The following is a 278,876-nucleotide window of genomic DNA, read 5'->3' as shown; positions in this document are numbered from 1 at the left end:
CACCCTGAGAGGGGTGGCCATGACCCTGAAAGCAGACCTGCCGGGGCAGAGTGGGATGGGGTCATTCCTCGGGGACAAGGGTGCTTTAGAAGGGGTCAGAGGAGATGAGATGGGATTTCCTCTGCCTGCTGCCTTCCCTGGACACGTGGGGAGGCAGAGCCCCGACGAGACCCTGCCAAAGGAGAGCTGTGACTCCAGATCTCAGGTGCATCCGATGGAATGACGCTGGGCAGACCCAGGCTTCAGCATCACCAGCAGCCGCTGCACGCACAGTGCCACGTTCCGCAGAAAGCATCGCCCCGCCAAGTAGCACCTGCCGTTTCCCACCCCGAGAGGTGCCAGGAGGTGGGGACATGTAGCCCGTACCTGCGTCCCAGCGAGCACGCCGCAACCACCGGCTTTGCCTGCCGGTTTTCCAGCCGCCAACCCACCGGCAGCTCCGGGAGGCAGTGCTCCTGTTAGCACAGCTCAGCACACCACAGAGCAAAGAAGTTTGAAAGCATCTCCCCAGGGCACACCTCCCTGCTTTATCTCCCAGGACAGAGATCTAACGGACCACTACTGAAGGCTGATGAGAAGGCAAGGTTTATTCAAACACATCCTTCACCCTCCCCTCTGGTTTCTGCCGGCTCCTGGTTGCTCCGGGGAGAGCCATACCCTGCTCCGGCCGGGACAGGCAGCGGAGCAGCAGGGCGAGCGAAGCCTGCGGCTGCTGGAAAGCACTGGGAAAGGTCACCGCAGGTGGCTTTTGCACGTTCCCAGCCCTGGTGGGAGTCTGTAAACCTTGTAAAATATTTACGTGCTGACTCCGATGGGGGCTTGATTTTCCTTTGCGCCGTCCGATTCCCTTCACTGCTCCCCAAGCCCTTGGCACCGGAGAGCAGGTTTAATCAGCTCACGTCCGGGATGAAGACGGAAAACGTGGGTTCCTCTTTTAGGGGTGGGAAAGAAAAGAAGGGAGGCAAATCTGTCAGTTATTAGTGAAGGGAGGAAAACTGGTGTCTGTCGAGATTCACAGCAGTGAGGGCGAAAGGCAGCAAAGAGCCCTCTGTGGTTCTGCACTGCACCGACGGGCAGGACTCGAGGGCAAGGGTGTGGGTTTCAGTCACATAAATACACACAGCACACGAAAAACCCCACAGCATTCACCGACAGAGCTACAGCCTCGCTGAGAGCCGTGCGGCCTCCCAGGGAAGCGGCACGTACCCGGGCACACACACTCTCCCAGGGGAGCGGGGCCGGGGCAGCGGCACCGAGGAGGAGGGTGGCCGGGAGCCCCGCTCAGGTGGCAGGGCTGCAGGACACTGTCCCCTCCCAGGGGCCTTCAAACTGGCTCTGCCACTTAGCGGTGACATCCAGGACCGTCAGCTGGTCTTTACAGCATCACTGCGTAGTTTGGGAGCTTTCTGCCTTGACCCATGGCTGGATTAAGAGCACTCAGCACAGTCGGAGGTACCTGCTGTCACCAAACACCATGAGGGGGCTTTTCCATGTCCCTTCCCACCCCACGGTGGCTTCCTCTCCCCCAGAAGCCCTGCACTCCTGCGTGAGGAGCTGCTCTGCTCCCCCGTCCCTCCTCCTAGGGGTCGAGTTCAGGTGCGGGGGTGTCCGGCAGCACGAGGTGCTGTTTGGCTTTACCGCGGTTCGGGGGGCACTTTCCCAAAGACCCGCAGCCGGTCAGCGAGGGGCCGAGGTTGGGGGCAAGAGCAGCGCAGGACGGGGGCAGGAGACCAGTCCCTCCCTTCGACTGGCAGCATCAGGCAGAAAACAGATCGAGAGAGTTACAGGAAGGCGGAGGTTTCGGCTCACCGCTTGCCAGTGAGGCGGCAGAGTGGGCCTGCCATCAGAGAACAGAACAAAGGAAGAACTAAAAAGAAACCCGCGGTAGCCCAGGGCAGAGCCGAGCCCACGCCGAGCTGCAGCGCCGGCTCCTCCGGCGCCCGTGTGCCGCTACCGGAGGCGCAGACATGCATTTCACCGAAGAGCGATGCCTTCGCGGTAGCTGATATGGGGGGTGTACCCCCCCTGCCCCCATACCGTTTTTCCACACTTTTTGTTCTTTTGCTGGTGAAAATGAACTGCTCGCGTCCGCTGCTGCTCGGGGTGTGGGGGGGTATCCCATGCCACGCAACGTGCACAGGGTGAACATCTCCATGGGCTGATGGACACGTCCCCCAAGTGCTCCAGCATCTTCTGCAGCGGTGCCTGTGGCCCCAGAGGTCCCTGGTACGGGGACGGCCCCACAGCCCGGCTCTGTGCCCCCATCCAGGCTCCAAAACCTCACCTGGGGGGGAGGGGGAAAAGCCACCTTCTTTCTAAAGCAGGATTAGAGCAGCTTCCCATGGAGGAAACGTCCACGTTAATCATTTTTCTTCAGAGGTTCTTTTGGGGCTGCCCAATTTTAACAGTCCAGTCTTCAAATGGGATTAGAAATCCCGAAGTCTGGGATTTCTAACAGCAACCAGGGCAGGCCCCGAGACCTGTGAGCAAAGGAAAACGCAGCCCCGCCACCACCCGGGAGCACGCTTCGTCTCACCCCCAGCACTGACACCAAGAATTCGATTTCTGAAGTACAGGGCACTCGGGTTCCCGCTCCTCTTATCCTCCGCCATTAGACTTTATGGCTCTATCACCCAGCCTCACCTCATGGATCTACCACAATGTAGGAAAGGGAACAAAAATTCAAGCAGATTTATGAAAAGGGAAACCAAAGGAAAAAAAAAAAAAAAAGAAAAGAAGACTCAATAAATAGGAGCAGTGGTTTTAAGTCGTTTATTTTTAAAACATGAAACCCAAGCTGAATAGAAACCACAGAAATTACATTTAGGTTTTTTGTTTAGTATTTGCAAACCAAAAAGTTACAGTAAAAAATAGCTACATTACAATCAATAGAACTACAGAATTAAAAGTAAAGATACAAAAATGGGCTCAATCCTCTTTAACCCTCACAATTTAAAAACATTTTGGGTAAGTGCAGGAACACTTGAAAGAAACTAGCAGGTCCAAAGTTTTAAAAAAAATTATATATATTTATATATTATATATGTATATAAAGTGGTATGATATACAACCATTATGGTTAAGAAGAAAAAACAGAAAAGTTACAAAAAGGCCAGGTACATGTTCACCATTAGGTTTCTGTGCACAGTGTCCAAGAAAATAAACTTCCCTCTGAATGATGTGAATAAAACTCATGGGGCCTCCCGTTATCAAGGGACCTGAGGCACGCGACGTGAGGGCTGGGCACCTGGACCCAATGCAGAGGACAATGAAAGAAACGAAGCTTTTCTGGGACTTCAGCGGCCTCCTGGGTGGAAGCCGCTGGAGAAGTCTTGGGGTGAGATTAGAGGAGGAACAGGAAGGAAGGAGTTGGGAATTGCATAGTGAGGAGCGATGTGGTATCAAATATGCAGAGCACCTAAGAGCTTCATGCTACAGTTATCCTCTTTAGGAAAGGAATATTTTGAACTTTCTGGTTGTACATCAATTTATGTTCCACTTTGTTCACGCATGCAGGCACAGGGGCTGGGCAAGCACCCGGGAGCTCACCAGTTACCACCAGTAACCCGACCCTTCTCTCTCCCAGCTGGGCAACACACTCACCATCAGGGCTGGGCAGGAGATCCTGCTCTCCCCCGCCACCAAAAGCACTGATTACTCGCTACCAAAAACATCCCACGCTTCTGCCGGGCCTCCTGGAATGACTAGGGAAGCCATCCATAGCACGCACACGAACAACTTCTAGAAAAGGGGAGTAGGCTGTGATGAAAGAAGCCACCTGGTTACAGGTACAGATTAAGTCTTGTCGGGTCTCTTCTCTCAAGGCATCAGATCTACTCCTTGGTATCTGCCCGGAGGGCTCTTCCCCTCCCACGCAGAGATGCTCCCTTAGTTACACCAGCAGCCTTGGCGAGTTGGGGAAGACCCCGGCTTCTCCTTGGTCCCCAGGTAGGAAGTACTTCAAAGACACCTCCCCTCCCTAGCTAAAGGAAAACCCACCCACCCCATCTACTCCCCAGTCGGGTGGGGGGGAGCTAGAATCAACAAGCCAAGACACTTCTCTCCTCTTCAAAGGGCTCAGCGTGGTATCGCAGTTGCTGCTAGGAGGAGGGGAAGGCGGGACCAGAAGTGAAGCATGGGTTTATCCACACAGGGGCCTGTACCTTGCTCTTACGGGCATCGCCCGGCTCCCGTCCGCTGTCACCCTGCAGCACCCACAGCTCTCGTGAGCGATGGCTGAGCAGCCCCCCGAGACACGGTTTACTCTCGGAAAGGCCAGACTTTGCATGTATGTTCAGGGAACTGCGATGGAAATCCTGGCTTAGGATCACTTAAAACCCCATGCACTGTGTCCCCCTCAAAGCACTCAAATCCTTGCATCTTGGCTGAGATGACTGTACACGGAAAAATTAACACCTATCAAATGGAGAAAACTGAAAAAGGACAGGAGGGGAAGGGAGCACTCCATCCTTCACATTTGGATACATGGATGCACGCTAAAAATCTTAGCTTGAACCCTTTTATCAGCACATAAAATGAACTCAGTTTAATAATACATACAGGATACAAACACTACAGTTATATTCCCAAGACAGCACAAGAAATTCACAGCCAAGTCTCGATTCGATTTCCTTTACAATTACAATGCAGTCTTGAACACTGGACACGAGAGTCCAACATGCTATTTACATTTCACATTGTGGAGATGTTTGTGTGCTTGGAAGAGTTCTCAGTTCCAAAAGAAAGTGTCACTCACACATGATGATGCAGTGGAAATAAACCAAGCCAACCAGACAAGCCCATGACCACATTTGTGCTTCTGAAAAGGTAACATGAAGTGTCTTCACCAATGCAGTCGCCTTCAAGCGGACAAGCTGCCTTCCATTTCGCAGTCAGCAAGGCGTCCAGAGGCCAGTCTCATCTCCCCTGAATTCTGGACCCTTTTGCTAGCAACCAGTAACACGAGTAACGTTCCGATAAGGTCAGCTGGGACACACCAAGTGATATGGCCTTGGCATTTTGTCACATTAAAAACAGAGAGACACAATGGAAGAGAGAGAGAAGTCTCTACAGCTTTACCTCCTACAGCTTGAAGAGTTTGGACTCCCTCAACCATGAATGCCATCTAGAACAGATGAGTCTTCGCCAGATAGCACCTGCTGTTCACCCGAGAGGGAGGCACTGAGTCTGGGAGATCTTGGCTTTGGAAAGTCCCCTCCTCAGACAAAATGTGACCATATGGATGGGGCTGATTACGCCGCAGCCATAAGAGTAGGCAAAGGCCATCTGTTCTTCAGCAGATCTGTTCAGACCAGCCTGCAGAAATGCCACACTGTTGCTCAAGGTTCCAGTAAAAAGAAAAAAAAAGAAAAAAAAAAAGAAAAGAAAAAGTAGCAATAATAACAATAAACCAAAAGAAACCCATTTGTCTGTGTTTCCTATCCAGCGCTCTGCACAGCATGCAGCGGGGCAGCAGAGTTCCAGGATGCTTTACAAAAGTGCAATATCCATGTCAAGTAAAGGAAGTGCTGGCTGGACAAAGGTACACAGCTCACACCGCAGTCACGTTATGCTGGCCTCCGGAGAGCAAAATGTTATCTCCGTAACATTCTTTCCAGTTATATTTTGAAGTCACAGAGCACGTATCTCCACATCTGTGCCTTGCTGCAAGCCCCAAACGTTGTCAGCAGTTGTCCCGGGTGTTTTGAGTGGCTACGCCGAACCTTGGAAGGAAGCAGGTCAAGGTGGCTGCTCCATTAGATGCTGCAAACAAAAAGGCATAGGCTCGCTCCCCCGCTACCCCTGCTGGCACAGACGATACCACTGTGACAATTTAGATCCAACCCAAAGTGCAGCCACACGCATGTTCAGGATGCATTCTGTATATCAGAAAAATCAATATACAGAAGCACTTGTTTTCACGGGTTCCCCACACCCTCCAGCCTCCAAAACACTTGCCTTCAATGAGTAGGACCGGGCCACAGGTTTTAGGGCAGCTTCCCTAAAACTGATAGCGTAAGTAACAATCCGAGCACGTCCTTGCAAAGAGAGATGATGGCAGAACAACTCAGTCTTGATAAGGATTATATGGCTCTTGCATCTTTCTTCCAAGCAAGGGGGAGGTTCAGTTCCCCCCAGACAGCAGTGTGCTTTGGGCCCTGCAAGCTAACCATGCCACGTGCTTGCACACCCCCGTCTCCTGGTAGGCTTTAAGACAGGGTGGAAAACCTGGTGCTCGTGAGCCACAGTGTCCCTCCATATCACCTGTGACTACATTTCCCTGCCCTTGTTATTGATAACACAGAGGTATGTTTCAGTGTGAAGCCCATCAAACGTGTCTGAAAGGGCGTACTCAGTCCTGAGCAAGAAAATCCTGCTTCCAGAGATTTATAGTGAAGTGTGAAGTTTCCTCCAAAACCTTCTCTTCCTGTCTGCATGGCGGTGCCTCCTCCCTGTCACCCTCACTCCTTTGAATGGTAATAGCTGGCCTACAGCTTTTCCAGTCTAGTAGTGGTTTCTATCGTAAGAGGAGTCTCAAAGCTTGCTCTTCGACAAGAGCTGGTACCATTTTACAGCAGATATCATCATCCTAGTTAGCCACCTGCTCGGAGCAGTTCCTACCTCACTGCAAGAAGGCAACTGACTTGAGTAAAGGCAGATTGGTAGATTCTGTGCCCCGTTCAGCAAACGTGGGGTAGACAGACATCGAGTCTGAACATCGCCGAGGCGAAGACTAACTGCCTCTGCCAATGGCTCAATTCCAGTTCGAGAGACGTTTCCCCACTTTATTTACTCTGCCAGTTATTTAATATAATGCTCAGCAACTACACTAAGATGCCCCTGCTCAGAGGTAAAAAGACAAAAAGGAACATCGAAGCTACCCTACTGAAAGGGCAGTATTCGACAGTACCTCCGAAGAGGCGGTCTCCTCTTCCAGTAGGAAGCTGTCAGTGCCCTTTGGAGCACTGCTCTTCAGTGGAAGGTACAGCACCAATGGAGGATGTTGCCCTCTGCAGGCACCCAGCTGCCCCTTTGCAAGCCTTGTTCTGCCTCATGGCGAGAAAAATGCCTTACATGTGCCTTAATACGGTCAGATAGTGGTTAGCAACATGTCTTGAAAAACAAAACAAAATAAAATAGAATAAAATAAAAACCTGTTCTGACAGTCACAATGTTCTTCAGATGTCATTTGGGTTTCTGATTCTGGAACACAGAAGAAGATATACTGACAATCTTGTGAGTTTGTTAGGACTGAGGCTCTAAAAACCTCCTTCAGTGCCAGCTCAGCAACCCTGTGCTGTAAATTATGACTTTAAAAAAGAAAAAAAAGAAAAGAAAAAGTCCAGCAGAGTTCACAGGTCACTCCTGCAGGGAGAACTTGCATTTGCTCTAAATCCACTGGTGCTTCCAGTCTCTCTTGCTTCTTTTTTTTTTTTTTTTTGCAAGCTGACTGTCCCATAAAATCTAGCATCAGAGAGCTGAAACTCTTTAGTGCAAAAATACCCCCCATAAAGTCTTACAAGTCTTTTCCTGGAAAAATTTGGCACCAAGTGGGTGGCTGGCTCCTGTTTGCTCTGTGTGTCGGCCTCGTAAAGACAGCACCCAGAACACCATCTGCAAGTACCTGGGCTCCCCTGGTGGAGCAGCGAGGTCAGGTTCAGAGCAATGGACTGGTGCCAGGAGTCCCCTGCTCCTCCTCGAGAATTCACAGGCCAGATACAGTGGGAAAGAAAAAAGCATTTTCTTAATGGATTTAAAAAAAAAGTTAACCAGGGTAGTGGAATGGTTTGCTCTAGAAGAGCCCCAGGCTCCCGAATTACAGTGGATATAGTGACACCATCAGGCAGGGGTTTCCCTCCTCCCTCGCACAGGGCACCAGACCAGAGGACTCCCAAAATGCTGCATCGTGCTTTGACTCAGCATTCCCGCATTGTACGACAGTCATTGGCACCGAGCCTCTGCTTCTTCAGTGTTTCTCTGAGACTGATGATCCCACTGCAGAAGTGAAGAAGATCTACCACCGTCTTTCACCGAGTCCCTCTGGGAAACAGAAGGGGGGGAAAAAGGGGGGCAGAAGATATTCACCAACTTTTTCTGATAAGCTACTCTGATAGAGTTGGCCCCAGGCAGGTGGACCCGGTTTCTTGCCTGGGTGCTCCCAGTTGCTTGCCTGCACGTGCTTGCTCTCTCTCGCACATCAGGTACAACAAGGTGAAGGCTTAAATTCAGAAGGGGCTTCTGCTCCAATGGGCAGGAACCAGGTTGGAGGGTGGTCTGGACTGGAGAAACAGAAGGAGCTGCACTGGATTTTGGGCAGAACAGCAGGATTGTTCTACGAGGACAGCACAGGGGCACAGCAGTTGGCACATTGTTTAGTCTGACTGCACGTGTGGGTTTTGTTTTTTTGCTTTTGCTTTTTCATTTTAATGCACACTGCCAGCATCTGGACGAGGTTGGTTGGTGGCGAGGTATTTGGCTCTCATGCTGGAGGTGTACTGGAGGAAGATAAGACAAGAAGAAAAAAAAAAACAAAAACAAACAGAACAGAAAAGTAAGTCAGAATGACTAATGCAAACACTGAACCACAGATTACGACCACCTCCCAGCACAAACTGGTCTGTATTTACAGCAAGCATGTCAAGGAGCTGCTGGCTCGGTCTGACAAGGAAAGTTTCACGAGTCACTGCATAGTCTACTCTGAGTCGGCCTGCTGCAAGGATGCCGGCCAGGTCAGTGCAGGTGGGCTAATGATTTATCCAGGCTCTCTACAGAGAAGGAAATTCAGTAGTCATTGAGACGAGATATGCCATACTTTGCTTGGGAGAAGAGAGGGAAATGGAAACCATGCAGAAAACCCGCCTCACACCTTCATCCTCTCTTAGTCATGTTATTGCTTTCAACCATGCCGGAAAAGGAGGTTGAAAAGGGAATGAGATTGCCCTGCATTCTTACGTTGCATTTTACGGCAACGAAGGCATCATAAGACTGCATGCATCACAGATGGGCAGTTTGAAAGAAAAGTGTGGAAGAACGAGTCTCTGAACAATTTACGCCCAAGAAAGAACAGACCCTGTCAGGCTGGAAACAGGTCGCCATCAAACAAGACGATATTAGCTAACAGTTATCAGATGGGTAATAATCCACTGAGGCTTGGGGTCCAACAAGCGTACTGTGCAGCAGTAGACAAGACTCCAGCTTGGGGGGAGAAGAGAAAGTCAGAAAGACGAGAGGTTGTTTTCCTTGCGGGGGGAGTTGTTTTTTCTTATTTTCTGTTTTATTCTAAGCAAGGTAATCCAAAACAGCTCCCAGAAGCCACTGAGGCAACATATGCCATTCAGCTTTGAATAACAAGCTGAAAAGCATGTAAATAATACCCAGCAGAAAGAACAAAAGACTTTTTGCCTCTTTGTGCCAATGTGTTCAATACCTTCATCATGACCACATTACTGCTTCTGGGACTCTGCTACCATGATACTAACAACCAAGCAACGAGGACAGACATTTTATTCATCTTTTTATACCAGCTGGAGCTTGAATAATTCTATAATACCGACATCTTACTTCCCAAGAGTGCTCTTCAGCGTACTGACTTTTTATCACCTTTAAAACCGAACCACATAAAATAGCCGGTTAAACTGGCAAAGAGACAACTGAAAGGCAGTTCCACCCCAGGAGGTATGATTTATCTTGCCCACTGGGAAAGAACATTATGAGGCATCTTTAGGCTCTCAAAAGCTCAGCTGTCCAAAGGGGTTTTCAGAGAATTAACAGTATTTTATCAGTTTGCCTTCAAAGACTGACCCGGGCTGAACCTCTGCACAATAGAAGAGAGAAACTGCTCCTTTGGCAGAGCTGACCCCATCGGCACAAGATGAAGACACCTGTGGCTTATTTGCACACTCGTCTCTTAGTGTCTTCCATAATTGGAAAAGTTTCAGCTGAACATGGATCTTAATATAAAAGTCTGTCCCAGAAATGGCATCTATATTTAGAAGACAAAGGGTACACCTGTTCTTTCTCTTTTTGAGATGTATTTTTTTTTGCCAGTGAGAAGGAAAAAGGTAGAAAATACCAAGCTGAGCCCATTTTAGGACTACATTCTATAGTTTATTAAGTGGGATTACTGTTTCAGAAATCAAGTTTAGGGCATTATTAAAATGTATGACACTAACCCAACGGGCTCAGAGAAGCTTACAAGTCGAAGAACTTTCTCATAGAGGAAGTAGGGCAGCAAAATGCTGAAATTACCAGCCAAGCATCATGCTAAGAAGAGGGTCTTAGAAGGAAAAATGCATTTGATCGTTCATTTTCCATTTGTATTCTATATGTGATGTGACAGCAGACGAGTACGAACAGAGAATTTCCAGGTGCTAAGCTTCTGTAAGAAGTATTTAGAAAAAAATATTTCTCAGATCATGGAAGGTTATTGTGCGTCTTCCTCGACAAGTCATATAGGTTCCTGGACAAGTCATATAGGTTCGGCACAGAACATGCAACATCAACTTTCATTAGAGCATTAAAATCAAGAAGGGCCACTTGATGAACTGCATTTCAAGGATGTACGAAGTACACCCATCGTGGAGGGAGAAGTCGAAAAAAATTCACTGCTTCCTCCACTAAGAAAACACCCCACAGTTGTTTAAGTATCGTTAAACCCAAGTAATCAGGAACATGAGATTTGGACAGTCAAGCAGAGGGCATTTTACATTCAAACCTACCTGCAATCCACCACAAGGAACAAAATCAAGACTCAGAGTAGTCAGAGTTAGGGCTGATGTTCTCTCCTTAACTCAGGATTTTTGCGCCTTTGTACCTTTTCCCATTACAGTTTGAACCAGTCACTCCTTCTGTTAAAGTGTAATTTAACGACCATGATAAGTCTGATTGAAAGCTGGAAGTAGAGAGCTAACACTTCACTGTGCACCTCTCGTCACCAGCGCAGCTCTATCAGCGTGCACCGGATCTTCAGCCACTGCATCAGACTCCACGTACAAATGCTTTGCTCCATATGCTGTTGACAGTAGGCCCTCATCCAAGTCCTGCAGGGGAGGGCATCCTCTGCTGGGAAGCAGAGGAAAGATGCTGCGGAACAGACAGATCCCAACATCTGGACAGGCCAGCAGATGAAGAGGTATCAGCAGAAACTTGCCAGTCACATGGATACAAAACCAAACTGTATTATCCACAGTTAAAACAACTAAGTCTTTGGCTCCTTTAAAAAGTAACTCTAAAGACTTAAAGCTCGAGCACAAGTCAGAGCCATTGAGGTCACGGACTCTGAGATAAAGTGGATAGAGTACCCAACAGCTATCAGGTATACGGTGGCATTTAGTTTCCTTCAAAGAGGAGCTTTCATAGAAGGTTAAAGAACATGCACAATGCAGTCATTCTTCCGCTGCTCTCTCTGGAAGTACCCACGTGCCTATACACCTTCATTTACCCTTTCAAAAACAGCACGGAGGACAAGTTTCAACCCATACCTTCACCACACTCTCAGCTACCCTAAAAAGAGTACCTAAAAGACTTCTTTTACCGTTTCTCCTGACGGCTTGTGCTATCCAACACAGTACACCTCTCAGTCACTTACCAGTCAGCTAGGACAAACACAGCTGATTGCACGTAAGTTTATTTTTGCATTTCTCCAAAGAAAAAAAAAAAAAAGGCTTTCCTTCTCATTCAGCCTTGTTGAGGGTATAAACTTTCATAGGTATGGTTTGCCAGCACATACTAGTTAGGTGCTCAACACGTAAAGCCTGTGTACAAAGGAATCATTGGTTGCAAAAAAATATAAAAAAAAGTTAAAAAAATAACGAGAATAATCAGTTAATTTTAGAGACCATAAATTCTACCAACTGCTGTGAACTGTGCAGACCACGAGTACTTCACAGCTAACTGAGCTGTGCTGGAAGATCACTTACCATATGAAACCATGACTCTGAGTATAAACCATTTACTGTTTGTGGTTCAAAACCCCATACATATCTCTCTTCAGCTGCCCCGACTTTGATTTCCTGCCAGAGCTATTCAGGTAATCCAATACAGACCAAAGCTTCTGGATTCAAGTTCTTCATGGTTGATCCACCTCTCAGATGGCCGGAGCACAGTAAACACAGAGGGTTTGGTACCATTATGTATGGGAGGTACAAGATGCAGGGAAACGGCCAATTCCAGCCAGTGGGTTCTGAATTCAAAGTGACTTAATTTTTCCAAGTCCAAGGAACAGAGCTTCTGTTTGTTTTGTTTGTTTTTAAAGTCTTGGAAAGAACGCAATGCCTTTTTCTTAGCCCTGCAGACAGCCACATTAAACTCTGGGTGTGACTTTAGGTAAACAGAAGACAGCGCAAGCTGAGATAGGTCATGTTTCAGCCCAGAGGAGATTTCAAGGCCAGAATGAAGGCACTAGAATTCCCCACGCCCCCCGAGCAATATTTTATTTCATGGAATAGACCCATCTAATATCACTACATTACCACCTGCAGGAATCAAAAAGCAGAAAACCCACCATAAGCTGACACCCAAAAGTAGTCTTTGCAAGACTTAAGACTGAATAAAGTTGTGAGCCTTTTGAGGGTGCTAGCACCATGCTTCAAGACAAGTTTGTTTGCATTCATGCACCACGGCAGAGGGCATCAAGACACCCGATTCAGACAGCACCCTTCCCAGCACGTCACAAGGCAGGCAGACAAACGGCAAGATGCAGCAAGAATGCAGACCAAGCAGCAACATGACAGAACGGAATCCAATGCAAGGCTGACAAAAGTCCCAACAAGAACGGCAGAAAAGGAGGAACAGCAGCTTTATGGACACGTATTTGTGGGAACACAAAGTAAGATAGAGGTCATTGACTACATGAGTCAAAAGCAACGGGCCCTCTTTTCCAACTGGAACCAACCCCTCCCAGTGACTGTGTGGCTGTAGTTCCCTTGAAGGAGCACGCTGTCCTTCAGACCAGATGAGTATGACGAGCCTAAGAGCAATAATTATACCCTATATTCAACCAAGCTAAAAACTACAAGGCCTAATGCAGACCACCTACTCCTTCTGCAGGCACATGGCTTTGTCATGGACCACTGCAAAGGAACAAACGCTGGCTATCTTGGAGGACATCAGCAACTACAGCCCATTAGGAATTCAGACCACGAAATGGTACTAGGAGGGCCCTGCTCACAGAGCCTGTGGGACATGGATGGGATGATTTGGACACACACAGAACAAACAAAACAGTAAAAGGTTTTGAAACAGAATGAAACAGATCTTAGTGCTTATGTCTGGACCTTCTGGGAAGTTGTTTTTTGTTTGTTTTGTTTTTTTTTTAAACTTGCTCCTTTTTGATTTTGAATGCAAGGATAAAAAAGGAGAAGCTGCACACAGATCTAACAGGCAATGAACAGGACAGGCCACCATTACCAGCTAGGATCTTTCAACAAATTAAAAATCCTGCTGAGGAGCTTGAAGCATGTGCAGATAGGTATCAGTGGTTTGGGGCACATGCTGTTATGACCAGTTGAGACAAACAGAACAGCAGCAGGTCTCAAGGGAAGTCAAAAAGTTGAATTAAGACAACCAGTCCCAACTGAAAAGCTGCTAGGTTGGTTCTCGTTACTTCTAGAAATGGGCTTCTTGTGGTGGGAGAACTTCTATTTTGCATTTGAAGTGAAAGGTTAGTTCTACATTTGGGCAGCACTCAGTACTAAGTGTTCAAGCTGTTCTCAGGTGTGGACTCTTGAGTTGAAGCTGCTGTGAGTCAACCTTTGTGAGGCATGGGCACCTTTAACCCTCACAACGCGCACCAGAAGACTTTGGAAGGTTGATATTGCTCCTTGAGTCTGCACCAGAGCGAAACTGATTTTTAATTTTAACCCTTGGCAGGAGGGAATGGGGTGGGAGGTGCAGAGGGAAGGAATGTGAAGAAATAAAAGGCACTGGCCTGGGATAAACAGTGCAGGGATGAAGGGAGTGGTTGGGAGTGGAGAAGGGATTGAGCAAGAAGGACCTTTTTTCCAGTACCTGTTCCATTTGCGGGCGCTGTTACCAGTATGTCCGTGCACTGTCCGAGGGCTTAAGCTGCCAGCTCATATGGCTGCTACTGTCCATGGCAGCCAAATACAACTGTGATGACGCAAGAAAGAGAGAGAAAAAGAGAGTGCAGCCTCAACGTGCATGAAAAACACAGTGCAAGCAAGTGAAACGCCGTGGTGTGTGTCAGTGACAAGGTGGGCTCTACTACCCTAAGGGAATAGCCCTGTGGCAAGAAGGAGAAAACAGAAGGAATGAGAGAAGGGAAAAAAAACAAACAAACAAACAAAAAGCCAGGAAAAGTAACGGACAAACAATGCAGCAGGATCATCACATCTTAGTTTTCACCACTTGTTCACAGAAAGCTAAATGGAATACATCAGCTCTGTCCACCCGCTGGACGTAACCTCTTTGGATGGTTACCCCCACCTCCTCCCTCCCGGGAAGAGGCAGGGACATGTGCATTGGTATTCCCTTTTCATCTCTCTCCTCCCACAGATGGTTTGCTATGAAAAGCTGCAAGTTCTCCTGCCTCAGTACGGTCTCAGCCACCGGCTATGGAGAGCCACGAATACAAAAACCCCAGAAAAGCCCCCTTCTCTGCTGCCTGCCAATATGAGAGCAGGCAGCAATTTTCTTGTTTCCACTGCCCGGCTACTACCACTCTGATCCTCCAGAAAACGCGTTCATCCTATAGCCTGTTCCTTGCCTTGTCTAGGGAGAAGCTCCCCTTGTCCATAGGAGCAACAATGCGCTCTCCTCCTCCAGCTCCTGCGCTTCCCTATAGCCCATATCGATGGCTGCCAAGTAAAAAAAAATCTCATCTTTATCTCCTGTCAGAAACCAGCCTAAGGCACCAGGACTCGGATCCCCCCTCAGGGTATTAACACAAACAGCTACTGAAGAACCAGGGAACTTCTTGTGTAACTAAAGCCCCCGTAGAAAGGAATGTGCTGCCTCTGAAGCAGAAGAGCCGTAGGGGAAGAGGAAACAGGACCTCGGGTCTACAGACGCTGAATGAACATATGCCTTGGCAGCACCAGAGGGACAGTGCCCTTCGGTCAATGGGGAACGCCAGCGGTAAAGCATTTGCCACACTGTATTGGTGTGCAACACGTCAGCTCTTCTCCCGAGGACCACCTCGTTGCTGAGAGCAGATAACGCTACCAGAGCTCGCAATAAGAGCACCAGATCAGGGAAAACTCTTTGTGAAGGTTGAAAGAGTCTGGCCAAATACAGAGACAAGGATTAACTCTCCGCTTTTCCACTTTCTCTACAGCAAGATGAGCTGGTCATTTTGAAGTGAAAACATGAATGTGATGTCCCCTTTTCCACCACAGTTTCTATTCCTCCATCCTCTTCCTCCCCTTCCCATAAATTTGAACCATGCACCACGGAGTGTATTTTCTTTATCTATACCTGAAGACTGGTTGATCATTAAAAGCATGCTACTACTCATCCTCTGCATCCACACCACCAAGTTAGTGAGCACTGTGATGGCATGTTCTCCAAGTTCTGGTGTAAGTAAGGCTTACAGGATCCAGTGAAGGAGGGCAAGATTCATCTAGTTCTTACACATACATGAAGGCAAGCCCATGTTTTATCCAGCGCACAGAAATGGCTATCAGGCCACTCCAAATACCAAAACCTTCCATGAAAGTTGGTTGGGTTTTTTTTTTTCCTCGATAGGAAATTAAATACAAAAAATAGATTCTAAAGAAAGTAAAAACAGTTGTGAAATAAAGATTTAAATTAAAAAATCTCAACGAAAAAATAATACAGGTTTCATCCTACCATCCCTTTAGGGCAGATTAAGGAGAGAGGTTCAGCAATAACTCTGAATTTACTGTTTTAACAATTTTCATTTTAAACTTGAGGAACCAATGCCACAGATAGCAAGTACACTGCATGCAAGTGAATCATCCTGCTGAAGTCACCCACCAAGACAGTCATGCACTCCAGTGGTGGCAGGACTGGGCCCATAGCATTAACAGTGTTAATAGACCGAGTTTTATTCTTTTTATGTGCAATGTCCAAAGTAGCAGAGCGAGGTTTTATTCCCCGCGGCAGGTGAGACGTGGCTTGTCTATTCAAATTGCTGCCACTTATGGGCCAGATCCTGTGTTTGGCGGCACAATCAGCTCCCTTGAGAGTATACAGGAGTGGTAAACGTGTATTCCCCAAAGTTGCTGAAGCAGAGAGGAGCAGTAAAGAGAGACTTACTGAGGGAGGTGGGGACTCCCGGCCAATGAGCGGGGTATTCTCGCAACGGGGGTTCTGGAAATTTGCATTCTGGCTCCTAGGAAAGGAAGACACACATGGTAACAGGGGTACGTGTCACACTTCTCTGGGGAAGGTCTCTGACGGTGACATGGGACAGAGCATATGCACCCCCAGAACTACTGTAACAGGTCAGTCTTCCTCAAAGCTTTTCTAACAGGCCAGGTGGATCCCCCTTTTCCAGACAAGGGCACAAAACTAGCATTATTTTCCTCAAATCAAGCACTATCTTTACACTCTTACTCAGAAGGGCCCACACTGAATCACGCCAAGTGATTTAAAAATAGGTCTGTGTGAGAATCTGCCTCCCTGCAGCGTTAGAACTGCCAAGCTGCAGAAATGGAGATAAAACGAGGACAAAAATCTAACAGGAAGAACAAAATGATGTGCCAGCCCCAAAAAAATGGGCCCTGAAGGTAATCCGAATGTGATCAGGGTTAGGCACTTCTGGAGAAAGCTCTAAAGATCCCACCTGGACTAGGTAGCTCCATAGTGCAACGGCTGTCAGAGCTGCCTGCAAATATTGTGTAAGGAGCCTGCAGGTTTTGTCTTGACTCTTGGTCTCTCAGGAGGCTTAAAATCTTCTGGCAAAACTGCTCTGTCTGAAGAATTAAGTCTTCTGGAGATCAGAATCATTGTGTAATAAGGAGCCCGGACAATACTTTCTTACTTCTTTTCTCTAGCCAGATTTCTAAGTCCTGCAGGACAAAGCTGTTCGTACGTTGCAGCGTGCTGTCTAATACAACAACCCTTTCGACTGCAGCACGTTTAAGCTATTCTATTCTCCCAGTAGATGCCAATCAGAAAAGATGCCTTTTGACACTTTGGATAAAATCCTTTATCACTTCTACTGCTTGGTCAGAAGTCCCAGCCTCACAGCACTTGGCGACGACAGAAATCAGAGTGAAGCAACCTGGACAAGCCGCAATAGAGCCTTCTTGTCGGGATACTCACATGTACTCCGTGACGGGAGCATTGCTGACTGTGTGTGCTGCTGCTGGAATGCTGGTCTCACTGCCATAACTACTCCCACAGCTATAGAGGCTGGGCATGTGCACTCTGTAAAGATTATCGTGTGTTTGTCTACTCCCTTGAGCAGCTGATTCTTCTTCCCCATCATCATCTGAGCTTCTGCAAGAAGGAGAAAAAGTTCCTCCTAGAACCCTACAATTACCCCACACGTGGGGTTTGCAGGAAACCATGGTAATCCTAGGAACCTCCCAACCATCTTCCACACCTCCACATTTATACCCATTTGGGATGCCTCAGGGTGGCAGTGTCAAACACAGCCTACACCACAGTGACTCAGACCTCCCACAGATACCATCTGGACTTTTACACTGCGTGATCCCCTGCAGTCTCCCTACGGGCTTGGCAGACAGCACAGTTCTGCCCAGTCGTACAGCCAAAGGATGGACAAACATCCTGCAATACACAGCACTTTTAAAAAAAGTGAAGGAGAGGCAGTGGGGATGTAGTGCCATGCAGCCCTCAGAAAGCATCCTTCAAAACTGCAGTCTCTGTCTTTCCGTTTCTTGCAGCCATGTCCAAAGAACTTTTAAGGATAATTCCCTGTAGACTTCTCTGAACTCCCATTCTGGTTACAAAAGGGTCTGCTTCAGCTTCTAACAAAATCTCAGAAGTCTTTACACGGACTAAGTTGTAACATTTGCGTCTAGAGGCTTTCTCAGCTCATTGACGCCAGGATTTTAAATCCATTTTATTGCAGAGCAGAGCCAGTTTGCCAGTTGGTTCTTTCCCCCCCTTCCCACAGCATTCTCTTGTCCCTCCTATGTAATATACACTACGATTTCATCTCCCTAATTGTGGGATGAAGCAACGAGATTTGAAATCTATTTTAGTGACACTTGACAAAGCTACTAAAACCGTCTACACGGAACACTTCGTTGCTGAGGGGAGACAGCATGGACATCACTAAAACATCCCAAACATCACCTGCAGCTTCTGTGCCACAAGGTGGCACTGAAGATTTATTCAGGGAATTGCGGCCTGCACAGGCTCTTACAGGCAATTAAGTACGACATCCTCCACCTCCCGGAGGGAGGCAGAGGAAGAAATGGTGCTCCAGGGAATGCAAGAGGGAATCCTTCAGTTCAGAGCAGCAGCCTGAGCCTGCTGGGGTTGGCAGGGCAGGCAGCAGCCCTCATGGAAGGCAGCACAAGAGATACCACTGGGTAAATCTTTTTCCTTCAAACGGGCTGACTACATCCTCTTCTTGATATCGCCTCTGCAGCCGCATGTGGAAGAGGTAAGGAACCCAGCCATTTTCTTAAGTGCTGTTCTGACGCACTTCCCAAGGCTTTCTCTGTGGGCAGCGCAGGCCTGGCGGGCTCTGGCTTCCTGCTATTGTTCAGGATGTTCCATTTTGCTTTGAACCTTGAGCCTGGGCTTAGACCACAGAAGTCCCGTTTGAGGACCACAGAAGAGGATTTGCTGCACAGTCTGTGGCTCTTCTGCAAGAACAGAAACTCCAGGCTATTTTAATAGCTGCATGTGGCGCAGCAGCCGGTCAGTGAAGCGAAGGTTTGCTCAAGACTTACTGATCAGCCTGGTTACCATCATTAATACTAGTTCCAAACAACTCTGCTGTTAGATGATTGCCCCCAATTTGCAAGTATCTCACCTGCCCGTGCTATTGCCAACAAGACAGTTCCTGGTTTCTATTAGCTATGCAAGTCAGCCGCCCCAGGTGAGCAAAGCCAAAAAGGCAAGTGTGAACTGCTTCTCATTGCAATTCTCTTCCCCGTACTCGAACAAATGCCTCAAAGCAATGCAAGAGAATAGGTATTTTACAGCAATGGCACATAGTTCAAGCATTACTTCTCTTTAAGCTATAATCATTCATCTCTGACTTGACTCACAGTCGGTCATACAGCGTACTGAATACTCTGCATACAAGGTATTCCAGTGCAATAAGGTTCAGATGTAAATATTAACCACAGCCAGAGCAAAAGCCAATAGTTTGGTTTTTTTCCTGTTGGACCTGTGCTTATAAAGCCTCATCCCTCACACTCCCGGGATTGTATGGGAAAGAGCTCCATATGCTCACGGGCACAAATCCAATAGCCAGTCTTCACTAGGAAAGAGCTCTACAACGCTACAGGAGCTAAACCCTCTCTATACCTCTTTTGCTGCCAAGTGTGTGGGACGCTGCACACAATGGAACTGAACATGAGGGCTGTGACAAAGGAGAAGAGAACCAAGTAGATGAGGCCTTCCACTCCATCATAGCAAAAGCCCGTCAAAGCCTGGACGTAATCCTGGGGAGAGAAATGAACAATTTCCTGATCACTAGAGAGTTAACATTGAGCTCTAATTCAAAAGCCCTTCCCCTGGATTACATTCTCCAAAACAACTTAAGAGATTGTAGTCCCTTTTCCAGAGCATATTTCTATTTTAATTTCAGGGACCCCAATGTTTTTCATAACTGATCTAACCCTTATTTCCCCTCACGAAGTCCAGCTCGGATTTAGACGCGGAAATATTTTCAAACTCACACAATAAGACTTTAAGAGAGAGGAAAAATAATAATTAAAAAAAAAAAAAGCCAAGGCAAGCTTATCCACCCAACTTACGATACCACATTTTTCATTAAAGCCTCTCAGCTCCCTCACTATCTCCCATTGCCCAAGAACACAAGCACGGACTATCTGTTTCTCTGCCTTCAGAGACGCAGCCAGGGCAACAGTTAGGCCATGCTATACGGCAGCCTTCATTCCGCTCCACAGGAAAGGCAACAAGCTACGTGCTATAGAAAAAAATGCTTGAAGGCCCCTGAAACCTTAAGGCTGCAGCTTGTAGATGTATAAAGGCATGTTATCTAGTTTCCTATGTTGATTTTTAAACAGAAAGCTAACTTGACCCAAATTCCCACTCTCCTTTCTGCTGGAGTCAATCAGTAAAATCTGTTGTAAACTGTTTTGGCACACCAGAGATTTGAAACTCCAAAATAATCAGTACGCTACAGGCTCTACACCCGCTTTGTTCTTTCTTAGCTCAAGCCCAGTCACTGAGTACTCACCAAATGAAGACTCCGACAGTCTACTAAAGCTGTCAGTTGCTGCAAGTTGATCTCTGTCGAATTTAAAACCTCCTGAATCCGAGTAAGATACTCCTGTAAGCAACAAGCCAGTGATTACAGCAAGGAAACGGCTTAGCAGGAGGTGATCTTGGGCTTTGTACAAGGGTCAGGGAAGCCAGCAAGTACAGGGAGAACAAACTTAAGGAGAGTTACCTTGGAGGTGGGGTGCTCTCTGCTTGCTGACCTCATGAGTTCCATAACATCATCTTGCATTTCCACCAGAGCCTTGTGACTTCCTGACAGCTTCTGCTCAGCACAAAACATGCAATATTTCAGCAATTCAGGCCACACGAACCAACAGAACTCCTGGGAAAAGACTTAAACCCTACTACCCAAATATTGAAGCATTATCTGTATGAATGGTACGAGTTAAGGATGTCCCAACTGACACTGATGCAGCTGCGATAGGGTTAAGTTTGACTTCTACCAACCTGGAAGAAATACGGACAGAAAGAAGAGGGAAAGGGAAGAACCAGGAGAAAAAAACAAACATGTACACACACAAAAACATCTGCGCAGCTGGGGCTGGCTCCAGGATAGAGGAGGAGAAAGCCACAAAGCACCCAGGTTCTCACCGCAGAGCACAGCTGGATTTTTCTATTAAATCGGATGGCTGAGAAAGACTTCATGTTAACGCTAGACGTTGTTTGTATTGGGGTGCAGCCTTCCCATCCCATTAAAGCATCCATGGGAATTTCACATGCAATAGCATGTCAGAGCATACTGAGCAACCAGAAATGCAACAGATGGCAACGGTGCATCATACCACAGCTTGAAGTGTTCTTACCCCACCCTTTAAAACAGAGGAAGACAAGACTTAAAAAAATCCTAAATATAAATGGTGAAGCAGCTGGTGTCTGCCAAACGGTGGGTGGTGTGGGTTCATTCTGGCCTCTGATGCATACGACAAAGTTTGGGATGGGCCCAGGTGCTGTTCCTCAGCCCCCACACAAAAGAATAATGACTCACATTTATACTTCAGGATACAAACCCTTCAACATCTAAGGGATTTAAGAGGTGTATGTGAGAATCACTCCCTCACCCACAGAAGTGGCTGCATTTTGGGAGTGGAGTGTTGTCACTGTTTAACCCAAAAGAACCTGCAAGAAGAGATTCAAAGCAGGAAGTCTGGCATTTCCCACCCTGGCATTAATTGTGGGTGCTCTGTCTCCGCGTTGCTGCTCTTCTAGGAGTGCCATGTAAACAGAGGTGCCACGAACAAAGCCAGGGTCTTCACCACATCACACATGGGCCCTTCTACGAGGGCATCCTGGACCTGAAGCTATGCGGGTAGTGATGAAGTTGGAAAAAACTGCTCACTAAATCACAGTGCCACCTCTCGCACAGCTGGAAAGCAGCTACCAAAGCTTTACCAACAGGTGGAGTGCTCCCTAAAGCCAACACCCTGCAACTTGCTGGCATCAAAAGCCTTTAACCAATACCCTGCAGGATACTGAGAAGGGCTGAAGAGAGCTAGGATGCTTACACTCACCTGCTGGAAAGGGTTGGGGTACCCAGCACTGCAGGTGATGTAATAGCGGAGAGTATCTACAAAGACAAAAGAAAAGAAAGTCATGCTAAATACGTTGTTCCAGCTTTGCAGTATTTTATGACTGCCACAAGGGAGGTGTTAAATTCTGAAAGCAATAAGCAAAATGAAAATGCAATATAAATAAAATCACTTCCCTCTCTCCATGTAGGATTACAGTGCAAGGATGGCACTAGAGAAGGGGAACCCTTGTAAGCTGCCTTTGGGGAGAAAAGAAAGATTGGTTTTCTCTTTTTTTTTTTTTTTTTTTTGTGAACAGCAAAAGGCAATGGGGCTGCCCCACTTACACCATTAGATGAAACATCCAAAAGGTTTTATTCAAAAGTCAACACTATCCACAGTATAGGCATAAGACAAGACGTCAGTCTAGGATAAATCCAACTGCATGTTTAATTTCTGCAACTTCCCAGTGTCAGAATACCCTTCTATGGTCCCTGAAAGCAGCCACGGGCTGCTGCCTAGGGCACAAAACAAAGAGACAACTCAACTTTCAGCCAATTCAGTTCACCGGATAGGTCACTACACAGCCACAAAATACTAGTACAGGAGAGGCAGTAGAGCTGTGATATAAATACAGGCTGCTATCAAAAATACCTGTGGAAGCACACCGTTGGGTGCGTACACACATCCCTGTGCTATTACACAGTGCTGAATATACTGCGTACTAAACATACGAGTTCAAGCATTTAAAAGAAAAACAGGCAAAAAAAGACATCTTCACAACTGGGGATTCTTCTGTCATGTTCAAGAAGAGACTGGTTTTAGACAGTGTTCTGTAGAAGAACAAAAGAAAGTCCTCCTAATTCAAGAAAACCAGAACTTTCAGTAATGTCACTTCCTAAAAATGAAAAGCAAGCAAGGAAACGGATGGAAGACAACACGTTCTTGTCTTTCTGACAGGTATTAGGGGCGAACAAGTAAATAGTCTGTTTTATGATGGATGTCACTTGCACGCAATTAGATTTTAATAAGAAGGCTTTAATTAGACTTTAACTAGAAGGAGTGCACGTCATTTGTTTTGCATCCTTCTTTTGACTTATGCAAAAAAGGTATTTTCGGTATTGAGTCAATACTGCAGACTTGATCAGGAAAGAAAGCTCTTTCCACGTATTAGGATAAGAGCAACATGTTTACCCGTTCGAGGGACCTCAGATCGTTGGCTGGCAACATCCCCAAAGTTAGTCTTAGCACTGAGTAGCTCTACCAGCAATCACAGTACAGTGAAGACACACTCGTAAACTTCCAAATAAGACTGTTGAAGTACTTTGCTAGCAGCATCCCTTATTTTCAGGCTTGAAGACACAGATTTATTTCTCCTCATTCAAGTGTGTATGAAACCAGCCTGGTGCCTTCATGAGCCCTCCATAACGCTACAACTGCCAGCACGCACAAGTTACAAATACCAGGCTTTCCCCCGCCATTCTCAATAATGCTATCCAGGGAGAGAGCTCTGAAAGACTTGATCATCCAAATACCTTTAGATTACTTCTCAAACATTTACAGTTCCTCTTCAGACGAATGGGAGAGCATCAGCTCAGCAAAAGCAAGGGTGACATTTGCTTGCTAAAGATGACAAAAGCCCCAAAACACACATACACTCTGCATTTCCCCCCGACTAGCATCCTTTTCTCCATTCTTTTTAATCTCCTGCCGGTGACTTTCAGTCACGCATATTCCAGGCTGCAAAGGTATTCTAATCAGTCCCAACTCAGAAATCAGTAAAAGGCACAACCACAAGTGAGCGGAGCTGTGAAGAAGGCAGACCTGACTGTATCCTGACTCTGCTGCGCTTCCCATAAATATTGAATGCACCTTTCGGCAAGCCAACCCGCTGGAGACCAAGTGGTACAACACAGACTGTCAGCTCCTGCACACTGGCAATGCAACCTGACAGCTGTTATTTATAATTCATTAGCCTACTTTGGGGCAGCTTCTGCCAGCTGCTCCATCTCCCCCCCACCGGCTCTTTCTCTGGGATGGCTTACATCTCCCCAGCCAAGCCTCTAAACAGCAATCAGCAAAATCTGAGTAGATAGGAGGGCAGCAAGAATTGCCTTGTGTGCCTCCCTTTGGGCAGACCACACAAATGACTGTCCACAACTACTGAGCCAAGGAAAGGGCTGCTCCTCCCAGGTTCATAAATCACACTGAACGGCTACGGAAAAATAGATTAAAAGGTACCTGTGCTGGGAGAACAGCATAGCAGCAGCCATCCACAGCATCACACACGACGACCTAAAGGAGCTGTGATCTTGTCACCTATTTATTTTAAATCAACAAACCGCTAGAAGTTTCTTTTAGTCTCCCACAGTGCTACCAAGTTTACATCGCCTTTGTAGGTGCCTTAAGTGGCATGACATACCGCTAATACAGAGCTCCAGAAACACTTCTTCAGGGCCTTTTGGATCATCCCTGGTGGGCAGATTACAGATGAGAGTTCCTGATATCATCATAGTTTGCAGCTTGTAAGCCCAGGATAAAGATTTGCTGGTTACAAGCGAAGTGAAAAGCAGTACAGCGAAATAAGTGCTTCCCGTGCTTCACCCTGGAAGGCAGGATCAACAAGGCTTCACTGCGGTAGCGCTGGCTTTGCAGCTGACAAGTGTGACACTCTGTACATAAAATGTGCTTTCAAAAATGGCAAAGCCAGCAGGAGGAGCCTTCCCCTGCACCGAAACCAGTGTGCTAATAGCTGTGGTGCTTTAAGACTAAGGCTACAATAGGCACTGAAGCTCCCTTAAAGGGATCCTGTGCTGCAAAGCCTGGAAATCAAAAGGAGCGTGACCCCTGCGCCTCCATACCACCTGGATGGGAAAGAGGAAAGAGCAGGAGGCACCTTCACCAGTTTTAAACTTGGTGGAGGCTATCCTCTACAACACCAAATCTCATGTTTCTGTCCAGAGAACAGCTACACTAACCCATCATTTGTACTCTGCTAACAGCTCCAGGCAATTTCTCTCTATAATTATCTTTCTGATGCATTTTCCTCTCACGGAAAATTCCTGAAGGTTGGATCTGATTTTTGAAGCCGGCCTTTGGGCAATCCAGTTCATAGAAGGGTTAGGCAGGGTGACATCTGCAGCTGCCTGTGCCTGCTGTTGCTAGCAGCAATCCTCCTGACCCACGCTCTTGGTGCGCAGGCAATGTGGGAGCAGAAGGCATGGAAGGGAACTACCCAAAATGCTTTATTTTTGCAAAGTCTGTTTTTCCTAGAAAGGAAAGTAGAACTGCCTACTAAAGACGGCTTCAGCTGCTAGAACTACTTACTGCTTCTGCAACCATGGAGACTTACTATTCACTTCAAAGCCCAGCTGAAATGCAAAAACGGCATTATGCACCCGCCAAAAGGCAGCGAGAAGGTCTGCAGGGTAAAAGAGCAATCAGAAAAAGAGATCCTAGTTTAAAAAAAAAATAAATCCCCACACCTAGAACAGCTTTTCCCAGCCCTTCATCTCTACTTGAGCATTCTCTAAGCAGCTTGCATTTTACATACACCCAAATGAGACTGACTCTGTGCGTTCAATCATCAGAAAAAGTTGAAGCATTTTCTTGCCCAGGTAACACGTTCTCCACCAAGAGTTTGCTTCCCTAAGGCAACAGTCTGACAGCAAAGGGAGGTATCTGCGTAACATTTATATTTCTCTCTTAGATGCCACTCTTGTACTGGTGAAAGGGGGCCTTCAGTAAGGAGCTCATAGCCATCCCACATGCCCTCCGCTCAAAGCTTTCTGCTAATCAGGAGTCCAATAAAACCAGGCAGGAAAAGACAGCTTCTCAACACCAACATCAGTGCAGCAGGATTCTCGAGAGCGCTTCTTTGGGCAAACTCTTTTCTGCAGTGCTCGCTGAGCTCAAGTAATAACTGCGCGACCACCACATGCCCCATGTGAGGTTTTGTCCTGACCTTACTTCTAGAGAGGAAAGGGAGGTGGTGGCGGTGTCAGTCCTCTGTTTCATTCAGCTCTGGGCTTCTAAGACGAGAGTGAATCAGTGAGAGGCCAACTAGGAGGCTGCACGTGACAAGAACGCTTCCTGCTTATATCCGAGTAGCGAAGTCTCAGCATCCAGCCTGACCAACTTGGCTGGACTGGAGGTAAAAGGCTCCATTATCCATCCCCTGAGGTTTGCAGTTCCTTCGGATGAAGCAAGTGTCTGTTCGCCACGCAGATTTCCAGTAAGAGAATCTGGAGAAAGCTCTTCCTGTTGTTTAGACAGATTGTGCCTTTTTATTTAATTTTATGCAATAAGTCATCTGATAATAACATAACATCAATGAAAAAAGAATGAGACTAGAAGATGGCCTCCTGCTTTGAAAATAAACATCTTGGCTGCACCAAGTCTTTTTACGAGCAGCAGGAGCTGATTATACAGCCACTGTTCAACTCCATTGGCTTTATCTCAATTAATGAATACTGCACGAGTTAGGCACATATGTCAGCCTCTTCTGCAAAATGATTTAAGTCTCTCCTTCGCCAGGAAACCTGCATTAAGGCTTTGCCCCCACTTTTCCCCTGCTTTTTTCTAATGCAGCACATTTTATCTACAAAACAAGGACATCTCCTCTCCAGCTAAAAACACGACAACAATAATAATGCACTTAATCAGATTATTCTCAGCTCCATTAATTCTCTTTAGATTTGCAAACAGCAATTAATACACAAATAGGAACATTAACGTACTAGTTGCCCAGTATCCAACACAGTTCTTTTTCTATGAAAACTCCTATAACCACCACCAACAAAAAAGCATTGCAAATATGCAAACCTAGATGACTCATCCTAGTCTGAATGCCAGAGCATAGGGCTGGGAATATCACAACACATTATATTTAAAAACAACAACTAAAAGTAGCGATTAAAGGGAAAAATTGACCCAGCGCTACAAAGCTTCTTAAGATTACTTGTTGGTTCTTATATCCTTAAAAATAGACGGCAGCACCTAGCGCAGTATGCCATACCCCAGCACCGGCCAATAGCAGACACCTAGGCAAGACTGAAAACACGAGCGTCCTCTCAGCCCAACTTCAGCTCAAGTGATTCCCAAGGTAAAGGCGATTCCTACATACATGGCAATTCCCAATGGATTCTTATTCCACGGACTACCCGAGTCCCTCAACCCACTCACATCCTCTCCTAGTCGTCTTTTTTCTGAAGTGAAAAAATGCATGGTCAAATACACCGTAGTGAAACTAGCTGGAGACCCTTAAAAGTGTTTCAGCCTCATCTGTCTATACAGCTGTTTATGTTGGAGATCATCACCCACAGGGCAGAGGCAGCAAACCAGAGAGCGTGAAGAGTCCGTGCACTAGAACCGGGAGCCTTCAAACAGAGCGGCTTCCTCCGAGGGGAGAGCATCGATGGTGGCTCCCAGCTGTCTGCGCTGCCTCCTTGAGCTCCTCACTCTCATTGTACATACGGCTGAACTGTTCGCAAAGCAGCTGCTACAGTTTACACTCAAGCACATTAAGGGATACCAACACTTCTTTCAGACTTTTAAAGGCGTTTCTAAGGAGCCATCATGGTGATTAAAGTGTCATTGAGCAGTGCCACACCGCAGTCCTCACATTGCGATACTCCTTCCTGCTCAGGTGCCCAGGACAGTCCTGACATCGGGGACCAAGAGCTATTTCTGTAGCTTCCTGATATTAAGTTATGACACAGCAGTGAAAATCCACACGGGAAGGCAGAACATTCAACCATCTCCCAACCAGCTGCCTAGCACGATGACAGGCTCAGAAGTTAGACTGATTTCCTTCTGAAAAAAAAGGAAAAGGCGCTCACGAACACCCAACGGCTGCCTAACAGCAGGGAGCTGACACACCAGCAACCCACGGAAGGGGCCACCCTTCCAACTCAAGCCTGTGACAACACCTGCTCTTCCTCCTCTTCAGTGTTTCACTTAGACCCATTCACTGTTATTTATGGAGCCTCAACAACTGTTATAGCTGGCGGTGCTGCCAGAACAGAGCCTGATTTCACCCGGGGGAGGTGACTGTCCCTGCCAGGGGAAACAGGAGGAAGGACAGGAACGTCAGTCCTGCACTCACCGTTAGCCTCTAAATGAATGGTACTGATTAACAAAGAACTGCCGGAGCCAAGCAGACAAGGACAACCGAAATGGAGAAGTAGCACAAAGAGGCATTTCTTCAGTTTCCCAGGGTCAATCTAATTGCTACCAAACACGCTCCAGAGCTGATGTGGGTTACCAAATTATCACAGCACACAGCTGGCATTAGCATCAGATATTTCCCCTTGGCCTCACTGACCCGTTTGCCTCCTTGAATAATCAGGAAGCCAGCTTGGTACTGAAGCCATGTCTTTGTCACCTTCACAGCCAGGAGAGGATTTTCATCTTGCAGGGTGTTAAACATTCATTCTCTTCCCTTATTGCATTTCTTTGTTACAAAGAGAGCTGGCCCGACTCTACCCTCTCCTTCCCAGGAAATCAATAAATAAGGCATTCCAAAAATAAGCTGTAGGGTGGTAACATCAACTGTACGTACTCTCTTATACTACGTTCTGCCTCCAGACATAAACATTTCTTATTGCTTTCAATCCCCGTGTGCTCAGCCACAGCTATATACCTAATCTCCTATCAGTTGCACGGTAAGAGGCAGCATTTGGCTAAGCGCACGGCCATACGCTAGACCTTCAGTACACAAGGCAAAGATTCTCCGATTCCACTAAATAAGAACCAGGAAAACCACAAGTGGCTCCTTTTACAAATCAGTGTCATTGCTTATTTGTGTTTTACCATACACAGAACTACAGAGAGGAACTACTGGGGGAGACGAGGTAGGAGAAAAGAAAAGTTAACTTTGTTATCTAAGCAGCAAACTCAGACCTGAAAAATACTTTTTAGCACTTAAGGTATCCCCGCTGACAGGTGCCCAGCCACTTTTTTGTTAAGCCACAGTTTTGCCCCTGCCCTCGCCCAAGGTCCAAATTGGAGGCACCACTCATCTCATCAAGCACTTCAGTCTAAATCAGGAGCAACAAACCCAAAATCCATCAGTGCTTCAGCTGGATGCCGCTGTGATGCAGGCAGATTGCTTTAAATGGAACAGGATAAACAAAGCAGTCAAAATACTGCATTTATAATGGCAATTCATACTTCTCTGTGGCTGTTTCCATTCGTTTACCCTCTAAATTAGCTTTAAAGAGACTCCTATTTATAGCCACCATTAAGAGAAAAAATGATATATATTTGTTTATAACAGATATAAAAATAAGTATTCTAGATTCAGGAATAGAGATCTAAGAGCAAGTTTTAAAAATGACAACTCAAATGGCACACAGCTATTGCCGCAGTTCTGTCACTTAGAGAGAAGTGCTACATTTAAAGCAAAATAATCCAGGAACTTCTGTTCCATCTTATCATTTATTTCCACTTAAGGGCCAAGACAGAAGAAAGGTTCTGAGGGCTCTTCTGAGAAAGAAAAGCGTAGATGTGCACTTCTGACAAGGGTATAAATGCTTCTTTGGGAAGAACATTGGTTTTGCAGAGCTCCACACGCATCTGATTTTCCCACTGTATCCCGCTCCTCTGTTCCAAACAATGCCTTGAATTCTCAGCCACTGCCACGCTCCCGTGTGACAGCTGGAGGTGCCGTACCCTGTGCCAAAGCCAGTCCCAGCACTTACCAGCACTAAGCACCGCATTCTCTTCGACCACTTTGGAGACATAAGCATCGGGGTTAATACAGAAGTCACTGGAGCCCTAGATAGATGCAAGACAAAAGGGAAAAGGAGTATTAAAGAACACCGGTATCAAAGAGCAGTTGAGCCAGGTTAACATCAGGGAACACTCTCCTATGGGGGTGTTTCAGAGGCTGAAGTCTCTCATCGTCACCCCCCACCAGCGCTGCTTTACACACCGCAGCAGTGCTGGAGTACCAGCTAGCGCACCACACCAGGGAGGAAGGAGGAGCTCTGTACTTTTCATAGATGCAAATTGCCAGGACAGCTACTTCGGACAAGATGCGCTATAAAACAGGCACAGCGTAGCATTAATCTCCTGTCAGATAAACTTGCAGCAAAGGGTGAACGGGACTTGGATCAGAGCCACTTACCACAGCGACAGCCAACTCCAGACCCAGGGATCCCCAGCTGACAATCAGGGCAAACACCCCAAGCAAGCACACCCTGTGGGAGACAGACAGATGGCAGATGTAGAAGCTCTGATTTCAAGCAGATCCTTTCACACAATGTATTATTTGGAGTCCAAAGCAATTACCAAATCCAAGAAATTACCAACCACTGTATCTTCAGATAAACCACTCAATTTTACGGGGACAGCAGCAATCAGAGAAGTTTATGTCCAGTTGTCGGTTCCCACATTACCTGGCCCTAGGGCCGCAGAGGAAAGAAGAGGGTGGAAGCAGTGTCTTACTCTGCTTCTAGCAGGAAAGCCAAAGACAGAGGGGTAGCCGTAGGGATGGCAGATTGGCAGATGGATGACTACAATCCCATCACTTCCACCATCCCCATGCTGGTCCAAAGATATTCAAAGGAAAGCATATTAAAAAAACCCCAAAATATACTGATACAAAATTGGACAAATCCATCCTGTTTCTAGAATAAATGAGTTTAGGTGTAAGCACTGCACAGCTACAGACAGTGGGAGGGAGCCTCAGCCTGCGTTAGGACACCTGACTTTGGTTCCAGGCTGCGTGCACCCAAACAGCACCTGGGCGCCCCACACAGCCCCAGAAGAGAGACGGTCACCTGCAGGCAGACAGTCCAGAGCAACAGTTCAGGTGCCTACCACAGCCACGCGAGCGCATCTCTGCACAGATTTAAAGGTTTTGTTCTGACAGCTGGACCTCATTACCGACAGAAATAGTGGGAAGTGTCTGCTCTCAAGCAGTCAAGGCAGAGGAATGACAGAGCAGTGGTCTCGGTGACACGCAGCTAGCGCACGGCACGCTGGCGGAAGGCTTTTGCACCTCCCCAGCCAGCACATTAGCTCTTCACCTTTGCTGTCAGCGTGAGTGCTAGAGATACTTAGGCAAAAGTGCTCCTCAGCTCCCTCAGGTATGGGGATGCAGACTAATAAGCAGTTTCATTTTACGTATCCCTGTCTTCAAAGTAAAGGGACACTGGCTTGCTCTCTCAGGGATGCTTTTTCCTTCAGGCTTTGAAACACAAGAAAACAAAACAAAACCCTGTTCATAACCAAGATATTCTTTATTCAAACCTAGCACAAGCATCTCTGTAAGGAAGGGACATACCTCTTTTCCGCTACATTCTGCTACATCATGGAAGACTAAAGCCTTAAAAAAATAAATCTATGGGCCTACATTAAAAAAAAAGAAAAAGATTTATACCTCAGTTTACAAACTTCTTTTAATCCTGAGCAACCCCTATTCTGTGAATGGATCTGTAAGTTATCTTGCAGAAGTAATGGAGCTTCACCAGTCTGACCTCCGTGCGGCACTCTGGAATAAGATGGCTAAGGACTTTATTATGCTTTTTCCAAATGGATGCAAGAATTACCAGCCACAGATCAGCAAGGTTCTGTGGTTTTGTGACATAAGGACGACACGGCGTGGTGCCTCCAACTGAGCATGGTAATCAATTCAATAAGACATATTTGTTGTTTTACTTCAAATGAAGATGACTGGGTCAGTAACTGATTGGTTGGCCAGAAGATCTAAAACTGGCATTTCACCGTCTTCCTTGGCTGTGACACACTTGCCATGTGCTCCCTTTGGGGAATGCCTTAATATGAACTTCTGGCTCACAGAGAATGAGATTCTAATTTAAGCCCTGGGTTTACCATCTGTGCATTCACTTGGACTTTTGTCTGTATAACCTGCCAGGTATGAAGTCATCTGGCAAATAATAAACCTGAATACGCATTCCAATTATTAACGGCATCACCACGTACCAGGATAAACTCTTGGCCATGTCAGTTGTCAAACTGTCACTGTGTTTATGATACCAGCGTCTTTGCCAAATATGCCAAGCTAAACCAAGCTACAAGACCGGGAGAGGAATATTTTTTTCTTGTAATGGGGCCTGAGCATGGCAGCATTTGCAGTGCTTTTTAGAAATAGACACGCATTAATATCGCGGTACCATGGCAACAAGACTCCTCCTCGTAACTGTACAAACCACTGCTTGTTCTCAGTTTAAAAATTTCTTCAGGTGTGACAGCCAAAGGTAAACAAGAGCAGATCGTGACACAAAAGGCATGCTACCAGGGTGTGTAGACACATGCAATGCTTATCATCCATTAACATATGCCTTCACAGCTGTAGAGAATTAAAGGGAGATTTTTAAAGCCTGTAAATTTAAGGGACAGTTCACATTACTGCCTCCCAGCAAAGAGGCTACCAATGCTGCCCCGCAAAAGGCAGACTGCCCAGATGAGTTTCTCGTCTTCGACGCAAAAGCAATGGACACAAGTAAAGTACCATCGCATTTTATAGCTCAAAAACCCTCCTGTGAACATCTCTCACGTAGCCCTAATCCTATCCACAGAGCTTGACAAAGTGCCTCTCTACACTGAGAGGCAAATTTAACTTGCTCAGTCTCGGAAGTTCTTGAAATGAACTCACAAGAGTCTAGAGGTTTAAACTAGCAAGCACTTGCATTCAGCTGACCTTCTTGTATGCACTGCGCCTGGGTCAGGACTTACCCCATAAGAATGGCCCTGGAGTTTCTAATAAGCCCAAAGAGCACCAGCAAACATATCAGGACATGGAAGAGGAGCAGGCCCAGGTACCCCAGCCACCTGCAGAAAAAACAAAACAAAACAAAAAAACCCAACACATCGTCTGCGAAGGAAAACTGGCGTATAAAAGGCACAGATAAAGAAGCTAGGGTGACTCATGGGAAGAACACAGCCCTTCTTTTCTTCAAGTAAAAGCCACCACTAATGATTAACCTCCAGAGAGCTCTGGATATTTGCTGGGTCTGGAATCAAGGCAGGTAAAAGCATTTACACAACACTTTACACAACACAGCACGCACAGTTGTTGAGAACACAACTGGACGCCACCAGGTGAGTGAGGTACAGGCATTGCAGCTTCTTGAACTTCCTAGACATTTGTTAGAAAATGCTTCAGTTATTCCACATGTGTGGACAGAGGTTTCTTTTGTGGAATACACTGGATGCAATCTTTTATTGAAGAAGTTTAATAAAAAGAAATGTAAGGGTGTGGTGTTCCCATATGGAACTAGTTCAGTTTTCCACTCTATTCAGTTAATGTGTCAGACAACAACAATGCACTTGTTAAGACACAAGAGTAGCTATCTCTGTGGCTCATTTTTCCCTTGCTTGTTAGAACACAAGCTATGGATTTTGTACATTGCAAGTAAGTTCCTCTTCAGCTGGTAATAAACACAGTTAAGAAAAATGTTGTTTTCATGCATTTTGATTTAAACTGGATGCAATTTTGCTGTAAGAAACAAGTCAGCTGGGAGGGCCAAGAGCACCTGCAGTAATATATAGAGCCTTTGGCTCAGCCACCCAGAACACGCACGTTATTGCTGCAAAACAGACCAAAACAGATGCTACAACCGCTACCCTACAGCATGCTACGCACCTGTACCAGTCATAGAGGTCAATCTGAATTGCCAGCTCTTCCAGGGACAGCTCTTCATTCTTCCAAAAGGGGATCTCAGTTGTTTTCCTGACCAGATCATCCAAGAGACCTTGCAGTTTCTGGATAACATGCAGGTAGTCCGTCTGCTTCGTGAACATCTCCTCCAAGATGAGCAAGTTTGGTTCCACTGTTTGGTTCAGGGCCACTGTGGTATCTAGTACCTATAGTATGGTAAAGAAAAAGGAAAAGAAAAGAAAAAAAAAAGAAAAACAGAAAAAAGAGAAAAATAATTGAAGGACAGGAAGTCAAGGAAGTAAAAGAGGATTCATCCTTACTAGGAAGTTACAGACAGCTTCCAGATTACCAGTCCTCCATCTTAAGAGGCTCAGACTGCTTACCCTTCAAAAGCAACTTATAAGCATCTATAAAGTAGATTTTGCAAGTAGTCCAACGATGGCAACTCAGCCGAGCCTTTAACACATGGACACATTTCACAGCCATCAGGGTTGCTGAACGATACCATGAAATTAGAGGTAGCACAGCAACAACTGATTCTACTAAAATGATAGATTTTACTAAGAGACATGCCTGCTTTGGCCTGCCTCCTCTTCCGGGTGTGGAAGAGAGCTGATCAGAAGCTGTTTTTAGACCTAGCAAAGAGAAGACTTCATTTAACAAGCTGTGTTTGCTCTGGTATTTTTAGAAGAGCTGAAGAAAGCACCACTCCATTAATGGAAATTTTAGCACATCTCTAAGCCCGGAGACTAACAAAAAAGAAGAGGAGACACAGGCACAGCCAGATTCAAGAGAAGAGGTGCTGAGCAAGTCTGCTCAGCTCCACTCTCCCCATTTGCTAGTGTGTCTCCCTGGCGCTTACCCGGTCTTGGACACCTGCCACGGTGCGGTTTGCATGGCGTAGCGAGTACGTCAGCCGGTGAATACCATCACTGGTCTCTCCATTCCCATAGAAGCCAACAGCAATTCCAGCACTGCAGAGAAAGAAAGCAAGAAAGGGCAGAGTTAAAGCTAAGAGGCAAGCTATGTAATGCATGGCTTACTGCTACAGCACCCTTGGTAGTCACAAAGAAAACCGGGGTAGTCACGCTCCTCAGCAACCACTAAAAAAATTCACCTATAAACATTTACCTGTGTTTTCCACACAGCCACCAATTGTTCGCATAGCATCCACTTGCTAAACAGTGGAACACCATCCCTTCTCAATATGTATGTTTCATTTATGGTACCATAATGAGAGTTCAGATCTAGCATTGGCAACCAGAAATCCAGCCAGCCAAGCGGCTCTCCAGTGGCTCCCGCAAGAGCTACCATTGCTGTGCCAGGAGGCACTGCCTTCTCTGGACACGAAATACAGGTTGTTTCATGACATCTTTTAAAAAGAAGGACACAAAGAGCTTACATTGACTACTTCCCCATGGTGGTGGTTCCTCCACACACATTATCCATGCCCTCTTCTCTACACTCTGAAACATCTATGAACATCATCTATCTTGATTTATCTTCCCATTAGAAGCATTTGTGTCACACTGATTTAGAGTACTGGGAAAGAAGGCTTAATAACTTACTGGGACAAAAGGCTTATTTATTTTTAAAGCAAGTGAATTTCAAGCTTGCAGATACAATTCAACTCCAGCTGCTTAGCAAATTACCACCTATCAGCTGATTTGCCATAACTGTCCACACATATCAGTCTGCCCCAATTATGAAGTACACCATATTAGCTTAAGCCTCACTTAAAGGAGGAAGATCCTGTAAATGAGTTGCAACCAGGAGATTATCTCATGCAAGTCAGCAATACCTCTTCTACTAAGACAACGCTGCAGGAACTCACAGTTCCTCTTCCCAAGCCCATTTTTCCTAATAATAGAGGAGGAAAGAACTTATGAAGGCGTCACACAACTAAACTCAAGGCATTACAGGCCCAAACAAACATTACTAAGACATGAATTTCCTATTCTCATGTCTTATTTAACTTCAGAGCACCCAGGATCTTTTCTGGGAAGGTTCTCAGAACAAGGTTGTGTTTGTGGTAGTGGAAAGGAAGGTGGTGATGGTGGTTTTGGTGTAAATCTAAAGTTATTCTGGATGAAACATTTCAGTTTCTTCACAACAACTTCGTGCTTGGGTTATAGCACTGCCCTCACAGAGTTGGTTTGAAGGAGGAATGAAAGAGGAAGGAAACAAGCCAAACAACAGCTTTCAGGACAAGTAAGCGTTGCGCCTTTGTTTAATAGGAAGGGTCACTAAAGGACGTTAGGCATTCTTCAGCACCATCACCACCCGGCTTGGAAATGAACCCAAGCAGGCAGGTCAGAGTGGGCTTTGCCTAGATAAGAGACCCTTGCACAGATTTGCTCTGGCACATACTTCAATCTGCAGTCCAAACGACTGTTTCTGCTCTCGCTCCTCTCCTGCAAGAGGACAGCATCCATCCATGCTTTCCTGGGCTCCTCCATTTCAGAAAAAGTGAGCAGAAAAATACAGTTCACCTGGTTGCATTTCTACTTTCTCCTTATACATACATGAGATGGAAGCAAAGATCACGCACTGGAAGCGGATCCACTATGAAAATCTGTGTCAGCCTCATGCTTTTTCCAACAATTGAATCTCCATAAATTATAGAGAGCTTGGCCCATAAAAGCCTCCGCTGAAGAGTCTTCCAGGGACAGTAGTCAGACTACCGCATATACAGAAAGAGAGGCAGCAGGTCTGTAACTTTTAATATTTAGTGTTAATGCAAGAAATCAGCATCTTTCTTCATGAACACCGTCCCTCAAACATTTTCCTAATCCAAGTGATGCCGATAATTAGAGCTAGAAAAGCCCCCTGCATTCCTCCTTAGTTGCAGCTATTACCAGAGCCTGATAACGCATGCCTAGGATGCACAGGGGTGGAGGGGATTACAAAAAAACAACCAAACAAAACCCACACATACCCCTCCCCTTGAACTACGGAGATTCCAGATCCAGAGCTATGCCCAGGACAAGGCAACCCAGCATCCCATCCTGGCAATTACAAACCTCTGCCCTGAATTCCCCTTTGTCTTTATCAGAGCAAAAAAATTCACACAGACCCTTTCACTCTCCTGAGCAGCAGAAAACTTTAACAGTTGTTTCTCCTATAGACACCAAATAAATTCCAGAACATTCTTGACATTGAATATGCAGATCTGACCCCTTTAATTAGCGAGCGGTTTTTATTCAGCCTGTTACAGCTACTAGAAGCCTATTCTTTCAGCAAAGCCTTGGTAAGTGCCCAAAACCTGCTGCTTGGCTCTCAGTATTCCCAGCACAATAGCGCTGTTTTGGTGGAAAAGACTCAGAAACAGCACTCTGAAGTAGCAGCAGTCATCTCGTCCTTAAAGGTGCAGCACAGCTAGGTGTATTAGCCAGTTTACCCAAAGGTACCATTTATGAAGGGCCAGTAGCTACTGGCAAGTGACTTGAAAGTCGTTACCCTATGCAAGGCAGAACCACCCCAGCAGCCATCCTCGTAGGCGTCCCATCCATAGGCGTCCCATCCATAGGCGTCCCATCCAGCCCTGCACGAACCGAACCGCAGCTTCAGCTGCCCTTAACCCTCTAGGCACAGTCACTACTCCTGAAAGAAAACACTCGAGCGACAGGAACTGGGGTAAAAGCCACTTAATTCAAGTAACAAATTCCTCTGGACATGCGTATCACACATTCACTGGAAACTATACGTAAAGCATTAATTATTCCATTACTGCCCAGCAAAAGCCAGCTCTGCACTCACACCTTGTGCCAGCAAGAGCCACTTAACGCAGCCATTCTTTCTCCTAGGAGCAAGCTGTACGGTTTTGTGGCAGTTCCCCCTTCTACCATGGTAGAGAGGGAAGGAAACCATCCCCAAAGCCCAGCCTGGGGGCAGGTGCCCGGCCCCACGCTGGGACTGTGGAGGGGCAGAGCTGAAGGGCAGGCAGCGGGGGAACTGCTGGTGGGGGAAGAGGAGAGAACCACTGCTGTTTAGTTTTCTGTTTGCATTTGGCTGCTTCTAAATCCAACAGTTGTTTCAAATCCCTGCCTACACACACTGGTATAAGTTGCTATTGTTTAAAGCAGATTTAGAGATTTGCACTAGTTTTAACTACCTTTTATTTGATTAAAGGGAAACCGAGGGGCTCCTTCTATTTAAGTGCATTCTTTTAATGTAAAAATAGATCAAGTCATCTTAACCCAACAGCGTTAAGCCTGGAGGTCAGGACAAGTCACACGGCTTCTCGCACAAACCCTGGGAGGCTCTGTAGCCTAAGATACAGCAGACCCATCTCCCAGTACAGGATGCCAAAAACATCACCCAATGGGGAAGCCTTCATTTCTATCACGCAGTGTGGATACAAGAACAGCGTTCCTGAATGACACAGCTTTTTTCCACCCTAGCACCCTCTGGAAGATACTCCAACGCATTTTCGACGCTTCTATAGGAAAGTCATCTCCACTTCTGCTATTCTGGCTTCTGTCGCACTCCCCTCCCTAGCGCACACACACCTCTCTCCTCCTGCGTCCACACCCTCCCGTCCTCAGTTCTTCCTCCCGAACCTACCTGTATCAGTCTCCTGTCGCTTCCACCACTCCCATCTCTCCCCGCGTTCCTTCTCACTTGTATTTTTGAATAAATATCTTAAAAATCAATCTTCTACGCCCTCACGGGCCATTTAAAAAGTTGCTCCTGCTGTCCATTTAAAATGCCACTTGGCTACTCAGTCATTTGGCTAAGTTTTAGGAAACTCACTTGCGTTAAGGAAACGCTGGACTCCTGAGATTAACACCATCGTCACTGGCACACACCCACAGAAATGCACTAGAGAGAAACGGTACGCTATGCCAGCTCTTCCAAGAGTTCCATGACATGAGCCAGAAGAGCAGCATGCCGTGATACCTATGTATTCCTCCAGATACAATAGTATGACTTAAAGCACTGCAGCTTGTGTACACATACTTCAGTATCACTCTCCAGCAAGACTCAAGAAATTTAAGTCTGGAGCACAGTTTTCCTGCTGTTTATAGGCAAGAATCATGTGTGCTTAGGACACCCCTTGATAAAGAACCAGAAGAGAATAATCAAGTGTAATTCCAAATTAGCTTGCAATATGACCCGTAAAAAAACGTTTCCTGAATTACACGAAGTATATATGAACAGCAGAGTGTTAATCTGATCCAGAGAGCATACACGTGCCTTCTGGTGAAGAGATCCTCCCGTTGTAATACCCACGCAGACACACACACCGAAAACCCCTCTGGGTACCCAGTCACCAGTCTGAAAAGATGAACACTAGCCATTCACATCACATCCTTAGAAATGAATAATCTAACTACACCAAGTCAGCTTTAATTACAGGAACTTCATAAGGAGAGCCCTTTTTAGACTTCGTGTTCTCAGGAGGAATGTTAATTTGTCTGCCTAATTACCACCTTGCACTTTCACGCCAGAGGAAAGCGCTATTACTGACACTTGAGAAAGCAAGTTTTCACCATCTATTTGGACCCGATTTTTTTCAGGTACCTTCTCCATGAAGCTTCCTATCCGCCTTCGGAGCTGAGCTCTCTTCTGGGAGAGTTGGGGTCACCTAACTGATGGATGAGACGATTTATAAGACAACTCCCCATACACAGAAACCGATCAAAACTGGTAAGGAGTAGAAATGAACTAAGTATTCAAGGAATAGTCTAGGCAAATCATTCCTGCAGCTTTGTGGCTAGAGCAACTGGGAAGACTGATTAGAGAGACATTTTGTTGGAGAGGTCCTGTTAACCAGTTACGCCTTCCTGCTGCCTCAGCATTCTCCCTTTCGCTCAGCAGGAAATATCAAGTCATCAGGAAACAGTGATCCATAGTACTCAGCAGGATTCACAGTACAAACAGCCCTCTGGGATTGAGTACTACCTAGACAAGCATCTACTAGGCATGGCTAGACTTAACCAGAGTTAACTAGTTCTCAGCTAGGAAGACAACAGTCCACTTCACGGTACTCAGACAGACCAGACCAGCCACTGTTTGGAATCTCTCGCTGCTTCACCATCCAAGCTCCTTCTCTCCCCTCACATACGGTGGTGCGAACTCCCTCCCGGGTCAGCCTACCGTCAGGCAGACATTCACAATAGCCTCATTCCCCATCACTCCGAAACACAACAGCATCTGCCGGCCTGGCACTTCTGTTACGTGTAACGCACAGCTAGGATAGGATATATCCAGTGGACTAATCTTTAACTATTGGTATCTAGCTGGGACTTCCTGCTAGCACAGATTAGATTCCTTGCGTGTCAGGAGCCGTATCTGCATTCCCAGCCAGACGCTGAGCACAGAGTGCCAAAGAGGCACCGGTTCAAGTGCACTGTCACACCAGCTGCTCTCAGAGGGGCAGAAAACCGACCTCGGCTTTGCAGGAGAGCGGCAGCACTTGTACGGCAGCTCCACTCGCCAGGGATGGTACCAACCTGCCGTCGTCCAACAGAGCCAATCTCAGAGTGCAAATTTAAAACTTAATTAAAAAGGTCGAGACAGATATTCATCCAATATCACTGTAGATTCAGGTAGGATCTTACTTTTAAGGATACTCCTGCATTTAATAGTTGCAAAAACAAATGGTACACCAGGGGTGGAAACCAGTGGTTCACACTTTGAGGAATCTAAGCAGTTTTCCAGCTTGCAGACTTGACTGGGAGTCGCATCAAGTTTACCAGAATTTATACGCTGACCTTCCAACTTTAAATTGTCTCATGCAGGCTCTGGGAGATGTGCAGAATACCTCCACTTTCTACAACTCAAAACAAACAATTATCACACTCGGAGCAGCTGTCTTGGACACATATGCTCCGTAACAATAGCTAACGAGAGCCTGTAGCAGCAGCACAACTATAAATAGCATCAGCTAGAGCTTCTGTAAGAAAGGGTTAGGACCACAGCACTTTCAGTGGATTGGAATGGATGCAGCTGAATCTCTTGAGATCACTAAAGAGAAAGGTGACTGAGGCTGAGATTTCTTCTTCACAAGTTGTTTTCTAGTTTGCTTTCCATTCCAGGCACCTATTTGCAGTCAGCAAAGCACAGACAAGCTCCCTGCAAAGGCGGCAATGTTTGCTAGCGCATTAGCTCTCCTCCTCAACACTGAGCTCCTGCCTCTACAGGCAGATCCATCCCCAGCTGCTAAACTCACAACATAATGTCTGCTCTGCTGTGTTTGTACCAGTACTTCAGGGGTTTTCTATTCTCTTAAGTATGTGCCTCGAAAGAACAAATACACAAATGCATTAGTAGCACGATCTAGCCCTTGAATAGCTAAACCTGGCCTTCAAGGAACACGCTCGCCTCCAAAAAGATCACATACCAGATCCATCACCTATCAGCAGGTTAATACAAAAAGTGAGCCATGAGACACTGCAAAATACAATCGTCTCAGTATGTCCTTCCTGAACAAGGGACTGCTCCCAGACCTGCCAGCCCTGTGGAGGGGCAACTAAGACCACCTGGAGCCTTGGGGAAGAGTAGGACAATGCTCGGAATTGGTAAGAAATGTGGTGCTCAATCTCAGGGCACACATCCATAGAGCTCAGAGCATTTGCTCTGTCCAAGTCAAAACAAACTAAGTCCAAGGCTCCTTCCAGAAGTTTGCAAACATATCCCTGCTTTCAGATGCCCCATCATTAACTTTCTAGGAAATGGGATCCTCATCTGTGCTGACAAAAAAAAACCAACAAACCCAAACCAAACCAGCCACAACCCAGAAAACAAACAAAATGTAAAGTTCTCTCTTTTTAACTTCTGCCCGTGTTCTCCACTAGTTACTTGATTTTTCTTGTTTTCGGCAACCCTTCTTTTCTCCTCCCTTCCAAAGGCCTTCTATTGCTTAGTCATAACATGAAACGTTGCTGACACTAGCAGCATTACTAGCAACCCTTGGAGATGGCACATTAGTACAGATAATGAAACGCAGCAGTGTCTTACACAGGCTGCAAGATCTGAACGTCCTCTCCAGTCAAACACCAATACACCCAAACCCAAAAGAATAATCTGTGCCTCTTTCTTCCTAACCTACTCTCCCACATAGTCATTCTTTGTTGGACACTAGATTCTAAGAAATCTACATCTAGACCTGATAAATATTTCAACTGTATCCGTCCTATTCAAGTGATAAGCATCTGGGGACACAGTGTCCTTGATTCACCACTTGCGAAGTATCAAGAGCAGGACATTAGCTATTCCTTTCCACATTGCTCAAGCCATTAGGCAGTTCAGCAAGTGGCAGGAAGGAAGAAAATACATTACAGATATTTAAAAAATACATGTACCAAGTGGAAAGAGGGATTACTGCCAACATTGACTGACTACAGACACAGCATACCCAGTGTGAAAATGCACGCACAGGATACGCCACCCCAAGTACCAGGGAAGATCCCTTTTCGGGCACGGACCATACCTGCACACCAGGGTTGCGATGATGACACACCATGCCGTACAGCAGCAGTCAGCATTTAGATGTTCTTCGCTCTTCCGATGGCGGCAACACAGCCAAAATGAGTAGAACAGGAGAAAGAGCAGGTCCAGAGCAAGGCAGGAAAGAGCGATGCCACCCAACAGCAACAGGGCCTGCGGAAAACAGAGACGGGTGTCACATCCCACCAGGCACAGCCATAGCAGGGGGTGTGAATCAGGGGCCAGATGTCTGAGGGCTCTGCAACAAGACAGCGCTGAAGGCAAACCTTTAAAACAAGTTGTTTTGTGGGTTTTGTATATTTTTTAAATATAAACAGGAGATTTTTAGCCTCACTTCCTCCCTTCTCTGCATCCCACTCAATGAAACCACATTCTGTACCTAAGCAGGAAACAACTGAGCCGTTTTGTCTGTCCCAGTCTGCAAACAGCCTAAGCAAAGCAGGGAGGGTTTCCTCTTTACCCCTGATCAGAGGTCAGCAGATTTAAAGAAAAAAAAAATAAATAAAAAAAAATAGTTCAGCCAGCTGCCTCTATCTGTACAGTTGTTTAATCTTCATGAATAAATATGCAGGCTTATTCATTAGAAATCCAAGTGCATGAGTGGGTTTGAAAGGGGGTGGAATTTATTATACATGCATGAGATTGATTTTAAAAAAATGAATCCCCATGCAATGCTTCTGTTCAAGGTAGACCTGGAATAAATGCTAAATCCCTCCATATACCATCCACATATATAGGTACAACAAACGTGGATGCTACAGACACACTGGCTTGAAGCCGTCACAAGCTGAATTACTGTGTTATACCTATTTCTAGTCAGATGTTCCTGGGAGGAAAGGGAAGCAGTAAGCATTTAATTCCATTCCAGTTTCATTTAACTCCATTCCAATTTCTTTTTATTTGGAAAATCCTGGGTGAAACCCAAAAATGCAAAACAATTTTGTTAAGTAAAATATTAATAAAAAAAAATTTCAAATCTATTCTAACACCAAATCCAGCCACAGTTTCCCACATGAATGGATGAAGAAGAAGGATGTCATTTTATCCATAAGTTTTTTTGGATGAACCCTTGGTAGTGATGACTAATGCCAACTTGTTAGAAATGACTTAAATATCTGGAAGGGGCCTAAGTCACTTACTGTTGCCTCAAATATCAGGAAGGCAGACACAGATCTGTATCAGCAAACCTAAAACAAAGGTTTGGGGTTTTTAAATCAGTATCTCCTTTCCTCCCCATGTAGAAAGTTCTTAAAGAACATTTATACACTTCCTCCTGATTGAAACAATAATTTCTTCCTGGTCAAAGAAATAAAACAAAGAATGCCGCGATTAAAGTAAGATTCTGAGCAAAACCCGTGACTGTTTCTAACAGGGTCTGGTAGTAACTTGCTCTTCGTAGGCTTTTCTTCCCCTTCTTTCCCCCCAGCCTGCTCCACAGGTACTCCCTGCTGAGTTCTTATCCTGGCAAACTACCCGAGCCACACAACGTACTCCCCAGCCAGGCAAACGTCAGCCTGCACAGACTGCAGGGCCCATCAGCCACACATAACGGGATTCACGCTAATTAAACTGAACTGCTCCCATCACAGATCCTCCACGCAGCCAGGCGCTCGTTGCTTCCCCAGCCTTGGAAACCCACCCAAAGCCCACCAAGCGCACTGGGATGGGGGGAGCTTACAGGTGCTGCTACCCCAGGCTACGCAGCAGAAACCCAGTCCCACTGTAGAAAGTGAACTTTGGGATCTTTAACAGAGAGGAGTGGAGCTGGAAGGGAAAAAGCCCCGTCCCCCTTTCCCATGATTACACCAGATGGTGTGCGCGCCGTTTGAGATCCCGAGCAGAAAGGGGCCTTCGAGAGGGAAGCTGCGTTCAGAGCCCCACGTTCTCCCACTTCTGAAGGCTTGCCCTGTACGAGCACTCAATACTAATTTAACTAACACATTTGGCATACCAAAGCTCCTTGGGGATATTCTTTATTTTTTAAAGACGTCAGGCTGCTGTAATGCAAAGCTTTCCTGCGCTGCTCGCCTGCACTTCTTTCTTCACACCCTCAACCTTCCTGCAGATGCTAAAAGGCATTGCCGCTGAAAAGAAAAACCCAGCTGAAAACATCCTCCCAGTGACTCTTCATCAGCAAAAAATTCACACTGCAGCTCCAGACGTAGGGAAACAGCCCCCCCCCCCCTTTAAAAGGAAAAAAAAGGAAATACTGAAAAGAGGAAAAAGAAACCCAACCAAACTAAAGACTACCATGCAGCAAGCAACCTGAAGTTCTTGATACTTAATATATGCTTTTATTTATGCATCTGGCCAAAAGGACTTGGCTGGCCACTACACCACGATCTGTGTTTCATTTTCCAGAGAATATTTGTTTTCCATTAATGGATATGTGCCATGACAACAAGTGAAATCATCCAGCAGAGCAGTTATTAATCTTTCTGACTGATGAGTCAGTTTAGGACCCAGAAACTGGCTGGCAGTGAAAGCCTGGTGGCAACCAAAGGCATGCCTGTGCCTGCTCGTCGGGATTAAATGACAGTATTTAAAAAAGGGGGGGTTGAGGCTGGGTAAACCCTCAGACATTCTATGCTGCAACAGTAAATCTGGGGCTCGGTTATCCAAGGCCACGTTATCCTGAGTAAATGTAAAATTATGCACTGGGCCTTTTGCCATAGAAGAGCATCAATTCCTCTTCGAACATTTGCTGAGCTATCAGAACCTTTATAGCAAATGATGCATGGACTGCCCTTACAGGAAAATGGAGACAACTTGGAGGAGCAACATTTTACCACTGTGCTGACGCTAATGGCAGAAGTGGAGACAGAGCAGTCCCTGAAAATGAGTGTAAATCCAAGCGGTATCAGCCAGACTGGCAGGAGACGAAGCTACAGCATTAGGAAGCACTTTCAAAATAAAAGTTAATAGCAGTACACAGGGAAGAAACCACGCGCAGCATTGCTAGCATGGAAAGGCACCATGAAACCTGAATACACTCGGTCTTGTGCAGGGACGGTACTCGACAGCCTGCTGCAGCCTTAACAGCCTTTCTCGACTCCAGCATGGTTGCCAGGATTCATAGTACTTACCCTCTCAATGGGAGTAAGAAGCCAAAAAAAGGGCAGAAAATACCAAGGCTCCCACACACAGAGAGGGGCACCATCACTGGGTACGGCAAAAACATCTCCTGCAAAAACAGTCAGGGCTGGTTAGCTCTTCCACACGGTGTAAGGGCACCCGCAGGTGCTGATATTAAACCTAAGGACGTATGTGTAGACGAGCCTTCAGTTACCACAATCCTTGGTTTCCAAGACCATGCCTTATGTTACTGCGGATCGATTCAACCGATACATTTGTCTACTGGATGAAAAATTTCTATACCAGACAGCTGGTTTCAGCTCTCAGACCGCAAGTTCCAAACTGCGATCCACAGCATTCGTTACCTGAATGTACCTCTGATCACTGTGGCCCTGGAAGGCTAATTTTAGCCACTGAAGCTACACTTAAGGGGATGTATATTCCACCCCTTCCTACATATAGTCACAAAGAGAAGTGAGAGATAACATGAGAAATGGATATACAAGATACATTTGAGTGCGTTTCCTTAGAAGGGAAAGCCTAAATGAAGCCACAAAGCGCTGTAACGCAGGAGGTAAACGCCGGGTTGCATTCACCTAAGCGTCAAGGTTTAGCACTGCCTTAAGTGCTGTTTGTTGGTCACTCAACTGCACAGAGGAGTGTTGGCTTAGGGACAGACACCTCCTCACACCGTCACCTCCCCTCTGCCATGAAGGTTACTCGGCACAAGAAGTCCTGGCAGCAGAAAAGGTTTAGAAAGTTAATTCCAAATACACACGGGCTCAGAATAATCCATGTGTTTATTAAATACGAGTTTTACCAATCTCAAGCTATCCAACTTCCAGCTGCCACATTCTTTAGACATTAACTGTACTAAGAGCAGCACGGTGTAGTGAGCAGCTCTTCACATGGAATAGATGATGGCTATTTCTGGATAGCACTACTATTTTATTACTAGTTAGAAAGTCCACTAAAACCTCATTAAGAAACTTGAGAGCAAAGCTCAAGCCTTCAGGTGGTTTCTGAAAAGCATGCAGTTTCCCTTTTCATCTTCCATCAATAATTTTAAAGTTATTTCATCTTAAAACTTCATAATTTCAACCCACAGGACAAAATAGCTACAGCTTTTGAGCATCTCAACAACACAGCTGTCTTAATCATTGCCAGATCGAGAACTGTTTATAGTTTTACCTTAAAGTCAGCTTTTGCCAAAAGAAAGCTTTCCACTGAATATGCAACTAATGTTCCTTCTGGATTTCCATGCAGCGACTTCAGATTGTGATAATAAAACAGAGAGAAGAGGTTAAAGGAGTGTGGGAAGAGAAAAACGTTCACCCAGAAGAACAAATGAAGCAAACTGGGCTGCTGCCAAAGGAGCACTCATCTCTATTTATTCCATGAAGGACGGAAGTCTTCTTAGCAAGAAAAGAAACTGCTGTGGGATAGTGTCATGCCTACACTACTTCCTACACCGTTTTTTTGCAGACTTCATGACATGTCTAAGAAGCTTACGTACCCATAGATAAGTAAGTATGCCCTACCAAACTGACTTTTTTTGGCAACACAAGGAACACACTCTGACCCACTCATCAACTTGCTCTGAACAAGCTGTATGTTCAGAGACTCAATTTTCATTTCTGAAAAATGCTGTATGTGGCGTTTGTTGAGATACTTAAGCATCTCAGGATGTCATTCATCCCACAGCCTCTACAGAAGGATGCAGGCTTTGGTAGGGAATGCAGCCAACCGTGTATTGGCAAATGTAATGTGGGGGGAGGATGTGGAAACCACTGCTGATCTCAGCACTAAACCATCCATATCTCCTCTGCCTGGGGGACAGGCCTTCCCAGGCCAATTACTGTACTCAAGACAGTAGAGGAGCAAGGCTGGGCAGGAAACGTGCTGTGGAAGAGGCTTTTCCCACGGTACCGAGATGTATTCTCCTTCGTGAGGGATCCCTCCGCAGCATGGCAGAGCACCATGGAAACAGAGGACAGGTTCCACCTTTTAATGTCCTTATACAGACATCTCCCAGAGAAAGCACGCTGTACAGGAGTGCAGGAGATAGATATATACATATATATTTAGGGCAAGTCCACACTAGAGCAAGCAATATAGGCCAACACTTTGCCTTTAGCTTTTCTTGGCAATTGGCTTTCCTTTCTGGAAAAGAGAAAATGCCAAGGATTATGTCATGCTTTTTTTTTTTTTTTTTTAAATCACCTGAAGACAATACAGCAGACGCATTAGAATAAAACAGATCCACAGCTAAAACATCTCCTAGCACGACTAGATAGTCAAATCTATTTAACCAAGTTGGTTAAATAAACAGGCTAGCTTCCTCAGTGCTGAAGCTCGCTGCACAGGCAAGGGCATTCCACAGATAATTGGTATTAGAGCTGTGAACTAAAGCCACTTTAATTACAAATGAGTGTTCACACAGGGTTTTAGTGTAGTTTAACTAGAATGGCCTTAATTCAGTGTAGTTTAATTCACTTCAGTGCATTTAAAGTGGTTTAACTAATCTGCTTTGAATTTATTCCTCCAGTTAATTCAGATTAATTTCTCAAGTGCCCTTGTGCAGGCAACGACTGAAAACAAAGCTAGGTTGATTAAAGATTCATCATTTCCTCCATATGAACATTCTGACCCCTTATTTCATAATTAAAGACTTTCAAGGCTGCCTTTATATTTGGTCCAATTTACAGAAGCCACCAGTGCAGAGGCCGAAAAGACACAACCTTGCCAATACTCGGTCTATTGCAGGATCTAACAAGCAACACAATCATTGCCAGAGTTTTGAGAGCTGTGGTTAAACAATATATAGCGCAGGTACATCTGCACACCTCAGCTCCCACAGGTTACGTGGGGGCAGGTGCTAGAATTCATCAGAGCATCTCCTATCGCAAAACAGAGGTGGAAAGCATGGAGTAGAAAGGATTTACTTAACAATTCAGTTGGATTTTTTTTTTTCTGCCCACAAATGCAGATCTAAGACGTGCTAATCAGCAGTGAACACTCGAGTCCTATTGGGTTGAAGTCAAATAACAATCCATTTATTCCCTTAGCTGTTACCAACTCAGCAATCTCCATCTTGCACAGCAAGGAAGCGTTCCCAGAGGTAAGGGGGTCCTCTAAATTGGATGTTCTTATCCCTAGTTTCTCCATAATGCTGGCTGAAAGCCTCTATGCACTACAGCGATGAAAAGAATGAGACACTCACCAAATTCAGTTTCCACTGACAGGTCCCCACAGACTAAATCTTTATTAAATGAGGCTTAGCTCAGAACTGGCAGCTTGTCAAATGAGCATTCTCGCTGAAAAGGCGGATTTCCTTTCTGGGGATTCTGCAAATTCCCTTGCAGGGCTCTAAAAAACACACCATGGACGCATCAGTGTTCATGCAGGTCTTTGCCCCAAATCCCAGACCAGCAAAATGTGTAAGGAATCCTCCTGGGAACAGGCCTTCAGCTTCAGAAGTTTACTCCTTCCTAGTATTCCCAGTTGGACAAAGTTAAAAACATTAGTTAACTTTGTTTAGAGGCAAGAATCAGATAAATATTTGGAATATTGAGGTGAAGGATAGCTGGAAGAATCCAGCGGGTGTTGTGCACTGCTTATGTCCATGCGGAGCTTCCCCATAGCAGATCTGCCCGATTTCACCAGACATTCCTTTCCCACGACAGATTAGCTCCCACATTCCCATCTGACAGTGACTCCTCTACTCGAGGTCCTTTAGAAGCAGCTTTATTTCCTTGGTTAGAAAGCTGTATCATCCATTAAAGTCTTAAACCACAATCTCCTCACAAGGTAATTTTCCAGCAAACTGGATAATGGAAAGAAACCCCACGCTATAAAGGAAGTATGAATTTAATGCTCCTACCACTCAGGGACAAGCAAGCACTGCCCGCGTTACCTGGCTGAAGCCCAAGGGCTGTGTAAATTCCCATGCCAAGACAATTCCCCATCCCCATCCCCGCAGCGGGAGCTCAGCTATGCTCCTGCTGGCCTGGAGCTCCCCGAAGGCAAGACGTGGCACTGCCAAGCTGCCTGTTACACGCAGGCAGGGACCAGGGTACACTCGCCCAGCCCAGCACGTGAGCTAGGCAGCACTAGTGTATATATATAAAAAAAAAAAAAAAAAGAAAGAAAGAAAAAAAAAGCAGGAAATGCTTAGGCCTGAAGCCCAGTGACTTAATCCAATTTCCATCCTTTTTCCCTTCCCCCTCCTACAACGTGGGCTCTCAGAGACAATGCATTTCATTTAGAGAGGAAAAAAAATCCCTCCTATGTGCCTATCCTTACACACTATCAAGCAAAGGGCTGGGACATCGCATTTTTTTTTTTTAATCTATCTCTGCTGACCATGCATGCTTGGAGTAGATGCCAACCTCAAGGATTTTCTTTCAAGACTCCAGCTGTAAGGAGTCTGTGCTTTACTGCAGGCCACCAGCTCTCTTTAGTTGTTGCTGTTTCTTATTAGATATGGTTTGAAACCCAAGTATTCATACTGCTCCTGTGAATTTCGAGAGTTCTCCACAAAGACAGGATCTTTCAGTAGAAATGATTACATGCATCATCTACAAGTCTCCTGTTCCTCTGCAGGACCAAAACCCTGTCCTTTCCAGGACCTGATAGGTAACGACATGATACTGGTTAAGATTAAATGCTGTATTTAGGCTCACAGCAGCTTTCTCGATCTTCATCATCTCCTCTTTAACCACCCAACCAAATCAGAAGAGATCAGCCACTACAGAGTTTGAAGACACTGAGCTCAGCCCTCAGCTGCATACACCATGCAGTACCACCTTAGGAGGCAGCCACCAGCCCACTTTGGGAGAGGCTTTCACATGCCATTTCTATTTGGAAGAGGATAAACAAGGCATTAGGGAGGGAGAGGAAGGAAAATGGAAACAAGCAGAGCCACCCCTAAGTGGAACAGAAAACAAAAACTTGTCCAATTTGTGGAAACTTTCCCCAAAGGAACATCAACCCATCAACACGGTCAACCCATCCCACCATCAGGGACGGCAGTGTTTCCATAAGCATGACCGCCGTATGTAATGTGGTTCTGCTCACTTCTGCCATTGTTTTCGCATTATTTGAACTTGCTGGACTGTTTTCAGTGGTTCAATATCACATCACATGCATTAGTTCAGAAGTTTTGCCAGGCAGAGAGGATTTGTTCAAGTTTCGTAGCAGCGTATGCAGTCAGTTGCATAGGATGCAAGCACAGACGTTCAGCACAAGCATTCTGCCTCTCACTATACTTTTCTGGCATCTTCTCTCTGCAGCTCGTGACTTGCAGACATACCAAAGCAGCTGAGGAAGAAAACAGTTCGAGTATGGCCACTTCTCGTCTACCCCAAGTGATAAAAAAACCCACCCTGATTTTCCAAATTCGTCTCCAAAATTTCCACATGAAAGAAGTTCATTTTAAGAGAAGATATTTTTAACCACTACACTTGGACTGAAGTGATTCTGGAAAGCCAAGGCAGGCTGCCTTTCATGGTTTTCCACTACGGGACCATGCATGGTGCCTCATTCCCTTCGCAACACCACTGCAACTTTCCGCCACCAGTAATTTTGGTGGGATTAACCCGGATTTAGTAAGGCTTGCTCATCAGGCCCAAACAGGTAGGGAAGCTCACTGGCTTTGGGGAGAAGTGCAACAACAGGACTGACAGAAGCAGAAACTTTACCTCGGTTCCCAAGCACTGTGTGCAAATAACGTAGTGCAATGCCTGCTCGGACCTACCAATCTCATTTTTAAGGAGACTATTCAGGGTAGAGCAATGATTTATGGCAAGACTCATAACTGATATGCACAGAATATTAAATACCTTTTTTTTTATTTTATTTTTTAAATCAGATATCCCTGGAAACAAGGAATTGGTACTTGCAATCAGGGTTATGAGAGTGTCTTGAGTGTACCACAGGAACACAGAAAGTATGAAGAAACCAGAGAGATGAAAAAATTTAAGACAAACGTCAAAAACATGATCATTGCTTGGCCAATGGGGTCGTGTCCTTCACTCGTCTGCAGAACAATGTCTTGTCCAGAAAATTCTCAATGGCAGCATCTCTGCAGGCAACATTTTAATCCCATTTGTGTCTTAGGAGTTTTTGTGCCATGCGTCTACTGCTGCACGCTATAAACTCAAGCATAACATTTGCTGCATTGAACCACAAAAGTGATGCAGAATAATTTGAGAGAGAGTCCAAATTGGAATGGAAACTCCAACATCAAATTGTAACTAATGTTAGACTTGAAAGGTGCCTGCTGACATTTATAGAACTTGTTTCATGTCATTAGCACCATGAAGAGATCTTTTTCTAAACAGGAGCTATTAGGAAAACGTTTGAGCCACAGTAAGAAGCTCTAGCACACACTTTGGCATTTAGAGGTACCCGCGTTTAAAAAAAAAAATTAATTAGGAGGAAGAGAGATACTTTCTGGCCAAGATAACAAATCCACCGCAAATGGCTTTATAAACTGCTTCTATTAGGAGTGAATGGACAGGAAGGTAAGTTGCTAAAATTGGGCTTCTGCATTTATGTGTCATTGATGGGAATGGGCTAGATCAGTAAGTGTCTAATGGAGATCCATGTCCAGTTTGTGCTCAGTTTGCTACCTGAACCCAATCTTCAGAATGAAAAGGGAGGCGTTTGGAACAACAAAAAATAGCAACAATTAAAAAGTGGGGCACTGCATTTCCATTGATATTGGCCTCATTCAGCTTTACCAGCATTTATCTACGCAACTAAAGCAGGCAAAATGGCTGTTTACACAGCAAAAACTTAGTGTAGTTCATAATACACACTAAGCCTACTACAAGGTGAGAGAAATAGCACTTTCGATTACATTAGCAAATTACTCGGGACTAGCTGCCCTGATGGCTGACCTCTGGGAGGGGATAAAGAGCAAAATCAAAGGCAAACTGCCCTACATCTTTCAAAAGTCACAGCCCTTTGTGCTACAGCTAGCACTCCATATGACATCTTCCTTAAAATAATTTGTATTTGAAGCCAGCTTTAATGCAGTATGTCAGTCATGTGGAGAGGCCGTGAAGAACTGGAAAGGGGTGATATCCCACAGGGATACCTTCTGTAAGTTGGGAAGGAGGAACACAGACCTCTGACCTGTCTATTGACTGCGGATCTGAAGCGACCTCCTTGCACAAACAATGCAAACATGCCATTTAACTGCCAGGGACAAACAAGTGCAACGCTTCTCACCATAAATTCACTCCAAACTTCCTCGTTGAAGACTACTACAGTCAGGATTTTAAAAAAAAAAAAACAAACAACAAAAAAACACCGGAAAAAGAAAATGGAGGAAATCTCTTCCTTCAACTTAAAGCTGTACATTTCCCTCTCCCAAAAGAGGCTCATTCATGTGCAGGAAACATTTCCATATCGAGTCTTCCTTGGTTTTATTTTGGGGTTTTTTGTGTTGGTGTCTTCCCCCCCCTCTTTTCTTTCTGTAAGGAGGGAAAAAAAAAGGTCTGAAAAAATGCCCTCAGGGACAAAGACAATCAATATTCACTATTGAGAACCTTCAAACTCAGGAAAAAAAAAAAATACCATAGAGAGACTAACAGAGGAAGCAGATCAAAAACCTCTCCAAGCCAGCCAAGACCCACCACAGTCACAGCTGGAGCCCGTGTTCCTGCACCACTGACAAGACTGGGAGCGTCATTAACCACTTCTCCGCTCAGCACCGCAGCCTGTGCGAGGGAAGCTACGGAGCTAAGAAAGGCCTCATGCAGGCTCCTCGCCAAACGCCGAGAAGGGATTAGGGCCTCCGGCAGCTACACTGAAGGGAAATACAATTTGAATAGAGATGCTTTCTTTACAGCTTTCCCCATTAAGCAGCGCAGAGCTGAAGATGGCTTTCTCAGCAACCAGAGTAAAATCAGATGCTGCCCCCTCAAGAGCAGCGAGCGTCCTGGCCAGCGGTCACATCTTACCCCCCCACTTCTGCTGCCCGGTTGTCATGCCGATAAAAAAGGGGAGCATACGCTTTTTAAATTCACCTCCTGGATGCCATTCACGAGAACAGGGCAACAGATAACAGTAGATGTGCATATAGATCAAAACCCCTTGCATTTACAAGTCAAATATGGTGCCACAACAGGTATTTACAGAGGGCAGCCCGCTTCGCGCCTTCGGCTCCGAGCAGCTCGACTCACAGTTTCTCCATTTCCCCACGGGTCAGGGAAGAGAGGAAACTTTCTCCTTTCAGCGAAGGAAAGCTGTTCAACTCCCTTAGGGCTTGTCTGCCTGCAAAGCTGAAAGTTGCCATGGACTATTGGCCTAAAAAAATTTAAAGTGCTGGGTTTATATCAGCTAGTTAGGGAAAAATACACCTCACTTTGAGCTTCCTTTACCACCAAGTTTTGGGAATACGTAGGACATGGGGCTATTTTGCTCTAACTACCACAGCTAAAAGAAGCAGGCGTTTGCCCCACTGTGTCCTAACAGGATTTTTCATCAGCTGCTCCGCTTTCCCAAGGCAGATGCATCATTTCCACTACAAATCAATACACTTCATAGGTAAACTAAGACACACACAGCCCTCCTTCAGGGATCCTTCTATTCTGCCATGAGATCAGTGCCGGTAGGATTCCTCGAGCTCCTGTGCAGTCATTCATTCATTCATCAATTCTTCTGAATTGCATCTCGAGATCGATTTTTCAGGAAAGTTCCCAGACGTTCTCCCTGCACTGATGTCATGGCTATATTTAAAGAAGGAATCCCACTAAAGTGGTTTATAACGTGCTCTGGCTGGACAGTGTAGACAGAGCTAAATCCTATTAAGCTACTTAAGTTGCTTTCCCCCTCTAAAGTCATCCGTCAAATGCTGGCCCGACACATAGCAGCCAACTATCAAACTAGCTTATCAAGAGTCATGCTTAAAACACCAAACAAAATAAAAAAATTCAATCACACACATGAGGAAGAGAAACTGGGGCAGTGTGCTGCTCCAGTAACCTCCTGGGATCCCAGCGGGTGGAGAAGGCTTGTGATTGCCTTTTCATTACAGTTAGATTGTAACCCACGTGCACACCACTGGACTTTATTAACGATAAAATAAGAATGACTGTTTCTTTACATGTTTGTCTTGACTATTTTGAAAGGACTATATGGAGAATATGTGAATGTAAGACATACTTTTTAAATAGAGAACATGCTAATGGGGGGTGGGTAACTGGGAAAACAGAGCACCCTTCAGCCTTGAGTCAGCACCCCACGGAGAAGGGGGAAAGCAGCATTCATAGTCACCTGGTCTCCTCTCCCAGTAACTTGAAAATAGGCAGAGTCCTGAAAGATTAATTCCCATAAATGCTAAATGTCCACATTTAAAACTCCAGTTTTATAGCATTCACTCCACTAAGTCAACACGTTACTGTTACAAGATTTCAGAGACAAACCTCAGTTTCACAGATTCCATGAAATAATAGAAAACAATCGGCTGGAAGAGACCTCTGGAGGTCACTGTAGTGCACCCAGCTGCTAAAAGTAGGGCTAATTTAATAGATGGGGTTGCCCAGAGCCTTGCCCAGGCAAGTTTCGAGCGTCTCTAAGGCTCGAGTTTCCTAAGCTCCCCTCAGCCCCTGCTCCAGCACTACAAAGAAAAGCGTTCATAAATGATTGCACCCAAGTGCCATTTCCCATTGCAACCTGAGGTTGTTGTCGCTTGTCCTTTTGCTGGGCACCTCTGAGCAGAGCCTGGTGCTGTCTTCTCCAAGTCCCCCCTCCAGGTATGCAAGGGCTGCTCACGGATCTGTCCTTTTGTCTTCTCCTCTCCAGGCTGAAGGGTCCCAAGCCTCCCAGGTCGGGTTCTAACCATCTCAGTGGCCTTCCTCTAACCATGCTCCCCCCTGCACTGGGGGCCCCAAATCATTATGCAGTTATACAGCGTTTATGCTGGCACACATAACTGGAGGAGAGCCCATGCACGCAAAATGGCTGATGACCCCATTTTAGGGCTATTTTCAGCTTGCTTAGAGGGCTAGGCAAAGCACCAGCCTTCAGAGCTCAGGTTTGCCTCCAGCTGCATGACTTACCCTACCTGACACAGTCACGAAGCACCAAAAGGTGACAGATCTGCCCCCACGCCGAACAGCACGGACGGTCGCTCTGTGGGCACGAGAGATACAGCAAGTAGCATTTGAGCGAGAGACTCAACAGCATGGATGTTATTCCTCAAAACAACAAAATGAGACAGCCGAGGGGGGAGGAAAGGAGAGGTAGGGAAGGAAAAAAAAGCAGCAATAGAGAAGTTACACGCTTCAGACTGAAAACAAGGCACCTCGGGAGTTATTCGGAACCCAACTGCATGGATGCTCGTGCATCCCATTGGCTGCCGCCTTCCAGAGCTGCACAGCAACGAGCCCGGGAGGTGGGAGGCTGCCAGCACGCATGAGAGCTCCCTGCTCAACCCCTCCTCCGCATCCCCACAGCCCAGCCTGACAAGCACCGACACTGCTCCAGCTCATCGCAATATCGATCGCTCTTCCCCCACCAGAGGTAAATCAGCGAGAGACAATCAAAGCAGGCAGGACCTCGGTTAAACGAATGACAGGGTCGATGCAGAGCAGCCACACCAGGTAATTTTAACAAGAGCAGGATAGGACAATCCCATGTTCTGCCTCAGTCCACAGCTCAGCTTTTACTTGGTGAGCGGGAAGACAGTACTGCAGAAACAAGGATGGAGTGGAGGGGAAGGGGTACGATGTGCAGTTGTGCTCGTGTCTGACACAGGTCAGAGAAGTGCTGACACCCAAAAGGTATTAATAGTCCTCAAAAGCAGGACTGCACAGCATTGGTGCTGCTCCTGTAGATGCTTCACTCCGTTAATTTACGAAAGCAAGGGAGGAAGCTGTCACAACAGAGAAAGCTACCCAGCCTCAGCTTCCCTACAAAAGGGGCTCCAATTGCAGGGTCCCAGACCACACCGACATCTACAAAAGACTATCAGAGCTTCTCGCAGAAGGACAAGCAGGAGAGTACAGAAACTGGCATAATGTGGAAGAATAAGTGATCCAGCTGTTGGGCTCACTACCACCGCAGCCACAAAACAGATCATGAAATGTGCTATGGATGTGGAGGAGGAAAACTAGTTCTAATGCCTGAGCACGACAGCTCACAGCAGGAGAGCTTGTTACAGCTTTCCTCTAGCACAACCACCTAAACCAAAACAACACTGGATGTAAGCAAAAATTAATTTTTAAGACACGCACACACGAAAAAATGTTGCATTTGGACAAAGAACTCAAATGCAATGGTCTGCAGGCTATAGCACAAGAAGAGTCTAGAATTCTTTCTGCCCAGACACAAAATCATTATCTCCCAGAACTACTCAGAGCCAAGCAAAGGTCACTCTGAACTCCTCTGCCCCACTGCCCAGGAGAAGCTCGTCTTCTGAGCAGTCCTTACTGATCAGGTGCATCTTTGCAGGCAGCGCCTGGTCACACAGTGCTGAGACTGAGCTTGGAAAAGCAGAACTAAAAGAAGGCAGGCGGCTGAAAACTGAACAGCAAAACTAACAGCCCAACTTCTACCATTTTCCAAAGAAAGCAAGGCAAAGACCTCTGTTGCATTCCCGAGTTGGCCACTGAACACAAAACCAAAGACCATGGCAAGGTCTTAGGGCAGTCAACAGACAAAGATTGTGACAAGTTAATGTTGGCTACTATTGAGGCCCGTACAAGATCCCAGGTAAGTTACAAGCATGTGGCAGGGGAAGATGACAATTTTGGGACAGGGAGAAGGTATTTTAGAACATATGCACATACGGCTTCTCTAGGTTTTTTCCCAGTGGTCCAGCTGCTACAAACCTCAGGAGTCCATCACATACAACGCTGTCACCTTCACCTCTTCCCTGGCAAAGAAAAGTGTGTTAGAGGGTGGGAAAGCACTGGCATCTCTCCCTTTTGCCATCGCACAACTGTAATTACAGCAATTGTTTATGCAGCCTATAACAGCTACCTGCTTACCACTATTCATAAACCAAAAGTCAAACCACTGCAGAAAAAACTGGTTTATGTCACAGCCTCCCCTGAACTGCCGGCCCCTCATCTGATCAAACCGCACAGAGGCAGATGAGAAGCACTAGCATGAAGTCAAATAGATAAGCTTGGCTCCTGATGACCAAACTCTGCACTGAAATGGGAGGCCCTGAAGAAATCCGTGCTGCCAGCTCTGCTGGGGATAGAGCAAAGAGCAGATTTAATATCTTAGAGACAAAAACCACAGACTCCCCACACGCGCACATACACATGCCCATTTCTGCTACGGTTGTCTCAAACAGAGAAAAATCTCTGAGAAATACAGCACTTTCCCCATACACTTTCTTGTCAGAGAAGTGGTAGATCCTGCCAGCATATCCAGTACGAAAACATTTTTAAAGTTTTTAGGGACTAAGAGGACCAATTCATTTGAAAGTCTGTCCCATCTTTCGTTAGTTCCCTTGAGTCGTGTACAGCAAAACTAGTTGCGGAGACATTTGACAAGCAGACAGTTAACGATTAGATTTCTTCATTATTCGGCAGCAGCCAAAAAGGTTGGTAAACATTTAAATGGGCATAGTTCTCAAGCTTATAAATTACTGTTATTTCTGCATCAACTTGCTTTTACTTCAACAACAACAACAAAAAGAGGTAAAATCATAGTTTTAACAAGTGAGATGTCCCCAGTATTGACAAAGTACTACTTTCCCCATTAACAGCTGCCACTATATATGAATGTGTCAGAGAGAGTTTTTTTTCTTTGTCTTCTCCAGCATCGCCACTGAGTGTTAAGCAACAGAAGAAAAACACCACCACCACCACGAAAAGGTTGGGACAATTCAGGCTGGCTCTCACTGGGCTCAAGCAATTGGTCTCCAAGCTGCAGACAATGCCACGCTTCTACTAAAACAGAGCCAGCAAAAGAGCGGCAGCATAGCTGCTTCTAAAACTTGTTATTTACCCCATCCGCAGGGGGAAAGATATCAAGGTTTTCCTCCATTTTCCTCTCATCTTACAAAAAGGCTATCTCTGTGTCCTCAAGTGAGAGTCTGACTTTGATATCCACTACACAAATATTAAGATGTGTTGTTTGCGTGAGCTACCCAGAGGTCATCATCTACCCAATCTGACCCGCTAGAGCAACAGAGCACAGCGGACGCAACTCCACCCTAACGAGCAAGGCTATTTTTGCTGCTGCACTTTAGGATCAAAGCTTTTCCCTAAAAAGCTATGATCCCAGGGGCTAAGAACACTTTGGTAACAGCTAAGATGGGAAGAAAACCCTCTGCTTTCAGGATAGTTAAGACTGAAGCAAACACCAAGCTCAGGGTAACAAGCACCATGCAAATTATGTGTTAAACTAGTATCACTGACGGCCCAGCAGCAAGAATGCCCTATTAAGACCTGTAACTAAATCAAGGAATCCTAATATTCATAACTGGACTTAAAAGCGCTACCCTCTGAGATACTAGAGAATTTCCCCTCAAAGACTGCTCACCTCATTGACAGTCATGTTGCTTTTCATAATCTCGTCCACAAATTCAATCAAGCTCCAGATAAAATCTAATCAAGTTGGACAAGCTGAATTGCAAGGGCTGTCTTTTCAAGTCCTTTAATGGGAGGTCAGTTCAAAATAAGCCTCTGATGTCCCAGGACTCGAGCAGGCTTATTTCGCGTAGTTCATTGCTGTAGGCACCAAAGAGCATCTTAGCTCCCAAAACTATTTTTAATACCCACTCTAGTGAAGCATTTGATCTCTAGACAAGCTAGGTTTAGTCTTCTGTCCTTTTTGCTCAGATCCTTAGTGATTTCTCCAGGCACAAAAATGGCTCTCCTAGGTAGAGGAAAGACCTGCTGTTCACAAGATCCCATTACTATAATCGTTCTCCAACTGAAATTGTCCCTCTAGAAAACATGACCATCCTAAAGCAAATATAAAAGCACCCACAGATTGCCAGGGCAAAGCATTTACATTTAGGAAGACCTCATCATTCACCTTTAAGACATGTTGGTCACTTCAGTCTGTCCTTCAGAGACACCCTTTTTATTTTCTTCTACGCCCTTCAGTTGAAAAGACAACATTTAAGCCATAGCCAAGATCTAGATCCCTTGGTTACTCCCTAGCAAACAGGCATTAGGAAAAATTTACTCCCACTACAATCAAATAAGAGAAGCAGCCCTTTTATATTTATGCACTTCAGACTAAAGCATTCAAAAGTATCAACATACCTATGATCTTTAAAATAAAGCAACTCTTTTGAATATTGACCTGTACGCTGATATTGTAAGAAAGAAAAACTATTTAAGAGGTTCTCGGTTCTAAAGTCAACTTGAAATTTCATCCATGGAGCCCAGGAATAACAGCATGGCATTTCAATACCACACATGACCAATGTGACATTGCAAACCAATGTGACTGGGGTTAAAGCACGTCCAGCCATAGCCCACGCGTGGTTATCATCTGACTGACCTTCTGTTCACCAAGCACATAGAAATCTTTATTCAGACTAATAGTTCTGAGGTAGATTCAAGACAACTCTCTCTATGAAAGTGGTGTTGGAGGGGTAGGGGAAGTTTTTTAACCATATTAGTCACAAATTTTACTATAAATAAAATCTTACAAGGAGAATACCACTTTTTCCCGGCACCACACTTCCATAGATAACAAGGCAGCAAATGCTCCCACTAGACAAATTCCTAACATTTCAGAAGTAATTATTTCTAAGCTACTGAACAGATAAACAGAACTAACAAGTCTCCAGCTGGCAAGCCACTCCCCATCTTCCTCTTGTTCAGTGTGTGTAGGCTCAAGTCATTTCCGATTTCGATTCCAGCAGGAAGAGCTATTTCAACCAGAGCACAGAAATAAGATGCCCAGAAGCCCAGACTCACTGGCTCTGCACTGCATTAAAAAAGCACTTGGAAAAATGGCTACTGATTAAAGGAAGGGAGCTGTTATCTCCAACACACCAAACATCTGAAAGGATGTTCCCTCCCAGACACTTCAATGTATGAAGTTCAGTTCCCTTCCTTTTTTTTTTTTTTTTGTTAAATAAAGTCTTTATAAAACAAAAGAAACTATTACTTTGTTTGACTTTATCCAGCCAGCTTCAAAATTAAAATATTCCTACCCTGTCTCCACTCCAGGTTGGCCCCTGGTGAGTATCTCCAATATTTTACATATCAATATTTCTTTCTAGAAACTAAGCTCTAGGGAGAATGAAGAAGTGAAGAAGCTCGAGCATATTTATCAGACTTGACACTTTCTATCGGTATGCAGCACTAGGAAACAATTTCCCTGATAAATGGATGGGCCTGAACTAGTCACACAGCCCTGTATCTTGCTTTCAACCTCATTACTCTTTTAAAGAGGTACAACTCTGCAAAGGCCTTCAAAATGCAGAGAGACTTGCAACAGCGGAACCTGAAGGGAAGCTGAGGACCGTGGCTACATTACAGAGGTACAGCTGAACTCCAGGGGTCTAGCGAAGACAGTCGTTTGTGTTACTGCTTGTCCCGCTGTAGTGGCATTCCACCACATTATATCATTACACCATTTAGCATTTAACAGTTGCATTCCACCGCCACCCTGGACGCTCAGTGTCGACACAATACAGTCGTGTGCGATTTCACAGGATATGCCCAAAGCTTCAATGCACCTGGGTGAGGAGGAGATGCACACACACCACCCAATGAGAGCATCAAATCACATAATCCACTGCTGTAGAAGTGAACAATTGATCAACTGCTCATGTGGCAACAAGAACCGCTCAGGACTGTTAACGTGATGGAGTGCGGTCTTCAGGGCAGAGAGAAACAAAGCAAGAAAGGATGAAAAGTATGGGTTGATGCTAGCACTTTAACAGGAATATTCCCTGCTCAGCTTCAATTCTGCAGGTCAAAGTAACCAGAAATAAAATGCTATTACAGGTTCCTTTCACTAGTGGTACAGGGGTTTGTTCTACCAGCTTTCAGCATTGTTTCCGACTCCAAACCAGAAAGAAGCCATAAAGGGCAGGAAGCAGCTAATGTATAAGCCAAACCTAGAAGTGTGTGGTTTTCCATGACGGTTTAAAAAAAGGCTATGGTTTAGAAAAAACTATCGGTTCACAGGAAGACAGATGTCAGCCAGGAAACTTTTATTTGCCTCCTGAATTCTGCTTATTGATTCAACACACCAAAATATTCCAAAAGGTAGAGTCAAGACAAAGCCTAGTGTGGTGCACAGTTTTCCACCTGACTTTCTTAACGCTGAAGCACAGCTACTCTCTTCCCACCCCATGCTTATGCCAGCGCAGGGTTACAACTCATCCGACAAGAAGAAACAGTGTTTTATGCCTGGATCAGGTGCTCAATGTCGTTCACTGGGCAGCCGTTCAAATACCTCAGCCTCTGGTTAGCCGGACTGCTTCTTTTCACACCAGGGCTAGTTACACTATAACCTGGATCAGACATACCTCTGTGCCGGTGTTGAACCCTGTTTTCAGCCAGGTCAGTTCCCCGATGTAATCACTGAGCAGCTCCAGGGTGCAAAGTGTTCCAGCCGCCTTCCCTGGACCATGGCCTCAGAAGCCACAAACTTCCACTTCAGACAGGTGTGATTAAAGGGTCTGAAGCTGCAAGTTTTATTAGGGATGGAAGAGTCTCATCAGTTTCAGGATTCCCTACGCAGGCCCTCAGGTTTAGGTCCCAGTTACACAAACAAAGGCACAATGTGGAAACCACATTTTTGCACTATTTCTCCACTGAGGTCTTGTCTGAAGAGGCCTTGCACGGACAAGCATTCATGTTCACAGCCCAAATCTAATTTTAAAATCACACTCAGTATGTTAGAATACAGCACTATCAATTCTTTTTCCTCTTGTACAGAAATATTGTCCAACAAGGATTACACATGTATTTATTCCAAGTGAATGCTGGAAGAGAGAGGTCTGAGCACTGCAGCAGCGATACAGCAGTGCCATTCCACAGCAGTTCAGGAGCAAAAAAGTCTTTGATGCCAATAAAAAAAAAATAATAATCCAGCTTTCCAAGGCTGCAACTCAGCAACTCGGTGCCAAATTTTGTGCAGAAGAATTCTACAGTGAAGAAAAAGCTAATAAGGAGACTTTGAGCACACAGCTACAGATAATGCCAGAAAGAGCTCGTTAGAACCTTGCTCCCCCTGAGCTGCACCTCCCTGGAAGCACAGCTTGTGCACTCCTGCACTGCATTCACCACCACCTTCTTTGGAGACTTCTACTAACTTTTATTTACTTTTTGCTTATAGATTCACCAACAAATATTTGAGTACACACTGCCGTAGACTTCTAGGTGGTCTAAGAACTGCCAGCAGCAGCACGTCCCAGCCGTGCTGTCTTCAGCACAGCCGCCTTCCAGAGCATTGGAGCGGAGCAGGCAGTTACCGAACGCAGACATCCAGTTCCACCGCAAGCAGAGGTTACCTGCGCTCGGTGCATTATCGCCTTCTCCTGCATGTTACGCAAGGACAACTTCCAGCGTGCATTTCAAAATGAGTCATGGCTTGCCCAGCAGAAGCAATTTGGGGATGTTTAAAAAAGATCTGCTGCTCTGTAGAGAAACGGATTCATTCTTCAAACATTCAGATCGCAAATACAAACGACACAGCAAAGTCTGGACTGAGTATAATCATATTTCCTGGGTTTTCAGTGTACAAACAGGCAAACCTAAAGTCAATTTGTTTGCATGGGCTTCTACAATATAAAGGTGGATTTTTTGTTGCTTTTAAACAACTTCAAAACATCTGTCCAACTTGTAAGGAAAGTGACAATAGTTACTTTTCTCTTGGATCCCTTGAGCATATCTAAGCACCTGCATGTTGCAAAAAAAAAAACCAGTTTTAACAAAAAACAAAAACACACCCACGCAGGACTTGTGAACGCCCTGTTTTTCTGGGTTATTAGAAAGAACAGTCTTTCCAATCACAGCACAAGGGAGGAAACTTTTTGTAACGCTTCACAGTTCCCAGAACAAAGAGTGACCTCTTTGAGCACTAACCCCAGTCTGCGCTGCAGGCTTGGACACCATCAAACCCTTCTGCAATTTACAGATGCAAAAGAGGAAGTGGTGACACTTCAGGCCGCCAAAGCTTTCCTCTTAAGCCTGTGATTGAAAAATGTGCAAGACAGCAGAATTATAAGTCACTCGGTCATAATTTTAGCAGGAAACACTCTGCTCTTATCGGCATTGCTTCAAGCCACCCCTTTTATGCTAATCCCGTAACTTGCGAACACTGAAGCGCCCTTGATAGAGAGAGGGCTATTGTGGAAAAATAAGTCCTTCAACATTTGTTTTCATAGCAGCTACATCTGGAGAAGAAATTACTGCAAAGCATCTACCTCTCAGCAGAGCAGTACTTGGATCAGGTTTTGAGGCAGAAATGCAAACACCATATGCTCTGCTGAAGCTTTAGTGCTCAGAGCTCCATAGATCCATGCCTTGTCAATATGTGCCACCCCAACCCTCTGCGCTGAGCCGTGTGTCTGTCACTTGGACGCAGCCACCAAGCGCGCTTCATTACTTGGGATTGCTGCTCCAAAGCCGGGCCTGGAGTACCAGTGTTAGCTCCGAGATAACCGCAAACAGCTCCCCTGTTGATATTGTCACACCTGATAACCACAGAGAGGCAAGCCATCATCCTGACATGCCTTCGTCTGGCAACGCTGTTCTTTTAGGGCCATTCAATGCATGATTTATATACTGCTACCAATGCAGAGCTGCACTAAATGCCACCTTTTGTCTAGGAAAAAAAGCGACCCCCACAAGCTAAAAGCAAAATTTGTGCCTTTTATAAAGGCACTGTCTGCAAACTGGTTTCCCCAGTTGCGATCAACTTACCCTTTGCAATCTTTCATCTTGTATTTCATTGGGAAATTTAAGCCACTTTAGACACTGGCTGTAGATATGGAGCCTTTCCCCATTTCTCCACCCGCCAAAAGGCTATTCATCCCACCACTGCAGTTCTGCATTTTGAAAGCATCACATCCTCCCACCACCAGACAGCCTCGCTAGTCAGCAGCCCTGCGCCTTTGACCTTGAAAACCTTACGCACACTGAAGCCTTCCTTCAGACAGCAGCAGCAACGCTACCCACTGAGGGCAAAATTATAAAGAAGTAGAAGGAGGAAGCACCTTTTCTTTCACATCCTAAATTGGCTAATAGTTCCCCCCCTCAGTGTAATCCTCAGCTATGCTTCCCACCAACCCTTTTTTCTTTCCTTCTAGATAGATACACTGTAATTACTGTATATTTCCGTGTCTTCTCAGTGATACCTTTAGATTAACACCCAGTGCTTGAGATGAACCCTTTCTATCCGTGAAGAATCACAACAAGCCAGAAGCACTACAGCTGAAGAGCTTAACAGGTCAAGTCCAAGGTGTTGCACAGTCACCCGATAAACCTCAAGAGAAAGGCTTCTTCACTCAAAACAGCTGCTGTGAACACCACCACCACCACCCCCACCCCACCCCGTCACGGCATCTGCATCTGGCACACGAGTAAGAGCAGCCAGGACTCAACAAGCCGTCATACCAGCACCAGCTGAAGAACCAACCAGGTTGCAGAGCTCCCTGCTCAGCAGGTCCTCACATGGCCACACAAGGGCCTTGAACTTCTAACCACAAACCAGGCTCTCTTCCTCCAGCACCTTCAAAACTACAGACTGGCAGAAGAGCGGCAGATTTTGGATTACAGTGTCTTTCAGAAAGAAGACCCAGGAACACAGGCGTTTCACCCTGCTGTCTCATTTTTAACCTCACATCTGGGGATAGAAACACGGCCTCCTGACATTCAAACTGGAAATATGAGGAGGAATCCAGCAAAAGAAGAAGAAATCCAACGGACAACAGCCAGCTGTCTTGTCCACTGACTGTTATGTACTCGTGTACTGCAGTGCTTTGAAGCAATGTGGAGTCAGGATAGATTCCTGGCCTGAAAACTCTTGGGAAGGACTATGTAATCCAGCCTCCCATACAACACCCAGGCCACGGCCATTTGAGAGCAGGGCAGTGGGCAATGCCTGCTATGAACCATCCTTGTGGTTCCTCTGACCTTTGCCTTGGCAAGCCATCCAACACACACCTTGTGGTGCTTCATAGCAAATTCAGTATGTTTGCAACGTCACCAAGGTTGGCCGCTTCCATTAAATGAAAAAAGAAAAAACACAAAACAAAACAAAAAGCCCCAAACAGAACAAAAAACACAACCAAAACTCAAAAAAAGCATTTACCAGTCCTCCAGGGAGTGCTTACAGAAACTTAAAAATATAAAAAATTAGGCTATTTAAAAACAGCTGTTAGGGCTGCCACCAGATCAGCATTCTGAAGTTAGAGGTTCCCCCAATGCTGAATGCAGAAATACATGGGCTCACCTCTTCTAGCTGTTGTGGTTCCTGAAACACATTTTCATCAGATCCACACCAGGAACTGGTGCTTAGTTACTTATTTGCTATTTGCCAACCATCTCCTGCTTTGTTTATTTTTAATTCAGTGCCTTTCAGTTCACTACCGCGGCTGGATGGACTTTCAGCGAGCTATCTTGACTGGTGAATCACGTTCCTTAGCTTAATAATAACCTTCAGGGTTAATACCTACATTTATCTTCACAGTTTGAAATAGCTCTTCTGAAGCACCAAGTATCTTGTTAGCTGTGCAGACCAGCAATTTGCCTATTTAGAACACAAAGTCAGATTGACCAATTTGTAAGCAGAAGTCCCCCAGGCTGTTTATGAACTCTCCTATAAAAGACGCCACAGAAGGGAGCCAGGTGGATCTTTTTGCATTTGAGTAGTTTTATACATTTTTTTAAGCCAGGTTGCACTAGATTTTCAACTTGCACTCAAAATCTCAAACTTAAGAGCCACCCTTCCCTACACACAATTCTTCTTTTTACTCTTTATAGACAGGTATTTTAAGTCACATCTGTGAACTTATTTTCAGAGAGTATCCTAATCGGGAACAAAGAGAAGCAAAAACTATAAGCTCCAGTATAGGACTCATACTATCTCTTACAGAAGCTTATTCTCTAATCAGGCGAGGCTGGCAGACCTCACTAAGTACAGAACCAGCAGTTTAAAGACATCCATCGCGGATTCTCTGAAGGTAGGAAGGAGAGAGCCATGCTCTCCTTAGCTCTATCGCCGCTTTGGTATCACCACTAGCGATCACAATCCCTTGCTACAAACTCAGCTCACTACACCACCACCAAGAAAATCGGTTTGGGCAGCAATACTGCCCAGATCCGCTCTGACAAATGGCATTACATTAGAAGGGAACATTATCTGACTCCCAACCTATACAGAAAACTGGATCTTTGACAAGAGACTTTTCACAGCACTTACAGGCTGGCAGCAGTTGCCTGGAATTCTTCACCCTTTTAGCAGGTGTTAAAGCTTCTGGGAAAGAGCCAAGCAGTAATTTTGACTCACTGAAGCAATCGAACCATTCATTACATCATCCAAACACTCCAAAAAGTGAGAGCAATTCACTAGAAAGAAGTTTTGAGCAGCCCCAAGATAAGATACCCTGAAGCCACAAAACAAATATCTGCAATAACTCTCATGCCTTCGTGTTGCTTTTTATTGAATGAAAGCAAGTGGTGCATGAACTGCAGAACACAGTAGAGCAGGGCATCTGCTCAAACACTCTTACACAGCATTCAGTAACTGTTATCACTTAAACTCTATGCAGCATAAAACCCACCACGCTACCTCTGGCAGTAACTGTGTGCAAGTCAAGTAGCTCTCTCTTCTTTATGGGTCTGCAGAAGAACGTCACAAGACACTGTTAGTCTTCACTGCAGAAGGGGCTAAAGAGGGAAGCTTTTGATTTTGCTGGTTCTTCCCATCATCTTTTACAATAAAACAGCCAGCTGTTTTACTAAAAAAGAGAAAGCAAGCTTGAATGTGTATTGAGAAAGCATTTTAATTTAACTCTACAGACAGTACTAGTGGGGAAAAATGCAGTACTTTGTAGCAGACACACTTTACCCTCTCCAGACTGGGGGTAAGGACATTCTTGATGGGGGACTGAAAAGAAGAAAGGCAGGAAGAGAGATGGCTAGAATATGTGGTGCCGTCAGAGTTTTAATCACTTTAGCTGAGACAAGGCAGATTGCTGCACTTGCACCTTGACATCAATAACAGGCTCTCTGTAGGGTTTACCTTGGCTTGCTAACACCACAGATTCACCTTCTTAGGGCCTTGCCACATTAGTTTAAGGACACACGTCATGCTACACACGTGCCTGTGTGCCCTTCCTCTTCCCCTGTTCTCCTGGTGACACAGCCCTTAGGTGCCACACAGCATGCAAAGCAGGGTGCTGCTTTCTGTACGTATGACACTCAATTTACCCTTCTTTGCTCCATGTTAATGAGGGTATTTACACGAGGGGATACTTCCTTCCTAAATTCTTTGTGCCCTCCATCCTTACTAGGCACCATAATCCTGTTTACGACATGCTGGTTGCTATGGAAGAGATTATATTGTCACCACATTATACCTTCAGGTGGAAAACCTGTAAGTGAAGGAACAAGAGCAGGTTTTTGCATACTTTTAAAGACATGATAGTGCAATCCCCATGTAATGACTAGGAGCTTTAACAGTAGCTTCCAGAGGCAGAATCTAACCACGAGGCATCAAGTTTTCATTTGATTTTCTCCTAAAACTCAGATGTTTCACTGTCCTGTCACTGGCTCCCACTATTTCTTTTTAGACAGTGCCCTACAGATGAACAGTACAGTCCCAGCCACTTTCCCGGGACCCTGAAAATTTCTCTGCACTCAAAACACCATCTCCTTAGTCCAAAGATCAGGGTGAAAGAAGTGACAAGATCATATAACCAAGCTCCACAACTCTAACTGCCCTTTTGTTGATTACTGTCTTTTATAGAGCAAGGATTCAGAGATCCGAAGCAAGAGAGACAGACCATCTGACACACTCGGTGAGACGCATGACTAACCCAGCTTGAGCTAGCAGAGCAGGACAGCGTACGTGCCTGGAATGCAAAACCCCTCTTGGAAGCCTATTTACCAGGGGCACAAGGATTGGGGGTTATCTGGGTGCTGCCTGGAAGTTAAATACAGGACAGCTAAGCGTGCAGCATAAATAACCTAAAGACCGCACTCCCTGCAAGCAACTGGGAATCAAACAAGACGCTTTCCTACCTACTGAGACCCCACTCAGCAACACTGGAGGAGCTTTAGATCTTTAAAGCCAGGACTGTACAGGGAGCCAGCGCCCCAAGTACAGCACTGACGCTCACACGCAGCAGCTAGCACCATTCGCCCAACTGATGGCATGTATCTACGCATGCGTGCCTCTGAGGTCTTGCCAGCACAGCTTCAGCCATCAAGACCCTGATCTAGATCAGGAGATACAGAAATATTGCAGTAGAATCCAAAGAGCCCTTGCACAATCCAAACCACAGCTGCACCAAGAACAAGATTCTTATCCCAGTATAGTTAATGTTTTGAGTACAAGAGGAATACATAGCTTGACGTTAACATCAGACTGTGCACCATGTAATACTTCTGACTGCAGCATTAGAACAACGCTGCGGTTCTGCTGCACAGGTGTCCTAACAGAAAAAAAAAAAAATATTCTTGCTGAGGACTACAGCGTAGTTTCCAGAAGCTCTCAGCCCTTTTTATAGTTAGCCTGCGTTCATAGCACATGGGAGAGACCATGCACTGACCAAGGTCCGAGTGTAGCTACACTGAAAATACTCAGGATCTCTGTTTTCCCAGGAGACATAATCAGTGATTTGTTGGAAGGCAATAGCATGTCAAAGGCTAGCTGAGGACATCCCCAAGGACGAAAGTCTTGTAGGACTAGTTTTAGTATCAAAGAAGTGGCGGCGTAAGTGTTTGTGAGTAGGAAGTAAAGAACTAAATAGCTGGTGGATCCCATCTGAAGGCGCAGTTGTCAGAAAGAAAACTTGGCATTCACTACATCAGACATCAAGCAGCAAATTCCACTTTGGAAGGGAAAAGAAATACAGACATGCCTGGTTTGCACCCAAACTTCAATGAGCATTTGAGGCCTATCCTTGAAACTGGTTCTTTCTTAGGAACCTTAGATTTCATTTATTGCATCAAGTCATCAAGATCACTCTTACGGAAGCCAGCACAAGCAAACCAAACCTAATAATTAAGTTGGTGCTGAAAGTCCTGCCCATCAGTTATACCTGCAGAACTACATTTCACCTGTTGGATATGCCACTGCTGTGGTACAAGGGGCACATCTCCTCCCAGGCTAAAGCGTAGCTGACATCATCAGAAGACAATTCAGATCTACCCACCAAACAAACTTGGATCTGCAGTCCTCTTCAGCACTGGGAACACATCAAGAGATGGGTCAGTCACGGACAGAAGAAGCAATAGCTAGCAACTAGCTATTAAATGAATTTAGAAGAGGTAATACGATGAGCAGCAGTCTCTCAGAGCAACTTTATCTTGAAAACAAAATTAACAGCGATGAAATACTACAGCAGCCAACTGAATTTTAATAGCTGCAGCAAAATCCACGCAAACATCAAAAAGGTTGAAAGGGCACGGGAGCAAGACATACATGTGACCCAGCATGCAGTTGCTTCGGTAAGTATTTCAGACTTAAGATAGGACTGCACAGACAAGAAGAATTAACATGCCAAATGGGGATTAGGGTAACAAGATCCCCATACCTTCTCAGCATCTTCTGCTGGGAGCAGAGGCAAGTTCACAGCTTGTCCTTTCCTCCTTCTCCCATAATCTCCACATCGCCCAAGGCGAAAGCTAAGCTGCACTAATAAAAACAGCACAGCTAGCGTAAACTGTCCAACCTTGTTATTTACACCTCAGCAGAACGCTCCCAGCATCTACTATCACTCACACAGCTTCTCCAAGAGCCGCCTGCTAACGCACAGGCATTGGAAGCGCATCCCAGAGTACCGCTTGTCCACATGGAGAATTTTGTCAACAGCACTGGGCATATTTTATATTCATCACCTTCAGTTTACCCTTTAATATTAAAGCATTTAAAATGCTTTTGAAGAGCTTGTGTTTGAAGAGCTTTTAACTTGCAACAGGTCAAGCTGAAAAAGCTCGAAAAACAACCACTGCAGTGATCAAGAGGTTCACTGTTAGAGCACTCAACCTGCCCCAGAACAAGGTCCCTGAGGCCAGCCAAGAACGTTACCAGCATCTTTACCTGGCTGTACTTATGAGAACGAAAGGCTATTTTAACCTTGTCAATTTGTCGCTCCCACTAATTTGTCTACTCACATTGATGCGACATCTGTTGTCTAACCTGTAAAAATTTTGGATATATATACCTATATAACGAATGGCCAGTGATCCAGTGTATTTGACCTCAGAGACCAGGGATGAAACCCTGTCCTACCCAAGCTCTATGCACTTCTCAGTCTCGTAAGCCAAGAATAACTCAGACTGCGTGGGTAGAAGACGATAAGGACAAACAGAAGACATCGGTCACATTCTGAAATACTAAAAGGCACACAGGAAGTGTTGTACAGTGCTTTTAAAATAGCACTCTCATCCGAAGTAAAGACTTCTGTTTAGCTACAGAAGTGTCAAGCAAATCATTCCATCCTCACTGGATGTGCTATCTGTGCTTTCCACTAAATCCAGACAGAAAAAGACCCAAAACACAGCTGATCCATTTTTTCCTGCCACCTACTACAACTGAAACGGTTTCCCTCTTAAGGGAGCATGAACATTAATACTTGCCATTGACTAGAAGTACCTCTAACCTAGTCTTGGGCAATAGCCCCCATTTACTCAAGTCCAAGGCTTTCAGTCTAACCTTACTCAAGTTCAAATCCTAAGAAAAGCAAACCTATCTTTTTAAGGATATCTATCTAAGCCCAGCTAGCTCCGTCCCTAGCCTTTTCCTAGGTCTGTGACTTTCGGTATTGCTTACACTTGACAGCCTGTCAGTCCAAAGCTAAACGGAGATCATGTTTTCAGGGTCTACCATTGCATTCACAGTGATCCTAGCTACAAGTAGAGTTGCAGTAGTGTAGAAATAACAAGTTCTTCCCTGAAGTCCTTTTAGCCTTCCTGCTACTTCTCCTTCTGAAAAGAAAAAAAAAAAGGCAAAAAAAAAGCACAAGTACTTCAAAGATACCAGAAGTAGCACAAACTTCTCTCAGAAGACCCTAGTCATCTGTTGTCAGGGGTCACCAAATTAGTTCTGAAAATTACCTTCCTTCATATTTCAGAAACAAGAAGAGATTACAAAATAATGGAAGTTTACTATTGATTCTTTCCCCCAGAAGACCCCAAAAAAAGGAAGCTGGTACTTTTTTGTTGTAAAACACTCAACCATTCCCTAACTTCCAAACAGCAAAACGGGCACTGTTTGCAAAGCCTGCAAGTGCTCCTGTTACACTTTTATTCCAAAAGTACAATTCCCTCAGGTGCTGAAGTTAAGAAAAGGTGTTTGCGTAACTTTTCAATAGATTCTCCTTCCTCTTTTCTCTCCTTGAAAGTTACATTATTACACCTCAAAAGGAAAAAAAAAAATAAATAAATTATAAGCATAACAACTCCACCCTTTCCTCCAAGTTCAACCCCACGAGGCAAGATTCAGCCAGAGGTCACCACCGCACACTCTCAGCTACTTCCTCCATTTCTATGCCCTTCCACATTCCTCACCAAAACCCAAACCAAGTCAGAGCTCGCCACAGCGGCATTGGCCAGAAATCCATGATTTCTGCAACTGGTGCAGCACAGCTTATTACAGCTGCAAATGTTCCTAGGGTCTGATAATTATAAGCCCATGGCTGGGTGTCTAATTAAAGGAGGAATGAATTAATGAGTTTTACCAAAGGCTTTTGAGTCACCATTATAATTCTCACCCTTAATCGGCAGCAGGACACTCAAAGGACAGCGTGAGCAAGATGAAGAGCAGGGAGGGGGGATAAACCACCCCCAGCTGATGCTTCCCCCATCACGTTCTTCTCCAACATGTCACTGTCATTCAGATCCCAACAGCCAGATCAAGCCCAGCAGGAAAATGCCTGGGCCCTTTTGGACAGCTGAATACAAAAACGCTTCCTGAAGCGGTCACAAAGCACACACCAGCCTTTGAATGCCGAGGAGCAGGGAGATGCTGGGCGAGAGGCTCTGCCGAGCGCTGACTCCACCGCTTTCATTCATCCCCAGCCCCAGCCCCCACCCAGCGCTGACAATTACAGTTCAGTCTCAGGCTCCCAAGGAGGCAGAAATTGAAAACACGTTTTCATTGAAGCACAGCTTGAATTTCATGAATTCCATTACTCTCGACTTTCTCAGCATTTCCTGGAGTGAATACTGTAAAACAAGAGAGAAAGGGGGCGGGGGGGCCGTATATGTGAGGCAGCAATCGTATGCTGCCCCTCTGACCATGACAGTCCGAGAAGAGGCTAGAGAGGCCCTGGCAGCGAGGAAACAACATAAAGGGCTATTCCTAAACTGAAACAAATAAGTATATGCTAAACATAAATTTAGGGAGGAAGGAAAGTACCAAACTGCCAGAGGCCTGGGAACAGTAACATCATCCGTTACAACTAGCACTTAAGTAGCAAGGCTACAGGCACAGCCCAGATGAAAAGCATTACAGTGTCCGCCATGCAACAGAGAGCATCTCTTTGGCAGGCTGAAAAAAAGAATCTTAGCTGCTATAGCAAGCCTCAGAATTACCAGTTTACCAGCTACCGGAACCTGAGCACACTGTTAAACTGCAAGAAAGCTGACCCCAAGAAAACGGCATGAAGTACGGTGAGGTCATACTCTGCCCCTCCGCATTATTCAGAAATCTACTATTCAACACTAAAGCAATTATAATCAGAGAAAACAGGTAGTACCAAGCAATGCGCCTTCCCCCCCCCCCCCCGCCCCACGTACAGTTGTAACCCAATCAACTTTGGGATCATTCAGGTTTGCTAATTAACACCCTATGGATAGCTTTGATACCATTACCAATACCCTGAAGGGTTCCCTTCACAGACACCCTCTCCCCTCTCTCCCCCCCAGCTCCCAAGGAGCATTACATCATCTACGGCACTGAGTCCTCCTTGTAACAGACACTATTATGCAAGTGAAGTGCCTCCATTTGGATTTTGGTGTTATTTTGAATTTCAGTGTTGAATAGGCAGCTTGTTTAAATTCTCTGCATGAACGGCAGCATTTTACAGACTCAAAAGGGTGTCCATGCACAGACACCAACACTGGCATAACAACGCGTCTGAATGTGTTATACATTTGTGAAACATCCATTCCCCACATTCCCGTTTCCCCTTGTCCAGGAATAAGTCCAGCATTGTTAGGACTGATTAGCAATATCTTTCATCCCTAATTTCACACTACAAAAGACTTTCATGCATATGCACGTGTGGCACCATTCTGAGGCATATCAGCCAGAAAAAGCATTTAGCACTGACCAAGGAAATCACAATCTGAGGGTGCAGCTCCAGTCTGCGTGAGGGTGAAGGGGAGCGTCAGCTCTTTCCCCTGGCTGGTTTCAACGCTGCTCTTGCTATTCACCAAAAAAACCCGCTCATTTGTTAAAATCGTAACTTAAGTCTGGCACACGTTGTATCTGCTGAAGCAAGCAACCTGATAACCATGTGAAAGCCTACATTATTATAAATGTTACCCTCATATCCAAGTGCTTAGAGAAGGGAATCAGTACAAGCATCATGGCTGAGTTACACCGACTGCCGTGTCCATGGATTGCACACTAAACTACTTTTTTTTTTTTCCTTTTTAGCAAGAGAATGGCCTTGCAGCCTTAAGCACAGAAATGACTACTTTGCAAGAACATGCACACTTGTGGCTTACCAAACCCTAAAGCTCACAATTATATGGATCACACTGAAAAACTACAAGCAGCTCATTACCCAGAAATCTAAAAAAAAAAAATAAAAAAAAAAATTTGAAATTAAAGCCTTTGCAGCATGAAAGTGCACTGTGTTTTGCTCTTTCCTAGTCCATCTAATATGAAAAAAATAAAAAAGAAATAGCATCAACATGGCACTGCCCCACAGTGACTATTTGCTAGATACCTGCAGACCCTTTCACCATGCAGCAAAAGTTATTTCTGATTTGGGGATAAACATAATCAATTTCTAGTTTTTCACCACTGCATTACAACCAACAGCCTCAGCCACTCCTTGAAGTGGAGGAAAGGGAAGGATTTCTAACAGTGATGGCTTTTTTCTTTTTTTAGACTGTCTTCTGAGTGCACCCCCAGGACTAAAAATCTTGCATGAACTTGGATCCTCCTTGATTTTAGGTCATCTGTCTTGTTAATCATCATCAGCTAAGACAAAGAGCTAGTAGGATGACATACCCAGAAAGTACAAACAGCCTTGCTGAGAGAGGAGCAGGGTTACCAGGTTTTGTTTTTGTTATTATTATCATCATTAGAGACAACTCTCCAGTATATATCAGTATGACCCTGAGTGTTCTGAGTCTTATCCATGTCTTAAAAGTGAGAATTAAAGTTCAGTACAGAAAGTAATCCTGATATATTCCAAAATTACTCAAGTCTCAAATGAATCTTAGAGCAAATAAATTCCCAGACATCACGTCCCTTCCCCCAGCTATGGGAATTACATTCAGTTGAAAAACAGCCAAGTTCTCCTACCCACTCCAGGGCAATGGGAAATCTCAACGTAACTGGTGGAAAGTTTACTACTAAAAGATAAAGCAGAAAGAAGAGGAGAATTGACAGTCATCAAGAGGTTAGTTGCTGACTCCCCTCCACCTCAAGAATTGAGTGAGCTTACTCAGTGCTTGCTTGCAGCCACCCAAACGTACTCACTTGACATCAAAGAACATAAAAGAATGAAGCACCAGCCATCCCTGCTTAGTCTTCAGCATCCTTACAGGTACAGAACTGTCCCCAGAAAGGAGTCACACAGAGCTGGCCGGGCAAGCTCTGCCACAACACAGTCTTACCACATCAACACAAATAGCACGAACCATCGATTCTGGACTTCACCCTTTCCACCAGTAAGTGTGCTGGTGGGGGAAAAGGGTGGGGGAGAAGAGGTGTAAAATTAGTCTTGCCCTAGAAGAAAAAGGAGAAAGAAAAGAAGAAGAAAAAGGGAAAAAAAATAGAGGGGAAAAAAAAGAAGAGAGAAATGCCAAGGGACTGGAGAGTGCTTGTCCCTCCAACTGTCTGTTCTGAAAACACATATGTCAAGAAACCTGATGTGATGAAGGCCCATAACTTCTGTCTATCTCACTCTCAATAGACAGATTTTTGTTTACAGGTTCAAAAATAAATCTAATCCCAAAATACAAGTCAGAGATCAAGACGACTTGTGGCACATTTCCTTAATCCACATTCAAAACCTTGGGATTAAGTCAGAGGAAAGCACCTGACTTCCCACCTTTAATCTCCAGAGTCATGCCTAATGGGATATGTTCTTCGGGGTGAGAATTTCTCACTTTCCCTAATAATGAAAAATAAGGAGCACTAAAAATCCACACCAACAACTGCTTGAAACACGGCTTGTTTTATTGGATCAACATTTAAACAAAGGCTCTTTGTTAACCTGAAGAGCGTGGATTTTTCTCTGCTCAAAAAGGCATTAAGAATTGAGGGGAAGACAAAAAAAGAATAAAAGGGAAGAGATGGTAAGACTGAACTGATTTTGATTAGACCTTTCTCCAGAATCCTAGTGATCAGCCTTTGCAGCTGGACATCAAGATAAACTTCCTAAGTAGCTACATCATTTTGGTGGCAAAGTGAAGGTTTGAGACTCTCATCTGCATTCTCAATTCCTGTTTAGACTCCCTTTTCCCAAAGCAAATGCGAAATTTGGTTTATGAACGTCAGCTCCTCCAAACGGATAAACACTCGTGCGCGTGAAGGTAACCACAACACATAGGCAGCGCTCAGAGGAGGCAGATGCATTACACGAGATTTACTTTGTAAGTACTTAAATCCAGACCAGGAGACATAAACTGTTACACTCGGTAGGAAAAAAAAAAAATAAGGATTTTCAAGAGTACAAATGTCTTGGTGCAGCAGCACTAAGGTACCAGTGTCTGTCCGCTACCTGACCAGACTAATGCTTTTAACTCTGGTTCTACTCTTCCAGCTAAGACCAGCATGATACCTTCAGAACACCACATGCAGCATAGAGGTCTCCTAAGACTGGGAAACTCACCAGTGCTGGCAAAAGCATCTTCTCTGTGCAGTATTAATACTTTTAGGATTCTACCCAGATGAAGCAAGTATGGTTTACATCTTTGCACACTCACTTGCGTCTCCTTCCCTCCTCCCTCCACAACGTGTTTCGCATTTGTCCAAGTCACCTTTTACCCCTCTGTGCGTACTTTGGTCTGCTAAAACCATACGTTCAGAACAGTTACTTTTTTTGACTAGAGGAAGGTAATCTACAGTCAGGGTTTCCAGAAACTGTCAGTTCTCAGGAGACCATCTCAAAACGGAGCAGCACAGCATGGGTCAGCAAAAAAGTAAGGCTGCAGACAGAAAGCTGGCAAAGGTTGACTTTTTTCACCCTGTCTGTATACCATATGCTGCTGCATGACTGGATTTATGGTCAGCAGAAACCACTGCATGTCTACCTTTGGTAAAACCCGGCCATCAAAAATTGTCTTGATTCTACGTTTTTGGTTATTCACTATGCTGCAGATCCCTAGTAAAGGCTCTTCCAGATTAAATACACAACAGAGGAGTCAGACTACAGCACCAATGTGCTGATGAGAGGTATTACTGCATGGTTACTCATGCAACCAAAACTGATGAGTAAAGGGAAGAGGGGATTTACCATCAGTTCTTAAAAACCTAAAAGCAACTTCAGTTTAATTAGAAAACATTGGATTCTACTAACCAGGATCACCTAGCCTTTCTGGAAATGTGAGCAAACTAGTGCTAGAGCAGGATAGCTGATCAGACCTTGGAACTGGTCCATCTATTCTTGAAAGAAACTTTCAGTCTAACTCCTTTAAGAAAGGCACATTACCCTCTGACTTTGAGCCAACTAGACAAGAACACGTCATCCAACTTGACTAATACACATGTTTCCAATTTACAGAAAGGCTCTTGATTTCAGAATTGAAATAAGATGCCAGTACAGTAGAGGAAGTTCTAAAACAATCTCTCTAATCCAAGTTTTTTGGCAGTTTAGGCTCCATCGTGTTTTTCCAGCCAAGATATGCTTCCAAAGATGACATTAGCTGTTTTGTGTAGGGAAACAGCCTCACAGAGCCAGAAAGTACCTGACAGAATTAATTCCTTACTGAACCTTTGCCTACAGGTTCAAACACACATGCCTTGGATTAGAGTCCGCAAGCCAAGAAGTGGGAAGCATCGTTGGGCTTACACAGCACCTTTCACTGCTGGATCCCCCCTCAACACACATACAGGAGTAGAAAAAGAATGTTACAACACAAAAGCACCGATAGATGTATGACAGGAAACTCCTGGGTGACAACACTAAAGAGCCCACCTCAAAACCAAGGACTAGAGCATACTCCTTATCAATGCTTCCTTTAGCGTGGTTCCGCATCTTAATTGGTGTGAATCAATCATCCAGTCTTTTTTCCAAAGCACATACTGTTGCCATTACACCTACTATCTGTGCATTTGCAGTTCTGACTCTCACAGAAAAAGCAAGAGTGGTGCAAGGAAAGAGTTTCAAAGATGCTAGAGAATTTTGCTTTATTCTAGCCTGATTCACACATAACCCATATGTTTACACAGATTCAGGTCAACATTGCCACTTTCTAACAACCAGGGAAAAGCAGAAATTCAAGTCAAGGTGGTCTGTAGCTTAGCTTTTACAGCCCTCTTTTCTTCTTCACTGTCTCTAGGACACTTCTCAGCACCCAGCGAGACTTAAGAGCTACAATAAAGCATTGTACTTTGACTCTTTTTCTGTCATTACCAAAGACACCCTGTCTCAGGCAGATATCCCATTGCCTGTTGTCGTGAGTATTAAAAAGCTATTCAGCTTTTCTACTTCTTTCCAGCATGTAACCTCCACACTACCTCAAGGCTCTCAACCAACTCTACCCTGAGAAATAAAGCAAAGTCAAAGCCATGCAACTAAGTCAGTCACAAGTAGGAGTACTTACATTACTAAATAGATTAAATTAGTGAGAGCAGCAGTCTCAGGACCATCTTACTGCTCTGATTAACTGAATTGGAAAGTAAGTGGACAGTACTGGTAAGATCATCATCATTTGTTCAGCAGCAAAAGGCACACAGACCAGAACTGGCTTTAGCATCATGCTGTCAGAAGGAACACGAGCTTTGCTCCATTTTTACATTCCCTTCACTCCAGAGTTTGTGACTCACTACGCAATGAAAAGGCTTTGCAGAGCACTGCAGTATGACTCAGATGAGAATACAGCCAGAACAAAACTGTTCATATCAAGATATCTTCAACCCCAATGATTCATGGGAGGATGAGGTTTGATTAGAACTGGTCTGATAAGATCCTCTGTAGGGATGACTCTATGGAGCAAGTCCTGCAAGGAGCACATGAAGGCAGCTCTGACAGGACTCACCAGCATGCCAGAAACCCTGGAGAAGAAGGATCACAACCCCAGCCTATTCTACACTGAAGCTCACCTCCATTCCCCCAGAAAAAGGAATAAGTAGCTGTACTGCCGTCCACAGCTTGTCATGATGGAAGCAAAACATCTGAAGGACATATGTATACACATACATTTTTAAACAATCAAGTCCAGAGGGAAGGGATCTGTTCTGCTCCTCCACACTTGCACACACTGTTCTAACCTCATGCAACAAGATACGCTGTGGGAGAAGATAAGAAGTAAGTAATGCCAAGAGAGAGCATTTTAGAGACAGATTCAGGTGAAGAAGGTACGCAGCCAAAACCCGCAGCTGCATTGATCTCAGCCCTTGGCAACAACATTGCCATAAGTATTTCTCATGCTTTCAGACAAAAGGAGGAAGCTCCTGTAGGTTGGTACACAATGGACTCAGCCGCCTTGAGAGAGGCCAGTGCACAGTGGGTGTCCCTGCTGCTCTGACGAAAAGGATTACATGGGACAGAACAGCATAACTAGCCATTAGATCTAAGTCCTTCCAGATATTCTCCATCATGCAGGGTCCCATAAGACACAACAAAGACCTAGACTTCAAAGACCGGCAGTATGTGCTTATCTACAAGCTACACCATATTTAGAGAGGTTTCAGGGGACAAAAGCATGTGTGCTGCTTCAGCGCAATAGTGGCTTGCGCTTTACAGTAATCCTTGCTAGGTAGAGGTGGAAAGCCTGTTAAATCAGCGGCCTCCTCACCTGCAGGAGCACATGGCACTGCAACAAGTGACGTGACAGCACTCAAATCCACGCCACTGTATTTCACTTTTGGTTGAAATGGGATGTTCAGTTGATGCACAAGTTCAAAGCCTATCATCAAAACATGAGTACACAAAAAAGGTAGGTCTTTACAAAGAGGTTACCAAAGGAAACAGTTTTATAAGGAAAGCAATGTTTTCCCTTGGTCACGGGCTGTGAAATCTTTTCTAGAGAAGCTGTGAAGAATCAGAAAGGGTACACTGCTTCCTTCCTCCTAACAAGTCAGAATGAGAAAGGACGCTGAGCCTTGCTCGTTGCCTATTTATGACAACAGTCTAGCTACCTGATGACTTGAAGTCATGGAAACTTTAAAGGTATTTTCAGTTTAGTAAAGGTAATCCTTCCTTACTGCAGCTAGGGACACTCTGCCCTCTCCCATCCCCATAAACTCCCAGCTAGCATCCCCCACTGACCTCTCTTCAGCCACTGGAGAGCTCAAAGGCAGCGTGCAGTTTATCAGTTTATACTTAAGAACCAGGGTATCAACCACTAATAGAACAGAAAACAAAAATACACAGAATTTGTGCCAATGAGACCTACAAAGAAAAGAAAAATATGCAGAATTTAAATAAAAAAAAAAAAAAGAAAAAACCCCACGGACTTTCTTATTTCCAGGACTTATACAATCTTGCCTGCTAAATGCGAAAGGTTCCTGAAGAAAAGGGGAGACTATGCCAGCACTGGCTGCAAACAGAGCAAGAGATGCAAATTCATAACAAAGCTAACTGACAAAAATGAGAATTCAAACCAAAAGGCCTTCAGAACAATTTAAAGCATGAGAGAACACTTAGCATTACAGTTCCTACTCCTGGATTAAGTTTCCCCGTTTCACTGCATTAGAATTAATCTACGTGGCTGCGAACTCCAGAGCCAACTTGCAGAGCCACAGCAGCTTCGTTATGTAAGGGACGACACCGATAACACGGGCTGCGTTACTGGAGCCTTCTTCCTATCCCTCACTGATGCCAAAACCAGCAATGCTGCTGCCGCCCAAATAATTTTCTTGGTGACAGACACTTCAGTAATCCAGACATTTGAGTTTGGATTTGGTAAGACCTTTTTTTGCGAACTGATGTTAAGACTTAAAAGGCCATCACTGCTGTGCAAGAAGTCCCTAATATAATCAAGGGAGGGGAGGCAGCTACACAGGAGGAGAACAGCAGGAGCCTTTAAGTCGGAATATGATTACTGTAGAAAAATTATCTGACAAATGAACACAACCCCAGACTGTTGCGAGGAATGCTTTTAAGCAATTTAAGTGAAAAACAGTACATCTGCTGTCTATTCAGAGGTCAACGAGTGCTTGTTTCATGATAACACGCTCCCAAGAACATCCTTCCATGAACTCTTAACTTCTGATCTCGAGCATCTCATATCCCTTGTTTTAAAGGCAGCTACCCTCTGAGGTCATGGAAACACAGCTAAGCTGCTGTGCAGTGTTACATCTGTGTGTGGCCATCTTGAACTGTGCTAAGGCACGGGAACTAAAACAAATTAACAAATTGAAGACCCAAACACAAAAGTTAAGTCAAAAGTCTGTTTTGTTTACTGGTTTAAAGACGATACTTTGCATCCACCCATTGCTCTTTCAATACATCTCTCACGTTTTGCTCTAGCTTCAGCCCACAGATCTGTTCATCTCTTTAAAACAAAAAGCCAAAACGTACTGCTTTCTAAAGTATTTCTAATACCTTTTACTTCTAGGACAAATGAGAACCATTTAGATGCCCTAGCCTTTCCGCCTGCGTGCACGATAGCAGGCTGCATATATAGGACACTGCAAGTATGTTCAGAAAAGCAAAATGGTGTTTTCAAAACCAGAGACCGTGGCAAAATGAGGCAGCAGAGTCACTGCAGCTCTGTTCCAAGATGACAGCAGAGAACACAGATGTTAGGGCACACAGATTCACTCCACAATCATTTTAATTACATGCCTAGCCAACCAAGCACAGGATACAGACTAAGCAGCATTAAAAAAAAAAAAAAGAAAAAGAGAAAAAGCGTCACACAAGTATTCCGCGAGCATCTTCCCGTGCACTTGATGCTAACGCCGCTCATGCATTAAGTCATCCGTTTTCCAGCAGGCAGTTGGTCGCTTTTGGAAAGGCACTGCCGGCCTCTCCGCAGGTCGGGGCTGTGCGGGGCTGGCTGGCGGTGGCAGTGCGGGGTGGCAGGATGGCTGGCGGCGGCACAGGGCTGGCTGGCGGTGGTGGTGCGTGGATGGCCGGCAGCGCAGTTACCACCAGCGATGAGGGGTTATGACCCGGCCAGGGGCGTCAGACCGAGCCGGTCCCTTCATCCAGTGCCCGCTTGCGACAGCTGGGCACCTGGTGAGGGCACCTGGCCAGGGCCACCTCCTGCCTCCCCTTCCGGGGGACCACCTCACCTTCTCCCAGGAAGAACTTGGCCTTCCAGCAAGCTGCCCACCCCGCCGGAGGGTGATGGCCTCCTGCCTCCCCCGACCCAGCAGGGAGGCAGCCCCCACCTGCCCCTGGTGGGGCGGACACACACCACACGGGGCAGGGGAGACATGGCCCCCACAGACGCCCACCCCAGGAGCCCCAGACGGGGCCGGGCCCCCCCCTCCACACCTCCCGGGCGGGCCGAGCCCCCTGCCCCGCACAGCCCACGGCTGTGGAGCCACCCCCCGCCCACCCTGCGAGGAGTCCCCCCTCAGGACACGGCCCCCCGCACACACCCCCCAACCCCCGTGCGGGGACCCACCTGCTGGTACTCGGCGTCGTGCGGTCGGAAGTCGGCGGCGGTGAGCTCCCAGCGCAGGCTGAGGTGCGGCAGGCGGTGCAGCAGGCTCACCCACCAGGGCGGCGAGTAGCTGACGCCCGCCATGCCGAGCCGAGCCTCTCACCTCACCTCACCTCACCTCACCTCACCCCGACCCGCCGGCCATGGAGCTGCTCGCTCGGCTGCCTCCTTCCTTCCTTCCCTCCTCACCCGCGGCCCCGCATGGCCGGCACCCCCCGCCTCCTCCGCCTCCCTCCCGCCGCGCCGCTCGCTCCCTCTTTGTTCGCCGAGAGGCTCCACCGCCTCCGCGCCCGGCGCCGCCCGCCCGCTCCCATTGGCGCCGCCGCCGCCCGCCCCGCCCCGCCCGCCGCGGGCCCTCAGGCCTCCCCCGGACCCTCGGGGCTCCCCCGGGCCCTGGCCTCAGGCGGCCGCCGGGCCCTGCCGGGTCGCCCTGCGTCCTCCTGGGTGCCCCGGCGCGCCCGGGTCGCCCAGCCTTCAGCAGCACCGCAGGCTGGTGCGGTAACATGGTGCCTGGGTGTGCGGACGCGGGTGGCAGAGGGTGGACGTCCCACAGCCGGCATCAGCGGGCGTCCCCTTAGAAGCATAGAATGGTCTAGGTCGGAAGGGACCTTTCAGATCTCCTTGTCCAACCATCAACATAACACTGACAAAAAACACACTAAACCATGTCCCTCAGCACCATGTCTGCGTGTATTCTGAATACCTCCAGGGATGGCAACTCAACCACTGCCCTGGGCAGCCTGTTCCAATGCTTAATAACCCTTTCAGTGTAAAAATTTGTTCCTAATATCCATCCTAAACCTCCCCTGGTGCTACTTGAGGCCGTTTCCTCTTGTCCCATGGCCTGTTCCTTGGGAGCAGAGACCGACCCCCCCTGGCTGCCCCCTCCTTTCAGGGAGCTGCAGAGAGCGAGAAGGTCTCCCCTCAGCCCCCTTTTCTCCAGCTGAACACCCCCGGCGCCCTCAGCCGCTCCTCACAGGACTTGTGCTCCAGACCCCTCACCAGCTCCGTTGCCCTTCCCTGGACACGCTCCAGCACCTCAGTGTCCTTCTTGTGGTGAGTGGCCCAAAACTGGACACAGCACTCGAGGTGGGGCCTCACCAGTGCTGAGTTCAAGGGGACGATCACGTCCCTAGTCCTGCTGGCCACACTGTTCCTGATACACGCCAGGATGCTCCCGGCCTTCTTGGCCACCTGGGCATGCCGCTGGCTCCTATTCAGCCAGCAGCTGACCAACACCCCCAAGTCCTTTTCTGCGGGGCAGCCTTTCCCTCCAAAATAACCCCAAAACGCACTCAACTGCACGGCGCTTAGCTTCCCTGGGTGCTGCTGAGGAAAGTGCCGTTCCCAGGCCATGGGCACCAACGTGGCGGCTGCCCTAGCAGAGGAACGTGCCTCCTGCAACACCCGTGTTCCCCAGCACTGGGTCCCTGTTCGCTTCCCTGGCCTGCCTTGACTTTTTCAGGGGGAAATTTTTATCAGTACCGAGGTGTCTGAAAAAGCTGACGGCCCCTTGCATGGTTTTCCAGCATGCCCAATCCTCATCCATTTCATAGAGATGTGAAGTGCTCTGGTTTAACTTCCACTGTTTTCTCTGCAGGCAAAGGTTTGGCCTCTTCCAGTCCGTGACCCAAAGCCAATTACATCGCTTCGTTAACTTCAATGGGCTTGGAATTGTCAGCTTGTTTTGATGACTATGTAAACCAGAGCCGTGAATTAAACACCTCGGTGTTTAAGCAATGACAGCATCTTCCTGCGTACGGCAGCGGAGCTGTGCATAAGGTAACAGCGTGTGGGGTGCTCCCCGCAGAGCAGCTCAGACACAACTTCCCCAAGGATTATACTCTGACCCGGCAGGAAAGGACTTTCATTTCTTCCTAAACAGAACATAACCAAACTATTTTTAGTCTTAAAGGTAAAAAAATACGAGCATACCCTCTCAGGGGGGACGTGTCAGAAACCAGCGAGTACATAAATATTCTGGATAAGGTTAGGATAGCATAGTAAAATAGAAAAGGTAACAGCAGTAAGCAGCAGCAATCCCAAATTCATTCACTTCATTACAAAGATTGTGCTGTTCCTAAAACAACTGAAATGTATACAAATATTTCTTGTTTTCTGTTAAAAGGAAGAGATCAAATCATTTCATTCTTGCTCTAACTATGCAGTGTGGTCCAGCATTAACATTTCTAAACTTGCCCAATCTATTCAGACCATCTCCTGGGCCTTTGCCCTCTCTGTACGGTCAACAGGGACCAAAGTCTCCTGTCCAGCCCTGCAGCAGCACAACTCACCCACTGCCGATTTGACAAGCTGAAAGCAACGCATTTGAAATATCACTCAACACAACTCAGAGTTGGAAGGAGAAGGAGGACCATCCATCCTTCTAACAGGCTTCAAGCCAAGGTCTCTCAGGTCTTACAGGCTCGAGAAACCCTCATCTAATTAGCACTGTTTAGAATTAGAAACCATTATAGCCCATGAAAACTCAAAAAAATATTGGAGTGCTGTGTATCCCATTGGAAAAAAAAAAAAAAAAAGGTAATACCAACTGCTTTTTTCTCCTAAATGGTGGCAGGTCAGTAGATATTATAGACATCTCTTTTTGCAAGTATGATTTTATTACTTTCCGCAAATGCAGCTAGGACTTTACGCTGTCCTCACTGATGCATTTTATAAATAAAGAGAGCAAAAATGTTAAAATGGGCTATTTAACACATTAGGACCAAATAAACATATTTCTGCTGATGTTCTGAAGTATAACATCAACTTTAATAGCTTTTGACTAGGACGGGATTTTCCTATGAGTATTATCAACATAGCTAAGAAGAAATCTTATCGTTCACAAATAGCATTAAGACACGCGTCAGAGTTCACAGCCACGCAGCGTGTGCGCGGGTACAAGATATACAAGGGTACAAGATATAAGACCACAACTCCCTCCAGCCTGCTCCAAGAAAAGTTCTTATTTTTCTGCAAGAGGACAGCTGAACAACGGCCAATTTTATTTTCTTCTTCCCCCCCCCCCCCCCCCCCCCCCCCCTCTCTTTTTCGTAGTGCCAGCAAGGATGAGGAAGGAATTATTTTAAAGCCCAGTGATCTAACATATTTCACCTCCGGTTCAAACAACCCGAAGACAAGGAGCGGAGAGACCTCGCTGGGGGCAAGAGATCTCTCTGCGTAAGCCACTTATGCCACAGAGTCTATGCAATTCGGCACTAAAACGCTCAAGGCTGGAATCTGTCCTGCAGATGTTACTGCTGCCACAGGCCTCTGGATAGACAGAAAAACCCCACCAGGCTGCGAGCCCAAGTACTTTTGTCAGCAAAACGATGGACACGGAATAGATTCAGACGCAGAAGCAGATGCAGCAAGCATCTCCGCGCTGAGAGCTTGTGTGACAGCGTTGATGTACATCAAACCGAACAAAACGTTTTGGAGCAAACGACAGAAAAAGCTGGATGCTATTAAATGGGGGTGTAAGCTCCGGAGTATCAGCGCGGCAGTTTGAGGCGCCGTGCAGGGGACAGGGGGTAAGCGGGAATGGGAGCAGGCTCAGCAGCGCTGGTGTGCATCGCCTCTCTCGCAGCCATTTGCTGCCCAGACAACTGGATTAAATTATAGTAGAATGAGGATTTGGGATTAGAGAGAAACAGAGGCATCAACAGTTTTAATTTCTTCCCCCACAATTCTTTATAATGATACAGGAAAATATGAAAATTAAGAGTAAAATGAAATTCAGCAAACTAGGAATAGGAGACAAACCGCAGGATCTAGCACTGGCCGTACTTCCCGTGGCAGAACACTTCAGCCTGTTGTACCACGTCAGGAAGCAGCATTTGCATTTCTTAGATGTCTAGCATCTCTCATTTGATCCTATTCAGGTATTTCTTGATTACATGACAAGACGACAGTTATCAAGCCTTCCTGTTTAGATTATTAGCAGCCTTTTTCCCCTCACCACACAAATAGGTACTCTCTGTTTTGCCAAAGCAAAATGAACAGAGAAGCCACTGCTGTGACATCCCAGGAATAAAAACTAGCAGTAAATCACCCTTGCACGGAAAGCAGTTCTGTAATCAACCAAAGCAAACTGCAAACGTCAGCTTGTTATCTGGTAATCCTGCTGAAAAGTAACCCTGAGAGCCGTATTAGCGTTGGCTAACTCGCTTTGACAGTGGCTTTGCTAAAGAATCACTGGATAAAATAGGCAAATGAGAGGTTTTCCAAATGAAAGATAACAGAGTTAAAAAGACTAGTTTAAACCTCCAAAATAAGGCAACCAGTGCTGTCCCCTGTCCCCTTGAGACCATCGGGCAGTCTGAGAAAGCACTCCTAGAAATGCACCATTTTTCACTCTTCACAGGCTTCTCTCTGGCTCCAGACATCCCTACTGCTGATGCGATACTTGCAATGAGAGCACCTTTTAGCACAGCAATCCCATACCCCTGGCTCTTTTTATTCACTATGAAATGAAATAATTCAGCTTTTAATATACTGTGAAGCGAGGAGCCCTCCCCTGACTGTCAGACCTAATACACGTTACGAAAGGTTTCAGCCAAAAATACAGATTAAAACGGGGTGGGGGGGGAAGAGAAAAGGCAAGTTTGAACTCCAAGTGCCAGCAGATGGATGAGTTACCCTCTTGAGACCAGGGACTAAATTACGGGCAGTCAGAGGGAGGTCAGCGAGACAACCGTGTCTCAGCACTCAGCTGCCAGCGTTCGGCAGCACCTCGGCCCCGCTCACCTCTGCTGCTCTATGAACTCTGCCCGTGCACGGAGCCGTGCCTCCTTCCCGCTGAGCGAGGCCGTGCCTCTATTAGGATCACCCTTCCTCCCCTCCCAGGGCTTCCTCTGTATTTTTCTGCTGAAAATCAAAGGAAATAACAAACCCAGGGCTGCTCTCCAGCCTCCCCCAGATTTCGCTGCCCCCTCCACGACAGCTCAGTCCCCAGCCTCCGCTCTTCCCAGCAAAGCCACACGGCAGGGGCTCTTCCCAGTTGACTTCTCCTCCCAGCTTGAAGGATTTCCCCTGAGTGGAGGCGGCTGCAGACAGGAATGTACATTTGGGTCTTCATTGCTTCCCTCTGAAGTACTCCTAGGGACTTTGGGTTTAAAGAAAGAATAGTCACAAGCAGGGCCAGCATAAAAAGCTTAAAGCAAACTCAAAGAAATCATATGAAAAGCTTAATTCTGGCATTTCCAGTCCTGAGGCAATGCTCGCTTGCCCTCATGTTCTACCAGTCTTTTTATACTTGGTGAGCGCCAGGGAAATGGGTGGAAGATGTGGAAATCCTATCACAAAAGCACCTGCCCGCTCCTTTCCTTTCCCCGGAGAGCCACACATAGAACATTCTACTATTTAGTTAATTGCAAAGAAACAATTACAAAGGAACTCGGCAAATTCTCCCTAATCACAGCAAGACCCATTGCAGTTCAGTAAGTTCAGCAAATTAGCAAATAAGTGAATACAAAAAGGAAAGAATAACAGAGCTCAAATTGCAGTTTGTGCGTTTGTTTTGTCACTCACAGTTTCTGTTTAATTATTTAAGATATTTCTTCATAACATTCTAGTACATTTTGTATAAGCATGAAGGTTTACTAGCATAGAAATGCAATACGTGGGTATTAAATATCTGCCGAGAGGAGGAAGAAAACTGCCAATTCTATGTGTAAATTATAGAGACCCCGTTCAGGAAAAACTTCCAGGTTAGATAAATAGAAGGTTCTCCCACAATTTGTGTGAGATACAAACAAAGATTACTGCTACATAATGACAATGCTAAGTAATGTTTGCCCAGAACATTATAACTGTACTGCAGGCATTCATGGTCAATCCCCTGTTTGTTAAAAGCTATTCTAATTTTCCATGCATATAACTAGAGGCCATTTAAACACAGCCTTTTTTTTTTTTTTTTTTTTTTTTTTTACAGCAGCACTGTAATCAAATGATAAATTTTACAATATTTCAGTTCTAAATTCATATTACAGGAAAGACTTTCAAGTTCTATTACATTTCTGAAGCAGAACCTCATCTCTGCAGAGCTGACGGACTGAGGAGGGGCAGAGGAGCGAGACCCGGGTGTGATATTACCTGGCTGATAGCAGGGGAGGTGAGACAGCCCTTTACAACGGGCATGATGTCCCTCCTGCTTCTTCCCAGACCATTTTGAGCATCAAGATTTTATGACACATCTGTTCACGCTACCAAGAATAGAAGCCCTAAAGGGGCTTGTGCGGTACCCGACGCAAAGCGTCTTTGAGGCATGTTGGCAAAAACCCTGCCAAACAGTAGATGAGCTGTTAAAGTCTGAGCAACATCTTGAGAGGGGAAGTTTTGTTTATGCACAGCTCCGGTGAGGGGAAGAACGTGAACGCTTTCCTGGAAACCAGAGAATATGTACAAACACAAATGCTCTCAGATCTGGAAAAGGTAATTAGGGCAGGCAGACAGTGGAAAGGGCAAGAGGAGCAGGGTACAACTTAATCAGTAGACTACAACAGAGTGTAGTTAACAAGAACATGGCAACATGCGCCATTCAAGGCTGTTCCTTTGAGCACAGCGAGGACAGAATAAGTGCTAAAGGCCACGTATAAGCAAGAGCCAATGTGTCTTACACACAGCTGAAAATAGGGCAAACATTCAGCAACTGGTGCCAGTGCTGTCTCTGCCAGGCAAAGAACCTCATCAGCAAACGTTAGAGGGGAACATCAGAGGAACTGATGCAGCTCCAGACCACCAACCGTGCCTGAAAATCCTCCCCTAATAACTTATCCAACACGGATATTTCACTCTTTGCAGGTGTTACTGATGCCCACAGAATCAATGAAACTGCAGGTTTTTTGCCCTTAGAAGTTCACATGGAGAAAGCAATTAGTTAGCTGACAAACCTACCATAAACAGATGCTACAAAGCTTGCAAGAGTCAAGGGCGCTCTGACTTCAGATAAAGCCAAAGTATGGTTTAATACAACTAGTGTGAACACTTAATTGCTTTCAAATTAATTAAAGACCAGTCTGCTCCAAGAAATCATATAAAACTTTTCCATTCATGCTGCACGGCTTACCTCCAGCATTTAAGTTTCAAAAGTGAAGTTTCTGCTAAGAAATCCAGAGCATACGTCAGAGGAGCAGAAAGGAAAGAACAAAAAAGTGAGATTTAGATAACATATTCATCAAACACAGATTGTTTGTTTCTGTCTTGTACTCATAGTGGTTTTAGTCCTACAACAAGGACTCTGCTCAACGGGAAGATGACTACAGGATTCCCATGTCTTCACAGCAGTCACCAGGGTCTTCTGTCTTTACAAAGCAGCAAAAGGCTGGTTTTCCTGGGAGTCCCTGAAGGCTTTTTCAGTGGATGTCGAAAGGAACACTTACATCCTCGCTCCTTCCACCAGAGCTTCACAAACAGCAGCCATAAGCGAGGTAAGGGGATAGTCTATAAGCAAACTGGACAGTCTTGGGAGCCCTGTAGACTCCTCTTCTCCCCCCAGCTGACAGCAGACCAGTTTCACCCAACGCTCTGCATGGCCACAGCACCGCCAAACCCGGCCAGAGCGAGAGCCCTGCGGCCTAGCGAGTCCAAACGCTGTCTGTCCGTGCTGCATCCCTCCTACAAAAGGTTTCTGAGAAATATCCATCAGTAGAGTATTTAGGCATGAACAGTCGCCACAATGACTTCTTCTGAATCTTTCATCTGAATTTCAACGGTTTGGTAACTGGTCAGCGGGACTGTTGCGACCAACAAGCAAGGAGCACAACAATAGGTGAAGAGGCATAAATGAACCTTGCGGTACCGCGCACAAAGCCAGCTATGTCTGAGGCAACTAAACGGCTTTTAGTTATAAGACTACTCAACAGGATTTCTTTTCTGAATAAAACACCAGAAGCCAAGACTGAAAGCAAAAACCTCTCTCAATTCCACCAGCCTTTGGTCAAGAACACCATTCACCCCTGATGGGACAATCTCGAAGGCGTACTAAAGAAGAAATTTCACCCCTATACGTTTAAGAGTTATCTTGTTATTATCGGCTCAGGAAACCAGAGGTAAAAGGTCGGCCTAGGTACAAAGTGAAAACGGGAGCGTGCAGCAGAGGCCAGAGGAGCAACGCAAATAGAGAAACTGCAGCAGAAATGCACCAACAATTAATTTACAAACTTCTCAACTTTATTTGAAAGTTCAACAATCAGGAGAAAATACATTGCAATTGTTTTAGCTTTTAAGAGATCCCAAAATAAATTACAGGAAAAGACTTGTGCGGTTCTAAATATTAAAAAGATCATAAAAATTAATGGCTCTCATATGCCAAGATTAATCCTTTTCCACCTCGACTAAATTAAAAGTTGCCTGTGCAGGGATTATTTTTATAGCTATGCAGAAAACAGCACAGTTTTCAGGTTTTGATGCCTCAGTAAAGATTTACAGGCATAGGCACTTACAGGCAAAAAGAGATCAAGAGAGATAACATCCCGTGAAAGTCGGATCTCTACAGTCACACAAGATCTCTAACTAAATGCTGCTGTAAATTGCAAAAGGTCTTAAGTAGGCAACAGTATCCCGTATCAGTAGAACGCAAAGCGTGCTGTTAGATTACGGAGGTTACAGAGGAGTTTAATTTTAATTCAAGACCTTGACGCCCCCACAAGGTTACCAGTGCTTTCTACAGAAGACGTGTTTTTCAGAAACTGAACCTATTAGTATCAGACCTATCTTGACAGGCTTGAGCCACACCAATTTTACTGTCCTCAGCTTCCTGTTAAGGAAAAACACCATTTATTCAAAAATTAACCTTTTCTTCCTTCATTGTTCCACACGTCTTCCCAGATTTACAGGTGCTGGCATTCGGATAGATAACCACAGAATGAAACCTGTGTCAATTACTACTCCTTTCAACACATTCCACTACAGCATATAACAAAACAACATTAAAGGCTACTGATACTGTGGAGGTTTCTCTTTCTACTGCACCACACCAAACTTTTGATATGCAGTGAGCGTACAGTTATCCTCTGAACTAAAATAGGAGTTTGAAGCCCAGCTCAAGTTAACTACCAGATTTTTGATAGCTATGAGATAGCAGACTCCAATTTAGGAAGCTCTAGACACATTTTCATTCATCCCAGAAAACATTTGCTCCTTTTCACCCTGATTTCTGTCTGCTGGGTGATACCAAGATACTATCTCCCCTTATCCCAGACCTTGTCTATCGACAGCATTACTGGAGTCATACGCTCAGTTAAAACGCAAGTCTTTCTGCTATGTATCTACTTCCTAATACTTTCATATTGGTTATTACAGCACAGTAAAGTAAAAGAATGTCATCTTCATTATATTTGCTGTCCAAGTATTTCCCTATAGGGTAACAGCTAGGGAGGTATTTGATATCAGCCTCGGTCCTCAACACTACGTACTCTCCCCGTAACGTGGCAGAGTCCTCAGCTCTAGTTACTCTCTCTGGAGGTGTCCATGACAGAGGCACATTTACAGACCTGAAACATTATACGTAAGCAACTCGGTATAGCTCTGCTTCTGTTTAGCAAAATTACTCTTTTTCGTAACATGACTTCCAGAAAAAAAAAAGAGGGAAACAGGTCTCAGCTTCTGCCGAGAGGATTCTATCCCTTTTAGTCTTTTATGTTATATATATTTTTTTATCCTTTCTGCAGATGACAGTCATGTGACCAAAGTACCAGCAGGAAAAATTTACCCAACGGGAGTGTATATGACATTTTTCAGGCTGCTTTGGGTATGGAGAGCTCCCAAAACTGCCTTTGGAAATAGCACAGGCAGCATTTCCACTGATGGGATTAAATGAAATCAACTGCATTGTGCTGCAGCCATCCAGTTTCCTCTTTGGCTGCAAGAACTGGCATGAACTATGATAAGCCTCAGATAGCGCTTCATTGAAATCAAAGAACCGAGACAGCTCTGACTTATTAGTATTCTGTGAAACAGCGGCGACGGATTTTTAATTTAAAAAAAGAAGAGGGAAAAGGTGATAAAAATCTTATATTTAAAAGTCTGCTTTCTGTTTACAGGAGTCTTTATTACTCCTCGATGACAAAGAAACCATTAGGGTCTCCACAAAAACTTCACTGTTCGTAAAATTAAATTCTCCTTCCACTAAATATCATATAATTTATCTAGTTCACCTTAAAAAAAGGCCACACGTTATAATGCCTATGAAGGACGCTGGCACGATAGTAGGAACTGTAAGGTCCTCCTTCCAGCCAAGAAGGGGTACAGTCTCCATAAAAGACCTGGGAAGATCCCTCTGACCATGTTCTCCACAGCCCATTATGTCTTCCATGGATCCTTCCATGGACAACAATATTGTCCAATTGTGTCATTGTGTTATTTCTTGATGTAGTCTTAATTTCTATTACAATCCAACCTACTCCTTCTGTTCCTAAACCAAACTGCATGACTTAGGTTTTGAATATTATGCTCATCCCAATCCATACCCCTCAGAATAGAGCTGGGAGGGCCCTTGCTTTCCAGCAGTGACCCTTGCGGCTTTACCCGATGTCAAGCTGTATATTGTGGTTAAGATGGCCGTATACTGTGACATTATTGTGATACTGTGATTGTATATTGTGATCCCTCTCCCAGCCCGTGACTGGACTTACTGTGCACTTGCAGTGTATATATATATATATATATATATATATATATATATATATATATATATATATATATATATATATATATATAAAAAACATGTGCACATGCAAAGTAGTACTGAGAAGAGATACCAACAACAGCAAAGCAACATTAGACTTAACCCCCCCCGCTAGCCCTCAGGGTATGAGCAATCGAGTTAGGTGAAAGTTTTAGACTGTCAAGTGACGTAAGCTAAAACAGAACATAAAGCAACATATCTCCTACCTCAAATGTTTTCACATATTAGAGATGACCCTGCATATTCCACTCCTATTTGCGATCCGTAAGCAGAAAAAGCAGTCACAAGGGCATCCTTCACAGAACACTCCTGCTATTACGCACCTTCTCTGACAAATACAAAAAATGATTATGTGATCGGACATTTCAAATACAAAACGGTACTATACATACCATAGCAAGCACACTTGGAAAAAGCAATAAATAAGAAAACCCTGCTGATACAGTAGGCTTAGAATAGCCCTATGACAAAAAAATGGCTTTCTAAAAGCCTTTACAAGGTCTGCACAGACTGTAAATGTTCAATATAAAAATAAACAAAAGAGATATTAAAATGTGACACAGTAAAATTTTTAAATAGAGAGGACCTAGTAACACATACAAGCTGTTCCCCTTCACATACACAGGCTGGACCTGGTAACAAATACAAGCTGTTCCCCTTCACATACACAGGCTGAAAACTGGAGCCATGTCATTAATCACTTTCCGATTAATCAAAGTATTTTAGGAGACCTGGAACAAAACTTTGACATGAAATAGCTTAAGGCTTTATTGCTTTCATTTAAATTTGGCAATTGAATTTATAATCCTCATTGCGAGACAAAACATTGAAGTGTTTTGGTTTAGTTTTTAAATCCAAACTCTCTCTGCGTACCAGGTTAACGGTCAGCAGCTTTTAGCCATGAAGTTTGCAGAGACAAATATCAAACAATTACTCATTTATAGTTGAAATAATGACAACTGCCATTAAAAAGGGGCTGATATTCCCCCTTTTTTCATCTTTGATATGCTTTATCTTGGTAGAAATAGTTTTGTTTGTGAATCGAATAATTCACGATCACCAGAGCCTGTTACCAGAACTTAAAAGTGGTAGTTTTTCTTCATCTGCAACAACGGAGGGACAGTGACAATATCATCCGAATCGTCTGAGTGAGCTTCATCCGCAGACAGTGAGGGAGTAGGCGGCGATTGCTTCTCAGAGGACCTGGCTGAAATAATTACAAAGGAAACAAAGTCATCAATAAACAACATTGACTAAAACAAGCCCTTGTGGGAAGTGTAATATTCTCCGAGCCATTAAGTCTCCAGAATTACCTACAGTTATGAATAACTTGCATCTATCTTTTCCTGCATATAACTATTCTCGTTCCTCTTTAATGAAGGAGCACGCATGGCAAGCGTTGACATACTGACCACGCGTGATTTGTCTCATTGTCTTTAAATCTTTGCAAGTGGTTGCACACCACAAAGTAAAGCAATTCGATACTGGAGCCATCTCAGGTCATCAAGTAAATATTTATTAGGTGGCCAGAAAAGGAGAAATTGACCCAAGCAAGCTTAAACTAAGCAGAAAGGTCATAATGAGAACTTCAGTCAAATATAATTAGAGAATGGAAGCTCTCAGTGACTGTCTTTCATCCTTATATCTGCAAAATACAAATAAATATTATTCACATGCTGTACTCCTTACTTAATGACAATAAAAATGGTGATCGCACCATGGTTTGTTTTTTTTTTTTTCCCTTTTGCTTCTTTGCTGTTTTTCTGGGTGCATGGTTCTATGCATCTCATTGATTCCAACATTTGAAGAAAGGTTCAGGGCATGAATAGATAGAACCCTAACAATTCCAGTAAATACTGGAAAATCAGAGGGATAAAACGGATATATGCAAGGCCCCTAACATCTGATGAGCAGAAACAGTAGCTTGTATCCCCTCTGCGAGAGATCTATGAACTAAATGATGACATCTATTAATACCTTCTAGCACAATATCCTCCCCTCAGCTATTAATACCTCCTAGCACGATATTCTTCCCTCAGCTCCACTCATTTTTCAGTTTAAAATATACATTCTCTGAAAACACTGTCTCCCAGAGAACAAAAGAAATCAAGACGACCTGTGGTAGAAAGAGGAAACAGACAAGTAAGAAGCCATACCCTGAGATTTTGGCACTGAAATGGAAGGGAAAACCAGAGGGCACACAGAGAATATTACTTGGGAAGAACAATAAACATGCCGTGGATCTATAGTGAAATAAGAGATTCCTGACACAGAAAAAAAACCCTTCCTAGTATGGAAGAGGCGGGATATGCAGCAACTGGAATGTGGAATAAAGAAAGGGGACCGCAACCAGCCCAGAAATAGAAAGAGAGCGACAGCCAGGGAGTCTGTGAGTGGACAGGAGGAATGCAGGGAGGCTGTTACGTTGACCTCAGCCTACAGAAGCACAGAAACCCATGACTTTCTAGTTAAGTGAAATCCTTCTCTGCATCAGTCAACAAATAACGTAAGAGTTCTTCAGGGAGATTTATGAGCCAGCAGTACTGGTGATAAGGATGAGCAAAGAGAACTTCCAGAAACAGACATGATAACTAGAAGATGCAACTCCAACACTAAACAGTTATTATATATGAAATAGCTTAATATTGTCCAAATCACTCTTGATTATATCCTGCTCTTGATGTCTGAGATTTTCTTGTACTCATCTTCAGTTTAATATACTCCAGAGTGACAACTTTATCTCCATGCTTGTGAAGGGGTAAGCACTGATTAGACCTAAGGGTTGTATGTAAATTCATTACGATTTCAAAAAAGCCTCCAATTAAATTAGCAGTTTTACCAAGAGTGGCTAGTGATATGCAGAAAGAAATGCTGCCCTTAGTCAAGATTGCTATGCACACACAAAGCATATTCTTCCTTCCTGCCACTCCCCTGACAGAAAGCAACAAAAGGCTAAGTTTCACAGACTGAACTGTTGTTATCCATGGGAAGCAGCAGGAATAGCTCCTGTCCACATTCTGAAGACAAGCAAAGCAGTATTAAATGCTACACAACTTTTTCTATTTGTTTTTTTTTTTTAAAAAAACAGAGACATCTAACCTGATACAAACAATGAATTAAAAAATCTGCTAGACTAGGATTATATAAATTGATTCTAGCAGGTACATATGGTTCTTTGAAACACATTTTCATCTTTCCCATTCCTCTCAAAATAATGCCAAAAGGCTAGTGAAATAAAATGACTTACTGCAATATATACTTTCACTGAAAATTTAAGATCATTGCAAGATCTAGAGGTCACAAAACACAAGTTTGGACTTGGGACAAATGAAGCAAGAGCTTGTTCACCAGCTGCATGCTTTAAAGCTAAAGGAATTTGATTGCTTTAAATCACTCAGCTGTTAAACAAGTATTTTCCAAGCGGCAGGATAACCAGGGAAATACATTACATCAAAAACCAATTTTGCTAGTGGATTTTTACATCACTCATGAGCTAGGAATGACAGATGTTAGACTTTTAGTTAACTTTAACCTGTTTAAGCCACACAAATTCAAATGGCAAAAAACCCCTGCTGTATCCAAACAGATTGCTGAGGGATCACATTTCTTCATAGAGGATACTCTCCTTCATTTATTAAATTTTTCCTGATTTGTCTTTTGGGGGAGTTTGGTTAAACCCTCCAATGCACCAAGAGCTAATACTTCATAGAGCTAACAGTGCCAGACAGTCTTTTGGGCAGTTACAGAAGCACACATCCAGTATGCCTCTTCACAACCTACCTAGACGCATTCTATCCTCATCCCAGATTTTGAAAATGTCTCCCATATTCATAAGATCAGCAGTGAATATAACCATCTTCACCTGGTATTCACCAGAAAAGGACCGTAAGGAAGAAAGTTTGAATGCTTATGGTTTCCTCTCTATGCCTTCTGGTACAAATTCTTCCAGAACTTCTTCACTCTTTACTTTGTCATCATAATTTGCAACAAGTTAGCTTTGGAGACTTCATAGCTAGACAGCGACTATGCTCTATTAGTATTCATACTACTGCATTTACCAGACTAGCTTAATCTTACGCCCTCTTTGTGTCTTAGAAGCACTTCTTCAGAAGCACTAAGCATTTTTTTTTTAAGTGATTATTTCTCTTTGGGTAGAATTTCACAACTGATTCACTCAGGGTTTAGACTGGACATACCAATAAGGACTACTGCAGTAGAGCCCAGGCAAAACAGGATGCTGCAACATTTTTTTTCTGAATACTGTCACTAGACATAGCTCAAATCACTCAAAGCTCTAACAGGCTGCCCAGGGAAGTGGTTGAGTCACCATCCCTGGAGGTATTTAAAAGACGGGTAGACATAGTGCTTAGAGATACGGTTTAGTGATGGTGTTTGTCAGAGTTAGGTTGATGGTTGGACTAGATGATCTGAAAGGTCCCTTCCAACCTGGGCAATTCTATCCTATGATCTTCAGAAGCAAGTACCAACTACTCCTTCACAAAGTTGAATACACTCTCTACACTCTAGTAGAATACGCAATACGGTAAAGTTTCTTAAACACATTTTCCTTCACCCAAGGGTAACCTCTGTATTCACAACCCCTGCAAATCTGGTTTATTCCGCATCTCATATCTTAGAGAAACAGCCTCAGCTGCTTACAGCATGCTCTGTTTCTGAGCAAGTCTGCAGGGACTGTCAGCTTTTCATTGACAAAAAGCAAGTCAGTGTTTCTCGGGTCACTCTCAAAGTTGCTCTTTTTTCTCCAATTGGTCCATAAAAGCCTAAAACATCCCACTCTGGATAGAAGCACCCTCTTTCAATTTGTTTTTAACTCCTTTGCAGCTGCATGTATAAGGCTGTTTTATCTGCATCATTATTTTGCCTTTCCTACTGAGTACTTCTAACATTCTCTTAAAAGCCTCTTTGGCTTTAACTCCATCTTCTCACAAACAGCCATGAAGAATTCAAGAAGGAAACCAAATGGTATAAAAGCCATAAAAAAAAGACAGATATCTTCCCGGTTTGTATTATAGTAGTACTAGTTCACAAGGTTATCCAGGACTCCATTTTCCCCCTACTTCAGCAACTGAAGACTGCTGAAAAAATCGTGACTGAATACACATGGCTGACTAGGATGGTTCTTTTTACCAGATGTCTGTCCCCTTCAGAAACAAAGTCAGGATGGTGAAAACGTTCTCAGCTTGTCTATGGCTTCGGGCCCAAAACATAGTGGAAAGTACCATCTGACAGCGACAGGGCTGGGGGAACTGGAAAGGAAGTAGAGAGGCGATATAGGGGAACACCATGTTCCTTCAGTAATTATCACTCCCACCAAAGAGGGACCTTCCAGACCACAGCTGTGACAAAAAGGCAAAGCACTGTGAGGAAGCTGGTATGATGCTGTCACAGCTTTTATTTTTTTATGTAAGGCACTGCACTTGCCAGTACAAGCAACACGTCACCAAATTAAAAGACGACACACGCACAGAGTATGAGTATGCATTTGCACGTGTGTGCATGTGCAGATGTTCTCTATAAAATTGTGCGTGCACCCACTCAAAACACACGTCCTTTTGAACACAGAGGGAAATGAGATTACCAGGAACAGATGACACGAAGATTGAAGGAGGTCTCTGGAGTGCTGCTGAGACTGGTTTCTCCCCTGTAATGTAAACTGCAGAATCTGATTTCTCACTTGGTGCACTGGACACAGAGGGCCTGCAAAAAGACATACCGCATAGCATGAGGCAGAGAACAGGAACTGCGCTCTGTCTTCAGAGGGTATGCTGAAAAGTTTCGTGTGTTGCTAGGACCAGGAGACAAAAGCTTATCACCTGCTGAAGTGAACTCAGACACTGAAGTGAGGTGACAGCTATGGAACTCTCTTGTAACCATGGCAGCCAAAATTAAAAACTTACGGAGCAGTAAACCGTAAGAAAGAGAAAGGAAGTATTTTTCAAGACAAAGTCACCATATACCTAAGCACTAAGCAAATCACTGCGTTCTTCCTGAGCTAAGTCACTAAACTGTATGCACAATGGTATTCTGGCTGTTCATCCTTCACATAACCCTTAACTTTTACAAGTCGGGGCTTCACATTCACTTACATTAAGTGAGTGTACTAGCAATCAGTTTGATAGCAACTGTAATTTTTTTTTTTTCCAGAGAGTAATTATTTTATTTTACTTTTCCTCATTGCTATGGAACAGAACACGCAACAGGATATGGGAAGACTACTGCTGCAACAAGAAACCCTATTAGTTGCACACCCTTTGAATTTTCTCATGAGCAAGCTCTCCCTCGTCTTTGTTAGAGCAATGGCCTTGTTCTCCTCTGCCAAGGAACCCACACTAAAATTCTATTAAAAAAAAAAAAAGACCCATCTCCAGTAAAAAAAATAATTTTGATACAGATGTTGCAGAAATATCTGTTCCTCACTTACCTCTCCTCAAGCAGTACTGTACGTGCTAAGTGAGCCCTGAAAATGGACTGGATGAATGTCACAATCTCGTCTTTCTCCTTGCAATCAGACGACAAGCTCAAGGAGTTTGACCTGGGAGACATGCAGCAGTTCTGCAAAGCAATCAGATTAAAGAAAACTGACCTTTTACAGATTGCACAGAAGCTTGACAGAAGCTTTCACAATCTTACTCCTGATTGTGAAAGTGGAAATAGAGCAAATATTCCCATCTTTTGGTCTGCAGTCTTTAAGGTTCTATAAGACTACATCAGCAAGAAATGCATATCTGCTCATCGCACAAGCTTGAAGCATCCGTATTCAGTTAATGAAACGGCAGACACCTGCAAGGAAAGGTCATTTATTTTCCAGGAAGGAACCCTTTCAAAACCTAAGGAGGTAAGGCAACCTTCGTGACGGATATATCTTCTGCTTGTATCAAGCAAAAGTATGCAGTCCTACTGCATTGGGCCAGTTTACTGAAATAAAAGTGCATGTAAAGTGCAACCAGATGGACAACCTGGATGGAGAATTACAAATTAACTTTAGCCTGCTAAAGGTCCAGAGGATGTTCATATAAGCTGGCAAATGATTTACAGAAACTAAGTGTTTAATTGGTAAGGAAATTTTTTCATATTCAAAACCGAGCAATCTGGAGCGAGTTTGGCACTACAGAGGACACTACAAGTCTTTGGTTGAGCATGCCACAAGCAAGACTCCTTTAATTTTCAATCCAATCAAAGAAGCTTTCCAAATCTTTATTTCTGTACTTCAGTGACATTTGTCTATTACTACAATGATTCAGTAGCAAACACATGAGAGTACAGCTTTCAATAGCACTCTGAATTAAAGAGTTAAAGGGTACGTTATTAGCTGATGGGAGAACCAGAAAAAAGGAGGAGACCTAGTTACAGTTCATAATGCAGAGAAGTTATAGCTTTAGTCCTAAGAAAAACTGTAAACTAAGGAAGATGGAAAGGAAGGCTAGGGAATGAGCTTGGTATCTTTCTGGAATTACAGTGGTGCCGCCAAGAAGTGCATTAAAACAACATCACCAGATAATTCAGAGAATTAAGTCTGGAAGTACAGTACTTTACCCAGTAAACTAAACATAATGGGATGCCTGTGTACCCATTTGCCCCAATAATTACCTTGTTGTGAGATTTTGCATCATGCATCCTGTTATTCAGCAACAGTTTCTGTCGAGCCAAATGTCCTCTGAAAGCTGCCTGAAGCATTACAACTGCCTAGAATGGAAAGAAATAAGTAGATGTTAGCTCCTTTGAAAGATGGCAGCTCTAAATTAAAACAAGAGTCCAGAGGGAAGAGGCACATGGGGGAAATAACTTTTCCCTGTGCAATGGAAACTCTTTGATGCCTAGATATTTTCTTATGTATAAGGGATACGCACACAACCCTGTTACTTCACAAGTACTCTGCTGCAATCCAGAGAATCCCCAGCCTGTGACAACCCACAGACATACACCTCCGTGGTTTAAATTCAATCTGGGAGGTGTTTGAGATTGATCCCATCAAATGCAGTTAAGCTCTAGCTGCCAACACTAGCCTATATTTCACAAATAGAGCAACACGCTCCCATTCCCATATTAGATTCCGGCTATCCCGCAGGCTCTGTGATGCTCCCGTACAATCAGAAATCAAGCCAAGTCTGGCGTACCATTGTGGTGATTACGCTGAACGTAAGTCTTTCCTCTCCACTCAGAGATTTTACTGGATTCTAATCAATAAAAAGCATCTAGATGTAAAACAGTATGTTTGCATCACATGGTTAGAATTTGTTCTGATTTCTGAAAGTAGGATTTTTAGCGTTCTGGAAGAAACAAATGTAAGATGCTATGTTGTGCTATTTGGTAAAAAACCACATCAGTTTCATCAAAACCTTTGTGCAAAACATTTATCAAAAAGTAACAAGTTTGTCAAAGTCAGTTTCTTCATAATACTCAAGAGACATTTCTTTTTAGCAAAGGCTAAAAGGCTTTTTTAGCCTTTTAGCAAAGGCTTCAAATTCCTACTTCAAATCTTTCTGAAGACTCTTCATAGCGAAAATGAAAGTATCATTAGAATTTCCTAATATAGAAAATCTTTCCTGTTTGTTTGTATCAAATTTTGTTCAAAATTTTCAGAAGCTTTCATCTTGCAGAAGGTACCAAGTATAGAAAATTTTGGACCAATAGGGGAACACTTTGACAAGATATATCAAACAAAACCAGGATGTCAGAAGGGAGATCATGAGCCAGCCTGAAGAACAAACATGATCTTGGTACAACAGTTCATATTACAATAAATTCTTTTCAAAACAAAAAAGTAATTTGTATGAAAGCACAAATAAAATCTGTTTTACTCTTTTGTTGGGTGTCGCAAACACACTCACCTCATCCAGAGCAATTTCGTCCTTCTGAAAAGAAAAATGCCTAAGTTAATACCACAAATATATACAGTTTTATCTAATAAAGATTTTTCCAATTTTTTCCGAACAATTAAAAACACACAGAAAAACCTGTCCCACCTCCTCCTGAAAACTCAAACCACAAACTTAAAGAAAAAACAAAGCTTTTCATCTTTGAAAGATGTGTGGATGGTTCTTTTGTCTTTAGTTTCCTAAGAAGCATTTACAAGACCCACCTCACACCATATGCCCCACATGTGGAAAAAGCAGCATCAAGTTGTTGCCCATAGAACAAAATTTAAGGTAAACGCTTTTTTCCTAGATCATTTTGTCCTAGTTGAGTGTTCCTTAATACAAGGAACTTTCTGTATTGTTTGGGGGGATTTCTGAAAGGGAAATTTAGCTTCTCAGTCATACTCCAAGGAAGCAACAGCAGCAGCGCTGCTTCAAACACTGCTATGCTTCCTTAGGTCTCTGCACACCCAGACTCCCCCATTAGAAACTGGGTATCTCGCAGCAGAAACAACAGGGTTCTAGGGAGCAAAGGCAAAAGAAGCAGCAGTGGAAGAGAAGATGGTGGTAAGGAATTGTACTGGGAAGCACTGCTGCAGCTTCTGGAGCCTGGCAGCAGGTTACTGTAGATACTAAAACAAGAGTAAGATTCAGAGAGGGATGTCCTCGCTGTTCCCTGAGAGGAGATTCTCGCCTTGTTTCGGTACATCTTCCACTGTCTCTGGATGATTTTGGCTGCTTGTTCCTTCCTGTGATCTTCTTTGCCTTTAACCGTGCGGACTGGTGAAGACTGCAAAGGAGAATCTTTAACTTAGTACTCTAAAGACATGAGTTGGAATTCTATGAGGGAAACAGGTTACAAATGACTCAGAAAAATCAGCACCAGAGCCGTTAAATGCCTGAAGGGTGGAAGGAAGTTAAAGAAGAAACTCTTAGTTCTGAATACTGCTCATGTTCAAACTCATCGTCTAGATGACTGCTACAGTGAAACACGTTCCTGTTCCCATTTTAGCTGTTAACAGAGCATGGGAATGGACGCATTTTCATTTACACACTCTTATTTTTCTGTGCGTTGCTAAAGCTCCAACAGTGGAACCCATCGCTTTGTTGATCAGAAACGATTTGTATGCTATTGACAGCCTGAGAACAAATGTCAGGATACCTAATTTGGCAATTCTTCTCCAGGTAAGACTAGTATTAATTAACTGGGGAGCTCTCTCATGTCTCATCCTGGCAACTGTGGCCCTATAATCATCTGTTTAAACTTACTGATGAGTTGGCCATCATATGACACCGACAAGATGGAGACCTTCTGTAAATTGGAATACCTCTACTCTTCTATCTTGAAGAAATTAAATAAAGGAAAAAGAAAGAAACCAAGTACGAAACAAGATTTTCTTCCAATTATTTCTTCTGAGGCGTGGTTGCATATTCCGCTTCTCACCATCCAATCCTTTTGATCCCTAATTATCCCATATGAATTGTCATACCTCACTTGCCAAACAGAAGTTAACTGCAATTTTAAAAGACTAATTTAATTTGTTGATGTAAAATTTTAAGTAGAGGAACAGGAGATTTTATAGACTGAAAACAGCCTCTTGATTCTGTGAAAAGGATTTATTTATAACCTAAAAACACTGAGTTACAGGCTTAAGTTTAGCAAATGGATCATGTTATATTAAAAATGACAACCTACTATTAAAATGAAAAATTGGTAGGAACTTAGTGATAATTACAAATAATGGGAACATTTCAATAAATGGATGGTTACTGGCCAAGAATATATATAGTCTGCAGAGGAAAAAAGGAGCTATTTGTTGGATGTTTTTAAAGACTCAAGTTATTTGGTATTCAAAACATCATCTAGCATCCATCAGCCTATAACACACATAAGAGAATCTAAAGAACTGCACAGTATATCAAAAACCAGCACCCTCTTAAGCTAGAGGACATTTTTATTCATATTTTTTACTACCTGTATTTCAGGGTCTATTTATTTTTAAGTAAAAATGATCAAAATCCCCAGTAATGATTTTCAACTAGCTTTTAGTGAAATGAGATTAACATGACCACACTGCACCGGAAAGCACATCTGTCAGTGCCCATTCATCTCTTCTGGCCAGATAATGTCTGGCAGAGAAGTGGAAGATTGCAGAGATATCAAATTCAGTCATATTTCACAAAAAACCCCAACCAATCACAGAGCCCCATTTAAGACTGTCCAGGGTTAACAGATGCACAATTACATTTATTAGACACTGGAAAATCCAGAAGAGGTTATGAATACCTCAACACCACAAAAACTTCAATTCAAACGGGATAAGGGTTTGTTATATTGTATTGACATCTTCCCTAATTCTTTACTCAAAGATGGTGTCCCATCAGCAGCGCAATTAAAAACAACCTCCATTTTTATGACGATTAGTGCTCTACATCTTGTAAACCTTCCCATGAAAGAGTACTTGGCTTCCATCCAAACAGAAAGGCTAATGAATATTTGCTGACCGGACAGCACACGTGCCCAAACTGATCATCCAACCAGCATAAAAATCATTGAAATGGGTTTTTTAGTCTTTTGCCAGTCTGCCAGTGAGCACCCTTACCTGTGTCTCTATCCTTTATCTGTCAACTCCTTCAAGACCTCCCTCCCTCTACAAAATTGGATGGAAATTAGGTAATGGGTTCAGATGTTATAAGAAGATATAAGCAAAACCACAAATGTCTTTTTTTTTTTTTTTACTTAGAAAGTAAGGCAAAAAAACCCAAATACTTAGAAGTGTAAGCTTTTTGCAACATTCCACTGAATAAGAAAAAAAGTGATGGTTGGGTGGATAATCACCAAGAGAACAGCACCGAAAAACCCCCAAGTTGCAGTGGTAATTATTGAAGCAAGCTATCAACAAATGCTGGGAATTAACTATCATTCAGAATCTCTATGACAAGATTTAATGCCCCTCTGAAAACACACAACTAGCAGCCATTTAGATTACCAGCTTAATTTGCAACATATTAGTTAGATGCAAAGGGGAAAAAAACCCAAAACAAACAAGCAAAAACGTATGTCTGTACCTTACTAAGCTTTTCCATTGTATCTTCTGCCTTTTGTCTCGTCTCTTCCTCCAATTTTGACCCCAACTTCCCCACTTTCTGTGTCAGGTTCTGGATTTCCTCGCTACGGTTGGAAAAGCAAAGATATTTATAGCTAGAAGGTTTCTGTTGTTCCTGCTTTGAATATACTGAACCTACTTCATAATATTTGGTGGCTTTGTTTTTTTTAAAGGTCAAAGTGGGAAACTGCTCAGGAGAACATGATACATATTCTCATAGTAACAGACATGGAACATCAATTCTTAAGTTGTGATAGCACAGCTTTATGTTAACATTTGGAGAAAAGAAAAAGAAAAAAAAAAAGCCCAATGTTACAATGGTACGCTTGGTACTATTAATAATGCACCCAGATCTGATGACTGACATATACGAACCTATAGCCAAGTCCTTTCTTACAAAGCAATGATGAAATCACTAAATCACCTTTTTTTCCCCCACCCACTTCATAAGAATGCATGAAGTAAATGGAATGACATATTGGCAGGGGTCTAGAAGCATAGGCTAAGGTAAGGTAAAGATACTACAGCTTTTCCCTAGAAAGAGAAAAAAAGTCTCTGAGCCCAACACAGCAGCTTTCTTTTTCCATTTATCTTATTAATTTTTATTATAATCTATACTTCTTAGTCTTCCGCTTCCTCTAAAACCATTCTGTAGAATTCTGCTCCTAGTAACTTATTCCATCCCTCCAAAAGTTTTGCTTAAATGAATTCCCAGCCTCCTGCAGTTCAGATGAGCTCCTGTGGATTTTGATCCACTTCAAAACAGAATTATACTTCGATTGTTTTTTTTTTTGTTCTGAAAGGATCTACTAATACAAAATACGATACCTTACAGTCTGCTCTTCTGTACTCTTTTCTTCCTTTTTATTCTGCCACTTCTGCAGCTCCAGCTCCACTTCAGCCTTAGCCTGCAGTAACTGCTTGATGTCTAATCTATACAGGTATAAGAAAATTAAGCAATACTTAAGACATTCATACTTCACCAAAGTGGTTATTTTTTGTTTAACCTCCTAAAGAAAATAGGTTCTCTCAAATTTGTAAAATAACTAAATGTTTAATTTTTCCTTTTAAACAAAACAAAATGCAAGCACACACTGTTCAGAAGCAAAAGGCCTCTTCATCTGCTCTCACCAAGCCTTTCTGTTCAGAGCCGAGCTGACACAGGAGGCAGCGTCTTATCAACAATACCCAGTAGTGTGCACACCTCCGCTCCTGATCAGATTGACCTGCCTGCCCCTATGCACTGACACACCAAATGAGTCCAAGCAATGCAAATTGCAAATCAATTGCTTACTGGTGAGAAAAGAAGCCACAGAGCATCATATGGCAGAAGGCAGGCTTAAATGGAGAAAGTGGTAGATCAGGTCAAAACACGTTGAAAAAACAAGACAAATTTTTACAGCAAAATGCTTCCAAGAAGTGCTGCGTAAAGAGACATATAACCCTTCAAAGGCTTTTCAGTGTGGTTGGCAAAAAAAGTATGCCTTGAAAAATGTGTTAGAAATAAACAGAAATTCTCATTTTCCATCCTCTCCTTGACTTTTTTTTTTCTGCAGTGTAACTTTACAATGCTAGTAAGAGTAAAAGAACCTTTTGAAATAAAAACTGAAGGGACCTTCAAAATTAATTTTCTTGCTGAAAATGTGAAGGACTTACTACATCGTTTCATAATGTGATAGGAAATTAAATAATTCACATCTACGGAAGAACAACATCTCAGACAAGAGTTGCACTTACTCTTTATTGAGTAGGAGATTTTGAAGTGCCTTCCTATCACTCTTCAGTTTCTTCACTAGCCCTTGGAGGCGACGGCATTCCTCAATATGGTCTACCTGCTGAAAGGCTGGATGATCCAGGTCTACAGAAGGCGAAGATGACGCAGCAAGTAACTGTGAAGACTCACTATCTGCTGATGACACCCTGGTGTTCTCCATGGCACATACTTTCTAAACAGGATAAATTCACACCAAAAATACAAAAGAAAAAAAGAAGAAAATTAAATTTAGCATAAAATGATTTTATTTAGACCATAAGAAAAGATAAAATGGAAGTTAACTCTAAAATGTGCATTTATATGCAACAAGTATTAGAAAAAAACCAAAAAGAGCAGAAGGGTACACGGTACAAACATCAGTTTACATGTGTAAGGTAGAATGCACAAGGCTGATGCATTGAAAGACTACATGCCATGAGCACAAGCCAGTGGTTCTGCATTTTCTGCTCAGAGACAGGTAAGATGGCCACGTGATTATGGTCACTTACTTTTTCTAGTTCCGAAATACGCCTCACCAGCCTCTGTCTGCTCCACTCACTATAATCTAAATAAAATAACAAAGCTTTAAACATTGAACTCTGTCAGTGAGTCAACATCGTTCTTGCTTTTTGAGACCTCTGTCCACATAGGAAGACCACATGCAGACCTCTGAACCCACCTTTAAATATGCAGCAATGAAAAAATGAGAACGGTCTTCAAATATCTGACTTCTACACCAATTAGCTCAAAATCAATATAAACCATTCACATTCATCAGTTTCAACAACTGAAAAACAGTTTTCCAGTGAAACATGAAATCTTCAAATGATTCCAGTCCAGAATTCTCAGGAATAAAGGCAACTCGGGTCTGACCGGAGCAGCATATCCAGAAGTCAGAGAGAGACTCCTGTAAGAAACTTCTCATTTCAACTTTCGCCCCTCCTGTACCTTCACCTTTGCAATAACTCCCTTATTTCTAACATCGTATGGCCCCACTCTCAAACACATCTTTCAAATGTACCTAAGTCTCTTGCCCCATGTTCACCAACTTTTCAGCACGTACTTTTTGTTTTATTGGAAGGAGGAGGACTACTCAGTACATGATCTAGGTCTTCTTTCAGCCTCTGATTCTCACTCTGCAATTCCTTGATGTTCCTAGATAATCTCAGGACAGCAGCATTCAGTGCCTTTAGTCGTTTTTGGGTATCTCTGCCCTCTGTACTTGGAAACAGGGTCAAAAGCAGAAAGTTAACTTAAAAGCAGAGAACAAAGAAGCAGCATTAAAAAGAGCAGAACAGCCTCACTATTCAAGTCAGCTGGCTAAGTTAACTGTCTCAGCTCCCCCCAGCAGCATTTCTCAACGTTTGTTACTTGAGGAAATACCTATTCTTTTAGGAAGAAACATGCAAAGACCATCTTGCTCAACACTTTCAAAGTATCTTTTTTCTTTGATGCAAATTACAACAATTGTGAAACTTTGAAAGTTCATTTATTACTTTTACTCCTTCCCCACTCTGTTTCATTAACGCATAAACAAGGGTGCTTGTATGAGTTTTACTTATTTGGTTTTCTATTTGTTTTGTTAACCAACCTTATAATGCTTTACCAGTGCTCTACGGACCACTGATTTAAAAACACTTATCTTAAGCCAACTGGGAGACTCCTCAAAAAAATTGTTCAGCACGGAAAGCTAACCCGCATGCTCCAAATCGCTTTCTTGCACTTAACAAACAGATTGAGATTGGGAGAGAGAGAGAGGACTATACATAGATGGAATAACTCTCAAATAAATCCAACACACAAGTGTATTTTCAGATAACTGTGAATGCTGCTCTAATGTAAAATAAATTATTCCTATGAAAGTAAACCCCAGAGGAATTTCTTTCTTCATTTAAGATACATTTCAATCAATGACAGATTTGAAACAGATTTGAAGAATACAGCTAGCATCAATGTGAAAGGAATAAAAGGCGTCAGAAAAGGGAAAGCCTGCTATGTGTTAAATCTGTTTTTAATACATTACAGTGATTTTGCCTTTTTAATTTTTTTAATAAAAGGGCGAAGAAACCTCAGCTTCTAGATACGCAAAGTTTGTAAAGTTGGTTCACAAAATACTTCTAGTGAGAGAAAATACTTGTTCTTTATTGTTATGAGAAAATTATTAAAAACTTACTTTTGGAAACAAAAGTCTGAAGTAACCAATGGACCTACTTTTGGACAAATGCTACCGCCAGCGATAATCACAGAACAGTTTGTGAAGGAATCTTACATCCCATCCACTGGAATAATTACAAGGTAAAGGGGGAGATAGTCTACAATTAGCATATCAGAGTGAAAAGCTGAATCTAATCTACCTTTTGGAAATTAAAAGGAAATGAAGCCATAAAAACAAACAAATAAGGCTGTCCAGATGTCACGGATGACTGACTATTCATACAGCTATCACAGGCAGGAGGAAAAAAAAAAAGTGACAGAAATGATAGAAATCATAACTGTATCACTGAGTGCCATTATTTTAGGCTCATCAAAACTTAAATGAAAGAATTGCAGACCATTTTTAGGACTTGAAATGTTGCCTAGTTTCTAGCTACAATTGGATACTACAGCTTCACATATAAATAATTGTATTTCAGCATTAACACTGAAAAAGAGGAGCTAAATGCCACTTGCATCAGCCAGAAATAACATAGACAAGCCTCATGAAAGAAACACTCTCCTACAACTCTTTCTACGTGCCAGAGTCCTGACCTTCGACACCATTTATTATTTCAGTGCTCAGCCTCTCAAGTAGAGACTGACAGTCACGTAATGGAGAGAGACTGCCCTGACCACTGCTTTTTGAAGCTATGAATAAATAAGGACAAGGAAGAGACCTGATGACTCATTTTCACCTGTAAATAAATTAGCTGTGATGGCTTACAGCCTCGAGAGGCTAGTCACTGCATGTCTGAGCCCAAAAAGATTTTTTTTTTTTTTAATAGTGACAAAACAAATTGCAGTTTTCAATCCACAAGAGACAGGGAATTAGGGAAATGCAAGTAGTATACATAATGAACCATAAAGAGTTCTCATATGTTTCTACCAATGTAAATAATTACACCCAAAATTAAGACAGTTGCCTGTAGTTAAGACTAAGAGGGCAAGAGTATTTCAAAGTGATGTGGTAACAAGTTTTCCTATCCTACAAGACTCTCTTGCATAGACACTTTTAATTTGCTTCAATCACCAGTGATGTCAGAATAGGTGTGATTATGGGGGAAGATGAATTTTATTTAACTGAGATAAATTTTCAGAGCTTTCATTCACTTTTTAAATAGCTCTAGTATTTTTTCCACAACCACAAAATGATCTGCCTACAAAAAAAAACATGACTAAGACATATACCAAGTCTGTGAAGCCAACCAAAGCAGTACCGAAAAGCAAATCCAGCAATCTAAATGACAAAATAAACTCTTCCCATGTAGTTGTTTTCCATTAGTTGAGGTAGTATGAGTGATATATCAAGCACATATACACAAATATTTGCCTCAAAAGAATTAAACATACTTTTTCCTCATAGCCTCAGATTTTGCCAGGAGGAGTTGGAGACGATGAACCTGTGAAATATGAAATATAGATTCCATTAAGGAGCCACCTGTGGAAGCTGACATTGCTAATGCAACACATTTGTCCATGAGGTGAAAATTCACAACAGCACTCTGTGGGTAGCAGAGGCAATGATGCTATCACTGAAAATCAGGGTACTGTTATATTGGTTTTCATCTAGATACTTATGGATGTACACTAGTTTCTTTATTTCCGCTTTTTGGTTAAACACACTCAACTTACTGAAAAAAAAAGTTTTTCAGTACATATATTTGGAGCTATGAGAGTATCTATGAAAATCTGATTCCAATGACAGGTGCGGCTAAGCATTAAGAAACCTATCTAAAACATTCCATTTATACTTTGACTCAACAACTGAACAACTTCCTCTCCTGTACGAATGTTGAAGGACCTGTCAGACGTACCTCTTCATAGTAGGTTTCCATAGCTATCCTCATTTCTTCCAAATTAGCGGTCTTCACGTCTGCCTGGAACTTACTGAAAATAGATTAATATAGAAAATAATTCAGTCAGACCAGCAAAGCACTGCAATACCTGTTGATTTACTATTTCTGAGTGGGTGGTTTATAATTGCTAATATTTTCTAGGAGTTCATTAAAACATCTTAAGGAACAGAAGAATACAGATGAAAAATAATATGGATTGCAAAATCCCTTTAACTCATCCAATACAAGTCTCTATCCCCCCCAAAGTCATACTTAATAGTGTTGTCTTTCTCCTTGCACTGTTGTTCTAGCTTGAAAATCTTCTGCTTTAATCCACTAACAACCTACAGAAAGAACAAAGACCTAATAAGTCCTAGAATAATCCATCTCTTCACAGAAGTTCCGTTTCTCCATAATCTTGCCCCATCTTTATAAATTGTACCTAACCAGATATACTTATTCGTACATACTGCATATTCGTACATATGTACATACATACATTAGTAAATCATACACACGTCTGCTACCCTGTGACAAAGAGAACACTAATGAAATCAGATCCCTAACTTACACCTGTGGTAACATAACCAGTTTAATAATATTTATACACAATCATTAGATAAAAACAACTCTGCCCGTTACCCTGCTGAAGTCAAAGCAGCCGACAGAGAGAACGCTCCCTAAACAGATTCAAAACAATGACAAAGAAGGCTCCCTAAAATAATGTTCATTCCAGATCTTTGTTACTGGTTTCTCATCTGACTATAGAAATAACGGTTACATGATTCCCTAATTGCTTATTCTTTCTTACTTCATTTTATTTTTTTACTCAGTAGCGTTTCAGCTTGGCAAGAGGAAAGAAGGAAAAACGAAAGCAAAAGGTAATGAAGAAACTATTACCCATCCATTATCAGTCTTCTTTTCTGACAAAGCTCGTGCCAGCTCAGAGCCCTGAAAGATAAGACAGATAAAGCAAGTAACCAACTTGCTGCTTTATTCTACTGCTCCACAGTCATTTCACAGTCCAACAGCTTAAGTTCTGAAGTCCCTGTGCTTATTGTTTTATATTGGCACACTTCTCCCAAGATATAGATCTGCACACGGAAAACGACAGGCCCAAGGAATCTGGTGAAATTCAGGTCTTCTAACTATGATCCTAAACGTCTCTCAGCCTCATGGGTCTGACAAAAAGGCTCATCTTTTGCTTACTGGTTCAGGTCTCAGGACCACATGCATCAGTCACCATGCAAGAGGTTAACTCCCTTCTACTCTCAGGCAAAATATTCAGAAAGTGGGCCTCTAAAGAGACAGCATTTTAATTTTACCTTCAGAAATTAAAAGTATCTTTGCTAAATTAACTTATCCACATAGCATGGCATGACCTTCCTTTGAACTGAGGCTAGACTTGTGAACTGAGATATACAAAACACAAATCCCTTCACATCAACCACCTCACACATTCAAGCTCATCATCCCTAGAAGCCAACACACTACAGACTCCTGAAATCTAAAGAGACGAGGAGAAGAGGATCACACTGCTCAGCACTCTTTTGCTCCACTTTTACCCCCTCAAGAAATAGTCACCCTGGAAGGATCCAACAGTTGTTCAATCTGTTTATCTTTTCTATTGTTCTCTTCTTCTAGTCGACGGAGCTTAGTTTTCATTCGATCTCCCTCATTTTTCTGAGCTTGTATTGTCTAAAAGAGGGGAGAAAAATCATAAGCACATTTCAGAAATAGAAACACACTGAGTTTTCACATGGAAACGCATTTGGATGTCAATAACAATCCAATTATGATGGTGAGGATGAAGCAAAAGAAAAAAAAAAAAAAAGAGAGACCATCAGCCTGGATGAGGGCTGGCAGATAAGGGAGGTGACAGGGCAAAAATAAAAGGAAAAGGTTTAACAGAAAGGCAAACTTACACAAATGATCTACAACCGCCAAGCTATTTGTCTACAGGTATTCCTAGTGTTTAACATGCCCAGTCCTCATCTTCCATACACTGCACTAAACTCAACTGAGCAATTGTTAAAATGGGATGGGTAACAGCCAGGGGAAAAAAAAAAGGCGGTGGAGGGACAAAGAAACCAAATGCAATGAACCTTTTCAGCGTCCAGCTAGGGCCATGGCTGGGGTTCAGGACTGGGTATACTTCAAGGCTTCCACATCCAGTACTCAGAAGTATCTATCACACCGTAAGGACAATGAAATTGCCTTAAACAGACACAAGTTTAGTTTAGCCTTACATTACAAATGCAAAAAAATTTGGTGGATCTCCCAGTTGTAGAAACCAAAGTATTCTGAACCAACAAGGCCTGGACATCTACAGATGGATAGAGCAACCCTATGACTTTCTATGTAAGTATCAGAGAGACTGTACCTTTTTTAGTTCTATAATTTCATCATACATGTCTTCTTTTTCTTTGTAGTCAGGAGTTCCAGGAATGTAGCCTACAGAAAAAGATACATAAAATAAGCAGATCTGAAAGAAGTATTTTTAACTAACTAGAAACCTTACAGTTAAAGGAAAATATCTAGAACAGCACTAAATTAAGCTTTCAATCAATCAGCAGGGAAATTAATTTTAGAAATGGAGATGTAACTGTGTGAAACTTCTGCCAGGTTTTGCAGAAAATTTCTCCTAATTACTTCTCGTCTCTCTGGGGCTAGATTAAAATATCCACCTCAAGAAAGACATACACTTTACAGAAGCCTGCAGTCTTCTCATCCCAACAAATCAATTGTTTACAAAAGATTTCTAAAGGATGTCCAGAATACATTTTTCTATTCGTGCCTAACATGTAAAAGTCCATCATCTTTTAAAGATGCCAGAAGCTGTGTATTACCAGTAACAATGTAGGTGTCATTTTAAATGGAAGTAGAATTTTTAAGTTTACAGTTCTCCTTTAAGAAAAGCAGGATGAAAGTTTCAAATTTTGCTCTTCTCATAAAACTCAATTGATTTTAATATCACAACCACATGATAGAGCACTTTCTAGAGAAGAAGTAAAAGGAGTCAGTTACATAGAATTTCAGGCAAGCAGATGGTTTCTATCAATGGTTCCTAAACTATGTTTTGCAAAGTCACAATAAATTGTCTACAGCTGGCCCATTGAACCATATTATATTTGCAACGGTTTCAGCTGCAAATACATGGCAATTTGCAAAAAGTTCTGAAAGCTAATAGTGACTCATTGCTCAAAAAATTTGGAAACCCCTGTCTTATCCAATTTAGAAATCTCAAAAAGTATCTCATGGAACATATTTTGACACATATACTTTAATACAGGCTAAACTGAAATGGCTCTTGCTTTACTAAAGCTAAGATCGTAAGCAATGTGGTTTTTTACATTGGAAAAAGATCATTAACTTTTATCTACCACACCATCACATAGTTTACCATTACTAGAAGAACGAGAATGTTTTGGCTTCTTCATTCCTAGAGCTTCCTTCAAATATTCTGGAGTGCTACTAGAAACGTTAGTTCGCATATGCCCCATGTCAACATCTGATTTCAGAGGATGGCTCATTCCTGCCAACAAAAATGGAACAAAAATGCAAAAATCAGGGATAATTGTGAATTAAATTTGTTGATTTATTCTGAGCAAATGCAACATAGAAAGCTCCAGATGCTGTTAATTATTCCCTCTATAAATTCCAATGCTCAAGATCAGATAATTCCAACCACCCAAATAAATAACAGTGAAATTACTTCCTATGTAGCCTATAATCAAATACAAATCTATTTTTTAAGAGTTTATATGTTAAGCTGTCCACAACACTGAATTTTATCCACATACGTAGATAAAGTTTCTATACTAATACCTTGTTTCAGTGATCCCAGCCACATCTGCCTTGGGTTTTTTACAGCTGCACTCTCGAGACGTGCACTGCCTGTTCCCTGCAGAGATCGCCAAACTGCAGCTTTTTTAGGATACAGTTGTGTGCTAGAGCTGTATGGAGACTCTAAAACAAAAGAAAATATCTCAGCATTCCCTTAAAAAAGCTCAAGGTCACAAAAATTCTGTCTTGTGCTTCAAGGTTCCCAGAGACAGTCCTGTTACTTATAAAAATAGAATTTAACAGCATACTACATACTGGCTTATGCAGAGCAATGGGACACTCACCTAAAAAAAAAAACCCTCACGATAAAGAAAAAAATCCAATTCCAAAAAATGAAGAGGCTTAGAAAGAGACACAGTGACTCAAGGCATGTAGAAATATTTACATGTACAGCTTGGATAGGCATCCTTAAGATACCTGCATGTCTAAATTCATACATTACATTGACTTTTCAATGAATGTATACACAAATGTCTTGTCAATGAGAAAAATACGTAGGGCTAATCAGACAGAAGTAACTCTATTGCTACTAATCCACTAGCAATTGCAGTAATCGAAGAACAGAATTGGCCTAATGGAACTGCTGGGGAGCCCCTCACATTACTACTTCAGGTATGGTTGTCAGGTTCAAATGACGACTCTAATTCCACTTAAAATTATTAGTATAGATGTACACTATATGGGCTAACTAGTTAGTCTTCAAATTACCAAGAGAAGTACCGTAAGAAGCAACATCACAAACATCATAGTTGAAATTAAACAGCTGTTTTAAATTCCATCATTTAGGCAAGCAAAGGGATTTCAGGAAAAGAAAGTAGATGTACATCTACCAGAACATGCCTCTTTCACAATGTAAAGCGAAATTTAAAAGTGCACTATTATTTAATTTATTAGAAACAAAACAATCAGCAACACTTAGTCATCTTTGAAACATTCACTGGAAGTGTAAAAAGGAAGGTAAATGGAAAAGTACATAAAACCCAGAAAAATGGACAAAACCCCATATTAAATCTGCAGATCTAATAATAACATTGTACTTATAAGGTTTCTAAAAAAACTCCAACAAATGAAACAGAGGACTGCTTAATCTACAAACGTAGGTATCTACTGGATGGTAGGTAGCTCCAGTATTTCTAGATTCTTTCTACATTGCAAATATCAGCATTTCTCCAAAAAGACAAAGAGAAAAAGAAATTCCAGAATGCTTGCCATCAGAAGGGATAAACTACAGAAAGCAGTTTAAGCTGGAGAATCAAGAATTACAACTAACCCAAAAACTTCAATATTTAGCCTACAAAGGTCTAACTTCACAGGTTACAGAACAAATCTCACATAGGTGTATTCTGCACACACTAGTGAACAATTCTAAAGAGAACAATAAGATGTTATTTCAAGTAAATCTTCCAGTTCCTGTGTCCCATAAATCTACCTTGTTCTGCAATAACAGAAGCAGAAGAAAAAAATTTGGAACACTTACTTGGTGACTTTGGAGGCTTGTGAAAAATTTTCTTCTTTAACTTCTGGAAGAGAAGAAGAATTTTTATGTTTTTAAAACATTGCACTCTTCAAAGATTTCAGTATATAATCTCAAAATTGGTTTCAATCCCCATTTTGTATGAAGAGCACTTGTTCTAATAACACAATCTTCTGTGTAGAGAAAAAGAATAGTAGCATTAAGTATACGCAGATTTGGGCACAGCAACGGTCACCAGAATTAAGGTGGTGCCTACTGAAGTTTTATGCTACAGATAAAAGAGTAGTCTGTTCATGCTCAGAACACTAAGACCTTCCCCATCAGCATTAAATACAAGTAGCAGCAAATTCAAGACTATCACTGAGTAGAGGCTGATCTGTAGAACCATTTAGCTAAAGGAAAGACTTATTCAATTCCATTAAAACTCTGTAAAAGGATTACTTAGGTCCATAACTTGATAGAACAGCAAAATGAAGCCAAACATCATTTGCAGCCCCCAGTGCTGAGAATTTAGAAGCAAGAATTACATCTCGAATTATAGTAGGTTTTTGAATCAAGCTACACTGCAATAACATTGTTAGCTCTCCTCTCTGAAGGGTGTCTTATCGACCAGGAGGCATCACGTGGATGTAGTGTGTGCAAGAACATGCTGGGAGGCCTTTTACGGCATTCACCCACAGTGTGCCATTAATAAAACTCACCATTTCTGTATCTGATTCACAGGTTATCACAGACATGCTGTCATCTCCCTGGGAAATAGAGACATTAACTGTGATATTTGCTACTAAGTAACTGGTTATAATACACTTCCAGAGAACTTTATATCCTGTTACTATCACAACAAAGCCTGAGTGCAATAAATTAAAATGGTAAATGTGTCACCACTGTTGCAAAAAACCAGCATCGTTTGCTCTAACACAAACGTTCTGTGTGATAGAGTGCAAGTCGCTTCAGACTCCAGCCACAGAGACTTATGCACCTCAGTGCACAGCATTACAATAGCTGAACCGTCAAGGTGCCCCATCTTCCATGGTGCTGGTTCTGCACGAATTTCTCCACCAGTAAGAGTTAGGCAGCAACTCATCTGTCTTTCCCCTTCCTCACTTACTTTTTCCTGCCCTTGCTATCCTATGGGAGCGTCCAGTAAACTTGACTGCAGAAGTGAATCAGTCCAAGGAAAAAACCCCAAACCAAGGAATCAAAAGTGGATAATTTTTCCTCAGATTGAGTTGACGAGTTTTCCTGCTTCTCAAATGTAAGCATAGCCACCGCAGAAGATAAATTTCCACTTTGCTTTCAAATTATCTGTATGTATGCTGCCCTCACAGGGAGAACATTTCCCCTTGCTGCTGACTCCATGGCGCTCACAGCTACAGCACCATTCTTTGGACAGACGCGGATCTACCTCTGTAAGAGGCAGCACGGAGTGAAGCATTTTTGAGAACTCTGGCTGACAGAACAGGAGCTGGGCCTGACAACAGCAGAGCAGGTAAAACAGCTTTCTGTGCTGGCTGAGAGCAAACAGGTATACATCTCAGACACTATGCCATACAGCTTTTAATTTCCGGAGGCAATGTTCCTTGCAGCACACTGATTATTTTTGTTATTTTTAAGGCCTTTTTATCACTCTGGGAGATGTCTCTACCTAACTACAGCTATCGCATTAGGAATCAGAGAACGTGGAGGGTGCCCAAACTTGATAGGAGATGGTAAACAACAAAACATTCACGAGGATATAGACATGCAATAACGAAAACACTGCGGTCCTTGGAAAACTTCACAGTCCCTTTGCTCTTGCAAAACAGGCCCAACAAGAGCAACCTACGACACACAACAGAGAACATGGTGGCTCCCAGCAAACGGCCTCAAAACCTCCATCTGGCTGCTGAGAGCGGGGGAAACGAACGCTAACACACACACACCCACCCCTCGCTACGCTACCGGCCAGCCAAGGAGATACATGCAAAAACCAGAACCCCGAGGGCTGGAGATAGACAAAGCCGTCCTCCTCCCCCTCCTAGCCACCGCCTCGCCCGCCTGGAGAGCCTGAGGGGGTTCAAGCGGGAGCGTTTCCCGGGCCGGGCCCGAGCTGAGGCAGGCCCGGAGCCTCCTTCTCCTCCCCACCGCCCGCTCCTTACCAGCTCCCCGTCCGCAGCCGCCTCACCAGCCCCCCGGGCCATGGCGGGAGGGTGGCGGGGAGCCCTCAGGGGGTGGCAGGGCGGCGGGGGCCGCCTCGGGCCACGGCGCCCGGTTCGGGGCGGGGGGCGGCCACGGCGGCCGGGGCTGAGGGCCGGCCTCCCCCCCGCGGCACTTCCGGGTTGCGGTAACCATAGCAACCAGCCGCGCGGCGGCGGCGCCTGCGCAGAGGGACGGGGGCAGGCGGGGGAGACCGCGCCGGCAGCGGTTCCGCCGCCGCCCGCGGGCACAGCCGGGCGGGCCTCGGCCTTGCCGCGGAGCGCGAGTGCCGCCAAGCGGCCCCGAGAGGCAGGGAACCCCGGCGGGCCGCGGAGGAGCGGGGCCAGCTCCGCTCCGCCACCCCGCCGGCCTCCGGGCCACGCCCCCGCTTTTGCGACACTCACTTTGCGGCCGCGGCCGGTAGGGAGGGTTTGTACCGGTCCCGTGGAAGGTCCGTCCCCGGTCCGTCTCCCCCTCCCCGGCCATGGACGCCCAGAAGGCGTGGTTCATCGCCCGGGCCCGCCGCCGCTTCGCCATGACCCGCGAGTGCGCCCTCCTGCTGCCCGGCGTCTGCGCCGCATTGGCCGACCCGCGGCAGCCCGGCTCCGACGACACCTGCCTGGAGAAGCTGCTGGACTGGTTCCGGAGCATGACGGAGTTCGGTGAGCGCCCGCCGCTTGCAGGGCCCACCTCGACCCCGATGACCGGCGGGGGCTTGTCCGCGGTGGGGGGAGGCCTCCCTCAGAGGTGCTCGGTGACACCTAAACACGCTCTTCGGTACTTGAGGCCTGTACGTGGGCCTCAGGTGAACCCGCATTCCTCCCTGTCAGTCGTAAGGGGTTACACTGAGCGCAGGCAATCACCTTAGAGGTACGGGAGAGCGTCGTGGGTTAGGCTGGACTGGCCACTGAATGAACGACAGATGCCCTCTCATTCCTGGCACTGACCCTCTGTTTTCTGGCCTCTCCTCGTGCAACACCCGGTCTCTAGATCCTTCCGTGAGCCTGGTGCAGGACAACCCCTGTCTGACAGAGTTCATCACCTCCATCCTGGCGCTGCCAGAGCCCAATCCGAGCATCCTCTCCTTTACTCTGCGGTTAGCTGGGATACTTGCCTCTTCCGAAAGCCGCTTCCAACACTTGCAGGTGAGTCGGCTACCCAGGTAGGTGTCTGTTTCCTCCTTCTATGTGGAGGACACCTGAAAATGTATGTATTCTGCTTATAAATTTTCTGGCATACATTGAACAACTCAGCAAACACTGATATGGTAACGAAGACCTACAATCATACCATCATACCATTCCTTTTCGCTTCTCATGTAAAGCTGGTGTCTTCTTCTATCTTGCCACAGTAGTGCTATGAATGCTAGTATGTAGTGCTTCTCGTTTTCTGTTCAAAACAGTGTATGGGATAACACTATCTCACAGCAGTCATTGCAAAATACTGTATCCCTGGACAGATCCTGTAGATTTAAACTGCACCAACAGATGTAGTTTTTCTTCCACAGTTGGCTGACAGGAAATCTCTGATTCCCCACGAAAATGAGGGAGCTTTTTAAAGCTCTGCTTTCAACAATAGAATATGTTTATGGTACAAAACCCAAAAGGCTTAGAGGGAAGAGATGCATGCAACTGCATAAAAGCAGTCTAATGGAACTGATAACACACGTAAGTTGTCCCTAGCATCTTGAAAACAAGCGGTTTTGGTTTTGAACACATCTATTCCTTAATCCATGAAAGAGACAGATGTTGAGTTTAAGCATGGGATTCTGAAAAATTTCTATTTTAGTGATACTTTTAGCAAGAGGAGGTTTCGCTACAGTATTGATACTCTTGATTTGGGTGGCAGAGCAGCCTCTCCGCTCCCCTTGGGCCCCTTTGCTTACCGTTTATTCTGTGTCTTCTCCTCTGACCTCAGCAGGAGAAGCTGTTGGTCAGGCTCTTTGGCACGGATGGGCCGCTGAGCAGCACAGTGTGGGAAGATGCATCTGTGCGAAGTGGCTGGGTGGAGGGTGTGCACAGCATGATGCATCACCAGCCTGCCCTCCACTTCCTCTGCAATGGTGGTGAGTACTTTTAGGACTGCAAACTCCCCAAATCCTCTGTGTCTCTTCCATTCCAGTCTGTTGCTCAGATGTCAAACGAGACAGGAGTTTTCATTTATTTAAAATGAAAATAAGACATTCGTCTAAAACACTGAAGTCATTGAAAGATGGTGGGGTTTTTGTTAAATTATCTATGCCTTTAGTTTTCTTTTTTTTTTTTCCCCAAACACTGAAGATGACACCCTTTTTAGAGGGGAGAGAGGCACATCTTATGAAACACACGATAAAAATAGCTTATCAAAAGCCTTCTGTATTCTTATTTGTAACTCTTACTAAAATATACGTTTCAGATATTTTAGTGCAGAAAAACTAAGCGGGGACTCATCGATCTCTTAATATTTGTACACGTTGCAGTCCCATTGTTGTTATGTAGGTATGTAAATTCTGCTGTTAACTGCAACTTCAGATCCCATGTACAGAGGGGCCTAAAAGACTGGATTGATATTAACGTGCAGCATGCGCTGCTGTCTGCGTGTTGGAAAAGTAGTGCTGTTGCTGCTGCTCATGTTTTTCCTCCTGGTTGTGTCCAGAGACGGTACAGTATCCTTCCATAAATAAATAGCGAGTGTGCTGTCAGCTCTCCTGATATTACTAATGTTATACTGAAATCCTACTCTGTTCCTGAGTTATTAAAACACCTGAGGATCTGAAAACAATTTGACTTTCTTTTGTTTGCTTTTTTATTTGTTTGTCATTAAGGACTGGCTGACTTTGAAATGCCATAGGGACTACAAAATAAAGTATAAAAAAAAAAAAAACCCTTTTAAAGCTCTGTGATACCTGAATTAGAATAATATATGGCTGGAGTGCAACAAAGCTCCACCTCACAACAGGAAGGCTGTTGTTTTTTCCTCCAGTGACTTGTTTTGTTTTCACACAGGAGGCATAGATGTGATCTTCGCTCTGCAAGGGGATCCCAGCCTGTTTGTGGCTTCATCTGCCAGCCGGCTTCTGGTGCACATGCTTATTTTCTCTGTGGAGTCTGAAACAACTAAACCTTTCAGTGCAAAGGACTTTGACTGGCCAGTGTGTGCCCAAATGATTATAAAGCATATAGAAGATTCCCTTCAGTCCAGCTCTGCCTCTCACGTCAAGCAGTCATTAAAACTGTTAACTAGTTTGTTTAGCAGTTGTCATTCTAGGTGGACTGAAGTACTGTGGCTAGGAATAGCAAAGCAAATAGAATCCTTTTTGACGGACGAGACTGTTCAAGCACAGCGCATGCTGGCGAATCTTTTACTTAACATGGCATGGTAAAGATCTTCTGGGACCTTGGATCCAGCGCTGAGATGTATCTGTTTTCCACCATGTAATAGGGACATCCTACTTATACCTCTTTCTTTCTCAGGTCCCCTGTGTTTTGTGACAGCGAAGGCGGTTTATGGGCATTAGTGACTTCTGCTCTGGAACACTTGACCCCAGTACAAGTGGGTCCTTTGGCAGTTGGAATTCTGAGGCTCTACAAATGGTAGGACTTACTGCAATGAAATTTTTGCATTCTGCAAGTGTTTCTATACTAATATGTCTGGTATCTTTCCAATAACTGTTTTTTTTGTCACTGCATTTTCCACTACGTTCCTTAGTATGTAAGACTGGTTGGCAAGAACTGTGCCAGTAGCTAACAAAGTTCAAGAATAATACTGTTTCAAAGAGAGATAAATGAAAGGAGCCAATATCATGTGTATATGTGTATACCTGCATCTTACCTAGAGCCAGACAATTTCAGTAAGGAACAGCAAACTCCTTTATACTGCCAAGGTAGATCACAATTTGGCTGTCAAATCCAGTAGTCCCTGTTCATTTTTCTCTTTCACAAAAAAACAGTGACTAGTTTAGAGCTTTTACTGATGCCCAGCAGAAGTGTGCATCTGGAGACTCTGTTGACATTTGTAGAACAACTTAGGTTAGAAGGAACCCGTAGAAGCCAGCTAGTTCAACCTCTTGCTCAGTGCAGGGCTGACTTCAAAGATAGATCAGGTTGCTCAGGGCCTTCACCATTCAAGTTTCAAATATCCCCAAGGATGAGCATTCCACAGGTTCTCTGGGCAACTTGTTCCAGCGCTTAACCACTTCCATTTCATGATGAAAAGTATTTTCTGTATATCCAGTTGAAATCTACACTGTTGCAATTTAAGGCTGTTGCCTTGTTGTGCCCCTCTGAGAGGTCTGCTGCCTGCATCTTCCCTGTAACTCCCCCTTAGGTAGTGAAAAAGCATCAAGAAATCATCAGATGTTAAATGAATACAGCACAGATGGATACTGATTTACAGGCTAAGTAATGCCTCAGCCTTGAGATATAAGGACACCGTTTTGTTGACAAGAAATGCCTCTCTCTAAACCCCCTTCTTACACAGAATCCCACTCTCTGCATAGCTTGATAAGGCTGCTTATAAATTCCAGAGCCGTTTCTCCTCTGTTTTCAGTTAGCCAGGGAAGCTTGGAAGAAGACTTGAATTGTGATAATACTTTCATTGCTCTATCATTGCTGGCTTGTTTAAAAGCCTGCATGAAAAACATTATTCTGGTCAGCATTTAGGGGCAGATGTTTGGGAAGGAATTGAAGTGTTCTTGTTTTGGTAACTGCTGTTTCCTCCTTGAAGCCCACAAGATGTGAGGATTCAGGCACTGACTGTTCTACTTCAGCCAATGGACTGTATTTTGAGAGCAGCCTCCCAGCCCCTGGAATATGCAGGTACAGTTGTGATAGAAAAGTTAGAGACTAGTCTGCTTGCCAGTGTTTTAAGTGTCTGGTGCAGACAAAATTGGAGGAGGAAGAGTAGAAGTAGTCAAGGACAGTAGCAGTGTTTGTGGTGAAGTGCAGCACCCTACTGACAGTTGCATTTGAAGGGATATTCATACTACATCACCTGCATATCTTGATTAACTTTAAAAGTGGCAGTCTTTTGTATTCACCGACAACCTGAGCTCTTCCCTCCTTTGGTCCTGTAGGTTTGCTGGATGAGTCTGTTAGCGATCCCGCCACTGTTGAAAGTCTTCTGTCCTCCAAGTCATCTTGTGCTAGTCTCCTGTGTCAGACCCTCGCTCATCTGGAGGAGCTGCTGTCTCTGGTAACGTTCAGACGAGGAAAAAAGCCTGGGGATCAAACTGGTCCTTGAAAGACGGTGTTAAGATTTGTTGTAGACTTTTGCAGTAAAGCTTAACAAAACGTGGAGAGGAATGGACAGTGAGGACTTCCGTACGTTAAAGAGATCTAGCACAGTAGGCTCCAAACAGGATAGCAGAGGAATATTGAGGCTTGTAAAGAGGGACTGCACTTAGTTTTAAATCCATCTTCACAAGCTTTGTTACCATACCTGACTTCTACTGCAATTATTGATCTGGTGAAAAAGCATAAACTGAACTGCTTTCCCAAGCAGTAAGAAGAATCTTCTTCCATCTGTGCAGTAGTTCTTGGGAGAGAGGAAGATGTTTGTAGTTATTAGCATTGGAGTACCTTAAGAACACGCTAGAAATTGCAGTTTCTGCTGCCTCCTGAGCAAAAACTCCCGCTCTACATGTACACTTGAGACATCTGGTGGAAACCTTTTTCTTTTTCCCCTTTCATTAGGTTTATTTGCGAGTGGATTTACCCTATACATCTTTGCTACGCTCCCTCATGACAATATTACAATTCTGTAATGGCTTTCTGAGTCCAGCTTCTCCTCTGGGAAGCACAATAAGCCGAATCTTGATCAATTGCTTCAGAGTACAGAGGTCAGCTCTTGATGTCCTAGCAGCACTCTCAGAGCGAAAAGGTGGGTTAATCTTTGCACTTCAATTTTTTTTAATTTTGGAAATACTTGACTATTCTGTAGTTGCAGAATTTTTCATCCCCCTTCACTTATCTTTCTGAATGAAGACTACCATTTCCATTTCTGAAACTTGTTCATTTTTTCCCATTCTTCCTACTGTCTTGGCTAGCCTTACTTTCTGTTGATGAGCTAGGGCAAGTAATGCTGCAGTTAAGAAGGTTTTAGTGGTTGTGAGAAACTGGATGTTTCTCCTTTGCTTTGAGGACTGTACTTGCTTTCTTCTCCAAAAGAGTTTTACAATCCTGTGTCTTTCTGTATTACAGCAGCTGAATCGTGATTCAGCTGCTCCTTCTCTCAGTATTGGTCCTTGAGTTCTGTTTTCTGTGTTTCAGGCTGTGACGCACTTATAGGAAGTCTATTTGATGTCCTTCTGGCATACCTGGAGAGTCCAAACACCACCCCTACTGTGAGTATAGATCTAAGGAGAGATCCAAGTCTGTTAGCTTGCCCCAGTGGGATGTAGTTCTGAGAAATTGTCTGACGGTAGTTATTTCTTAGCACAGTTTGTATTAGAATATGTAGGAGATGTGTCTTCATTCTGGGTGGTTTGCAGGAAATAGCTAAAACTCTGAGTAAATAAACAATACATTCAGTTTTCTTGAAAGGACAGGAGCCATCGTGTCCAAGAATAGCACCAACATACTCAACTTGATGTGGCCTTTAAGTATTGAACTCTGTGCATTAATGGTTTTTCTTTTCTTGCTTTGGAATTTTTTTTTTTCCCTCAAATGACTGATGACAACTGCAAATCAAAAGCTGGAAGTACTAGAACTTTGTAATGTGAAGCTAAGAACAGTCAATTTCCAGAATCTTTAGAAGTGTTATGTAAGCACCATTTATTTGTGGCTTACTTCTTAATAAGGAAGGACACGTACTTGTTTACTCTGAGAATTTCTCTATAAGTTTGAGGTTAAAACAAATTTTATCTAGCAGAAAGGCAACAATGCCTCCTCCTGTAGTAAAGTAAATCTGCTTTATATTGCTTCAGGTTCTAAAGAAAACATTTCAAGCAACATCCAAGTGGTTGGTGCGCTTGCATGAACTGTCCTGCTCCACCAGTCAGTGGCAACAAACTGAGAAGATTTTGGCAGGTAACGAAGCTATTCAAGTTGGGACAAACAGCAGTTAGTGGCATACGTGAAATCTGCTCTTGCCTACCTTTCCTGCTCAAAGCCCTTAGGCTTCATTTGTCCACAATTATGTTGAATTTAGATTTAGCTGCCCAAATAGTGCTTTGACGACCTCTGGGAGAAGTATGCGGCAGCAGCAAAAGGGATTGCAGCAGATAAAATGATAGAGAGGTTGTACAGCGATTGCTTCAGTAAGGCTTGTTGCTTTTCATGTCTGTTCACGCTTGTCACTTGGCTTTTACAGATGTGTTTCTGGTGCTGCAGAAGCGTTTGTGCAGTCCTTGCTGGGAAGTAAGAGATTCTTCTCTGGAGTTTCTCACTGTCCTGATTAAATGCTTGAGAGGTAGGTGCAGAGATTTAACGGTTCAGATTGGAGGAGTATTTCTTTTGATGTTATGAAAGTCAGTCAGGCTTGTGAAGCATCCTCTGACCTATAACTGGAGGAGTAAGAAAAGAAAGAAGCGTCAAGATTTTTCACTCTTAGATCACAATCAAAATCTGACAAAAAGGTTAATAAACTACTTTTCTGTTGAACTCAGATTACTGCGCGCTCCTTAATGGCAGCTGTGGGACGTTAAACTGAGGGATGTTGAGACAGTCATATATGTTGAGACATGTATGTGAAGGCAGGTGACAATGCTTAATGGCAGATAATACTTTCCCTTTTTTGAGTTTGCTCTGCAGTGGAGTCTGCCCGGTTTCACTCAGCAGGCTGGGGGCTCGGATTTAGGAGGCTAAAAGCCTAGATCTGCTTTGCAGGCTTTGGATTAATTACCGATTTTCCACTTTACTGGTAGCTCAGGCTTTGCAGCAGGTAGCACTAAGGCAATGTTAATTCTCCTACAGTAGCTCTGCGATGTTGGATGTTGTTGACTACTGTTGTCCCCAGGTCACAAAGGAAGTATCCAGCACGCTCAGCTGCATTAGCAGTTTACCCTGCAGCCCCTCTCCGTGCTGCAGTTGCATTCTTTTTCTTTGCCACATGCCTTAACAACAAGAAAGGAAGACTATTTTTTCCTCCTTTAAGCAAAGGCATAAGTTTGATGAGGCTGAAACCATGTCCTCGCTTGCCCGGAGAAAGTTTTTCTTGCTGCTAGAACAACTGTAAATGGATTTTTCCAAGTTCCAGTGTCTAGCAGGGCGCAACTGAAAGTCACCAAGGTGCTGGAAAATGGGGAGCCTGACACAGAGGATCTGTGCTCTCGTGAGCAGCTGCCTGGTCTTTGCAGTGGCTCAGCTCACTGGCAGCTGTCCCTGCAGTCAGCGGGCATCCTTGTATGACGCAAAGAACTGTTTGCATTGGAAACAGCTTCATGCTCCGAGAGAATAAAGCCTCGCTTCTTTGGATTGCTGTCTTGTTTACAGACCAGGATGAGTTCAGGCAGTCTCTCCTGTCTTCGGAGGTGCCGAGTCTTACAGAAAACCTTCTTGAGGATCCAGAAAGCTACGTGCGAGCGAGTGCTGTGACTGCTGTGGGACACTTGGCCTTCATTACTTTCTTTGCTCCAGAGTTGCCTGTCATAGGGAATCAGTATAATAAAGAGGTACGATGACTTTGTGTAGCCCGCTGCAGAATCAAGCGGAACTACCCATCGGTTTTCTGCTGTACTGTTTATAACTTTCTTCGCAAGTTATCTGCAGTCTCGTGCAGGCAGATTTCACGATCAGTAACGAAGAGACTAGATTTTTTTATTTGTGCTGTTCTTGTTTCTTTGCATGTTCCTCCCCTCATTGCGCTTTCTCTTTGTCTTTTTTACATTTAGAACACTGTAGCAAAACTTCAGGAAATCTTGTCAAAGGACCCAGAGGGCTTTCCCAGGAGGGCTGTGATCAGCATGTTCACCAAGTGGCTGAGACAAGGCTGCACAGGTCGGATGGAAGATACAGAGCAGTTTGTCTCTAGAGTGATCCAAACTGTGGAGCATGACTTAGACTGGGAAGTCAGACTTGGTGGTTTGGAACTGGTTGAAGTTTTCTGTAGTCAGACAATTTGCCAACTTGGCCTTCCTAGATGCTCATCTGTTCCTGTCTTGTCTGCAGTCGCTAGTTCCATTCATCAGAATAGGTCGCTGCAGATATTTTGCAGAGCAAAACTGTTCAGCTTTTTGTTTCGGTCTTTGTGTGACTGTGACAAACCAGTAGGTCAGAGAGCCTGTGATATACTCTTTGCCTTAAGAGGTAATTTCTATCCAACTGGTACCCCGAGGGATTCACAAGAGACCGGAGAGTTACCTGCAGGACATGGCATTGCCTGGTTACAAAGGACACTAAGGCAGGGTTCTCTGGCCCAGAACTTCCCCACGGGTGGTGGTAATGGGGTGGATTTTGAGGATCCGGAGAGCATGATGCTAGCTTTGGGTACAATAGACTTAGAAGAGCTCCACGATGAGCTCAATAGAAGTAGTGACCATGTGGAGAAGAGCCCTCAGTCCCTCTTACAGGACATCCTTGCTACTGTGGGGACCATAGAGGAGAATGAAGCTGACTGTTACTGAAGACACCTTTTGCTCTGATGGAGCAGTGCTTAGGCAGTTTTCTTCTCCAGTAGAATTTTTTGTTACCACTCCGGAAGTCGTCTTTTTATCCTCTCTCAAGAAAGTGTTATGCTGAATAGAGAAAAGGATGGTTTCATTAACTGTTAAAATAAGTCTTTGCTTTAAGACTGATGAATTTTTTCATTAAAAAGTGTAGACTCCAATAAACTGCAATTTGTTTTTCAAAGTAAATACATTAAGAAATGCATTTGGTTTTGGTTTTTTTTTTTTTTTTTTTTTTTTTAAGTCCTGTGTCATTCAAGAAATACCAGACCATGCCTGCATGAGGAAACATTTTTAAAAAACAAAACGGTGACTGAAAACAAGTTGTTGCATGCTCCCTTTAGAGCCAGAGGGACACTTGTTTTGACTTTGCCCGTAACTCCATTCTAAAAAACAGAGTTCCCTGTTGCATTTTGAGGTCTAGAGCAGGTGGTCACATTTAAGGAGTCAAAAGCTGATCATCTTTAACATTACAGACTTTCTTCTACAGATAATATACTATATCCCCTAATATATCTGTATCTCAGCAGTCACACTAAAAAATTGACTTTGTTTTTAATTGAAGCCAGAAGCAAGTCCGTTTTGCTGAATTTTTCAAGTGCTCCTATTCTCCATTCCTAAAGAACTAAGACAGCTTCTAACTAATAAGAGAAGCTGACACCTGCAGCTTTTTCATGATAAAAATAGATCTACTCTTAGTTTTGGTAACCAATTAGAAAACAGTAGCTATCGTGCGAATGGCAACCTGTTTTCTGAGAAAAAAATTGCCATTTAAAAAAAAAAAAAAAAAAACAACTCAGGGAAGACTGTAGTTTGCAACTTACTCCAGTGTCTTGCCATATGCTAAGAAGCTTTCTGAAACTTGGGGGCGGGGAAGTACCTTTACCAGTAGGTGAATGGAGGCTGCATATTCCTTTCCAGCGCTGAGGTGTTACTTAGCATCCTTTATCCTCCAGCAGCCGGCGTAGAGGATCACAACACTCATTTTGGGCTAACAGAGGCTACAGCATTTAACGTAGTAGAAAAGCTTCTGCCGTCTCCTCCTTCAATGTTATCCCTGCAGCAGCGCAATGGGGTGAGATGTAGTTGGAATTCCTTGCTGTTGAGGTTGAGGAGTTACTCCATGCTTTTTAATGAAGTCAGCACACTTACCTCTCGCTCTGCGCACAGCTTTATGTATGACAGAGCCCCTGGGTGTTGTACCAGCAGCCGTCATTAGGAGAAAGTAGCTCTGCTTCTGATATACAATTCTACACCTGGCAAAAGACAGGAGATATTAAAAATCAGCCCTTCTCCTGCCACTGTGTTTTTCTCAGAAATTGAAAGGGCTAGTGGGAGAGAGGGGATTTGCTTTTAAAGCAGCACAGATTGTTTGTGGAGTTTTAGCAATCCTGTCTGGCAAAGGGATTATAGTTCCAAAACGAGCATCACGTGTTGGCAATAGGTCAGATGTGCTCCAGGAAAGGAGACAGCAGGTTGCTGGGTAAACATTTTCCTCCCCTTCCTCACTGGGATTCTTCTGATTTCAGGGCTGTGCAGTTTAGGAGACTCCAAGGAATTAGTCAAATATCAGCAAATTGGAAAAGTAACTTATTACAGAAGGAGAACTCCACTGCTTATTACTGAGGTCCCTTGACTCCCAGACCTATTAGTTTTTGATGGAACTTTTTTTTTCTTTTTATATCTGCTGGGGTAATGGTGACATTGTTACGTTTATATCATTTGCCTAATTGCAGTGCAAAGTCTTGTTTATACACAGGATGCTCGTACCCTAAAAACCCGATGTACAACAAACTGGGAGCGCTCCTTGTTTTTAGCAGGGGAATTAAGGACTCCTCTCATCTTCAATTAAAAACAGGTCTTCACCTCCAGCAATTAGGTGACTCAGTGCTGATTTTGTACTTCTCTTTCTTACGAGCTCACTACATTGCCTTACTTTGCCGTCTCTGCTGCTCTAGTTACATTAGAGAGCCTTATTAACGCCGAGATTCTTGGACTGACATCCTGCACCTGATAATTGGGAGAAACGTGGAGAGTCGTGAACATCTGAGCAGTGTGAGGAACAAGTGCCAGGGAACAGAGAAATTACGGAGATGAAAGCAAAAGAAAAAAAATGTTTCTTTCCATAGAAAATGATGGCAGTGGGTCTTGCGAGATGAAAATTTAGCTACTGAATTAGTAAACACACCAACAGCTACTACCGTGAATCATCCCTCACGCTGGGAAGCCATATGCTTCCAGTTAAGAACTCACGTGCAAGCCCTACCCCACTTACTTACACTGCTAACTCATTTCCAACCCACTTCTTACCTACCAAAGCTTTTTTTTTTTTGCACCTCCACAGGATCCTTATCCCAGCCACACACTGGGATACACACACGCTGTCTGCTGGGCTAAGAGTTTACGCCGCGTGGTACGCCTTGCCAAGGAGCTGTGGTTGCGGTGCACCTCGGGGGAGGCTTTCTCTCTCGAGGAGACGGTCCTGAGAAGCAGACTTGTTACCCCCACGCGCACGCTGAGCGTTCACTTCAACAAGTGCTATTGCCACTTACCACTTCATAACGTTGTTATGTCACTTCACGACGCCACAACAGCGGTCCCTCCATAAGCTCTAGACGCCCAGCTCGCTCCTGTGGCACACTGAGGACTCCAACAGCACAGAGAAGGGGGTGGGCTGCCTGGGCTGCCTTTATGGGCAGAGGAGAAAGTTCAAAGCTGCCTTTTTGGGATGGATTTCTGTGGAAACTGCTGCTTTCACGCCGCCAGTGCTGTGGCTGCGTAGGGTTCCTGCAGGAGGCAGGCAGCACAGGGAGTTTTCTCCATGCACGCACACGCCAGCTGATTTCAGCAAAGGCTGTGGCCAGACACGGGTGTCATTGAACGCAGAAGCACCAAGGCTCAGGTCTGTCATCCGCTTTAATGCGGGCAGCAGGCAGTAGCAATACAAGCGTTATCAACGCTGAACATCACAGATTAGAAAAAGGTACGTTTCCGATGGCTGGTGCTGTGAGAGAAGATGATGACAAAGCTCATTTCAGCTCTTTATCTGCACAGGGGCAATGGAAGTTGTGTTGCCTGATCTGTACGCAGGTACGAAACGCCTAGAGTCGCTTTCAACACGTTTCAGCAAAGCTCTGAAGAAAGGCTTTATCCTTTAACTGCTCAGACTCACACAGACACAGGAGGGAATAAGCATCTTTGGCTCAGCCCTGCACTAGCATCGGCTTTATAAAAGCTGCCAAAAGAACGGCTGTTAATTTTCTGTTTTAATACACTGGGCATTTAAAATACAGAGAATATTCTTTGCCTAATTATACTAATTGCACAACTTGGTCAAAAATGGGCCATAAATGTCTAAGGCTGTTGCTTTAGCTTAGATATATGTGACCTGTGACTACAGACCAACTCCTGCGTATCTTTGCAATTTCTTTTGTCCGTCCCTAATAAAGTTCGCTCCACCTTTCAATACATATTCATCAAGGCTTCTAAAAACCACCGTGAGTTGGAGAGGAAACTCGCTGACCAGCTTCACTGCAGAACTTCTCAGCAGTTTACAATGGAAAAATGTATCGGTAGCAGCACCTCTGTAGTCTGTGTCATTTCCCTTTAGAGCAGCGGGTTTTTTTATCCTCTGCTGGGAAATAAACCACCACTTAACGCGGCCAGACCTCAGCCTGCGTCAGATGTGCTGCTCCACAGACAGCACGCATCTTGCCTATAACCTTGCAAACCGGCACACGGAGAAATGGAAGGGCTCCCTTTCACAGCAGCGGGGTGTCTGTCTGACCCAGGCGGAGCAAAGCTGGTGAGGCACAGCTGTCACGAAAGCAGCCAGGGCTCTGCAAACACACATCGTGGGGGCACGCTTGTGCCTCATCCCCAGGTGCAAGGGGATAGAGCAGTTTGCATCGAGAGTCCCTGCAATACTACAGGCGCAATTACACAAGTGTTTCGGTTAAAGCAAAACGAAACTAAGGACAAGAGTGTTTATAGCTGTAAAATCAACACCAAGTCTCTGCTTAGAGCACAGGGGCTTATTGTGTTTATTTACTGGAAACGTAGAAGAGAGCTGGGAAGATGCCTCTCACACGGCCGCCTCCCAGAGAAACCCACCCCAACCGAGTCACTGCCCAGCTCCTTCTGCAGTTGCCAGCTGTAAGAGTCCATGCAAGGGCAGGAACGGGCTGTCTGGGACAGGGGGTGCGTCTGCTCCTTTGAGGGACATCGTCCCGTTAGACCCAATCAGATGTAAAATAAAACCATGACCTTAAACAGCTCCCATAGAGCGTTAGCACTTTTCACTCCTTTTCAGTGCAAGATAGGTGAGGATTACCCTCAAGAGACAGATACGCTTTCAGATCTTCCTTCCCCCGTTTCATTATCTCTTTGTATTTGCAGTCTCCATTGAGCCCGTAGTCCCTGAGATTTCAGGCGGGGTCAGTAGGAGGGGGCAGGGAGGTTGTGCTGCTGTGACAGGGACGTCAAGGCTTGCCTCGGCTGGTCCCTCACCACCGCTACCACCACGCTCAGAGCTCTGGCCTCGAACCAGCTCCTGGGCTGGGCTGTGACCGGCACGAAGGAGCTGCAGAGCCAGGGCTGGCAGATGGTGAATCCAGGCTGTACGACTCGAAACACGCCTTGGCCCGGCCAAGCCAACTCCAAAATAAACCCAGATTAATCCGCGTTAGCCATCGCGCATGAGATTCTTCTGCTTTAGCCCTTGTAGAGGCCGGGCAGGGCACAGGTGAGCCCTGGAGCCCGTCGCTCTCTGAAGCGAACACCCTTGATGGGACGGATCTCGTGATTACTACTCTCATTACGTGCCAACGACAAAAAAGCTGCAGTTAAAACACGAATGGCAATGGTTGCTAAGTGACAGCATCCGCACAGGCTTGTCACAGCCGTGAGACAAACAGCTGTGGCCGCACAGCAATCCCATCTTGTCCATGTAATTGAGGATAAAAATGCTGTTTTCATTACTGTCTAGTAACCTTAACTTTGACCTGTCAGGTTATTTCATGCTTTAGGTTCTGACAAAGAGCCCTGTGAAAACAACGCTAAAGCCTCCACTGAAGCCAGTGGAAGTGAGTTTGATTCAAGATATCTTTAATATTGCATGCTCTTGCAACATTATTTTCTTCCTAGTGAACTAGTGCATAAGACAACACCACCGCTTTCCTGGATACATGGCCCAGTTCTGAAAAAAAAAAACAAACAAACAAAAAACTAACAACAAAACAAAACACGGAGCTGCGTGTCAGTATTTTCAGTGAGAGTCATTTGAAGAAACAACAACAACAACAACAAAAAAAATCAACAGAAATCCCATCTGTCAGCTTCTAAAGCGAACCTGTGGGCTACGTTCAACACTGAAGGTCTCTGAAATAATTGGAAAAGATGACAACTTTTTCAGGGCTGCGAACAACATAAACTTTATAAATAAAGTATTTAAGCTGGAACTTCAAAACTACATGAAGCGATGGCTGAGCTGTGAAGGACTCTGGGATCCAGCAAGGCACAAGGGGGTCACTTGCTCCAGTGAAAGCAGTGGTGGAACTGGGTGGGAGCCATAGGACGTACTTAACGCACCGTTTTGCCTGGGTGAAGTATTGCAAACCCTTAAAGTAGAGAGACCCTAATTAGCACAACAGGCAGCTCAGTGCATCCCAGGAAGATAATTTAAAAAAAAAAAAAAAAAAAGAAGAAAAAACCCTATTGCAAGAGGCTGTATATAATAGCTCGCTCACCCTACGTACTCTTAGACATCGCAGAAAAACCTGGCAGCGGAGACAAAGGGACCGATCTGTCAACATCCTGTGAACAGATCAGAAGTGACCAGGAAAAGCCGCCACCCGGCTGCCAAGCGGAGCGGGAAATGCAGCCACGGAGCTCGGCACGCACACAGCCGGCCCCGGGGCCCGCGGGGGCACAGCGGGCGCCCCAACGCGAGGGATCACCTCCCGCTGCCCACGCAGCGCATCTGGGTGAAACGTCCCACCAGAGCGCGTGAGACCGCATTTACCCCAGTTCTGAGCGACTGCTGAAGCCAATTATGCCCTTCCCTTCCCTAATTCTCTTCCGGCTCCATCCACAGAAGCCCTGATTTCCAGCGCCAGGAGTAACAGCCCTGGCCCTGCCGATGGCTCTAACACCACGCAAGTCACCAGCCCAGTCAAAGCTCATCCACGTGGATCAAGCCAACTTGACTGTTGCCTTTGGTCACTATCTCCACATCAGCACGTTGAACACTTCTATTTTGCACATGGCGCCAGAGTAAAATGTCATTTCCTCCCCCCTTCTATACTTCATCCGTAAACGCAGCACTTTTCCTAGCTGTTCTTACTCCTCAGATTGCTTCACCACAGTCAAGACAGCGAGTGTGTCTCATACTGGTATTAAGACCCTGGGTCGCTGCTCTCTAAATCCCGCCGCACAGGGTGAATATTGCTGTGCCGACAAAGGTCTGACTTTTCAGCAGCATTAAATTAGGCAGCCCAAAGGTGTAGCACGCCGGCTGGCTGGCGGGATGAAAGGCACGTCCTCGGCGTACGCCGCAGCGCTGGCGGGCAGACAGCTCAGCCTCGCCGTTACTGCAGACACGGCATCACAGAGAGGAAAGGAAAAAAAAAAAAAAAAGAAAAAAAAAAGAAAGAGAAGAGAGAGAAAGACACCTCCTGTCTCCCTAATTCCTGTTGAGAACTTCTGCCCCGTAGGGATCAGCCTTGCCTTCCTCCCTAGTTTGGGAGCGTCTTCTCCGCCCTTTATTTATTACGACGAGATCAAAGATCCATCTCCATGGAAACGTCTGAGCTCAAAGAGTTTCTGCACTACGGCTTTGCATCCCGCACGGAGCGTTTGGCACTGGTTTGTTTTGGTGGGGTTTTTTTTTTTTTTTTTTTTTTTTTTCCCCTCCAAGGAGAAGCTTTGAGATGATCAGCACCCAGGTCTCTACAGAAATGGTCTGATTAGTAATAATCAATAACCTGAGCAGCACGCGTCTGTGCGCGACTCAGACGCACACTGCGGAGCAGAACTGACGCTGCATTACGGCATCGGCCGCCCGTGAAGAGCGCGGACGTTCAGATGCACACGGAGACATCCCATGCCCTGGCTCCTACGGCTTCCAGGCTGTTTCCATTATGCCCAGAGTAGATGAGGGACACCGATACCTGTGCTCTCCGATAGCTGGCAGCCCAGCGGTCTGTCCCCACATCTGAAGTTTGGGGGGGACTTCCAGCAGATGTAGAGAGCAGAGCCATGTGGGCTAGAGCCCGCTACTGCCCGCTCTGTGCTGCGTCCCGAGCCTCGGAGGAGCCAGCTGCGGAGCTGCTTGGACTCACCCAAGAGATGGCAAGTGGCCCAGCACCCAGCCCAGCAAAGGCTCCATCAATGCTGCGTTCCAACTGCAGTCGCCGGGGCGCTGCTGCTGGGTCGTTCCCTTACAATAGCGCTGAGCTCCAGTTCCTTCAGAGCAGCCACTCTTACAACTAATTCCCAGGAGAGGGAAAAATATTAAAAAAAAAAAAAACACCAAAAGAAAATGTAAACCAGATGTGATCTATGAGGGTTTTGTTCTCTGCTCAGCTCACCACATGGCCACACAAACTGTTCAACTGCCGTTCAGGAGGCGGGAGCGACCGGCCGGGAGGAAAACTCTTCAAACAACCATTGGAGCTGCCGCCTCGCAGGAGATCCCGAATTCTGCTTAAACCTCATGTGCAGAAAAGCCAGGACAAAAGGGAGGGAACCAGAATTCACTCGTGAGACTCACATTTTCACAGGCGTGTCCCGAGAAGGACGAGCAGGAGTGGGGAGCTGGTGGGACGGCGTTAGCGCCGACGCGGAGCCGATAGCACCGACCCGGAGAGCACCAGCAGCGCCTGGGGCAGGGGGGAGCCCCGTCTCCCGCGCTGCCGGGGGGCAGAGCCTGCTCCCAAGGCACTCAGACCGCATCTCGCTACCGCTCGCCGCAGCGACGAGCCCCGAGTTACCCGTATGCCCGCAGAATGTGATTTTTATAATCATATTAAACAAATTCAGAGTAGCAACAGTGCAGAGAGCAACCCAGCTGCCAGCGTTTAGCCTTATCCTAGGGCACAGGCTGAGTACGCCAGGCATGAATTAATACCGCATAAGCTGCGCCATGCTGAGTTTCATGGCTTAATTATAAAAGAGAAAGCAATAATCAAGGGATCTGTAAGGCTAATAAATGTTCTGAGAGCACCGAATGTGACACAAGCGCCGCAGCCGGTGTGACAGGACATGAATGCATTTAAAAAGCACATTAATCACACACAGTGTATTAATTCGCAGCTGGTTTCCAATGACAGCACTTGGCCTTTAGCCGCCTTCGTGGCATCTCCGGGCACAAGCGGCTCATCACCCAGCCCACAGCAAAGCGGGCTGCAGCCTACCCACGAGCACAAATATCACAGCCATGCGTCAGTCCAACGAGACACAGACACTACCTCCGGCTTAAAGCTCCGCAGCCCTGTGACACTCCACTGCCTTGTTGCTAAGCCTGGTTTAGCTCTCACACCGGCACCAGCATTTGGAGGTTTCTGGGTCAGTGATGGTGGCCACCGGGCTGCTCAGCGTGAGTCACCTGGCGGAGGACGGCGCAAGGAGAAAAATCAGGCCCCTGGCAAATTCTCCTGTCATCTCTGCAGCAAAATACTTGAAGTCACTTCTGTTTCTCAGCACCTCCAACTATCTCCCCTCTGCATCTCATATTTCATCTCACTGCAGCTTTTTAATTACGCAGGCAGCTCGTTGCGGGGCTTTGCCTCTCACTCACAGGCTTCCATTCTTCTGTGCGGAGTACCCGTTTCTATAGAGGGTACTGCCTCTGCAGAAGTTAATAAAATAGGTTATTGCTCACGTGAAACTTGATGTCTATGCATCCCTGGCTTAGGGAAAACTCTGATAAACCAGAGATGCTATCAAAGAGAATCCCCCCCCGCGCTTTCACACAGTGATCCCCAAATTCCTCTAGACCAAGGACTTGCCCAGCCCTTCACCAGCTGCTGACATCAGCGAGATACTGCTAGGGCTGAAACGCTGCAGGACTGGGTGCCGGTCAGGGCAGCATGTATAGAAACTTGAAACACGCCCAAACGTCCACTTCTGCCCAATAATTCATTGCATCCATCCTCTGGCCCTCTACAAAAGGCAGCTCTTTGCAGTTTTCTGCCCAAAGACCTATTGCAAAGCAAAGCGTTTAAAAAGAAATAGCTACCCTTCTTCTCTTACTAATAATCCCAAATTTAACTATGTCCTACTTAACACCTCCTCTGAAACCAGGAAGCGAGATGCTATTTCTGCTGGCCTCGATAAGTGGACTCTGCTGAACCCCGGGGAACACACCGAGCAGGTACCGGGCTGAGTTTAAAGCCTGGGATGGATTGCTCAGACATCAGCCTCCTTCCTCATTGTTCCTAAATCCTAGGAGCCAAGAGGAAACAAACATGAAAACTTAAAAAAAAAAAAAATTAAAAAAAAAAAAAAGATAATCACTCTCTACAATCCCCAGATCTTTTATGCCAGGCCAAATTTTTTTTTACACCAAAGCTGCTTTATCCTTGCTGTAAAAATATATCTCTGCCCCCTCCTCAGCCTCTGGGACCATATGGGGACCTGAAATCACGCTTCCTCATGGGAATGAATCACAGAGCATCCACACTGACTTCCCACAGAGATACTTCAAACACGAAATCAGTAGTAAAAGGGGAGGAAGGCCCTGCACACGGGCACAGCGCGGGATAAAATAAATTTTCCTTAGATTGGCACAGAGACAGACATGACCCAGCTATCACCTAGATCTGTGGTCAACAGCCCCTTCTCAGGGGTCTCTAATGCCAGTAAAAAGTCTTAAATCCGACTAAACCCACAGTATTAGTAGCTGCTCAGGGTGCACATGGAAGCATCATCTAGCTACCGATTTGCAAATAATTATTTATTGGCTCCCCTTCGCTCCCCCGCAGATCTTCTGCCCAGTGTTTTCCTCCTCGCTCCGTAGCTGCTCTCTTTTCCTCCAGCAGCCGCTCGCGGCAGCAGATTGTGCTCACTCATCGAAGCGGGGCTGGGCTCTCCTTGTTTCTTTCTCCGAGTCTGTGGCACCACAGTAACACCAGCCAAACGCTTGTTTTCATTCACGTTCCTCCCCGAGGCTGCCAACAGAGCCCGGGCCCTGCCAGGGACGAGCAGAGAGGGACAATTTTGCTGGTCCGGTGTGTTTTCCGGACGGAGCGTGAATGTTTCCCTGTGGGCACTAATGCCTCCGCTCCATCACCGGCCAGAAGGCGCCTGCTGCTCTCTTCTACCACCTCCCGCTGAGGGAGGGAAGCTGTCCTTCGCCGCTGCCGATCCGAGCTGCTTCACTTGGCTTTCTCAAGAGAATCGTCGGAAAACCCGAGTCCCACGCTCACATAGCTCTTCATCCATGCCCCCGTGAGGTTCCTCCACATTTAGGGAACAGGCGACGGCTAGGCAGCATCCCAGAGCACGTCCTGGCGCACAAACTGGGCCAGCTTGGGTAGCGCCCAGGGCAGCAGCGGGGCAAAGGAGGAGCCTGTCCACAGCACCAACACAACACGCTGCCTTTTTAAGGGTATCGTGAGCAAATGGAAGAGACGAGGAACATTTCGTCTCCCTTTCACGCCCTCTGATGTGCACACAGAGCCAAACCAACTGGTTTCAGTGAGGAAGCACAAAGCTCCCGTAGTCCTGTCTGACACGGTCCCTCAGACTCTGCTCTTCAAGGTGAAAACCTGCTTTAATGATCCCTCATCTCCTGCTTCAGGCCCTCTCTCTGCCGGAAACACACCGCCAGAGCTTCAGCCTGCGAAGGAAGCCAGCCTGTCCCAGGAAGGGCAGTCCATGCTACATCCTCCCAGTATCGCCCAGGATGGTAACTCTCAGTCTCCACCACAAACCAGTCCGTCCTGTTTCTCCCCGTCCTTTCCATCACCATTAACATGGAGCAGATCTCACCCTTCGGCTTTTGTGCCTGGCCCTACCAGCAAATTTCGCAGCCGCCCCATTTTCATAGATGCAGAAACATAAGACCGTATTCTTATTTTTGGGGGCATTCCCTAAGTCTCCTCCACGTGCACAGCCCAGCGTGAAGGCGAGCCAGCTCCTTGCCCAGCTGTGGCTGCAATGGCCTTAGGGCCAACAGCAAAGTAGCTGCTGGTAATTCTGCAGCCCAGATGTAGGCGAGTGCTTTGTGGTTGACCAGCAGAGAGAGAACAAGAGCTGAACCCACACTGGTTTCTCTAGCCTGCTACTAATAGCCAAACTTTAAAAAAAAAAAAAAAAAGGTTAGCTCATGTGCATTTATACCTTGCAGAGGCAGCCCAGCCACTTCAAAGCTGCCTCGCGATTACAGGAAACAACACCCTGACTTTTGAATAGCCAGAGCTCCAGTAACAGGGGAATATTTCACACCTGCAGCGAGCAATTTGCTTTCTGAAAAATAACTGCACCAATATTCAGAGTGTAATCCCACCGGGAGCGAGCCCCTGCAGAAGCCCTGGAAGGGTGAACAAGGCTGGAACTGGGAGCCAGGAGGGCGATGACTCGCCCCAGTCACGCTGCAGGACCGCAAAGTCCCTGACAGCCAACGCAGAGCTCGCTCCTCGTCAGCTCAGGACGACTGGCTGACGCTGCCTGGGGGTCACCTACCTCCAGCCGGGTGTCCAGCAGCCTCGCGTCAACCTGAGGGGACAAACACAGGGAGACCCACGACAGGTCCGTGCCCCCAGCTTGGCTGTGGGGACAGGGCACAAAACCCCACCAGACAGGCTGGGTCTGGGCCATCCTCTGGCCACCCTTGCCCAGCTGCTTTTCCAAAAGGGACGATCCAGTGGAGCACCATCACAGCTCTCCAGGAGGGATTTAGGAATACACACCAAGAGCAGAATCTTCAGTTCGTCTCCCAAAGGCCAGGCAGGACCACGAGGTCACCTCTTCACCTTCTCAGAGCAGAGACCACCACGTTCCACCCCCGCCTTGCCCTGCGGAACCCAGGAACACGAGCCTGGCTGAAGCCTATCTTGCAGAAAGGCATCTTATCTTGATTGGAAAGCGCTACCAGATGGAAAGACTTTCACTTTCCCCAGCAATTTGTTCCAGCAGCTAATCAACTTCATTCTTAAGAAATTAACGCCTATTTTATCTTTTCAATCGGTCTGGCTTCAGCCTGCAGCTGTGGGTTTGGGCCATGTCTCTTGTCTCTGGCTTACACCGCCCTTGGGTACCTGCCTTTTCTCCTTGTGGAGCTATTTATGTATCGCCATATGATTTTCTTCAGCTGAACAACTACAGTTGCTTCAGTTCCAGTCTTAGGCATCAGTTTGGGCATTTTTTAATTCCTCTTCCCCCTGAGGACATGCTGCTCCGTGAAGTTTCCTGCACTCACCTACCCAAGGCACGCGCCTCTCTATTTTACACCCTTCTAGGCAGAGGCAACAGATCGTGGCCTCTCTCGGAAACGCAACTGGGCATAAACAATTGAGTTTAGAAGCAGAATAATGATCGCTGCTGCTGGCTGCAGATAAAGGCCGCTTGTGGTGAGCATCACGTCTCTGCTGCGACCAGCTTTAATCACAGCTGAGCTAATGCTGAGCACCAGGGTCCCCGCGCTCTCCCGCCCCCTCCCCGGCCGTGCCTCTCCCTCCCTCCGGCTCACGGCACGTCGGCCCTCCGCAACTCCTGCCCCTCTTCTCAGCCCCTTCGGGACCACCTCCTCCTCCCTTTTCCCCTTCCCCTTTCACTCATCTTCCCTTAACAAAACCCCTCGCCCCCTAAAGAGCCAGAGCGTGAACCTGTGGCTGTTTCCTCATCGCTCGCCCTGTTCCTGCTCCCCGTTTCCCTCAGTGTAAGCTCTCTGGGACACGGATTTTCCGGTTCTGCCCGGGATAAACACATCATTATGAACATTCAATAACACCACCACTCCTATTTACCTGTGCTGGTCGGTCAGCAGTCTGGCAGCTAAGCCAAGTATTAATTATTATGTTTAAATGTAACACGTTTCTTAGCAAAAAAAAAAAAAAAAAAAAAAGGCGTTTTCGGAGCACGCTGTATCGCGACAGTATTTTTGTCTGGTTTAGCTCACGGCTTCCTTGGAGCAGGAGCCGACTCCTTGAGCTTTGTATTGTTCCAAACATGTTGATGGTGTGCTGCGAGCGACTTGCAAATAGATAATTTCAGTTAATTAATACAAATAAACTCTAATTACAAGCAGCAACCAATTAAAACAGCACAGAAGGCATCTCCTGTGCCTGGGGTGGCAGCCGAAGTGGAAGACGATGCTACGGCAAGGCCTCAGGACTCCCTCCCGCCCTCCGCGCACAACAAGTCTCGGGAAGGTTTCCCACAGAGGCTTCGCGAGCCGCCGCCGCTGCCAGGAGAAGCCGCTGCTTCGCCGCTCGGCCTGATGATGAGAGCAGCAAATTAGGGCAATTTTTCACCAGTGATGCTGTCGGTGCCTCAAGAGCAATGCAGGTCCCGGGGACGGCAGGCTGCAGCACACAGTGATGGGCTCATCCTGGTGCTTGCCCACCCCCCGGCACGCCACGGGGGCATTCGTCCACTTCTGTGGCCACCTCGGGGCATTTCTACTGGCCCTTGCAGGCCCTTGGTTGCGCTGGGCGTGTGGGCAGCATTTGGAGCGCCAGGACCACTGCAGCTCCTGAGGCTGTAAAACATATTTATTTATTTTTTTCCTAATTTCAGCTTATGTCACTTAGGGACACACTTGGGTCCCAGCCAGGGTTTTCCTTTTTCCTTCCATCTAGAGATGGCAGAAATGAGGGATCAAAGCACCAAAGGGATCAAAACATGAAAGCCAGAATAAATGAAGCCATGCAGAAATGGGAACGGAGCTCCACTCCCCTAACATAATTAACCTTTCCAAGAACAGATAATATTCCCAAATTAAAGGACATCGTGGGACACAGAAATGCATCCAGGTCACGTGGGAGAGATGCACTGAGCGAAGCATCAAGGCGAATGCAAACACGGCTCCCATGGAGGAGATGGCATCAGTCGCCGGCATAACCACATAACGAGCGCTCCGGTCTCCAGACGCCCACTCCTTCATTCACTTCTTATTAACACAAAGATTAAAGGGCTTTCAGCCCTGGCAGCGCTGTCGTCTTGCTCAGCCTCCGGCGCTTTTGGGAACGCGCTCCCCAAAATGCGGGCTGGCTTTGCTCTCGCTCCTCTCTCCCAGGCTCCAGCCAGACACGTTGCGGGGGGGGGACACACCTGCCGCTGCCACCAGCCTGCGACCACCCGTGGACGCCACCTCGCCGGGCCCGGCCGGGGCTTCTCCTCCCGACCCTCCCGAGCCCTTTCTCCCCTCCCCGCTTTGCAGGGGGGTCTTCGGCCCGGCGGGGTGCCGATGCCCCCTCCCTCCCCCCCGCCCCGGAGCCGCCCCCCCCCCGGGCAGCCCCGCCCCGAGGGCGCCCCCCGGCGGTTGCCCCGCGCACCGGCGGGAGGCGGCTCTCGGCGGCGCTCGGCGAATCCCGCGGGCTCCCGGCGGAGGGGCCGAGCCCCCCCTCCCTTTGCTCCCCCTTTTTCTTCTTCCTCCTCCTCCTCCTCCTCCTCCTCCTGCTCCTCCTGCTGCCGCCGCTGCCGGGCTCCGCTCCGCCTCGCCAGCCGGGTGCCCCGGCCCTGCCGCACCTCCCCGGCCTCCGCAGCCCCGGCCCGGCGGGCGGTGAGTCCTGTCCCCTCCCCCGGGCAGCTCGGGGTGGGCACGGGGGGACGCAGGGTCGCCCTCATCGGGGGGAGGGCACAGCCCGGCGCGACGGGAACGGGGGGGTCGGGTCCCGCCGGCATCGGGGTGCGATGGGAGCCCCCCCGGCGGGGGAGCCCAGGCTCGGAGCATCTCCCCGGCTGCTGGGCACCTCCCCGGGGGACGGGCATCGCTGCGCGGCTGCTGGGCATCTCCCCGGCTGCTGGGCATCGCTCGGCGGGTGCTGGTGGCCGTGCTCGGGGCATCCTCCCCCGGTGATGGAGGATGCTGCTTAGGGCATCCCCTGCGCCGGAGTGCGGGGGGCCGCGCTTGGGGCATCCCCCACCCCACGCCGGGGTGACGGGGGTCCTGCTCGGGGCATCATCCCCACGGGGCGCTGGGGGTCCTGCCCGGGGCAAGTGTCCTTGGTGCCCCCTCCTGCGGGCTTGGGGTGCCAGGGGGCTGAGCTCGGTGCGTTGTCCCAGGGTGCTGGGGGACCTGGTCCTTCCCACAAACCCACCCGTGTGATGTCCATGCCGGGGATCAGCATCAATGGCCCCTTTTCCCAAGTAGGGCTGGGGGCTCAGGTGTCCCAGGAGCAGGACGTGCTTCTGCAGTGTTTCCAGAACATGCCCCTTACCCAGCAAAGCTCCGGGCCGGCAGAGCTTTCTGGCTGTGAGGGTACAGTTGGCCACTCAGGAGACTTGGGCTTGGGGTCAGTCATTGGTGTGCCCCCCCCCCCCCCCAACCCCGGCCATTCTGGCTTTGTGGCTCCTCGGCCGCGGCACCACCTTGGAGCCCCCTCCTTCTCCTCCGCTGTAAAACGCCCATAAACATCCCCTGCCCGGCGACACCACTTGAAAAGCACTTGATTTCTTGGGAGGAGGCACAGCATTACAGCGCATTTATACAGCATGATGAACCACTTTTATGATGCCTGTGCTCGAGGGAATATCTAACCATCGCCATACCTGTTTGGGCATCCATCTGTATGGAAAAACGCAGCCTCTTTCCTGGCTGACACCGGGGTTGTCTTGCAGAACCCATTTAGTCTGTCTAGACAAGTATGATGAAGAGCAAAGTGCCTGGAGCTGTGAATGATTAGAGGTCGGGTATCTCTGCAGCGTTAGGTTTGTTGTACAGCGCTGATAGGTGTTGCTCTGCTTCTGGGTGCTTTTGGGTCTCTGGTTAGCAAACGCACAGGAACCCGCCAGTGGATTGTAGAGGTTTGCTTCGTGTAAGAGCAAGGGAAGAAGGCGGCAGCCAGCCCTTCGTCACACATCTGCATGGGAGAAGCATCTCAGAGAGGTTAACCAGACTGAAATGAATAGAGACAGCACCGAAAATGATGAATAAATGGGCGATGAGGGGGAGCAGGGGCAAAGGCATGTACTGTCAGCTTGTTTTCTGGAAGGCAGCACAGAGAAGTTCATGCACGTTTGTATGATGCTTAGAGAGTCTCAGATAGAAGGTGCTAAAAAAAAAAAGTATCATTATGCATAAGCACAGAATAAATAAACCCCTTAGGACAGAAGACTGAAACTAGGGATAATGTGTGTCCTTAATGCATATTGACATGAAGAAAAGTGTATTGAAGAGAGCAGGCTTTAATGTAAAACAAAACCAAGGGGAAAGTGGATGTATAGGTGTTCTTAAATACTTAAGAACTCTTAAATAAGAAGATTTAAATAAAGACAGATGCAAGCACCTGTCTCCATCTTAGGTATTTAATGACCTTTACAAATCTAATCTCCAGTCCCACAAACCTGTCTGCCTACGAGGTGTCCATCTGGCTTGGCCAACAGTCCAAGTAAATTAATGAGGAAGATTCATGTGAGGACAAACTTCCAGGACAGAGCCGTGCGGCAGTAACATATCAATCACAGTCACAATATGACAGGTAGAGTCTCCTCCTGGTAAACGCGCGTGTGAATCCCTGAAGGTTTCCGCAACTCCAGGAATGACTCATTTTGGGAGAGACCACACAGAGCATCTGTTTCCGAGTCACAAACGTGTTCTAGAGACATTGCACACAAATATGATTGGGATCTGGCAGTGCGTGAGGCCAGAAGGTTTTATCTGACTTTATGGTGTGGGACACACGCAGCTCTGACTCAGAGTTTTGTGGCCATTTAGTGCAAAGCGAACAGAAGATGCTGCAGTTCCTCGTGGGTACGTGGATGGGGATGATGAGGTCCAGGGTGTGTTTCCTCCGTGAGCAGAGGAGATTGATTCTGAGAAGCGCTGAGCGTCTTCAAGTTCCCCCGCAGCCCCTGGGAGTTGCCCCATTTTGGGTCTGAACCTGGCCAAGCAGATTTGGGCTGACCCCAGCAGCCGAGCCTTTTCCGCGGGCAGAGCCCAGCTCCGAGCACGGGGCTGCGTTTAGGTCCTTCGGAAGGAGCTGGACTAGTGAGAATTTTATTTTTATTTGGTTAGATGCCAGCACACCTCAGTGTCCTTTCTCTGTCCCGTCACGCTGGACTTGTTGCCCGCTGAGAGTTCAGCATCTCAGTCAAGAAAAATCTCTCTCTGTACATGTCAACAAATAAATTGAGAAAATTGCTTTCAGGCTGTCGTCCGGGTGATCCCGGGAAGGGGAGTCGGATCCTCTGGAGTAGCGGACACCAACTGCAAATCTCAGGAAAAGAGCTATTAAGCAAGTAGGGCATGTGTCGATAATTAGGTAATGCTTGTTATGTTTGCTCTGGGCTTTTCACTTCTGTTGACTGGCCATGCATTCTCTGCACTATCACTGCTTGTTTACAGTACGGCACCTAGCTTAAGCAATTAATCAGTTTTAAGAGACTCTGCTAATGTCCCTCTTGACATGGCGAGGGCCCAGTTGAGTGAGTCTGCCTCTAAATACTTCACAGGAGCTGAGAGGGGAAGGGAACGGGATGAATCTCCTTCTGTGCGTCTGCAGGCTGCAGTGTATAGAGGAGAGTCAGAGTTAGAAATGACTTACAAGTTGATTTATAAAACAAACAACTTCAGAATGACCAGCTTAAAAAAAAAAAAGGCTTAAAAACACGTATATAAGAATACAGTCTGTGCAATGTTAGGGCCAAATTCCACAAAAAACCCCCAAATAAATCCATTATGTACTGAGTGCCCTTCTCTGGACCTGTACAACGCAGGTTTTCTGCACACGAGACCGTTTCTGTCTTGTCAGAATATCCCGAATGAACTCGCGCTGTGTGATATTGCCGTGGCTTTGGAGAATTACACTGTTACCGTCAGCCCCGGGCACATCTATCCAAGAAAGCAATGTCAATATAATAGAGAATAAATGACATATCTGTGAATTACAAAAAGAATAATTCATAGGTAATTTTCAATTACAGAGAATAATTCATAGGTGCCTGATTTGGAAAGAGAATAATTTATGAGTAACCCGAATTGCATATAGAGCACGTTACAGGTTACCGTAAGAAAGGGGGTATGCCGACGGCTCAGCTGTCACGTGCTGAGTCTGGATTTTGGGGGCATTCCTTGTGAAAACAACCACTGTGAAAAAATCTGTCGAATTCCATAGTAAAAAGATGACACGAACGGGTCCCTGCAACATAATCACTGGGAAAGGTCGTCCCTGGCGGAGCCAAGTGCCAAAACCTGGGGGTTATCTGTGTCCCCGCTGCACTGCGTGGATGGGATGGTGAGTAGTAGGAAAGATACGAGTAACAGAAAAGAGAGGGAGGTGTCCATACACCAGATTAGGATTCCCGGCACCGGCCGGCTCCCTCCCTGCGCTGTCAGGGACCCCGCGGGTGCTGGGAGGGCACGGATGGGCATCGCTCCTTCGTACGATCCAATACGGGTGCTCCTTGTTTTGGAAAAAATTACAAAATGCAGATTGGGAACAGGATGCTTTTTTTCTAAAGGTTAAAGTAGAGAATGGCACAGGAGTGGATGTGGGGAGTGTCTCCACTCACAGCAGATCTTTACATTATTATTTTGCTTAAAGCATTTCCTCAAGTTATTGGCCTTTTAAATAAATAGGGTTACTTTCTCCTCCTCAGGACTTGCTACTCAAGTCTAACTCCTTCTCGTTAAACAAGGGGCCAAATTAGCTGCTTTTTACTTTAAAGACATGGTAATTCCTTCCTATATACCTGACGGGCATTAGGATGCATCGGTGCGTCCAATTCTTCATCCACCACCTTGGCATCTTAAAAACTGAGGGGGGAAAAAAAAATATCCCAGCTAAAGCGCCGTTCCCTCCCGAAGCACTGCACCGGGGAGTTACACAAGGCACCCTCGACACGAGAGCTAAAAATTACACAGCCCTTTTGCACCACTTCAGTTAGTGAAACACTATATCCATATATCAGATCGAGCACAAATAACACCTAGTGTAGTTAATGTTGTAAAACGGCTTCTCTCTTCAAACAGCTCGAGTTGTCCATAAAGATTTTCTGAAGCATTAATTTTCTCCAGTGAAGTATTTTAGAAAAACTTGTCAAAGAGAAGGAGCTGTGTTGGGTCTGGCGGGCGTGAGGGGCTGGTGCTGTTCTGTCGGGAGCAAACCCAGCGTCTCGGGGAGCAGGAGACACGCGTCGCCCCAGACCCTGCGCCCCAAGTGAATTCCTGTGCGTGAGCCTTCAAACCACTGACGCGGAATGACGGACGTCCTTGGGCATGGCGGACACGCACAAAACACCCATGCTCATAGCTGGGAACGTCTGGAGCTGGGTGAATGTCCCCTTTTAGGAAGCCTTGGGAAACAATGTGTATCCCATAACTTTGGGTACACACTATATTCCACGAGAGACCCCTGGGGGAACACGGGCTAGAAGACTGTGCGCTCATTGTATCTGCTGTTGCATACATCCACTCTTTGCTACTTCCCATTTAGAAAAGAAAAATCCATTCATTTTCTAAGCAGCTCCTCCTCCCCCAGACCCACACTCCATTTGTTGCCAGGAAGCGCTGATGGAAGCGGCCGGTGCCTCCCAGAAACCTTCTTTGACAAGATCATTCTCAACCTGGGCCAAGTGCGACGTGTCTCCCTGATTTCCCTGGGAGCAACAGGCAGCCAGTAGCTCACAGGATCACATCCCCGGTCGTTTTAATATCCTTAATAATCCCCAGGTCTAAGTTCGTTCTGCATATGACCACAAACACGATGCTTGTATTTAAAGTTTGTGCAGAACAAGTGAAAGCTTGGCCTTAGGCAAAGGCAAAACTCCTGATGACCTGGCGGGGTCAGACTCTCACTTTGGCCTCCCAAATCTGGAAGCAAGTCAGAAGTGCAGAGATTTGGGTGACAGAGCGCAGAACAACCTCACACGAACTCCTTTTGCTACCTGTGGAAAAAAAAAAAAGCAGCAGAAGCAATTTGGACATTTTTTGGGCAATAAGACGAGGTGGCTGAGGAAGCATCGCAGATTTTATTTCTAAACCTTCACTGGAGTCGGGCCCTTGTACCGCTTCAGATCCCGCCGTGCCGTCTGCTGTCAGCCTTTAATGCTAGCGAAATACAAAGCTTGCAAAAATAAAAGAAAACTGCTTACCCGCTCCCTCTCCCAGGCTATATACCCTTCGCGCCAAAAAGGATCATACGAAACCGAGTCTTTTTTAAAGGACTGCTCATCCATACACATGTCTTCCCAAGGGCTGGATGCAAAGAAACTCGGTGTTAATTTTAATGGGCTGCCACCTTTCCCTTACGGTGCGAACTACCAGAGCCTTCTCTGCATTACTGAGGAAAGACTTTGGCTCATGTTGGCACAATTTTTAAAAATATTGAATTTTCTTGTTGTATTGCTGTCCTCAAGGGCCACTGAATATCATCTGCCTGACAAAGCTGGGCTCCAGACCCACTTAAATTATAGACTTAACTAGTTCCTCCTAAAATAAATAAAAATAATAATGCTGTTATAACAGTGATGGTCAGCAGCTCATACGTTTGCTTATCCAGCCAGAAAGCTTAAATTATAGACTTAACCAGTTCCTCCTAAATTAATGAAAAATAATAATGCTGCTACAATGGTGATGGTCAGCAGCTCATACACGTGCTTATGCACCCAGAAAGCTTGTCTCGTTTCCTTTAGGTTACCATTAACTTGCCCAACAGAAGCCAATACTTTCTAGAGACCCCGTGCTTTTGTGTGCGCATACCTGTGTGTTTTCTTTCTGCTCCGTCCAGGTGGAACACTTACCCCTGGTAGGCAGCTTTGCCCCAGGTACCTCTCCAGAATAGTTCTACTTGGCACGATTTCCTTACAAAAAATGAACGGCTTTGGAAAAATCCAGACATAGGTTAGCCATAGGGGTTGTACTTTGTTTCCCCTTTTTCTTCCCTTTCTCTACCGGCACACCCGTAAGTGCGTAAACTGCAATGGGAAATAGTTGCGTGACTTCTGCAGCTTTGGAACACGCTGGCCTCAGAAAGGACCCCGGAGAGGATATTTCTGGGATGTTCTGAATTAATTTCTTTCTGCTGCAGGCGTTCGTTTGCTCTTTATTTACCACTTTACATCATCACCAGTGTTCTTGATGATAACGTGGTGTGACATGAAGTTATTCACGAGGTGACATGATGGCGATGGGCCCGTACGTATCTCGCTAGAGGGGCAGCACCAACAAACACAAGTCTCGCACGTCGTGTCCCACCTGTGGATCAGGCTGGGCAAACCTTCCCGCATCTCGCAGGCTGACAACAGCTCTGTGAGCCGGCAGATGCCCCGGGGCAATACCTAAGGGCGAGGATTTAAGCCTGTTCAAGGGAAGTGTCATCAGTGAACAGCTGCTTTCATTGGTTTCAGGTAAGTCAGAAGTTTAGGGTTCTGATAGATAAATAAAGACCAAGATCTACCTCTTCTTTCCTGCCATGGACCTTTGACAGCCTCAAGGAGTGTGTTTTAGCTTAAACAAAAAGGAGCACCACCTTTCGACATCATGGGAGCGCCAGCGCAGCCAGTTGTACAACACAGAGAGGTATTTCCCGTCTTACTGGGACTTTGAGATGGAGCGACAACAACAAAAAATAATCAAACTATCTGATTTAATCCAGACATCTGGTAGCGATAATGGGGCTATGCATTCTTGAGCACCATCTACTGGTACATTGGCCATAAATCAGTGACATATAGGCAGATGTAGAGCTCCCTGTAACAGCTTCTCTCACGGAAACGCGTAGCGCTCCTGGCCAGCTCTATGTACAGCGTTTATAAGCTCCCAGTCAAACCTTATAGCTGGGATCCTGGGGAAAACTGCCTTGAGAGCAAAGCGTGAGAAGGTTTCCAGGTCCCTCGCGAGGCCACGTGTTGATGGTTGTGTCCCCTCCTGCAGGCAGTGCCACAGCCGGTGGGTCTCTCCGCGATGCTGCAGTGCAAACACGCTCAGGAATTCAGCTTCGGGCCCCGGGCTCTGAAGGACGCGCTCATCTCCACCGACCCGGCCCTGCAGGAGCTCTACGCCAAAGCTTTCTCCAGGGCAGAGAAGCTGTTCCTCTCGGAAGCCTACAACCCGCAGAGAACGCTCTTCTGCACGCTGCTCATCCGGACGGCTTTCGACTGGCTCCTCAGCCATCCCGATGCCCCCGAGGACTTTGAGACGTTCTACCATGCCATGCTGAGGAGGAAGCAGAACTTCTATCGAAAGCACATTTACCTCCAACCTATAGGTAACGTGGGCATCTTCACTGAGCCACCTGGAAAGATACGGGAGGGAGGAGGGTGGTGCTGAGCGCTACGAACATCCTCTTCTGAGGACCAACCTGCAAAATGCAATTGCTGTAGCAAAGATAGGTCTGTAATACCAAAGGCTCTGACATGCCCCCGGTCCAGACTCACAAGCCATGATGACAACCATCAGTAGACCTGCCCTGTAAATGGCACGTGTGCCCCTGGGTGAGACTTGCTATGAATAGATGTATGCATAGGCACATACATAAAGAATCATAGGCTCATTTAGGTTGGAAAAGACCCTTGGGATCATCGAGTCCAACCATCAACTCCACTCTACAAAGTTCTCCCTTACACCATATCCCTTAACACCATGTCTAAATGAGTCTTAAACACATTCAGGGATGGTGACTCTGCCACCTCCCTGGGCAGCCTATTCCAGTGTCCGTCCACTCTTTCTGTGAAGAATTTTTTCCTGATGTCCAGCCTAAACCTACCCTGCTGCAGCTTGAAGCCATTCCCTCTTGTTCTATCGCTAATTACCTGTGAGAAGAGACCAGCACCAACCTCTCTACAATGTCCCTTCAAGTAGTTGTAGAGAGTGATGAGGGCTCCCCTCAGCCTCCTCGTCCTCAAACTAAACAGTCCCGGCTCCTCCAATCGCTCCTATATAGATATATATGTAAAACTATGCTGGATAAAACAGCATTTCTGGAGCTCCATCCCTGATGGTTCATTAAAAACCGCCACCCTTTCCCACATTAATCTTTCTGCACGAGTTAAATAGGAGACAACCTTCCTAGCACATCTGCTCTGCTAATGAGAGGGCGCACTAATGCCCCGAGCCGCCTCTCGGGAGGAGCCCCCTCTTCTCCTCCGTATCTGTATCACCATCTAGAGCCGTCTGCCACATCCCAGAGTAAACAATTAACTTCGGAATGAACCCAGTTGCTGTGGCTAGACCCACAAAACCCCTTTGGACCTTATGGTTCACCCTGGATTTAAGGAACTGATTAATAGAGCTTCTCTTCTTAGACCTGACCGAAGGACCTGCCGGGCTCTCGCTGCTGGATTCCCTCCAGAGCTGTGTCGAGTCTTTCTTCCTGGGTCTCCGCGTGAAGTGCCTTCCCTCCATCTCCATCTCTTCCATTCACTGCTGCTACCGCCACAGCCGGGACACGGACAGGGTGCAGCTTCACGCAGGTGAGGACCTGGCAGCGGGGAGCCCGGGCAGACATCAGCTCGGCACGCGGGCACGAGCCCTCCCTCAGGAAACGCCTGAAATAGCCCTTCATTGCCTGAGCAGGGAGGGGACGAGGAAGGGAGTGAAAAGGGAGAAATCCTGTTCCCATGGAAAACCCAGAACTTGGAGGCTGGAAACAGGAATAAAACACAAAGTGACTTTCATCATATTTTCCCTCTGCTGTTTGTATTTTTCAGTGCTATTACGCTTAGGTCCAGCTCTGCAAAGCGATGGGATGGGCTCCGCGGGTAGGCATTGTTGTTTTGGTGTTGTCTGAGCTCTCCCAGCTCTTCTCCGGAGCCAAAGTAAACTCGTGGCTGGGGTGGTGCAGGTGGGGAACTCACCGGCCTTTCATGTTAGGAAATTTGGGTTCGAGTGTCACGCAGCTCCCCCGGGAAATGGGTTTGTCAGCTGCCAAACTCTCCCTGCGCAAACATCCCTCCGGAACGAGCTGTTTGCAGGTACCGACGGCAGCAGGAGCTCAGCACAGACCCAGCGCCCGTTCCAGCTCAGGTCTGAAATGCCCGCAGGGAAATTCTTCTGCTCCCAGGGGCTTGTTTCCGTGGGTTACTACTGAATTCACCTGCTTTGTTTTAACTCTGTGCTCAGGGCCGCTTCAGAAGTCAGGTCTGCTCATACTTTGATTTGACAGGGATGGGCCACACATGGTGCTGCATCCGAGATGCTGAAGGCAGCAGCTCTGCCTGTTTGAGGCTTGGATTGCATCCTCCTTCCCGTTAACAAACAGGAGAAATTCTGGCTCTTGCATGCCTTCTAGGGATGCTTTATTTTAATGAACACCTCTCGTGCATTTGTCCAGATGGGATCCTGAATTTCCTGAAGAACAACAAGCCCATGGATGCCCTGTGTGTCCTTGGACTCACTCTGCTGGACCTTTACCCGTGTGAGACCTGGAGCTTCACGTTCAGCAAATTCCTGCCAGGACAAGGTGGGATTGGTGACCCCTGGTCTCCCAGCATGGTGTGTGAATAAGGCAGCAATGTACCAAAAAGCCTTCCCTGGGGGACTGGAATAGCCAAATCTTATCCTTAATATTCTATTCACCCCCTCGATAAGAGGAACTAGATGTTCCCAATTTAAAATTAGGGGAGTCAAGGATCTTGATCCAGATAAAGGTAACTGAGGTGCTACAAACCTTTGGGAAGGGTGTCTCATCACGCCCCGTGTGCTCAACGGGACCCTGCTACCACAGCTTTCTTGCCACGATGCCTAAGGTGAGAGACAGTCGTAAGAGAGCCGATGCCTAACTTGTACGTGCCTCTCTTTACAGAAGTGGGAGTCTGCAGTTTTGCCAGATTTTCTGGGGATTTCCCCCAGGCTGGTTGTAGCAGCTTGAATCCACTCACGCAGAAGGAAGAGTTATGTGAAGTCGTCAATGAAAGCAGAGACCGGACATTGCTCTTCAGTGCCCAAGAGATGGTCCAGTGCTGCAAGGTAGGACCAGCGACCTCCTGCACCCCCAGTTTCTCGCCATGTAGGGTTAAATGTTTCAGGCCTGGGCACAGGCTGTGTCTCAGCCCCGTGAAGCGGGCAGGAGACTGCTCCCAGGAGACGCAGGCAATCACAGCTAAGCCCACACGCTTACCGCAGTCCTACAGAGCTTGTATTGCAGTGAACCGCGTAGACAACTCTCACTCCTCTTGCCACTGCAGCAAACTAATGGCACCAGCTGTATAGTGAGGCTACAGGACTCGCCTTACAGCGTGGAGAGACACTGAGACAAACCCCCCTGCCCAGCTCCCGGGCTCACGCTTGGGCAAACCGGGTATTTCTCACGTGCAGTAGGATCTGTTAGCTGATACAGTATTTGGAGGTTAATCAGAATATCTAGGGGAGTTGCGTGTTACCTAAGGGATGGCTGGGAAGGGGGGACTGTGTCTTCCTCAGACACTGGTATCCATAAGGGCAGAGGACCACGTGCCAGCCCCGCTTACATGTGCGGATGAGAAAAATTCCTAAGACAAGTTTGCACGTATATTTATATGCGGATGCCCTTAAATCCCACTCATCTCCAACTCGTCCTCTTCACAAGCGCTGTCCTCCCTCCTCCCAGCATCTCCCCCCTGCCAGCTCTGCTTCTCGCGTTTCTCCCAAAGCTGTCCCAGGTGGAGCAGCCACACCAGCGCCTTCCATGCCATGCCCTCTGCCTCCCCTGCTATTTGCTCAGGATTTTCTGGTCTGAGGTCTCTTTCTGTAGTAATTTCGAATGCTGTTAGGCAGCAATGGGAGGAGGGGAATCCTCCATCCTCAGCCTTTCCCTGGTTGCCGGTTCCCAAGGCAGTCACGCTTGGCCAGCGGATTCCAGCTTAGTTTTTGCTTTGGCACAAACGTTAAGAGCGTCTGCTTTGGAAGAACCAGATCTGTTATTGCCAGTAGCTTCTTACAGATTTCTCTCGGGGGTGGTGCTGCTCTTTGCAGACCCCAGTGGGACTGGTTTTCCTCCTTAAAAAACTTAAAAAACACTATTGTCCTTGAGGAAGAGAGTGACAGCAGCACTGCCCTGGAGCTCTGAACACGCTGCCTACGGGGTCTTCCCACATCTGCTTCTGAAACACACACCCACCCCTCCTCCTCCACCGTACAACCATGGGTGGTGCGTTACCTGGGAAGAAGGGAGCCACGCTCCCTTTCACCTGGGGAAAGCCCGGGGCTGGGGGGTGCTGGGGCGAGCGATGCGCTGGTTCGGCTGTTGGGGAGCAGGAAGGAGGAACGGCGGAGGAGGAGGAGAGGGGCAGGGGAAGCGGGACTGACCGTGTGCTCCCGTGATGTTTGCTTTCCCGAAAGGTGACCTGTCACGAGATCTGCCACCTGATGGGGCTGGGGACCTGCCGCTGGCTGCAGTGCATCATGCAGGGCGCCCTCAGCCTGGACGAAGCCCTGCTGCGGCCCCTGGAGCCGTGTCCCATCTGCCTTCGGAAGCTGCAGCACGTCGTGGGCTTCAAGCTGGTCGAGCGCTACCGGGTGAGAGACAGACCCCTCCCAGCCATGCCAGGAGCAAGGGGACGGGGCAGGGAGCGGAGCGGCTCACCCCAAACCACGGCGCTGAATGTGCTGTGGCGGCGCGTTAAACGCGGCCGCTGCTCTGGGTGCACGGTGCTGAGAGAAAAAGCTTAACACCTAAACAAGGTGGGTGTTGTGCCCATGGTGTGTGACTAACGCAGCACTTCACGCAAGCTCTGGAGCTTTCGGGGGTTCACAAGAAGGCTGGTCACAGCACAACAGCCTGCCCACATCTCCCCACTCCCAGAAACGAGGGCAGGCGGATTCCAAGCCAGAGCGGCAGTGGGAGGGCAGCAATTCCCACATCCCTGCCCTTTCCTATGGGCCACCGCGGTTTTCTGCCTCTCGGGTTCCGCTGGTAACAGGGAGAAAACACTAGGCAGGTACTTTGCTGCAGTTCCTGTTTAAAGACGTGAGAAAAGGTCCCGAATCATTACTGCCTAAGAAGTGGCGGGTCCCAGACTCATCTTTTGCCACTTCTCTCCCACCCATAGAACTGCCAACACCACATTTAGACAACATCAGGAATAGCACTCAGACATTCCTTAGCGCTAGAAAGGGTTTTCTACCTCTGTTGTCTAAAAAGCGGGATTCCGTAGCTAAAAGGCTGGTGGAATATAAATAATTTCACTATTCTCACTCAGTACCCTATCTTCTCCCTGGTTATAATTCCCGTCTGACACACATCATGGATTCAGAGGCAGGATTTTCCACGGCTGCCTATTTTAAAGCCTGTGGGTTATATTTGTAACAAGATACGTGCAGGAGGAGAGCGGGGATGCCTCTAGTTTCATTCAGCTGGGAACCAGCCGCACAGAAGCGCGGCAAAGCACGTGGGGCAAGAAAAAAACCCACGGCTCTCGTGTGGATTTGCTGCTTCCCTGTGCGTCTGCGGGCGAGACCCCTCTCTGACTCCGTGTTTGGTCCCTGCTTCTCTCCGAGAGATGCCTAAATTGCCCAGAGCACCAGAAGGTTAAACTCCGGCTTATTTAAACACCTGACCTGTCAGCATCCAGCTCTTGCTTTCTACAAGAGAACTGACATCTACGTGAAGCTTTTCTAGCAACATTTTTACCTTTACACCTGCAGTAAATACTGCAATTGGCTCGGCATCCTCTGGCGACGATGAACACAAGCCTGAAGAGAGGATACACTTGCCAAATATCACATCTGGTGCCTTGACAAGGCAAAGCTCAGCTAGATACAGTACAAGCTGGTGTAAGACAGTTGTGATAAACTCTGTAAGAGGCTTCCCTATAGCAGTGAGAGGAAATATAACCGCCAGAGAGGAATTAAATAGTTAGGGAACCTGGCAGAAGAGAGCACAAAGCATTTGGAGACGATATCAGACAGCAGAGTTCCTCGCTAAGCGTGTTTTGAGAGGCTGCGGTTGGCCAAGTGCAAGTCTGAAGCCCCATTTCCCTTCGGAAAGCTAGCACGGAGCCCCACCTGCCACGAGACGGCCCCAGACACTCGAGACAAATCCAGGAAATGCCAGACACGAGGCTGTTCCCGGCCAGGAGCAGGTAACGGCGCTGGAGTCTGCGGCCCAGACGAGGTAAGGGGCAGAAGAGCAGGCGGGACGGGAAGCCATTCCTCAGGCAGGAGGAAGAGCCCCTCCGTTTATTTATCCGAGCTGCGCTCAGGAGCGCGCTCCGGTTGTGCATCACGGCTGCTTATTCCAGCGTGAGTCCTCTTGAACACCGAAAGCAAATCCCTTCTCCTGGTGTTTTCCCCACCGCAGCCGGCGCTTCCACCTGCTGCCTCCGCAGCAGCCCAGGCTGTCCTGCAGCCAGCGCCGGGGTTCGTTTGCAGGGGCAGGAGGAAAGCCAGCGCTGGAGGTGCGGTTAGAGGCTGGGTTAGCTCCGTCCTCACCGCAGTGTCCGTGGCAGAGCCGGTGCTCGGCCGCAGCGCGGCGGCACCGCTGCTGGGGGTGACGGCGCTGCCATGGCAGAGGGGTTTGGGGAGCTTCCAGTGCCAAACCGGGAGCTCCTGGAGGTGTCAGGCAGGAGGTTTCACTCTTAGCGACCGACCTGGGGTGGGCATCCACCTCAACTGCTCCCGCCTGCAGGTAGGCTAACACTGCGAAGAGGTTGTCCCTTTTCTAGTTAAATAGGAGAACAGAAAAGAGAGGCTGCAGCCCTACAAACCCTTCCCAAACCTGAATCAACAAACCACCCACAGGAAAGAGGCAGGAAAGATTTTGGGGTTTTGGTAGCAATCGCGAGTCAATCGTCCCCTCCTTTTGCCTCAAATAATCCGGATATACTGTTTGAACATCCGCATCTCCGCAGCTTTTTCTCTTCTTGGGAACAGGGCTAAGCGGCAGTTGTGACACCTTCCCAGATTCACCACTCTTGGGAATTTTAAAAGACGTTATAAAATCACGGGCTGGTAGCTCTGCTGTCCCCTTCCCCAGTCCGGCTCCGCCTTTGTTTTTTAAACCCAGAGGGAGGGAAGGGCTATCGGAGGTGGGACGGGGAGGGAGAAAAGTTGTCCCTTTCCATCTTTTCTTGCCCCAAAGGGAGGGGGCAGGGTGGATTAACTTAGCTGAAAGAGTCCATTTTATTCTTGTATGAAATTCTCCCCCGAGGCTTCATGCACAGACTGAAATGAGAAACGGGGCCCGTTTCTCCCACCCACTCAATTTGAGCTCTTTATCCTCTCTGTCACTGGCCTGAAGAGAGAGCAAAGGAGGAGGGAAGGGGGAGGGAGCCGGGAAAAGGGAGCTCGGCAGGGCCGGAAAACTCCTGCCCTTCTCAAACACCCCGACTCACCCTGCGCTGGGCACGTGCGGACCCAGAGCGGTGACCGGCATCTCCGTCACCCTTGTGTTTCCCAAAGCAATCACGGGGCTTTGCAAAGGTATGGTCTGGGAGCTGCAGAAAGTAAAGATGAGGAAAGAGGGCACGAAGGTGTGAAAAAGCTGAAAAAAACCACACCATCACCACCCCCCCGGCCACGCCAATGAGGCAGACAAGGAGATCACCTTTGATCCAAGGAGATCACCTTTTATGCAGCGACGACTGGAGCACTGCGATTCATTCCCCAAAGCATAAGGAATAAATGTGCCAGAAGCAACCCGTTATATGCCCCATTGTAGCATTTAATATTTAAAAAGGAAATTGTCTCAGACGTTTTCCTTTCATTAATTCTTTCCTGGAGCCCGGCCTTCCCACTTGTGCATTTCAGCTCAGGAGGCAAAGAGCTATTCTTGGGAATAAAACGCACGTTACCACAGGAGTTAACAACATGATGGAACAAGATTCTTCACCGCTATCTCAGGAGCTTTTACAATGACACAGCTTCCTCTGGGGAGGTGCTGCTTTGGCTCTCACAGGGATCATACCCACACAGCGAGGAATGAATTTGTGCCGTTTTTCTCCTACCATCTTCAATAATAAGACAGATACATCCCTTATCTGACCAAGGGCAGAACTGCCACAGATGCTGACTCCAAGGAAACGAGGCAAGAGAAAGCCCCAGCTCTGCAGGGGAGCCACGAGTTGTCTGAATGCGTCTCCTGGCAGAGGGGACCGTAGCGTCCCAAGAGGAACAGGCTGACCTGACAAACCCTAGGAAAGGTGTACCTGTTTTCTCCTGCTCTCTAACATGAAACCTTTTCCCCTCTCTCCACAGAAGCTCTACGCTTGGACACAGACTGTGTTGTCCACGTGGCCAAGGAAAGAGTCAGCAGACCTGTCCTCCTCGGAGGACATCCTTCCATACAGCTCAGACTCGGGGATGTGCTGCGAGAACGACTCTGAGGTGGTGACCTCCTTGTCCGAGCCGCTGACGCCAGACACTTGCAGCCAGGCCCTCTCCATCGGCCAGGAGCTGGAACAGGACGAGCATTCGTGTTCGCTGGCGGAGGCGCAGAGCCAGCCCCAGCTGGCCGGGCCCACCAAGTCCACAGATATCATCAAAGACTACGAACTGTGGCTGGAGACGTGCATTGCTGCCCTGGAGAGGAACGTCTCCGAGGAGGAACTGGCTCAGGTAGACAAGACTGTGGATGCCCTGGCCAAGTGGGAAATGTTTACAGGACAACTGCCCGCCATGAGGAAGGACCTACCCTTTGCTAGGGACAGCACCGGCCTACGGAAAGTTCTTGGAGACAAATTTTCCTCCTTGCGGAGGAAACTAAGTTCCAGAAAATTGTCCAAAGGGGAATCGTCCCCTCACCGTTGGCGGTGGGAGGAGAACTAGGCTGGGTCTGCCTCGGGCTGGGCCAGCTTTGCTCCCCCAGCTTTGGTTACCGTCCTGCCCTGCTTCTCACCTTTCTCACCACAACTTGTTGCTGTCAGAGAAAAACAGCAGCTCCCCACAGGAATAAAAGGTGTTTCTATTTCTGAGATTGCTAACATATTTTTGATGCGATCAGTTCTTCTCTAAGGGTTTTTCCTGTGCTGGTCTAAGCGACAGCACGACTCCAAGCCCACAGCCAAGTCCTACGTAGGCGCTCGTATTTTCTCGCCATATTTCATTTGGTCTGAAGTCAGGCAGGAAGAGGTCTGTACTAAACACGAAACGTGCTCGCACAGAAGCTTGGGCCATCTGAACAAACAGATGCAAGTGAAACCAGGGCAGCTCTCCCCTACACAGGGCTCTCCTCCGCTTCACACTGCGGTCTGAAGCACAGATTATATTTCTCCCTCTCCTTTCCCCCCATACCAAATGTCCGTCTCTATCCTGGTCGCTGGCCCATCAGCGGAGCGCAGGAGCCCACGAGAGGCTGATGGACTTACGCAGGGGGGGAGAGATGGAGGAAGACGGGCAGAGTCAGGGAGTAAAGCAGGAAGATCCCTGGCATCTCGTCTGCCACAAAGAACAGCGTTAGTGTGACGACTGTCTTTGGGCGGACACTCCAGGGGATCTCCAGAGCTGCTGCAGTTCAAAGCAAGGCAGGCTTGGAGCCGCGAGCTGCAACCGCTCCCATCCTCTGCAGATTGGCACAGGGGAGAAACCCTTTGAAAACATTCGCATGCTCATTGATTATTAACTTAAAAAGGGGGAACTACACGCACATTCCTGTCCCTCTGCCTTGAGAGGTTAACGCCCTGGCCCTTTCCCTCTTCTCCGCTCCATAAGTCCCCCACTGAGCAGGAACGGGAGCTGTGCTGGCACCAGGGGCTGCAGGGCTGCCTTCCCAGTGCCGGGGCACGCTGTTCTCCTCCGGCTATTTATAGATGGAGCTCAAGAGGATGATAGGTTTTTGAGCTCCGTAACAGCAGCACGCCAGGGGAGGGCTGACCCTCTCCATCCCCAGCTCGCTCAGACCCCAGCACCGATAACCGAGCTCCCTGCAGCCCACAGCTACACGGCCACGCTTCGCTTCTCCCATCCAAGAATATCAGCAGGGAGGGCTGGGTCCAGTTCAGCTGGGAGGAGAGAGAGAGAGAGGATGCTTCCCCCGGAGGAGCTAACGGCTTTGGCTTTCCTGAGCACTCACCCTGTGCGCTTTGAGAGCCTCGAACCACGCAGTAACCCTGCAGGGCATTTTTGGAGCGGGATGGGAGAGAATTCGTGGAAGACATTTGGGAAAAGCATGAGATTTACTCATGCAGGTGAGCAGAAAAGATGATCTCGTAATAAATTCAACTGGATTCCGGAAACACAAGCAACTTCCCATCCGCGTGATTCACACAGGGAGAAAAAGGGAGTTCTGGCTTCGGGATTGATGACGGCAATTCCTGGAAACATTTTTTCCAGGCTGCGCGGCTGGACCCGGCGCAGGCGCGATGCAGCGGAGCCGCTGCTGCCGCCCTCTCCTGGCGGCCCCAAAGGCGATGGGCTTCTCGTCCAAGACATTCTTCCCAGCAGCAGAAACTTTCCAAACAAATCCTGCTTGAATTACACATCCACGTACCGCCCCCGTACTTGCTCCGTTGTTGCCTTAACAGATTTACTATTTTAAGCAAGAGATCACTTTTCGTTCAGCCTCGTTTGCTTTTCCTCCGTTCTGTACTGCATCATTGGGCTGAACTGCAGAAACTTCCCAGAAAGATGCCAAAAACTCAGGAGGACAATATCACCTAAGGGGAAGGGGCAGCTTTCTATCGTGAGGAAGTCCAAAGACAACAGAGAGAAGGGGTGGCACAGAAACAGCTTGAACTGCTGTGGCAGAAGTCACAGCTGGGAAACTCCCTACGCGACACTTGGCTGGTACAGACTCACGTTAGCTCTGCCGTGAAAGCGCGAGCTTCTGCTGAAGAGCTGCCGCTCACCAATAACAGATATTTTTTGACACTGTCACTGACAGAACCACCACTTACCAGCTCAGCTCGTCCAGAAGTGCTCCGGGGAGGCAGTAGATGAGCACGGCAGCTCAGAGCTTCACCTGCTTGCGTGGGCAGCTCAGCGGGGTCCACGAGGACGCCAACTTCGCAGGGAGAGGCAGAAAGCGGCTGGACACACTTTGAAGTCCGTGCGCAGCTGGAGGAGGGAAGGTCCGTGCGCTATTACGGTGCCAGTTGTTGCTCACACAGAGACACCCCCGTGGAGGTGGCTACTCTTCACATCGCAGGTTTCCAGCGCCGCTGCTGTACGTTACAGCACCACACAGTATTGTGTTCTCAGGGTCTGTAAATAGTACTTTGCACATACATTACACACGCTGCACCAGTCTGAGCAAGGACCGGAGGCAGCCTGGGTCAGAGAGGAATAAAACGACAGCCCAAGGTTACACAGAAAATCAAGGTTATAGCCAGGACTAAAGCACAAAGGTGTAATTCTTATTCTCTGCATGTACCAGAGTCGTAGAGGGGCAGAAAACAGCTGTCGGAGGAATTAGGAGTAAAACAAACTGAAGGTAAGCCCCTAAAGAAGATTTCCTACATTAGAAGCGGCAGTCCTACTATCAAAGCAGGTTTCTGGGGAGATACTTCTGCTCGGGAGGGTGTGGGAACACAAGTCGCAGCTAATAACCTGCTGAGTAAGCTGCGGAACAGAAACACAGACGAGATACTGCAGAGTCATTTTAGAAGGTCAAGCTGCGGATCGTCCACCTGCAAGAAGCAGCGGGGTACTCTACATCTAAGATTGCACACCCAGAAGTTACGTGCAGCTCAGCCAGCGAGATCAGAGAGCTGGTCAGAAACTCTGCGGGAACGGAGTTTCACCGCGTAGTGGGCAGGAGAACCTGCGTATTCCCTGGGCGGCACTTCGGAGGCAGCTGGGTGAGCCCGCCGCAGGAAGGCAGGCAGCAGAAGGAGGTGGCCACCCAGACAGGAAAGAAGCCAAGCCCCAAGGGGCCGCAGTGCTGGCAGGCAGGCACAGAGCGCCCCTGGGCACGGCTCGGGCTCTGGGAGGGCAGCAGCATCCTTGTTCTGCCTCGGGACCCGTGGGTGCCTTGTTGTGACAGGCAGATGATCTAGAAATGAGCTCTGCACGTGACCCGGCTGCTGCCTTCAGGACATCCCCCAGCAGAACCACGTAACTCCTTCCCGAAGACGCTGTTATCTTTCACGTAACGATCCCTAAGGCAATGCGACAACACAGATTCACCTTAGACTCCTCTGGCTCAGAACATCTCCCAGACCACGCCGTCCCGTGGCTACCTAGAGCATCCTCCCCAGCCCCAGCGTAACTCCACTCATACCCTTTCTGCCCCAAGCTCAAGGATACTTTTCTGAAGCAACTTCTGAAGTCTATAATCCTGAACAGAGCAGAAAACACAGTCTTTTAATAGCTTTACGAGCTCATAAAGGCAAATATCTTCTCCCAAGAATAAACAGGCAGAACATTCCACTCCTACTCTTAAAACAAGGAGCTGCTGTAGTTGAAGGGAGCGAGGGTACAACACAACTGTTCAAGAAAAATAATAATAATAATAAAAACAACAAAAAAACCCCCCAGACTCTTTGCTATTTAGGGGGGAAATTGCCTACAAGAGCTTGCAAAGGTGGGAGGGGGGAAACCAGCGTCTTCCATAGACATGTCATTAGCAGTATCCAGCACCTTCTGATTTAACAGTGGATGTGACCACCCCCTCCCCAAAACACAGTGCTTTTAAAGTCTGTTTCTGCTGTGCAAAATTGAGGCTTGTAAAATTGTAAAAATTCCTACACACTCTTCCTAGTAACTCTTCCTCCCTTAACACCGCGCATCTTCCCAAGCAGCTGGTCAGTCTTGGGGAGAGTGGCCAGAAATACGATAATTTTTATTAGTAACTGAATAAACTTCCTCCCGGGTCTGTACAGGATAACGAGATACCAGACTGGAGCTGGAAACCACAGGGATTTCATTTCTCTTCTCAAAGAGCTGTAACGAATACTTAAAACATTACTATACCCCCCCCGAACCTCACGCCTTGTACGCTTGAGCAAAAACACAAAGCCACGGAGCCCTACCTGCTTTGCATTTTAGAGAAGCTTCTCCCTGGGGAAATAGCCGCGTCTTCCCTTTTATCTTCAGAGCGCTGGATTATCGAAACTGCCTAAGAGATACTCTAGGAACAGGTAGTCTTGCTGATCCGGGGAAGAGAACTCAAAGTTTACATATGGAGTTTAGGCTCTTGCTGGGGGACCAGCACCAGCCACGCTCACCTGCGGAACCGACCGCTCCAGCCTCTGCTCCTGCGGGGCAACGCCTGTGCGGCTGAATTACGGAAGGGACACCTTCGCCAGGTGAAGTGGGACAGATTGAGACGCAGAAATATTAATAGTGTCGCTAAGACACCCCGATTCAAGACTCCCACCGTGCGTTCCAAATAAAAGTTTAAATCCCCCTGAAATCGGTGCAGTTTAAGCACCTGCTCACCATCGCTGACTCGGGAAGGACCGAGCTCGGGTCGGCACCCCAGTGACAACGCTTTTATTTCGGTTACAGCTTTGGAGATCCAGCAGTTCAGACATCAGAGAAACTCCCTCAACACAAACCAAACCCCAACCAGCTTAGGAGCAGACAAAAGCGACAACTTCAAACAGCCCCCTTTCCTTCCCTGTCTGTTGGTCAAGTGTCTCACCAGCCTGGCACGGCCCCTGCTGCAACGCCAGGCTGTTCCGGCGGATACTGCCAGGAAGAGCTCGCTCTTGCTCCACTGAGAAACCTGTTAAACTCGTTCTATGTCCCATCTTGCAGGGCTGTAATTCACAGGAATATTTTGGCTCAGAAAAAAGGGCTAATTTGCTTTCACAGAGCTGACCGAAGAGATCACCTGGAGCTGGTGCTGAGAGCTTTTCAGATCAGAAAGTACTTGATGATACCTGGAAACCTCCTATTAGCACACACTGACTTTGCAATTCATCCACCCTCATTTTCAGAGATGCTGAACACCGACAATGCACCTTGTTATCTAAAGGCCTCAGCACCTCCAGGGAAAAAAAGAGTTAACCATTCCCAAAAGCCTGATGTAGCTGAGGACCTAACATTTCCCATGACTAGTTAAAAGAACAAACAACGCTCCACGAAGCGTCTCAAATTGTGTACCTGCCAATGGAACTGATTAAGCATTAACAGTTCACACAAGAAACAATTAAGACTTTCCACAAAAATCTGCCAGATGTGACCTTTCGAAGTACAAGCGAGGAAAGGCTAATGGCATTCCTAAGAACTGGAGCTCAAATTCTGGCAGAATTAGTTGATGCCAGGACGGCAGTGCTGGGAGAGAGGCATACCCATGGCTCTCCAAAGGTCACCGGTTCCGCACTGCCACACAACATCCCACGGCACACGAGCCAGTCCAACGGCGGGGACTGGACCTGGACAAGGAGCAAGTATGGTTCCTATGGCTGTTACCAGATGCCACACAGCAGAAGAGGAATCCCTAACAGGTGTTGCCAACTCAACAGGCTTAATTGTCTTCTCTTGCTGAGCTGAAAATATACAGGCTCAAACTCTAGCTGTGTCTCCCCTTCCACTTCCCATCAGTTCGAACGCCTAAGTCAGCTACGGCCGGAGGAGTTGGAAGCTTTACACAGGTTAATGTTTCACCAGCCTTCGATTCCTGGACACGCTCGGGAAGAATGATTCAGACCAGAACTGGAGAGGTGGGAGATAACGTAAAGATTACAGAACACGACTTTATTGCATGACAACCGTAGTTTCACGCAGTTCATGCTTTAATTTAGTCAAAAAGCGGCTCTCTCGCAGAAAATTTTTGAATAAAAGCAAAAAACGTCACTCTAGGCTTTGTTGAAAGATAAAACCCATCAAGAACAGTATAACAAGTCAAGTTTTAATAGATTTATAAAATTCATATATACAAAACAGTAAACTAAGTCACCAAAGCTATAAAATACACTTTTTACACATCACAATATAATTTTATCTAGTACACAGTTTTCATAAATTGAAACTATTACAGCAAGTAGCTGCTTCTATCGTGGATGCTGTTTTGGTGCTAGAAAGACACTTATGTGAGCAGTCTGGAACTGTGCTTTTATTTTATGCATTTTTCACCTTCTTTTAGTTCGTCACTGTTTTTTTAAAGTACTTTCCTGTGAATTGTTAGAAAATTAAGGCTAAACTCAGGCCTTTCTTGCCCAATGCAGTGAACTGGTTTAAAAAAAGAATGATATTGCATAGTATGTGTGTTACAATGCATAGGCACCAGAGAGCAAGTAAATTGCAGAATAAAAGATAACATTAATTGGCTTCCTAGCTACATGATTGTGGCACAAGATAACTTTGTGTTTTGTCAGTTTGCTTTCATACATATTGATTCCATAAACAAGACAACTCATCACAAGAGCAATAAATACTAGCCATTTTGTGAAGTGGAGTCTCCAGAAATACTGTTTAACATGTATCATCAATTCAAGCTCATTACGCGTTCCAGATAACGAAACCTGTTCACTGGAAAAGCGCTCATTATCCTCAAGACAGTTAATGGCTTCAACGCGAACAGGAGTTTGACCACGTTTTCAAACCTAAGCCCACCAAGCACGCCTTCCAAGTCTTGTGAACTACCCAAAGGCCATTTCTCCTCCACATCCCCCTTCTCCCTGCCATCTTCTCCCAGCTTTTGTGCCCAGCCACCTGCACACAAGCTCAGCACAAGAGATTGTCGGGAAGCACTAGCAGAGAAGCAGCGCTATTCAAAAGCTGTTACCTCCCTCGTAAGATGCTCTTTCTCCAGTCCTACTCATCCAAAAGTGTTGCTCTCCATCAGTTGTAGTTTTTATTCAAATAATGGAAACAGCCTCTTACCTAGCCGTTCCCCTGAAATACCTCTCACGCTCTGGTATCTTGAAGAAAGCGTAAGTAGCTGTTAGAAAGGAGTAAGAGGCGCTGTCTGGCCAGAGATCTGCATACCGTGTTTTAGTAGGAATTGAGTTTTAGCCCTCAGTTACGAACAGATGAAGAGAGATTTACACTGGAAGGGTGTGCAGCTACAGCGGGGCCAGCCTCGCCAGCCCGCCGCTCTCTGGAGTCGCTCAAAGCTGCCGGGGTCAGTGCAGACGGCATTTCACTTCAATACAGCCAGTCTTCAAGCACCATCAGTTTTTGGGATCTGTTTAGAAAATAGCTCCCCTCTCTTGCTCCCTTCCAACATACTTTGGCTTTTTTACCAGAACGCCCACCTTGGAAGTCACAGTGCTGCTCTTTTTTTCTCTCCGACTGAATATTTTCACATCGGAGAGAAGATACGACCTTCGGACATACGCCAAGAGCTCGGTTGTGATACAGTTCGTCAAGCCAGGCACAGAACCACAAGCGCTGACAATCTAGTACCTCCATACTTCCCACCCAATAAGAAAACAAGCATATCGACACATAGACAAACTTCAACACCGCTTTCCAAATGCCATTAGAAAGATAAGAACATTAAGAATCAAGCTAAACTGTCCAGCCACTGAGATGAGCAAAAGAGAGAGCATCACCTTGTTAGCAGAGTGGCAGTTTCAGCTCCAAATAGCCTGGCTTTACTCATTTCCATCTATGTAAAAGAAGGTTAGTGTTAAAACAAAGAAATGCCCACTTCACAGCACAAAGCAGAGATCACCCCAGCTAATTACAAAACAGGCAATATTAAAAAGCACTAGGTCTTTTATTGTCTTGCCAATTACTTCCTCACTAGGCTAGACAGTCCTCATCTAGAAGTGCGTGGAGGCAGCCCGGGCCTGGCCCAGGCCATGCCAGTCTTCCTGTCCCAAACGGATGCTCCCTAGAAATCTGTTAAAAACCCATTTACAAACCTAGGCACCGATGTGTTATGGTTGCTACTGAAACACCCAACCCACCACTTCCCGTGTTACAGAATTAATAGAGCGTATGAGGTAAAGAGTTGGCAGTGCTAGATTAAAAACCCTGACTACACCATGGGATTTTATACTAGAAAAATGGTATCGAAAAGAGGCTGCTACTAAACTTGCAGGAATCAATGCAGTTTTCCATCATGAGGGACGAGTGCTTGGCTTACCTGCCAAGCTGCACTGTACGAAGGTGTTATTGCATACCGTGATTGTGTCTCAAGCTGGCATACATCAAACTGTATCAACCTGACAAGTACTCCAGAAAATTTGATGACACAAGCAAAGCTAAGGCAGGTGTCAAAACTCACGACCTGAAAGTCAGAGGGGTCTTCTACAGAAATCCTGTAGTTCCATGCAGCAGAATGTTGGGTTTTGGTTTGGTTTCCCCCCCCCCCCCCTCTCTCCAGGAGAGCTAGAGAGGTACATACATTGAAGAAACTCCAAAACATGAAGTTAATATCCACAGACATTTGTCTAAAGGCAGCAAAGGGCTTGTTTTCTAACATGATATTCTGTGGAAGGGAGTTGTCTGTCGCTAAAGAAAGCTGCTAAGTTTCTTCAGTGGTTCCATGTCTATTCTGTTAGTTTCATTAATGCTACAATTCTTTGCAGATTACAGTAACCAGGACTGGTGAATACCCAGGGGGAGAATGGGGACACAACGCACAACAGAATGGGACACATTTTTCAAATGCACCGTTTTTCATACCAAAAACTGCTTTAGCTATCCTAGTGGAATTACATTTTTCTCTGCAGTGCCACATATAGATGAGCTCTTCCTACTCCATTTCACTACAGGTTTTTTTGCCATTAGTTTCTACACTCTGCGTGGCTGAGGTTCAGGCTTTAGTTGGCTCAGAAAGCCTGTAAACTGTCATCTTCAAGAGCTTCTTCATGCTTGTAACATGCCTAGTTCTATGTTTTACACAGCAGTATTTTAATAAACTGAATATATTATCAAGACAAATAATCTGTGATTTCATATTAAATAAGATCAATTCTTTGTAGAAAACTGGAAGCATCTTTGAGTTGTAGTGTAAAGTTGAGCAGCCAGTAGTTTCCATTCCATAATCAATATTAATTCATTTTTTAACATTAAGAACTACTTAATTGCTTCAAAGTGGCAACCGCCTATTAAATATGTCACTTACAGAAAACTATTCTTCCTTTTTAATTCACCACGTCAGCTCATAATACCACCTAAGAAGTGTTCAGAGAATGACAGCACTGCAATCAGAAGGCAAGGCACTGACTGACATGCTCTCATAGCTTAAAGCCTGTCTGGAGGGCAACAAATACAAAGCAGTGTTTGATAAATGACTCCCATTTAGTTAGTTTTTCTACTTAAACTGCAAGATGACGTAAGTCTCTCCTGCAAGCACACACTGCAAGCACTTCCTCTCTTTGTCCTTACGAGAGACAACCCATCTGCAACACCCCTCACTGGCCACTGACCTGTGGGCGTCAGAGGAGGGACAGCAAAAGGCTGCTTTTTTTTTTTTTTTTTTAAATAAAAAAAAGTAGTTTTTCAAGGTCTCCATCTGATTATCATCCTGCCTCTGACCCATTTCCTGACCAGCCAAGCGAACAATAAGCCTATAAAGTTAACAAAAAGAGATGTTCTCTCCAGCTGTGTTTACCTGCAAAGTTCTCCAGGATGTCACTTAAAATAAAGTTTTTTATTTGTTTCTTGTAAAAGGACTCAGCAACCGACCAAGGCTGTCCCAAGATGTTTGTAGGACCTAAGCTACCTAAGCTCTGCTTTACTAATTAACTGATTTACCATAACGTGATTTTCTGGGTTTATTATGCTACAACCCATCTTGAAAAAAAAACCCCAAACCTCAGTTGTGGCTAGAAGTGGAGTGTATTTTGCAGAAAAATAAATATACCTGCCACTTTAAAAAAAACCCAAAGACTCCTTTTCCCTCATGGGCCAGATCCTTTGCAAACTTGAGAAGTGCTTGACTTCTGCAAGTAGACTTTCCGGATCTTGGGTTCCTGGCGTGAACCATCACTATCAAAGTTCAAGAGAACATAGAGCCAAACTACTGATTTTTCTCCCCAGTCTAGAGCATCACACTTAGGCCCATTTTATCAACAGAAGAAAGGCGATAATGGGTCTGAGGTGATCAAACTGGTTCCCTAAAACTCTGATTTTGTGTGCAAAACTGCCGTATCATACAAACAAAATTACTAGCAAGCTTGAGAGCTCAATATGAGATATCTCGTGCTGTTTCTTTCCCACGTACAGATCAAGTTACTTAAAATATATGTTGCATTATTAGCTGTGTTCAGAGTTTTAAATCCATAAGGTGACCAAGGATACAGAACCATGGATGAGCACGAAGAGAAAAACAGAACAGGAAATTCCGCACTATGCCTCCCAGCTAAAACTACAGTAGATTGAGACATAAAACTGAGGTAATTCTTGAGAAAAAATACAGTTGAAAGGGAATGTTTAACTCATTTGAGAAAACAAGCATAATATTAACCCATCTAGAAAATTCAGTGAAAGAACAAAGCTCACAGCAAACTAGGAAATAAAGTCAAGTCAACCAAGAAGTCAGGTGAGCCCACAACTGCCTCCTCTTTCCCAGAGTCTTGAGTGAAGTGGAAACCACTAACAAAAGCTCCAAGAATATCTGAAAGCTTTGCAAAAAGTTGTAGTCTTCAGCCAAATGAGCTAGCTTTGAGAAACAAACCTTATATGATGAGTAAACTTGTTTGCATCACTCTGTGTTGAAACATTTACCTTTTCAAATGTAATAATCTTAAGAGTTTCCCCCCATCTGAATATTACAGTCATGTAACATATTTTACCCCTTCCAGGTTAAAAACTAATAAATACGTAAAAGACAGAGTTGGTCCTGGCAAAAATAAGACTTGCTACAAGGAAGTTAATTCCTGTTGAAGTTTGCTCAAATTTAAGTTAGATTTTCCCATCTGCAACTCTTCAGTTACTCCTTCCCTCGATACTGTGCGCGTTACACGGCGCTGAAATAGCTGCATCTTTTCCGCGCTGAAGCCCGCACGAAGAAAGCCAAGAGACTGCTACATTAGGAAACGACACAAAAATACTGATATGAACATCTGCAAGCTTCAGAGGGGAAGAAAGATTCCAGATTTTATCCAAATTAACATGAAAGGACAACGGAACAGGACTTTTTTGACCACATTTCCCATAGGATTACCAGCTGAAGTAAAGCGTTGCTTGTTTTGACATGCCATTACAGGCTCAAAGGGGATAAGAACTCCAGGGAATCTGCTGACTTTTTACGGGTACAAACAGCCCTTCAGGTTTTATTCTTAGATAAAAACTAGGTCAAAACTGCACAGTAAACTATGTTTGAAAATTACCTAAAGGATAGCACTACAATGTTGATCTAAAAGGCAGATCTTCAGTTAGTCCATGTACCCCACTGTAGTAGAAAAGATCCGATACGTCTGTACACAAAAAAGGCACCCGACAGATCATTAGACAGAGAGCTGGGAAATTAACAGTTCATATCAACATTGTTCATAGCCTCTTGCAATTTTACACACAAACCATTGCCCAAAACGGGCAACTCCAAACTCGACTGTACTCAGAATTACATGTGCATTAACTATAGGCTAAAGATCCCATTAAGACACAGATTAAAGGCTAATTTTACAGCAAGGTCTTGCTGCCTAAGTACATCAGTGCAGCTGTAAAACTGGGATCTCTAGGGTGTTCAGCCCTCCTATAAGGTCAGCTGTTGGGAACTAATCAAGCAGCTGCTGTACTACCAAAACCTTTGCTTAAAAGTTTAATCAGCTTTCAAACTTTTGAATATAGATAAAGCCCCATCACGCGAGACACTGAACCTTCACAAATATTCGCAGCTGCAGGTGTGAGAACAGAGCCGGATTTCCATGCAGTACGTCTCGCTCGAGCACCCACTGTGCGGACACATGGTCGGGTGCTCTAGCACAGGCTGCTTCACCAAGGAAATCGGTTTCCCCGTGATGTAATACCCTTCACATCTAGTGCAAAATAAACCCTTCTCCGTATCAGCAAGGCCTTAACTTCCAATCCAATTTACTCCAACACAGGTTTCCTTCTGCAGATTTAGACTTTTGCCTCAGGAGACTCATGCAAAACCTTCAGACAAGACCTGTGCATCCACCTTGGTAAGTGGATTCCAGACCCCTGGCAAAGCTGGATGCGCACACAAGATCTGGTTATATTCCTAAGGCTTAAGAACAGAACTTCCATTAACTTTCTCCGATACAGCTGCCAATCTCATTACGTTTAGATTAGTTTGATTGATTCAGCACCTCCAAACTACAAAAAAAGGCAGTTTGTACGACTAGTGTCTTCGAAAAATGAGCATATTCATTTAAAACAATGCATCTTCCATACATGGTTTGTCAGAGATTTCTTTTTTCTAAGAAGGCAGAAGGTGATTGTGTTATTCAGCATTCCCAACTAGGTACAGAACCTACAACGGCCAGGTTTCAGTAGTGTTTCTAGTCCAAATGATTCAGTAGCTAAGATCAACATTTGACTCCTTCAGCCTATAGCTCCTCTGTTTGGACTGGCTAGTTTACAGCATTCCTGAGCCAAGTAATTAGCATGGGTCCTACACCACATGCAAGGGCCATAAAGAAAGGATAAAAACTTTGATCTAACCCTCCGGCAAATTTTAACAGAACATGGGCTGCTCTCCTTCACTGCAACATAATGTCCTTCAGATTCTCTTGAAGGATTGTGTCCTTCACGGCATGAAACACAAAGCGGATGTTTTCAGTGTCTATGGCAGTGGTGAAGTGATGGAAGAGTGGCTTACTACGGTTTCTCCTCTTTCTGTCAAAGCACTGCACCAGATAACGTTGAACATCTTCTAGCCTGTGAGGGTCGCCTTTGAAGTCCGAGAAATACTTCTTAATGCTGACAGTCTTTACCTTCTCTACAAGGAGATCCATCTTGTTGAGGAATAGGATAATAGAAACATTAAAGAAAAGCTTGTTATTGACTATTGTCTCAAAGATATTCATGGACTCCACAAGTCTATTTGTGCGCCTGTCTTCCATGAGAACCTGATCATATTCACTGGAGGAGACCATAAACAAAATTGAAGTTATTCCATCAAAGCACTGGAACCACTTCTGACGCTGCGATCTCTGTCCACCTACATCCACCATCTTGAAAGGTATTTTTTTAATGATGAAATCATGCTCTACTATCCCCTTGGTGGCTTTTCTAGCCAGCAAAATATCTTGTTTGCTGGGGAAATAATTCTGTAAAAGAAAGGAGAAAAGCGTCAAAAAAAAAAAAAAGTCCTTCAAAGGTGTTGGCTAATGTCAGAATATTGAGGCAATGGGAAAAATCAACAAGAGCCATGTTTTTTTTTTAATCATCAAGTGAAGAATGAATACTCAACTTCAAAATAACGGACTGTCGACCACTTAACACATTGGCAAACAGCTACAGAAGATCCTGAGACACATGAGAATAAAAATACAGGACTAATGCACTCATTCACATTTTTATCCTTCAAGCCTCTCATTTTCAAGCTGAAGTCTATTTTATCATTATGAAATTCTCAGCCCCAGTGTTACTGCCATTTAGGTGGGTGTTCAGTGAAGCAGATCACCAAGTCATCACTGAAAGGATTTTTAAAAAAGAAAAATAATTAAAAAAATCTAGTTTTTCCACAGTTCATTACTCTCACAAAGGGCATCTCGCAAGTTTTAGTGGAAATACTTCTTTCAGGTTCACAGTCCATGACCAGCAAGTGCAGCAACACGTTCTACTGCAGGTTGTGGCCCAGCCCACCACTGTCGGGAGATTTGTTCTTCAGAAGGTTATCACTGTTACTGTTTAGGAATATCAACACCCTGCTTCGTCCTCCAGGTCCCCTAACAGATGTTTTCATTACTTATTTTGAATCCTACAAGTACTTTTTTTTTTTTTTCTCTTTGTTAAGGCTTCATTCTGCTACCTTAAGTAGCTTGAGCCATCAGATCATTGTGAAAAGTGAGTGAGATCCAGAGACTGCATAGAAGGACTGCTAAGAGAAAATACATGCATAAATACAACTTCCATAAGCAGTATTTATTGTCTGTCAAAAAAGATTAAGCAAATACTAAGCTGTTTCTAAAAAATCTTTGAACTTATTCAATTCACTGTAATTTAAAAAAAAAAAACAAAACACAACAACACACCAAACCAAAAACAACCCAAAAAGCATTAAATCATAGGACACCCAGGATTCCATTATCTCTTTGAGCTCTTTTAGTTCAGAAAGAGAAGGTATGTCTTACCAGCTGACCGATCCGATCCAGATTATCCAGGAAATATTTCACCGATTCACCCTGTGGAAAAGGAAAGAGACAGGAACTAAGGTTGTTTCTAGGACAGCAAATCCAACTGAGTGTTTTCACTTTCCAACATGCACCAAGGCCTAATACAGCAACATCACGTGTGGAAGCTTGGGCAACATCACAATATGCTTAAGGAGCTGGAACAACAGAAGTACCACGTAGCTTAATTCATATAAACTGCTGATAATGAAGTGGAGCTGCCATAATTTACTACTGATGCGTAGGTAAGGTAGTATTTCTTCTGAAAGCAATTTTCTAACAGTTACTTCTAGAAAAGTCAAACTTGACCAAAGATCTGAATAAATGCTCAAATCTACCTAGTAAATCTTTACAATAAAAAGGAAGTGTTATTAAAGTCAGTCCTTCAGCTTAAAGAATTAGTTTTTCCCCCCCGCCCTTGTAAGATGAATGCAGTTAACTGACACTGGGTGGGAGTAAAAATGAAACACGTTTATTAGAAACCAATGCATTTTGTTTAAAATGCGTGACAGTGAACAAAAACATATCCTAGACTGGTTGGCATATCTTTAGAAAAGCAAAAGATTTAAGTCACCCACAATTGGTGATAATTTAAGCCAGATTTACTTGCCAAAAAAACCAACAAAGGAACGTTCTGAAGGACTTTCTCTTCTACAGATAGTTTCCCTTTTAGGCTCAAGAGTTTTAATAATGGATTTGCTGATCTTGTACAAAATCCTTTAGCAGTTATATTGAAGAATATAGGCAATGTTTACAAAGAAAATTTATTCTTGTGAGAAAAATGCGTAAGAGGGTTTTTTCTTTTAAAAAAAAAAAAAACAAGCCCAAAACATTCCACACAAGCTTGTCTGTGTATCAGACTCAAATCAAGTGCGACTTCACACTAGTAGATACAAGAAGCCCTGCACATATTTCTTAGAAGTAATAAAATTGTTTCCATATAAAAGCAGACTTTACTTCTGGAGGGAAACTATCTTTGGCAGAGCCCATTCTCCTTCAAACACTTCCCTTTCATTTCTTCAGAAGATGATGATGTGTTCAGCAAGAGAGCACTCTTCATTGTTTAGGACATGTGTCTTGCAGTTGCAGCCATGTCATAAGAACGATAAAACAGAAAATCTTGCTGCCTTTTAATACATTTAGGCAGCAAAACACATTACATACATCACAGATCAAGGCAGTGTCAGTAATGACCAAACTGACAGTAAGTGCCCTCACCAAGTCACCAATTCCGAACGAGAACATTCTCAAAATATCGTCTCAGATTCCAACAGCAACATAAATTCTTAAACCATGCATTCTCCTCCATATCATAGGCTTGAGACAGCAGAAGAGAATTATACCCCTCCAGTACAACTGTAAATAGACGGCAACACAACAGTTCATTGTGAAGAATCAGACTGGAGATCAGAGGATTCAGTGTTCTGGACAAGTACATACTTTCAGCATAAGCCATAGACAAAACGGAGGTGTCTTTTCTTAAAGGGGAGGGAACACACATATTTGTGGAAAACTACCATGTATCACAAAGATTTACAGTGGACTGCTAGCAGAAAAAAAAAATTACTTTTTTGGAGGGGCAGGGGAAGGTTTCCAAAGAACAATTGCTCTAAGAGCTTCCTTACAATCATGAATTTTCATAAGGTGAAAGTAATTTCCTGTATTTTTTGGCACTCTGTTGTATCAGAGGAGATATCACAGACCGCATGAATAAGAGAAAAGGTCTTCCTGTACAGCATTAGTCATATTTAGGAGATGGTAGAGCCCAAAAAGAAAAGGTCACCGAAGCTACAGAAAACCCCTTCTCTCTCCATTGTGCTTTGTCCTACGCAGTATCTTTAGATGCGCAACGAGACTGCAAACAGGCCGGCTCCGGTGCCATTTGTTCCTATTTTCTACCCAGTTGCGTTAAGAGTTCTTGCCGCGTCCATACACCCTCCCACGCCGAGAGCAGGAAACAGCTGTATGCATATAAACTGCTGGGACACACACAAGCAAATTTACCTGATTTACAGCTTCTGCCTCCCCGATTTCCTGCCCCACGCATCAATCAGTTTAACATTTTGCACATTTTTAAGAAGGTAAGAAAACAATCCCATTATCGAAAAAAAATACGTGTTCATTTCTGCAGTGATTTAAGGAAACTAGGTTTCTCTAGTTTCTTATGCAGCTCTCCATAACATTGCAATTAAGCCAAATAATTCATTTTGGGAGACTTTAAGCAGTAATTGCGAAACGCTTGGATAGCTGGGTAGCCAAGTCAGGTTGTGGAACAGGTGTGAACACCATATGCGTGGTCTGACAGACCTGAAAATGTCTGAATATTCTCTTCCAGCACAGAATTCAAAGACATCCAGTACTTAAGTCAAAATAGCCGTTTCCAGTCAAAACAACAAATCTCTGAAGCTCCAGAGGGTCTGAAATTAAGAAAAGCTCAAAGCATTAAAGCACACAAATCTGAAGGGAGGAAAAACACACCTACGAAAAACCAAACCAACAACCACCCAAACCCACACCACACACTCAAACCTCCCTACTTTGAAGATGATTCCCTGATTAAATCCTGTGTTATGGACTATGGAAGTGGGGATTCAGTCCCTGCTCCACATCTTAGTCTGAGTCACAGAAGAGTTGGTGGCTTCTGGGAAGCGCGTGGGATATTTCAGTTCATCGAGCAGCACAGAACAACTGCAGACAGCACCAACCGACTCGATGAATAACTTGTAATGTATTTAAATGAGAAAAATATGGAAACTCCAGGTGTTAGGACTGTTTTGTATTAGTATTTTTTAATCAGAACAATTGTATTAACTGAACATTCAGTTAGCTTTTAATTTTTTCCTTGGCATCCGGGGAAAATAAATACCATAATTAATTAGATCTAGAAGTTAAGTTTGTTTAGCTTTATATCAAGCTGCCCTTGAATGCAATTTTGAATGCCATCAATAAATTATTATTTGTGCAAAGCTATTTCATGCTTTGGGTTTTATACACACATACAAACAAATATACATATGTGTGTATAAATATATGCACATATATAAAAAATGCACACACACACACAGAGTTTATGAGTTGTTCATCAAGGTAGGTTTCCCATTCAAGGCAAGTTATTATCAAAATAACAAAGTATCAGCTGCCCCTCTCATGTTGAACTATTTTCTTCTCTTGAAGACGCTGACCACAAGCAAGCTGGTTTGGCTCGTTCGGTGCCAATTCTTGGTGTTTCTCCGAAGTCATCTAGCTGTTCCCCTACATTTGAAAGCTGGCTTCGCACTTCAAATGCGCTCTTAGCCAGTTATTTCTGGTTCACTAGCACAGCTTTCTATAGAAGTGGCAGCAAATATTTGCAGCTGATTCATCAGATACTAAAAATATCCTTACACGGATTGACGACTTCAGTTGCATTAGTTTAATGATTCTAGTGAAAAAAACTACATAGTTTTTTTTGAACATTGCAATCTATTTTGAACTATGCTTACAAGCAGCAAAGTAGAAGTGAAAGTCAGAGTTATTTATACGCTATTTAAATACCCGAAGAGAGGTATTTAGTCTATATAATCTACCTAATAGTCTATTAGTATCTTTCCCATTTGAAAGTCCTATTAACAAACCCTGAGATGACCATCATCTATTTTGCTGTTGATACAAACTAGCTAGCGTTTTAGGTTTGTGGTTGGTTTTTTTTTTTTTAATCCTCCTTGATAATAAAACAAAGTGTCAAAATGCTGTCTTCCATCCATACCCCGTGTTTGCGGGGACAGTGGTGGGGGAAGAAAGAGTGACCTCCGAGTTATGAATTTTACGTAATTCAGATACTCCTTTTTAGCACACCAGAGCATAGTATAGACCATTAGTCTTCCTTAACTTCTTGCTCACCACACAAGAGTTACCACAAATGCCTGGATGATTCACTCTCTCACTGCTAATCTCTTCTCCCTCTGCAATACATATCCTCTGAGTAACAGTTTTGCCAACTGGGACCAAGTGAAGGAATAAGAGATGCTGTTCCCATTGTTCAGCGGGATGAGTCACTGCACATCTGGGAACTGGGGGAATCAAGAAACACAAACAGAAGACCTAAAATGAGCCCACAAGTTCCACAATGCAGCATGGCTATTGGATTATTTTTTTTACATTATTATTATTATTATCTTTTTAAACCGTCCTATCTGCAGTATAAAGTTTGGTGAAGCCAGAGAAAATAGTGCGATTTGCTTAAAGACTGACTGGTGGAGGAGAAAGGGAGGAAAGGTGAAATGTAAACATATACTCTTGCTTCCTGAAATAGTACTCTAAAGCTCTTCTTTTATACACTAGACCATCTTGAACATAGCATTCTCAAGGGGCAAAAGCCACAAAATTAAGAAGTTTTTATTCTATATATTTTGTACTATGTGAATGTCATTTTAACATTAGTTCCAAATAAGTCACCATGAAGATAAGTAACTGAATTTAACATCTCTGTCCCTTCAGGCTAGGTTCACAGCACATAAGAAGTTAGCCCACAGAAATATTATAACTAATCTGGCATCACTGCCTTTGCCATTGATAGCCTCATTGCAAAAAGCAAGCAGAAAACACTTGGGCAGGGCTCCCAGGCAGTATTCATTTCATGAAAATAAATACACAACAGATCGTATGTAGATTGCTTTAAAATACCCCCAGAAACTCAGTAATAAGAAACGTTCTGCAAGGCTAGAATTTATCAACTTGTCACTTCAACCCTCAGCCGGTTATTCAAAGTGACAGTTGGTCAGATCATAGATGATAGTGAAGCATTCTATTGTCCAGTTCCCTAAAATACAGGCTCTTTTTAAACTTTTCCTTATGAAAAGCAGTTCCTCTAAATTCTGCTCTGTACTACAAGACTTGAAAGGGGATCCTCTGTTCCAAATTGGCTTTTTTCCTTTCCTTGTCCCAAGGCCTTTTTGACATAATATTAATTTAGCCCTTCCTGATCATTCTGTCTCTAGCTGCTAAATTTAGAGTGCACAATTTAAGGTAGACCTGCCAGCCGTAGCCAGTTTCTGATGATGAATTAAACCACGCAGGAAGGAAATGTTATACTTCAAGGAAGCATATAATACACATCTAACAAAATTCCCACAAATACAGCAAAACACACGGGGAAATGGATACTGTAAGTAACCACAAACTGCAGCTGAATCTGCAAGGGGAAAGCGGTGATCTGAATAAAAAGAACAGCAGCGTTTGTATCCCACCCTCTGTTCAGGAGTCGTAAAGCATTCAGCAGCAGTGCTGAGAAATACAAAGGAAATTCAGACGACTCCATAAAGAAGTTTGGGAATCTCCCAGCCTTTAACCTTTGAGATGTCAGATACAAAAATGGCATGGACTTAATGCACCGCCACATAATTTCATCCACAGTTGGCCTTTATATAAGGGACTATTCCATTAGGACTGCCAGAATGCAATGCCAGTGCTAACTTTCAATGCTAACTTGCCAGTGAAATCTTTGTTTTTCAAATACCGAGACCTCATTTTTTCTGTGTTTCCTGGGATGCTGATCACCTGTTGATTGTAAGGGGTTTGCAAGTTACCAAGATGATTTATAAAAGCAAGATATCCAAAGCAGAGGCCCAAGGGAAGAGCACAGTTACGAGCACAGAAGCAGGATAAAATAACTAGGAGACAAGCATCTGAAAACGTTGGAGACTACGTTAGACCAGCTGCATTTTTGGGTTCTGAGATTAGAACCTGAAACCTCACCAGCAAAGAGAGGTGCAGGAAACTGTTTTCTTAGTGAGACCCTCTGGACATCACAAGCAGGTTAACGTCCTGCCACCATGATACGTGTAGCCTTTGGAAGGGAGCACAGACACACAGCTCCAGTTTCTGCACCTTGTTTTCATCCAAGGGCAACAGCAGTCCTTTACAAACCCCGAAGACCCAGGGTTAAAACTCTTATGAGGAGCAACTGTAAACAAACAATCCCTCTCCTCAAACCCGAGGCTCTTCCCACAAATTACTTCTAAATCTGCACTTCTATTCAGTCTGACTGGCAACAGGGCATGGATTTACTACAGCCTAAAAGCGTGTTCTCTTCTCTGTGACAGCTGATGAATTAAGTATTATTTTCCAAGGAGATAAGCAAGTCTGTGCTTGTTAAGAATTCACTCAGAAGGATGCTGAAGTAACCTAAATTGCCCTGAAATGCTGGTGCCCATTCTACACTGTAATTCTGTTCTACAGATATACTACATCCTGTCTGGGCACCGAAATTTATTGACACAAGACAAACATCAATTTTTCATTCAATCACCAGTTCCAAGGCAGAGACCAACCACGTCTCCTTAGTTAAGCCATACAGAATTCTAACTATCAAATCTCTCTAATGTTATTTAACTTCCTCCTTAACCGGAGACTGAGCTACTGGCTCCCATCCAGCGACTCCAGTGCTTATCCAAGCTGCTGCTGTTTGTACCCTACAAACATACCAACTACAAAAAGTACCGTTTGGTTCCAGGCTTCTTCTAAAAACTACCTCTTCTTTCTACTGCCTAGACATACAGTGTAGGTATCAGATGTTAAAGGCTGAAAATATTTCAAAAATTCATTATTTGTCAGCTCAGTACAAACAGACGATGCAAAAATCTAGTGTCCAAGTCAGGATGGCTTTCTGTAAACTCATCCTACATGGCACACTGGCCAAACTGTATGCTTTACAGCACATGGATTAAAAAAAATAGGCAATAAATATTTATTGAATTTCCCCCCAAAAGTCTAGGCTCATCTGAGCTCTCATATCAGTAATAAGAATTGTAGATCATTGTGACTGAGAGAAATTTTAGCCTTGCAGCTAAGAAACCCTCTTAAAGAGGAGCAGAGCTCTTGTGGTGAAGGGCAACTCCTACACACGTTAGCTTTTCCCAGCTATTAAATACAGCAATATCTTCTGAAAGTGCTGCAAGGGGAAAAAAAAAAAGTTATATTTTTCTTGAAATTCTAGGTGTTTCTACATCAACAGGATGTAGATGAGAAATTACTCTTGATACTACGTTAACAATTCTGTCCCTTTGTCTCAAATATGCACACTAGCAACAGCGCCTGAAGGAGGGAAGGAATTTTCTGTTAATAGACTAAGGCAGGCTCACCCTACACCATCAGCTTCAAGAACCATTAACAAAAATCCCTATAGTTTTTACTCCTACTTACTGTCTCTTCATCAGTGCTATTCCTGTTTCACAGATTTGCAATGACTGTAGGAAAAGCAGGTGCAAACAGCAGAGAAAACAAAGATGCACAATACAAAAGGGTTAAAATATTGTGGTTTTTTTTTTTAATTCTAGAAAAATCCTTAACCAGACGGACTTGTGCATTAACTACAGTGATTTAGCATCTCCTAGCCTTCACAGACTATCAGCTAGCAAGACTCAAGGAGTAGATGCAAGGGGATGTATACCCAATTCATATGAAGAATCACAGTTATGTTTAAACAACAACAAAAAAAGCGTCTGATGACTGTATCCGACATCAGCAGTGTGCCCAGCTCGCACACACCCATCCTGGCACGAGTGGGCGACAGACCTACTCGTAAGCATCCCATGAAAGGATTCCTTCCTGTTTCCCTGCCAACTGTCTAAGCGAACACATTGTCTAGAACTGCTGCCAGAACCCTTTCATCTCAGACACCGGAGGTTCTCCGTGAAGCTGCACTAACGCACGCCAGCTCAACTTCTCATTCCAAGCACAGCCGGCTAAAACGCACAAGAGAAGGCAGCTGAAAGCAGCAATTTTGCCACAGTTAAAAGAAAGTCCCGGGCTGTAAATGGAAGGATGGATCCAAGATCCTGGCCAATCGCTAGCAAGGTATCCCATTTATTCTCAGCGGGCAGCTGCCATGCAAAAACGGGCATTTCCAACTGACACATCAGTATTTAGAAGCAACTGGAAGTTTTTACAAGTCACCAGGAATGATGCACAATCAGGTTATTACGTGACCCTAGTCCCATGCTTTGTGTCCAGCAGCTCAGTATGCAAACCTGAAACTTGCTTTGTTTACAGAAGACAGCTGCAGAACTAGAATAGACATGGACAACAAAAAAAATACTACCTTGTGAATTAAATCTAGTCAGCAGTGCTGACTATCTGATCAAGACTAAATCACAAGTTTACCAGTGAGTTTCCCTTTCAGATCTTATCAGATCAAGGGATGGGAAATAAATATCTTAGATCTCGTGGGCTGAAAAAACGGCTAACACCAGCCATGAGAGAATGTTGAGCTTGGACTTTTCCATGGCAGGTGGCCAGCTGGAAAGCTTAGCAACTTGCATGCGTTTACAACAGGCATAACCTTGAGTATCTCGCAGAACGATGCTTCCTTCTCCACTTCTACACCAGAGCATTTGTTGCAGACTGCTCTAATGCTCTGCTTTCTGTAGAAACATCAGCTCAGACGTGTTTTACTGAAATTTGTCTACCCCTGTTGTTAAAAGGTGACTATAAGGATTGGAGAGAGTCATTTATCCCCCACATTTATTTAAAAGTTTGTTTTAAAAAAGATTTTCTCATTTTATCATAGAATGGTGGGTTAGGAGGGACCTTAAAGATCATCTTGCTTGTTTTTTAGACGTGATCTAGACTAAAATGATGGTCTTGCAAGATTCAGAAAGCTGCTTGGAATCTGAAAGTTAGGTTTTAGGTAGAAATCAGACTGAGGTAAAATTCAAGTGAAGTCTTAGTTGCACTCAGGTGTGCTATTTGACTCCTACAAAACCAAGCATATAGGCAGTAGAGTGCAGAAAAAAAAATAATAAAATTCTGCCTTGCTTACATTAGTCTGAAGTTTTTCCACCAGTAGGGTCAGCTATAGAGAACACAAGGCTCGCAAGTCTGAGGGATTCCTCAAGGCAGTTTGTGTTGTATTTTCAAAAAACATTTGCCCTAGGAACAAAAAAACCTTCTCCTTTTTCAATAATAGCTCAGTATTTGCTAGTTCTAAGAGACCGACCAACTTTGAACTCTGAGCTGCACCATTTCTGCCAGCTGTCACTGTGCTTGCTTTCCCGGGGACTTCTCAAATCAGTGGAATTTCACTTGCAACTCAACTTCTCACATTCAACTTCTCACATTCACCCACTCGCACTGAGAGTGGTATTGCCTTCCATGAAGTCTGACCCTTACATGCACCTGTAAATCCCCTAGATCACTAGTGATCCAAGTTGTCTCATGCTGTATGCCAAAACCATTTATTTCATTAGTTCCCAGCTGTACTTTGGGTCCATGAGAGAGGGTTTCACCCCAGAAGTGACTGCCCTCCCTATAACCTCATCTCTCCTGCTCCACCACCTGGTACAACACCACATGTCGAGTCCAGCAGATGAGCAACAGTGAACCTCAAACTACCTTCAGTGACCCGAAATAAACTTCAGTTTCCATTCACAATCAAGTTTTCTCTGTGATCTAATTTATAGCCACTATCTCAAAACACTTTATTTATTCACATCCAGTCACAACATATGAATTATTCCAAACATTCTCTCCCCTACTGAAGATTATTTCAGCATAAGAAGAAGAGGAAGCTCTTCCAAATTTGCACTTAAACTCTTGCCCTATTGATACTTCAGTATGAAGATCTCAAGTAACCTAAATTCTTTTTATTTCATTTCAGAATTTATTCTCTTTCAAAACATTCAGGATTGCTTTTCCTGCATTTTTCACTTCAGTCTATCCTAGCACACAACTCATGTCATTACTTTCACTCGTGAAATCAAAACTGGAATGGATTTATCTGAGCTGAAAATTAAAGCTGTTCAGGTACTGATTCACTAAAGGATCCAGCATCCCTGAGCGAAGACTCACAAGGTGAGATGGGGCTGGTTTCTGCACGAACAACAGCTGTATTAATGGGCAACTCCATCCTATTTTCATGTGCATCTACAGCCAAGTCCTTTGACACAGTTCTCAATCGTTATAAAGCTGCTATCTCAAAGCTCAGGCTTATTAGAAATTACTTACTGTGGAGGAAAAAAGCGCAGAAGTAATGTTGAAGTCTTGTATCAAATGGAAAGCTTTGTTTTTATTCACCCTCACATGCATGTGCTTTATACAAATTAGGCACTATAAACATCTGGAAACAAATCTAAAGATGAAATAAGCGTTTTGAAATAAGTGACTTAGCTTCCATCCTTAAGGTCTCATCTACACATGTAAATTAATCAAATCACAGTGGAAACTGAAGTGGGTTTAACAAACTTCTACAAGCTGTTGAGCAGACTAGCCTTAAAAAAAATAAATCCTAATTAAAGCCCTGGTCACATCCTTCTGAACTGTAGAGGGAGAAACAGTCCAGCCATGCAGATGGCCATCTGAACTCCTTGCAACTTAGAACGCATGTGCTGGACTGGGAGAAAGAAGCCAGAAAAAGGGGATATGGTAGGAGGTTCTTTAGCCTCCTGCCCACATCTCATGTCATTACGATTCAGTGCTGTACTCTCATCAGGCTGAAACTGGCTGCGTCAAAGTCTTAAATGCGCAGAATTCAGAGATGCAATTAAATGGGAAAGAGTTCCATCAATAAACCACTATTTTTTCAGTCTGAGATTTTACTGAGTTTTCCGAAGTAGAACTAAGTGAATATCAAGGAAAGCAAGTCAACTTAAGAGGCTTTGGGGGCGGGGTGGAGAGCGGACCTTCTAAGGACAAACACCAACAGTTTGTTCAGGAGGAAAGCCAAGTGAAGCACAAGTCTGCCACAGTCTGAACTGCAGGAATCTGTGTTGTATACAGAGGAGACATTTGAAAGGTGTCAATAAATTACTTCTCAGAGCAACATGTTTTCCACTCTCTCAAACAGAAAATCTTGCATGATGTTTCCAAGAAGTTTTCCTCCCCTCCCCCAAATCCTAAATCAATAATAGAGCAAAATAGGTTTACTCCACAGAGCAGATTTAAGTATAGCTGCAAACTAATGAGAAGGTGGAGACCGTGCTGCCTTCTGCCTTTGTAATGGAGAGCCTTCCCAGCGGGTGCACGTTCAGAAAAAGCAGCAGAGCATTGAGCTAACCTTACTCTTCTCCTTGGAGAAGACAACTTAACAGCTCTGCTCCTTCCATTAGTGCTCAGTTATCAGCTGGTCAGTTTGTGGCAGCATGGAGGCTCGAGAGATTTTCTGGAGAAGTACCATGTTCAGATGCGTTGTCAGCCATCTATCTACGAAAGCCTCCACTGTCACACAGCTATCTTTTCACATGAACTCAAAAGTCAAAAGACAAATACTGTGCTGCTTCTCTCCCTCTGCTCACCATCTCCTCCACACTCAGTACCTGAGAAACGGAGCCTTGACTTTGAACAGTATGCAAATGCTTCACACATCCCTGGAAACATCCAAGGTCAGGTTGGTCGGGGCTCTGAGCAACTTGATTTAGTTGAAGATGTTCCTGCTTACTGCATCCGGTTGGACCAGATGACCTTTAAAGGTCCCATCCAACCCAAACTATTCCATAATTTTATACTCTGATAACTTGGAACGCAAACATCTTAAAAACTAAACAGCATCCTTGAGGTACAGGCATCTTATTTTAGCATCAGTAAAGATTTATGGAGGAAAGGAAGAATGAAAGGAAGCATTGCTTGGATGAAGGATCAGCGAGATAAAGACCATCACTCCTGGGCAAGCACCAGGTTAAGGTGACTCATGATCGCTCGTGATGCCAGCTGCTTGTCCCTTCACCAACGCCACAGCACGTCACTACCTCGGCTGCGCTTACAGTCAGCCGTAGGGTTGCACTCTGCCTCAGATGAGTTTCCCAATTTACAGCAGAGCTTCCAAAATCAGTTGTGCCAACATAAGCAAGAGCACAGTGCGAAGCAGAACTCCCTAAACCACCATTTCCTATTGCTCACCGTGATTACTCTATCACAGAGCTACAGCCCAAGTTCAGCTCCATCCCTGCACAACACATTGAATAAAACACTTAATGTTTTAAGGCAGAACAGACTTGTTAGAGAGACAGCAGGAGCAGGGGAAGATAACAGAAGACAAGTATGTTAAAGAAAATTACAGTCTTTTCAAGTCATTGCAAAAGGAGCAAGATCTGAATAGCTAGCAAGAACACAACACAGCCAACTGAGCGAGTTATTGCTACCTAATGATCCTACCTGCATTTTCCTTTTCGGCTTTCTGCCAGGTCCTGCCTTTTAAACAATATACGCTCATTAAAAATAATTCACTGTCAGTGTGACAAGTTAAGAACAACTTCAAATACGTGTTCTCTTAAGTACAAAAATCCAGAAGATATGCCAGCAAGACTTCCTCATAAAAAACAGACCTAGTTTTTAATGTTTTGCATGTTTGTTCATCTGTGTTCGTTACTTGTTCTTGATCCTACACAGCTTACTATAAACTAGGATATTCAGGAAAGCCTGAAAGCATTCATTACCCATTATCCTATTAAATTCTGTGGCCCCTTTGAAAAATCCAAGCCTTAACCTCTTACTACTCTTCCTCAAGGGAACATTTTAGAGAATTTTCAAAGGCACTGAGCTCACCCTTGCTCGCTGTCCCACTTCTAGGTGGAGAGGACGAGGTCCAGTACCAATATGAAAAAGCTGAATTACTACAGAGAACATGTAAATGAGGTGGAAAAGGCTGACTTGTAAAACTGGAACTTTGTGAAGTGCACCGTCAGCACCGCTCTTCTGAGTGCACTGAGCCATGGCAGGGAGACAGGCTTAACAAAACCATTCACCTCTTCTCTCGCAGTGCCCCCCCCCCTTTTTTTTTTTTGGCCTAATTTCCTGAAACCAGCCATAGGGTCAGAAAACTGCTAATACAGCACACAGCAAGTAGCAGGAGCCCTCAATTTTCTTTTACACAGCTAAGCCAGTCCTTGCTGGATCTTTGAGCGGCACACACAGCTTTAATACACCAAAAACTTTGATAACACATACCATGCTAACACAAATATAACGGTCTCTATTTCAGCTGTATCTTTGAGATTGAAGGGTTGAAACCATTCGGACAAGCAGAGCCCTTCCACTAGAAACAATATTCTTTGATTGTTTTTAGACTTCAGTGTAAACAAATATTAACACATGTCTCTGCATAATGCAGGTATTTTGTTGCAACTAGAACAAAAGTTGTCCTCGTGCTACCATGCTTTTAAACTCTGCATGTTAATTACTTAATATATAAGCTCTGTCCTGCTTCCACCAAATTTCAGTAGGAACTGTCTATTAGACTCCCTTAGTCATGCAAAGAGTGCATGTTTGAATGTACTTAGCTTGCTCAGATTTCTGGAACACATTCTCGTTACTGGGAATCTCTACTGAGATACTAGTTGCCAATTTTGAAGTCTCTCGAATTATTGAGTTCCAATAGAAACTTTCTGAACATGGAAATTAAACAGCATAATCAAAACCTAAAGGCTGCTGACCGGTTAGATTTGTCTCTGCCCAGAACTTTCCTGCACACCAGAAAGGGATAAAGAGATTACTCCAGTGGTTTTTAGCTGCAGTTGGGTACTGGCTCAGACAGCCTGAACTGAAAGTTTCCTTCCTTGTTTCTCACAGCATGTGCCAGCATTTCTTGATGGGAATGCAAAGATTAATTACAGCTGTACTTGCTCTGAACAAATCCTTATATTCAATACAGTCCTGCAAGATTTAGAGTAGCACTAATTAGTGCTTAGAACAACAATTCTGCAAAGACAGACATACTGAGTATTTTTTCTAATTATTTTATGCATAATAAAATTAAAGCTTCTTTCCGGAAGCAGGGTGGCATTTAGTCTCAAGAGTTGGGAGCCAAAGGGACTTTTTCCAGCCTAAGAACATTAGATTTTGTGTTTTAGTGCTATTGCTGGAGGTAAGACATCAAATCATAACCGCTACCACAGGCACACAGAGAGAGGCAAGGATGAGTACAGTGTTTATTCTGTCAATCTTTTGGGACTCCCAGGCAGTTCTCTAACGGGCTCAAGCACTAAGAAATAAAGACAGAAAAGGTTGCTCTTAATAAAAACACACAAGTAAAGAGAAATCTTTTAACTAGAAAAATGGCAATCAATAGGCCAGATGCAAATTCTCATAATGAATTTTCAACATGGGAGCTGTATCTATGAAGTTGTTTCTCTCATTCACCTTAACCACACCAAAAATGCAGTCAAGATTTATTGGCATCCAAGGGCCAAAAGTAAAAACTCCTACAGGCAGCCTTACACAGTACCATAAAAATACAAGGCTTTTTAATCTACCTTCAAAAACCCAAAAGTTAAAAAGTAGGACCACACAAAGTCTGAGTTTCAACCTTTTGGTATCCAAAGACAGCTGGGCATTAATGAAGTGCATTAATACACTGTATGTTTCACAGACTTTAGAGGTGATTTTGCCCCAAGTTTTTGATCTTCAAATAAAAAAAAAATAAAAAAGGAAAAATTGTAGAGTGCCGGGAATTCACTGTACAGAGTACTAGAACAGCCAGTAGCACAGCTCTTTTCATTCAGCGTCCGTCTCAGTTCCCATATGGTAGGCATATCAATTTCTTGTTATCCACTTATTTATTATGTATGATCTGCTCGTTACTTTCCAACTTATCCTCCCAATTCCATGCAGGCTACATTTCATCCAGCTGTTGCATTCTGTCATAATCTAAGGCCAGGAGCAATTCATGGCAGGAATCCTTTTATTTTTCCACAGAGCATTTAGTACCGAGGGCTTTAATCCTTCGTTGAGACTTCAGGTAGGTACTGTAACAGATTGCTGTTCTCTTAACATTTTTCCGTTGGCACTGTTTTGAAAAGGGCATAATTCAGGCCTTTTCTGGTTCTCGTTATTTCTCCCCAATAGCAGAAAGTATTTAAGAACAGCTAATAACCACTTCACCCATCATACAGCTTTTATGGATGGTTCTGCTTGAGAGAATTGCTTCTCTTACTGAGAAAAGATAGAACACAAGTGGATTTTGCTAGAATTCAGAATGATTTGCAGCATAGCATGCATTTACGACCTTTGATTCTCCGAATGGTTTTGAGTTCAGCCTACTTTAAATGCAAGTTCTTCTCACCTCTTGCTCAGTGGCACTTAAAGCAAAACTGAGATCACCCAGTGAAGCATTCCTTGGTGTAGGTGCCAGACAACGCGTTATGAAGCATCCTTGGCTCTGCCTCCTGCTCCAGCTCAGTCCTGAATTTGAATCTCGGTGACTGTCAAGACACACTGGTGCTGGTACAGCCAAACACGCTGCTCAAGGAGTTCTTCTGGTGGCAGCAGGCCCATTAACATATCTCATTTAAGCATTTATTTTTAGAATACTGCAAATATAATAGGAGACTGAGCATTTAACTTCTGTAGATGCAAAGTGACAAACTATACAGTATTAGCCAATATCCACAGAACTTTGTGCAAAGGTTTCCAGCTGCGTTTTGCTTTATGTTACCTCTCAATTTTTAATAAAACCCAAACTGTAACTCACTAAGTCTCACCTCCTTTAACAAAATGCCACTTTTGTTTGGGGGTTCTTTCTTGAGACTTTGATCTGAAAAAAATTTTCCTATTTGGTTTTAGAGACAGGATTAGAAGCCAGGGACTCCAACTGCTAATCCTTCCTACTACAGACCAGCCACAATGCTCTGCAGTATTATACTTCAACAAGCAATTAAACTTCTTTTGCTGCACAAAGATGAGTCAAACTCCAAAACTTGACCATAAAGTTTTGAGGTCTTGGGATTAGAGGGCAGAACTAGAACTAAGAATTTAAATCTGGACCTCTGGCACTTAATTGCCACAGTACTGGCATAAAGCCTTGCTTAGATACTTAACTGAAGACACACATCTCTGTAACTCACCCTGCTGTATGAGTCCAGAGCAGGACATTATTCAAGCTGCACGGATAAAGCCTGCAAGTTAACAATCTTTTAAGTTAATATGACATCTTATATCAGATTAAACCACTGTTTCAGAATCCTAACATAACAAAATCAGACTATAATAGACTATTACTGTGATTTTTATAACAAACAAGTAGCAAATTTAAGGAAAGGCTTAGGTTATATAGCACCATCATTCCTTAAGTGTAATAACTAAATTTAAACAGGCCTATTTACCATCCACAGCTTCACAGTTAGCTTTTTAAAAAAATAAATTTTCATGAAACATTGTTAGATACAGATGGACTTTACTTTCAGCATTAACATAGTGTAATTACAAAATACCAAGGCTTGGCAATAGCAAATATAAGTTTCCGATTTGTAGTACTACTGTCAATCCATTGTTTTTTAAAAACAAACAAAACAAAACAACCCACAAAACAAAAACGTTTTGGCTCAGAGTGGTATGTCCCATTGAGATCTAGAAAAGAAAAAGATCCACGTAACTTCCCCAGGAATAATTTAGCTTCACAGGAGTTCTGCAAACTAGAAATACCCAAGCAAAGCTCAAAAGTAATTTGGCAAAGAGTTGCCGCCTAGTCCCAATTACGTGCATTAAATGGTAACAAGATTTCCCATGCTGGCACTTTGAACAGTGTGGCTATTTCCTTTGTACATCTCACCAGCATTGGTCAAGCCCCAATGGATTTCACTGATGAAACAGGGGAGTTTCATGGCTCTGAAAAAAAAATAATCAAATCATCCTTACAGAATAAGTAACATTCATAGCCTCTTGCGTAAGCTCTTTTTGCAAACTGCTGTTTGAACATGAAGAGCTCATTTTTGTGTTATGGCCAATTGTATAAGCTGGAGCTGCTTTGACACTCGGTATTTCCTCAAGCGGAAGGGCATCAGCAAATGCATTATGTCGATAGCAGGCGCAAGTACTGCTGCATTTCAGTGCTGTGGCATGTATGATGAAAGAAGAGTAAAATGCTTAGAAATACGCATCTAAGACTAACTCTACTCTGCCCTTGCATCTTAAAGGCAAACAATCAGTTTGAAACTTCTTACTTACTGATTCAAGAAATCTCTGTTAAAGTGCACTGAAGAATTGTGACAAAATAGAGACCACTCTTGTAGATTTAACATGCCATTTCAGAAGTCACTTACTCCTCATGGCAAGTCAGCACTCTGCTTTGCTGCCCAGCCTCTCAATTCACTTGCCTTATGGAGGCAGGCAAATGCTGCCACATAACCTCCATATGCTCCAGCAGCTGGTATATAGCCCAACTCCTCATCATCTCACATCGCTGCTGTACCTAATACCCTGTACCAAAAATAAAGCTATTTAAGCAACAGTTTGTCCACTCTGTATCAAGAACTAGTGAGAATGAGTAGTGCCTCACCTCCATACCTCCCAAAACACACAGCTGGCTGCCTACGAGGCTTTGAAGCCACCTACTTCTTGCATAAGGAGAATGCAGCAACAAAGCAATACTAAACTATACGGGAGGAGGCTGTTCACTATGCAACATTTCCAGCACACTATCTGTTCTGGCAGGCATGATTTAACCACTTTGATTTACTTCAAGTGTCTGCTTAGAGGGGAAAAAACCCAGTTAATTCATAGGGGAGTGACTCATGTCCTATTACAAATATCTCCCAAATCCCCACACCTCAAAACACCCAGAGAATGGTGAATCGATATAAAAGAAACAGTCTTTAAAACATTTTCCAGAGTCTTCCCACATCCAAGGCTTCAGAGGCTCTTAGTATCTGAAGTATTACTGGAAGTGTTCCATACAATTCCCTGTGCAGAGATCTAAAAATAGCTATGGACACAGTAGTAAGTTTTTGTCTATATTTGCAGGCCCCTTACTTCCCTCTCAGGAACCACTACTTCCCATTAATGTTGACTTTTTTATTATTTTTTTTTTTAAAGGAGCTACTGAAACATTAGAAATTCTTTCAACAGTGCAGTGAACACCAATAATAACAACACATCAGTAAGAACAATTGAATTTAAATTGATATTCTAGCAGTGGATCATTAAGATATTCTGTATATTAAAAATAATTGCATTAAACCAGCTGCCTTTGCAGCCTCCTTGGATGGCCATGCTCTTCTGTATGAGGAAGGGTGGGTAGCTGTAAATACAAGTTGGAAGCTAGTCTGGCTACATGCAAATAACTCGGCACAATTGCCTTCACTGCAGAAAGGCTCTGGAGTTCAGAATAAATAGCCCCATCAATCCTGAAGAGAGGAGAATATGACTTGTACCACAGGAGGAGTTCAGGAGCTGTTGAAATACATAGTTACACGCCAGAGAGACTCGGTATTTTGAAAGGAAGCAGTAAAAATCATTCAAATAAAGACATTCCTTTGACTAAGAGTGGTTAGGATAGAGATTAAAAAAACCAAAGTCCCAAAACCAAAACAGTGTGCACATTTAAAAAACCTAATCTGAGAAAACATGTCAGTTTTGCTTTAAAGAACTGATGAAGCCAAATGATGGCCTTTGCAGATCTGCTCGTTGTCAGCTTAAGCTCTGTTAACAGTGCTAGCACACAATATAGATCTGTTCTGACCATGACAAAAGTATAATTTTCTTGCCTGACAAGCCCTGTTTGTCCCATCTTTACCCACAATGACATGAAGCATGCCAAGCTGCAAGAAGTCAAAAAAGTAGCTAACCTCAGTTCAGATTTCATGGTTTTTCTGGACACATTAAACAAAAGTGAACGGCTTCTCACATTCTCCCACTAGAGACCTGGGAGAGAAAAAAAAAACCAACAAAACAAAACCCACCTGACCAAAGCAATTCCTATGTTGGCCTTAGTCTCCATGATTTATGAAATAAAAGGAAACATCATTTATGGGTGCAAAAAATCCTTGCAGGTTATTATACATGGACCGGAACTCCCAAGTATACCTAAATACTTGTTATTAGGCTCAAACTGAAGAAGCTTCCACCCTTTGAGCTAAATCATAATTGAAATCCCAAGGTCCTTTCCCCAAGGAAGTCATTCAAAATAGAATTTGTCTCCACCTGCTGGCAATGAAGAATTAACACCCAGTTGCCCAAACTACCACCGGCAACCTCAAACGAGCAAATGTTACAGGACATTTTGAGACACGTGATAAATGTATTCCTTTCTAACATACAGACAGAAAATGGGGTAGGATAATGAGGGCAAGGGAGAAGAGAGAAGAATCACATACTGATTACAAAGGAATTCCTATTCTAGCAGTTAAAAAATGAGGACAGAGACGTGACAATGTAACCAAACATACAATGAAGCTTTTGTCCCCAAACTACTTGGCTCACATACAAGGACCAGAGGAACTTGGGTCGGTGGGGACAGGCTGGGGTGGGGGAAGAGTGAGAGGCTGATGTTTGTGAAAAGAAAGTGAAATTGGTTAGTACGCTTTAAGAAAGATGGTAAAGGGGAAAAAAAAAAAAAGGGCAAAAAAAGCACCCTGCTATTGTAGAATCCACCCACTCACTTCTGAAAGGCTCAAAGACCCAGACAGGGATTTACAGCCAGCACTTCTAGGCACTGAGTATGAAGCAGAAAACATTCAAACGCCCAGAGGCTGCTTCTGTGGTCCTGGAGAAGCAGCTTTCAGATTGTACGAGGTTATGGTCAGAGCCATTTTCTTTCAACAAGTTTGCTGCTGCTGAGTCAGGCATTAAGCTGAGCATTACAGACCATAGGAAGACACCTGCACGCTGCAATTTTCAGCTCTAGTTAACCAACCAACGTGTTTTTACTCTTTATTTTTAAACAAAGTCACACAGCTTCCTGGAGAAATAGAGAGTTCAAAAGCAGACCAATATAATCCTATGGCTTAGAAGCCAAAATAACAACAATAATAAAAAAAGAGCTGATGTTCAGTTGACTGTAAGACCAGGGTGAAGAAAATCCAAGTGCTGAGCAAGGGCAATACTTCAGACCTTGTCCACAAACATTCAGAAAAATCACAGTAACGTAAAGCTCCAAGATTTTGGTGATGATTTTGAGACTATTATAAAGACAATAAATTCAGTTCAAACCAAGTATATTCCATTTAATAGCTCACATATACTAAATAAGAAAGGGAGTCCTGATGCAGAGGTTTTCTTTAGACCTAGTTAAAATCAGTTCAGAAAAGATTTATTTTCTCAGAGTCCGCTATATCTGGCTTCTATTTATTTACATGAGTCTATATCCAGCAAGGGTTTAAACTAAATTAAGGTATGGGTTTATACACATCATATGCGAGTATAAATAAGGCATCTCCTTAAACCACCTGCTTTCTTTAAAAAGTTATGCAGTTTTAAGTTTTACTTTTTTTTCTTTTTTAAAAAGAAATTTTACTGCTGCTAATCCCCGTGTACTCAGCAAATCAGACTTCTGCTGAACCTAGAAGTGAGGCATGGAAACTTGTTCAAGTTAAAGTCTTAATAATTCGATTAGCAACCAGTCCAGAAGCAGCATTTGTATCCTTGAGAACAATCTATTACATGTTAAAAAACCCCCTTATGCAGTAAGTGCTTTTTATTTACATTTGAGGTACTTTATAAATTCCTGTGCAATGTGCACAGTAAAATAATAGCACCCGGCATTTTCAAGTCGTTCGCGCCCCAGATGCATGCAGCGGGACTGAGTTACACATTATTTCTGTAACACACCACACTGTTGCGCTAGTGACAAGTTCACAGCTCTGGTCCCTGCAGCAGTTTCAGTTGCCCCAGTAACATGAAACGGGTTATATGACTGCCATCCAAAAAGATGCAGGATAGAACCATACCACGACGCTGAAGATGACAGCATATTAAACGATCGCTTGCATGCCTGTATGCTTGGCTTTTATGGGGCTTTTTTATTTTTTGGTATTTCCTGTTTAATCCTTAAAGCCAGAGAATGCAGAGGTAGGCCGACTAGTCTTGGAATGCTATTTATTCAACAAACTGGACTTCTTTTTTCCAGTTTGATGCAATTTTATTGCTAACCGGTATAGGAATGAAACTCCCACATGATCCCAATCTGAATCTCCCCTTAAAAACAAAACCCATGCTTGATCATAGCATTTCCCAGAAAAAAAAAAAGAAAAAAAAAAAGAGTTCTTAACAGGCTGTTGATGCAATTATTGCTTATTATACTGGATTCTCTTAGTAGTTGTCTCATGTTAAATTCAAGTTCCCTGTGGCATGAACCATCTTTTTATTCCACTTTTGAACAGTGTTTAGAACAGCAAAGTCTCAGTCTGTGTCTACAGACACCAGGAATTATGAATCAACTGATTTATCTCTCCCTTGCACACCTTCTCCCCCCAACACTAACATGGAAATCATTACATTTCTAGCCTAAGGAAATGAGATTTATATAATCATCCTGTGGCAATTTTACCTAGTCATTTTATTTACTCTTTAGCCATTTACCAGTCTCAAGATACTTCAGACAGATTTCAAAGGTGCAACAAGACGACTCAAATAGGCATCTTATAAGTGGAGACAGATGAGCACCTAAGGGCTGCAACATGAGTTTAATTACAGTATTAGACACTAGAGAACCCATGCAGAGGAGTAGCACGAGGAAACAAACTACGAGAATTTCACTGCCGAATTTCTCTAGTTTTTGTATAGCTATATTGAGATCCTTCGTAAGAATCTAAGGGAGACTATACAAAGTCATGTTTCTAACCTCTACCCACGTCCTCTAATGAAACTTTGATAACGTATCTAGGCATGAAGAATTTCACCTTTAACTGCTTACCTTTTTTTTTTTTTCTTCCTAAGAAAAGCAGAATAAAGTTTAGGGACAGAACACCCAAAACAAAGAATTCTACCTACAGATTAAAGCACAATTAATAAGTTAAAATCATAAAGATAAATTCATTAGAACAATTAGGCTATCACCCCATATCATACAGTCACTGTGGTACTAGGTCGCATGGATCAGTACCTTGTTTCACTGAACAGAGAAGAGAGAGAATAAAAGCACCTCCATCTTGTACACAGGAAGAAAAAGTAGTGGATTACGAACAGCTGTCAGAAACATATTCCATACCAGAAGTGCAGCTATTTTGGCACGAAAACATAATAACAAGAAAGCAAGGAAGATAGCGCATTTTTAAGCTCACTGTCATCTTTCAGTCGCTTATCCAAGTTTCACTTGCAGACGTCAGGATGAAAAGAAACAGTCAAATAGCAGTAGCCGGAATGGGCGTTGCATTCACTTCAAAAGATCTGCATGCAGGAACAGTTTGCCAGTATCAATATAGTGCAAGCTGGCAGGACTGGAAAGTTACAAATTAAGTGTGCCTTCATCAGTGACCTACTATGAACAGACCTACTGAGCTGCTAAAATATTTTTAGTTCAACCAATTCCTGCCTTTTTTGGTTCCTCTTGCTCTTCCAGTTTATCCAGTCATGTGCACTTTTCCACTCCCTCTTACTGCCATGTAGTTTTTCAAGTTTGGCTCCAATTACCACTTGTTTCTGCTGCCGAAGAGCTCAGATTTACAGCATGACTATGAACAGCTCATATAATGGCTAAATCTCGCACGTAGCAAGCAATCTTTCAACGGAAGAGATATTTATACAGCAGGGAACTTTTCTCCTCCCCCCATGACGATGGATGTACTCACCAGCTGATACTCGCTCCGACGGCTGAAGGCTTCCTTGATTCCCGAATCCCTCCAGAGCGCACCCAGTGCGGGTACGTAGAGCTGGAAGGTGGCAGGCTCGATGGGCATTCCAGCTTTGTTTTCAAAAGCCATCAAAAACATTCCATGCTTCTCATTCTCTGTGTACTGCCAAGGGATTCCCAGTTTGTCCCGTGCATCGACCAGAACCCTGCAGCCCTAAAGAAAGATTCAGATAAGAAAGTCAGTGATAAAAAGATTAAAGTGTAAAAGAACAAGGATTTAGAGGTACTTGAAGCTTTCTTTTTTTTTTTTTTTTTTTTTGACACTATTCTGGCCAGACTGAACTCGGGAGAGAATCATAAACATTGTTTATTGCAACGTCTCCAGCAGAAATAAGACAGAAAGAGCTTGCTTGTGTTAGCAACTTCGCCCCAATAAATTTCTCCAGGTGGAAAAAAAACCAAAACAACAGCCTAGCAGCAACAGGTAGTTGCAACAAGCAATACTACCAACAGATAATAAAAGTAAACATCAAATGCACAAGAAAAGCGCCTGGGAACTAATGTATGATCCTCATAGCTGTAGTTTTAAAAGGAACACCATGCCTGAAACCATATTCTTCCATCTTTATCTTTGCATTTGGGTTTTAGATACCAAAAAGGGCATACTAGCTTTCTCAAGCATTAAAAAAATATTGTTGAAAGAACATAGTGTATATTTTGGTGAAGCAAATGGATTCTCTTATCCAAAATTGAGGCAACGTAGTAACTTCCAGTGCTGGGTGCATCCACAAACCAGTGAAACATTCAGGTAAAAGAGATTGCAATACCAAACTACCCAAATCAAAAAAGCTTGTTGCTGTAAAGTACAATTTTGACACTATCTCCTTAGATGCTATACAAACACAGCTATCAAACCTTACAGGCTTCTGGAAAACTCGCTGTAAATGAGCATCTTCTCTTGAGACACTTCCACCCAAATGGCTACGTCCAGCAGGAAAACCCAGCGGCAGGAGGACTGAAGACACTGTAGATTTCAAGCTACTGGGCTCAGTAAAGCAGGTGCAGTATTCTGTCACCATCAGCTCACTTCTTGAATTTGCGACACATTTGCTAAGAAGTCATGACAGGTAAGTGTGGGCACTCTAATTCTGGAAAAGCAATCTGGAAAGAAAGTGACTTAGGTCTCATATTTAAGTTCAGATTACTGAGACTGCTTAATTTCACATTTTGCAGTTTTTATGGAAACTTAATTTCATATTCCTGGCAACGAGCCAAACACATGAGGTTAAGTAACTTTGAAACTTCAGTCTTGAATCTAACTACACCTATACTGAATAGCTTCAGATGGCCAACAGATATTTCTCAATAGCAAACACCAGTTTAACCGTGGACAGGTCTGTTGATGATGGCTTAACATCTCAAGTACTATCTAATTCACAAGTAAAAGCTCTGGGTTATATTAAACTACTTTTCTCATTGTATTCATCTTTTGGCTTTACAGTTTATGAAAACCAATAAAAGAAGAAAAACCCCAAAGTGAAGTTTTGTTTCCACAGTTACTCACATGAACCTCCACGTTACTGGACTGATTTTTTTTTGGGGGGGCATACTTTAAGCTATCAAGACTGCACATATGTTTTCTTAACACTTGAACCTTTCACCTCTCCAGTCCTTTAACAGCACCACACAGCAAGAACAGTAACTTTCCCAATGGAAATTAAGATTGGAGAGGGAAGTGAGAAGCAACTTAGTGTGAGTGTCACAGAATAGGAACTCAGAGTAAAGCATCACCGTTGTCACTATGCAACAGTGTTCCTGAAGTGCAGCTTCCCCAAAATGTAAATATTTATAGTTCTCCAGTGATTGTTACTTTCCTTTTATAAAGTAGAGAATCTATTTCCCAGAATAGCATGAAAAGACTAAAATTGAATGTATTTTCAAACTGCTGCTTTAAATTCCAGACGTAACTATCTAGTAACTCTGTCATACAGACCAAAAGCCAACTCTCATTCCTAGTTTCAGAGTTTATCCCTTTATTAACAGAACCCTTTAGATCTGCTGTATCTGAATGGTGTGAACAAATGTTAGCATAAGGAAAAAAAAAACCCACCACGTACAACATTTTGTCTCCGAATTGGCGACGCCTGCACTATGTCTCTTACCCTCAGACACTTGCAAACCCATCACTTGCACAGACCGCCAGCCCGGCTGCAATTCAAAGTCAGTGTCAGCTCCCCTTGCCCCCAGCTGAGAAATTCAAGATTAATTTTTTCCCAAAGCACGGTGGTGACCGAGACAGGCGGGACACGGCTAGTTCTAGGTATTTAGTGCCAGGTTTGTTTCTGCTCAGTGAGGAGTGTTTACGGAGAGAAACGGTTAATCTGCGCCCCGTGTCAGCAGGCGATCCCCATCTCTCCATCATCTCCCAGCCGGGTGCGGAGCTCCTGGCCCACACACGCCAGCTCTGACCTTTCACCTGCTTCAGCTCCAGCTCTCCAAAGCCATCTCTCCCTCTCCATCTGACAGCTCCCGGGCTGATTTAACCCTTACACAGCCCACAGCTACCACAGTCCCTTCAGAGCCTCTCCAAGGAAAGACAGCAAGATCGCACAATTCCTGTTGGGATAAAGTGGCACTGGGACCTCAGTCTCCGTGTGTTTCCCTGCACTGTCGCTCTGCCTTTTCCTGCTCCCACTGGAGATACAGGGGATCTCGAGAGATGGTTGTTAAGGAAAAGTTCATCGTTTGTTTGGAGAAAACCACAGGACAGAGTTTCAATCGAGGGTGTAGAGACTGCCCCAGGCCCAGAATAGTCACTTATCTGCTGGCTGCTGCTCCTTGGAAAGGCGGGTTTGAGTCTCCCTGGGGCAAGAGAGGGAACCCAACTTAGACCTCACAGACCCTGCAAATTCAGTATCATAACATTACCTACAGGGAGCACGTAGCATCAGCACCTTCCTCTGCTTGAGAGGGAGAAATGGCTATCACCAAATCACATACAGAGCCCCATCTGGGGCAAAGCAGCAGATTCAGATGTAGAGCCATCAGCATTGGCAGAGACGTAAAATGACGCTTACAGAAGGTCAATTTTAAACACTAAATGAAGAACACAAAAAATAAGAAACAGGTTAGCAGGAATGCTGTCCTACACATATCACAGGAACAGCACCTCCCAAAAAATCAGAATTTGTGGAACACACCAGCTTTGAGATATATATACACACACCTAAAATGCATCAGAAGTAAAAGCTTTACATAACGAGCAAAATAGCCAATCCTTCTTCCCCCCAGCTCTTCACGGTTAAAAGTATTTGTGACTCAGCAAGATCCCCAGAAAGTGAATCTAAACTTAACATTTCACTATCTCCGCAAAGCGGTTCTATAAGTGCTACAAGCAGATATCAGAAAGATGAGGAGAAACAGAGAAATCGCCAAATTTAGATCCCATGTATTACTATTTCTGCATTTCAGAGTTACTGATTATATTATTTTTTTGCAGCCAAAATGAGCATTTGATAATCCTTGCCCCATTAATCTGCAGTATAAGTTATCATAGAAAAGGTTTTCTCTTTCTGGGAGCACATTCAAAACACCTTCCATATCTCTTTCCTCCAAAAAGACCATCATGGGAGATAGCGAAAGAGTCACTTTTATCTGTAGTTAAACTTGCTGAAAAGTTTATATGTACTGTTGATGCCCAGAGGTGAAGATTTCATTTAAAAGGTTAAACTTAATTAAAATTCACAGAACTTCCATTTATTATAGAATGAACAGAATGGCTGAATGTATTTAATAATAGAATATATTTATCAAAACTGAATTTGGACTCAGACATCATTGGTACAAATAAGAAAGAAAATCCACCACATAAGTCTTATTGCATGTACAACACGTCCCCCCGAGCTCTAACAATGCAGGTAACACCTGACTATTTTCATTGCAGTGCTCATTTCACAGTACAATACTGCTATGACAGGTTTTCTGATTTTCTACTATTGTAGAAAATGTCAATTCAACCTTTCATTCAGAAGGCCAAACACCGTCAATTACCATTCTGTTTTCAAATTTGGAATATGGAAAAAAAAAAAGTGGCAACAACTTTTGAAAAGCTTCTGAACAGTTCAACTGATCTAAAGCTTTTGTGCTGCAAAGTAGGACCCAGAATAAACACAGGTGGAAAGAATGAAAATTCACAGATAAGGACAGTGTCAGGCATTAGAAAATGGCAAAGCAGCAGCATACTGGAAGCACCAGTTCAGGATAAGAAGTACGAAGTTCTCTGTTACATTTCTTTCCTAATAATTTTTTACATATTCAAGTCACTGTATAAATCCCTGGCATGCACAAAACTTAGAACCAGAAAAGGTGTAACAAGCGTGACATGCAATCTAACTCACAAAGTATCGTATCCTACATGGAAGAAAACACTAAAGAGATCTAGAAATCCACAGTTTTGAAAAAAGGTAACTAAGGCATGATATATCAGAAATCTACAGAAATTGCAAACCACTTGGCGAAGGGGAGTAGAAAGAGACTGTTCCTTCCCCACCCTTTGCTACTCAAGTATGAGTGGTACAGCAGCACAGTTATCCAACAGAAGGCTGAACTACAAGAAGGGTTTTTCCTATGCGCCCCCCCCCCCCCCCCAGTGAGACAAACTCATTTACATAGGATGCTGGCCAAAAGTATAAATGGACTTAAAAAGCAATCTAGACAAATTGCTGGAAGAAAGGTCCAAAAAGGACTATTCGATTACATTCCAGATGCAACCCCTGGCTCAAGAAGTTTCCGAAACCAAAGGCTGCCAATAACTGGAGGAGTACACCAAAGTATCACATTGCTGCCTTCTTGTACCCGTTTTTGGTTGTGGTTTTTTTTTCGTGTCAGAGGCAGAGCGCTCGATCCTTGGCCTGACGGAGCACAGCTGTTCGGCACGAAGTAGAATGTTTGCTACTCAGCAGCAGTATGAAGGTTTTATAAGCGTTTGCACAAATGCTCGTTACTAGGACTGGCTCAAATATATTTTGTCTCCTTTACTTTTGAAAGTGCTCTAGCTTTGAAAAAAAATAATCCAGGTTGTCTTACATTTTTAAATAATAATAAAATGGTTTTGTGGGAATTACTAGAAAGGTTATCACCAGATCACTAGCTAATGTCATTTGAAGCCAGCGAAGCTTGCTAATGCAGGAAAAGTGTTGCAGTAGTTAAAGAGCAGCTTGATTTAAGAATATCTTATGTGAGTAGTTACACTACTACATATAACACAACATTATCATTTTAAATTATTCACATACTCCAGTACTTAAAGGATTTGTTATCCTAAAAATCCCATACCTTTCACCAGACAGACCAACACGTGGGCTGAGAGAACACACCACAGTTAAGCACCAAACACACAATGGATGCAATAGGCTTGAGGGGCACTTGCACATAAGCAAGGGCAGGTTCTTCCATGCGCAAACCAACAGTCAAGTGATCAAAAGATCTGGTTATTCTACTTAAGTGTCTAGAGAGAACTTGCAAAACTACTTAGAGTTTGTATACAAATTGAAAAGTCTCATACAGTGCGTTTTCTCAAAATAATTTTAAGGAACTATTACTGGGTTTGAGATCACAGACAACAGAGTAACTGATACACATTAAATACTGCAGCAACTACTTTTTAAGCTTTTACCATTAATAAAATTGCTCAACCTCATACCAAAGTCCTAGATGTCCAGCACCTATATCACTTATGGAAACTATTGTCAGAGAAGTGCCGATCACTGCTGAGTACTTGACTAGGGGACTCCAAGTCACAGCTAACAGGCAATACTGTCTTCTCCTACGGCTGTAAACCAACATGAACACTGCAAGCAACAGGGAGATTCAAATCTGTTTCCTACTGTGTGTTTTTCCTCATTGTTGTTGACAAGGAACTGGCAAGCCCTGGGGATCACAATTCACAGAGACCAATATAAATCTGAGCTAATGCCAAAAGAAGTGCTCTCACCTCGGGAAGATATTTCCAATGCGCCCTTTACGCCAGTGGAAGAGAAGGAAGCGATGCAGCTATATGAACACAGGCCCAGCTGGACCCGCAAGTTTAACTGTACCAAAAAAACTGCAACAGCTCCATGATCAGTGGTGCCAAGACAAGAGAGAGAAAGCTGAATCACCCAGCCTTAGATGGGACTGGACTTCTCAGCAGCAACGCTTACTGGCAAGTAATAAAGATGATAAAATGTAACCTACGCGTATTTTTAGAAAACATCCTTTAACCGTCTAAAAAAGACATTTTCAAATACAATTTGTAAAAATAAAGCTGTCAGTGTTTGCAAACATAGTGGTGTGCATTTTTTTTAAATTGCCATCTGGAACACTGTGAAGAAGGTGATTTACTATTAACAAAGTAATAGCAAGACAATCAGTTTTTCAGCACGCTATCGTAAAAGCGTTAGCAGTGTTTTTATTTGATCTATGTCCTTGGAATGTTATAGCCAAGCAGCAGCCAAGCACCCAATGTCACTCCGGAAAAGGTTTCCTATTACAGAGCAGCCAGTCTAACCACTAGGTACCATCAAAAGGGGCATCTTTCCCGGCAGTGCAGTTCCACCTTCTCCTGTCCCGTAGGTCTGCCATTCATCTGAGCCCACGAGCCAATCCAGTGAGCAAACATCACCAAAAACATACTCACTTATATAACAAGTGTTTTCCATCGCCTCTGTTAGTTTGATGTAAGGCAAGACAGAAGGTAGGGGTGGGAGCAGCACCAGTTAGCCCAGTTAGACAACAAAAAGGCTCAACAGCTATGCGTGTATTTTCACCATTCACATATTCCAGTGCCACCTAGGTGAGAGGGAGGTAAACACTGAAGATGACCTACCTTCTAGCCGAACATACAAATAAAACATGGGAACAAAGGGGAAGTGTCATTCATTTAGTCCACAGGAACCCAAACATTAAGAAACATTTGGATTAGCCACCAAATCTCTGAATTGGGAGCAGCAATGATGTCTGCTTGTCTGAAAACTCTGAAAAGAATCCTTGTCTTTGACCGAATCCAGCAAAATGACAATAAATGCAGCAGAAGAAAAATACTCTCACTGCAAGCTTTACTTGCAACTAGGAACAAAGTAAAGAGATGATGACCTGAGAGGTGACAACTGGTGCGAGACCTTAAAAAAAAAAAATAAAAAATTCTGAGTTAATGCTTTCAGAATTAGATTAACAGCTTTCTCCTTTTCCTAAGACCATCATACTAACATCTAGTTCCTAATTAATTTGTGCTTTCAATGGAGCAGAAGTAGCATCTGCAGTTCCAAAAGCATTCCCATCAGGTTTGGCAAGACCCTGTCATGCTGCCCTAAAATATACTGCCGCAGTACCCAGCAGATGCACTCAGGCAGAAGGGAAGGGCCTTCAACACCAGGATAAGACCAGTTCCTCAACCCCACGAGGGTGAAAGACACCCATGCAATGAGGAAAACTCTTCTGGCAACTCTACAGCCTCCGATTCCTTCTAGCTTTTTCTCTTGTATTGAACTTACTTTTTCAAACAATGTGCACTAGTTTGCCTTTGCTCCAAAGTTTTCTTGTAAACATTGTTAGTAGCACTGTTTGCTAATTTCTTTGCTAATACGGTTTCCAAGTTAATTATAAAATTGTGTGTACACTCGACCAACTGAATATAATATAAGCTCCCAAATTTGGTCACTCAAGGACTAAACTTTTGTCTGGAAAACATCAAAGTATGTGTCTACAGTCTCCAGGGACTAACTCATGTTCTGCAATACTAATGACTACATCACAAGAGCATTGTAAGCTCTATTTTGGAACAACAATGAATATTTATCACTTACTATTGACCATTACTCCTCTTCCACTATCCACCACGATGAAGACAGATTGCTCTCTCCTAGCCCAACCAAAAGATGCCCCAAATGCAAAAAGACCACCAGGGCTGATGAAATGTATATTTATGACACAGAAAATACATCAACTGGAAGTTAGTAAGAGTTTAATTAATTAAATAAACCTGGAATAGGAAGACCAACAAGACTCATAGGTTTTTTTTTTCCTTTTCCACATGATTTTGTGAATATTATTTTTCACATTAAAATAACCACTAAACAGTAAAAGCCCAAAGCAAATAATCAAATTTAAATACCAGTTCTATCATGGAACTTTAGCACTTGTGTTTTAAGTTTAATGGAAAAGCTCCTAATTAGCTACAGTTCCCATAGAGTATTCTCCTTGTCATTCCTTTCAAAAGAAGTTGTCCCAGCAGCAATGAGATTGACACTGTCCTGTGACAAACTACGCAAGTGCAGAGTTGGGATCTAGCTGAAGTAACAGACTGTGTGTCACTAACACCACATCCTAATGAGTTACCAAATTCATTTGCACATAACCCCAAGGAAATGTGGAGTCAAGTCAATTTAAAGACTGAATAGAGTTAATACAATGGAAAGACATATATTCCCCCTGCATTTGTAGGCTATTAGAAGAAATACATTTGTGTCATAAATGATGAGGTAATTTGGTCACTTAAAGTGTAGCTCCCAACTAAACTGAGGAATATTCTTTTCCCATTTCCCAGAGTTTGTATCTGTACCTGACTGAAACCCGCAAGATGCAAGCAAGTGTTCTTGGTTTGTTTTTCAAGGACACAGGCACGACTTTATAGCCAGAGACCATCAACACAATATCAGCCCATTCAAGGTATACAGCGTACCTGCAATAACAAAGCAGCAGCAGCCGCCTAGGTTTAGTATTGGTTGCAGAAGTCCGGAGTTGTTCTTAAAATGGATTTCAGCACAGGCTACTTGCTTTGCCCACTTTACTGTCACTGATATTCAAGCTGTTGAGGAGAAATGCTCTCGGGTATGCCCGCAAGTATTGCAACTGCACTCAGAAGTCCCAAAGACATATCCTTAGGGAGTTTTCATGTTCAAAATCTTTGGTTGGCTCCCCCTCGATCCCACTCAGAGCCCACAAATGAAGTTACACACCATTTCCTGAGTAGTTCTTTCCTCCGCGATTCCAGGCTTTTCAATTCCTTAGTCATCGCAATTGAGGCCACAGACAGCGAGAAAACGCTCACGGATGTATTGAAACCTTGAGCTGGCCCTCCCATTTTCAAAATGGAAACTAACATTTGCAAAAAACTCAACAGATTATACTTCAGGGTTTTAAAAGCTGAATTTTTCCTCTCTTCAGATTGAGATCTCCCAAACAAGCTGGTGCAAGTACCACTCTGGTGCTTGTAGATTACTTTAATTATTTTCTTATGCAGCTAAACTGGGTTTTTTCAAGCAGCATGATATTCTCATACTTGAAACAAACAAAAAAACCACCCCAACACAGTTAGAGAAGGAACATCAGAGCCATGATTCATTAACTGTTATCAAAGGAATCAAGCAGAGTAGCATGGCCAACCCATCTGTTTTGGAAGGTATCAAAAGATTACTCCTTCGGTTACAGTCAGAAGGCATCAGAATGCTCATGTAACACCACCAGCCATTTCTTAGATTTGAAATGTAAGGTACACAAAAGTTTTCCAAGTTCCCCTGAATATCCACGTCGCCTTAAAATTCATGCTGCAGCAGCTAGTCCTGTCCTATCCACTTTCCTTTTCCAGGTGGGTGTGCTAAAGTCATGAAGCCTGTGTACTCATACCAGAGCATTAACACTACTGCTTTTCACTTCAGTCATCAAAAAGTTCCAAAAAGTTACTTTGAAACTTAGCCTCGATTAACAAGCAAAACCCTAGTTAACCGATGACTATTTACCTTAAACCAAAGCAAAACTAATGTATTTGAAGACAGTCCCACAAATGCCAGAAAAAGCTAGTGAGGCTCTGAACCATCACCTGTACTAAATGGAAAAGTAAATTCTGTATCATAGATTTATTTCATTTCAGCATTTTGTTTCTAACTAGGGTTTCCCAAAGTGGGGGATGAGAAACAGAACAGAGTAAGGAAAGAACCCAGCATTAAGAATGCATCAGAAAAGTGAGACGCTGAAAACTCAAAATAAAGTGGAAGCTGACATCAATTCATACTTAGCGCTTATTTTCGAAGAAGTTTCAAGTTCTGTTCTCTGAATCAGTTCCTTCATTCTCCGTAAGCTGCATAGACTGCCCAAATACTACTGAAATAAGCACTTCAGAATTATCAAGCACTATTGAGAGAGTAGTAATCCTCCTCCTTCAGAGAGAAGTTTAGTCATGGTTGGAAAATGAAAATTGACCATTTAATCCCAGAGATTTACACTGCATTTCTAACTCAGATCTCAGTGTTGTAGAAGCTTAACAGAACCATTGTCTGACTACGCTGAGAACTGTGTGGAAAAAGGGGCTAAGGCTGTTGCAGCTGTACTTCCCGACGTCAAACACATTTATATGCTATTCGATAGGATCATTTTCATTTCACATTGTCCACATACCGTATGACAAAAATTCACTTTATATCCTTTCTTTTCAGTTAGATACATGGTGATCTCTGCTCCATTTAGTCTTAATAGATGGTCGTTCTAGTTTGAACGTCCTGAAAAACTGAAAAGAACCTGTAGTCTAAGCACTTTATGACAGAAAGAACGGCAATCAGGTTCATTTGACAATTTACTTCGTCAAAGAAGCAAAATAAGTTTACTTGAAACATTTTACGGTTTTCCACAGAACAAAGTTTAATACAAGCAAGTCTTACCCAATTACCCTAAAATAAATGCAGTGACAACATCAGTCTGTTTTGAAAGACCTGTAATTCTGTCTTTGTATTTGATTTCTTCTTGATGATTATGGCAGAATACCAAGGTGTTATCAGGTTTCTTTCAGATGAGCAAAATGCAAACAGAACGTCTGCTGCCTTCTCCCCACACTCCAGTCTCAAACCTCCTTCCCACCAGAAAAATCATTTAGTTCCCTTTGTTCGCTCTCCCTCCTCCTGCATACTCTTTCCATAGCGACCATTCCCAAGCCATTCCCCAAAACCTATGAGTGAAGAGTAAACCGTATTCTTATATCCAAGAGCCAGCTCTGTCATCCAGAGCAATAAGAGAACAGCCTGACAGATGCTGTCCACGTAGCTAGAAGGATAGCCTAACCTCACACTTTCAAATCACGAACTGCACGGCCAAAAGGGTGTTCTGTTGAACCATATTTAGAAAGTGTTGAGCCACTTTAAAAATACTTCCAAATTTTAATTTGATGATTAGGAGGCTTGACAAGGTGTTCAGCTGACAACAGTCCAAGAAGTGTTGTTAACTACTGGTCTTGAAATCGGAACACCTGACTGCTACCTTGAGGACTTGGATTCTACTTCCAGTTCTGCAAATTTGCCCAGAGCCATCCAGCAGACAAGTGTTTCAAGTGCCGAACTCAGCCCCCCCTACTACAAGATGGAGACACTTACTTTCCTTTCCAAAGCACACTAAATTCTACTTCTGAAAGCTCTATACCTTCTGCATATATGAAATATTACAATAACTAGTATTGCTTAGACAGTTTAAAGGAAGAAATTTAGATTTTTTTCTGTTTTCACAAATCACTTCCTTAAAAGCGTCTGCTACTACTTTACATCAGTACAGCAACAAACAGATTACTGGCAGTACCAAAATAAGCATTAAAACCTCCAAAATAAGACTCCTTATTTCTAAGTGCATACAGAAAAACTCATCAACTCATCACACTCTCTTTGCTTAGATAACATCAATGAGAGAAAAGCTTCTGAGCTTCAACTTCCTTGCAGTTAATCGGCTCCTGCAATACACATACATGTTCCTAAAAATGGACTAAAAAAAGGAAATTAGTCAACAATTTTCCCGTTCATTAACAGAAGCAAAAGCCCTTCATGGAATAGTGGCATTCTTAAAAATAAGAGTCATTGTGTGTGTGCACTTCAGTGCATATTAAGCTTCTATTCCAAAAAAAGTCTGAAAATTCAGGAGTAACTCTTGTTATCTTTAACTTGCACAGTTCCCTTTCCTTTAATTTTCTATGAAATCTCACGGAGCCTCAAAAATCCATGCCCGCATAACAATGGAGACAGTCCTACAGAAACACTCAGGCAAGAAAGTAGCAGTTTTTTTAGAGAGAGATTATAAGGATGAAGAAAGATACATTCTTAAGTGAGATACTTATGCATCTTCAGGCATTTTCTGAAATATAATCATTTCTACCTGCACAGGGCATCAAAGCTCATTTCCCAGAAAGAAACAGGATTTGTCAAAGCTGGTTTTCATAAATTGTGTGAAGACCAAAGGCTCTACTTGTTGGCTCTATCAGTACCCTTTATATTCTCCAGTCAGTACAGAAACATAGTACCAGCACTACAGAGCCTGCACACACATTGAACAAAAAACTTTTCTCCAAAGGTACCAAAACAAATTTATCTCCCTTTCAGAGCTATGCTCCATAACATGCCGCACTACCCAACTGTAAGGGCCCTGTTTCTAAAGATGTACCAAGTAACAACCGCTTGCAGCCACAGCATCTATACTGGGACCCATTTCTTGGCCCATCTCGAGGTACACAGACACAGGGCACTTCACAGAGGCACAGAAATTCCTGCTCATTTCTTCAAGCTCTGAAGTTTCTCCAGTTCTGACTTAGAGGATGCTCTCATAATGTTTTTTCCAGAGCACAAGCCACACCTATATCCTCCTTCCTCTGCGTTTCCACAAAGCTTTTCTCAATCCCCTTCGCAGGGAAGTTTCCTTGGAGCCCTTTTTTCACTGAGGCCTTCCGACGAGTAAGGCTGGAAACCTACAGAGCCGAGCCCCCCGCAGCCCCGCGGGCGGCCGCACAAAGGTACGCGCCTTCCGAAGCACCTGCACCGCAGAACCCCCCGCCGCTTTCCCCGAGACGGGGGAGCCGTGGCCGCCCCGGCCGAACTCCCATCCGATTCTGGGCACGGCCCAAACTCCCCGAACTGCGGGATGTGTCGGCGTCGGCCTCCCTCCCCCCACGACCGCTCCCCCCGAGCCCGGGCCCGGTTCCCCTCCCGCCCCTCACCTTGAGGATGTTCTCGTAGATGGTGGCCCGGAACTCCAGCAGCGCCTTCTGGTCGAACTCCCGGCCGTGGATGATCCGCATCTGCTTGAGGAAGGTGGACTTGCCGCTCTCGCCGGCGCCCAGCAGCAGGATCTTCACCAGGCGCCGTACGGCCCGTCTCTCCCGGGCCAGCATCGCGTCGATCTCCCGGCTCCGCCGCCGCGCCTCCCGCTCCGCATCGCGGCTCCGCTCCTTGCCCTCCCGCCGCGACTGCTCCCCGCCGCGCCCGGTGGCCTCGGCCGGCAGCAGGCAGCGGCTCAGGGTGCGCACCACGCCGGACATGGCGGCTGCGGGACGGCGGGAGACCTTCACAACGCCGCGGAGACCCCAGCCAGCTCCGCCAGCATCGGGCGGAGGCCACCGAGACGCTGGGACCCGGGAGGAGGAGCAGCCACCGCAGCCGGGGGCTAAGGGCCGGGACCGCCCATTCCCCTTCTCCCGGCTCGGCTGGGCGACGCTGTGCAGGGAGGGGAGGCGGGTGCGGCCCGGGGAGGGAGGCCGGCCGGTCGGCCGGGGGGAGGGGTGGCGGCGGCGGCGGGGCGCGGCCCACAGGCCCTACCCGGGGAGGGGGCACCGCCGCCCTGCTCCAAGCGGCGAGGGGGCGCCGCGGGGTCGGAGAGAGGCAGGAAGACGCCCCTGAGCCCCTCGGCCCCGGTTCAGCCGGCGGCCGCCTCCGGTGCCGCTGAGGCGCTGGGGGACGGAGGAGCCCCCGGCCCCTTCAGTGAGGGAGCGCCGCCGCCTGCGGAGGGAGGTGACCGCCCCGCCCTCCCGCCCAGCTAGCGCCGCGTCTCACTGGGCGGCGAGAGTGTCGGTCAATGCTTCCTTCTTCCAATTGGAGAAGCCGCCATGTGGGGCGGGATTAAGCGGGCGGCAGGGCTCAAGGCGAGGCGGTGCCAGGAGGGACAGCGCGGGGGCGGAGCTTTCCTGCGGGAGGCGGGGAATGCACCAATCAGAGGTGAGAGGGCGGGACTCCGAGCGAGGTGATGTTGCGGGGGGGCGGGCCCGGGGCCTCGCTTTGGGAGAGGGCGGGTCCGCCGCGCGGGGCGTGACGTAACGTGAGGCGGGGCTGAGGCGGCGGGGCCTGCCCGGGGCGGCCGGTGTTGGGGCGGTCGGCGGCCGCCGGGCACGGAGTTAGTGACGGGCCGGGGGAAAACCATACACGGGGGGTTATTCCGCACCGCAGCAGTGCGGCCGTCAAGCTGCAAAAGTCACGCAGAGACATGCATCGCGCGGTCGGGCCGGTGGAGGGGGGGGTGTCCTCCGGAGGGACCCGGACAGGGGCCGAGGAGATGGGCCCACGCCAGCATCGTGAGGGTCGACCAGGCCGAGTGCAGCATCCTGCACCTGGGTCACGGCAATCCCCAGCACAAGTCTAGGCTGCCGCAGAATGGACTGAGAGCAACCCTTAGGAGGAGAAGGACTTGGGGGTGCCGGTGGATGAGAAGCTCAACACGCCCCAGCAATGTGTGCTGGCAGCCCAGAAACCCCCCCGCACGCTGGGCTGCATCCCCAGCAGCGTGGGCAGCAGGGCAAGGGGGGGATTTTGCCCCTCTGCTCCACTCTGGGGAGACCCTACCTGAGTAACAGGTCCAGAGGAGGCCCCGGAGATGCTGGGAGGGCTGGAGCCCCTCTGCTGTGAGGACAGGCTGAGGGAGCTGGGGGGGGTTCAGCCTGGAGAAGGCTCCAGGGTGACCTTAGAGCCCCTTCCAGTCCCTAAAGGGGCTCCAGGAAAGCCTGGGAGGGACTCTGGATCAGGGAGGGGAGCCATGGGATGAGGGGAAAGGGTTTTAAACTGAAAGAGGGGAGATTTAGGTTAGATATCTGTAAGAAATTTTTCACTCAGGGCAGTGAGCCCCTGGCCCAGGTTGCCCAGAGAAGCTGTGGCTGCCCCATCCCTGGAGGGGTTCAAGGCCAGGTTGGACGGGGCTTGGAGCAACCTGGGCTGGTGGGAGGTGTCCCTGCCCAGGGCAGGGGTTGCACTGGGTGGGCTTTAAGGTCCCAACCCAAACCACTCCATGATTCTATGATAAACGCGTCCTCATACAAGTACATGCAGTCAGAGCACTTCAACACCCATAGTGTCTTATTAAAGCTATTTTTAAAACCACACAAAGCAGCTGGAGGCCTGGCTGCCCCAGGGAGCTGCTGCCGAGCAACTTCAGCCTGTCATGGCAGGGGCTGGGGTCCAGCCCAGGGAACGGCGTGGAGCCTCTGCTGTCAGCTGCAGCACCCTGCAATGCTCTGCGAGGAATTTAATTTCTTGATTGATGTTAGGTGTAATTGCTTGTAAAGCATATTGAGGCAATCTAGTACTGGGCCGATGATGAGGCCGGGATTAAAGTACCAAAGTACGCATCTGAAAGAAAATCCCCTCGGTCTCCTGATTAGGTACTGCAGGAAAAAAAGAACATTTTTCGGAAGCAGCTGGTATGCGATCACCTAGCAGTGGCTGTGATCCCAGACCTTCTGGCTGCAAAATGAAATTCTAAAAGACAGGCACGTCTCCTCAGTTCTATGAGATTATATGTTCCTTTCTGTATTCTTTTGTCTGTGCCTCCCATTATTCATGCCATAAACATCTAATCCAGTGTAAGCTTCAGATAATTTATCCTGCCCCAGGCCTGTACCAAACACTGGCACAAGTGACGCAACTGCAGAGCTGAGGGAAACGACTAAAATGACTAGGATTTCATAGAAAGTTAAGGATGTTAAGAAGCCTGAAGATGTCCCAAAGGATGAGGGAGTCACAGATTTAAAAAAAAACCCAAAACAATTAAAAAAACCTTTAATGGAAGTGAGAATACCGTGTGAGTATTAATCACAGTGAGATGCTGTTCTCAACTCTTCCCCAAGGAGCAAATCTTTTTCTCTTTAGCAAGAGGAGACACTTAAAAACAACTTTAGGTACTGCCGAAGTCAGGAGGAGGGCAGCACAGGACTCTTAGCCATGAGCCATTCGCTACAGCACAGAACCATCCTTGAGAAAGTGACTTTCTCCTCCAGGATCTTACCCTTTGATTGTAGTTTGAGACTCAGCAGCAGCTGCTCATTCCGCGTATAAAATACTGCTGTAATTCACGACTTTCCCCACTGGATGTCATCATTGCCCCACCAGAAGCCAGTCAGACCAGCAGGATGGAGACCAACCCCCGAGCCCCCCATACTCTGCAGACCTGATTTTTGCAACAGCTGAGCACTCAGGACCTGCTGGAATCCACAGGTGCTGAGCTGCCTGCAAATCAGACCCGATGTAACGGTGAAGTGCCCAGATTGATATTTTCTGATTAGCTCCGTTACTCCTGCCTCACTAGCTTTGTCTGTGCCCTACTTGAGGTCCTCTTCAGACTTCTGAGGTTCTAAGGGGTTTTGGCAGAGAATTCAAACAGCTATGAAGCCCAGCTCCCGTGATAGGCCTGCGTCGTCTGTAAGGGAGAATGAAATTATGGTATACAATAAACTAATCAAACAAATCAGTCGCCAGACATCCTTAGTTCTCTATGCATTCATCCATGAAAGCAGCTTTCAACAGCTCACATCTAATTGTCAAAAGGAAAAGGTCCACCCCTCCCCTCTCCCCCGCAGCACTGTTGTTCCTCATCTAATCATTCAGAAGCTGTTCTAAAAACAGAACAAAACAGAATTTTGTTTACTACGGCAGATCTGCAGCAGTACGCCTTCTGTTGCTCTGCTGAGGGACTGGGCAGAACCTCACAAATGCACGTGATGATCCCTATTGATGTTTCTGCAGATGTTTCGTTATGAGCATAAGGAATAGGTGTAGGCACCCCAGTAAAAGCTTTAAAAGAGATGCTCATACTCAGTCTGAATGCCTTCCCTTTCTCTGTTTCCTTATTATCGGCCCAGTTCCATGCTTCAAGATTTCCAGTTCATCTCCCTTCTTTGGGCTTAGACTGAAATTAAAACAACTTATATTGATATAAAAGAAAATAATGTTAATGATTTCATTTTTCTATTCCTTCTTTTACCTTCTCAGTTTTCCAGCTTTACCATTTTTTTATTTCTACTGTTTTCCTTTTCCCCATCTCTGCTTCTTCCCATAACTCCTGTTCTCTTTCTGCTGAGATGAAGAAATGCTTGTACAGCTGCTTCTATTTCTCCTTCCTTCATCTCCCACAGATATAGAGAGAGGGAGAAGGAGCCTGAAAGATGGAAGAAAATAGAGGACTGGAGGGTAGAAAGAGAGAGACAACAAGGGCCACATTATTTTCATTTCCCCTGTTGGCTGCAAAGCAGCTGAACTATGAGCAGAAAGACAGGGAGCTCATGGGGGAAAGGCTGGAGCATGAACTTCTAAGGCCCTGGCCGTAAGAAAAGACAGCAGAACATTAAAGCTGAAAAGCTGTATGGCAGTTGGAGAAGCTAGTGGACTGCTTGTACACGAAGACCTTATTGCAGATGGGAGTGACATCTGGGCAGCTCCGTTAAATGAAGAAGTAGTTGTGGAAAAAGCACTGATAGAGAGCTCCGCTCAGTAAGTCTAAATTTTCTGCTCACAGAAAGGCCAGAGGAGGACACGGCCTCACTGATGAATGCTGGCACAAAGTCTGTGAAATGGGGAGGGCTGAGATGCCTGACCTTGGTTCTTTCTATCTATTGCAAGCCCCCCTTGTTTCTACCTGAGTCAGGCATGGAGAGGATATACGGATTTAGCCCTTGGAAGGATGCAGAGCTATCATTTCAGTGTCTTGAAGCTCGTCGTTGACTAATCCCAAAGTCTTCACAAGTCCCCACCTGGATGACGGCCCATTCTTCATCCAGTCCACTATGACCCCGTAGCTTAAAGCCGGTGTTCTCTCCTCCGAAAGAGTATTATCACCATCGGTGGAGGAGGCAGAGCGCGAAGGAGGTGCCACCACACTTCAGCTGAGAACGCTGCTAATGGACCCTAGAAGTTTGCCCGTACCTGGGACACTGCTGTTGTTTTCCTGAGCGCTGCCAGACACTGTCACTGCCAGGAAGAACGTTTTTTTCAGTGAAACTGGGAAGCAAATAAACAACAAGGGGGATATGCCCACCGCCACGCAGCAATATCAGAGCTAGTGCTAATGTAATGTAAACTTCAGAGTTTAGGCGAGAACCTGGCAATCTCAAGACAACAGCAAGAAAGAAGTATGCACTAATGGAATCACCTGAGTTGATAAATCATCCACCTTCTCCTTCCTGACCACTGTGCTAGATGAGCAAACTGAGTCAAAATATCGAACTGTTGTTACCACAGGGCAGAAGCACTCCTGGCTTCGTCTGACTTATTTAAAGATGTTGGGGCCCTTGAATTGCTTGTTGTGCATTCAGATAGCAAAGCTGGTAGATCTGAGGAAGATTTATGATCTAAACTCCTTTTGCTTCTTCTCCGTTGTTGAGACTGTGACTCTCTTTGCCTGAGGAGGTGCTGCAGTACATATGCGCTTGAAGCCCTTACTGAGCTGGTAGTTTTGTCATGTTAAAAGAGCCATATTCTGCTTATTGCATTCTCCGAGGTTTTATATGGCTTGTTCAATGACCTTCTCTCTGCACACTCCCCATGGCAGAATGAAAAGTGGAGGGAGACACAGTGAGCGATGTTCTCCTGTGGAGGAAAGCAACAAGAACAGTTCAAACAGATCAACTATTTTCTAGTAACATCATTAAGTATATGGGAAACTTCCAGTACTAATGTATTATTTTTTTTGCTATAGGTGTTGAGACCTTTGCTGGATGCTTTCTGCAGGACTTTATGACCCCTATTGCAATATGCTCTTTCTCAGAGATCCCAATTCTTTGAAGTGATTGCAATCTTAACTCCCGTGAAGCCAAAGAAAACTGAAGTAGTGAGGCATGTCTCAAGAAAAAATCCACTTACTAGTGAATTTGTATCTTGGTATTGGCCTTGTCCCTTTTGACATTGCTTTGGTATACAGTTGTTTGGGATACGCATCCATTTTTTTGATTCAGATTTACCTAAACTCATTGAGCTTCCAACTATCAACATCAAGACGTTAAAAATTAGGTCCAGACAAAGAACAAGAGAACCCCGAGCAGCCCTGTAATAGTAAGACTGGAAGAGAAATGGACAACCAAACAGTGCTGTCGAATTATAATTGTTTGATTTCAGTGTATTCTGATTGTTAATTACTTTTCTTTTTCCCTTTCGCTAGCGCTGTGAGTACAGAGGCTGCAGACGTTTGGTTCATACTGTTCGTGAATTCACAAACGTGGATTTTTTTGCAGTGACCCAGCCCAGCTGCCACTAAGCAGTAAAAATGCCAAATTATGCCAAAGCAAAACATGCCAGCTTCTTTTATTAAATTTGTAGACACCCTTTTTTCTTTTCCATGTGATATTTTCATCTTCTGTCCCACAGAGGATACATTACTCATATACATAAAATATGTGAGTCGTGACACTTCACGTAGTTAATTTTCACTATTTTCAGGCTGCTTGACAGTAGCCTGTTCTCCTTCATTACACACCAGCCAACAAGTGGATTAGTTTACTTTCAAAACACAAACCCTCATATTAATCCCTAAACAATTAATTATTGAGAGAAGACAAGCGTATTTTTTAACCCAGCCTGTGACTTTTCTACTTATTTCATCCAATAAGGCATGATCTGTGTAATGCCAGGCACGTCCTGCCACGTGTCCCGCAGGCTCTGAGTTCTTAGCGTGAAGTTCCCGTGACTGCACGCAGGGAGGATGCACCTTGGTCTGAGGGTGCGGAGAGATCAGAAAGTGGGGTTCTGCTCAAAGGGCTTTCCTCAGAGGACACAGAAACCGGGCCCGTGGGATCTGAGCGGGGCGATGTCCAACAGCCCTTGCTTTTGGACAAGAATACGTCTGTCCAAAATAGAATACGTCTCAATCTGGAGATGCATTCCTAGAGCAGAAAGGGACAGAACAGGCACGTGCTGGCTCCAGCATGTCTCCTTGGCTTATACAAGTACTCTGGCATCTCAGAAACAACTTAAAAGCAGACATAAGTCCTGAAAGTGTTTGACTCTGATTTGGAGTACAAAAGACTCAGTAATAAGTAGTTTTGCCAATTCAGGCGTGTATTTCCTTTAGTCATCTATGTCGTAAAGAGTCAGCAGAAAACAAGATGAGTGACATTAAGAGGGGGGGAAAAAAGGGCACAAATCTATAAAGTGCAAAAACAAAGCCAAAGAAAATGGAGGTCCCTGAGACCTAGCGTATTTGCTGTCAAGCTATGTCCATTTTTTCTGCATTGTTTTTAAAATGACTTTTCATCTGGTGATGCAGAGCCAAATATCTCCACGGGTAACATGTAGCTCCCCAAACTGGTAGGAAATTAGCAAGCCTTAATAAAATTTATGCATGGCTTGCTATTGCAGTTCCGCATCTAAAGGGAAAACAGATGTTCTGTTTAGTTATTCTCTTCATGTCCAAAGGAAAGCTGTTGGTTACAGGCTTTTTTTTTTAAAAAGTCTGGTGCTGAAAAGGTTACAAATGATGCAATTTTTACAATCCTACTCCAAGGCTCTCTGCTAACCTGAATTGCTGAGGTGACGCTCGCAGATGCCTGTCACCCACTTACCAGCCTCATATTTCTTAACACCTACACTTTGGGATGAATACACGGCAGAGAGTCCGCAGCATTTGCCTGAGCCCATTAGGGGGCTGGCAGGCCAGGCTTCCCAGCCCTCTGGCTGAATTCATCGTGAAGTTTCTTCTGGGCCCAGGTTAGTTTCAAAGGAGAGGCAGAATGGATGCGCCTCTGAAAAGCCCGCTATTAGAGATGGCACTAAATGGGTCTCTCAAGGCTTCGGCATGAAGAAGAAAAATCCTGATTCCTCACCTCCTTCACCTGGCTCCCTTCACTTAGCACGTGTTGTGCATTCTGCCCGCGTCGTTTTCCACTACACATTGCAGATGGGCGATCTTTCCTCTTTCCATTCTTACACAAATATTTCTCAAGATGTGCAAAAACACTGGCACTTAGAGTGAGTGTTTGCCATCTGAGAGAGCTTGCCACTGCAAACACGTCTGCATGCATCCACATACATCTGATATTCATTCTTTGCTTTGCAGATGGGTATCAAACACAGAGGCTTTCAAAATGCAAATTCATTGGGCTGCTCTGTTTGCTTGTTTCTACAACATGATTATTCATTGCTCCCCGAGTGGGGAGGATCCCAAGTCTTCTTTATTCCTCTAAACATTAATACAAAAAGTGGGTCCTTGTCAACAAAAAAATTGCCCCAAAAGAACAGCAAGCGCAATAAATCGTAGCCATTGGCTTAATAACCTTTCAAAGTATTTTTCCAAGCAATCCTTTTTAACCTGTGAATATTCATGGTCTTACAGATAACATGAAAGGATAAACACTCACGTGCACACCTAAATGTGACGAGTAGCTGATTTAGGGATTATTAGTCTCCAAAAACGGAGACGGAAGGGACTCTGTCATTCAAAGAAACGATAGCAAATGAAGCAAAACCCAGGCGGAGGAATGCAGAGAAGAGCTGGCAGGAACTAACCAGATGAGTGATCAGCATTTTATTCAGACGGCGTTTCAGCGTCCACCCAGAGGAGATTAAGTATCCTGTCCTCTCAGTGCAGAGAAGGAGAAATAAATCAGGTTTTACCACAAGCGGGGTGGCAGGGAGTTAATTAGGAATGGAAAAAAAATATAATTCAGTTTGCAAAGGAATAAAAAATGAGCAAATGAAGGAGGTAAAATAGACTGAAAAACATGTTGGAACACACCTGGGAAACAGTGACGGAGGATGCTGCGCGGGGGAGCCGGCAGCCACAAGGGACTGCACACAACGGGTGACTCGACAGCTCCGCCAAAAGCTGCGATCCAGGAGCCAAATGCTGTTGCTCCGAGTTGTCATATGAAAGCAGACGTTTCCCGTGCCCCGTCTCCTGTCAGAGTCTCTCCAACAACAACGCGTATAAAAAAGGCAAGGCTGCGTAAAGAAATAAAAGGATCTTAGGTTTCCTCTCAACGTAGTTAAAAAGCACAACCCTCATTAAAGTCAACAGGAATTGCTCCGCGTCTCTTGTAATTTGCCTCCCTGGATTTGTGCTAAACTAGGATATGACAGATTTTGCTATTAAAACAAGCAAAACTACACAAGAAAATTAGCAGAAGCCACAAGAAGCGGAATGGTGGTGAAGCCACCTTGTTGCCCCATATTCTGTGATTTCCATTAATGATCTACCAGTAAAGCTCAATGAAGTGAGCAGCAGACAGCGATACGGGATCTGCGCTGTGTTGCTGGAGCACGTGCACACGGACACATTAAAGCGGGAGAAACTTTCAGAGGCAATGCAGCATTTTTTTTTGCCCCCTGTTCCAAGCGGAGGTTAAATGTGTCTGGGGCGTGAACGTCTCTCATCCTAATGAAGATCAATTCCAAACTAAGAGCCGAGTCCCTGCTTCAGTCAGCTGGGTGTCAGCACGTGTTTCTAGGAGGGGCGAAGGCTTCTGCTTTGCACTGGTTTAAACCCTGGGTACCAGTGGGTTTGGGGTCATCTTGCCTTGCAGGAGGCAAAGTCCCGGCTGCCGGCTGATGGGTGACATGTTCCCTCTGTGGAAAATGGCTCAAGTCCGGCTGCGTGCCATTCCAGATCTGCTGACGTCCCCTTTTTGCCAAGAATGCCATAGGTTGCAGATCACTGCTCGAGTGGAAAGGCTTGTGTGTGAATGAATGCATGACTCTGGCTTCTGGCTGAAATAGTTAATCAATGTTTAAGTGACTTTCTGCCACCGGTGAATATCAACATTCCTCATTTTGGGTAAAAGCTGGGAGTCACATTTCAACAATATATTCAGAGAGCTTCAATATATTCAGAGAGCATCCGATGATGCAAGAGCACAGGCTGTGGTCAATCACCATTGCAGTAATTTAGGAGAGTGCAGGAGAAGGAGTGCTGTTTTGACTGTCTCCATGTTTGTTATTTATACACCATGTCATTCTGAGCTTGTTCTTTGCTTGTAGCTTTGGGCTGACAGTTCCCTGACTCCAAAGGCAATTCAGCCCCTGACATAAAGCAGAAGAACAATGCACAGTTCCTGTAAAACAACAGTGCTCCCCCCCCGCTGCTGTCAGAACGCAGGGATTAGATGCAGAATAATGCAGTCCCTGATCAAACCTGCAGCTGTAATTCAACCTCTGGACGCTGCTGATGCCATAAATTTGTGAAGAAAGTGCAGCTCAAGCGATTTGTGAACAAGAGCTGGTGAGCCCAATTGAATTACAGTTGTGGGAGCAGCCGGGATCCCCCTGCACCGAATCATTACTAATGAGAGCCAGAGAATGATTACTTACAATTTTAATGAAATTGAATTTTAATTTATAACCTCGGCTAGAAGAGAAGGAGGAAGAAACACACAATGAATATTTGTGCGTGACAGGGCAAAAGTACAACCAGAAACCCAAAATAAACGGAAGGAGAATGCATCCTCCTGGAAGAGACAAGATAACATTTTATCTTCAAAAATAAATTCTTATTTTAGCAAGCGGTTGTGATACAGTGAGCGCTGAAGAAAGCTACTCTATATCACGGTTCTGATGATGAAAGAGCTCAGAAAGAAAATGCTCAAATATATTTTCTCCAATCCATTTAAGATACTCAGAAGAAGGGGAACTCTTTAGCTGATTTTCAAACCGTCACAGCCCGTTGTTATGGCCTGAAATCAGCAGGATGGTTACTCCAGGCACCACTGGCATTATAGCCAAATCATCACATGGAACCCTTTCTGAGCAAGTCTTCCAATTTCAGCGCTGCGTGGTTATTCACTATCGGAAGGAAAAGCATAATTAACACTAAATACTGTTTCAAATAAAATCACGTTCCTTGCTGTTTCCCATGTTGAGGTATCACTCTGCTATTTTAATATGCTTTTTAATATTGCACTGTGTCTACTGGGACTGCAGCGAGGCATAGGGAGGCTAAGAGAAGTGGTTTATGAAGTTCATCTCAGAGACGGAAATGTGAGAAGAGAGATGGGAAAAATAGAGAACTTGAGTAAGGAACTCCAAATGGATGAATAAAGGAGCACCTGCAGCTCACAACACAGGCCACACAAGTTTGGCAACTCATACCATGAATCTGCAATTCAGGGGTGATCAGAGAGGCATGGGACGTGTGGTGGAAGGTCTGAGACTCGGGGCGTGCAGGAAGGGTCACACGAATCGGGCGAGTACTGGAGAGGTGCTGAAAAACGCTCAGGCTTTTGACTTTACATTTATTTTACAGAAGGTAAATCAATATCTCTTCACCCCAGTGCACTCGTATCATATGGCTTTCTGTTACAAGGTGACCAGGGCTTGAACATGTCTCTTCTGAACTGAAAACAGCTTAATCCACAGAGATCTTTTTTCTACAAAATGTCTAAAGCGCTGTATTACCTCATGCCACAGGGGGATGGGACCCACCCCAGCATTTTATTGTACACCTCGGGAACCGGCAGCTAGAAAGTATTACTACTCGAATAGTAAAACATGCAAATTGAGTGGGAATTCAGTGCTATTTGCATATATTAAACTATTTTGTTAAAACGAATAGTATTAAAATGAGATTTGCTATTCAAGAGAGGATTTTCAAAGAGACGGGGTAGTTCTACTGGGAGAAACATTACAAACTACGTGGCTAATACTGAAGGGTTATTCTCCTGTCTGTCACAAAATTCTTTCACATAAAAGTGTATTGTCATGCACACTCATTTACTCACACTCCCATGGCCTAATTGATTTTGGGAAGCCAAGCTGTGTCACGTCACCACTGGAGGGAGACATCATTCTGTTAAAAAGCTGTAAAACTGCTGCTGCCATAAATGCACTTCAGTAAGATGGGGTGAAAAAAATAACCTTAAGAAATACAACTGCTGAATTTGATCCAGGCTGGACACAGTAAATCACAGGTTCTAATAACAATAACAATAGAGCATGAACGAAACAGTGCCAGATTAACAAAGATACTTAATGCTTCCCCTCGGATCAATACCGCTCAAGAGAATCCTATCCAGGCGTCTGAACTTAGTCCAGGCTAAAGCCACCACCAGCACCTGTATATTCTCCTCCCTTCTTCCTCCCCGCTCCCATCACTCGCAAGCTGTGCTCGCAGAAACCCATTTGTGATGTTAAAGTCTCAGGCAGATATTTCCTAACCCTTTATCTGATGGTGACCTTAAGTGTGACCAAAAAATGTTCCTGTAGATGGCATTATTTTAGTTTTCACTTAACCCTCAGTGGCCTAGTGGCCTATTTTACAATCATTCAATTACCCCTACTGCTGCTGAAAAAACCCAGCGAGAAAATAATTATTTGGTGCAGCTCAAGGGCATCAGCTGGAGGAGGATGGGGAACCATCAGACAAGCTCCAAGTCATACCACTCAGCCACCGTCGGACAACTGACAAGTGTACGGATGTACTTCAGAGAGGGGCCAGGGCACCACAACTCGGCTCTAAAAACCAAAAGCTTCTGCTAGTAGAACAAAAAAAGCAGTTCTGCTAGTAAAAAAAAAATAATAAAAGGAGTAATTCTACCTGTTGTCGTGTGGCTTGTTCCCAAAGAGGACAGCGTTGCACATGTCTCTATAGACTCATTCTGTTGCGCGGTGCACGTGTGCTCACAGATGCGTGATGCGTGTTCGGACACGCACACACATTCACACTTTCTGCTTAAATTACAAAACAGCATCTCAGCAAGATAAAACACGTGATAAGAAAGAAATTCCTGCCTGAGGGACTCCCACATTTCCAGTAACAGTGAAGAGCCCATGGAAACTTTCGGCTCAGCTGACTGTTGTGGTTTCTGTTTTGAACTTTATTAATGACACACGCTACCACCTGCTAGCTGCCTCCTCACTCCTGAATTAGGCTAATTATGAAATTAATGTGGAAAACAAAGCTTTTTAAAAAAAATATATTCTCAGCACCTCCCCACGCAACTGCATCTCACACCTACGGTTGCAGCCAAACCATGGGTTTCCTGTTGTACTCATTGAATGGGGCAATTTCAGAATAAATATAGTTCAAACACTTCTAAATCTCTAGAGTGAAATCCTCGCTGTGCTGAAAATAGGACCTTCACCACATATTTTGAGTCTTTTCAGGCAGTTTTTTTTGGTTCTCAGTGAGCCTTGTTTATGGGAAGGAGACAATTAATGCAATCTTACAGCACGTGCCGTCCTTTGTCTTTTTGTTGACCCATGCGTCAACTTCCATAAACCACCACGTACCTCCTGACAGTAATCATCTGGTCTCCCCCCATGTTTTAGATGTGCTGACTGAAGTTTGCAAGATCCGGCTTGTGAACAGTGACCTAAGACATTAGAAACGAGCTAGGAAGAAGCAGGAAAAAACATCATTTAGTGCAAAACAAAACCTCATCCTGGAGCCACCCGATGGTCCGAGCCTAAGCACATGCATGTGCCTGTCCTGGATGCCCTTTCCCTGCACCTTCTGCCTGCTTTAGCTACAGCAATGGTTCTGGGCAGCGCTGAGAATTTGTAAGATGTCTTCCTGGAGATGTTATTTTCAGATGTGCTCAGTATCTATGATTCTCGTGGGTTTCCCTAGGACTCCACCTCCAGGACTTCACACACTGGTGGAGTCTAATTATCACAAAATCTCCATACGCTGTTTTATAGCGGAGAAGGTCATGGCTTAGTTGCTGGAAGAAGGTACTGTTCTGACTATCATAATAGAAGTAGCAAGAGCTACAAAGAAGAGAAATTCAAATAGGTACCCCTACTGCACAGTGCAGTTCAATCTTCCCGAGGCATACAAAGTAAATAGTAGTAATAAAATGTGATAGGAAAATCAATTGGAACAAATGAAGCACTGTCTGTGCTGTATCCCAGCTTCTCCGTCCCATTGTTACCGCTTTGATTAATAAACAGCAATCTGATAATGAGCAAATCAGCTCGGCACCAGGATATGGTGAAGTAAATGCTGCAGATGTGCTACAATGACAAAGCTAAATCTGGCCAGCGTTGACAAAGGTTGTCTTTGGACGACTGCGTGGCTGTTCCAGGAGGCTGGTCGGAGAAAGACCACTACTACATCCACAGGGCAGGCAGCGCTCGGAGGGCAGAGCGGAGTGGGAGAGGAGCTGTCGTAAGCTACTGGATTTGATGTTATATTCATAAACACGCACTTAGAACCGAGCATCAATTTTTCACATTCATTTAAAAGAAGTTTACCCCACTGGCTTTCTCTGGGACGCAAAAATGAAGGCAACAACCAAAAATTGTCTCTTAAAACAGGATTTTAACAATACGGTAATGTTACTATAAAGAAATCCGACTAGGTCAGAGTCGATATCCAGCTTCGCTCCTTCTGGTGCATATTTAGCCAGAACTGAAAGGTAATGGAACTGTGTCCATTTATGCCAGGAATAAATCAGCTTAATTATGAGTTATCCTTTATTTCTTATCACATTTGTTTTTTTCCTGAACGTTCCGGATGTCCCCATGACCATGGCTAGAGGTTGCCTTGTGTAGCCCTTCCTGAGCACTGTCCTGGTGTGTCCTGGTGCCTTCTTAAGCACTACGTTAGGAGTTACTCTCTGAATAGTAGTTTTTGAGCAGGGGATTAAGCTTCAGCAAGTTTCAGTGCCTGTTTCTCTTTCCTTGCTGTTTCGCTAATGCCTTGGTAGATGCAATCACTGCAGGCTGTGCCAGAGATCCTTGCTAGTTCCCCAATACTTCTGTGAGCAAAAATTATCAGATTCACTGACATTTCAGACAGAGAGACAAGGAGAAGTGTACATAATTGATGTGAGACCACTCGTTGCAGTGAATTTAAATCAGAAAAAGAAAAATGTTCTCCAAAGGACTGGCTATACCCAACACTTGTCATCAAGAAATGGTTCTGAGATCTGACTGCTGACCACAAGAAGGCTTTTCTACCAACTTGTGAAAAAGAAGCTGATGGGACAGAGAATAAAGGAGGAAACAGTCGCATCTTAGTTCTCAGGCAGAATTTTTCCAGATTGCCAAGGTGGCAAAATGGGCATTTTGCCAGTGCCCTGGAAAGTCAGGATGGCTGCTGTATCTGAGGGAGGGACAGGTGGAGTGGTAGCTATTAGTGTTCAGACCGCTTTGCAGCAATTCGTTCACACCGCCTCTGAAAACAGCACGGGAAGCAAGCTGGGCTTCCAGGGCTCTTCCACGCTCCATCCCAGCTCCATCACTTTACACTGCCTCCCATTCTCCCTGGTGGGAACAGCCTGGTCCTGGCCCCAGTCCCAGTTCTCGTCCCTGGGGTGGTAACACTCCTGGGGAGGCTGGAGCTGAACTCTCCACCCTGCTCTCACCACGATGACGGGGCTGGGGGTTGCAGGTACGTTACTGTCTGGCGGCCCTGTCTTTTATTTGCCCAGGCATGAATAGGATCCTATGAAAGAGCCATCTCTCCATCTTTGTCTTTCTGCATCTGCAGTTTGGAAGAAAATCAATATTGCTGTTTGTTGCTAAATTGTCAGACAGCTTTTGATGCTAATATCTGATGAAGCAAACATGCTGTTGTAGATATTTACTCTCAAACAGGTTCTCTATCATCCACCATCTGCTTTTAAAGGGTCTTTTTTCCCCCTTTTTTTTCCAGTGACTAATGGTGCATTTAACCCCAGAGAGCCTCTGATCTGAACATCAGAAAGTTTCTGCAGCAGAGGAACAGAAAAAAGGAGGCGGGGGAGGGAGGGTGGATGAGCTTCCTGTTGTTCTAACTTGGCTGACGGGTAGGGTTCTCAAATCTAACTAGAAATCTCACTGCTTAAGGCAGCCACCACTCAAACCCTTGATGCAGCCGCCAGACTTGCGTTACGCTCAGGTTCAGGGCCTTGAGACTGGAGCGGCGCAGACCGAGGGCAGCCAGAGCATCTCCTCCACCCGCCCGGACGAGCCGCGGCAGCTCTCTGTCCACCAGCTCTGCCTGCACAAAGGTGTTCACAGCGCCGGCTTGATAAAAAGCATTAGTTCCACAGATGAGGACCACAGGGATGGGAGGCCTTCTGTTTGCTTTTGCAGGCTCAGAGATCAAGATTCCCACTAGAAAGGGTCGGGGGAAAGTCCGTGAGAACGGCACAGATTCTTCAGTCTTTGGGTCCAGGCTGATCCCTGAGGGCTAGAGACAGTTTTGCAGAAATACCAGGTGTGATTTCTGGGAGCGTGGCAGGATTCTGCAGTACGTGAAAGACACGGGAGGAAATTTCCTGTCAGGGCCTTTCAGCACTGCGTTGGCTGAATTAGGTTTTCTGTTCAGGCAGGTGTCAGACAGAAGGGTTACCCCAGCTCCTCCAGGACTCCCACACGGCGGTGCCAGTGTAACTCCCGCTGTGCCAGGAGGGGTGTCCCGGGCAATGGCGCTACTGCCATCCAAGCTGCCAGAGCGAAAGAACCATATTCACTGTGCTTGAACCAAAAATCACACTGGGATTTGGGCTCCAAAGTCAAAAGGCACATTGTGTTGATCCATGGGAGAGCCTCCTTTTTCTACGGACAGGTCTGGTAAAGCACAAGGTTCTTCTGGAGTTACAGTTTCAATTTACACGCTTCCCTCGATCTTTTGGTGCATTAGACCACCGCACAGAGCAGCGCTCTGACAAAGGATCTCAGGGATACCAACCCCGGAGCACATGGAGTGGAGAGCAAACAAGAACTCTGGAAACTGGGCAAGCAGGAGAAATGGGGAAAACGAAGTAACTTATAAGAGAGGAATCACAATCTCTTCATTGAATCCTTGTGTACCTTCTAAAGGTATATAGCACAAAATAGTGCTATGCTACGTGATTTTTCAGAACTGGATGAGAGCAGGGGAGGCAGTAACTGCACCAAAGGGGAACCCATTTGATCGGCTTCACAGTATAAGCTGATTAATGCTGAGTGACTCCTCATACTCAATTCAAATAATTGCAAATCCTAGAACGTTGCTCTCCCAGAAGTCCCAAACCCCTGACTGTGCCGTGCTGTTCCAGTCTCCAGGGAACGGCATGATCCCTGCTGCTGGAGCACCTCAGCCCTGTGCGGTGCTGTGACCCCGCGGCAGCTCCGGGGCTCCCACGGCCCGAACCCCCCAGCGCCGCAGCGGCTCCGCCGCAATGGTGTCTCCCTGACTTCATCCTCCCTGCGGAGCTTTGGAACCCTAGACCATGAAAATAGCTTGGCATAAAAGAATACAGAAACCTCTAACAGGTTTACAGGCACTTTTCCAGCTTTGGCAACTATCTCCACTTAAAGTTCATCGGCAAAAGTCTGCTTTGTGTGTGTTCCTACTCCCTGGCAAATTGCGCTGGCAGAGCTGTCTGTGCTGCAGACAGACCGATTGACAGCTTTGCCTCCAGCCAGAATCCTCATTCAAAGGAATATCAAATTCTCTGTAATAAAGTTTGCATGAAATTTTTACCTGCAACAATTCCCCAACGTGCTGAACTGCATGATACTGACTTATATAGTACATCATTTTAGCAGCAGAGTTAAACAAAATGCAAAGCCAGATTCAGTTTCATTTTTTTTTTGTGATCAGAGACGTTATACCACATCTGATGGCTATAAGCCGTTACTTCCATGGTTTTTGCAGTCTATAAACATCAAATGCAAAGTTTTCTACAAGCGCTTCAATCAAATCAAATGTTTAAATGCAGACTTTCAAAAATATTTCGACTATAAAAATAAAAAAATTAAAAACAGAAAATGTTTTTAGGTAAAAGACTGAAAGTACATGAAATATTGAAAAGGACTGCTTCAGTACTGTTGAAATACTTCAAACTTTTAAAAAATGAAATGTTAGAATGGAAACATTTCCATAGCCAATTGATTTGGATGAAAACACATTTTCTAACAGGACAATATTCCATTGACAAATTTTCCAACTGCATTTTCTAGTGGCCAATTTCTCAATGACATTTCCCAAAGAACAATCTACATCTGAAAACTTTTCAACAAGCTCTTGTGAGCTCTTAAAGGAAAGAAGAAGTAGTTTTCCAATAATAGATTTTGAAAGGCGGTTATTATTCTATGCTTTACACCTTTTTACAAAAAAGGTAGCATACCAAATATAGGGCAATGGCCTGGACTTCCTATTAACTCCTTTTTTAACTTAAAATACAAATTGCTGAGAAATGTTCCCAGACTTCAGTTAAAACCCTTGAGTGATTTGATTTTAAATGGACTGATGTAAATGTTGCTTACCGTAGATCCAGACACGTCTCTGCCACGCAGCTTGGTCAGACCTCTGGCGTCCAAGCGCGGCAGCCAGTTCAAACTCGGGTCTCCAGCTTGAGTTTGTCATCTTTATAGACTAGAGTTAGTGTCCTGCTTTGGGGACCATGAGTTAGAGAACTTATCTGAATTTCAGTGGTACCTGCGAGTCCAGTTATTAATCACTAATCTTACACCAAGTGCTGCCTAACAACACAAACCCACCCAAAGAATATTCCACCATGAAACTCCCATCTCTACCTTTGATGAGATCGAGCTGAGGGCCTGCTTCGGATTCAGTTGTGAGACTGTTTGCAACAAGCGTTTACAACATTTCCAATTTCCATTTTGTTTTCTAAATCATTGCTTCCAGTTTCTCACCCGCGCCCTGACTCCTGGAGCTGTGCCTAGGTGGGCATTTGTATACGTGACGAGGAGCCCAGGCTGGTACACGTGACGCGCGTGTGTGAGGAGGGAGGCGGCCGGTCACTCAAAGCAATAAAGCAAGGGAGACTCAGCAGAATGGCAAACACTGCCACAATCTACAGCCCAAGTTCCAAGGCTGCGCTTCAAATCTGCCAGTTCAGGACTTGGAACCCACACTGATTCCAACACTCTGACATTTAGGGAAATTCGTGGCCTCTTTTCAAGCCTGTAGATTTGAACGTCTTTGAAAAGATGCAGAGGTTATTTTCTTCCAGTTTAGATGGACAGCATTTGGGTCTAGATCAGAAGCCCCTTCTCAGCCAGGGTAAGTGATAGCGGCGCCTTTTGCTCTGTTGCAGTTCTGGGAACGTGCTCCAGCTATAGATTCGCTCTTTGAGTTCACATCCAGAAGTCACGGGGGCATATGGTTCTCAGTCCTTCTCCACCGAGTCGCAGAGGTGAGGGTTCTGCAGGCTGCAGCACGCAGCTCGGCCAGGGAACTTCGCTGGGCAGAGTCTGGTTGCTTTGCATCACGTGAGCAGACAACCACGATGCCTTCTACTGTCGGCACAGCTGGGAATTCACAGGAGATGCACTCGGATACCAAGAAGAAAAGTCTGCTCCATACATTCACTCCTCTCTCGTTTCACAGAAATAATTAGATCTCTGCTTGTTCTCTGCCTCAATCCCTTGTTCCACTTTTCCCATAAGGTGGTTTGGCTGTCCTAAATTACAGAGCAAAAGGCTAAATGCTAGAGGCCAGGCTAATTCTCTAGTTTCTTTCTATAGTCCATGAAAAAAACCCCAGACAGTTTGGAGGGCAATTAATCTCATCCTTAGATAGCCATCTACAGTAAGTTAGACAAATAGCTCTGTGGAGGTGTATCTCCATCCATTGTAAAAGGAACCTCCTTTAGACTTTGGCATATACCTTTCCTATGTCTGAAGTTAAGTGAGATAAATCACATCCACAACTGTTGTCTCTGTACAGAGGGCTCAGAAATAAAGCTGTGGTGAGAGAAGATCACTGCAGAAACAACCATGACAGTTTGAGGTACTTCACCCCCTCTGCCCCACCAGCCGTCTGTTCTAGCCATTCCACCAGCTGTTACCGGTCCCCGCGGCACAGCCAGTGGGACGTGGACATCCCGTGGGTTCTGTGCAGCAGCCAGCTGGTTGCTCCTGAAGGGGTCCGACTGGCTGAACTTTTTGCTGAAGCAGCTGAGAAATGTTCTTACGGTCCCTCCCATTGCTCAGCTGAGGACTCAAAGCCACCACAAGAGGGGCAGTAACGAACCGCAGGCAGCTGTCACACAAGGCTGCATTATCGGGACATTAGGAATGAATGCAAAATGCTCCTGAAAGGCTCAGCTTTTCCAACTGATACTTTCTTATTTCTGGTTGAGCTACAGAGGGTCTCTGAAGAATCATCCAATTTGTTCTATATATACTCCAGTTGGTTGTTATTCTTTGCCCTGGAGGGAGTTGTGGATTGTGTATGCAGCCTGTACTTCATAAAGAGACGGCAAAATAGTAGCATCCCCCTGCTTGCAGAGTCCAAACAGATGGCATTGGGCAGGTAAGGAGCTATTCTCTGAGAAACGCTGGCTATGAACAGTCTTTCAAACATTAATAATTTGAGAAACACAGCAGCAGAAAGTTAGATGGCAAGTGACATAAATGACTTCTAGAAGATACAATTAGTTAAAAAATGATGTGCATAAAAGAGAAGAGCAGAAAAGCACAATCACACAAGCCAACATGAAGTGACCCAACCTACTTGAGAGATACCCACAGCGTCAGCAGCTCGTTGCAAAGACAACCTAGCATTTAATCCAGGGAGGGCAACCAGGCCAGATGTTTTGCTTGGACTCTGGTTGTCTTTTTATTGCCAGCTGCTGCACCAAGATGGGATGAACACAGAAGCAAAGGTAAATTTGTTATTAAATGCATCTTAAAAGGCAGGGATATGGCGAGGAATGAAGGATCTAAGGATAATGAGATGTACAACTCGTCATCTGTAGGTCAATTTTTATTGCATTTCAGATCAGCAGTTGTGCAAGTCATAATTGTCTGGTCATTTTATTGAATCCATTTGGCAGTCTCAATACCGTGTCCAACGTATAGTGGAAAAAATTCAAAAGGCTGAAGAGATTTAGGAGTCTAAGTCGCGCTCATTACCAGTGGAACTTAAACTCTCCGAGGAGTTAAGTGCTTTTGAAAACGGGATGTGGTCTTCTAAGTCTTGTACACACTTGTGAAAATATTACCCTACTTGGCCACAGCACAGCGTGATGCCTGCTGGTCTCCTTGCTGCCAATCATGGCAGAGAGGTCAAGGACTGAGTGGCTTGCAGCGATTACTGGCTTATGAAATTCTTCTTTTCTTCTTCTCAGAACAGTCCCTCCTGTTGAGAGCAGGCATGTTGGCAGGCGATGATGTTGTAGAGAAATACAGATTTCAGCAGAGAAACAGAAATCTGTTGTCTGGAAAAGGCACCATGATAATTTCCAGGAGTAAAAAATGTTAAAAATTGAGAGATGTACAAATGAATACAATGCAGAGGCAGGGATAAATTAAATGAAACACTGGCAGATCGGGAAAGATCTGATGTGCCACTGGGACAGTGGAGTCTATTTTGCCGTGAGTACCAGGACTACAAAGGAAACCTGCAAAACTGTTAAATAAAACTGAGGTTTAAAAAAGAAGGGAAAAGAGTCATTTTAATTAATGCCAGGAATAAAAGCTATTTTCTTCTCTTCTGATTAAAATGGTTATGGAAAAACAGGGTTAGAGAGCTGCTACGGCCATCACCAGTAGTGTTGCTGTTGCTATCAACCAGCCTTCAGCTTCCTCAACTGGGTGTGTTCAGAATGCCACCTCAGGGTGTAGGGGGGGCACATCTCAATTCCATATCCTTTAGCCCAATCCCCATGCTTTATTTCTCTTAGATTCCACTTATCTGGTCTCAGGAGAAGTTTTCAATGAACCAAATGAGATCCATATTTTCAACATAATAAATTACCCCGAGCTCCCTCTCAAGATCTTTGTCCTTCTCACATGTTGAACAGCTGCTGTCCCTTCAGAGATGCCGGTGGGTCAGAAGTTGCGGTGGTGGCTGAGGTCTGACCCACATCCTCGATCCCCAGCATCCAAGACATTGGCCGTTCAACACGGCTCCGGTTCCATTCCATATATGCATTTTGCCAGCAGGAAGTCCCCAGCCAGCCAGGGTGAAACAGGGGTGAGCACCGGGCACCTAGTCAGAGAATTCTGCGAGCCCCTGCTCCACCTGGGTATGTCCTTTTGTCACCAAAGAGCTCCATTTTACTTATTCTTTTTTATAGCTGATCTTCATCTATCCAGATGGTTTTACGCTGCTCTTCTCCGATCCGGTCTTTTATTGTTCGAATAAGATCTTCGATACTGCTCCATGCGTCTGCCTCCACTGAGGCATAAAGACATGGCAGTGCTTCCAGTTCTTTCTGCTTCAGACGGCACATACGTAAAAACTCATCTTCAGTCTCCGGCTTTGGCAATAGTTTCCTGTATCAAATGAGCAGACCAAAACTAAATGTCTTACATTTTAAGTTAATCCTGTAGTCCCAGCTGTCCCATCAAGAATTTATTTTCTACTGACTATATCCAAGCAACAAAAGCAGTGGAGATACAGCTACTCCAGGTCTATCCTCCCCTTCCCTCCATGCTGCCCCCATATTTGCTATGGGGAAACAATTTAAGAGGACTGAATGCAGGGAGAGCGCAAGTGTTCGCAGCCTTTCCTCTTCCAGTTAGAATTACCTTAAAAACGCTGCGGGAGTGCTGAGCATGGAGAAAACCACATACTCTTCAGTCCCGTCTTCCCACAATGCTCACTGCTATCAGTGACAGTGAAAGAGTGCCAGATTTGGGGAATTCCTGCTTTCTCCAGTTGTAAGATTTCAGGGAGGAGTCATGGAGGAAACAGTGCACATAGAGGCACCAGATGAAGAGAGAAGAGGTTCTTTATTTCTTTCACTGAGAACGTTATTGGACTTGAGAATGATCCACTGAATAGGATGGAATATCAAATATGCAAAAGGTTTGATATGTTACCTGAACCTCTTGATGTTTTTCTCCGAGACTCTGATAAAGAGAACAATAGGATATATCTTGGCTTTGATTAAATCCTTTGTGCAGCTTATTCCAGCTTCCAGGAGACAATGCTTGTTCTAAAAACAAAGTCATGAGAGTGTCACAAAGGAACATTCACTGATGTGCAATCTGGAGACAAAGGTATCCATACCTTATGAGGTCAGCTGAAAAGCTCTATATTTACCATTTTTACCAATTTAAAACCTTTTAATCAAATATACATTTGAAGTCCAAACTCCTCCTCCTGGTTTACAACTAGTCAGTGAAATAACAGCTGAGCTTAATAGCTTTCTGAAAAGGTTTAAGACAGAAATGGATTGATCTAAAGATGAAGAGTATGATAAAATACCAGGTTTACATACATACACAAACACACGTACTTGCTCTTTCAGTAGTACCGCGACTACTTGTGAGAGAAAAAACCATCACTTTAATTCTCTTTTTTTCCCTGCTGTGCATCAAATCTGCTCTACTTGATATAAAATCTCTGTCTTTGACGCTGTTATCTTTGTACTGTACACCCCTGTGTCTCTGTTCCAGGCTACCCTTTCTTTTGTCTAGGTCCTTGTATCTCCGACTCTCTCGCACATTCATATATACTTATGATATAAAAAGGAACTGAATAGGGGATGGAGTATAGAAAATGAAAGGATATTTTCCCGCATCAGTGCGGGTCATCACAGGGAATGAGTGAGAATATAAAAGGATATGGCTGAGGATGAAAAAGAAAAGGAAAAGCAAGAGCATAAATAAAAGCCATTTGGGAGAATACATATAAATCTGAGACTGAAGGTGGGCAAGAGAGAGAACGTGCAATTGTAACTTGGTCGGTCTCTTATTCAAGAAGAAAGATACATCGCAGACAGACTGAGAGCAGCCTATCGAGGGGATACCAAGCACTCTAAGCACCTTGGCAGTGACGGCCTCAATATTGGCAGGTACAATGCATTCATACGTGTTCGGATTCTTTTCTCTGCTGAAGATGATTGTCTCCGTTCTCTGCTTCCTTAAGAACTCTTCCTTTGTTACAATATCTGGAAGGAGGTGTGGATGAGGACAAAAATCAAGATTACAGCAACATAACCCCTAGAAAACTCCCCAACAGTATTTCACATAGGGTGTACGGATGGCTCAGGGAAAGAAGACGAGCAATGAATTGTCTTAACAGCTGCCTCATTTCTTCCGTTGAATTCAATTAAAGCCTAATCTGATCACAGCTGAGCATCTCAGCTATATCCCGCACCAATGAGTCCTTGGGCAATTACTACAACACTATGAAGACATTAAATTAAAACAGTAAATACAATTCCAGCACCTAATGTGGTGGATGATGCTGAGAAGCGCTAAAAAAAAAAAAAAAAAAAAAAAAAGAAGGTCTCTTCAGCACAGGCTCCTAAAAAGAAGGATTTAGTGTTCCAACATTTGTGTTTAAAGTTTCAAAAAATTTGGCTTAGGTTGCAATGTGTGATACTGGCCCCCTTGTGAATTGCAGCTCTACATCAAAGCTTTTGTTTTATGTTGCAAGACAGGGGATATTTATTATAATACTTAACTTTTCAGTTTCTCTGTCTGGGTAACTGTAAGACTGCGTACTATGCGGTGGGTATTCAATATTAGTGTAAAAATGAAACGTCAGCTGTGTTTAATGCTGTGTTGTATACAATCCTGCCCTACAGCAGTCACAGCACTGCATATTGCTTTAATAGTAAATACTTAGCATGGAAGAAAATCAGTCTTTCGAGTAGATCAAATGCACAATCTTCACAGCCTTGGACGAGATAGAAACCTAAAGTCGCTCTAGGGAAGATATTCCTCATAATAGCAAATACTAGAAACAAATTAATCAAAATTTCACATTGCCTAGATATGCAGTATGCAAACAGTATGCAAACAGAAAGAGCACTCGCAGCATTTCAGTCTCTGAGGGGCATCCTAGCAACCACGCATGGATAATATTCATAGACACAGAATCTCATAACCATGTGCACTGGCTGTCTCAAAAACATTCAAATATCTCAGATATTCTCAAAAAGCAGGATTTATAGCGACTCATCACACTGATGTGACTCGAAGTACCTCAAGCAACTATCGCATGTGCACGCCCCTGCGTGTGCGTGCATATATACGTTCATATTTCCAACACCGAGGGTTTAAAGCCATGGTCCTCGTTTATCTCGTTACCTGGCTTGCATATGTTGAATTCCAGGGCACCTCCAGAGTTGAGAAGCTTCTGTACCAAGGCCTTGGCAAGCATGGTGGGAGTGAAAAGCACGGGGCGCCTGCGCTCGCAGTGGATCGGTCTCACCAAGCTATACGGGATCAGACTGAACCTCTTATTGATTTCATTTTCGGAATCCAAATCTGAGTAAAGAACAAGACGTTTATCTTCTGGTTTCCTCTCCACCAGTATTTGGAGAAAAAGGAGAAACACACGAACCAGAAATGACGTGGTTAGTCATGCCGGTCCTTCTTTCTCTTTTGCCAGTGTTGTCTTTACAATATATCTAGTAGTATGATGTCCAACCTAACAATAAATAATTCAAGTGCCTTTTGCTTTCAAGACGTTATTTCATACTTTAAGAGGGCACTTGCGTGGAGAATCTTTCTGCTTATTAACTTGACTTACTTTGAGTTAAATGTTTTTTGGACAAAGAGCAAGAAAGCTCTTAGGAAGAGCTGCCAAGCGAACAGGAAGTTTCAGTGTCCTAAACTTGCTCATGAAGGCTTAATGCTCCAAGCGCTTTTAGCAAAATCAGTGTTTGGTTACAAACGTTGTTGAATTTTTGCACAGAGTGGGCCCCAGAAGCTAGTAATAGGAAAGACCGGTGACATTTTTTCACGGCCATGCTGTTATGTAGGTGGCCTTTGTATCAGTGCCGCGTGTGTAAAAGCTATTACTATTTTATAACCATACCTTCCAGTTTATCAGGCGACAGCTTCTTTGCTTCAGATGAGGTCCGTGCCAGACCAGAGGGCCAACCAGTGACGATACGGACGCGCTCATTGCTATTCATACGCTTATATTTGTTTTCAGACCTACTGACAAACTGAAAAGGTGAACAGAGAGATTTGGCCCTCATTTCTTACATTCTTTATGCTCCCATGTATTCATCAGCCCACACTTGTTATCTCTGAGATCTGAATTACCTATGTCTGTCAAAGACAAGGCTCCATGGATCCGTTGACTGAATTCTAAGGCTCTTTAAATATCATAGATCTGATTCAGAGCCTTTGTTAATCCCCTTTGGGATTTCTTATTTTGTTCTCTGCTCTTAAGCGGCATGTTCTTTCTCTTCGCAGAGCTCCCTGCTATCACCAGTGCAAGCACCGATGTGTCCACAGCAGAGTAACACCCTGACTGTTTGCACAAATGTATTACAGGTTATACCCAAAACTCCGCCTCTTCTTTGCTGTACCGGAGAGACTTAAAACCTCCCAAATGGCACATTTTTACATTGAGAAATAGGCTTCATGCTTTCATTCCCCATCCACCCAGCTATTCCTCTATCCATTCCTCCTCCTGTACGTTTGCTAACCTCCACAACCATCGTCCTCCACCAGATGTTTTTACCTTTCACCCACAGAGTCTCTCTCAGGCTCAGAGTCACTGGCCCACAATTAAAGGGCCATTTTCCGATGGGACCTCACCCAACAGAGATTTGGGGATTGGGACGAGCCCAATGGATTTGTCCTTAAGCAAAACACATTCAGGCAGACATGGTTGACCCATCAAGATACATTAGTGACGGAAGGCAGGCACTTAAAAATACACACCCCGCATCACAAGAGCGGTTAGAAAACACAACCCATTCGTCTTTTGCATATATTAAATCTCTTTTTGATAGGAAGAAATCCCAATACAACCTCTACACCTGAGGTGGGGTTGCCGGGGAAATTAGGAGAGCCTGAGAATATCTGCTGTGCGGATCCACTATTGCAGATGTTGCATCGAGGATTTGAACTTTATTACCTGTAATATTTGGCCCAAGAGAAAGCTTGCTCTGGATAGGCGAGGGCTGGTTTTCGGGTCATTCTGTGGGGCGTGCTCCTCTGGCTGCAATGTGTTCTAGTGAAAAACAACACAGGAAATTTTCTTTCCCTCCCTTTTTTTTTTTTCAGTTTGTTGTTTTGGTTTGGTTTTTTTTTTTTTAATCACAGCATTCAAGAAACAGAACAAGCAAAAGCAGATATTTTATATTTCCAATAGAAGGGATAACGCTTGATTCATATCTATCCCAAATGCAAAGTTCTAAGGAAACTGTAGCCGCAGCCCGGCCTACGCTGAGAAACCCCGCTTCTGTTACTGCTCTTCCACACTCCTTTCCTCACAGGAGACTGCTCGCCACAGCTTATGAAAGAGGTAATTTCTGCACCAAGAAATAGCATGCAAAGCTTTTGCTTTCTCTGGCATGGCTGTCAGTGACCTCTGTCCCTTTGATCAGCGGGGACTGGGGTACAGAAGGAACGTGTGACACTTAACCTTGGCTGAAACCAAATGCAAGCACTGGCTACAGCGTCGCTGCAAATGCTGGAAGCATGTACGTCTCCCGAGCTCTAAAAATAACTTTTGGTAACTAATACACCAGGAAGTTAGTTTTAATTATGTAAAGATGGAATTCTTGGGTCTAAAGAAAGACAAATCAAATTACTGTCACTGAGGGGAAAGGAGAAATTGGCAGGGCTGTTGTGTGCGGAGACCTGATAATCCCACTTCTCTCCACAGCATGTAGGTTGGAAGAGACAGGTCTTTCTAACATGGGACCATGACAGCTCTGTGGATTAGATGCTTGTTCACAGTAGAAGAGAAATAATGCTGATTACTAACTCCAAGGACACAGCTTCTTGTCCTCATGTGGATATGAAGATGCGATAGGGGCTTACAGGCAGAAAAGAATGAAAAGGACTAAGACACAGAACAGATATTAAAGTGTCTCATAGCTGGAAGGGTTAATAGTGTGCTGGAGCTAGGTCCATTGCCAGAGACAATATTATTTAAAGCAAACTTTAAAGTAAGATGCCCATTTATTTAAAGTAAAAGATGCCCATTGTCTGGGACAATCAAAACCTACACAGCCTGTAAAGCAGACTTTCTGGAAAATTAACATAATGAACAACAAGTATCAGTGGAGTAGCAAGTGTTAAAAAGACCTTGTTTGCAGATACTGACCCGGAGTCCCCGAAGGGTGTTATATGAGCTTTCTGACTCATCTCTGCTGCCTCTCTGCATCAGCCGCTGCAGCTTCACCAGGAGAAGTTGCTGGGCTCTGGAAGAAAGGATGGAATCACATAGATCGAGATACCTTTGAAACCACTCAGAAGAAGGCTGGACTGCAATAGTTCTGTGCCCACAGAAAAGATTAAATAGAAATAGCAGTAAGGACTGACTGAACGGCACAGTAAACGCAGGAACAAAATAACGAGCAGGACTGCAGTGCAGTTAAGGATTAAAGCATCTCCATGGCATATTTTCCTATGATACTTTTTGAGAAACCCACATTATTCTTTCAGGTAACATCTGCAGCCTCCTTTCTAAAGCTTTATATCTCATATTGCAGTTTAACATCGCCTGGCCTTATCTCAAAAATTAAGGCATATACCTCTTTCCTTACAGCAGTTATTGCTTTCCCTGTTTACAGAACCACCGCGCTCGGTCGTGGTCCCTCAGCATCACGCTCACCTGCTGTAGCTGGGAATGGTCCCCGTTTCCAGGTCCTTGTTTGTGAAAGGGTCGACCCTGGCACACAGCCACTCGCACATCCCCTGGTACATGGTGTCAAGAATATGGACAATCTCGTCACATTTCACTGACAGGGTACAGCCGTCCAGCTGGCTGGAGATGTTCAGATTGAAGCGGATATAAAATGAGTCCCCCGATGTGATCAGCCCTTCTTCCAGTTCCGCCAGCAGCCTCCGGTAACCTGCGGCAGCCAAGGAAGGGGTGAAGCACGATCGCTGCTGCTCAAACCTCAGGATTGCTGCATTCCTGGGCATCCTCTGGGAGGAGCACAGCACAGAGTTCCGACGCTCCTCCGAGAGAGGGTTTATACTTCTAGAGTGCCAGTTACACTAATTACAACACGGTCACGGGCCTCAACCTTAAAGACACTAACGGGGCATTGATTCGGAAACAGTTTGTGGTGCTGGTATCAGAATCTGCGAGAATATTCTCATTACCATGATGCTTTCAGGTAACTCCATTTTCAGTACGCCACACACGACCTGTGAAACTTCTCAGCAAAGATGCAGACACAGCTATAGCTCTATCCTGTAAGTACAGCTTGAGTTCTGCCACCAGTTCTCATGGCAAGCTATTCCCTTTATTATTAGCTTTAATTGGCACTCCCACAATCTATAACATGCTTTACCTGCAGTTAAGTGGTGCTCAAAAAAAATTGCGATAGCCTTTCCTACCTCTGAAAACAAAGAAAATCAAAGACATCACTTCCTGTGTGATCTATGCAGCTGAGATTCTATAGCCAGCATTAAAAAAAAAAAAAAAGAAGCCCACAAATTTATACACACCAGTAAAAAATTGATTCTGGAGTGTAATTTTTGATCCATAACCTGGAATTATCATTTCAGGCCATGAACACTAAAATCCAATTCTGTTCACCACACATGAACTCCAGCTGTTAAAGATAAGATAAAGCCACAAAGGTAATAAACAGGGCAACTCCGTCAGGTAAATGCTAAATCGACTTCAGCTGGATAAAGATGATTCAGCTCGCCACATTGTATTACCGAAAACTACGTAAAAATAAGCTCAATGTGTTTTGTGAGCCATGTCATTATTGGCCCACCATGTAAATTCCTCAGAGTCCTGCAGTGACAAGCATATGGACGGTTTTTTGTCCTCAGCCACAAAGCTAAAAGCTGGAGCAGTCACACAGAGTACCTGTAATTAACACCAGTGGACACGCTTCAGATTGATACCAATACAAAGGACGTTCTGGTTCCGTCATTCTCATCCACGCCAGTTAGTATAATAGACCTGGGACTATGTGAGATGAGAAATACTTTTGCTCTTACCTTCGTGATTTGATTTATACTGGAGTGTTACTGGACCACTGCACCTCTGAATTGTCCAGTGAACTTCTTCCTTTGTGCAAGTATCCAAGGGAACACTCTGATTTTCCTCTTTGATGCAGGCCTCCAACTAGATATGAAAGAAATATTACTCTCCAGTGCGGGCTCAATCTCTCAGTCAATTATACCATTTTTTTTTTTAGCGGCATAATCTTTTTCCGATTAAACAATGCAGATACTTCGCTGTCAGGATTACGTTCTAATGATTTAATTTCTTTTCTCTCAAATTAGGGGAATGCTAGCAGTCAACAGCACTGCAGCTCTTTGACAATCCCAGACTTCCCAGTAATAAATACTGCAGAAATATCAGTTGTGGCTGTGGGTTTTTTTCCCCCTTTGGAGACATTTTAGTAGAAAAATCATTTGGGAACATTGACAACGGAGGGAAAACTAAGCAAAGAGACACTTTGGAGAAGCGCTGTTGAACTCCTGCTTATGTGATGGTCGGGAGGGCTATGCAGGTGTGCGGCCCTTCTTCCCATTCGTGCTGCAGCTGTACCTGTTTCTGTTCACAACACGCCTGCTCCCAGGACAGGCCACTCTAAGGAATAGTTTAGGAGTCATCACGGTAAGCTAAGTAGCATGAGCATCCACCCTTTCAGGCAGGGAAGGAGTGGGAAGTTGAGAGCAAATGCCATTCTGGTCCATTCCAAGGGGCTGTGCTACACCATACAGCAACCAAGAAAGCGTCAGCAGCTCTGATCTCTTCCATACAGAGCTACCCTAAAGTGCAAAACCGTGTTTGTGTTTTGGATGACCGTAAACGCTATTTGAATAGTCAATAGCACATTTTCTCCCCCATGAGTTGTATGCTTTTGTCATTAATACAAGATGAAAGCAGAAACAAACTGAAGTATGGTGAGCGTGCACGCACGTAGGTGGACAGACACCCCGTGCTGTTTGTGGATCATTTTATGCTCACCATTAGGACTTGGTGTCCCTCCCGAAGGCCTGCTTTCTCTGCCAGTGATCCTGCCTTGACAGAGCTAATAAAGCTCCCTTTGTCATTGCCCCCAACCAGGGTGATTTCTGACTTGAGACTCTCTCCATTCAGTGTTACGCGCTGGACAGTATGGCAGGAGTTTCTAATGCGATCAACGGACGTGACAGAGGGACGAAAAGGTCTGTGTTCATGAAAAGAAGTAACAGTTAGGCAGTGATCTCAGCTTTTAACCATAGTTAAATGAGAGATATTTAAACAAACATTTAGTGAATCACGCACTAGGATCTAAGGACTCAAAAAGAAATCTTTCTCATTACTGCATAAGTTCTGGAGAAGAGCATCTGGATAGCTTCAACTGCTCTGACGTGACTGAATAACTCAGGTGAATAATAGCACCTCACCCAGCAACCTGTGGCAGCAAGATAACAAGATCACAAGGATAAATCTAAGCCTCTAGAACATTTTGTCTACCTGGAAGTTTTTGAATTTTAGGATGACCTTTCTTGGTTTACAAGTTATGAAAGGGTTCCAAAATAACATGTTACACTGCTGCCAACATAAAGAAGTAAAGATTTAGCACAGCATCACGAGATATTTGTGTCAAATAGCAGCTTGTGACATCATATTCCTGCCATTATATCTTCAGCAACTAATAGATAAACGGAGGATGTCTACTATAGTAGCCCTTCCCCTCAGTCTCTGTCTAAAGTAGGTAAACTGGCATCTCAAATACCTTTCCAGAGAGAACTTTCTAAATATGGAGCTGACGTGCTCAAGCTCATAGGCATCCAGGCCTTCCGACTGATGAGAAGAAGAGGAAGAGTGCACCGAAGGAGCTCCGTGTGATTGCCTCTCATGACTGTCATCTGAAAAGAGTAACAAGAATGCAAATGAGTCCTAGATAGAGTGATGAAGAGGGAAAAGGGGAAAATGGATGTTTGATGGATCCCAGCCGAAGCTGAAGGACGAAATTCCTGATGCAGAGGCATGATTCATGTCCACAGGCCATGGCAAGGAATGCCAGTCTTGCTTACTGGACCAACCTCGTCACTCTGACAGAACAGCAAGTTGGAAGGGACCTCTGGAGATTGTCTAGTCAAACCCCCTGCTCAAAGCAGGGTCAGCTAGAGGAGATTGCTCAGGACTTGTCCAGTTGGGTCCAGAACATCTCCAAGGATGGAGACTTGTCAGCTTCTTTGGACAATCCTGTTCCAGTGTTGACCACCCTTACAGTTAAAAAGCTTTTTTTTTTCTCCCCTGTTTAAATGGAATTGCTTGTTCTTTAGTTTGTGCCCATTGTCTCTTCTCCTTTCATTGGGTAGCACTGAGAAGAGTCTGTTTCTGCTTTACTCTTTCCACTCTCAATTTGATGTTTTCCTTATTTAAAGGCTAGAGGTCTTCTTATCAACCTGCAAACCTCAGCCAAGGACCCTCCATCTACTCATTGCGTCCCATCCTTCTCCTGCGTAGTTCTTCAGGAATAACTACTTGCTTATTCTCACCACTAGTTGCCCCTTTGTTTTCTTGTTATGATGAGCTGACTTGATTTTTCCTAAGTCTGTGTCCCATCTTATTTAGACCAGGAGTCGATTACTTGGCAGTATCTGCAGCTGGCGAGTTAATCACATAGATCTCATAGTTAAACTACATCCATGATATCCTCTCGCTTACCATCTAGCTCCAGAGCATCATATCCAAAGCTGTCATTGTCCTCTTCAACCAGGCTGGAATTAAAAACAAAGCATGAGATAATGGAAGAGAGAGAGTGTGACATGTTCACTTTCCAGCTTTTAGCAGATTTCCAACTTCAGCAGACTTCATTAAGCTCTGAAGGAGGAACTTTTTGTGTGAAAAAGAAAGATATTGGGGGTGTCGCATCAGGCAGTGGTGCAGCTGCAAAAAATTAAGCAAGTACCGTACTTGTGGGCCAAGGGAAGGTGTAGGAAAATGGCAGGAAGACAGTACGTGTCAGCCAATATGGGAAGCACGTGAAGCAGCAAGAAGATTCAGAAGGAAGGGTTGTTAACAGCACTGAGGGAACGAAGATTTTGCTGAAGACAAAGGGAAGCTACTGACTGATGGTCTCCTATGTGTGACTTACACCACACCTGCTTCAGCACCGAGACGAATGGTTGCATAGCATCTGCCGTATATGCACTGCAGGATGGGTTTTTTCCGTGATAGATCAAAAGTGTCAGAAGCTCACCGACGGACAGAGTGAATGCAAGGGAAGCGACTGAGGTGCAGCAGTAAAGGAGTAATTTACCTGCTTGATTTAGAGTACTTGAAGCACTTTATAACAGCTTAATGGTACCTTGGATGGTTAGTCAGATACCCACGGTAACAGAACGGCAAGGTGTACCAAGCTTTATGCACAGAAACTCCTACGCCGCAGCTCTGGTCCCAGCCCAGCTCCCACTGACACAATCCTTCCTGCTAAGGGTGGCTAGATTGGTTGGCCTTAAAAACAAACAGTTAAAATTCACCAGAATTTTGGTTTTAAAGGGATATTGGGGATGTCTGGCCAAGTGAGTGATCTGTCTGCTTCACTAGAAGGACTTCATTAAAGCATGTCCTTTGGTCGCAAAGCTGTTTAAATAGCAGCGGGTTGTTTTCCCCGTTCAGAATGATTTGTAGGTCTCCTGTGGAGCTGATATTCCTCATATTTGACTTCAGGTGAAGGGTGAATTTTTGCAGCCAGTCGGGGGAGAATCAGCTATTTTTACATCATGCATAAGCAGGGAAATAACACACCTTCTTGTACATATTAAATTATGATCTCACTTTTTTTCCACACAAATCAAGACCAGATGAACTGTGAAACCTGCAACTTGGCATGCAAATAGCAATTATTTTGGATTATGTTCACAAACAAGTTAAAAAACCTTCGCAGGCTAATTATAAAGTTATACACTACAGTGAACTTTTGGGCATGCTCTTGAGATACTTGACGTCAGTGATTATTAGCTCAATAAAGTAAGGCCGCATTCAGACCTTGCTCCAGGTAAACGTTCAAATCATTAACAAAACAACCCTTTTTCTCCATCTTGAATTAAAACAAGACACTTCAAAAAGGAGCTTGGAGGACAATATAGGAGAACCTAAGGGAGACCAGAATAAACTCTGCCTAAATCCTCAGCAGCCTCAAAAATTATGTGGGAGAACTAGCTGAGGATGCCCTCAATGGAAAGCCGTCTTGCAAAGCTTTACATAGAGAAAGAAAGGCAAAAGCAGCAGTCTGGAGAAATGGGTTTGCTTTGAAAAGCATTAAAAAAAAATCTAAATAAAGTTCTAATAAAGATTAGATCTAAAAAAATGCATCTAATGAAGATCTAAAGCTTCCACATGTATTGCTTTGCCTGGTCTTTGTTCTTTTCTCCTTCCCCTTGGGACCTTTAGGGAACGTATTTGTATCTTCTGATATTCCGGATGCAAACACTGATGCTATTGACACCAAAACAGAATGTCCAAGTATTGCATTGCTAGAAACCTTTTAGAAAAGGGAGGGTGAGGCAAGCAGGGGCTCTCTGCTTCCCATTCCCCAGCCGCCCCGATTTCCCTCGCAGGGGAAGTCCCCAGGGCCGTGACCCAGCAGAGTGGAAGCTGCAGCAGGAGGTGAAGCAGAGGACAATGGTCTCTCTCCCCTCATCGCCGTGCTGAGACACAGAGCCCTGAGCCCGACAAAACCCACTTCCCTCCTCCACTTCTCCTTCACGTTCTTCACCGACATTCCAGCGTCTCGGCTCTATTTTGGCAGCTTACAGAGGAGAAAGAGGGGCTTTGAGAGACGGGGAAAGGACAGGGACACAGACACAGGTAGTGGGGAGCTGAAAAGCAAAAAGAGAAGCCATATCAGCCTACCAAGGTAGAGCACATTCCCCGATAACGTAGGTGCCTCGTCATTTCAGTACTGTTTTGTATTATGTACATTAAATAAATCAGTGCTGCAGCGGTACCACGGTGTCATTCACCCCAGCTGAACTATCAGACACTCCTGAGTGTTTTGGACAAAATTAGGGGTGAAGGACTGCAGCCCTGAGAAATTTAGAAAGTCCGTCCTGCTGCCTAATCGAAGCTCTCTATCTAGAGACAGACACAAGGACGTCTAAGGCCCTGCTTGCCTCCTCCTTGCGACTACAAGTTCCGGGCATATTTCGCCAGCGTGGCTACCTACCTGCAATGAGGGGCGTCCTCTTTGCAACGTCGGACTATTGAATCGTTCCCTGGAGGCTCGGGAGTGGTAGACATGATACTGTCGTTGCGATTTCTCAGGGTTTGCTTTTTTTTTTTTTTTAAAAAAAAAAAAAAAAGGCGACAGAAAGGTTATGTGTCTTAAATGTGCTATCATTTCTAACTCAGAGAAGCGTTAGCCTGCTAGCTTGCCAGTGGTACTCTGCACCGTGAAGCACACACAACAGTAAGGAAAATCGCTCCTAGACACGCAGAATGCTACGTACCAGAGCATTCACATTCATATATTCCAGTATTTTAGCAACACGCACAGCTTGTGTGCTGGCACAGTACCTTTTTCTGTGACCACACGACTGGCTGATTTACCAAAGAATTTTTAACTTTACCCTTGATGTGTGGAGTCTGTGTTGCACAGCTGACATACAGGAGCAAGAGGATGAAAAGCGGAATGTATGCATGCTTATATATATAATTAGTAGGAACGAAGAAGAAAAATACAGATCTCCATACGTTCAGTTATTAATTCAATATACTGGAAACTAAATTCTGAACTGTACTATGGGGAAGACTGTGAAAAGTCATCTAAATATCCAACAGATATTCCAAAGAATATTCCTAACCCAGCTAAGCTTATTACGAGTGGCAGGGAGTTCTTTCCTGGCTATTCTTGGATATAGTTTTAATTTCCTGGGGGCAGCGTTTTTCACGGTGTTCTAGAAAGACGTTTTGTTCTTTGTTATTAACACTCTGCGAGAGCACTCTCTCTGTCTGCTCGTCCTGCTGTGTCAGTGCTCACATATGTATAATGGAATATCTTCCTTGGGAGATTACGGGAACACAGCAAGCAGGGAAGAAATGGTTTGCCTATGGTATGTAGAAGTTTCCAACTGTGATCTGCACCCCTTTTTTTCACGTGCTGTTACTTATAGACAGGAAAAGCATTAGAGAACTCACAAACAACCTGAGCATTTTCTTAAATAAATTACAAAGCAGCTTTTAAAGAAAATCTCTTCCTTCTAACGGTAAACGTGAAATGGCATAAGGAGACAGCGAGAGGTCATAAGTACCTTTGAAATATCTTTAAATAAACACAAACCAATTCTGTGATTTTGAAAAAGGCTAATAAAATGGTTCTAACGAAATGCTGGTAAAAGGATTACGGGAGCCTCTGACAAGGGCCTTGGATGCGATCACAGCTGGGATGCTAGTGAAGTGCTAATGCCGGGTGGCGAAAGCTCCGAACCACATTAGGAGAGACGGTCATAGACAGGCGAGGGGCACCTGAAGGCTCCTTACAATTTTGCTGACTTCACAGCTGCTGATGGAGTTACTGACGGAAACAGAATTAGAGGAACTCGTGTCTGTGCGGCCATTGCTGGCATCAGCCCCGTCTTCCTCCTGTGCTCTGACTGCTGCGCTCACGGATGACAGAGAAAAATACAGACACCAGGGGAAAATTTTGTCAGATCACTTTCAATACAGAGCCTTTCACAGACTTGCAACAACCCTTAGGATTATTGTCCCACGTCAGGTTATCTCGTTTCCCCCCACCCTGCGCTGGGCAGAGGCTGCAGGACGCGCTCCATTCCCGGCAGCCCCGGATCCCTCTCCTTCCCCGGCCACTTCCCGACACAGCACGGAATGCATGCCACTCCGGACAGCCTCTTGACAACTTTTTCTTTCAACTCTGTCCTGTACCTTTTTATTAGATCTATGAATACTATTTGTCAAATTAAAGAAGGATTGTTTTATTAATTTATGTTTCAACTCCACCACCTGAATCTGGTAGCCCGCAATGAGGCTGGCTCACTGAATTCCACTCTTTTTACAAGAAAAAAAAAAAGTTACAACAGGGACCAAGAAGCTTGAGATGCCTCAGCAGCCCCAGGCAGCACAGCGTGAATGTCTTTGTGGGCTCTTTCCCTTCCCCAGCGCCTCCGATTGGTACCAGTGTTGCACGTTACCCAATACCATTAAATATGGGGCGTAACGTCTCGCGGCAGGAACCATGTTTCCCACCATATTTAGTACAAGAGTGAGCATTGCTGCCGTGCATGACAAATAAAGGAAGTGCTGCCTAAGATGGTGCTTGGTTCGAGAACGTTACACAAATAAGAGGAATTAGGAGCAGCTCGAACATGAGAATACAGCAACTAATTGGGTGACTCGGCAGCTGGCTGATGGGTAGGTCAACCCCCTTCCCCCAACCTTTGCAGTGCTTTAGATTTAAAATTAATTCCTTTTTGCTGAAGGACCAAGGAACTCTTTAGGTGATCACTAGTCTTTTCAGCTTTTTCCCAACAGCGAAAAGAAAATAGTATAAAGGGTTTTAGTACAGGTATTACACTGATGACTTCAAAAATTCTGTGAACTAAAAGGAAAATTGAGTAAACAGAAAATTCAGGTAGGCTGCAGGATGAAATATTGCGTGTCCGTGGAGGCATCTCTGGATGGAGAGGGCATTCAGGTACAACACTTGACTACTTTAAATTACGACATTGTTCACTGTGAGAGAAACTGTCTATTTTACTGGCTTGGACTTAGTTAAGAATTTCCCCAGTTGGCATAGTCATTAAAACAACTTAAAGAGATGAAGTGAACGAGACAAAGCAACAGAGAAGGAATAAGGACATGGGTGCTCTTTCTGACCTTGAAACTCTGATGGTTTGTTCATGCTGACAGGGGATTTAGCTCTCGGATTTATCTGAAAGAAAAAGGACAAAAATCAACACAAACGCAGAATATTTGCCACATGCTGCAAACCAGATATTTTCACCCCTTTTTTCACCATTATGCTGCAATATATTTGCCCTCCTTTAAACCACAGGACCCAAAATTTAGAAGACATTTAGGTATCTAAATGCCACTGCAGTGAACGAGAATTAGCAACCTAACTCCTTTTAGAAGTCTGGCCGAAATACATCGCAATTTCCAGCTTCTGCTGAGGGAACAAAGAGACAAAAGGTGAAGTGGGTGCCTTGGGACTGGTTTCAGGCAGCTGTTAATACAACAGGCATCCTTTTGGAGCATGCAATGTGAAAAATGCAGCTCTAGTGCCATAAGTAATAATGACAGTCAGAGCACAGAAAGGTTATGAAGGGCAGGGAGAATTCTAATGCAGATGAAAGGAAAAAGAAGCTCAAACCCCAAATGTTAGATTGTATTTTTTTTTTTTTTTTTTTTTTTTTTTTACAATTCATGAATATAGCATCAGATAATAGCTGTGTGAATGCAGCTAGTTGGGGAAATCATGGCCCTAACTCATGCTATCCCTTACTCTTAAGTGAAAGGAAATTGCCATAATTTAATTCTAAATTAGGCAGTTAATTTTGCTCTAGATTGTGTCCATTTCTTTTTATTATTCCTTCCAGCTGATGCGAGCTTTTCCACCGATGCTTCACTTTCCACCTTCAGTTAACTTGCGTGCTGGACTTCGGGCGTTATGTCATTTTTTTTTTTTCACTACTGTTAAGGAGGCAAAGAATCAATTTATTGACAACGCTCCAAGAATGTGAATGAACAGCAGAAGCAAGGAGAATACATAAAATGGGAAGAAGGGGCAAAAAATGGCCTAAGAAGCCTGATTATATCTGCTCCTCAAGATGCAAATCACCACGGGGCAAAACCTGACGTCTCGCTATCATATACAAATCTGTTCTTATCTTTATAGCACAGCACTTCCAGAGGCGTGACTGCAGCATGTGTTATGTTTCCCTGTACTGTATCATTCCAGCCTCATATTAAGACACACCTGGATTCCCTTTAGATTCACTCTTCTCTTGAGTCGGGCTTGATCAGGCAAGAAGAATTTGTTATCTTCTGGGGACTCTTCAGAAGTGGAGGAGTCATCTGCTTCCTGACCATTGGCTTTTGGGCCAGGAGTCCCAAAGGTCTGGGAGATAATGGTAATGGGTAGATTCCGTGGTAAACTCTAAAGATCAGAAGGAAACACTTTACTTCTGAGACCAGTTTGCTACAACTCCTCATGACCTCCCTTTAGAGCAATCTGATTGAACTTGCTGTGACTCCAATGAGTCAGAATTCTGCTCACAGAGAATGTGGCTCCAGACCCACATCAGTAACTTAGACCGACGTTTGTGGGGATTTCTGTGCACTGGGGCACATTCCTCAAAATAATTATTTGTGGTTTCTATCCTGGTGCAGAAATCCGTTGCCTTTCTTAATTTTCTTCCCTTCCCTTTAAAAATCAAGCTGTGGAGTGCCAGCCTTTGAGAAGCTACGTGCACGAGACAGACAACGTGAACCCCACTGTACTGAAGAACTCCTAGTTCTCACTCAATAACTCACAGCATTGACATTTAACAGAAGGAGATTATTTTTTTCAGCTAATTCACAGAGGGAATTAGAAGAGTCCCCTCTCCATTCCACACCAAAATGTTTTTAAGATCGAGTCTTAAAAAAAGAACTCATGTCTGTCTTCCTCGGCCCTACCTGGTCGTGAAAGTTATTGTCCTTAGAGAGCCGTCGGAGCTTGCACTCTAGGTTGACAATGCAAGCTTCTTTCCGAACCACCTCAATTCGGAGTTCGTCGTTTCTCTCCTCCAGCTCTCGAATCTGCTTCCTGTATTTATCCTTTTCAATCAGACAATGTGAATACTGTGTCTGAGCCTCATCACGTGAGCGGAATGCCTGCAGCAGAGAGAAGAAACCCGTTTTGCACCTGGGCACCAGACACCTTCTCCTGCTGGTTCTGTTCGTAAGGTGTTTGGAACGGGGACTTCAGAACTGGTAACCGTTCACCAATTAACACAGCAGTTAGGAGCAGGATGTGCCACAGTAGTACCATTAAAAATGATGATGATGAGGGTGGTTCATTTCCAGCTCCTTCTTGGTTGGTGGCAAAATGCTCCAGAGTGCAACCCGGATGACTTGACACTAACATAAAGCCTGCAGTAGCTGTTGTTAAGATCTTGGTTCTGCCTGCCAGATGCTACGCCGTGGAAACAACCCAATATTATCCTATGTTTAATTACTGTAATGCAAATTCCAACAAGTAGCAATTTCTTGTAACTGTTTATTTTTTAATGGTACTTTGGGTCCAATTACCCACAATTCCCCAAAGTGACACATATGAGATACAGGCTTTTGCTACTGATTTTCCCCACGTTAACTGTTAGATACCTGGTCTCGCTCCTTTTCCACCTCTTCTAGCTGTATCATCACAGTGTTCATACGGTGCTTGTACATCTCACAGTCTTTTCCTAGTGTTGAACACTTTAACTCCAAATCTTCTTTCTCTTCGAGATACTGGAAATGACACACTGTTAACCACCACTGCTCTCAGAGGTCTTTTGGGCACTAGCCTGAGATATTCCGTCTTTCCATCCTTCCATTTCTCACCTTGTCTCTCAAGTCCTCCACATGACGAATCTCCTCTTGGAGATTAAAGATCTTGTTGACCAATTCATGACGATCTTCTAGTGCCTCCTTACGGTCATGTTCCAGGATATCCAAAATGGCTTTGTCCGAATCTGGCAAACTCCGCTTGTCAGCCTGAGGAAAGATATTTTTAAGAGACAGGCCAGGGAAAGCGAAAATAGTATTGCAGGGCGACAAGTAACAAAGGCAGTAACAAACAAGAGGAATAGAAAATGAACGTGGTATCGCAATGGGAAAGCAGGAGAAGAGACGGACATTTGTTCATATTTTAAAATAGTGTCAGAAAAGACGAATAAAGGCTGCCCTGCCGTCAGAATAGTCTGATGAAAGAATTGTTTTACTGTTTTATTGTACTGGCTATAATTCGATCCATTTTGGATGCAGTGACAATTCTTCACTCCAAGCCCTGCATTCAGAACTCTTCTCTATTAATCAGCTCTTGCTGAGCACAAAAATCACCCTTTGCCAAAGAGCAGGGCCTAAGAAAACATTCAGGGGAATTTTGAAAGCATGCACAGGCTTTGCAGGGCTGTGCTCAGAGAATATTAAACGTGCCTGGAGTAGCTTGTACCGCTCCTTCATCTCCTATAGTGTCCAGCAATATTTTTTCTTTCAGATTTAAAATTAACAAGATTACCAGAGCAGGTTCCAACACATAAAAAATTAACCATAAATGGAAGATGAAAAAGGCATAAAATGCAAGCAAGTAATATGCCTATTTATCTTTAAAATGCCTAGACTAAGTTGAAGATTTCGGTGACATTTTGGTTACCTAATATTTCTAAGTATACCTAAGTATTTCCAAAACAAACTGCCTTTTGTTTATTTATACTTTCTCTTAGGAAAATTTCAATCCTATCTTTAGCTATTTCCTGATTCTTTCTCTGTTTCTTTAGGTGCTGGAAGACCACTTCAATTAACAGAAGAGATGGGCCAGAACTCCCAGAACCTTCTATACCACACCGTTTTTCAAGCTTTGAGTCGGATTTGTATTAGAACTCAGAATCGTTAGGCGCTGCCAGAGACTACAGCCGCCTCTGAAGAGCATTCTATTGATAACTTTTTAACTGTCATTTTGAAACGCCACAAGCCTTCTCCAGCACTCTCGCATGTATCCCAATATTTGGCTACGCTCTTCACAGAGTAACACAGTGCTGAATTTGCTGCGTATCATCCTTTTTCCCCTGTCTGCCCAAACAAAGGTTAGTTAAGATCCCTGTGCAAGTTACAGCAGGGTTCTACAGGGCATTCCGGTCACTGGTGACCACCCAAGTACAGAAACCTTTATTACCCGCTGCTTCATTAAGACCTTTTGGCACAGATATGACAATAGGCTACCCAGAACCGCCTTCAGAAACTCCTGGGCTGGCTATTTAACACAGCTTTGTAGCGACAGACTGCTACAAAGAACCACAGCAGGGCTAAAACACAGAGCTGAATGCTCTGCAATTAAACGGCTGCACTCTGCGCCTTGAAGGAGCCCATCTCGCATGTACGGCTTGATTTATTAGATGACTTTCTTTTTTTTCGTTGTAGAACTCCTCCTCGCACATGTGTTCGTACAAGGAGTACTACAGACAGCTGGGAGCTATATAACCAACCTGTTTTCCAAATTTTGCACTTGTGCTTATTGTAGCTTTGCAGGTAGAGGTTTCACCCAACGCTTCCTAGCATTATAACAGGAGTATGTGTTGGGCAGAGACCATGCCACCTCCTCTTGTCCATAATTACCAGTGTCCCTGTCATATACTCAACTCCCCATCCGTTACTGAAAACACGTGGGAGCTGTCACCACCCGCTGCTTCTCTGTCCCACTCTGACGGCCTCCTCCAGACGCTTGGATCCCAAAGGGAAGCTGTGAGGAGATGTGGGCATGTGAGACAGTCTGGGAGGAGAGAGCGGGGGTGCCTGGAGTCAAGAAGTGGTCAAAGCCTGATGAATCCATCATCTGAGTAAGCAGGAGGGGTAAGCTGAAGTGGCTGGAATTTTAAATGTAGCAATCTGCTTTTATACCTGAATGATGGACTGTAACTCTTGGATTTTAGTCTTCATCATCTCATTTTCCCGCTCCAGCTCCAGAACCTGTTCTTTTTTGGGTCGGTTTTCGATATCATTTTTCAGCTTCAGAGACTGGTTCCTCTCCAGCTTGCATTCCTCCTCCACCTTGTTCAAGCGATGCTTCAGCTGGTCAATCTAAAGCAGCCGGGGAGCAGTGAAAAGGAGAAAGAGGGAAGGAAAGGAAAGAAATCATTCCTAGTTCTGATATTTACTGCTTCTGAAAACACTCTCACTTCCAGGTGAAAACGTACTGTTATAGGTGGAAAAAATAGCTTAAACAGTGAATGCTGACATGCAGCAGATGACTGGGTGCACGAGCGTGTGTGTTGAATGTCTGCAATTGAAGCATTGAACTCTCAAGCAGAAGCCTACTATTTGCTAGTTACAACTGGTATGGGCTGGTTGTACATTTTGGTAAAATCTGGCCGAAAAATCCAGTGGCACATCCTCAGTCCTGCAATAAATAAAGAGATGTGAAACAGAACTAACACTTAGGAGGCTGACCACACGCTGTGCTTTTGCACATAGAGTGTTTGGATTGGGAAAAACAGGGGCTTTGAGCTCTGTATAGGAAAGAGGGGTTCCCAAAAAGTGGTTTGGGACAGAAGGGGTCCTGGGAAGAAGGTGGTGATGATCGTGGCTGGAGGAAAGATTTGAAAGCGGGGGAATATCCCGGAGATCAGAGAGATGCGTGGGGATGAAGGCCAGGGGATGCCCGGGGATCTCACTGTCCAGATCCACTACGGCTAGTTGTTTACTCCGTATCATCTGCGACAGACACACACAAGCGTGAATTTTATGGCACTTGAAGCATTTCTCTGTATTTCCTAAATGGCCTCAAGCTGTTCCAATGCTCTGTGTGAGACTTTCTGAATAAACCACCAGCAGCTGTAGTGCAAACCTGGATAACTGCCCCAAGTTATTATTGAGCCTGAAAAGCTAAAATTATGTTTTTAGCAAACAATTATGGTTTTAAAATTTTGGTTTTAAGTATGTTATGTTCTGTTAGTCCAAGTATCTAAATTATCTGCCATTAATATACATCACTGTAGTTGGAATTTCTGTACAGCGATGCCTCTAATAAGCAAAGCAAATGAGAGCTCTACACCTTCCTACTGTCAGAGAAGGTCTCATTTAGCCAAATGCCACTGGCCATCCTCCATTGCTGCTCCTGATTAAAGCAGCACAGAGCATTTATCTCACCTCTAACTGGAGGTCTCGGCTCCTTATCACAGCCATGCTCTTCTCGTCACTCAGCTGGGCATATCTCATGGCCAGATTGTAGTTCTCATCTTTCACCTTGACCAGCTCATCATTGTAGTTGTTCCTCTCCTCCTTCATCTTGTTGTATCTCTCCTGGAAGGTCAGCAGCTCTATCTTGTTCAATTTTAGCTGCTTTCGCTCATCCTCCAACTGGCGAGACTTAGCCAAGAGTTCACAGCGCTGCACATCTTTTGTCTTTACTTGCTGCTGAAGCTTAATGATCTCATTCATTAGGAAATGGGTAAGGCCTTCGTGTCCCTCCTCCACTGAAAATGTTTGAACAGCTCATCAACGTCTAATAAAGTAACTTTCTACTAAGTAGGATCAGCAGAACGGAGTAAGAAACAAATGTCCCAGAATATGTACAGAGGTGCAGAATACGCACAAATACATACACATTTGTATATCTAACTGGCAACAGTGCAAATATTACACAGCACACAATTACCAGAATCAAAATACGCATGCATATAGCTTGTGGGGATAGAATATGAAGCCTTTACATTTGTCTTACTTCAGCTGAGCTGACAGGTCTGTCGAAATAGCACAAACTTTAGAAAATGAATCTGTACAAGAAAAATTAATCTGAATGCTTCAGATTTGCTGCACATGTGTAGGTCATCAGTGTAATTTAGTCCACTGTTCCAACATTTCTTCTCTTGAGATTTCTTGTAATTCAATTTGAAGCTCTTCAGCTTCATTCAGACAACTGAGATGTTCCTTTTCTTTATACATTACCTGTTGCCAGCACATTTTGCATTGAAAGGGACTGAAGAACTGCAGAATGCTACTACAAGATTAGCTTTTATTTCCATTTCTTGCCTGAAAAAAATCAAACCCAGTCTTCAAGATAGTCCTTATTCCTTTGGGATTGATTCTACTCACCAACAATAGTGGAAAATCTCCGCGTAGGTTCTTTCCCTGTCACCAGTTTGTAGAGCTCAGGGTAGTAAAACTCTAGGCTCTCTAAGAAAACTACATAGCCCCTTTGGCCCTTGGTGTGGAGGATGTCCAGCAGTCGGCCTAAGTACAGAGACCAGAGAGAGAGAGGTGACACGTCAGCAAGTACAGTATCCCTGAAGTCAAATCCGCTTAAGGTTCGTCTCTGCCACAGCAATGCGCTGTGGAAAGTCTGGCTGATTAACTGAGTTCAGCCGAACTCATCAAGTCACGCCGCGTATTCTTTAAGTTTGCGCTGGTCGTTATTCTGGAGGAGCGCGGGCAAATTGGTCTCTGGGACAGAAATTTCAAAAGACACGTTATTCAGTGCAGCCTGCACCAGGCAGTACTGAAACGCGAGGATGGCAGACCCTTCGGTGACAAACCATGAAGCACGGCAAGACAGCTGAAAACCTGCTCTTGGAACGGCAGCGGCTGCTGCTTGTGTTAACCGAAATATTTACCACGGCTTTGATGGGAATAGGAACCCCATGAGCTCCAGTCTGCGCAGCACTGGAAAGAGTCTTTGTTATCAAAACAGCAGCAGCAGATCCCCCCCTTTATATTATATCTCCTGTAGATAAGACATAGGGTTTCCATTTGATAATCTGTAACTTGATACGGGCCCCATCCAGACTTGGCAAAATAATACTGTTGAGCTAGGGATGCAGAGGTAGCCATTCACAAAATAATTACCTGCTCGGTTAATTTTGGAGGGCAGCATAAGTGAGTTAAGCACCTCATCCTCATCTTGCTCATCGATTACTTTGCACTGCCGTAAGTACGGGGTCAGCTTGGCTGGATTGATGTAGCGGCTCAGCATGTGCCGGTTGCATTCTACGTTCTCCCACAAAGCTTCCTCCTCATCTTTCAGTGTCTCCAGGCAGTCATCCATCTCTGGCTCTCCTCCTTAACGAGAGAAACAATTGGCAAATGAACATCAAACAGGACAGTTTCTATGCTGTTACTCTTTTGTGCTTCCACGTCACATAGGATGAGTTCAGAATCACTTCTGACGAATGCTGAATGTGCCCTATATCGAAATCATTTGGACTGAAGCGCAGCCTGTCCACCGCTCATCTGGAAAGTGACAGTTCAGAGAAGTGCTATCGTCGGTCTATGAACTATTGCATATTGCTCTCCAGTGATGAATCTGCGGCTCAGCTAACTCCATGAAGGTCTCTACAAGTCAGAGAATCCCTCTTGATATGAGAAGCGAGGATAGAGGACACGGCGCGATGCAAGAAAGGCTACGAACACGCAGAGCTCCGAGCACAGACAAATCCTTGCTGCAGGCAGCTAGGGCTCGCCTTCTCACCGCCTGTGTCCCTCCCGGCTGTACTGATTTGAACCTGCGTTTTGGCCTGCCTACCTGCGATGAGCCGACACACGTACACGACTGCAGCACAAGAACAATTAACTCATAAGCAGGCAGTTCGGTACGCGCCGAGTGGTCTGCGGGCACCAACACAAGTACCTGTGCGTTCAGACCCTGCCTTTCTCCGCGTGAGTGGCTAAGCGCGGGCATTGTGTGGCTGAAGTCTGGAAACGTTCTTGGCTCATGCAAACGTTATCACATGATTTCTGAGTGCTTGCTAAGCAATTTCCTGCTGACGCCTCATTTGTAACCAGCTCATTAGAGAAGGTTACAAGGCAGGCGACAACGAGCTCAGAAAACTCGTACCAAAGTTAAGGGTAAAGAAACTTTGTAAAAATCTTTCCTTCTTAATTTTGTAATAAATGTTAGCCTTTGAAACAAGTCTAATTTTTGCATTCTAGCTTTGTCAAGATCTTGTGGTCCGGGTGACACAAGGAAGACAAGCTTCTATTTCAAGTCATTTTACCCCATCAGAGACCGTGCTATAAGAACGTGCAGTTCTTAGGTCACACGAGGTGAGAGCTGTGCTTTATGACACTTTGCTGGTAATCAGTAACTAAAGACCTCAAAAGCAACATGTTGTTTTTCTTGGACCAGAAGAGTTCTCTCCATTGTGTTATAATTTCCTCAGCTTCCAGCTTTAGGAACTGCAGTGAATGTTACAGTGAACATCACTGGGCAAAACCAGTTATTAATCTGGATAGGCGGGGGCTATTAACTCCTCATTTTGGAAACTAAAACCAAAAGTGCTAATCTGCTAAATAATGCGTTTGTCAGTGTTCTGTCATAATGAAATGCAGAACAGTCCGACAAAATCATCTGTTCTTTGCTTGATGCTTTCAAAGGCCTTCCCCAATTGTCCAAAATCCTAGACTGGGTTTTAATATCTTGATTTAAAACAATCGGATGGGTTCCTCATACTCTGGACAGGTTAGGGGAGTACTGCCAGGGGGTTTGTTCTTCTCCTGTGCTCCGATAGCTCTCCCAGAATTCTTTTCTTCGCAGCTTCACATCTTAGGAACTGCTTATTTAGCATTTTCTCTGCTGCTTGCACGTGGATTTCATTACTCCGGTGGCTGCTATTAAACGATCCGGGAGGGACAAGAGTCCTCAGAGGGCGAGGAAGACCAGGGCTGCTCAACGGCATCCAGAATCACGGGGGCATGGCTGTAGTTATGGGGAAATCTCTCTGGTCTTATGAACTCCTCACAAGCTGGATGAAATTCTTACTGAATGCCAGTATTTACGTGTGGTAAAGATGACACTGCAGTAATGAACAGTATGAAGGTAAAATAATAGAAAAAGCTATATAAGGTAGGTAGCAGTGGGAGGAATGCTAAAGGTGAAATAGCTTCATCTGAAGTAGACATACATTCTCATGAACCTTACTCTCCACCATTTATTCTGGAAATAACTGTATTTCCCTTCAAAGGTGAATTTAACAAACTACATAATTGGAGAAGCTTAACTTTTGGGAGCAGGAGGCAGTAAAGCAGAAGGTCACACAGTACCTTAGACATCTTACAGCCACAGCTATCGATTGCATCTAGAAAAAGGTGGGTTGCAGGCCCTTTAATTTCGGGGAGCGTACCAGGAAGCTCACAGATGGAACCCAGAGCACAAAAGAAGCACTTGCCTGAATTTCATAAAATGCAAGATATCTTGTAATCTGCTGCACTGAACCAGAAATTATTACACACTGTCAGCAGTTCCCTCAGGACATTAGTAAGGGATTTCTCCATTAAATGATTCAAAGAAGAGTTCACTCATCAGCGTAATTCTCAACAAGAATACATTTTTTTACCTGACATTAAAAATACCTTTATCAAACAGTCCCTCGTGTATGGGCATAATACACCCATACTGTTATTTTGGGGACATAATGTTTAATGGGAAAGTAATAAGTATATTGCACGAGTGGCTAAGAATTTTAAAAGATCTCTGGTAGCAAACTCCTGTCAAACGCCGTCTATTATCAGGAGGAAGCCCTTCGAAAGAACATTTAGTGGAGTGGTCCCTCACTGACACGTAGGAATTTCAGAGTCTTCCTTTTGCTTTCTTCTTCGGATTTCCACCCTGGAAATGCCCCACCAGAAGCGCAGCCAAGCTCTCTCCTTCTCCTCCTCCCCCCTCTTTTTAGTACAGCTTATTCCTACCTCTCTTGTGCTTCTGGGGCCAGGCTGGTCTAAGGGTGTAACCTCCAGGCACAGCTCCACCAGAGAGCGGAGCTATTCCAGAGCCAACGGCAACGGGCAGCTGGTATTAGCACAGCACCTTTCCTAGTCAGCACCTATTTCTTTGATTTAGTGTTTAATATAATGTTGACTAGGAAATAAAATGCTTGTGAGTGACTGAAATTTTGGTGTGCTGGTCAAAAAACAGATGTGGCAACTGAAACTCAGTGGGAAACCAATAAAGGTATTGTGTCAGTGGCTTTTTTTTTTTTTTTTTTTTTTTTTAAAGATTTTCACTAGCGCACGCATTTTCTAGACATTTAAAAGATGCCTAGAAACCAATAGGAACTCAGTGGGAAACATGCCCAGGGAGGTGGTTGAGTCACCATCCCTAGAGGTATTTAAGAAAAAACATCTAGAAGTGGCGCTTCAGGGCATGCTCTAGTGGCAGAGATTGTAGGTTGTTTGGTTGGACTCGATGATCTTAAGGGTCCTTCCCAACCATGAAGATTCTGTGACTCTGTGATTAAAGGTATTGTAACAGTGGCTTTAATTTTAAAAGGTTTTCAGCAGCACATGCATTTTCTCGGTGTTTAAAAGACTTATTCCCTGTTTCTGTCCTTCCTTCCCATGATGATAATGCAGAAAAGTTGTTTTCACTTGTAAAATTAAAAATGACAGGTTTAAAAAGGTTTTTAAGTGTGTAATCACTTATTTCATCTGATCTTCATTATTACCATTATCCAGTTTCTGATTCCAGCACCTCTTGAGTTGTAACCTAACACATTCCGAAGTTGTGATGTGTCATAGAAATACTACGGCGTCCGTTACCAATCACAGGCGTGAAGTCACAGACTTGGACTCACTACAACAGACATTAACCAAAAAGGAATAAGAATCGCCACCGCAGTTAAAAAATTGCTCTCCTGCTGCTCCTTTCAGCAGTGAGTATACACCAGAGCTTTTAACTGCAGGAGTTCTTAATCCAGTAGTAATCTCAGCTAGTCCCATCTATTTCAAAGGTCTCCGTAGATGCAGACAAATAAGAGAGAGAATCCCTTTTTACATTAAAAGAAACACTCTACTCCCCTCATCTCCTTTTCTCTCTCAGGGGCTATCCTTCTCTCGGCTGCTACACACAAATGAATCTTTCCGTGTGTTTGCTGTTTTTTTGTTATATTTTTCAACTGAACAAATCACCTTGCAGTTAAAGCTGTTCTCTGTTCTCACTCAGACTCCACACTCTCATATGTCCGTGACACTCTCCACTGATCAAGGGAATAGAGCCTGCAGGCTTCAGAGCCAGGGCTTCTACAAAGCGCTCATCACCAGGTCACATCTACAGCTCCATTTCTTGCGATTCATTTAATGATGGTGCAGAAATTAACCCTTCGGCCATTTAATTATTTGCATCCCCCTGCTCTGAATTCTTCTCAGCCCGCCGATACTGCGAAATCGCCATGTCGCAGGCTGCAAATGCGGGCTTCAGCTACGTTTTCTGATCTCGTGATATCTCCTTTGTGAAATGCGAAGAAAGGGTACTGTCCGCACACTGAGAAGCGGGAGGAAGTTTACTTTGGAAGAGGCGATCTGTGTTAATGTTTTGGACTTCTGCATTTGTCGCAGATGTTCACAGACTGGCAGTGTTCAAAGAGGAACCACAACACACAAATGGTAAGTTAATAAGAACAGAAGGTTATGTTCAATACTAACTACGTGTATATAAACCAGGAAAGCATTACATATAAATTATCACACTTGAACGCAAAAATAAAGATGAAATTAGCACTTTAAAACTGTGTATATATAATTACCCTCAAGATTGACGGTATTGTATTACATCCTCTTTCTATCTCTGGATTTCATGGCGCAATACCCTTTCTCCCTCGAGCCTGCGTAGCACCTCACATGATAAGCTATAACAACAGGGCGGGTTTCTCAAAAGCTGCTTGTATGGATACGTGCAGGTTTCCAATATCAGAGAACCGCAAAACCACAAAAGGGATTTAGCGCTATTTTTAATTTTAGAGGAAAGTCACAGTTTAAAGTGTGATAAGGAAATTATGTTCCTTTGCTTAAGGACAGGAGAGCTCGGTTTGCACTCCTGGCTTTCTGAAACGCTGAATACCAGCAGTTTCCAATTACGTTGGCTGCACTGCTGGATGTTCTATGGCACTGAAAACCACTCTTAAACGGCTTAAACGTTGATTAAGAAGATTAAGGTTGTTTACTTATACTCGCAACTTCTTTCCATGCAGGTGCCTAAATCTGGACTCCCAAAAGAGAGGAGACAGTGTCTTCATCTGCCTTTATGAATTTGCACTTTATATTAATTCTTTGTACCTCAGTGTCCCTTGCAAGGCTGGTAAGAAGTGTTTTTATGCCAAGGCAGGATTCGTTAACTAGTGACTGCAAGGCACTTGGGACCACTGAGATGGGGAAGTCCTAGAAAAACATTTATTATTAGTGCAGTTTTATTACTTCAGGTTTTGCAGGCCTTAGGACACTTTCTGAAGCCAGCAGCGCTGTTGAATGGCCTGGGCCCTATTTCTGTCCTAGGGCACAGTGGCTGTGTGCGGAAAGAACCATTCTGTATGTATCAGAATCCCCTCTTTATATAAAGATTCAACTAGCTTACTGAATGCCACAGTTTTAACAAAATATAAAAGAAAAATATAGAATAAGAGATACCAAAGCAATAAAAGAGCAGGAAGCTTTAAACACAAAATAGGATTATTTTCGCACAGAAGTATTCTGTTCAATTCCACTGAGTCAATCTTCTTGTTACACACAACGTACAAAACCCCCCCAAACACTAGCAGATTTGCAAGGCTTCAATGAGGTAAAGCTAGATCTTCAGTGAAGCCAGATGACGGCCCTAGTCATAAATACTACTCCCATTTTCTGAACACAAGAGAGACAGAGGTAACAAAAAAAAAAAACCCCTCGCTAACTGGTTCAAAGAGCTCTGGAATCATATTCATCTTGCTTCTGCAAGCAGACGAGGGAAAGAAAATTCCCCTCATTTTCATAACTATTAGCTCAACAATCAAGTGAAAGAAAAAGAAATAAAGAATTCTATCAATCACGTTAGTCTTATTCAGTATCTCTGCTCCATGAAAAAAAAAAAAAAAAAAAAAAAAAAAAAGAAAAAAGAAAGCAACAGAGTAAATTTGTCTCTAATCAATATTCCTGTCCTAACAGAAGAGGGCCAGAAGAATTAATAGCATAGGAACTTTCTTTAATTATCTCTTCCTTTGCTTTTATTTACTCTTCTAAGAACAGATCCATATAAAACTCTGTCTCAGAAAAAAAGAAAGGTAAAGCCTACAAAAAGCACAGATCAATTATTAGTATTGTTAGTCAGTACACCCAATGATTTGCTTAGTATCACCTAAACCAGACAGCACTGTATGCAACAAAGGTACACAACTTTTTCAGTACTGCAGGATAACATTGCTTAAGAGCTGAACAATCCTTGCACTGAATCCCACGCTTTAGCTTTTGTCTGCTTTTGAAATTGCATATGAAATTCTATAAAATACCTATCACCTTCTGGAGGCAAAAAGCTATTTACGCATTAAGAATGTTGTTTCGCACAATGAAATATTGTTGCAAAGACCTTCATCAGTGCAGTAATACTTATTAGGATCCTGTAACAATCTCTGTTTCATAAAAGGCCAAGATCTACGCTTTCCCATTTTGCACTCCATCTGGTGAGAATATCTAAAGTCTACGTCTTCCTCAAGTCTGCCAGCTTTAGACCTTCAGAGCTCTTATCATCTTATCACACAGGAAGGAAGTGACTAATTTTGTCTCAATAGCAAACCGACAGCAGATTGTGGTACCTCAAACATGCAACATCCAATCAGATTTGGCTGTAGAACATATATTACCAATAATAAACAAAGAAAATGGAAAAATCCTCCACTACAAGTAACTTAAATGATGTTTTGACGACTCTGTCATTTTTCTGTGTCACTATTTTCTACCTACAGTGAAGATGCTTCCAGCTCCCTCAGTAACACGCCGTCTAAGCACTACTGATAGTGGAGCACTTTCAGAGGGTGGGTTCATCTCACCAGTTTGAACCAGGCATCTAGTTTAATTTAGAAATCTAGTTCCTCTCTATCAAATGGAAAATGGTCTGTTCAAAACTTCATTCCACCATTTTATACTTCTGCTTTAGAATGCCCTCAAAAGATTGGTTTCGAGCCACTACTAGTTGCTTATGTCCCCTCTAAGGTCAACGTAGGGAGATTTGTCCCTTCAGATGGCAATGTCTACACTGGAGGTTAGATGGATATTATTCTGTTTTCCCATAGTGCTTAAAAATCTGACAGACAGATTTCAGAAACTGTCAGTACTACCATTATTAAATGATAATATATGTGAAAGTAAATGAGAAATGAGAGAGGTGTGCAATGGGAGATGGATGAAAAAAAACAAAGAGGAGAGAGAAAGATGAGATTTGGGGATGAAAAATGGTGAGGTCACGGGAAAAGGAAATATAAAAAGGGAACGGGAAAAGAAAAAGAAAGTTAGAGAAAGAGGAACTCAACAGAATGAAAGTGATGAACAGAAGTGAGATAGAGATGAGAACAGGAAAGGCTTTAGTAAAGGCAAAGGGAAGGAATGTGGGGCGTGAAGCAAACGAAGGGATAAATAGGGAAGGCCCTGCCGCAGATCCTGACACATTAGAAATTATTGTTAGTTCTGAGCATGCAAATCAAGATAATGGCACAATAATTTAAATAAATAATTTACCACAGGAATTTGGTGCATCTATTTTAAAGGATTTGCAAAGTAGCAGTGGAGGGCTGAAAGCCTGACATTTAATAAATGCTTTAATCTACACATCCTCCATCCTGTTACGCATGATGATGAGGAGGACAACAGAAATCACTGTGCTAACGTAGTACAAATATGTTTATATAGCTGGCCTTTTTTTCTTGAGTGCAGCATTAGCTACTGACACGAGCATTTCCTTTCAACTAATGTGTGCTAAAAGCCAAGATCTAAAAAAGAAGCTGTCATCCTCAGGCTGCCGAGGGCTCAGGAGATGCTGGTCCAACAAATGCTTCAGAAGCCATTACTGGGTCCCAGGTTAATTTTTTCTTGAGACTGATTCACTCTGTTTTTACAATTGATAATGAGATTCTCACTAGTTTAGGAGGAGGAGGCACAGCTGGGGGCAAGCTTATAGTCCTGTGTGACTAGGAGGAGTCCTGAATTAAAAATTCAAGTTGCCCAAACATGCAAATGGATTTGATGATCGTAGGTTAGGTCCCAGTAAATGTGCGCTCACATTATGAAAACCAGCACGTTCGTTGGTACAGAGAGCCAGTGTTCACGAGGGATTTGCATAGACTGAACTACATAAGAACCTGGTAAGGACAAAGATTCATTAGCTGGTACGTAAATACGAAACTCGCACAACCCTTGCACAGATAGCCTGATTCTCATTGATGTTACTAACACTTCACTTCCATTCATACAATGAGTCACATAAAACAGGAAAAGAGAAAGAAGTGTAGCTCTGCCATACAAAACTCTACTTAGTCTGCTTATTTAAAAAATGGACACTTCCTACAAACTCTCAGGTTGTACCGGTTTAAAAAAAAAAATAACAAAAAACACTCAGAGAAGAACATCTTCCATGCAGTCAGATAATGATTCCTTGTAGGTGATACTCTCATCCCCGAACAGTCAAAGGATAACGCAGAACACATTAGATGGGAGGACTGCACTCTAGTTTAACAATCTCCAAATTCCGCAACAACTGACAGCAAATGCGTAGGCCGCTCTTCCAGCAGAAAAGGTTACGCTCCAATCTTGAATACTGTCAGATAATCTCACTGTAATTCACCACGGCCCAAGAAAGTTTGAAAATAATATTTCCTATAGCAGGCTTTATAACATGGCAGGAAAATAAGACAGAACCTTATATTATGGATCCTGTGGTTAGTCAAAGTACACAAAGAATGGACAAATAAGAAGCTAACTCTCATAACCCTCGTATAAAGTTCAACCTTAACAAACAATACTCCAAACACATGAAAAATAGCCCACATGCAAACTGTTTACTGTATTATAACAGCGGCACGCGTTGACTGTGATGAGAATACGATCCAGTTAAATATCTCAAATGCACTGTGCAAAGGTATAATTGCTCCCCACCCAGCTCTGTGAAGACTCGTCCATTCAGTGATGACTGCTACGATGCACACGTACATTTTGCTCATTTTATGTAAACACACAACTTCATGTGGATAGACAGATATCTATACCTTATTCCATTTTTTTCACCTCTTTGTAACTATTCCTTTAAAATAGACTCTAATTTTAAAGAACAGACTGCTGTCTTGCACATGCTAGTTTGACTGCGGTTTGGAGAATGACATACGTGCTTTACATAACAAATACCTGAAGTCTCTCCACCTCAAAGTCACCAGAAGAAGTAAGCTTCACTCCTAGGCGCAGACTGCCACAGTCCTTGATGTTCTGCTCATTGACAAAATCCTCCGTCCTTGTAAGCTTGCTTAAAGCTGCATCAACATCTCAGCCAGCAGAGCACAAAACACACAGGAGACAACTGGATGCCATTTGACAAGAAAAAGTCTACAATAAATCACAAGCAGCCTGGCCTGGGAAGGACAAAACCTCACCAGCAATCCGCAGCAGCTTGCTCTTTCACTGCTGGAAATTAGAATTCTCCTTTCATGTGGAAATTATTTTTTTCCCCACTTGTGCTTTCTGGTCACCTCCTCTTTATCTTGCTCTGTGTCCTCTCTCTTCTTGTACCGCTGTCGCGGGACTGTGTCACGTAGCTCCGGAAACATCCACCCACCATCCTCTCTCTCAAACTTACCGGCTATATATAGTAGATAGAAAGGTGCTGGGGGCTGCTTTACTTCCCTTTTCTCCTGAACAGAGGTTGTGGGTAACTTTCAAACATGACACAATTGCAGAGGAAAGTCTTAGAGGAAGTGTTCTCATAGCGGCAGAGAGCCGTGTGCTCTGGAGGGAGCAGGAGAGACCTCCATCGGGTCCTGCTTTCCTGCAGGTCCTACAGCTGGGCTTCATTAACAATTCCATGGCACCAAAGAAGCCTGGCTGTAAGGCCTGCAATTAAGAGCAGGAAAGGAACCTCTGGAAAACAGAGAGACAATTCACTTTCCATCCTGCAGGAGGGCTCCTTTAAATCACTTCTTTAGCAATTTAAAGCAACTGTTGTCTGATTCTTTACTTAACGGGGCCGTACTTTATTTCCGCAAGCAGTAATCTCTCTCTGACCTTGTCTTGCTGTCTTGGGAAAGAGACAATACCAAATACTTGGCAATTCTATATTTCCTACCTTCAAAGCATTGCAAGGAAGAATTAAGTATCTTCTGTTTCTTTCTCCGTAACTAAATCCATTGCTCTGATGATATAGAATAAAATGCCATCAAGATTTCGTGTGGAAAACTTATCCCAGAAGAATTAACTAATGACTGGAAGAGACTAAACTCTGTTCTCACCAGGAAACTCTGCCCTGTTCAGTTTATGGTTAACATGTATTTTTTTAAAAGATCAAAGAAGCAAAGCACTAAAATAGCAAGAGATCTGACTATCCATCTTCACCTGCGCGTGGTTCCTGAGAATGAGTCAACATAAGAAGTATGAGAATTTTATTGAATTCTCTGCGGACTGTGGAAATAAATATTTGTGAAAATAGCAACTGTGAAGTGATGCCAGAATTACACTTCCTCCGTGAGCATCCCAGTCTTTAGGCGCAGGCAGCTGCTCTTAAAACAGCAGCTAGAAACGATATTACGAAAGCAAGATTTGCAGGATTACACGCACCCAAATCCGGATCTTTAGGAGATGATGTACAGCAGTACAAAGGCCGGTAAGGCATCGCAGCCAACTAAAAGTCAGTGGAAGTTTTGTTTTATTGTCCTAACTTACTTATGCCCTGAAGCGCAACAATTCCTTATGTGCTCTCTGCATTAACCGAACCTCACAGCATAAAGTATCACAAGCTAACAACAAAAGCATTTGCAGAACGTGCAGAAAAGCATTTGTTTTAAATGCAGGGTTGTATTTGTGTATGAAGTAAGGTTACATGCAATAGGAGCGCTAGTAAATGGCTCCCACATGTGAGAATTGATTTCCCCTATTTCTCATTCCTACTCAAGGGCACAACTCGTAATTAGGGTCAGATTTTCAAAGAGCGTAGGTGGCGTTTAGGCATCAAAATAAATGGCCAGATTTTTGCAAGACTTGCCTCAGAGTGTGGGATAAGATAGCGTTATGAATCACAGAGCTGCTGCGTGTTAACCACTTTTAAAAATCGGGTCTTTCTAAAATGCTTAAATTGTAGCTGAGCTCTTTCAAAAATCTTTTCTCGACTGGAGCATTCTTCAAATGCTAAGTATTTGAAAAACGGGCCTTTAAAGCTTCGTGAGGTGCTAATTTTTACATGAATAGGAAACTGCTATATATAGCACCTATAAAACTGTCTGGCAGCAGTATTTAAGTAGTTCTGATTCTCCAGTACCGTATAAACTCTCCGGTAGTACACATTCCACAGGGAAGAGGGCAGGCGCTGTGTGTCAGAGCTTACCTGCATTAATTCTAACGCCTCTGAGTCCATGAAAGAAGTATTTTGCTAGCTAACAGGTGATGGCAAACGCTGCTGATGCATCCATCTCTTTTCAGCGTATTGTCTCCAACTACAATCGAGACTAAGAATTAGTTGAACCTTCTGAGACATAATAGGAGTTCTTTCTACATGACTAACAACATTTCTTTCTATAAGGAACAGAGACAAAGTTATTTTTCTTATGCTCAAAAATTAATACAGTGTAGAAATTATATGAGGTTTTAGATTAGACTCTCCTTCCATCATTATTTGCTCTATTTATCTTTTTTTTTCAAAGCCGGTAAGTTCAGCCTTGCAGAATCTATACTGCTGACTCAGCTAACCGAGCCCAAACTCATAAAAATCTATTTTAAAAAGGTCCAATGATTTTATTTTCTAATCGTAAATATGAAATTTAATTAGCATCTCATTGCTAACGAAGTCACCACGGAAGACGAGACGGAGGAATTAGGCACAGGGATGGAACGTCAAGCGGAAAACAAAACAACAGTTATGCAAGAGCCAGTTTAACTCCTGCTTTCATCCGCTCAGGTTTCAGATCTTTTCAGAATTGTGTGCTGTGTTCACAGGTGTCCTTCTGTGATGGCAAGGCCCTTCCATCTCCTATGGCAGGAATTACTCTAGCATGATGTAACATGCAAAATACAAAATACCAACAGATAAGGTTCACTCTGGATTAGACACAGAAGCAAGACAGAGCAAGTTGGACCTGAATTCAAAACCCTATTTTGTCATAGGCTACCCAGGTCCGTGTTCCTGATCCTATAGAAGCAATACACTCATCAACTGAGAAAAGAATTCATATTATTCCCCAGGGCACTGCAAACATCAGAAAGATTAAAGGCGTTTTTTTAAAGGAAGCACATGGAGAATTTAAAAAGCCTCTTTAAAACAGGAAACGTGTCCAGCCTTTTCACTATCAGCATTCCTAGAATGTGCGTCCGAGGCTGACATCAGCACTGATGCTGGCATCACTGGGTGAAATTCTGGCTACTGGCTAGTAGAAGTAGAATTTCACTGGGTGAAATTCTGGCTACCTCTACCATCTTCTCTCGGAGTTCCTGAGAGGACAGGAGCTCTCGGTCTGTCTTTGCCCACCCACGCCTGTATGAGAGGGTTACACGACACACTTCCCTGCACAGCAGCACCTGGTGAAGGTGAAGGCAGGGACAGCCTGGAAGGTTTTCACACTGAGAGGGTTATCAAGCATTGGAACAGGCTGCCCAGGGGAGTGGTTGAGGCAGCCACTCAACACACTGGTGTTTGTCAGTGTGAGGTTGATGGTTGGACTCGATGGTCTGAAAGGTCCCTTCCAACCTGGGCGATCCTATGATTCTATGACAGCCTTTCTTCTGCTGTTGCTCCACGAGGTGAGGGAGCACAAAATACAGAGCCTCACGTAAGAGAGGACTCGGTGAGAAGTGGGCAAGTACCGTGGGAGAGCTCTGAAAGGGCTGATGAACTACAGTAACCACAAAGCTGTACTTTCTCCTTATAGTCACACTGAAATCGTTCATAGCAAGTTGGTGTGGGAGGAAGTGTTTACAGGACCTGTCCTGCGAGCGAGTAATTATTAATAATTCCTGGATTGCTAGAAAAGCTTTTGGAGTAACTCTGTGTGAGGGCACACCCCTGGGTTGGTCTCAATGACAACATTCTCTAGGGTAAAAAGGGCTGTATTAGCGTTGGTCCTGGTTACTTATAGGTGGGCAATTTTTTAATATTTGTATACTCCCCGATGTGACTTGAAAGCTGGAAATATCCAAGCATGTGGTCACAGCTCTATAAAAGCTTACTGCTTTGCAACGTGACAAAACCAGCTCTTCTTCATTATCAGTAATGGAAAGCAGAAGTTATGCATCAAGCAATGTTCTATGTAGTAAGACAGGAGCAATTTGGGGACAGTGAAGTTTTCTTGGGTGCTGTCAGACTTATTATCTCTTGACGATCTCATAATGCTTTAAAATTACTGTCCGGCTTTCAGGGCGGCCGCCAACACAGGAGTATTTTCATACCGGTTGTAAGGCTCAGCAGACAGAGCGGGTAAATGACACTCGTGTCCACAGTGCCAAACCAAGGGCACAACGTACAGGTTCTGAGGATCAGCTCTCCTGCGGTACCTTGAGCATCTCCCTCCACCTCCCACCTGAAAGCCTCCCAGCAGAAGCGACAGTCTATATTCTGATGAAAAGCAGCAAGAATTCTCTTTAGGAACAGTTCATTTGCTAGATTCTGTCCTCACTCTCCTCCTTGCATACAGCAGGAAAAACACGGGCTCTGAGAAAGTAAAAATACGGAAGGAGAACCATATATCTTATTTTGACATCCTGACCATTTCTCTCCCCTAGAATTAGCCCTTCATGTCCTAGTATCCCTGCCTGCTTGAAAGTAAGGAAGCTGTGTATTTCACCTTTCTAGTATTCAAGTCCTTTGTCTTTTAAAATATATTCAATATATAAAAAATAATGGTAAAATTTGCAAATGTCCTGTTTTCAAAAATGATAAAAACACGCAGGAGCCTATGTTCTCATTAACAGATATGAGGTTAAGGATTCAATTCTGACAACTTTTGGAGTCTGAAGCTGTTCAGGCATTTTTGGAATGCTGTGCCACACAACTCAGTGAGTCAGCAGTTGCAATGAATCTGAATGAAGAGCAGAGATACTGCAATATTCGGCCAATACGTCCTCGTACCGTTCCACAAATTCAACAGTTTTTTAATCACTAGGAAATAGAAGTCTTATCAGAAAAATAAAATTCAGGAAAGTTTTAAAATAAAATTTGGCCAAGCTTTAATTGTAGCGAGTTGAAATCTGACCTCAAAAAGTAAAAAGAAACAAAAAATGTCTGTTAAAAATGGACTTCTGTCTTTTGCTCTCCTCCGATAATGTTTACTCAAAATGCAAGCCCAAAAATATCAAAAAGTCACTACCAATTTATATTTTGCCCGACTTCATATACACCAGGACAATTTTACATTGCTGTTACTACACTGTCATTCACTTGGAATAGCAAACAGCCACAACCCAGAGATGTTATCGTCCAGAGCGAGTTGGGAAACACTGCGCGTTATATTAGCAGTCGATGAGGCGAATGGCGGAGTCGAGGTGAGCTGAGCAAGGCTTATTGACTTCAAACAACGCAGAGTCCCTGGCGGGTCCAGAGGAGTGGTGATGTCAGTCTCTGTAAATCAGATTTACCCCAGTTCAAATTTCAGGAATAACTCTTTATGATTCTCTCTAATATTTATGACATCACTCACCCTAGCAAGGAAAAAAAGGAATTAAACTTTCTCACTCCACAGGATCGGAAATGGGTAATTCTGGTAAAGCATATTTTTAAAGGACAAAGCAAGTTTAAAGCAATAACCATATTCTCCTTTTGGATTCTTATATGCAAACTTTTAGCACTTACCCAAAATTTTCACTGTAACTTTTCAGGACAGAATGGTCCAGCTGGTGGCTCATAACCTACATCCAACCGTCACAAGGCGTTTACTCAATTCACTACATTTTTCTCTGGAGGAAATAAGGATTGCTGGCTGGGGCAGCAGACAGCTGCGCGTCTCCTCTTGGACTTGTGTAAGGCCAAATTCACGGCAGAATGAATTTCTGGTCCGAGACTTACGGAGTTCACTGCTTCCACGTGAAGGGAGGAAGAAGGTGGGAAGTAACCCTCTTCCAGACACGTACTACGGAATGCCAGGCAGTGGCATTGCACAGCCCACAGAGTCTGATGCTCTCATCTGACTCTTCACAGCGGCTCTACACGAGGGACCAGAGGATCACTACTGGACCGCATCATCTGAAACACCCCACAACAACCCGTCCTACCACAGCCAGCTGTAGGTGTTACGCATTCTCCACAAGAGAAAAGAAAAGGGAAAGAACCTCCCAGATGAAAATATGGCTTCGTCAGTGAGGTCTACAAACCTCGCTAAAGCAACACGGCCTGTCTCTGCCTTCCCTCTCATTTTTCATTTTTTCATTTGCTCTGCCTGAGGCATTGCTTCGTTTCCCTTAGGATCAGTCACAACCCGGAGGTGACAGATACCCCTGGCTCTAAAGCATGCTGTATAGAGAGAAGTTTGTTAGTTATCTTCACTCACCTGACGAAACTACTGTATACGGGAGGGTAATCAGAACCAGGGAGGAAGAGGAAAGGAGATATTAAACAAGACAAGTGAGGGGAGTCAAATGGGTCCGACTGAAGTTAGAGAGAACTTGTGACGTCCTGTGAGGACCAAAATAACAGTAGCAAACCACCCTCTGCCTTTTCTCAGGTTCTTTCTTCATGAGAAAGTTGAACGTTCCTAGTTGACTGTTCAAATGGTCTTGACTGTTCCCAGTTCCTTTGTGCAGAGACTGTATTTAGATCTGGGCTGATGGCATGAGCTATTTAATAGGTTTGCATCCAATACTTCTAATACAATCCTGCTCGAATAACTTTGGATTTATGCACTATTACCACGTTATAATGACACAACTGCAAGCAGTTTGCATTTTTCTGCATTGCAGAAAGTGCTGCAATGTATTAGGAGCTTGTCACTAAATTCACAGCTTCAAAGTGGCGCTCGAATTCCAACCATTTCTGTATTAGACCTAGCATTCTGTAATTGTTCTTTGCAGGTGAGAAAGTTCAGTCCTTCCAGATACCGTATTCTCATGGCTTCTAAAGTAACCGCGGAGCCAGAGAGAACCCTCCCAGGTGTGCAGCCCTGGCTGACCAGTGATTCAGTGACGGTGGTGTTGTCAGCAGCATTTAATCCAGCAAAACCGCCTGGATACTGCTCTCACTGCGGATATGGGCAAGGCACAAAACCACCATTCTGTAGTGTAACACTCCGCATGAAAATGCCCAAGTATCATTTTTCCTTCAGACCACAGACTTGCAGATTTTTAAAAAAAAAAACACCACCTGAATCAGTGTTTCCAGGCTTACAGGAAATGTAATACTCCTTCACTTTTTCTAACAACTAAAGCAGAAGAAAAACATACTCTTTTCTGTCCTAACACAAAAGTTTAAATTTTTTTTTGTTTGTTTCATACTGCATTGATACCTTTCATGGCATAAATTGCAAAAATGAGAGAATAAAAGACAGAAGGAAATTAAACTTTCTACAATAAAACATGTTAGTCTTGGGTCTTCCTGAAAAATATGTTACTGGAAATACAGGAATATGTTACTGGAAGGACGAAACACACCCAAAATCTTCTTAAACAATTAAATAGTGAGGCTTATTCTGACTTGTTTTGGCAGGAACTGTGAAAGAAGAATAGCAGTGTAGTAGCAGAGTCTTATCTTAAGCTTGTTTGCTTGTTTTTGACCAGGAAAATCAGCTCAGCAATAGTAAAGAAGGTGGAAAAAGCGTATGGAATTTTACATTTTCAGTCAGTGGAAGGCATTAGTGAAATGAGTTTGACGATCTCACTAGCTATGTCATTATAAACTATGAAAAACACATGGAATGGCAACTACCTTGCCGTGGCGGTCAGGGACATGGTTTAGTGGTGGATTTGGTAGTGTCGGGTTAATGGTTGGACTCAATGATCTTAAGGATCTTTTCCAACCTAAATGATTCTATGGTTCAGAAAAAGCCCGGAAACAGAGACGCAGCAGCAGGTGCTGGATAGACACCGTGACTTGTCCTTTTAAAGACTGGGAGGCACCGGTAGATTGGGGGAGGATCCATGCGAGATTACAACCAGGGAGGAAACTTTTTTAAACACAGACTTCATGCACCAGACCAGTTTGGTCAGTGAATGGCAAATGTCACTCGTATTTTAATTGAGATGTTAAAAGCCAAAAGCCTTCAAATGATCTTATAAATGTGATGATAATTTTTCAGTTGATGATCAAGGAGAAAAGATTCAGTCAGCAGTTGCGCTGCAGTTTGGAAATGAAGTATATTTGGTGTAATCTTTAGAAAAAGAGATGAAGCAACGTTCGGGTGTTTTCCCAGTTTGCTCAGGATTCAGAATTCACAGAGGCAAACATTTGAAAGGTTTCTTCGTTGGTGTTTCAAACCCTGGAGGAACTTACTTTTGTGCTCAAGTGTATTAAAAGTGTGTAACAACCTATTAAGCGTACTCATACTGATTTCAAGTATGGGCACAGATAGATTGGAAATGTTTATACACATACAGAGCTGTAAAAAATGAAGTGGAAACAATCCATTAATGGCTAATGATAACCACATATGTACTGTTAGCATACAGCTTTTTCTGCATTCAAATGGAAAAAAATCCTTATCCCATTTTAAACAGAAACCCTGTGTTAAATTTACTCTTCAGCACCTCAGTTACAACCTGAGGAAAATTTGCCAGCGAACGACCGGCGCTCAGGAGGCCAGCGGGAATCCTTCTGCCGGTTACAAGGAGGCCCTGTTCCTCCCCTCAACTACAAAAAACAGGGCAGGCTATCAGACTTGGGCAAGTAACAAGTATCTTTGTGCAAGGCCAAAGTGGCCTCAGGGACCGGAACAAACATATCTGTTAATACTACACTATGTTGCTTTACACAGACAAATTCACTGAGGCAACAATTACTCCAAATACTATCACATCCACAGCTGTATATACATTTATCCTTTTGACAAAACCAGAATGTTACAGCATTTCATTTGACATTTCTGATAGATTTCCAGTGAGATTTGACAAATTTCTCTTTCCTCTTGAGTTGCTAAACAGATTCACTGAAGTAGACAGCATTAGAAAGTAATGCCCCATCCAGCACTGAAGATAAAATAGGTTTTGCGGGACTCACATAACAAGAATATTCTCTTCAATACACGTTCGGCAGTGATAGCAGACAATGCACAACACGTTGCCAACCTTCAGTGCTATTAGTAATGTACTTTTATGAGCTGTGGAAAAAAAACCCCGTGTGTTTGCCTTTTGTATAAAAAAGTACAAAGGCTTTACCCGCTGGTAAAACGTTAAATGCACCCCCTGTAGGTCATTAGGCAGGTGAATTCACGGTACTCACAAACTATCACCATTTCCAGAGCCCAAATATTTGGCAGAAGATTATGAAGGAACAGAGGTGCTCAAAATCAAAGCTCAGAAAAGACCTTTATGTTTAACTAAAGTCAGTGTGAAAACCTCCAGCCACGGAGTAATCCACTGCCCACAGCTGGGACACACCGTGACGGGGTATGTGGCAGATCCGCTGTTTTGTTAAATTGCACTTTAAACAGCCTGGCACTGAATTCTCCTTTTGCTTGAGAGGAGCAAAAGTGAGAGGGTAATATAGGGAGAGAATACTGACTAAAGACGTAGAGAGAAAGAAGCTTTTATCACTCGTTGGATGTGTGCCATGGAGACCAATTATATACATTTGACAGCAACCATTATAATTCCAGAGTCCTTGAACAAATCACAAGCAGAAAGGTTACCTTCCTGAAAATGTTCATTGCCATTAAATAACTGACCCAGACTAGAGGGTGAAGGCAGCACTTAAGAGAGAGTTTGGGTGAAGGGAGGAGATGGAGAATCTTATTACATGCACACCTGAGAAAACCCCATCATTTGTTCTGAAAAAGGAATCGCAGACTCACTGCAGATACTGTATTCTCAGCAAAGCGGACAGTGTTCTGAGAATGCAAATCCTACAGACAGGAGTGACAAAACAGCCGAGACAAAAATAATTTCTCGCTATCAGTGGCAAAACTCGACTAAACTTGATGAGGTTTATGGTTTTAGCCTCCAGTTTGAAAGTCAGAAGACCTGCCCCATTTCCTTGTTCTTTTAAGTTTAGATCGCTACGGAGGCTACTTACAAAGAAAGCTGCCATAGGTCAAGTTCCACCATCAGTTACCCAACCGTAATGACCACATCTAAGGAAAACATTCGTATTTCATGAAACATGCATTTCAATATCAAAGAGAGAGTCGAGACATCTGCTAATAAATGGGTAGCTTGTTCTCTCTCAATAATATAGGCAGGCTATTGGGAGAAATAAGGATCTCTATAAATTTCATCCTTTGTGAGCAATTATTCCATATATCTGATTAAAAATTTCACCAAGCAACCATACAGAAACCAAGGTCATTTAGTATATCGCATTCAGATTTCTTCAGCATATCCCAGTTATTTGGGATGCATCCTTCTAGGAAAGGTTCAAATTGCCTTTAATTTTAGCAGATACATGCAGTCAGATGGTTCTCTTTTCACTCATGTTGAAAGTTTATTTTTCTCTTAATTCAGAGTTAAATCTAATTGGAAGTAACTATTCGCATACCAACAGGGAGAGAAATGTGGTTCTCAATTTGTGTTCTGGGGTTGGCCCTCTCAATATAGCAATTTGCTGGGTAGGATGGAAAGTTTCCAGGCTCTTTCCAGCTGAAATTTCTCCTCTGCCAGACCCATGACTGAAGAAACTAGACACACACACACACACAAAAAAGAATTTCTGGCTCCAGGTCCCCTTGCAACTGTCACAACCCAGCTTTGACAATGCCCATTTTTAAATCAACATTCAGCAAACTATCATGATAAAAAAAAGGAAGGAGGGGGAAGAGAGAGAGAGAGAGGAGATGTTGTCTTAGCCAATTTATTTCTGGGAGACATCAAGGCCTTAAAAAAAGAACCAGTAATAGGGGCACAGAATACCGAAAAAACAAAGCACAAATTCATCATACAAGTTTTGCAGAATGACTAAAAGGAACACAAGTACTTTTCACATCACAAGGTGAGTTGTAACAGAGTAAGAAAGAGTCATATCAGACCTGTATGTATAAAACAACATCTCTTATTTTATTGTTCTAGGCATGTGGACTTTTTGCAAGATCCAAAAGACAAAGATATTTTAATGTACCTGCTTCTGTATTCAGAAGAGAATGCTAACAGCTCAAAGGCCACAGTTTGCTAGCTCTGAATCAGAAAGGATATATTATAATTGCAAACATAAAATTTAAGCTCCTTTCACTCATAAGGAGATGGACAATTTGAGAGAGCAGGACAGATCGCTAAGAGAATTCTCCCCCATAATAATTCTCTTATTAATTCAGCTGAGTTTAACAAGCGATCCTTATTCAGTCCCAAAAGCCCACATCAGAACATCCCTAGAAATAAATCTTCAGTCTCAATAGTCCTGCTTAAGAAGGTGAGGCTAAAAGGCTTCATCAAAGAAACGTACTTATTTGTCATTTCTCGTTCAAAGCTTACAGACTTAAGCAAGGAATAATACCAGATATTGTCCTTGGATGCAGTTTTTAGCCACGCCTGATCTTGGTGACTCACCAAGATACCTGGTATAAAAGAAATGATCTGTTTCCAGATCCTAGGAGCCACGTTACTTCCACTACAGCATTTGAGTTGAGAACCTCTACCTCTGAGATCTGGAATCCCGTAGGAATCAACAGGACAAAAACTACGCCAGTATCGGACCAGAAGTTCTGCTGTGGGGCAGGAAGTTTAAAACTTTATTAAGTTTAGTATTTTCAGTGTGGTTTCAGTGTGGAAAGACTTAGTTTTCTTTCTAGTGATTGCTGTGAAAGGAATGTCAATAATGCGTATTGTTTTAGTTGTTGCTAAGCGATGTTTACACTTTTCAAGGACTCTTTTCAGCTTCCCATAAAAGCTGAGAAGGAGCACAGACAGAACAACAGAATGACCAATGGAATATTCCCTACCATAGCTGTCGTGCTCAGTATATAAATGGGGATTGGTTCAGAGGGGGAATCTGCGGTCACTGCTCGGGAAGGGAGGGGACCAATTCACTGGGTGGTGAGAGTCACTTGTGTCCTCATCGTCATCGTTGTTGTTATTATTATTATTACCCTTTTCTGTTATTGTTCTATTAAACTGTCTCTATCTCAACCCAGGAGTTTTTTTTCTTTCTCTTTCCCCTCCTTTTCTCCTGCTTCTCCCTGCCCTTCTGGGGAAAGGGGGAGAACTGCGCGAGCAACTGCATGGTCCTAGCTGCATGGCTGGGGTTAAACCACGACAAAAGGCTTATGATGAACTAGAACTATTTTTACAGTTTTCCAAAGACGTTTTGGATTGCGCTCTCCCATTTTTTCATCTACCTTCAGTCCCATGACTAAGCTCTTCCTCTGCTGCAGCCTGCACATTCTGCAAAGGAAAGAGGAGCTGAGAGACTGTAATACTTCCTCCAGTTCCCCTATAGGTACTCAGTGGGGATGCTAAGACAGCAGCGAGTAAGACCATCTGCATCAGTAGTTCCTCCCAAGATGAATGCAACATCAAGATAAAAACAGATAGAGTAACCCAGTGGAGAGCTGCGGTTAGGACTTAGGAAGGAGTGGGATGATAGAAAGAGAAGGGATAGAATATACGAAGTCCGGGAGGCTGCATCTGTGAGAGGAGAGGAAGCTACGGTGTGTTATAGGTGTTAGAAAATTCTGTTTGTGAGACAGAAAGAAACAGAGACAGGATGACAGCGGTTATTTGTTGTGAATGCCTAAATATGAGTCTGAGAACTGGAAGGAAGCTGTGCAAGTATAAAAGTTTTGTATTTGAGGATGCATCCCCAAATCCTGCATGCGTACATGAAAGGGGCAGACAGGGAAGCAGCACGTGTGTGCAAGGACGATCCAGCAGGGGGGCAACACCAGTGTGTGTGCAAAATGAGCCTTGCAGGGCAGCGGTGTATGCTGTGTGCATGAGAAAGCGGAGGGAGCAGGAAGTGGGAGTGCGTGCGAGAAGCTGGAGGAGCGACGGGAAAGGGGAACACGAGACAGAGAGGGAACTGACAGAGGGGAAGGAGAGAAAGATTAAGAACACGGGGGAGGATGTACAGTCTATTGCACAGAAAGAGAAGGCGGAGGGAAAGGAAAGGAGCGAACAAGGGGAACATTTGTCACACAGAAAATACGCTTGATGAAAAACAGGCATAAAAAGATGGTGAAAAGATAGTAAGAGATACATTAGTGTTGCAAAAAGAATAAAGGAAGTGAGAAGAACAAATTAAAAGATTAAAAAAAAAAAAAACCAAAGAAAAAAGGTTTTATTAGTTGACAGAAAGCATAAATCCCCAGTGAAGTGATTTAAGAAAAGGCTAGGGCACAACACACCAAAGGTAGAACCAGAAATTCTACCCATGGTGGAATTGTCTCTCTACTGGAGTCCAGTGCTGATGCTCAATCCTTTCATCTCCCCTCTCTAGACCTCCATTTCCACTCTCCTCCCCAGCGCATGCTTTCTTTAAGAACATGTTTGTACCTCCAGCGGCAGCCCCTTCACCTCACTGAACACTGCCCTCCAAGTATCGGCGCACGCAAAGTACAAGGAGACCTGTTGAGGGCGAGGAAGGCGCGAAGGCAATCAATTTCAAAGAAACGTACTCTTGAAAATGAATACAAAAGAGGTGAAAGGTGAAAGTGGAACTTGTAGTGATTAGAGTCGAGTGCTGTCCTAGGCAGCAGTGAGGTGGAGCTGCTCTGACAGCTGCTTTCCTTACCTTGGGTGCTCATGAGTGACCAGGCTGTCTCGCTGCGGCTGCTGCAGGCTGAAACTCCCTACGTCGCCTCCATGCAATCGTCGGTCTCTCTCCAGGAGGCTCGGAGGGGTTATTTGTGCTCGGCAGCTGCTGAAAAATAAAGGAAACACAAGGAGAAAAACACCCCCTGGGCCCTAAGGTGCCAAAAGTTTAGGGAGAATCAGGAATGAAGGAAGCAAGTGCACTGGTGTCAGAATGAGCAGAGAGCGACACAGAAAGTAAGAAAAAGTGTGTCAGAGGCTGGGAGGGGCGGAGAAGGAAAATGCAAAGATCTGACAGGAAATCAGACTATAAATCTGCTTAGGGTTTAAAAAAAACACACTTCTGCTCCCCAGCGATACAGCCTGTTTGCAAATGACTCTGCACGCAGGTGACGGCGGAGCCCTGAAGTACCACGGTAAGCAAATGAAGAGGCACTTTTGCCCCTTCCCCAGGAAGAGCAGTGGGCAGAGGCAGCGGCAGCACAAACGACGGGCTCAGAGAGAAAAAGCAGGCTGTCGCAGCTGCCTCACCTCTAGCTCCCCAGACTGTTCGTGCCTGTTTGCCTCAGGCTAAAGGGGACGTGCTGGATGCCAGCCCCGCTGGTGCTGCGCCCCTCCGGCCACGAAGCAGCAGCCCCTGCTCCTCAGCGCACGTGCTGGCTAGAAAACAGGCAGGAAAGAAAAAAGTAAGGAAGGGAGAAGAGTAAGGAAAAAAGTAAGGAAAACAGAGTTTCAAGAACAACAGTTCCAGGCAGAAGGAATTCTGGTCTTTCCCAAGGTTTTGAGGGCTTTTCAAGAAAGCATCTATTTTATTAATAGCTGCTTTTGCTAAAAAGGTAGTCAACAAGTTTTACGTTATGATTATTTTACAGATGAATGGTAGTTTAAACAATGTATTTTCCAAAGGGGGTCTCTGCTGACATAAAGAAGCTGCAGTCCCTTCTATCGCTTTAACACTGGACTCCAGGATTAAGGCCACACGTGCAAATCCAACCTTTGATGCGTCTCACTGAGGGCATTTACCTGCCGGGCTGAAACTAAGAGCCTCCCTCCACAGGCAAGCCAACACGAGCCAGTCAGCCCTATCCCTTCCAGTTCTCCCCGTCCTGCAGGACCAGGAGTCACCACCACCACTGCTACAAACGTCCTTCAGTTGCCATCTTGCTGGGGCATCCTGAGTCTGAATGGTGCTGTGCTGGGTCTTGTTCTGCTGTTGCCTATTCGAGCCCCAGGGGGAAACAAGGCACAGATAGTGCTCTACTCCCAGTCCCTCCCTGGGCTTTACCCTTTGCGCTGGGTGAACACACACAAGCGAAGCCTCACTGGAGTCAGTAACAGACCTTGAAAGTGTGAGAAATCGGAGGAAAGACCCCTTGGAGGAAGACTCGCATATGGGTAATAGGGATGCGCGTATGCGACTGCCTAGAAGAAAGCAACCGTGCAGATGTGTGCATGGGTATGGCTTTATCGCATGAGAGAAACTAACAGAAAAAGCAGAAACACTAGGAATAATAAGCGTAAGTGACCGATGACAGATAATTTAGAAACGTGGGAAGGGAAAAAGCATGATGACAGTAATGGAGTGAGAGAATAAGAAAGGAAAAAATAGTTGAGAATAAAGGAAAACACAATGAATGGAAAGTAAGTATAAAAGTACAGCGGAAAAACTATCAAAGGATACAGCAGCATCAAAGGATACAGACTGGAGGAAGTGAGATGATCAAGTGAAAAGAAGAAATGTAAGGGAGAAAATACATGGCTCAAAGTGGTATTACAATAACACCCAAATGTGTTCTTACCAAACTGAAAACCTGAACCCCATGAAAATCATGAGGGAGCAGAATATGTTCCAGGCAGCAAAATGTGTGGGGCAGCTCTGCTCTAATTCTCCCTTATCATTCCTGTAATTACACATTTGCACCTGTATCTGGACTGACGAGGGCCTAAGTTTAGCCGTAAGGATGATATTGAAGGGGATCCTGGAAGGGGCTCCCATTCGATAGATCAATAGCTCAAAGACTAGGGAAGGCAGGAGTTTCTCTCTCCCACTGAGCAACAGCAGAACATGCAACGCCTCCACCGATTCTTTTCCAGTGAGGACTATACTGTTATATGCTACTTAGGTTCTTGTGCAACTTCACCAAAATTCGCCTTTGAGCAAACCTGCGGGCTGCATGTGAGAAGGCGCAGGAAAAGCTTCCTGCTTTGAGCAGCCACCAGTCCCTCCGTG

The 278,876-nt window shown here is 44.5% G+C and overlaps 6 protein-coding genes and 1 long non-coding RNA gene across 21 annotated transcripts; 2 read left to right on the top strand and 5 right to left on the bottom strand.

Annotated features, from left to right (window-relative positions):
• Positions 1–7,761: 7,761 nt before the first annotated feature.
• TTYH3 (tweety family member 3) lies at positions 7,762–82,424 on the bottom strand. Of its 3 annotated transcripts, XM_063343076.1 has the most exons (15): positions 82,155–82,423; positions 41,954–42,123; positions 34,379–34,490; positions 33,502–33,722; positions 32,592–32,687; positions 30,019–30,091; positions 29,591–29,666; positions 21,891–21,946; positions 20,552–20,644; positions 20,339–20,431; positions 19,441–19,577; positions 17,251–17,427; positions 16,240–16,315; positions 14,008–14,109; positions 7,762–8,495 (listed from the first exon to the last, which is right to left on the bottom strand). In XM_063343076.1, the coding sequence occupies exons 1-14, from the start codon at positions 82,275–82,277 to the stop codon at positions 14,029–14,031; spliced, it is 1,584 nt and encodes a 527-aa protein (XP_063199146.1). In that variant the 5' UTR covers positions 82,278–82,423; the 3' UTR covers positions 7,762–8,495; positions 14,008–14,028. The 3 variants fall into 3 exon arrangements, with proteins under 3 accessions (XP_063199146.1, XP_063199147.1, XP_063199148.1); XM_063343077.1 differs by lacking the exon at positions 14,008–14,109 and having other exon boundaries at positions 82,155–82,422; XM_063343078.1 differs by lacking the exons at positions 14,008–14,109; positions 16,240–16,315; positions 17,251–17,427 and having other exon boundaries at positions 82,155–82,424.
• A 10,502-nt stretch (positions 82,425–92,926) lies between these two features.
• Positions 92,927–118,263, bottom strand: IQCE (IQ motif containing E). Of its 5 annotated transcripts, XM_063343236.1 has the most exons (23): positions 118,106–118,263; positions 116,669–116,716; positions 115,971–116,013; positions 114,476–114,616; positions 114,051–114,182; positions 113,031–113,101; positions 112,232–112,345; positions 111,548–111,598; positions 110,921–110,991; positions 110,627–110,699; positions 110,163–110,212; positions 107,680–107,837; positions 107,126–107,181; positions 106,601–106,809; positions 105,692–105,796; positions 104,826–104,928; positions 102,427–102,546; positions 101,730–101,753; positions 100,489–100,584; positions 99,323–99,453; positions 98,480–98,598; positions 93,954–94,087; positions 92,927–93,208 (listed from the first exon to the last, which is right to left on the bottom strand). In XM_063343236.1, the coding sequence occupies exons 1-22, from the start codon at positions 118,145–118,147 to the stop codon at positions 93,960–93,962; spliced, it is 2,085 nt and encodes a 694-aa protein (XP_063199306.1). In that variant the 5' UTR covers positions 118,148–118,263; the 3' UTR covers positions 92,927–93,208; positions 93,954–93,959. The 5 variants fall into 5 exon arrangements, with proteins under 5 accessions (XP_063199306.1, XP_063199305.1, XP_063199308.1 ...); XM_063343235.1 differs by having other exon boundaries at positions 92,927–94,087; XM_063343238.1 differs by having other exon boundaries at positions 92,927–94,087; positions 102,451–102,546.
• Positions 118,264–118,371: 108 nt separating this feature from the next.
• BRAT1 (BRCA1 associated ATM activator 1) lies at positions 118,372–127,930 on the top strand. Its single transcript, XM_063343234.1, has 13 exons — positions 118,372–118,804; positions 119,133–119,287; positions 120,060–120,207; positions 121,127–121,499; positions 121,595–121,714; positions 122,847–122,938; positions 123,196–123,314; positions 123,815–124,001; positions 124,391–124,464; positions 125,047–125,149; positions 125,433–125,531; positions 126,554–126,732; positions 126,952–127,930. Exons 1-13 carry the CDS (start codon positions 118,627–118,629, stop codon positions 127,681–127,683), a joined length of 2,559 nt encoding a protein of 852 aa, XP_063199304.1. The 5' UTR covers positions 118,372–118,626; the 3' UTR covers positions 127,684–127,930.
• A 14,394-nt stretch (positions 127,931–142,324) lies between these two features.
• On the top strand, positions 142,325–159,800 carry AMZ1 (archaelysin family metallopeptidase 1). The gene is made up of 7 exons (XM_063344203.1): positions 142,325–142,450; positions 149,762–150,095; positions 151,132–151,299; positions 152,160–152,288; positions 152,631–152,794; positions 154,145–154,321; positions 158,000–159,800. The coding sequence occupies exons 2-7, from the start codon at positions 149,792–149,794 to the stop codon at positions 158,567–158,569; spliced, it is 1,512 nt and encodes a 503-aa protein (XP_063200273.1). The 5' UTR covers positions 142,325–142,450; positions 149,762–149,791; the 3' UTR covers positions 158,570–159,800.
• On the bottom strand, positions 143,179–162,923 carry LOC134519699 (uncharacterized). The gene is made up of 3 exons (XR_010072279.1): positions 162,712–162,923; positions 160,636–161,008; positions 143,179–147,774 (listed from the first exon to the last, which is right to left on the bottom strand). It is a non-coding gene; the product is annotated as an uncharacterized LOC134519699 (long non-coding RNA).
• A 1,592-nt stretch (positions 162,924–164,515) lies between these two features.
• GNA12 (G protein subunit alpha 12) lies at positions 164,516–209,123 on the bottom strand. Its single transcript, XM_063344952.1, has 4 exons — positions 208,350–209,123; positions 195,354–195,569; positions 172,849–172,899; positions 164,516–171,822 (listed from the first exon to the last, which is right to left on the bottom strand). Exons 1-4 carry the CDS (start codon positions 208,668–208,670, stop codon positions 171,253–171,255), a joined length of 1,158 nt encoding a protein of 385 aa, XP_063201022.1. The 5' UTR covers positions 208,671–209,123; the 3' UTR covers positions 164,516–171,252.
• A 1,398-nt stretch (positions 209,124–210,521) lies between these two features.
• Positions 210,522–277,194, bottom strand: CARD11 (caspase recruitment domain family member 11). 9 transcript variants are annotated; one of them, XR_010072350.1, is made up of 26 exons: positions 276,627–276,907; positions 253,700–253,912; positions 252,950–253,087; positions 252,005–252,330; positions 250,757–250,936; positions 248,705–248,857; positions 248,486–248,611; positions 247,796–247,993; positions 247,095–247,274; positions 245,993–246,047; positions 244,640–244,755; positions 243,327–243,430; positions 240,824–240,876; positions 239,886–240,018; positions 239,132–239,333; positions 238,153–238,279; positions 236,801–237,041; positions 236,291–236,387; positions 235,094–235,189; positions 234,038–234,170; positions 233,305–233,484; positions 232,033–232,157; positions 231,085–231,200; positions 226,555–230,535; positions 217,115–217,320; positions 210,522–213,975 (listed from the first exon to the last, which is right to left on the bottom strand). XR_010072350.1 is itself a non-coding variant. In XM_063344944.1 (25 exons), exons 2-25 carry the CDS (start codon positions 276,637–276,639, stop codon positions 230,331–230,333), a joined length of 3,510 nt encoding a protein of 1,169 aa, XP_063201014.1. In that variant the 5' UTR covers positions 276,640–276,755; positions 277,178–277,194; the 3' UTR covers positions 226,555–230,330. The 9 variants fall into 9 exon arrangements, 7 of the variants coding, with proteins under 7 accessions (XP_063201017.1, XP_063201014.1, XP_063201015.1 ...); XR_010072349.1 differs by lacking the exons at positions 210,522–213,975; positions 217,115–217,320 and having other exon boundaries at positions 226,555–226,677; positions 226,825–230,535; XM_063344944.1 differs by lacking the exons at positions 210,522–213,975; positions 217,115–217,320 and adding an exon at positions 277,178–277,194 and having other exon boundaries at positions 276,627–276,755.
• Positions 277,195–278,876: the final 1,682 nt, after the last annotated feature.

Source organism: Chroicocephalus ridibundus, chromosome 8, assembly GCF_963924245.1.
Source record: "Chroicocephalus ridibundus chromosome 8, bChrRid1.1, whole genome shotgun sequence".
Lineage (NCBI taxonomy): Eukaryota > Metazoa > Chordata > Aves > Charadriiformes > Laridae > Chroicocephalus > Chroicocephalus ridibundus.
Note: the sequence above shows the minus strand (reverse complement) of the source record. Positions and strands in the feature narration are given on the sequence as shown.

Coding starts and splice junctions, on each gene's coding strand:
- TTYH3 (XM_063343076.1), bottom strand. CDS start 82,277: ATGGCGGGCGTCAGCTACTCGCCGCCCTGGTGGGTGAGCCTGCTGCAC. Junction 20,432..20,551: donor GAGAGCACCCCACCTCCAAG/GTAACTCTCCTT, acceptor TGTTGCTTACAG/GAGTATCTTACTCGGATTCA. Junction 17,428..19,440: donor CACACTTGGCAGCAAAAGAG/GTATAGAGAGGG, acceptor TCCTTCTTGCAG/AAGCTCAGATGATGATGGGG.
- IQCE (XM_063343235.1), bottom strand. CDS start 118,147: ATGGCCCGGGGGGCTGGTGAGGCGGCTGCGGACGGGGAGCTG. Junction 116,014..116,668: donor GTGAATCAGATACAGAAATG/GTGAGTTTTATT, acceptor CTTCTCTTCCAG/AAGTTAAAGAAGAAAATTTT. Junction 106,810..107,125: donor GTATTTCGGAACTAGAAAAA/GTAAGTGACCAT, acceptor TATCCTGTTTAG/AAAGTATGTGCCATGGAGAA.
- BRAT1 (XM_063343234.1), top strand. CDS start 118,627: ATGGACGCCCAGAAGGCGTGGTTCATCGCCCGGGCCCGCCGCCGCTTC. Junction 122,939..123,195: donor CCAGCCCCTGGAATATGCAG/GTACAGTTGTGA, acceptor TTGGTCCTGTAG/GTTTGCTGGATGAGTCTGTT. Junction 126,733..126,951: donor GGAATCAGTATAATAAAGAG/GTACGATGACTT, acceptor TTTTACATTTAG/AACACTGTAGCAAAACTTCA.
- AMZ1 (XM_063344203.1), top strand. CDS start 149,792: ATGCTGCAGTGCAAACACGCTCAGGAATTCAGCTTCGGGCCCCGGGCT. Junction 150,096..151,131: donor CATTTACCTCCAACCTATAG/GTAACGTGGGCA, acceptor TTCTCTTCTTAG/ACCTGACCGAAGGACCTGCC. Junction 152,289..152,630: donor CAAATTCCTGCCAGGACAAG/GTGGGATTGGTG, acceptor CTCTCTTTACAG/AAGTGGGAGTCTGCAGTTTT.
- GNA12 (XM_063344952.1), bottom strand. CDS start 208,670: ATGTCCGGCGTGGTGCGCACCCTGAGCCGCTGCCTGCTGCCGGCCGAG. Junction 195,570..208,349: donor TCTACGAGAACATCCTCAAG/GTGAGGGGCGGG, acceptor ATCTTTCTTTAG/GGCTGCAGGGTTCTGGTCGA. Junction 171,823..172,848: donor TGGATCGGATCGGTCAGCTG/GTAAGACATACC, acceptor TTTCTTTTACAG/AATTATTTCCCCAGCAAACA.
- CARD11 (XM_063344944.1), bottom strand. Junction 244,756..245,992: donor CAAACCATCAGAGTTTCAAG/GTCAGAAAGAGC, acceptor CCGTGAGCGCAG/CAGTCAGAGCACAGGAGGAA. Junction 237,042..238,152: donor GTATAAATCAAATCACGAAG/GTAAGAGCAAAA, acceptor TGGCTGCCGCAG/GTTACCGGAGGCTGCTGGCG.